The sequence below is a fragment of the Sodiomyces alcalophilus genome (genome assembly GCF_042370955.1).
Source record: "Sodiomyces alcalophilus JCM 7366 unplaced genomic scaffold ACRALscaffold_7, whole genome shotgun sequence".
Taxonomy (NCBI): Eukaryota; Fungi; Ascomycota; class Sordariomycetes; order Glomerellales; family Plectosphaerellaceae; genus Sodiomyces; species Sodiomyces alcalophilus.
In genome coordinates this window covers 2,532,007-2,797,715 of record NW_027263538.1, presented here as the reverse complement: position 1 = coordinate 2,797,715, position 265,709 = coordinate 2,532,007, and the positions used below count along the sequence as shown (strand labels likewise).

General features: G+C 50.3%; 72 protein-coding genes and 3 non-coding genes across 75 annotated transcripts; 40 read left to right on the top strand and 35 right to left on the bottom strand.

Moving 5' to 3' along the window:
* Positions 1-57,127: 57,127 nt before the first annotated feature.
* ACRALDRAFT_t237 lies at positions 57,128-57,201 on the bottom strand. Its single transcript has one exon. It is a non-coding gene; the product is annotated as a tRNA-OTHER (tRNA).
* Positions 57,202-59,221: 2,020 nt separating this feature from the next.
* Positions 59,222-62,036, top strand: ACRALDRAFT_1064981 (uncharacterized protein). The gene has a single exon (XM_071017077.1). It carries the CDS (start codon positions 59,300-59,302, stop codon positions 61,748-61,750), a length of 2,451 nt encoding a protein of 816 aa, XP_070872835.1. The 5' UTR covers positions 59,222-59,299; the 3' UTR covers positions 61,751-62,036.
* Positions 62,037-65,249: 3,213 nt separating this feature from the next.
* On the top strand, positions 65,250-68,167 carry ACRALDRAFT_2044130 (uncharacterized protein; the record flags this gene model as incomplete). The annotated part of the gene is made up of 3 exons (XM_071021404.1): positions 65,250-65,349; positions 65,421-67,186; positions 67,247-68,167. The coding sequence occupies 3 exons, from the start codon at positions 65,250-65,252 to the stop codon at positions 68,165-68,167; spliced, it is 2,787 nt and encodes a 928-aa protein (XP_070872834.1).
* Positions 68,168-68,601: 434 nt separating this feature from the next.
* On the bottom strand, positions 68,602-69,370 carry ACRALDRAFT_1071799 (mitochondrial 54S ribosomal protein bL19m; the record flags this gene model as incomplete). Its single annotated transcript, XM_071017897.1, has 2 exons — positions 68,602-69,131; positions 69,217-69,370. The coding sequence occupies 2 exons, from the start codon at positions 69,368-69,370 to the stop codon at positions 68,602-68,604; spliced, it is 684 nt and encodes a 227-aa protein (XP_070872833.1).
* A 6,010-nt stretch (positions 69,371-75,380) lies between these two features.
* On the top strand, positions 75,381-76,709 carry ACRALDRAFT_1071800 (uncharacterized protein; the record flags this gene model as incomplete). Its single annotated transcript, XM_071017898.1, has 2 exons — positions 75,381-75,495; positions 75,613-76,709. The coding sequence occupies 2 exons, from the start codon at positions 75,381-75,383 to the stop codon at positions 76,707-76,709; spliced, it is 1,212 nt and encodes a 403-aa protein (XP_070872832.1).
* A 238-nt stretch (positions 76,710-76,947) lies between these two features.
* Positions 76,948-78,171, bottom strand: ACRALDRAFT_2029555 (uncharacterized protein; the record flags this gene model as incomplete). Its single annotated transcript, XM_071020597.1, has 2 exons — positions 76,948-77,945; positions 78,054-78,171. The coding sequence occupies 2 exons, from the start codon at positions 78,169-78,171 to the stop codon at positions 76,948-76,950; spliced, it is 1,116 nt and encodes a 371-aa protein (XP_070872831.1).
* Positions 78,172-78,756: 585 nt separating this feature from the next.
* Positions 78,757-82,384, bottom strand: ACRALDRAFT_1064984 (uncharacterized protein). The gene has a single exon (XM_071017078.1). The coding sequence runs from the start codon at positions 81,756-81,758 to the stop codon at positions 78,963-78,965; it is 2,796 nt and encodes a 931-aa protein (XP_070872830.1). The 5' UTR covers positions 81,759-82,384; the 3' UTR covers positions 78,757-78,962.
* Positions 82,385-82,602: 218 nt separating this feature from the next.
* ACRALDRAFT_1064986 (uncharacterized protein) lies at positions 82,603-84,151 on the bottom strand. Its single transcript, XM_071017079.1, has 2 exons — positions 83,809-84,151; positions 82,603-83,725 (listed from the first exon to the last, which is right to left on the bottom strand). The coding sequence occupies exons 1-2, from the start codon at positions 83,942-83,944 to the stop codon at positions 82,995-82,997; spliced, it is 867 nt and encodes a 288-aa protein (XP_070872829.1). The 5' UTR covers positions 83,945-84,151; the 3' UTR covers positions 82,603-82,994.
* Positions 84,152-84,467: 316 nt separating this feature from the next.
* ACRALDRAFT_1043961 (uncharacterized protein) lies at positions 84,468-86,014 on the top strand. Its single transcript, XM_071015331.1, has 3 exons — positions 84,468-84,740; positions 84,849-85,266; positions 85,346-86,014. The coding sequence occupies exons 1-3, from the start codon at positions 84,672-84,674 to the stop codon at positions 85,429-85,431; spliced, it is 573 nt and encodes a 190-aa protein (XP_070872828.1). The 5' UTR covers positions 84,468-84,671; the 3' UTR covers positions 85,432-86,014.
* Positions 86,015-86,467: 453 nt separating this feature from the next.
* On the top strand, positions 86,468-88,068 carry ACRALDRAFT_2110521 (uncharacterized protein; the record flags this gene model as incomplete). Its single annotated transcript, XM_071023485.1, has 2 exons — positions 86,468-86,738; positions 86,807-88,068. The coding sequence occupies 2 exons, from the start codon at positions 86,468-86,470 to the stop codon at positions 88,066-88,068; spliced, it is 1,533 nt and encodes a 510-aa protein (XP_070872827.1).
* A 536-nt stretch (positions 88,069-88,604) lies between these two features.
* ACRALDRAFT_2111231 (glycosyltransferase family 90 protein) lies at positions 88,605-90,571 on the bottom strand (the record flags this gene model as incomplete). The annotated part of the gene is made up of 2 exons (XM_071023511.1): positions 88,605-88,671; positions 88,779-90,571. The coding sequence occupies 2 exons, from the start codon at positions 90,569-90,571 to the stop codon at positions 88,605-88,607; spliced, it is 1,860 nt and encodes a 619-aa protein (XP_070872826.1).
* Positions 90,572-91,218: 647 nt separating this feature from the next.
* ACRALDRAFT_1064989 (40S ribosomal protein uS8) lies at positions 91,219-92,610 on the bottom strand. The gene is made up of 3 exons (XM_071017080.1): positions 92,045-92,610; positions 91,698-91,767; positions 91,219-91,638 (listed from the first exon to the last, which is right to left on the bottom strand). Exons 1-3 carry the CDS (start codon positions 92,175-92,177, stop codon positions 91,449-91,451), a joined length of 393 nt encoding a protein of 130 aa, XP_070872825.1. The 5' UTR covers positions 92,178-92,610; the 3' UTR covers positions 91,219-91,448.
* Positions 92,611-92,917: 307 nt separating this feature from the next.
* ACRALDRAFT_2029548 (40S ribosomal protein eS12) lies at positions 92,918-93,732 on the top strand (the record flags this gene model as incomplete). Its single annotated transcript, XM_071020596.1, has 3 exons — positions 92,918-92,920; positions 93,166-93,484; positions 93,608-93,732. The coding sequence occupies 3 exons, from the start codon at positions 92,918-92,920 to the stop codon at positions 93,730-93,732; spliced, it is 447 nt and encodes a 148-aa protein (XP_070872824.1).
* A 433-nt stretch (positions 93,733-94,165) lies between these two features.
* ACRALDRAFT_2075824 (uncharacterized protein) lies at positions 94,166-94,628 on the bottom strand (the record flags this gene model as incomplete). Its single annotated transcript, XM_071022273.1, has 2 exons — positions 94,166-94,408; positions 94,488-94,628. Coding segments are annotated over 2 exons (384 nt in total), but the record flags the coding sequence as incomplete, so codon positions are not given.
* A 22-nt stretch (positions 94,629-94,650) lies between these two features.
* Positions 94,651-95,794, bottom strand: ACRALDRAFT_2022120 (uncharacterized protein; the record flags this gene model as incomplete). The annotated part of the gene is made up of 9 exons (XM_071020084.1): positions 94,651-94,705; positions 94,745-94,859; positions 94,913-94,956; positions 95,013-95,063; positions 95,134-95,200; positions 95,234-95,364; positions 95,399-95,583; positions 95,618-95,653; positions 95,717-95,794. 9 exons carry the CDS (start codon positions 95,792-95,794, stop codon positions 94,651-94,653), a joined length of 762 nt encoding a protein of 253 aa, XP_070872822.1.
* Positions 95,795-96,611: 817 nt separating this feature from the next.
* Positions 96,612-97,121, top strand: ACRALDRAFT_1057901 (uncharacterized protein; the record flags this gene model as incomplete). Its single annotated transcript, XM_071015927.1, has 3 exons — positions 96,612-96,674; positions 96,738-96,865; positions 96,974-97,121. The coding sequence occupies 3 exons, from the start codon at positions 96,612-96,614 to the stop codon at positions 97,119-97,121; spliced, it is 339 nt and encodes a 112-aa protein (XP_070872821.1).
* A 276-nt stretch (positions 97,122-97,397) lies between these two features.
* On the bottom strand, positions 97,398-98,657 carry ACRALDRAFT_1082754 (uncharacterized protein; the record flags this gene model as incomplete). The annotated part of the gene is made up of 2 exons (XM_071019349.1): positions 98,211-98,657; positions 97,398-98,128 (listed from the first exon to the last, which is right to left on the bottom strand). Exons 1-2 carry the CDS (start codon positions 98,584-98,586, stop codon positions 97,398-97,400), a joined length of 1,107 nt encoding a protein of 368 aa, XP_070872820.1. The 5' UTR covers positions 98,587-98,657.
* Positions 98,658-98,956: 299 nt separating this feature from the next.
* ACRALDRAFT_1082755 (uncharacterized protein) lies at positions 98,957-100,911 on the top strand. The gene is made up of 2 exons (XM_071019350.1): positions 98,957-100,021; positions 100,077-100,911. Exons 1-2 carry the CDS (start codon positions 99,387-99,389, stop codon positions 100,603-100,605), a joined length of 1,164 nt encoding a protein of 387 aa, XP_070872819.1. The 5' UTR covers positions 98,957-99,386; the 3' UTR covers positions 100,606-100,911.
* A 5,545-nt stretch (positions 100,912-106,456) lies between these two features.
* On the top strand, positions 106,457-110,610 carry ACRALDRAFT_1064993 (uncharacterized protein). Its single transcript, XM_071017081.1, has 3 exons — positions 106,457-107,195; positions 107,301-108,173; positions 108,306-110,610. The coding sequence occupies exons 1-3, from the start codon at positions 106,918-106,920 to the stop codon at positions 110,206-110,208; spliced, it is 3,054 nt and encodes a 1,017-aa protein (XP_070872818.1). The 5' UTR covers positions 106,457-106,917; the 3' UTR covers positions 110,209-110,610.
* A 371-nt stretch (positions 110,611-110,981) lies between these two features.
* Positions 110,982-112,731, top strand: ACRALDRAFT_2078754 (uncharacterized protein; the record flags this gene model as incomplete). Its single annotated transcript, XM_071022340.1, has 5 exons — positions 110,982-111,113; positions 111,230-111,943; positions 112,056-112,308; positions 112,432-112,573; positions 112,641-112,731. Coding segments are annotated over 5 exons (1,332 nt in total), but the record flags the coding sequence as incomplete, so codon positions are not given.
* A 791-nt stretch (positions 112,732-113,522) lies between these two features.
* ACRALDRAFT_2111545 (uncharacterized protein) lies at positions 113,523-114,708 on the bottom strand (the record flags this gene model as incomplete). The annotated part of the gene is made up of 3 exons (XM_071023525.1): positions 113,523-113,713; positions 113,800-114,499; positions 114,571-114,708. The coding sequence occupies 3 exons, from the start codon at positions 114,706-114,708 to the stop codon at positions 113,523-113,525; spliced, it is 1,029 nt and encodes a 342-aa protein (XP_070872816.1).
* A 926-nt stretch (positions 114,709-115,634) lies between these two features.
* On the top strand, positions 115,635-116,815 carry ACRALDRAFT_1043971 (uncharacterized protein). The gene is made up of 2 exons (XM_071015332.1): positions 115,635-115,680; positions 115,745-116,815. Exons 1-2 carry the CDS (start codon positions 115,675-115,677, stop codon positions 116,687-116,689), a joined length of 951 nt encoding a protein of 316 aa, XP_070872815.1. The 5' UTR covers positions 115,635-115,674; the 3' UTR covers positions 116,690-116,815.
* On the bottom strand, positions 116,809-117,778 carry ACRALDRAFT_212194 (uncharacterized protein; the record flags this gene model as incomplete). The annotated part of the gene is made up of 8 exons (XM_071023837.1): positions 116,809-116,829; positions 116,955-117,002; positions 117,076-117,121; positions 117,159-117,228; positions 117,282-117,289; positions 117,402-117,414; positions 117,460-117,703; positions 117,746-117,778. The coding sequence occupies 8 exons, from the start codon at positions 117,776-117,778 to the stop codon at positions 116,809-116,811; spliced, it is 483 nt and encodes a 160-aa protein (XP_070872814.1).
* A 34-nt stretch (positions 117,779-117,812) lies between these two features.
* Positions 117,813-118,577, bottom strand: ACRALDRAFT_212195 (uncharacterized protein; the record flags this gene model as incomplete). The annotated part of the gene is made up of 6 exons (XM_071023838.1): positions 117,813-118,043; positions 118,116-118,162; positions 118,225-118,252; positions 118,345-118,408; positions 118,466-118,525; positions 118,561-118,577. 6 exons carry the CDS (start codon positions 118,575-118,577, stop codon positions 117,813-117,815), a joined length of 447 nt encoding a protein of 148 aa, XP_070872813.1.
* On the top strand, positions 118,571-119,078 carry ACRALDRAFT_2060884 (uncharacterized protein). Its single transcript, XM_071021944.1, has one exon. It carries the CDS (start codon positions 118,609-118,611, stop codon positions 118,768-118,770), a length of 162 nt encoding a protein of 53 aa, XP_070872812.1. The 5' UTR covers positions 118,571-118,608; the 3' UTR covers positions 118,771-119,078.
* A 228-nt stretch (positions 119,079-119,306) lies between these two features.
* ACRALDRAFT_1064998 (uncharacterized protein) lies at positions 119,307-121,413 on the top strand. The gene is made up of 4 exons (XM_071017082.1): positions 119,307-120,001; positions 120,081-120,200; positions 120,272-120,637; positions 120,718-121,413. Exons 1-4 carry the CDS (start codon positions 119,940-119,942, stop codon positions 121,052-121,054), a joined length of 885 nt encoding a protein of 294 aa, XP_070872811.1. The 5' UTR covers positions 119,307-119,939; the 3' UTR covers positions 121,055-121,413.
* Positions 121,414-121,616: 203 nt separating this feature from the next.
* ACRALDRAFT_2054935 (uncharacterized protein) lies at positions 121,617-122,153 on the top strand (the record flags this gene model as incomplete). The annotated part of the gene is made up of 1 exon (XM_071021724.1): positions 121,617-122,153. The coding sequence occupies one exon, from the start codon at positions 121,617-121,619 to the stop codon at positions 122,007-122,009; it is 393 nt and encodes a 130-aa protein (XP_070872810.1). The 3' UTR covers positions 122,010-122,153.
* Positions 122,154-124,119: 1,966 nt separating this feature from the next.
* Positions 124,120-126,079, top strand: ACRALDRAFT_1082760 (uncharacterized protein). Its single transcript, XM_071019351.1, has one exon. It carries the CDS (start codon positions 124,316-124,318, stop codon positions 125,657-125,659), a length of 1,344 nt encoding a protein of 447 aa, XP_070872809.1. The 5' UTR covers positions 124,120-124,315; the 3' UTR covers positions 125,660-126,079.
* Positions 126,080-126,491: 412 nt separating this feature from the next.
* ACRALDRAFT_2029537 (glycoside hydrolase family 16 protein) lies at positions 126,492-128,199 on the top strand (the record flags this gene model as incomplete). The annotated part of the gene is made up of 6 exons (XM_071020595.1): positions 126,492-126,586; positions 126,765-126,871; positions 126,945-127,038; positions 127,111-127,189; positions 127,274-127,659; positions 127,731-128,199. 6 exons carry the CDS (start codon positions 126,492-126,494, stop codon positions 128,197-128,199), a joined length of 1,230 nt encoding a protein of 409 aa, XP_070872808.1.
* Positions 128,200-128,512: 313 nt separating this feature from the next.
* Positions 128,513-129,499, bottom strand: ACRALDRAFT_2110804 (uncharacterized protein; the record flags this gene model as incomplete). The annotated part of the gene is made up of 1 exon (XM_071023495.1): positions 128,513-129,499. One exon carries the CDS (start codon positions 129,497-129,499, stop codon positions 128,513-128,515), a length of 987 nt encoding a protein of 328 aa, XP_070872807.1.
* An 844-nt stretch (positions 129,500-130,343) lies between these two features.
* ACRALDRAFT_2110446 (uncharacterized protein) lies at positions 130,344-132,858 on the top strand (the record flags this gene model as incomplete). Its single annotated transcript, XM_071023475.1, has 5 exons — positions 130,344-130,446; positions 130,527-131,416; positions 131,479-131,587; positions 131,660-132,665; positions 132,786-132,858. The coding sequence occupies 5 exons, from the start codon at positions 130,344-130,346 to the stop codon at positions 132,856-132,858; spliced, it is 2,181 nt and encodes a 726-aa protein (XP_070872806.1).
* A 2,065-nt stretch (positions 132,859-134,923) lies between these two features.
* Positions 134,924-137,929, top strand: ACRALDRAFT_2029534 (uncharacterized protein; the record flags this gene model as incomplete). Its single annotated transcript, XM_071020594.1, has 5 exons — positions 134,924-135,155; positions 135,254-136,668; positions 136,779-136,869; positions 136,977-137,654; positions 137,745-137,929. The coding sequence occupies 5 exons, from the start codon at positions 134,924-134,926 to the stop codon at positions 137,927-137,929; spliced, it is 2,601 nt and encodes an 866-aa protein (XP_070872805.1).
* A 618-nt stretch (positions 137,930-138,547) lies between these two features.
* On the top strand, positions 138,548-141,309 carry ACRALDRAFT_1043979 (uncharacterized protein). Its single transcript, XM_071015333.1, has 5 exons — positions 138,548-138,988; positions 139,070-139,103; positions 139,175-139,212; positions 139,293-139,568; positions 139,670-141,309. The coding sequence occupies exons 1-5, from the start codon at positions 138,923-138,925 to the stop codon at positions 140,750-140,752; spliced, it is 1,497 nt and encodes a 498-aa protein (XP_070872804.1). The 5' UTR covers positions 138,548-138,922; the 3' UTR covers positions 140,753-141,309.
* A 739-nt stretch (positions 141,310-142,048) lies between these two features.
* ACRALDRAFT_1071823 (uncharacterized protein) lies at positions 142,049-143,146 on the top strand (the record flags this gene model as incomplete). Its single annotated transcript, XM_071017899.1, has 3 exons — positions 142,049-142,137; positions 142,207-142,976; positions 143,073-143,146. The coding sequence occupies 3 exons, from the start codon at positions 142,049-142,051 to the stop codon at positions 143,144-143,146; spliced, it is 933 nt and encodes a 310-aa protein (XP_070872803.1).
* A 634-nt stretch (positions 143,147-143,780) lies between these two features.
* Positions 143,781-144,727, bottom strand: ACRALDRAFT_1071824 (uncharacterized protein; the record flags this gene model as incomplete). The annotated part of the gene is made up of 3 exons (XM_071017900.1): positions 143,781-143,986; positions 144,079-144,174; positions 144,271-144,727. 3 exons carry the CDS (start codon positions 144,725-144,727, stop codon positions 143,781-143,783), a joined length of 759 nt encoding a protein of 252 aa, XP_070872802.1.
* A 394-nt stretch (positions 144,728-145,121) lies between these two features.
* On the bottom strand, positions 145,122-145,218 carry ACRALDRAFT_t236. Its single transcript has one exon. It is a non-coding gene; the product is annotated as a tRNA-Leu (tRNA).
* A 179-nt stretch (positions 145,219-145,397) lies between these two features.
* On the bottom strand, positions 145,398-147,598 carry ACRALDRAFT_1043982 (uncharacterized protein). Its single transcript, XM_071015334.1, has 7 exons — positions 147,342-147,598; positions 147,204-147,258; positions 147,033-147,116; positions 146,577-146,936; positions 145,872-146,470; positions 145,737-145,800; positions 145,398-145,663 (listed from the first exon to the last, which is right to left on the bottom strand). The coding sequence occupies exons 1-7, from the start codon at positions 147,389-147,391 to the stop codon at positions 145,505-145,507; spliced, it is 1,371 nt and encodes a 456-aa protein (XP_070872801.1). The 5' UTR covers positions 147,392-147,598; the 3' UTR covers positions 145,398-145,504.
* An 871-nt stretch (positions 147,599-148,469) lies between these two features.
* On the bottom strand, positions 148,470-149,578 carry ACRALDRAFT_1065018 (uncharacterized protein). The gene is made up of 2 exons (XM_071017083.1): positions 149,266-149,578; positions 148,470-149,140 (listed from the first exon to the last, which is right to left on the bottom strand). The coding sequence occupies exons 1-2, from the start codon at positions 149,342-149,344 to the stop codon at positions 148,722-148,724; spliced, it is 498 nt and encodes a 165-aa protein (XP_070872800.1). The 5' UTR covers positions 149,345-149,578; the 3' UTR covers positions 148,470-148,721.
* Positions 149,579-151,260: 1,682 nt separating this feature from the next.
* ACRALDRAFT_1051747 (uncharacterized protein) lies at positions 151,261-154,206 on the top strand. Its single transcript, XM_071015698.1, has 3 exons — positions 151,261-151,979; positions 152,080-153,667; positions 153,814-154,206. Exons 1-3 carry the CDS (start codon positions 151,553-151,555, stop codon positions 153,914-153,916), a joined length of 2,118 nt encoding a protein of 705 aa, XP_070872799.1. The 5' UTR covers positions 151,261-151,552; the 3' UTR covers positions 153,917-154,206.
* A 2,564-nt stretch (positions 154,207-156,770) lies between these two features.
* On the top strand, positions 156,771-158,716 carry ACRALDRAFT_1065021 (uncharacterized protein). Its single transcript, XM_071017084.1, has one exon. The coding sequence runs from the start codon at positions 156,803-156,805 to the stop codon at positions 158,339-158,341; it is 1,539 nt and encodes a 512-aa protein (XP_070872798.1). The 5' UTR covers positions 156,771-156,802; the 3' UTR covers positions 158,342-158,716.
* A 110-nt stretch (positions 158,717-158,826) lies between these two features.
* Positions 158,827-159,402, top strand: ACRALDRAFT_212205 (uncharacterized protein; the record flags this gene model as incomplete). The annotated part of the gene is made up of 5 exons (XM_071023839.1): positions 158,827-158,835; positions 158,940-159,072; positions 159,131-159,170; positions 159,226-159,295; positions 159,340-159,402. 5 exons carry the CDS (start codon positions 158,827-158,829, stop codon positions 159,400-159,402), a joined length of 315 nt encoding a protein of 104 aa, XP_070872797.1.
* Positions 158,861-162,934, bottom strand: ACRALDRAFT_1082769 (uncharacterized protein). Its single transcript, XM_071019352.1, has 5 exons — positions 162,051-162,934; positions 161,721-161,966; positions 160,224-161,425; positions 159,978-160,149; positions 158,861-159,897 (listed from the first exon to the last, which is right to left on the bottom strand). Exons 1-5 carry the CDS (start codon positions 162,168-162,170, stop codon positions 159,433-159,435), a joined length of 2,205 nt encoding a protein of 734 aa, XP_070872796.1. The 5' UTR covers positions 162,171-162,934; the 3' UTR covers positions 158,861-159,432.
* Positions 162,935-162,986: 52 nt separating this feature from the next.
* Positions 162,987-163,999, top strand: ACRALDRAFT_2049242 (uncharacterized protein; the record flags this gene model as incomplete). The annotated part of the gene is made up of 4 exons (XM_071021565.1): positions 162,987-163,056; positions 163,127-163,165; positions 163,303-163,345; positions 163,389-163,999. The coding sequence occupies 4 exons, from the start codon at positions 162,987-162,989 to the stop codon at positions 163,696-163,698; spliced, it is 462 nt and encodes a 153-aa protein (XP_070872795.1). The 3' UTR covers positions 163,699-163,999.
* On the bottom strand, positions 163,299-164,762 carry ACRALDRAFT_212207 (uncharacterized protein; the record flags this gene model as incomplete). Its single annotated transcript, XM_071023840.1, has 11 exons — positions 163,299-163,336; positions 163,370-163,396; positions 163,438-163,488; positions 163,518-163,574; positions 163,668-163,717; positions 163,770-163,885; positions 163,930-164,050; positions 164,148-164,281; positions 164,363-164,422; positions 164,522-164,609; positions 164,728-164,762. 11 exons carry the CDS (start codon positions 164,760-164,762, stop codon positions 163,299-163,301), a joined length of 777 nt encoding a protein of 258 aa, XP_070872794.1.
* On the bottom strand, positions 163,309-163,394 carry ACRALDRAFT_t235. The gene has a single exon. It is a non-coding gene; the product is annotated as a tRNA-Lys (tRNA).
* A 1,021-nt stretch (positions 164,763-165,783) lies between the features above and the next one.
* ACRALDRAFT_1043988 (uncharacterized protein) lies at positions 165,784-168,043 on the top strand. Its single transcript, XM_071015335.1, has 5 exons — positions 165,784-166,015; positions 166,112-166,176; positions 166,245-166,438; positions 166,539-167,282; positions 167,420-168,043. The coding sequence occupies exons 1-5, from the start codon at positions 165,899-165,901 to the stop codon at positions 167,716-167,718; spliced, it is 1,419 nt and encodes a 472-aa protein (XP_070872793.1). The 5' UTR covers positions 165,784-165,898; the 3' UTR covers positions 167,719-168,043.
* Positions 168,044-168,809: 766 nt separating this feature from the next.
* On the top strand, positions 168,810-170,700 carry ACRALDRAFT_1065024 (uncharacterized protein). The gene is made up of 3 exons (XM_071017085.1): positions 168,810-169,509; positions 169,595-170,267; positions 170,361-170,700. Exons 1-3 carry the CDS (start codon positions 169,281-169,283, stop codon positions 170,413-170,415), a joined length of 957 nt encoding a protein of 318 aa, XP_070872792.1. The 5' UTR covers positions 168,810-169,280; the 3' UTR covers positions 170,416-170,700.
* A 2,418-nt stretch (positions 170,701-173,118) lies between these two features.
* Positions 173,119-174,718, bottom strand: ACRALDRAFT_1065025 (uncharacterized protein). The gene is made up of 2 exons (XM_071017086.1): positions 174,154-174,718; positions 173,119-174,101 (listed from the first exon to the last, which is right to left on the bottom strand). Exons 1-2 carry the CDS (start codon positions 174,260-174,262, stop codon positions 173,260-173,262), a joined length of 951 nt encoding a protein of 316 aa, XP_070872791.1. The 5' UTR covers positions 174,263-174,718; the 3' UTR covers positions 173,119-173,259.
* A 4,445-nt stretch (positions 174,719-179,163) lies between these two features.
* On the top strand, positions 179,164-183,431 carry ACRALDRAFT_1065026 (uncharacterized protein). Its single transcript, XM_071017087.1, has 9 exons — positions 179,164-179,938; positions 180,037-180,188; positions 180,270-181,609; positions 181,670-181,827; positions 181,895-181,996; positions 182,058-182,142; positions 182,208-182,301; positions 182,376-182,469; positions 182,543-183,431. Exons 1-9 carry the CDS (start codon positions 179,731-179,733, stop codon positions 183,085-183,087), a joined length of 2,778 nt encoding a protein of 925 aa, XP_070872790.1. The 5' UTR covers positions 179,164-179,730; the 3' UTR covers positions 183,088-183,431.
* A 19-nt stretch (positions 183,432-183,450) lies between these two features.
* On the top strand, positions 183,451-185,908 carry ACRALDRAFT_1071834 (uncharacterized protein; the record flags this gene model as incomplete). Its single annotated transcript, XM_071017901.1, is given in 5 exon segments — positions 183,451-183,470; positions 183,481-183,485; positions 183,849-184,446; positions 184,537-184,715; positions 184,860-185,908. 5 exon segments carry the CDS (start codon positions 183,451-183,453, stop codon positions 185,906-185,908), a joined length of 1,851 nt encoding a protein of 616 aa, XP_070872789.1.
* Positions 185,909-186,015: 107 nt separating this feature from the next.
* On the bottom strand, positions 186,016-188,905 carry ACRALDRAFT_1077329 (uncharacterized protein). Its single transcript, XM_071018623.1, has 4 exons — positions 188,566-188,905; positions 188,086-188,484; positions 187,590-187,808; positions 186,016-187,529 (listed from the first exon to the last, which is right to left on the bottom strand). The coding sequence occupies exons 2-4, from the start codon at positions 188,375-188,377 to the stop codon at positions 186,265-186,267; spliced, it is 1,776 nt and encodes a 591-aa protein (XP_070872788.1). The 5' UTR covers positions 188,378-188,484; positions 188,566-188,905; the 3' UTR covers positions 186,016-186,264.
* Positions 188,906-189,411: 506 nt separating this feature from the next.
* ACRALDRAFT_1071836 (uncharacterized protein) lies at positions 189,412-190,259 on the bottom strand (the record flags this gene model as incomplete). Its single annotated transcript, XM_071017902.1, has 2 exons — positions 189,412-189,962; positions 190,028-190,259. 2 exons carry the CDS (start codon positions 190,257-190,259, stop codon positions 189,412-189,414), a joined length of 783 nt encoding a protein of 260 aa, XP_070872787.1.
* Positions 190,260-190,318: 59 nt separating this feature from the next.
* On the bottom strand, positions 190,319-191,496 carry ACRALDRAFT_212212 (uncharacterized protein; the record flags this gene model as incomplete). Its single annotated transcript, XM_071023841.1, has 10 exons — positions 190,319-190,411; positions 190,449-190,462; positions 190,526-190,568; positions 190,596-190,648; positions 190,679-190,804; positions 190,854-190,911; positions 190,950-191,027; positions 191,074-191,214; positions 191,253-191,372; positions 191,419-191,496. The coding sequence occupies 10 exons, from the start codon at positions 191,494-191,496 to the stop codon at positions 190,319-190,321; spliced, it is 804 nt and encodes a 267-aa protein (XP_070872786.1).
* Positions 191,497-191,534: 38 nt separating this feature from the next.
* Positions 191,535-194,338, bottom strand: ACRALDRAFT_2029519 (uncharacterized protein; the record flags this gene model as incomplete). Its single annotated transcript, XM_071020593.1, has 6 exons — positions 191,535-192,215; positions 192,271-192,591; positions 192,654-192,953; positions 193,017-193,652; positions 193,734-193,930; positions 194,041-194,338. 6 exons carry the CDS (start codon positions 194,336-194,338, stop codon positions 191,535-191,537), a joined length of 2,433 nt encoding a protein of 810 aa, XP_070872785.1.
* A 4,936-nt stretch (positions 194,339-199,274) lies between these two features.
* On the bottom strand, positions 199,275-200,315 carry ACRALDRAFT_1094557 (uncharacterized protein; the record flags this gene model as incomplete). The annotated part of the gene is made up of 2 exons (XM_071019728.1): positions 200,297-200,315; positions 199,275-200,256 (listed from the first exon to the last, which is right to left on the bottom strand). A coding segment is annotated over exon 2 (927 nt), but the record flags the coding sequence as incomplete, so codon positions are not given.
* Positions 200,316-201,479: 1,164 nt separating this feature from the next.
* On the top strand, positions 201,480-203,513 carry ACRALDRAFT_1077331 (uncharacterized protein). Its single transcript, XM_071018624.1, has 2 exons — positions 201,480-201,865; positions 201,921-203,513. The coding sequence occupies exons 1-2, from the start codon at positions 201,707-201,709 to the stop codon at positions 203,247-203,249; spliced, it is 1,488 nt and encodes a 495-aa protein (XP_070872783.1). The 5' UTR covers positions 201,480-201,706; the 3' UTR covers positions 203,250-203,513.
* Positions 203,514-203,570: 57 nt separating this feature from the next.
* On the bottom strand, positions 203,571-206,070 carry ACRALDRAFT_2126631 (uncharacterized protein). The gene is made up of 2 exons (XM_071023918.1): positions 203,913-206,070; positions 203,571-203,831 (listed from the first exon to the last, which is right to left on the bottom strand). Exons 1-2 carry the CDS (start codon positions 205,714-205,716, stop codon positions 203,755-203,757), a joined length of 1,881 nt encoding a protein of 626 aa, XP_070872782.1. The 5' UTR covers positions 205,717-206,070; the 3' UTR covers positions 203,571-203,754.
* On the top strand, positions 205,513-206,070 carry ACRALDRAFT_2037053 (uncharacterized protein; the record flags this gene model as incomplete). The annotated part of the gene is made up of 1 exon (XM_071020822.1): positions 205,513-206,070. A coding segment is annotated over one exon (228 nt), but the record flags the coding sequence as incomplete, so codon positions are not given.
* A 29-nt stretch (positions 206,071-206,099) lies between these two features.
* On the bottom strand, positions 206,100-207,165 carry ACRALDRAFT_1065033 (uncharacterized protein). The gene is made up of 2 exons (XM_071017088.1): positions 206,993-207,165; positions 206,100-206,928 (listed from the first exon to the last, which is right to left on the bottom strand). The coding sequence occupies exon 2, from the start codon at positions 206,830-206,832 to the stop codon at positions 206,626-206,628; it is 207 nt and encodes a 68-aa protein (XP_070872780.1). The 5' UTR covers positions 206,833-206,928; positions 206,993-207,165; the 3' UTR covers positions 206,100-206,625.
* Positions 206,915-207,718, top strand: ACRALDRAFT_212218 (uncharacterized protein; the record flags this gene model as incomplete). Its single annotated transcript, XM_071023842.1, has 4 exons — positions 206,915-206,935; positions 206,965-207,172; positions 207,253-207,337; positions 207,370-207,718. 4 exons carry the CDS (start codon positions 206,915-206,917, stop codon positions 207,716-207,718), a joined length of 663 nt encoding a protein of 220 aa, XP_070872779.1.
* ACRALDRAFT_1065035 (uncharacterized protein) lies at positions 207,346-211,667 on the bottom strand. Its single transcript, XM_071017089.1, has 4 exons — positions 211,392-211,667; positions 208,889-211,318; positions 208,715-208,823; positions 207,346-208,664 (listed from the first exon to the last, which is right to left on the bottom strand). The coding sequence occupies exons 1-4, from the start codon at positions 211,471-211,473 to the stop codon at positions 208,079-208,081; spliced, it is 3,207 nt and encodes a 1,068-aa protein (XP_070872778.1). The 5' UTR covers positions 211,474-211,667; the 3' UTR covers positions 207,346-208,078.
* A 698-nt stretch (positions 211,668-212,365) lies between these two features.
* ACRALDRAFT_1010593 (uncharacterized protein) lies at positions 212,366-214,988 on the bottom strand (the record flags this gene model as incomplete). The annotated part of the gene is made up of 4 exons (XM_071014714.1): positions 212,366-212,505; positions 212,570-213,695; positions 213,755-214,835; positions 214,906-214,988. Coding segments are annotated over 4 exons (2,430 nt in total), but the record flags the coding sequence as incomplete, so codon positions are not given.
* A 420-nt stretch (positions 214,989-215,408) lies between these two features.
* On the top strand, positions 215,409-216,131 carry ACRALDRAFT_1094561 (uncharacterized protein; the record flags this gene model as incomplete). The annotated part of the gene is made up of 4 exons (XM_071019729.1): positions 215,409-215,419; positions 215,466-215,508; positions 215,541-215,557; positions 215,645-216,131. 4 exons carry the CDS (start codon positions 215,409-215,411, stop codon positions 215,742-215,744), a joined length of 171 nt encoding a protein of 56 aa, XP_070872776.1. The 3' UTR covers positions 215,745-216,131.
* Positions 216,132-216,632: 501 nt separating this feature from the next.
* On the top strand, positions 216,633-218,940 carry ACRALDRAFT_1065037 (uncharacterized protein). The gene is made up of 3 exons (XM_071017090.1): positions 216,633-217,045; positions 217,118-218,197; positions 218,260-218,940. Exons 1-3 carry the CDS (start codon positions 216,844-216,846, stop codon positions 218,334-218,336), a joined length of 1,359 nt encoding a protein of 452 aa, XP_070872775.1. The 5' UTR covers positions 216,633-216,843; the 3' UTR covers positions 218,337-218,940.
* An 854-nt stretch (positions 218,941-219,794) lies between these two features.
* ACRALDRAFT_1071843 (uncharacterized protein) lies at positions 219,795-221,255 on the top strand (the record flags this gene model as incomplete). The annotated part of the gene is made up of 2 exons (XM_071017903.1): positions 219,795-220,829; positions 220,893-221,255. The coding sequence occupies 2 exons, from the start codon at positions 219,795-219,797 to the stop codon at positions 221,253-221,255; spliced, it is 1,398 nt and encodes a 465-aa protein (XP_070872774.1).
* Positions 221,256-221,526: 271 nt separating this feature from the next.
* On the bottom strand, positions 221,527-223,519 carry ACRALDRAFT_2111180 (uncharacterized protein; the record flags this gene model as incomplete). The annotated part of the gene is made up of 4 exons (XM_071023509.1): positions 221,527-221,873; positions 221,993-222,723; positions 222,787-223,069; positions 223,123-223,519. 4 exons carry the CDS (start codon positions 223,517-223,519, stop codon positions 221,527-221,529), a joined length of 1,758 nt encoding a protein of 585 aa, XP_070872773.1.
* A 1,772-nt stretch (positions 223,520-225,291) lies between these two features.
* Positions 225,292-231,266, top strand: ACRALDRAFT_2029510 (uncharacterized protein; the record flags this gene model as incomplete). The annotated part of the gene is made up of 2 exons (XM_071020592.1): positions 225,292-225,771; positions 225,837-231,266. 2 exons carry the CDS (start codon positions 225,292-225,294, stop codon positions 231,264-231,266), a joined length of 5,910 nt encoding a protein of 1,969 aa, XP_070872772.1.
* Positions 231,267-231,924: 658 nt separating this feature from the next.
* On the bottom strand, positions 231,925-233,816 carry ACRALDRAFT_2029509 (uncharacterized protein; the record flags this gene model as incomplete). Its single annotated transcript, XM_071020591.1, has 2 exons — positions 231,925-233,597; positions 233,720-233,816. The coding sequence occupies 2 exons, from the start codon at positions 233,814-233,816 to the stop codon at positions 231,925-231,927; spliced, it is 1,770 nt and encodes a 589-aa protein (XP_070872771.1).
* Positions 233,817-235,634: 1,818 nt separating this feature from the next.
* On the top strand, positions 235,635-236,178 carry ACRALDRAFT_1065040 (uncharacterized protein; the record flags this gene model as incomplete). The annotated part of the gene is made up of 1 exon (XM_071017091.1): positions 235,635-236,178. A coding segment is annotated over exon 1 (182 nt), but the record flags the coding sequence as incomplete, so codon positions are not given.
* Positions 236,179-236,466: 288 nt separating this feature from the next.
* Positions 236,467-237,957, bottom strand: ACRALDRAFT_1071848 (uncharacterized protein; the record flags this gene model as incomplete). The annotated part of the gene is made up of 3 exons (XM_071017904.1): positions 236,467-236,706; positions 236,838-236,944; positions 237,015-237,957. The coding sequence occupies 3 exons, from the start codon at positions 237,955-237,957 to the stop codon at positions 236,467-236,469; spliced, it is 1,290 nt and encodes a 429-aa protein (XP_070872769.1).
* Positions 237,958-239,637: 1,680 nt separating this feature from the next.
* Positions 239,638-240,991, top strand: ACRALDRAFT_2044084 (uncharacterized protein; the record flags this gene model as incomplete). Its single annotated transcript, XM_071021403.1, has 2 exons — positions 239,638-240,054; positions 240,131-240,991. 2 exons carry the CDS (start codon positions 239,638-239,640, stop codon positions 240,989-240,991), a joined length of 1,278 nt encoding a protein of 425 aa, XP_070872768.1.
* Positions 240,992-241,508: 517 nt separating this feature from the next.
* ACRALDRAFT_1094568 (uncharacterized protein) lies at positions 241,509-245,981 on the bottom strand (the record flags this gene model as incomplete). Its single annotated transcript, XM_071019730.1, has 3 exons — positions 241,509-245,659; positions 245,726-245,744; positions 245,820-245,981. 3 exons carry the CDS (start codon positions 245,979-245,981, stop codon positions 241,509-241,511), a joined length of 4,332 nt encoding a protein of 1,443 aa, XP_070872767.1.
* A 727-nt stretch (positions 245,982-246,708) lies between these two features.
* Positions 246,709-248,523, top strand: ACRALDRAFT_1051771 (uncharacterized protein). The gene is made up of 5 exons (XM_071015699.1): positions 246,709-246,909; positions 247,006-247,018; positions 247,146-247,535; positions 247,631-247,711; positions 247,839-248,523. The coding sequence occupies exons 1-5, from the start codon at positions 246,889-246,891 to the stop codon at positions 247,970-247,972; spliced, it is 639 nt and encodes a 212-aa protein (XP_070872766.1). The 5' UTR covers positions 246,709-246,888; the 3' UTR covers positions 247,973-248,523.
* A 1,367-nt stretch (positions 248,524-249,890) lies between these two features.
* ACRALDRAFT_1077341 (uncharacterized protein) lies at positions 249,891-251,179 on the top strand. Its single transcript, XM_071018625.1, has 2 exons — positions 249,891-250,438; positions 250,511-251,179. The coding sequence occupies exons 1-2, from the start codon at positions 249,977-249,979 to the stop codon at positions 250,949-250,951; spliced, it is 903 nt and encodes a 300-aa protein (XP_070872765.1). The 5' UTR covers positions 249,891-249,976; the 3' UTR covers positions 250,952-251,179.
* Positions 251,180-251,712: 533 nt separating this feature from the next.
* On the top strand, positions 251,713-255,174 carry ACRALDRAFT_1077342 (uncharacterized protein). Its single transcript, XM_071018626.1, has 6 exons — positions 251,713-251,920; positions 252,278-254,003; positions 254,070-254,133; positions 254,232-254,324; positions 254,389-254,563; positions 254,633-255,174. The coding sequence occupies exons 2-6, from the start codon at positions 252,409-252,411 to the stop codon at positions 254,956-254,958; spliced, it is 2,253 nt and encodes a 750-aa protein (XP_070872764.1). The 5' UTR covers positions 251,713-251,920; positions 252,278-252,408; the 3' UTR covers positions 254,959-255,174.
* The last annotated feature ends 10,535 nt before the right edge of the window (positions 255,175-265,709 follow it).

Below are 265,709 nucleotides of genomic sequence, written 5' to 3'. Positions count from 1 at the left end.
TCTCTGCGTGGTTCCGTGTATCGCGTATAGGATTGCGGGCGGCTTAGGATTTAGCTAATATCGTGGCAGATTATTATTATTATTATTACCACTACCACTGTCTCCACCACTACTATATAAGTGTTATATCCTCTTCGCGTAGACCTTAGGCCAACTTATAGTATTAGAGCAGACCACTATTATATAATAGCGCCTTTAGCTTTAGCTAATAAGCATAAAAAGTCCGGCGCGGCCAGTAAATCCTCTAAGAAGTCCGGTAAGGCCGGCACTAAGTCTACTAAGGTGGCCCCTAAGGTTATCGATAAGGGGATAACTAAGACTACTAGGAAGAAGGTATAGCGGGCCGCGAAAAAGGCTTAGGCTAAGGCTAAGGCCGCGGCTATAGCGGCTACTCTTAAGTAGTAGTAGTAGTAGTAGTAGTAGTAGTAGTAGTAGTAGTAGTAGTCTAACTCTTTATCGGACTCGTTATCGGATTCGTCCTCGGATTTATCGTCTTTTTCCTCCTTAAAGGATAAAGCTATCAAGTAGCCGGGTATAGCGGCTACTCTAGCTAAATAAGCTATATCGGTTAGGACTATTAAGAAGCCGGCTACTACGGCTACTCCGGTCACTAAGTCGACTAACCCTCTCCCTTTAGGGTGTGATAATTCGCCGTAGGGTGCTCTCGAGCCCCTTAGTAACCTAGAGGGCGTCCTTAACTATACTGGTTAGGATATCGTTATAAGCGGTAGTGCCGATAAAGCCACCCTCTTTAATAATAAGGAAGCTAACTCCGATAAGTTATTATCGTCGGAGTTTGCTCTATCTATAACTAGGTCTAGCGACAGACCCTCGGACTTTAGCGACGGCGACGGCGTCGAAATACCGTATATCCCGTTATTTTAGTTAGGTCGGGCCTAGAGCTTCGTGCTCCTTATAGGCGGTGCGCCTATATACTAGGTTCCCTAGTATTACGTGGCGATAGCGTTACCGGTCCTATTACTATACGGCCCTGCCGCGGTAGTAAGGTATCTAATAAATACTATTACTACTATAATAGTTATAGCCGCGACTACGAGTTAGTATATTTACATAGCTATAGTCCCCTTTACTTTAACCGCTCCTAAGGTTACTAACTAGATATATAGCTTTTATTATAGGCGGAGCGGGTACCTAAGAAGCTATAGAAGATATTAGTAGCGGCCGCACGGGGCGGTAATAGTCTAGACGACTAGGCGTTTATAAGTTAGCCTAATATCCTTATAAAGAGCACCGCTAATATATATAAGCGCCGGGCCTATCGGGTCTAAACTAAGTTATATCGGGCCCTTAAGGCTATAAAAAAATACGTCCAGGATAATAAGCGGTTTAACTCCGTGGCGCGTTATCGCTAAGAGGAGGAGGAGGAGGCCGAGCGTAAGAGGCGTGATACTCCTGTTTATATAACGCGCTACCTTACCACTATTACCTGCTGCCTAGGTTAGTTAGTTAAATAAAATTCGAAGTTAGCCGGTCTTTATAAAAAGACCGGCCCTAAAAAATAAATAAGGGTTACTTATAGTGGTTATTAGGATCGGGCTAAGGGGAGTTTAGGGGGTGGGCGTTAGCGTTTTTTTTTTAATATTTTTTCTTTTTTTATTTTATTTTATTGTTTCTTTTCTAGACCTAAATAAGAAAAGTCCCCGCGGGGCGCCGACGATACTATTAACTAGTCCCACCCTTTCGATTATAATACTCCTCGATAAGCGTATCGGGGAGATATCTTTATGGTTCCTATATATTATATTTATACTTATACCCGGCCTACTTAATAAGGTATTAGCGCTTATTCCTGTTATAGCGATAAGCCAGGACTTCCTCTACCTTATATTTATCCGACTCTTATAGTTCGACCTTAATATCCGCGGGTATAGGCGACCTACCGTCCCGAGACTTTTATGGTTTAAGGAGCGAGATTAGGAAAACGTTATAAATCTTTATCGACTCCGGGAGCTATATCTTATAGGCAAGCCTATACTAGCCTATTACGGAGGTAATCTTATGGGGGCTAAGAAACTTATCTAATAGTTTCTTATTAGGGCGATATTACTTAATATTCTTTAAGGATAGTAGTATATAGTCGCTAATCTTCAAACGCTAGGCCGCCCGGCCAGCGTTATAGTACTATTTATAGCTGGTTTAGGCTTTCCCAATAAGGACCTTTATAGCCCTATAATTCGATATAAGGTGCTTTACCCTTTACTCGGCTATAGCAGTATAAACCTCGCCCGACTTACGTATCTATATATCGTATAGTCCGCGTAGGTTAAAACCTATTAGCGTAATAGAAGGAGTTTACTGGATAGCTAAATACTATACGGTATTATAAGTAAACTAGGCTAGGGGTAGCTAGTTAACCTAGTCGTCCTATTATAGGGCACCGAATACCCGTAGGAAGTGCTCTAAGTTCTGGTTCTATTATTCTATTTAGCTATCCGTTTAGGGGTAGAACGCGGTTAATAACCGCTACTCGACGCTTAAGAGGCTATATAGGGTGGTCTAGAACTTACTAGTAAATAGGGACCCTCGGTCTAAAACGATGCTATTAGGTAGGCCGTAGATACTAAAAACGTGCACTTATAGGATACTAATAAGGCCTTTAGCTATTAAAGAGCTATTATAGGGGATATAGATCGCGTACTTAGCAAATCGATATACCACGACTAGGATAGAATCCCTTTTTTTCCCCTATAAGATTATAGGGGGGAGGCCTATTATAAAGTCTATCGAGATCTCTTAGAATAGCTATTCGGGTATAGGTAAAGGTACTAAGTACCTAAAAGGCTTATACTGGCATAGCTTAGTCCTCCAGCAGATACTATACGTAGGTATAAACTTCTTAACGTCTTATAAGAGGTATTCCTAGTAGTAGGACTCGGAAATCCTCTTAATAGTCCGACCTAACCTATAATAGCCCGTAGTAGGCGCGTTATAAAATACCTAAAGAACCTTATCGTATAAACCTAACTGGTTCGGTATAAAGAGATAGTCCCTAAAGTAGACCGCACCTTAACTATTATAGGACTATAGGTCCGTTAAGTTATCCTTTAATACTAAGGAGATATAAAAGGGATCGTCCTTCTAGGTAAAGATAATCTCGTTCTTTAGGCTAGATAGGCCCAAGGGCTTAAGTATACCTCGGGCTTTTATAAGGCTAATAACGAACTTCTTAGTAAATCCCTTAATAGGCTTCTACCGGTCCGCTTCGAGATCCGACTAATCTATAATAAGCTACGGCTTCTATAAAAGCCTATCTACGGGGTTCTAAACGCCCGGATAGTAATAAATCTTATAATTAAAGCTTAATAGCTCCTCTAGCTAATAGGCGTATTAAGGTTTAATTCGGGGCTTATTTAGTAAATACCGGTAATTTAAGTAGTTAGTTAGCACCTTTATTAGGGCCTAACTATACGCTAAATAATAGCGTTATTACCGGAACGCTTTAATAATCGCTATTAGCTTAGTATCTAGTATTAAATAGTTTAGTTCGGGTCCCCTTAGCTTCCTAGATAGGAACGCCACGGGTTATTAGGTACGGTCCTTATACTAGCTAATTATAGCGCTTAGTATAAAGTTAGACGCGTCGGGTTTTATATAAATAGGTAAGGCTAGGTTAAAATACTATAGCACGGGTACCGACTAGAATAGTAATCGTAACTTCTTAAAAACGGCCCTCTCCACGTCCCCTAACTAAAATATACCTAGTTTACTCCCTAACCTTAATAGGTCTATAAAAGGTGTAGCGACCTTAGAGTAGCCTTTAATAAAATATCGGTAGAAACTAGTAAAACCCAGGAAGACCTAAATCTTCTTAATAAAAGTGGGTTCCTCCTAATCCTTAATAGCCTTAACCCTCTAAGGGTCTATAAAGATATTATTAGGGCTATATATAAAGCCTAAGAACTTGACCTTTTATGTCTCGAACACGCACTTCTAAGGGTTTACGAATAGGGACTATTCCCTTAGGCGTATAAGGATCTCCTTAACGTGTACACGATAGGTACTAAGATTCTTATTATAGATTAGGATATCGTTTAGGTATACGACGTAGATAGTATCGATAAGACCCTTTAAGGCCTTGTTAATATAACGCTAAAAGCTAGCGGGGGTATTATATAGGCTAAAGGGTATTACTAAGTACTTAAAGTATCTATACTTAGTTTTAAAAGCCGTCTTTTATTTATCACTTTCTTAAATTCTTAAGCGATAATAGGCGTCCTTAAGATCTAACTTAGTATAAACCGTGGAGGATATAAAGCGGTTAAGGATTTCGTGTATTAGGGGGAGCGGGGTACGGTCTTTACGGGTAACCTTATTAAGACCTTAATAGTCTATATATAAATATAGCTATCCACCTTTCTTTAGTATAAATAGGATCGGGGTACCTGCGGAGCTTATTAATAGGCGAATCCACCCTTTAGCGGTGGCCTCCTTAATATAGTCTTATAGGACGGCTAGTTTTTACTCGGCTAGGGGGTAGATAGGGCCGAATAAGGGTAACTTACCTTCCTTTATCTTAATTATATAATCCTAACGCTAATAGGCGGGTAAATAGCCGGCCTTTATAATATCGAAAACGTCCAGAAACTCTTAATAGTGCGTAGGGATAACGTTCCCTAACTTATCCTTATCTAGTAACTCTTAATATAGCCCGGGATTAAGATATTCTAGGATCCCTTTCTTTAGTCGGGTCGGGTTAGGGGGTATTAGGGGTATAGGTTATAACGGGTCCGATTAGACGATAAGGATTAAAGGACTATTAGGTAACGTATCCTTTTCTTCCTTAGTAGCGTTTTACTTTATACTAACCACTTAGCCGATATAAGGGGCACCGGACTTTATAAGGCGGATAATAAGCTATATATGCTCCTTTACCTTCTTTAACTCTCTCCGGCCTAGGACGCCTCGAAGGTCCTTTTACTAAAGTCGATATATCTATTCGCCGGACCGGAAAGAGGTAACGGGGTTATACTCTACTAACCAGAGTATACTAAGGATAACTTAGGACCTATTAGGGTTTATATCTAGCACCTTAAACTCGATCGGATATATCAGGGTTCGGTCCTAACTATCTATAACTTTAATATATATCTTATAGGACCCGATAGACTATACGTCGACCCTAGGGATAACCTATCTAAGTCGTTTCGGTGGTCCTTAGGGACTATAGTCAGGAGGCAGGGCCTTTTAATCGATTAGGTTAACCTCGGCACCTCTATTAAGCTTAATACTCCGGCGGCCTTATCCGCCGCTTAACAGTAACTCTAACTTCGCCTTAATCGCGCCTTTATTAGTAAAGAATAGCTAAGACGGCGGCCCTTCCTAGGCCTAAGCCTATTTAATAACAGGGTGTCTTATATTAACCGGTAGGTTATTTAGGTTCTAATTAGCGGAGTATCCTAATAACTAACCTAACTTAAAGGGTTCCTTCGGGTATTTATTCCGGTAATACCCCTTTTTATTATAGCTAAAGCACGTAACGCCGCTATAATAGCGCCTTTTAGGAGGCCCGGGGGATTTTATCTTATTTACTTTAATTAATTCCACGAAACCTTAAGGAGGTATAAAGGGTTAAATAGTTATAGTACGGGCCCTATTAGGGGCCTTATTACGCCTACGCTTCTCGCCGCGGGGCTACCTTAGGTAATTATTCCGGGGCGTCTCTTCTTTATTCTTATATAAAAGAGTAATCTCTGCTTATTAGGCTACGATACTTAACGCCTTACTATTTATAGGGATACCGGCAGCTATAATATAGTTACGTAACGGCTTATTAAGCTTTATTAGGATTAACTATATACGCTATTTATTAGGAAAGGGTAAGGATACTTTATTAAATAATAAGTCTAGCCTATTAATAAACTTAGCGTAGGTTTAATTAGGTTTTTATATAGTCTAGTCTAAGAATAGCTTCTTAGTTATAAATATCTTATAGGTTTTATTATTAACTAACTACTCGGTTAGGAAGGTCTTAAGGTCCTCCTAGGTAGCACCTTTAGTCTTCTTATAGACACGCCTATAGTAGGCACGCTATTAGGATTTTATAATCTTTAGTAGTAGGGTAAAGGTAAGATAGATCTTCTCTGCCTTAGACGGCTTAACCTTATTAAGTATAAAGCGCTCCTTAATTTCTTTAATAAACGTCTAAAACTAGTTATAGGACTGCCTATCCTATTCGGGGAGCTTCTACGGGACCTTATACTAGCTTTTACGGGAGTCCCCTTAGGGGGTATATTCGGAGGTATCGGGGTCCTTCCCTTATTAAAGGGTAAGGAGATGCTTCTCCTTTTTTTCGCGCGCTCGGCGGTCCTTATAGTGCTTAATTAGGAAGTCGAGTTCCGCCGATAATAGAGTGCCGGGGGGGCGGCTCTTAAGGTCTTTAATATCGAATTAGGGTCCTATATGGATAACTTAGGGGGTCCCCTAGTCGAGTAGTGGTCCTATTATAGGATCACGAGCGTCCGGGTTAGCCTATCCGCGAATCTCGAATTCGGGGTTATTATCTTTATCCTCTAACTCGGGTATAAGGGATTACTCGTGATCGGCGCCTAATAGCCCGGCTTTAGCTCCTTTAATAGCGGGGGAAGTATCCCGGGTACTAATAGGGGCGGTACGCTTAGGGGGTATCTTAGGTACTAATTAGGGGTAGTGGTAGGATTTAAAAAAATAACTAGTTTTTCGAACTCTTAATAGTCGTTATACCCGTAAACGGTTAGAATAAATAAAATATTATAGGTTTATATAAGGAGTAAAAAGAGTCGTTAAGACTATAATAAGAATAGGTTATAAAGCTAACCTTAGGGGGGAAATAATTATAAGATTATTCGTTAAGCCCTTTTTACTCAGGACTTAATAGGAAACACCCTACTTAAGGACTAGTAACTATCCTCCCTAGGATCGGTATATAATAACCTAAGGCTCTAAGATAATAGGTCTTAGGCTAGCTTAATAGTCCTAAAATATAACTCGGTCCTAAATATCACCTAGGGTTAACCTTAGGGCCGGTTCCGGGTTCCTAACGCATTCCTCACCGCCTCTAAGTCCTATCCGATTCCCTCGAATAGAATATCCCTAACAGTGCCCTAAACGGACACATAGCTAAAGCGGTACCGGTTACCCGTAGTCTACTAAGTAAAGCGCCTCCCCTTTATTAGAACTAAGTAAGTAAGCGATAAGTATAAGAGTCTACGAGTATTAGTTATCCGATAGGCCTATATCTAAAACAACCTATATAACACTAAAAAGCATTATCGTAGAACCCGCTTAATAATAACCGACGCTCCTTACCCCGTTCTCCTAGACTCTCCCCTAATACTAAGGAATCTAAAAGGCGTATATCCCCTCGCCGTAATAGCGAACGCCTATCCAGATATAGCCGAAAAGGTTCTTTTACCCGAATATAGGCTACTCCTCTTTATAGCCGAGTAAGCAGGGAACCTCCCTAGCACTAACGGAGCTAGTTATACCTCGACCTCTAGGGGAAAAGTCTCTAAAGCTATCCTGCCTCCGTAGCTAACCTATCCCGCGAAATAGGTTACCTATTACGACTTTTTCGTGAAAGTATTCTATAATTAGCTAAAAAAGGAGCCCGAATATATCGACCTTTATAAATCTATAGTTATACCCTGTAGTAGCGTAGCTAAGGGAAAGGAGCCAGCCCCCTTTAGCTCCGGCTACGATTCTCCGCTAGTATAACTAAAGATTAAGGTTAAGGGATCGGAATCGCTTTTATTCCGCCCCGCTATAAGTATAAACGAATAGCCGGTTAGAAGTTTCCCCGAAGATATAGCGGAAAGCCCTTCTTTAAAGTACGCTAAACCTTCTAAAGGAATACCCGACGACTATATACTATTCTCCGACTAGGAAAGTTAATAAGCCGATACTATAAGCCACCGCGATAATCGTATAAGCCCCACGCCCTCTGATATTATATACTACCCTTATAATAAGATAGAGGATATCGGAGCCGGAAACGATAGGAATCCAGAACGCTAATAGCAAGCAGTCCCTCCGGGTAATAGTCCCCCTAGATATAGCCCTCCCGGCATAGGTCCTTCCTTAGGGAATACACCGGGCGTTAGCTACCCGGAACTATACCTATATATACGATAATCGGATTTACTCGCTATCCTCGGCCAGTATAATAATCGGACGCACTAATATAAGGCTAATAACCTAGGCTACTTTAAGCTTCCCTGATACTTCGCTACCGATTAGGATCTTAAGACCGAAGGAAGTAAACTAATCTATATAGACGTCTTCCGCTTTACTAATATAATAGACTTATATACTGGCCTAAGTGCCTGGTACCGCGAGTCCCTTCCCCGCGGACTAGCCCGCTATCTATTAGGCAAGGCCTTTATATAGTTTATAAGCCTTAATAAGGGACGATATTTATACCTTACTATAATAGTAACTATTACGGAGTAGAAGACCGCCTTATAGGAAAGGTTCCGACTACCTTAAGAGGAAGCCGAGTATACGCTAAGACGCGAGCGATATACCCTAGACGATATGGTTACCCGCTATAATATCCGTGTCTTCGTAGATAAGGTAATCCGAATAGTAAAGGGGGCTAATAAACCTAGAGGTAAGTATTTAGCTCTTATATAAGACCGCTTAGACGCTAACCTAGTAAATACTATTCCTTATCCCGGACTAGAAACTATAGCGACTAACTTTATAAATAGACTAGCTAGTATAATACTAGGATAATACCGGAATTATACTAATAGAGCCTAGAAGATATTTATTACCCGATAAACCCTGCTATAGATTAAACGGATATTAATATTAAACTAATCCTCCTAGGTATATTCGCCTTTTCCCTGGTACCCGGATTACCGCGTTAGCCCGGCTCTACGCTGCTCGCTATAGCCTAAATAATATTCCCTAGCGCCGGACCGTTATTTACTATTACCGGAACGTTGCTTATTAGGACTAGGATAATTCTGCCGGAATAACCACGCCCTACTAGCCCTAAAAACGCTAAACCCCTACGTGAATAAACACGGCTCACGGCTCTTAGCTAATAACGCGTCCGATTAACTAGCGCGCGGTAACCGGAACTTTTATTAGAAATAATCCCGGGACCCTATAAACACTGCTATTAATAATAAGGTCTCCGATAAAGGATATAAGAATAATAAGGAACTAAAGGACCTATACTATTTTGAGGAGGAGTCTAATAGTTCTAAGGACCTTATAAACAATAAAGCTAAGACCGATAAAGGTAGTAATTAACTATACTAGGTCGCGGATAAACCCGGATTTATACCTAAATACCGTGATCTTTATTAGCTATAACGATAATATACTAGTATAGATAACTAATAAGATCTAATAATAAGGCCCTCCGCTATAAGAAGTGTTGATATTATACTTATAATAAGTAATAATAATATAAATATACTAGGTATCGTAAATACGATATCTTAGTTATTACTTAAGTAAATAACGTGGCGTGATAACCGTCGCGTAGGCTGTTAACGTAATAGTCGCCACCTAATCCTTCAGGGTCTTTTGCCAGCCCCGGATCCAGGAAGAAATCCTAGAAGTCAGTTCTTTACATATATAACTACGCGTTTGCGTAATAAGCAGTAATCCTACGAATCTACGAATTTAATAGCTATTTGCTTAATATTGCTCTCTTCCGCGCGTACAGCCCATTACTCGTAGCCTAATTTATTAAAAGGTTATAAGCCCGGGTTAGTAAAGAAGGAAATCTACTCTTTTTTACCCTATTATTCTACTTAAAATACTAAAAAGACTTCCTGCCTTTTTAGGCTATCCCTTTATCCTCCCCCGGTTATAGATCCTTATCTCCAACCGTAAAAAATTCCTTTGTCTCCCGAAGACAGCTAATCGAATCGAACCGTTCGTTCCGATACCACGGTTCAAAGCTCTTTATTCTTCCTAATACGGTTACTAAGAGCTATGCCAAGCTCTTTATTGCTGTTCCGGAAGAACTATATAATCGGAATAAGACTCTTTATTATAATCGGATATACTATTCCTTTGTTTTACGAAGGGCTTTTTAAAAAAGAAGAAAAATAACGAATACGAGGATTAAACGTAGCTGCTTTTATAGTTATTATAGCTCCACGAATAATAGCTATATTAATTAAGCCACTTAACCTACCGCGCTGCCTATAATAACAGGATATCGTAATATAGTATATAAGCTTTTAGTAAAAAGTCCGCCCATGGAAATCCTATTATCCGCTTTATATAAGTATCGCTTTTCTTCGCGCCGTAAGATCTATAAATAGCTTTACTATTTAGACCCACTTTTAGACTCACTTTTTAAAGCTAGGCTAATCAGAATCAGACCTTTAGCTTAGTATTCTTTATTTCTATCCTTTATCGATAACGTAATAAAGAAAAAGGAATAAAGGAAAATAAATAAAAATACTAAAAATAAATCGTTAAATAACTTAGTTAATTTTAACCTAAATAAATATTAAAAAATATCGTTCTGCTGCTTAAAAATGGCTTAATAAGAGACCGGCAAAGGAATTTCGGTCCGGAAGCTCCAGGGCAGTATAGACTATTAAAACTAGACTATAGGAATACACGCTTACTTCGCCCGTAAAGGAAAATATATTGAAGACGTTATAAAGCCCCTTCTAGTAAGTCCTTCTATAAAACAGAAGGAGGAGTCTTTAAAGGCAGCTAGAGATATACTCTCTGCTCTTTTAGACGGTCCCTTAACCTAGCTTTAAGGAATAAATAAAGCTTTAAAAGTATAGGAAAAACTAAAGGATTTATATAAAGCAAAGTGATTCCAGGCCGATTATATCGTCCTAACTTCTTTTTTTAACCTCTCGCCTTCGGAATTCCCTAATCTTAAAGCGTATTTATATAAAATATAAGAGAGACTGCTTACCTTGAATCAAAGAGGTATATCCTTTTCTAATAAGGTGATCTTTGCCTGGATTCTTAATAGTCTCGATAAGAGGTACGAATCTATAGTAGGGCAAATAACTTAAGCTCTCCGTCACGATATTACTAGTTATATACTAAATAAATTAAGGGACTCTCTAGGGCGACCTTATATTTCTATAAAGACACCTTACACATAACATTTTTATAGGGCTATAACAAAGCCGCCAAGCTCCCTAAGTATCCTATATAATTTATATATATAGCTTAAGTAGATTCCTGTACTTAATGTTAATATCTCTATTTTTTAGAGATATTTTTTAGGTTATTCCCGCTATACCCGCCCGTAGGCCGGAGGGGTATATATATATATATACACGTATAAAGTAGTTACGACTTTATATCTAGGTACCTAGTACTATTATTCCTATACCCTTCCTTCCTTATACTAGATACCTTAAGGGCCCTTTTTAGGCGGCTTTTACCTTAAACTATCACCGACTTTAGGGAATATCGAGTAGTGGTGTAAGATTAGTATAACGTGTAGTTAAGGGTGTATATTAAAATAAGTATAGTACTTAAGCAGCTTAGCGGCTTTATTATAGCCCTATAAAAATATCACGTATAAGGTCTCTCTATAGAAATATAAGGTCTCCCTAGAGAGTCCCTAAATTAATAACGGAATTAATAGATACTTTACGAAAGGTCGATTAGCTATCGAATACCCTTCTTATATAAGGTTCGAAATTATAGAAGAATAATAGTAAAAAACCCTAGAAAAAGACTAAGGGTTTAGTCTATAAGAACTATAAGAAGCCTGGCTATACGCCGACTAACTGCTACTTTCTCTATCCTAAAAAAGCACCTAAGAACTAGGTAATAAAGGTTAATTCAGGATTAAGGAAAAATACCCAGAATAGGGTAAATAAATCCTAGTCCTTTTATAAGGATAAGGAAAAGAAAGGAGGTAGAAATACGCGTCTCTCTCGAAAAGAGAAACGTATAATAAACCTTATACTAAAGGCAAAGGAATAGCACGCCTTAGATACGTCTTTAGAGGAGGAGAATAACGAGTCTGCTACGGTTAATATAAGTATAGATTAATAGAATTAACCATAGGATTAACCGTAAAATCAGTTATAGGAAAAAGAAAAGGAAAAAGAATAGGAAGACGATAATAAAAACGAAGAGGCCGGCGTTATTTTTAAAAATATCCTCCCTCCTCCGTTTCCTCTTCTAGACCGTCCTAATCCTTTTACATAGGATTTAATAGATATAGATTAGATTAGTTAGTGGAAAAGATTTATAAAATATAAGCAGAAAATAGTATTAAATTAGATCTAAATTTCTATATAGATAGCGGGGCTATGGCGTATATTATTATAAATAAAAGACTCTTTTCTACTTATAATTCCAAAGAGAGAACTGTTCGTTAGGGTTAGGTAAAGGAAATAAAGATATAAGGTAAAGGAGACTACGTTATAAAATTCAGGGATACTAGAAAGCTTTTGCTTTTAAAAGAGTGCCTTTATATACCGGAAATAGGCACGAATATTATTAGTCTCTCTCGTCTTAATAGTAAAGCTCGCGGTCTTACTAGAAACAAAAAGCTCTTATTATTTAATAATAAAGAGCCCCTCTTTCTTTATATAACGGCTCTACTTTATAACGGGCTATACTAGGCTATAGCACGGGCACTGTTGTACGGGGGGGCTAAGTCTCTAAAAATAAATATAATAAATACAAAGAAATAGCTATAAAAGGGTTCTATACCAAAGAAACAGCCAGGAGACTTAACTAGAATAAAGAGGTTTCAGAGGTTTAAAGAATAGGCTTTAAAGAAATTAAATAAATAAAGAAAGAGGTTAGTTAAACCTTAATAAAGAAATAATATAATAAAGAAACCTTAACCTCTTTAACGTTAAGAAAAGCTTTATAAATAAAGAGACCATAATAACCGTCGAAGGACTACCTTTATAACTAAAAACATAACGCTATAGCATAACAGGATAGGTTATATTAACCCTGTTACCTTAAAAAGTCTTTATACTAATACTCTTTAAAAAGATTATAATATAACTAATAAAGAGTTAATTAAAATACAGAGCTATAATGCCTATAAAAAGAGTAAGTCTATTACACTTACGAATAAAGATTTAGTTAATAAATACAAAGACTTTTCCTATTTAGAAAAGGTTTATATAGATCTTTACGGACCGATCGAACCTCTTTCTTATAATAAAAAGCGTTAGATTTTATTTATATCAGACCGTTCTACCCGGTTCCTATAGGCATAACTGCTCTTAGATAAGTCTAAAACGACGGTAGTTATAGCTATAAAAGAGTGGAAAGCTTAGGTAGAAAATAATAATAATAATAATAAATATCACTTTTTTATTAAAGAAGTAGATACTAACAGTAAAAAAGAATTTAATAACGCCTCTTTTTAACGCCTCTTTATAGGTATAAAGCATAATATAAAGCCACCGTACACTTATAAAGCTTAAGGCTCTGTTAAACGAGTTATAAGAACAATAATAGAAAAGGTTCGAGCTCTTCTTTTCCACTCAGGGCTGCCTCGATACCTTTAGGGTAAAGCTGTTCTTTTAGCTGTTTATATATATAACAGATCACCTAATTTAGCTCTTAAATATAAGAGTCCCTATAAGCCTTTATAATATCAGAAACCTAATATTAATAATATACGGCTTTAGGGTTCTATTATTTACTATAAAAACAACGACCCGAATATAAAGAAACTAGATATAAGGGCACTTCGAGGTGCTTTAATAGGTTTCAATAACTATAACTATAAGGTTTATAACCCAGTAACTAGAAAGACTAGTTGGTTTCGAGACGTTTATATCTTAGAAAATCAGTTTCTTTACTCTTCTTCAGATAATTATAATAATAACTATACGCCTAAAAATAATAATAACCTCCCTCCTTATATTAATACTCAGGCATATAACCAGGTTTCCAACCGCGGGCCTGTTAATATCTGCTATTAATAACTACTTTATAGTTATAGGCAGTAGAATCCGCAGCAAAACGATATATATCTTTATACTAATTTACCTATCTTAATACCTGATTATTAATATAGGTAGTTAGTAATATAAAGATATAAGATATAAGCAGAGACAAAAAGTCTATTACGCAATAAAGAATCTACTACGTAATATATTATATAATAAAGAGTCTATTACGTAATAAGGAACTAGTCTATTATATAATAAGCAGAGCTTATTACTGCTCTAAGACTAGTCTCTTTATATACTGTTTATCTATATATATCGGCTTCCTCTCCTTCTTCTTTTACTCCTTTTCTTACTCTTCTTTATATACTATTACTATATTCTACTATTAGTACTATAGAATATTACTCTATTCGATTTACTTAGCCTTTTATTACTTAAGCCCCTTTTACTATCTCCTTCTTTAATCTACGGCTTCTAGTTAAGCTTATGGATTTTATCCAAACTCTTACAGGTTATAAGCCCGGCAAGCTTAAATACACACAGGCGCTAGGTTTTATAAACCCCTTTATTTACTACTTAAAGCTTAAAATCCATCTTAAAAGTAACGAAGAAGAGGTTCCCTTCCTACTAATTCTTAAACGTTACGCTCTTAATATAAGAGCTTCGCTAATCGAGCTTCTTAGGAGTATTCAGTATTTTCTAAATCAAAACGGACTCCTTTAACTAATAGTCATAGACTCCCCTCGTTTTCTTTATAGGGATAGCCTCTTCTTTCTCCCTCACGACGATTATTTAGTATTCTATCTTGAGAAAAGGTAATAAGAGTTTATCTATAAAAAGGAGACCTATTTCTTAACTCCTTATTATATCCTAAACGAAAATCTTTAACCTTTTATCGACTACTAAGAACTATACCTTAAAGTAATAGAAATTAAGGATAATATTAAACAGAATAAGAGAAATTAATAACTTCGCTATCCTTCTATACCACCCACTTATTATTTTCCACGGCGAAGAAATAGCTTAATCGACGAGTCTAAAGATATTATCGATCTTACTAATAATAATCAGGATTAACTTTTATCTTAAAGTAACTCCGGTCCGGGTATTTACTCTCCTAGATTATCCCTTTAGGAATTACTTAATCCACGGCTCTTTTCTATCGGTCGCGTTCCTAATTTATTAATCCACGGCTCTTTTCTATCGGTCGCGTTCCTAATTTATTAATCCACGGCTCTTTTCTATCGGTCGCGTTTCTAATTTATTAAACTACGATCCGTTCCTTCGGTTTTATTACCTCTTCCGACCGATAAAGGTTACACGGGTCCGTTCTATCGGTTCCACGATCCGTTCCTTCGGTTTTATTACCTCGTCCGACCGACAGAGGTTACACGGGTCCGTTCTATCAGTTCTACGATCCATTCTACAAGTTCCACGATCCGATCTATTAGTTCAATTATCTCTTCCGACTAATAAAGGCTATTAAAATTATTAACCCACGAATCGATCCGATTACTTATTATAAAGAAAAAATCAGAAAAAACATAAAAACACAAAAATAAGTATTAATAAGAGCGGGAATTAAACGTGTAAAACAGCTATATCTTTACCACTACGTCACTATTCCGTTACGTATATAGTGACTTATAATTAACTAGTATATATACTTAGTTATAGTTAAGTAGAAATCTTATATATCAGATATTATCTATAACAATCAACGGTTTTAAATACTGTTTTTAGTTTCTAATTCCTCTATTATTCGTGTTATAAAAGCCAGACCTTATTCTCTATTTTTAATTATTTAAAAATAGGAAATAACAAAGATATTAAAGAGATTTCTATCTCTAAACTTCGCGGTCGAGAAGGATATAAAACATAGACTCTTAATATTAAAGCTTAGTTTTTTCGAGAAGGAAAGCTTTTAGAAGAGGTTATAGCCCTACTTCCGGCTAACCCTTGTAATAAATAAAAAGAGGAGTCTTTAAAAGCTATAGGAGATATACTATCTACGTTATTAGCTAGACCTTTAACCTATATTTATAACCTTAACTCCCTATATAAAATATAAAGAGGCTTAAAGAATTATATAAAGCTAAAGGCTTCTAGGCTAATTACGAGGTCTTATATTCACTATTTAACCTTATAGTATCTGACTTCTCTAAGTTAGAAAACTTTCTGTATAAGGTATAAGAAAGATAGTAGAACTATAGACCCGTAATATAGAACTATTAGATAAGGTTATTTTTGCCTAGATCTTAAATAGCCTTAATAATAGATATAATTCTATAACTAGCTAAATAACTTAAGCCTTACGTTATAATATTTAAGAATATTCTCTTAATAGACTTATAGGCGAGTTAATCGACGCCTCCCGTAAAGTGGAACGCTCTAATACTACTTTGCTCTTAAATAAAGAATATAAAAAGTCCTCGAAACCTTAGAAAAAGACTAAGGGAAAACACTATGACTACTATAATAAAGCTAGTTATAATACCGCCGATTACTTTACATTACACCCTAAAAAAAAACGTAGTTAGTTTAACTCTAGGGGGGGGCAAAAAAACAAAAGGTCTTTAAAGAATAAAAGGATAAAAATACAGGATCTAAATCCGTTAATTTATCTAAAAGAGATCGGCAGACTTTAAATCTTCTATCTAAAGGAGACTAGTTATCTAAAAAAGAGTAAAAGGTTATAAACCTTATATCTTAAAACCTAGACAAAGAAAATAATTTAAATGACTCTAAAGTCGCTAATATTATATAATAACGTTAATAAAGCCCTACTATTAATACTAGAGAACCTAGTATTAATAATAATATTATTCTTAAGGATATATATCCTCTACCTATCTATACGGAAAAAATAGATATAATAGAAGATAAAGAAGAGGTATTAAACCATTAATCTTCTTTATATTAACTATAATTCACTGATTTAAATATAGATCGAATAGTGGAAAAGATTCACGAAGTTCAGTTATCTTCGTGCCCTTTAGATCTCGAACAGAACTTCTATATCGATAATGGAGCTATATCTTACGTTATATCTAATAAGGGATTATTTATTTCTATTAAATCTACGTCCAGAATAGCTAAATAGGGATAAGCAAACAGTATTTTAATTACTTAGATTAGAGATACCCTAGTTAAATTTAAGGATACTAATAAACAGCTTCTCTTAAAAGACTGTTTATATATTCCTGAACTAGGTACTAATATTATTAGTCTTCCTGTTTTAGACACCGAAAACATTCAAGGTCTTATAGGTAATAAAAGACTAGTAACTTTTGATAATAAGTCCTTATTAAAATATACTACTGCTTTATTATATAAAGGTCTTTACTAGACCACTGTACGAGCTGTACGCGTTGAAAAGTCTAAGCTATTTATATGTGATGATAAGCTTTAAAAACAAAGAAAAAGGAATCTAAAAAGAAGATCCCTTTATTTAAAAGATACTTTATCTTTATGGCATGACCGACTAGGCTATATAAATCCTAAGGCCTTAAGCAGTTTATCACAAAATACTTTACTTCTAAAAGATATATCTATATCTGAAGAAGAGCTATAAAAGATTAATAGCTGCTATGCCTATAAAAGCGTAAAACCTATTACTTTAGCTAATAGGTATTCGGTTAATAAAAATAGGGTATATACCTATTTAGAGCGTGTTTATATGGGCCTATATGGCCCTATTACACCTGTAACCTATAACCGAAAACGCTGGATCTTATTAATTTAAGACCGATTAACTAGATATATTTAGGTTATTTTACTACCCGATAAATCTAAGGAACTTGTTACTAAGGCCGTTGCCGAATGGAAGTTATAAGTTAAAAATATATCTAAAACCATTATTAAAGAAGTGGATACCGATAGGGGAAGCGAATTCGCTAATAATTCGTTTAAACGTCTTTTTATAGGCGCTATATATTATATTAAACCCCCTTATACACACGAACCTTAAGGCTCTATTAACAGAGTAATAGAAATTATAATTATTAAAATTAGGGCTCGATTATATTATTTAGAGCTACCTTTTTATCTTTGGAGAGAAGCAGTAATAACTGCAGGTTATATATATAACCGAACCCCTAATTCAGCCATAGGCTTTAAAACGTTATATAGGCTAAAGAATAATAAAAAGCCCGATATTTTAAATATTAGGGTATAGGGGTCTATAACGTATTGTCGGAATACGGACCCTAACCTTAAAAAATAAGGCCCACGAAATCAACGTGGTGCTTTAATAGGCTTTAATAAGTATAACTAAAAAATATACAATCCAGATTTAAAAAGATTGATCTGGGTTCGAGATATATATATTATTAAAATCGGTTTTTAAAGTCTTTAATATAGCGCGAGGAGTCTGATTTAGTTATACTAATAGATTATTTTGATAAATTAGGCTACCAGTAGTAGGCTGTACGCGCGGAAGAGAGGAAAATCAAGCAAATAGCTGTTGAATTCGTAGATCCGTAGGATTACTGATTGTTACGCAAACGCGTAGTTATGTGTAAAGAACTGACTTCTGGGATTTCTTCCTGCGTCCGGGGCTGGCAAAAGACCCTGAAAGATTGGGTGGCGACTGTTACGTCAACAGCCTACGCGATGGTTATCACGCCACGTTATTTGCTTAAGTAATAACCAAGATATCGTATTTACGATACCTAGTATATTTATATAATATATATCATAAGTCAAGTATATATATACATATAATACGTATAGTATTATAGTATAGGTTAAGCTGGTTATAGGGTAGACGTCTAGTTATATAGCTATAACCATATACTGTTTATTTTGACTTAGATATTATACTTATTATTATTATGATTATTACTTATTATAAGTATAATATCAACACCCCCCCGTAAGCTGACTCTTATATAATAAGTGCAGCTTAGTCACGTTATAGTTATAATTATATCATATTATAGTGCAGTAATCCTAGTCTATCTAAGACTAGAATACATAGAGGAAAAATTTAAAAAAACCTCTTCTTTTTAATTCAAGGGAAAATTCAAAAACCCTTGTTATTGTTATAGTATATTATCCAAAGGAAAGTTCAGAAAAACCTTTGATATCTAGGAAAACTGGAAGGTAAAAAACCTAGCTATTCCCCTTATAAAGAACTAAGAATACTAAGTATTAAAACCTAGTATTTCAATTCTTTAATGTTATTATAAGGCGGCAAATCATACTCAGGCAACGTATCGTCCCTATAACCTAGGTTTATATAACTGCAAAGAGTATTATAAGTCTCTTTTGCTAAACCTTTAGTCATTATATCAGCTATATTAAATTTCGTATTTATATATACGATTTTTATTTTATTATTTTATAGCTATTGCCTACAGTAGTGATACTGCCTGTCGATATGCTTTACCCGTTTATGAAATTCAGGGTTTTCGGCGAGCTTCTTTACACCCTCACTATCTATCAAGATAGTAGGAATTTCGAGAGTTTTATTATTATTATTATTATTATTATTATTATTATTATTAGTATTGTTATTATTATTATTATTATTATTATTATTATTATTATTATTATTATTATTATTATTATTATTACCTCTTGTATTAGAATCTAGACCTAGATTCTATAGTATTTCTTTATATAGATTATAAAGATAGATTCCTTCTTTAGAAGCTTCTATAAGAGCCATATATTCGGCCTCTGTTATTAATAAAGCAACGACTTTTTGTTTAGTTAAGGTCTAACTAACGGGGTTATTTACTCCTACGCGGTAAATATATCCTGAAGTCGAGGTTCTATCCTCGATTATATCTAAAAAGCTAGCATCAGAATAACCGTAAATACCAAGGTCTTCTTTATTACAGTTATATAAAAGACCGATATTAGGATATATATTTATATAAGCCTAGATTCGATTTAACGCAGTAAAGTGGTCTTATAAGGGATAACTTATATAGCGAGAATACTGGTTAACTATATAAGTTATATCTGGTCTTAAATATAAGGCTAGATATAATAAAGCCCCGATTTCCTATTAGTATTTATTTATATTATTAGTTAATGCTTATTCAGAATTTAGTACTAGGACCTTCTTATATATACAAGGGGTATCAACCCTTTTCAGACTTTGTTTATTATACCTTTGAAGTATCTTATTAGTATAAGGCAACTAACTTATAGAAAGAGTCTTGTTATCTTTATTTATATTTATTATATAGCCTAGAAAGGTATTTATTTCACCTAAGTCTTTAAGTGTAATATCTTTAGACATCTCCTTAAAGAAATAGTCTAAAGTATCTTTAGAAGGGCTCAGAGCCACTATATCGTTAACATAGCATAAAAGAATAGCTCGTTCTTCTATTCTTTTAATTTTATTATATTTATAAAAGGTAAAAAGTCCGTTATTATATTCAGAGACTCGGCAACCTAGCTTAGATAATATATTAACCAGGTAATTATACCAGAGTCTAGGACTTTGTTTCAACCCGTATAAAGCTTTATTAAGCTTATAGAGAGTTATTTTATTATTTTCTAAACCGTCTTCTTTCTCGAAGCCTATAGGTTATATAGCGTATATCAGGGTATCTATATCAGTATAAACGAACGCGTTTTTGACATCGAACTGCCTGAATTTCTAGCCGCGTGATACGCCTAGTATTAAAGCTACTTTATAGCCTTTTGGCCGGCAGGTAGTTAAAAAGGTTTCTAGATAATTAAGACCTAGAACCTGATTAAACCCCTGAATAACCCACCGAGCCTTATATTAAATAGCTTCGCCAGAGCTATTATATTTGATTCTAAAGACCCAACGACCTCCTAGTACGTGGTAGTCTTCTTTTATTTTATTATAATTATTAGGTATATTTCTTATACTTATTAAGTCCCAGGTCTTTCTCTTTTCGAGTTCTGGTATTTCTGCTACCATCGCGTCTATCCATTTATCTTTATCTAGGCAGTTCATAGCCTGTTTATAGGTAGCTGGTTCGTTGATTGAATTTATAGTTAAAAGAAATAGGGAATTCTCTTGAAACTATAGGTTTCTAAGTATTATATCTTTTATATAATATAGTAAGTGCGCACTATTATTATAGAATATTAAATCCTTATAGTCCGGTTTTAATGGTTCTAAAGGTATTTAGACTTCTAGCCTGGTACTTTAGCTACTATTATTATTATTAGCCGGGCTATAGTTAATATTATTATTATTATTATTATTATTATGATTATTATTAATAGCTGGAACTTCACAGCCCGCTGCCCGGAGACTCTTTTATCTAATATTATTCTCTTCTTTAGGTTAAATAGACTTAACAGAACGTTTCGAAACGCGCGAAGGAATATTTTATAAAAATTAACCGGTATTTTCACTAAAAGTGATTCCTTTATTATACTTAACGGGTTGATAAGGCCCGCGGTTAGAAACCTGATTATTATATGCCTGAGTATTAATATAAGGAGGGAGGTTATTATTATATTCGTTTTCAGGCGTATAGTTATTATTATAGTTATATAAAGAAGAGTAAAGAAACTGATTTTCTAAGACATAAACGTCTCGAAACTAACCAGTCTTTTTAGTTACTAGGTTATAAACCTTATAGTTATGGTCATTAAAACCTATTAAAGCACCTTAAAGTGCTCTTATATCTAGCTTCTTTATATTCGGGTCGTTGTTTTTATAATAAATAATAGAACCCTAAACCCGTATATTATTAATATTAGGTTTCTGACCTTATAAAAGCTCAAAGGGACTCTTATATTCAACAGCTGAATTAGGTGATCTGTTATATATATAAACAGCTAAGAGCATAGCTTCACCCTAAAGGTATCGAGGCAGCCCTAAGTAAAAGAAAAAGAGCTCGAACCTTTTCTATTATAGTTCTTATAACTCGTTTAACAGAGCCTTAAGCTTTATAAGTGTATAGTGGCTTTATATTATGTTTTACACCTATAAAGAGGCGTTAAAAAGAGGCGTTATTAAATTCTTTTCCACCGTCAGTATCTACTTCTTTAATAAAGAAGTGATATTTATTAATATTATTATTATTTTCTACCTAAGCTTTCCACTCTTTTATAGCTATAACTACCATCGTTTCAGACTTATCTAAGAGCAGTTATGCCTATAGGAACCGGGTAGAACGGTCTAATATAAACAAAATCCAACGCTTCTTATTATAAGAAAGAGGTTCGATCGGTCCGTAAAGATCTATATAAACCTTTTCTAAATAGGAGAAGTCTTTGTATTTATTAACTGAATCTTTATTCGTAAGTGTAATAGACTTACTCTTCTTATAGGCGTTATAGCTCTGTATTTCAGTTAACCCTTCGTTACTTATATTATAATCTTTTTAAAGAGTATTACTATAAAGGCTTTTTAAGGCAACAGGGTTAATATAACCTATCCTGTTATACTATAGCGTTATGTTTTCAGTTATAAAGATAGTCCTTCGACGGTTATTGCGGTCTCTTTATTTATAAAGCTCTTTTTAAGGTTAAAGAGGTTAAGGTTTCTTTATTATATTACTTCTTTATTAAGGTTTAACCAACCCCTTTCTTTATTTATTTAATTTCTTTAAAGCCTATTCTTTAAACCTCTGAAGCCTCTTTATTCTAGTTGAGTCTCCTGGCTGTTTCTTTCGTATTTTCCTTGTATTTATTATATTTATTTTTAGAGACTTAGCCCCCCCGTATAACAGTGCCCGTGCTACAGCCTAGTATAGCCTGTTATAAAGCAGAGCCGTTATATAAAGAAAGAGGGGCTCTTTATTATTAAATAATAAGAGCTTTTTGTTTCTAGTAAGACCGCGAGCTTCACTATTAAGATAAGAGAGACTAATAATATTTATGCCTATTTCCGGTATATAAAGGCACTCTTTTAAAAGCAGAAGCTTTCTAGTATCCCTGAATTTTATAATATAATCTCCTTTACCTTATATCTTTATTTCCTTTACCTAACCCTAATAAATAGTTCTCTTTTTAGAATTATAAGTAGAAAAGAGTCTTTTATTTATAATAATATACGCCGTAGCCCCGCTATCTACACAGAAATTCAGATCTAATTTAATACTATTTTCTGCTTATATTTTATAAGTCTTTTCTACTAACTAATCTATATTAAGGTTAGTATTATTTATATCTTTATTCTTAGAAGAGATAATAAATACCTGATCTATATCCATAAAATCCTGTGTAAAAGGATTAGGACGGTCTAGAAGAGGAAACGGTGGAGGGAGAATGTCTTTAAAAATAACGCCGGCCTCTTCGTTTTTATTATCGTCTTCCTATTCTTTTTCCTTTTCTTTTTCCTACGGCTAATCCTGCTGCTGATTCTGTTAATCTATAATTATATTAACCGTAGCAGACTCGTCGTTCTCCTCCTCTAAAGACGTATCTAAGGCGTGCTATTCCTTTGCCTTTATTACGAGGTTTATTATACGTTTCTCTCTTCGAGAGAGACGCGTATTTCTACCTCCTTTCTTTTCCTTATCCTTTTAAGAGGACTAGGATTTATTTGCCCTATTCTAGGTATTATTCCTTAATCCTGAATTATCCTTTATTACCTAGTTCTTAGGTGCTTTTTTAGGATAGAGAAAGTAGCAGTTAGTCGGCATATAGCCAGGCTTCTTATAGTTCTTATAGAATAAACCCTTAGTCTTCTTTTAGGGTTTCTTTATATTTTTCTATAATTTTAAACCTTATATAAGGAGGGTATTCGATAGCTAATCGACCTTTCTTAAAGCATCTATTAATTCCGCTATTAATTTATCTAGTATATAACTAGTAATATCGTGACGGAGAGCTTAAGTTATTTACCCTATCATAGATTCGTACCTCTTATTAAGACTATTAAGAATCCAGGTAAAGATCACCTTATCAGAAAAGAATATACCTCTTTAATTTAAGGTAAGCAGTCTCTTTTATATTTTATATAAATACGCTTCGAGATTAGGGAATTCCGAAGGCGAGAGGTTAAAAAAAGAAGTCAGGACGATATAGTGAGCCTGGAATCCCTTTACTTTATATAAATCCTTTAGTTTTTCCTATACTTTTAAAGCTTCGTTTATTCCTTAAACCTGGGTTAAGGGACCGTTTAAAAGAGCAGAGAGTATATCTCTAGCTGCCTTTAGAGACTCCTCCTTCTGTTTTATAGAAGGATTTACTAGAAGGGGCTTTATAACGTCTTTAATATATTTTCCTTTACGAGCAAAGTAAGCGTATATTCCTATAGTCTAGTTTTAATAGTCTATACTGCCCTGGAGCTTCCGGACTAAAATTCCTTTGCTAGTCTCTTATTAGGCTATTTTTAAATAACAGAATAATATTTTTTATTAATTATTTAGGTTAGAATTAACTAAGTTATTTAACGATTTGTTTTTATTATTTTCTTTATTACTTTTTCTTTATTACGTTATCGATAAAGGATAGAAATAAAGAATACTAAGCCAAAGGTCTGATTCTGATTAGCCTAGCTTCGAAAAGTGGATCTAAAAGTGGGTCTAAACGGTAAAGCTATTTATAGATCTCGCGGCGCGAAGAAAAGCGATGCTTGTATAAAGCGAATAACAGGATTTCCATAGGCGGACTTTTTACTAAAAGCTTATTTACCACGTTACGATATCCTGTTATTATAGGCAGCGCGGTAGGTTAAGTGGCTTAATTATTATAGCTATTATTCGTGGAGCAGTTATAAAAGGCTTTATATTTAATCCACGTATTCGTTATTCTTCTTTTTTAAAAAGTCCCTTTATAAATAAAGGAATAGTATATCCGATCGTGATAAAGAGTCTTATTCCGATCGTGTGGTTCTTCCGGAACAGGAATAAAGAGCTGGCCTCTTAGCACGACTCTTAGCGACCGTATTAGGAAGAATAAAGAGCTTTAAACCGTGGTATCGGAATAAACGGTTTGATTCGATTAGCTATCTTCGAGAGACAAAGGGATTTCGTATAGTCGGAGACAAGGATCTGCGACCGGGGGAGGATAAAGGGATAGCCTAAAAAGGCAGGTGGCCTAAAAAGGCAGGGAGTCTTTTTGGTATTTCGAGTAGAATAATAGGGTAGAAAAGAGTAGATTTCCTTCTTTACTAACCCGGGCTTATAACCTTTTAATAAATTAGGCTACGAGTAGTAGGCTATATACGCGGAAGAGAGGAAAATCAAGCAAATAGCTGTTGAATTCGTAGATTCGTAGGATTACTGCCTGTTACGCAAACGCGTAGTTATATGTAAAGAACTGACTTCTGGGATTTCTTCCTGGATCCGGGGCTAGCAAAAGACCCTGAAAGATTGGGTGGCGACTGTTACGTTAATAGCCTACGCGACGGTTATTACGCCACGTTATTTGCTTAAGTAATAACTAAGATATCGTATTTACGATACCTAGTATATTTATATAATATATATTATAAGTTAAGTATATATATACGTATAATACGTATAGTATTATAGTATAGGTTAAGCTGGTTATAAGGTAAACGTCTAGTTATATAGCTATAACTATATACTATTTATTTTAACTTAGATATTATTATTATTATTATTATTCTCTTACTCCGCTATCCTAACTAGTCTAGGAGCCCGGCTTAGGCTATACGGTCCTTCTTAGATGGTTATAGGGGGGAAAAACCCGTTCGGGTAGAAAAACCCCTATACTCTCCTCGTTAGGATCGGTGCCGCGACGGGGCCTCGACGGCCCTGGTGGTGGCTTAATACGTATCTGGATTACACCTCTAGTCTAGTAGCTAACGGGAAGGTAGCAGGCTAGGGGTTTCGAGTTAGCCTAGGACGCGGCACCCTATATAGGGGGCCGAAAAAGGTCCGCGGCGGCTCCGCGCTTTAGGAATCCTCCCTATATCGGGGTGGCCGGTTTATTTACACCTTCCTTTTAGGCGGGGGATTTAGCAGGGGCTCCTGCCTTTATTATATATATCTGCCGAATTCGGTAGCCTCCTATAGTTATAGTTAGGTTAATAGAAAATTTTAAGGGCCTCCGCCCTTTTTTTTGTTTTCCCTCCTTTAACCCTCCTATCGCGATATCGTAGGTTTCCTATTAAGCCGCCTACCCCCCTACTCTTACCTTTATTCCTGGCTCCGTGCCGTAATTACTAATAAAGTATTTAATAGGTTACGGATAGGCCGGGTCGTTATTTTCCGTTTTTTTACGGTGGCGTTAATTTATAAATAGTAGCGTGGTAACGCGGGTAGGGAGTTAGCGGCTTTAGGGCGGGCTAATAGGATAGGCTATAGTTAGTTAAAGTAATAGTTAAAATAATTAATAGCCCGGAGTCTTTAATATAAGTTTAAGGGGGTGCCGCGAGGGGGCGCGTTAAATCTAAGCTCGGTATTAATAGCTTCCTAGATACCGCCTAAAAAAAAAAATCTAAGAAAAAGGGTAATTCCCGTTATTACGACGCTAGAGCCGCGCGAGTGCTACTATGGGTTTTCCTAGAGGTGCCCTTAGGGTGCTAGAGTAATACCGCTAGGTGGCCGTCTCTAACTTTAAGTAGATGCCTTAGATACACTAAACGCCTCGGGGGCGAAAAACCCGAAGATATAGAAGTATATACTAACACTACTAAAAAGGGCGTAGCTTACTATTAATATACTAATAGTTAGCGGACTTATAAGGATATAAGTCGGTCTTATAGTAGCGTCTTAGTGGTACCGGGGCGGTAGTGGCGGGTTCTAATATCTAGAATAGGTTCTAGCTATAGCTTTAAAGCATTAGTAGCGTGTCCTCGAATATTATCGAGAGTATATAGCGGTTATCGGTAAGGGCGGTAACGGAGTGGTTATAAGTCGAGGCCCTAGGGGTGCCGAAGCTATACCGCGCTAACTTAGAATAGGCTTAGGGTCGGCTTACGGCGGCGGTAGTATCCTTTAAGCGCGCCGCTAGGCGTGCTCGCCCCGCCGGCTACCGCCGTGGTGGCGATACTATACTAGCTAGCCTAAAGCGCCGATTTAATCAGTTAAAAGGAATAATCGCTATTCTATTAAAGGTGGCTATATATATCCCTACGGTCCCTTTATAGTAAAGTAAAGCTAATATAGCGGGATAGGGTCGCGAATATAACGCTAATAACGATAATACTATTAGGAATAAGAGTAAAGAGGAGGGTACCGGAAATAGGGCTAAGTAAAGAGTAGAGGCCGCTAAGGCATATCCCTTTAGTGCCGCCAGGGCCCCGGTATATAGGGCCCCTAAGTAAATATAAAAGTCTAGGTTAAGTGCTATCTTTATTCCGTATCCTCCGTACCGGGCCGGTCCCGCTACGGGGTCTTTAATATATAGTTCGTTATAATTTCTAAAATAAAACGGAAGTCGTTTAAATAGCTAAGGCGTAGGAACTATTTCGTAATTACTTTTACCTTTTCGGGGTGGTTTAGGGCATTAAAAAGGTCTCCCCTAGTTAAGATTAGCCTCCCTACGGCACCGTAAAGGTCCCTTCGCGATTCTAAAGTGATACTACGGTATTATAGGATAATATATTTAGCTATCTCCGCCCCCCTATCGCTATAGGGGCACCGGGCTATAGTGAAGCCAGGGACCCTTATTTTAAAAAGGAAGGCTCTAAGGCCTAGTTTCTTAGAGCGGATCTAGGTAAGGACGGAGCTTTACGGCTTTAGGAGGCCTTTATACCTCTAAAGGTCTCTTTTATATAGGTTTCGATCTAATACCGCTACAGTATAGGTCGGGTTCCGCGTAGACCCTAAGTCTCGCCACCTTTTCTTTTACTCCTCTTAGAGGGCGGTATCCGGGTTAGAATTATTTACCTAGTCTTAGGCGGTAAAGGATTAAACGGGCTAGGCGAGTATTTACTAGGCAACGTGGCTATACCTTAATGCCGCTAGTACTCTTATAACGGCTTAGGCGCCGGCTAGGATAAATCCTTTAGTTCCGGTATTTTAGTAGTTAAGTGCTCTCTTAGCTATAAGGCGGGTAAGATATAGGTTAAGGGGGGGGATAAACGTCTTTTTTTCTAGGATCCGGATCGGCGTGGCCCTATAGGCTCCCGTAATAATCCTAAGGCACTTATTCTAGGCCGAGCTTAGAGCCGTAGTAAGGCCGCGGCGGGGTCTATCGGTGATTCTATAGAAGGTAGGGGTATAATAGGAGATAGCTAAGCGGATTACGGCGGTATAAAGGTATTAGGCGTCGGCGAAGCTATAGCCCTAGGCTACCGCGGCGAGCCGGGTTAGGGCGTAGTTCTATATCGCTAGTTTACTCTAGATCTCCTTCCTGTATTATAAGAAGTTTAGTTTCCGGTCTAGCTATACGCTAAGGAACCTGGCCTCCGCTAAGGGCGGTACCGGAACGGTGCCGATATAGAGGGGTAATAGGGACGGGGAGTAGGATTTTATAAAGGGTATAAAGACGTATTTTAAGGGCTTAAATTAGAGGCCGCTCGCCTAGGACTAAGCTTCGTATATCCGCTAGGCGGAGGCGAGTCGGTGCCGCGTTTAGGCCTCCGTGCGGCTAAAGGCGATAATATTTATATTATTAGTAAAGCCGATAATAGTGGTTCTCGCGGCGTATTTAAGTTCTTCGTATAGAGTGGAAATTTTTGATGAATTAGGCTACGAGTAGTAGGCTATACGCGCGGAAGAGAGGAATATCAAGCAAGTAGCTGTTGAATTCGTAGATCCGTAGGATTACTGCTTGTTACGCAAACGCGTAAAAACGTATATGTATAGAACTGACTTCTGGGATTTCTTCCTGGATCCGGGGCTGGCAAAAGACCCTGAAAGATTGGGTGGCAACTGTTACGTCAACAGCCTACGCGACGGTTATCACGCCACGTTATCAGCTTAAGTAATAACCGAGATATCGTATTTACGATACCTAGCATATTTATAAGATTATTACTTATTATAAGTATAATATTAACAGAAATATATAAGATAAAGAGGATTAAGGAGACCGGGGACCCTTATAATACGCTGGTATATAGGGGCCGCGGGGTTACTATCTAGCTATTAAAAAGGAGGTAGACTATCCGGTCTTAGAGGAAGCTATTAGTTAGCTAGACGGCCTAGTCTAGGAATCCCTTACGTTTAAGGGACTTAAGAAGTCTAGCGTAGGGGACGGTATTAAAGGCCCCGCGTATATCTAGCTAGGGTATCGCGGGGGTACCGCCTAGGGCCTAAGCGGCCCTAATAGCTTTTATCGCACGCTAGATAGCCGTTTTTATACTACGCCTAGGTCTATTCCTTATCTAGCTATTAGGGAGTAGCCGGTATTCCTCTGCTATAGCCGCGAAGCGGTCCGCTATAATACCTTTAAGTAACTTTCCGATTATATTAAGGAGGGAGATCGGTCGCTAGCCTCTAGCTATCTTATAGTCGCCCTATAAGCGGCCTTTTTTTCGGATAATTATAATAATAACGGTGCGGTAGTAGCGCGGGAAGTAACTTATAGCTAAGTAGGCTAAGAGGATCGTGGCTAGGATCTAATATAAGACCGGGCCGTAGGCTTTTAGGAGGCCTATAGGGAAGCTATCCGGGCCGGGGGCGGCCTATAGCTTAGTCTAGCGGAGGCGGCCCTGGATATCCGCTACGGTGATAGTCCGGTCTATATCTTACCTAGAGGGGTACGCCTAGCCTAGGGGCCTAGGGTCCGAGTCTCCGGGGGGGGGGAAAGCTTAGCGTATAGGATATCTGCTTTCTTATTATAGGATATTATAGGATCGCCCTAGTCGCGGCGTAACGGGGGTATAGTAAGGGGCCTAGGCGGTTAGTATCCCTTAGTTCGGGCCTATCTTTAGAGCCTTTAAAGGAGCCCGTTATTCGCTTAGATTACGTAAAGGAGGTAGCGTTAGTGCTACCTTTTCGTTACCGCTATAGCTTTATCGCGGTAAAGCTCGGCTTACCTATACTCCTCCTACCTATTCTATAATTTCCTCGCTATATATCGCCTATATATTTTATAGGCCTTTTAGGTTAAGGACGTTAGTTTATTAGTCTACTACGGGTAAGGTAGGCGGCTAGGGGGGCCGGGTTAGTATCGCGGGGCTATCTAATCGGTAACGGTGGTAAGGTTATATATTAACTAGTTATAGGCCTTATCGATATTAGAGGGCGTTATTAGGGGGCCTGGTTATAAGAGGATCCTAGGGGCTGCCTAGTAGGTAAAGGAGGGTACGAATTCCTTCTATACCTAGTAAGGGCGGTTAGGGGGCTATGGCGGGGCCGTGTTAGTAGAGCGGTCTATACTAAGGTGAATAGTCGTGGTTTAGAAGAGGTGGTCCGATCCGATAACCTCGCTATCTATACTATTATAGCTATAGCGGAGCCCCTAGGACGCCTAGATAAGGTTAATAGTGCTTAGTCGCCGGCCTAGCCTATACTAGGTAGTTATCCCGGGGGGGGTAACTAGGTTAAGGTTTTAGTGGGCGGTTAGCTTAAAAAGGGTGCTAAACTTAGGATAGAATCTAGGGTAGCTAGCCTAAAAGGGATAGTAGAGGTTAAAGTCTTTAAGGAGGATATAATAGCCCCGGGGCGGGGCCCCCGCGAGATCTATAGTTAGGGGGGTATACTATAGGGTAAAGGCGGATTAGTAGTTCTTAGAGTAGATTAACTAGATCGTGATAGCTTAGTTACCTACGCCGAAAGTAACCGTATAAGAGTCCCGATAAGCTCGTTATATCTATATACTAAGGGGGTATTATTTATAGATATAAAGTAGGGCTCTGCCGCCTCCCTAGATTAGGAAGTATAAAGCCCTACTTAGGGCTTTAGGTCCCTTTGTAAAGGGGTTAAGCCCTGGCTCTTAGATAGCTATTATATTATACTTAGTACGGGCCTATAGCGGAAGCTCCGCTTAGGCCTATTTAGCCCCTATATTCTATATTAGGACACGGAGTTTTATTATTTAAAGGGGGGGGGTTCGAGGTTAACCCGGCTAGTATAGCCTTTTAGGTATTTTATATCGGGGTCGGGTTAGTCCTACGGGGGATAAGGAAGGGCTCTAGGGGTCTAGAGGCCGGGGGGTATTCGCGGGGTCTCTTTAGCAGGCGGCCGGGGCCGCGGCGGATAGGGGCGGCCTATAATAGGGTAAGGCAGGGGGAGGGTAAGGGATAGCGGGGGCGGGATCACTAATACACCGCCTTAGCCCACCTTAAGATATTAAATTCTTTTACCCGGTATTTATATACTTCCCGGGCTCTCGCGGCTTCTTAATTTCTAACTTAATAGGCGTTATTAAAGGCTTTATGGTTCCTATTATAAGCGGCGTACCTCCGGGTAGCTTTCGGGGCCGACGCTAGGCAGTTCTTAAAGCTATCCTAATAAGTAGACTCGGGTTTAGCGTAATAGCGGCACCGCTTCTCTGCCTTTAGGCACTAGGCGGCCCTATACCCGAATTATAGGTAGGTATAGCACCGTAAAAGGTTTATATCCGGGTTATAAGGCTTATATAGGAAGCTATTACCTTTAAAAAAGAGACTATTCTATATAAGGCTTTCCGCGCCTTCCGGTATAATAGTCTTAATAAGTAGTATCGCTACCTTATTAGTACCGTGTCGGGGGAGCCGGGTCCTTATTTAGTATATTTTCGTGTCGGGATTAAAGGTATATAGGGATTATAGGAGCTTATTTTCGGTTAAAGGGCCTAGGATTAAGTAAAGGATAGTTTTTACTAGGACTAGGTAGGTTCGGGTAGCTAGCTTAGCTCCGGCGCTAAAGGCCTATTTAACTTAGAGGTTAACGAAGGTAGACTATTACTACGCCCCTCTAGTAAAGGTTAGGTATATATCGCTACTAGGTAACCTTTAAGCCGCCGCGGCGTTATCGTGTCTAGCGGCCGTGTTTATAGCTTAGATAATCTCTTTAAGTATACGGGCTAGGAGTGCCTAGTCTAGCTAGTCTCTATATTTAATAATTAGTTCTTTATAGTATTAGGCTAGAATCACTTTAGGGGGGGCTAGGTCCTATAGGGGCGCTATAATAGGTAGCAATACGGCTATTATAGCCTAGGTTAGCTTCGTTCCTCTTCGGAGTTCTTCCTTAATTATACTCTAAACGGTAGCGTAGAGGTATATAATCAGGGCCGTTATAGTGCTCTAGCTATTAAGGCAGCGTAGCTTAATAAGCTCCTTTACTAGCTCTATAACCTAATTAATCGTGTTCCTATTAGCTAGTAGACTTCGGATTAACGTCTTAACTTATTAGATTTTTATTCTAGGGGCCCACGGAGCCCCCGTATCGGTCTTAGTTCGGTTATTTACGGTATTACCCTGGTTTAGGCGATAGGAGTCGAGTAGTGGTTATTATCGGTGGGGGCGGTTTATAGAATTTTTAGGTAGTAAGCCGGTCGCTACTACCCCTTTTATCGTATCTGCCCCCGCGTCCGCACTACGGCTTCTACTTAGTGCTATCATGGCGTAGAGGAGGGAGTTAGGTTCCTTCTCCGGTTAGTTTCGTTGTTTTTACTTAAGTTGCGCGTCGGGTGGCTCGAATCCCACCCGTTGTTCCTCCACGTAATTAAAGACGATAATATAACTTAGATATTATACTTATTATTATTATGATTATTACTTATTATAAGTATAATATTAACAGATTAGACTAAAACTTCCCCTTAAAGCGATTCTATAGAAAACGCCTTTATCCAAAAAGAAAACGATTTACGGGCTACTTCCTATAGTAGTAATAGGGCTCTAACCAGGACTATAAATCCTAAATAAGACCCACTATAAATAGGACTATTAACCTCTTATAAAGGTGGTGATAAGGCTATTTAATATTCCAGAAACCCTTTAGATAATCTAGAAGTGGTGCTTCCACCTTTTACTAAAAGGGGAAGCTATAAGGATTTAATCTCTAAGTCCTTAGATTAATCTATAGATTAAAAAGGTAAGGCCTTACTATATCTATTAGAAGATACCCTATTAGAAAGTTTTCAGCAGCTTACTATAGAGTCTATACTCTTAACTATAAACACTATACTTAAACCAGCTATATATAAATAAGCCTTAAAAAGCCCTGAAAAATATTATTAGATAGAGGCTATGGAAGCTAAGATTTAAGAATTAAATAAAAGAAATGCCTGGAATATTATTAACGTTAATACACTTCCAGAAAAGGAAAAACGTAGCCTACACGTCTTAGGGGGGCGGTGGGTCTATAAAGTTAAATACGATAATACGGGAAAACCTATAAGATATAGGGCCCGTTAGGTTATATAAGGTTTTAATCAGGTACTCGGTATAGATTACCTCGAAACCTTTAGTACTACCTATAGACCAGAAGGCTATAGGCTGGCCCTTATCCTTAGAGTGCGTCTTGGTTAGAAATTTAAAGAACTAGATGTTATAAATGCGTTCGTATACGCTAATATAGATATTAAAAATACCTATACTATACAGCCTATTAGTTTTAAAAACCAAAATAAGGCTAATAGTCGAATATACAGGCTTAATAAGGCACTATATAAGTTAAAACAAAGCCCTTGTTTATAGTATTAATACCTTACTAAAATCCTAAATAATTTAGGAGTAAAGGTATCACCTATAAATAATGGAATCTTTACGTATTATAAAGATAACGAAAAAGCCTTATTTTTATATCACGTTAATAATATAATTATAATAAGCCCTGATAAAAAGACTATAAATTAGTTCTATACGGGGTTATCTTAGGATATAGCCCTTAAAGATCTAGAAACCTTAAGTACGTTTTTAGGCCATTAAATTACTATTAATTCCGAAAGGAAAGTAATTTATATAAGCTAAACGGCCTATACCGCTAGAATATTATAGCGGTATAAAAAGCAAAACCTTAAACCGGCTAATACTCCTATTATTATAAAAATAACTTTGTTTCCTAACCAGGAAACTGCTTATTAAACCGATATAAATCAATAGTAACAGGAAATAGGAGCACTACTATATTTATCCCTGCATACTAGACCCGATCTAGCCTTTATAGTTAATAGGTATGCAAGATATATAAGCAATCCTTTAAAAGACCATTTTATGGCTTTAAATAGGATCTAGGCTTATTTAAATACCTATCCTGATATTAGTCTTATTTACGACTATAATAAAGACCTTAATATCTTCGGTTACTCTGATTTAAGCTGGTCTGATGTACCAGAAGACAGAACTTTAACGGGAGGTTATACCTGCTATATAGCGTTAAATAATCCTATAAGCTGGAATTCACAAAAACAAAAGACTATAGCCTTATTATCTATAGAAGCCGAATACATAGCTTTAACTAAATCCTGTAAGGAAGTCGTATATATCTATAACCTATATTAAGACCTTATTATAGGTCTTAGGTTAGATATATCGTTATAAACTCCTACCGTTTTACTTAATAACGAATGAGTAAAGAAAATAACCTAAAATCTCGAATTTCATAAAAGAGTAAAACATATTAACAGGCAATATCATTACTGCCGCCAAGTATACTCAGACGGAAAAATTAAACCCGTATATATTAATACGGATTATAATATAGCCGATATATTAAGTAAGGGTTTAGCAGCTCTAAAGCATAAAATTCTTAGTGGCTATATAAATTTAGGCACTACAGAAGAACTTCCAATAGAGTATAAGAAGCCTGATTTTACCTTATTAACTGAATTTAAATATTAATAGTTAATCGATTAATAAAATAGAGTAATTATAGGTTTTTTATTCCTAAAAAAGAAATTTTCTCATAAAATTAATGGGTTTTTTACCTATACAGGTTTTCCTACTATAAATAAACTTAGGACATTTTTTTCCCCTAGTATCAGGGTTTTTTATCTAAGTAAATATTTCCTTTAATAAGCATAAATTGCTTTTAAACTTCATATAACCAATAAGAAGAAACTAAGAAAAAGGAAAATAACATATATACCTCCTATAGCAGCTATCAAGCTGATCTAAGCTAGATAGTCTAGCCTACGAGGAGGTATTGATATCTGCTATCAATAACTACTTTATAGTTATAGGCAGTGGAATCAGGAGCAAAAAGATATATATCTTTATACTAATTTACCTATCTTAATATCTGATTATTAATATAGGTAGTTAGTAATACAAAGATACAAGATACAAGCAGAGACAAAAAGTCTATTACGTAATAAAGAATCTACTACGTAATATATTATACAATAAAGAGTCTACTGCGTAATATATTATATAATAAAGAGTCTATTACGTAATAAGGAACTAGTCTATTACATAATAAGCAAAGCTTCTTACTGCTCTAAGACTAGTCTCTCTATATACTGTTTGTCTATATATATCGGCTTCCTCTCCTTCTTCTTTCACTCCTTTTTTACTCTTCTTTATGTATTATTACTATATTCTACTATCAGTACTATAGAATATTACTCTATTCGATTCACTCAGCCTTCTATTACTCAAGCCCCTTTTACCATCTCCTTCTTTAATCTACGGCTTCCAGTTAAGCTTCTGGATTTTATCCAAACTCTTACAGGGCCTTATCAACCCGTTAAGTATAATAAAGGAATCACTTTTAGTAACAATACCGGTTAATTTTTATAAAATATTCCTTCGCGCGTTTCGAAACGTTCTGTTAAGTCTATTCAACCCGAAGAAGAGAATAATAATAATAGACGAAAGAGTCTACGTCTCCGGGCAGCGGGCTATAAAGCTCCAGCTATTAATAATAATAATAAGAATAATACTAATAATAATATTAACTATAGCCCGGCTAATAATAATAGTAGCCAAAGTACCAGGCTAGAAGTCCAAATACCTTCAGAACCATTAAAACCGGACTATAAGGATTTAATATCCTATAATGATAGTGCGTACTTGCTATATTATAAAAGATATAATACTTGGAAACCTATAGTTTTAAGAAAATTCTCTATTTCTTTTAAGTATAAATTCGATTAACGAACCAGCTACCTATACACAGGCTATAAACTGCCCAGATAAAGATAAATAGATAGACGCGATGGTAGCAGAAACATCAGAACTCGAAAAGAGAAAGACCTGGGACTTAATAAGTATAAAGAATACGCCTAATAATTATGATAAAATAAAAGAAGACTACCACGTACTAGGAGGTCGTTGGGTCTTCAGAATCAAATACAATAGCTCTAGCGAGGCTATTTAGTATAAGGCTCGGTGGGTTATTCAGGGGTTTAATCAGGTTCTAGGTCTTAATTACCCAGAAAGCTTTTTAACTACCTGCCGGCCAGAAAGCTATAAACTAGCTTTAATACTAGGCGTATCACACGGCTAGAAATTCAGGCAGTTTGACGTTAAAAACGCGTTCGTTAATGCCGATATAGATACCCTAATATACGCTATATAACCTATAGGCTTCGAGAAAGAAGATAACTTAGAAAATAATAAAAATAAAAATAAAAATAATATAATACTCTATAAGCTTAATAAAGCTTTGTACGGGTTGAAACAAACTCCTAGACTCTGGTATAATTACCTGGTTAAGATATTATCTAAGCTAGGTTGCCGGGTCTCTGAATATGATAACGGACTTTTTACCTTTTATAAATATAATAAAATTAAAAGAATAGAAGAACGAGCTATTCTTTTATGCCACGTTAACGATATAGTGGCTCTGAACCCTTCTAAGAACATTTTAGACTACTTTTTTAAGGAGATATCTAAAGATATTTCACTTAAAGACTTAGGTGAAATAAATACCTTTCTAGGCCATATAATAAATATAAATAAAGATAATAAGACTCTTTCTATAAGCCAGTTGCCTTATAGTAGTAAGATACTTAAAAGGTATAATAAACGAAGTCTAAAAAGGGTTAATACCCCTTGTATATATAAGAAGGTCCTAGTACTAAATTTTAAATACAAAAAAAAAACAAGCTTAGGATAGGATTCGAGCCACCCGACGCGTAACTTAAGTAAAAACGACGAAACTAACTGGAGAAGGAACCTAACTCCCTTCTTTACGAGTACCGGTATCCCGGAGAACCCTGTCTGGTATCTGGCATAGGCCTTACCCGTTTTGGATAGGTTGCTAAGGTATATTTTCGGACACGAAATTAGACTCTGGGCGTAAGGTCCCGGTATATCGTAGAGTCGCGAAACAGGGACGGAAGGGGTTATTCCGTACCGAGATTAGATACGGTCAAGAGCAGAGTTTTTCCCGAACTTCTAGCAGATCAGATCCTTCTTCTACAGAGTCAATTAAATCAACAGAGTCAATCAAATCAATAGAGTCAATCAAATTAACAGAGTCAATTAAATCAATATATCTCCTGCTAATTTTATATACGCTATTAATATAATAGGTACTTACTACCCGGCGCCTGCTACGTCCCTGGAGGTATATACTAGGTAGCCGACCACTGTATTTAGCTAGGAGGATACCTAAGAGATACTTAAAAATATTTACACTATGTTATGACTCTACGTTGTATATACGATGTACCAGGACCTTACGCCCAGAGTCTAATTTCGTGTCCGAAAATTTACCTTGGCAACCTATCCTAAAAGGGTAAGGCCTATGCCAGATACCAGACAGGGTTCTCCGGGATACCGGTACTCCTTCTTTACGCCGTGATAGCACCGAGTAAAAGCCGTAGTATAGACACGGGGGTAGATACGATAAAAGGGGTAGTAGCGACCGGCCTATTACCTAAAAATTCTATAAACTGCCCTTACCGATAGCGACTATTACTTAACTCCTACCGCCTAAACCAGTGTAATACCGTAAGTAACTGAACTAAGGCCGATACGGGGGCTCCGCGGGCCCCTAGAATAAATATCTAATAAGTTAAGACGTTAATCCGAAGTCTATTAGCTAATAGGAACACGATTAATTAGGTTATAGAGCTAATAGACGATCTTATTAAGCTACGCTGCCTTAATGGCCAGAGTACCGTAACGGCCCCGATTATATACCTTTACGCTACTATTCGGAGTATAATTAGGGAAGAACTCCGAAAAGGAATAAAGCTAACCTAGGCCGTAATAGCCGTATCGCCGCCTACCACGGCACCCTTATAGGACCTAGCCCCCCCTAAAATAATTCTAGCCTAATACTATAAAGAACTAATTATTAAATATAAAGACTAGCTAGACTAGGCACTCTTAGCCTATATACCTAAAGAGATTATCTAAGCTATAAACACGGCCGCTAGCCGCGATAACGCTATAGCGGCTTAAAGGTTACCTAGCGGTAATATATACCTAACCTATACTAAAAGGGCGTAATAATAGTCTACCTTTACTAACTACTAGGTTAAATAGGCCTTTAGCGCCGGAGCTAAGATAGCTACCTAAACCTACCTAGTCCTAGTAAAAACTATCCCCTACTTAATCCTAGGCCTACTAACCAAAAATAAGCTCTTATAATCCCTATATACCTTTAATCCCGATATAAAAATACACTAAGTAAGGACCTGGCTTCCCCGATATAGTACTAGTAAGGTAGTAATACTGCTTATTAAGACTATTATACTAAAAGGCGCGGAAAGCCTTATATAGAAGTGTCTCCTTTTTAAAGGTAATAGCTTCCTATATAAGCCTTATAACCCGGATATAAACCTTTTATAATACTATACCTACCTATAATTTAGGTATAGGGCCGCTTAGTGCCTAGAGGCAGAGAAGCGGTTCCGCTATTACGCTAAACCCGAGTCTACTTACTAGGATGGTTTTAAGAACTGCTTAGCGTCGGCCCCAAAAGCTACCTAGAGGTACGCTATTTATAATAGGAACTATAAAGCCTTTAATAACGCCTATTAAGTTAGAAAATAAGAAGCCGTAAAAGCCCGGGAAGTATATAAATACCGGGTAAAAGAATTCGATACCTTAAGGTAGACTAAGGCGGCGTATTAGCGATCCCGCCTCCGCTATCCCTTACCCTCCCCCTCCTTTACCCTATTATAGGCCGCCCCTATCCGCCACGGCCCCGGCCGCCCGCTAAAAAGACCCCGCGAATACCCCCCGGCCTTTAGACCCCTAAAGCCTTTCCTTATCCCCTATAGGACCGACCTAACTCTAACACGAGTTACCTAGGAGGCCGTACTAGCTAGATCGACCTTAAACCTCCCCCCCTCTAAATAATAAAACTCCGTGTCCTAATATAGAATATAGGGGCTAAATAGGCCTAAGCAGAGCTTCCGCTATAGGCCTATACCGAGTATAATATAATAGCTATCTAAAAGCTAGGGCTTAACCCCTTCACGAAAGGACCTAAAGCCCTAAATAAGGCTCTATACCTTCTAATCTAAGGAGATAATAAAGCCCTGCTTTATATCTATAAACGATACCCCCTTAGTATATAGATATAGCGAGCCTACTAGGACTCTTATACGGTTACTTTTAGTATAGGCGACTAAGCTATTACGATCTAGTTAATCTACTCTAAGAATTACTAATCCGCCTTTACCCCGTGGTATACCCCTCTAACTATAGATCTTATAGGGGCCCCGCCCCGGGGCCGTTATATCCTCCTCGAAGACTTTAACCTCTCCTATCCCCTTTAGGCTAGTAACCCTAGATTCTATCCTAAATCTAATACCCTTTTTAAGCTAATTACCCGCTAGAATCTTAACTTAGTTACCCCCCCCGGGATAACCACCTAGTATAGGCTAGGCCGGCGGCTAAGCATTATCGACCTTATCTAGGCGTCCTAGGGGCTCCGCTATAGCTATAATAGTATAGATAGTAAGGTTATCGGATCGGACTACCTCTTCTAAACCGCGACTATTTACCTTAGTATAGACTGCTTTACCGATACCGCCCCGCTATAGCCCCCCGACCGCCCTTACTAGGTCTAAAAGGAATTCGTACCCTCCCTTACCTACTAGGTAGCCCCCGGGATCCTTATATAACTAGGCTCCCTAATAACACCCTTTAATATTAATAAGGCCCTTAACTAGCTAATATATAACCTTATTATTATTACCGATTAAATAGCCCCGCGACGCTAACCCCGCCCCCCCGGCCGCCTACCTTACTTATAGTGGACTAATAAACTAATATCCCTAACCTAAGAGGCGCGTAAAATATATAGGCGATATATAGTAAGGAAATCACGGAATATATACGAAGAGTATAGGTAAGCTAAGCTCCGCCGCGATAAAGCTATAGTAGTAGCGAAAAGGCAGTATTAGCGCCACCTCCTCTACTCGACTTAAGCGAATAACGGGCTCCTTTAGAGGCTCTAAAGATAGGCCTAAACTAAGGGATACTAACCGCCCGGGCCCCCTACTATACCTCCACTACGCCGCGACTAGGGCGACCCTATAATATCCTATAATAAGAAGGCAGATATCCTATACGCTAAGTTCCCCCCCCCCCCCCCGGACTTAGACCCTAGGCCCCTAGGTTAGGAGTACCCCTCTAGGTAGGATATAAACCGAACCGTTACTATAGCGGATATCTAGGGCCGCCTCCGCCGGACTAAATTATAGGCTATTCCCGGCCCGGACGGCTTTCCTACGGGCCTCCTAAAGGCCTATAGCCCGGTCTTATATTAGATCCTAGCCACGATCCTCTTAGCCTGCTTAGCCCTAAGTTACTTCCCGCGCTACTACTATACCGCTACCGTTATAATTATCCGAAAAGAAGGCCGCCTATAGGGCGATTATAAGATAGCTAGAGGCTAGAGACCGATCTCCCTCCTTAACACGATTAGAAAGTTACTTAAAGGTATTATAGCGGACCGCTTCGTGGCTATAGCGGAGGAACACCGGCTACTCCCTAATAGCTAGATAGGGAATAGACCTAGGCGTAGTATAGAGACGGCCGTCTAGTATGGAATAAAGGCCGTTAGGGCCGCCTAGGCCCTAAGTAGCACCCCCGTGATACTTTAGCTAGATATACGCGGGGCCTTTAACACTGTCCCCTATACTAGATATTATAACGAAAGGAAAGTCCGTAGACTTTAGTTAAGGAAAAGATATTATAGAAAAGGCTCGATAGCTTAGTATCGCAGAGTAATTGCAGTATATTCGTTAACTAAGGGTTAACTTTAAACCAAGACTTTAACTTAAGGGATTAAACTAATCCCTTAATATACGTATAGAGATAGGTTCGGATCGGTGGTCCGTGCGCGGCTATCGGTCCGACTATATACCGATAGGTCTGCGATTATCTTATTATACTGCCCCCCCTCCTAATAAGTCTAGTCCCGCAGACTTATATTATCGTGATGCCTTTAATTACGCGTTTATCGCGATTAATTATCTTTATCTGGTTTTATATAAGCCCTCGTTAAAAACCCGTAGGGAAAAAGAGTAGCCGCTCCTTTTATTTATCCCTTTAGCGTTCTATCGCTAACTATATACCTCGTGATTTATCTAAATATTACTATAAAAACTCCGCGATACTTATTATTATTGCCTATAGTTATCTAACCTTTCGTGGATATTATGCCTAGCCTTAGGTAACCGTTTAGCGACGAGTATATAGCCTTATTATGTAATTTTCCTCGTAGTATTTGATTTTCCTCCTATAATTATCTTTCCCTTATTATAATCGCCAACTACACGGCGATAATTTACTATTTCCTATTTATTATTATTTTTCGCTATTTATTCGCTATTCTATCGTTATATCCGACGTTTCCTTATAGGTGGTTATCGCTATAAGCAAGAGGCCGTTTAATAAGGATCAGGGATAGTTTAGCGTTATCGCCGATAAGGCGCTATACTAGCGTTATATAGCCTGCCTAGGCAGCTATATCGAGGTCGAGTGCCTTAATAAATCTAATAGCCGTATAGGTGCTAGTCGTTATATTACTTACGCTTATAACTAATAGTAATATACCGCCGTATATTCGATAACCTTTTAGCGATACTTATTTTCGTGCTAAAAAAAAATATTAGATCCCGGAGTTTTTAATAGGCGTAGCTTAGCTACTCTAGAACTATAATAAGCGTATACTTAATAAGAACGACGATTTAACGCCTATTTAGCGTTAGTATACCTATATACGTATCTCGAATACCTATAAATGGTTCTGGGCGGTTATCCTGCGCGGCGACCGCGAGCTTCCTATTAAAGCTATAAGTTTTTATTTCCGCTAAACGTTCGGCGACCCTATACTAATAGTTAGTAGAATTAGCATCTTCTCCTAGATAAGATTACGTCTTTTTATTCGGTTATAACGTTAGAGTTTATATACCGCCTCGGCCACGTTACTAATAATAACGCCGCGGTCCTTCTAGACTAAATTCGCCCGCCCCGCGAGGATAATATACGGGATATTATGTCTTTTCGGCGCTGCCTCGCCGACTTACGCGCTATATATCGCCGCCCTTACCCCGATAAGGATAACTAAGAAGGTATCGAGGCTTTCCCCGCGTTACCTAGTCTTACCGCCCTATTAGCGGCTATTAATAAGCCACGCTATCCCCTCCTTAGACGTTATTTCGCCGGTCGTATAGCAACCTCTTATTATAGTCACGCTCCCTATACCTCTATTAGCTAATAATAGCAGCTCCCTACCGCTAAACCTACGCCGGAGCCTCCCCGTAGCCCTTATCGATATACGCCTATCGCCACCTCCGCTACTAATAATAACGATAAGGGCGAAGCGGTCCCCGGCCCTTTCCGTCCTAACCGTCGCCGCTATTTATCTAGCGCCACTTCGGGCGCGGAGACTGACTTTTATGGTTTTAACGATTAATTTCTTTTTTTTCTCTCTCCGAGCCTTCGCCGGTATTAATCGCCTATAATAGCGTTAAACTTTATACTAATAGTTCGGGATTTAGGACTAGTCGGGTATTAACCCCGTTTATTAAGTTACTATTAGAAAAGGTTATTATAGCCTATAATTAAGTTTATATTTTATATCTAACGACCCTTTAGCGCCTTATATTATCTCGTAGTCATCCCACTTTTTATATATATATTTTTTATACTTCTAGTACCTTTTCCGGATCCCTAGAGCGTTTTCTAGGTAGTTCTCTGGTTCCTAGGTATTATACTCTACCGGCTAGCCTACCTACTTTATAAAATAGAACGTTTTTCCTTATTCTTCTTTATAACTAACGATATCTTCTACCTCCTATTTATCTTACTCCTCCTTTAGAAGCGGGAGATCCTTCGCCGAGGGCTCTACGGCTACTTAGTCTTTCCACGGTTTTAATAAGGATACCGGGAATATATCGTGTATCCTCGCGTACTATAAAGGAAGGCGAACCCTATACGCCTACTCGCCGATCCTCTTAGTCACCTATACCTGAATATATCGCGGTACTAGCTTCGACCCTTACCGGAATCGGAAGTTCCTTATAGATAGTCTAATAACGTCGCCTACCTTATATTACTACGGCTAGTAGCGTTTATTATAGTGCCGAGCCTAGTACTCCGTGGTATACGCCTAGTATTCGCGGACCTTTCGCTAAACTTCCGCTAGCTTCTTAATATATTCTTATACGCCTTATACCCGGGTATTATCCCTAGGGCGGATATATTCTACTATACGTGGATAGTACCCGTATAACGCTTTATATAGCGAAATACTAAGTAAGGAATACTCGTTATTATTATAGGCGAATCCCGCTTCTAATAACTAAATAAGCCACTATATTATCGTATCGCCGGTAATTATTTATAGGTACTTAATCAGGAACTAATATATTCGTTCCGTCTAACTATCCGTTTATAGGTAGTATATAGTGAATAGTCGCTAAGCGTTTACCTGTTTACGGTAAAACTCTATCTAAAACTAACTAGTAAATAGCTTATCCCGGTCTATTACTATACCCTTTAGGCTACCAAATCGGTACTCTATTTTCCTATATAGTAGCGCCGCTAGCTAGGGTATTATTAGGTCCTTCCGCGTAGGAATAAATAGGGTATACTTCGTATACTAGTCGATAACCACTAAAATAGCGTTATACGTTTACCCGTCGGCCCCTTTTATAGGCGGTAGACCCGTAATAAAATCTATACTAATCTCTTAGAATAGATATATAGGTAGCGGTAGCGTTTATAGCTATCTATACGGTTTATATTATAGCACCTATACCCCTTAACACGCCGAATATACGGCGACGTAATTACGAATATCCGCCGCTAAGTCCACCTAGTAGAACTTCTTAGAAATCAGCTTAAGCGTTTTATTCGCTCCTATATACCCCGCCCTAGGGTTATCGTGGTGCTATTATAGGACCTCCGCCCTTAGGGAGCCCTATACAGGTAGTACTAACCGTCCCTTAAATAGTAGTATATCCTTTTCTCTAAGAGAGTACCCCGCTCTTTTTCCGGTCCCTCGGCGAATATTCTTAATTAAGGATATATAATCCGGGTTAGTGGTTTATAGCCCTCTAGCCAGATCTTTTAGTTCCTCGCTAATAGTGCGCTAACCTACCGTTTTATTCCTAGCTAGCTCTCGGGCTATAAAACGTAGGATATACTAATCCGGTATAATAGTAACCCTAGCCTAGTTAGCCTTAGGCGTCGGCGATATCTTATCAGCGACCCTTCGCTAGGTAGTCGCCCTATACCCCACGTCTTATATTCGGGAGCGGGTAATAATAGCGACGATAATATACCGGGTATCATCGGTAGGACATAGGGGTTATAGCCTTTTTCTATCCTCGTCTCTTAAGCTAGGTAGGGCCCCCTCCTATAAAGTCTATACCCGCTTACGTTTACTAGGCCTATATTCGGGTAGCGTTACCTAAGCAGCTTAAACGTATACGATCTTTACCGCGTTACTTATTAAGGTAAGGTGGATACTCGTGATCCGTTAATAAACGCTTATTAGGAGATCGCTAACTAGTTATAACCTTTATAATAGGGTAGGAAGTATATTATCGTATAGCGTCTCGTTTATTATATAATCCGGCCGCCTTAATAGGCTATCTACCGGGTTTATCTTACCTAGGTAATATTAAACCTTAAAGTCGAATAATAATAATCGGTATACCTATCTAGTAAGCCTTCCGCGAAGGTACCGCGCCGGCGCGTTTAGTATGCCTTTAAGCGCCTAATAGTCCGTTAATATAGTAAACGCCTACCCCGTGCCTTCGAGATAGTAACGCTAATACTTAAGGCTTTCTATTATAGCTAATAGCTCCTGCTATCCTATACCCTATTATTACTCTATCTCGGAAAGCTTCTACGAGAAGTAGGCGACCAGTCGCTATCTAGTCTTATACTTCTAACTCAGGATCCCGGAAATAGCCTTATTTAAGGTATCTATCTCGACCCTTATATCCAGCACTAGATTCTAGTACCGTAGAATAATCGCCGACCCGAAAGCGACTTTTAGCCGCTTAAACGCCCGCTTAGCGTTATCCGGGAACTTAAAAGGTCCCTTTTTCTTACCCGCTTAACTACCCTTTAGTAGCGTAGTTAATAGCGTTATAACCCGGGAGTACCCCTTAATAAACCTTTTATAAAAGTTAGTAAAACCGAGGAAGATTTAGATATCCCGGAACGACTTAGGCGCCGGCTACTCGGCGACCGCTTATATACGTTCCGGGTCTATAGCGATACCTTCGCGGGTTACTACGAACCCTAAAAAGTCTACCCAGTTATAGTAAAATTCGTACTTTAATAGCTTTGCGTATAGCTAGGCCCTATAAAGCCGATCTAAGACCTTCTTTAAGTCCTTTATATACTATTCCCTTAACGTGGAATATATAAGGATATCGTCTAGGTAAGCGATATAATATATATCTAGTAGACCGGCGAGTGCTCGGTGAATATACGCCTAGAAGGTAGCTGGAGTATTTATTAGCCTAAATAGCATAACTATATACTTATAGTAGCCGTATCGCGTTTTAAACGCCGCCTTTTAGCGGTCCTCCTTCTTAATCCGGATCCTATAATAAGTATTTCGGATATCCACCTTAGAAAAGTACTTTACCCCGGCGAGCCTATCTAATAGCTCGCCGACTAAGGGCAGAGGGTACCTATTCTTAATCGTTATAGCGTTTAACCCTTAATAATCGATATAAAGTTATAAGCTACCGTCCTTCTTAGGCACGAATAGTATTAGTAAGCCTATAAAGCTTATTAACCGTTAAATATAACTGCTCGCTATCCCTTTAGCGATATACTTCTTTAGCTCTTTTAGCTAGGCTTAAGATAAGGGATATAACGGCCTAAACGGCGGTTCCTTCCTATCTTATAAGTCGATCGTGTATTCGGCGTCCTTTAGTAAGGGCGGCTCCTTCGCGGCCTGCTCTAAAAACATATCCTGGTAGTTAGCGATTTCCGGCGATAGTTCGACGACTAGTCCGTATACCACCTCGTTATCTATAGACGGAATAGACGGAATAGTTATATCCGGCGTCCCCGGTGCGACCATAGTAGCGGCAGCGATATATATAATATATATCTTTACCCGCTTTTTAATAACCTCGCGAGCCTAGAGCTCGGGGTCTACGATTAAAATCGGCCCATAAACGAATATTCGGCGAGCCGTATTAATTATAATACCTTCCTAACCTATACTATTATTCGAGAGTAGTAATTATCCGGTACCCTTAGGTTAATCCGTATATAGGAAGACCCTTTTTAGTAGGCGTGGCCGTCCTTCTATATCTAATAGATAAAAAGCTAAGCTATACGCTCCGCGAACCCTTATCGGGCTATTATCAAAGCCTTTAATTTCTAGAGTCTTAACCTCTAGAAGCGGTTTTAACCCTAGGCGTTCCACTAACACCGGGCTAATAATATCTACCTACGTATAGGTATCTAAGTCCACGCTAAACTTAATCTCCTTCCCGTAACGGATTACTATCGCTATAAATCTTACTACCTCGCTAACTACAATCGCTGGCCGGTCGTCGGGTATAGGTTCGGCCTCCCCGTCTACGCCGACTCGTTTCCTAATAAATAGAGTTCTTTAACCCGAATATTATTATTAAGGTCGTTATATATAGCGTGCACGTTACTAACGCGGGCGCGACTCTTCGCCGCCCCGTTATTAGCCGTGGTCCGCCGTTCCTTATTACTATAGCAGTCCTTAGAACGGTAACCCTTTTTGCTATAGTTATAGCACTTGCCCATAAAGGCACGCGTGCTAGGCTACGCTTATAAAGGCTCTAGGCCTAAGCCTACTACCTTTTAACCCGTCGGGGGCGCCCCCTTTAAATCCGTATTACCTGGCTTAGCGGGTATACACCGACTAATCGCCGGGGTACTTACCCGGCTTAAGCGACCGTCTAAACACTAGAAGTTTAATAGGGTCCTTTTATAACCGGTATCCGATCGCTTACTATTCGCCTTCTTAGTAGGGCTTATATTCTAGAATAGCTACGCCTTTTAAGCTAGCGTTACTGCCTTATCTAATTCGGCTTTCCGCTCTTATATCTTATCCTTAATACGTAGGGGTAGCTAACTAAAATAGTCGTAGGCACGCTCTTCGCTTCCACTCGCCTCCTAGCCTAATAGCCTGTATAGGTTATCCTACTATTCGAATAGCTTTATTAGCGTTATATCGCCGGTTATTTATAGCTTATAAAGTTATTTATAGTAATAGTACCGTTATATATCCCGGGATAGATACTCTCGCCGAATAAACGCCGTAAAATCGTTTTAGTTCGGGTTAGTAATCTTCCTAGTATAGTGCCTCTAGGATGTCTAGAAGGTATATTCGAGCTTTGTTAAAGCCTATTCGATTTATTATAGTATTAGGGCACTAGGTCTAAACTGGTTTCTAGCCTTAATCGCTACTAACTAATCGTTAATTTCCGTAACCATAGATAACTTTTTAATTAGCTTATAATTATATACCGATGGTTTTTTATAATCGCGCCGGGGTACCGGTCGTTTAGTAAGCTTCTTTATAATTACTCAATTAATCTCGCTTTATTACTAGAGATATTACGAAAATATTATAATTAACGCCTTTTACGTTAATATTAAGGGGCCGGCGACGGATCGCTAATCGACCTATAAACTATTATCTTTAGGACCGAGCGTAACCGGCGTATCCATGGACCCCTTATTTTTATCCGGTCCCTGCTCGGGTACCGTCGTTATTAATTTCGGTATAACGGGCGCCTACTCGGCGTCCTTATTAGCTCCCCCCGGGGGGACGCTTATTCCTCGAGTCCTTCTTAGTAGTATCTTCGGCCTAATTACCTTAAAGGTATGGAAGTTAAAGAATTATAACAAAAGGAAAGTCTATAGACGTTAGTTAAGGAAAAGATATTATAGAAAAGGCTCGATAGCTTAGTATCGTAGAGTAATCGTAGTATATTCGTTAACTAAGCGTTAACTTTAAACCAAGACTTTAACTTAAGGGATTAAACTAATCCCTTAACGTACGCATAGAGATAGGTTCGGATCGGTGGTCCGTGCGCGGCTATCGGTCCGACTATATACCGATAAGTCTGCGATTATCTCGTTATAGATATCACGGGTTAACCCCTCGAATACGTAGTTCCGGTATAAGGCCGGAACCGCTAATCAGCGCGTAGACCCGATGCTTAGACCTCGCGCTACCCTTACCGCGGATTCGTATAAACCTAGTAAATCCTGCACTTCTCTATAAACCTTTTCCTTTCCTTTCTTTAATTCTAGCTAATATAATTATTCGGCCTTACTTAATACGATTAACCTATAACTAGCCGCTTATATAGCTAGAATTTAGCGAACCCTACGCGCTATGTTAGTATAGAGTTAGATATAAACGCGCCGTTAGGCGGCGGCGGTCCTATAAACCCCGCTAAGCTAGCTAAGTGGACGGATAAAAGGATTACCAAGGCTATTAATACGATGCTCGGTCCCTTATAGGAATAGATAGCTTAATAATAAGAGCTACTCTAATAACTCACGAATAGTCTCGTGAATATCTAGACCCCGTAATAACCTACCCCTAACCTTACGCCCCCCTTAGAGGGAGCCCCTATAAATACGCCCGCCGAGTCAGTAATAGGTCCTCCGACCCTAGCGACCTTTACTCCCCCCTAGATTATAGTCCTATAGGAGCTAAGCGAACTATACCCTTTATATACTAAGCCCCTGCTATACCCCGCGAAGTTTAGCGGAAAATAAACAGAATACGCTACCTAATCGTAATAGATACACGATAAGCTCCTACTAGATAAACACTTATTTAATAACCGAGCCGAAATATAGTACTATATTAACTTATACTTAGAAGGGAGTGCCTAGTAAGTGGTATTAGCCTTCTACGCCGCTAGGGGGCCAGGAGGTACCCGCGACCCAGAGTCGTTCCTTACCTACCTAGACCGTATATATAAGGACTAAAACGAATAGCCTCGCGCGGCCTTCACGCTATATTCCCTTTAATAACGCGAGGAATAAACCTTTTTATAGTTCCTACCGAAATTTAAAAAACATATCGCCTAAGTAGGGGGTAGCGAGTAGGCAGACTCGGCGAAGATCACCTTCCTAGAGGGAGCCCTAAGCCAGAAGCTATATAGCGCCTTAGTTACCGCGAAGTTACCCTATAACTATATAAGCTAGGTTATCAAGGTCTAGAGTATCGCCTAAAGGCTAGAAGGACTACGCCTAACTAGCCGGAATACTTATATACCGAACCGAACCCGGAACTAAGAGACCGATATTAGAGGAGATATTATAATAGGCGGGATTAATTAGGTCCGGCCCGATACGATTATAAACCGACCTCGCGATAACCAGGAGTGCTAGGGTTATAGGAAAAAGGGATATATTCGTATAAAGTATAAGTCCCGGGATAAGGGTAAGGCTAAGGGCGCCCGCGTAGCGAAGGTATAGGCTAGGGATAGTGATATCGCCGCGAGTTTAGATAGTTCGGATAATAAAGAGTTAGGAAAAGAATAGCTTTAACGCGAAAACGGGTATTAAAGCCGATAGCCACTTTATAGCGGGAGTAAGAGGCGTTTAAACACCTAGCTAGCGGCGACTTAGCTCTAATATTAATATAAGTAAATAAAAGATATATATATACTCTTATAGATACGGGTTATAACTGCTACGCTACTATAAATAAACGCTTTACTTAAAGACTTTAGTCACCGTTAGTCGATAAAAAGAGATAACTACTAAAAGGATTCTCGGATATATCTAAGCCGGCTATTAGCGCCGGGATCGCCGCGTTTAAGCTTAAGATTAGCGGCTATATATAACGAGTCTTTGCCTATATAGTAAAAGGACTAGATTAGGATATATTCCTAGGAAAGCCGTGGCTAGAATATAATAACGTTATATATTACGCGAAGAATCGTAGGTTATACTATAGAGTCGCCGATATTAACCTATAACTAGTAGGCGAGGAAGAACTAGCCGATATATAAGCTATCCGCGAGGTAAGGTTAGTCTCGGGATCGGTGTTTACGGCTATAATACGATAAATAAGAAGGGGATTAAAGGGAAAAGAAAGAGACGAGTTTAACGCCTTAATCCGGGCTATTAGTATACGGGATATCGATAAGGCCCTTTATAAGAAGGAACTAGTAGACCCATAGGATTATATCCCTACGAATATACTATAAGAGTTTAGCGACCTTTTTACGCTTAATAAGGCTAACGATTTACCCCCTTACCGACTAAGCGTCGACCACGAAATCACCCTAAAGCAAGGTCCTAATAGGCTTAAGCCGACCCTGCTATAGGGGCCCCTTTACGGTATATTAAGAGAAGAGTTACTAGTGCTCCGGAAGACGCTTAACGACCTGATAGATAAGGGATTTATACAAGCTAGTAGCTTAGCGGCTACCGCGCCGGTCTTATTCGTGAAGAAGCTAGGGGGCGGACTACGCTTTTACTATAATTATAAAGCCTTAAACGCGATTATTTAGCGGGATCGCTACCCCCTCCCTTTAATTACTAAGACCCTATATAACCTGGCTAGCGCTAAGTGGTTTATAAAGCTTAATATAGTCGCCGCCTTTTATATAATCCGTATAGCTCCCGGGTATAAGAGTAAAACGGCCTTTAGAATACGCTTTAGTCTTTTTAAGTAGCTAGTATACCCCTTTAGACTAAGCGGCGTACCCGCCACCTTTTAACGCTATATTAACTAGACCTTATAGGAGTTCCTTAACGACTTTATTATAGCCTATATCGATAATATCCTGATTTACTTAAGTGGATCTTATAAGGACTATAAGGCGAAGGTCCGGCTAATATTATATAGGCTTATAGATACCGGCCTAAACCTAGACCTGGCTAAGTACGAGTTTAGCGTGATAATAGTAAAATATCTAGGCTTTATTATTATAGTGGATAAGGGAGTGTTTTATAACCCCGAGAAGTTAAAGGCTATCCGCGACTAGGAGGCCCCTACCTTAGTAAAGGGAGTACGAAGTTTCCTAGGATTCACGAACTATTACCGGATATTTATCTATAATTTCGCGGGTATCACGGCACCCCTCTTGGCACTAATAAAAAAAGATCGGTTTTTTAGGTGGGGGGCTAAAAAAGACGCCGCCTTTAAGGAGCTAAAACGACTCTTTTAGATAAAGCCCATTCTATAGCTATAGAACCTAGACTATAAGACTATATTAAAGACTAACTATTCGGGCTACGCGTTAGGCGGTATCCTATCCTAGGTGGACGAGCTAGGACGTCGCTATATAGTCGCGTATTACTCGTATAAGCTTACCCTAGCAGAATATAACTACCCTATTCACGATAAGGAGATACTAGTAATTATAAGCTATATACTCGCCTAGAAGGCAGAACTAATTAGCTACGAGTAATTTATAATATTATTAGACTATAAGGCCCTTAAGTACTTTATAACTAAATAGTCCCTTACCGAAAAGCAAAGCCGCTAAGCTAGCGAATTAGCCTAGTTTAACTTTATACTAGAGTACCGGCGAGGTACAAAGAACTTCGCGGCGGATACGCTTTTTTATCGCGAATAGGATACCCCGAAGGATAGCTTAGACGATTAGGAATAAGGACGAGTAATTTAATTAATACCTAACTCCGTGATCCTAAAAATAATTTCTAAGCTAATAATACAGAAAACATTTATTAAGCGCGTGTTCAAAGTAAATAAAGACTTTTAATAACTTTAGGATAAGACTATAATAACCGACCCCTAGTATTAAGGGGTCCTCGCCGCGATTACTATAAGAGCTCGTAGCTTTAATCTATCCCTTAGGCTATAGCTATAGATCGCAGAATATTCTCTTAACCCTATAGGATACGTGACCTTCCGGGATCGTCTCTAGGTTCTAAGCTCCGGAGAAGACTCGCCGCTAAGGGGATACTTAGTATAGGCGATCCACGACTCTACTATCAGCGGCTACCCGGGTAAGGAGAATATAATCGCTATAATAGCCTAATAGTTTTTCTAGCCCGGTATAAATAAGGATATACGGAAGTTTATACATAACTATAATCCGTGTAATAGGAGTAACTAATAGCGGAACGCGAAGCGCGGACTATTAAAACCACTGCCCGTACCCGAGTAAATCCGTAGCTACCTCGCGATAAACTTTATAACGGACCTGCTACCTACCGGCAAGGGTAAGGCGCGGTTCCTATAGGTGATTATAGACCGGCTAATAAAGTTAGTGATATTAGAAGCGATAAAAATAATAAAAGCGGAGGCCTATACCGAACGCTTCCTAAACTACTATTTTAGGTTCTACGGTATACCCCTCTTAATCGTTAGCGACTAAGGTTCGAACTAGACTAGGAGGTTCTAGCGATACTTTTATAAGCTTATAAGGATTAAATAGCGATTTAGTATGGCTTATTACCCTTAAACCGACGGAGGACCTAAAAGACTAAACTAAGATATCTAGGCCTATCTCCGCGCCTTTATATACTATTCCTAGGATAATTAGGGTTACTTATTACCCGCTATATAGTTATCGCTTAATAGCAGGAAGAGCTTAACGACCCAGCTAAGCCCTTTTTTCCTACAATATAGGTTCTATATCGACCCTATCTAGATCCACGACCCTACGCCTATATACCCGAAGGAAACCGCCGCTTATAACCTACTAAGTCGCTTATAAAGAGCCGTGGAGTTTATATAGGCAGCTATAGCCTCGAAGTAATTATAGGATAAGGAGTCCGCGAATAAACAGCGATTCCTGGCTAAACGCTTTAAGGTAGGAGACCTTACCTGGCTTTTTATAGCTAACTACTCTACGCCTAGACCTTTAAAGAAGCTAAGCTAGCTATATTAAAAGTATAGAGTAATAAAAGTAATTAACTCTTATATTATCGAGTTAGATATACCCTTAGGGATATATCCCCGCTTTTATATTAATATCCTAAAATAAGCTAACCGCGACCCCCTCCCTAGATAAGTCGTAACCGATCTATAGCCTATACCGATCCGGGATACCCTCCACGGTAATAAAGAGTAGGAGGTAGAAAGTATCTTATACGCACGGAATAAGCAGCGAGGTTATAGTATACGACGCGAAGTGTTAGTATACTAGGCAGGATACGCAGAACCTACTTAGGAACCGTTAAACGCTATAAAGGATACCACGGCGTTAGACGTTTTCGAAGTAAAATACGGCCTAGCCGATACGAATAACGGGCCTTTATAAGATTATACTACTAAGTATACGCGGAGATAAGGGGACCTAGATATAAGGAGAGGACGACCTTTAGTTATAAATTAATTAAAGGGGGGGAATTTACCGGCCCCCTTACCGGTTCCTAAAGAGGTAAATAGTGCCTTTATAAAGGACTTTAGTTAGCGGTATTATTACCCGAGCCGCTCTTATTACTATTATTACTATTACCGGTAGCAGGGTTACTACCTCCCTAGAGGGCAGCGAGAATACCCTCTAGGAGACGTGTTATCGCGGCGCCCTGGTCCCGAACCTCCTAGCGGAGGGCCTCCACCTTATAGCGGAGACCCTCGTTATTATTAACGGGGGCGGAGGCGGTGTTAGTAGTAATAGTAGCGGCGGTAACGGGGGGTTCCTTAGATAATAAGGTATAGTAGTCGCCGCGAGCTAGTTCGAAGGCCTCGCGGAGCTAGATCGGAGTTAGTAGCGACCTTAAAGAAGGTTCGGGAATACTTATATTATCGTTATCTAGATTATCGCGTATAGCGCGACCCGCGGTAGCTATAGGATAGACGAACTTAGCGGCGCCGGGGGGGAGCTAGGAATATTAGTCTTAACTACTTAGCTTAGGGATTATAAGGAACTTACCGGGCAGTAAGCGTGGGATCCTATAGCGTACTTATAATACTTAGGCTTTTTATAGGCGGCGCCGGGCCCGGACTAGTTATACTACGTCTAGTTGAACTTTATTTTAATACCTATAATACGATTAGCGTAGGGGCGGTAGAAATTATTATAATAACGGCCGGGGGGATAGGTTAGGCCGCGCGGTCGCTTACTAGGCGTGCTAGCCTGCCGGAGAGTTAGTAAGATCCTTATAGCGAAGTACTAGGCCTTATTATAAATCTTCTTTTTAGCCGGACGCTTACTAGTATCCGTTATAGTGGTAAGGGCCTCCTTAGCTACGCTTTTAACCGATTAATAACGTTCCTCCTTATTAGGGGCGGGGGGGGGGGGATATAATATCGCCGGCGACCGGCTACTTTTTAACGGTGCCCTTATAGGCGTGACGGGCGCTACGGCAGGGGGCGGATATCTAGACGTACTCTATTAGCTATAATCTAACCAGACTAATATAAGGATTTATCGGGAGACTTATAATAGTTAATTAAATAATTAAAAGGACGTTATTTATTAAATTAATAAAAAGACTACGAATATAAAAAGATTACGCCGCGAGTTAGCGGAGAACGACTCGGCCCTAAGCACGGAATAAGCGATAAAGCTTACTATTAAAATAACGTTATAGGCTTATAGAGGAAGAATTAACTATAAACAAAAAACCGGGCGAAAACTATACTTATACTATAATATCGAACTATAGAATATAATAAAAGCCTATAGAGCTATTTATTATAATAGTTTACGAATAAAGAAGAAGGAGTAACCGGGCGTTTTTAATATAAAGGGTAAGCGCTTAGCGTGGCGTGGAATGCTAGCGATTTAAGAGCGAAGTCGCCGCGAACGCCGCGTGACTCGAAAATATTAGATATAAGGGAGGATACACGCCTCCCTCGCGACGCGTTCAGAAATAACTAGCTCGGCGCCTAGTTATTATAGCCCCGGAGGGGGGGGGGGGTAATATCACGGGTTAATCCCTTAAAAGTGTAGTTCCGGTATAAGGCCGGAACCGCTAATTAGCGCGTAGACCCGACGCTTAGACCTCGCGCTACCCTTACCGCGGATTCATATAAACGTAGCAAATCCTGCACTTCTTTATAGACCTTTTCCTTTCCTTTCCTTAATTCTAGCTAATATAATTATTCGGCCTCACTTAGTATAATCAACCTGTGACCAGCCGCTCACACTAGACTTCTTAAGTCCCTTAAGCATAAGGGATTCCTAGACTAGGCCGTCTAGTTAACTAATAGCTTCTTCTAGAACCGGATAGTCTACCTCCTTTTCGATAACTAGACGGTAACCCCGTGGCCCCTTTATACCGGCGTATTATAAGGGTCTCTGGTCTTCTTAATCCTTTTTATTTTATATATTTCCACTCTATATAAAGAACTTAAATACGCCGCGAGAACTATTATTATCGGCTTTACTAATAACACGAATATTATCGCTTTTAGCCGTATAAAGGCCTAAACGCGGCACCGACTCGCCTTTACTTAGCGGATATATAAGGCTTAGTCCTAGGCGAGTAGCCTTTAATTCGAGCCCTCGAAATACGTCTTTATACCCTTTATAAAATCCTATTCCCTATCCCTATTACCCCTCCACCTCGGCACTATTCCGGTACCGCCCTTAGCGGAGGCTAGGTTCCTTAGAGTATAGCTAGACCGGAAACTAAACTTCTTATAGTATAGGAAAGAGATTTAGAGTAAATTAGCGATATAGAACTACGCCCTAACCCGGCTCGCCACGGTAGCCTAGGGCTATAGCTTCGCCGACGCCTAACGCCTTTATACCGCCGTAATCCGCCTAGCTATCTCTTACTACGCCCCTACCTTCTATAGAATCACTAATAGACCCCGCCGTGGCCTTACTATGGCTTTAAGCTCGGCCTAGAATAAGTCCCTTAGGATTATTACGGGAGCCTATAAGGCTATACCGATCTAAATCCTAGAAAAAGGGATGTTTATCCCCCCTTTAACCTATATCTTACCCGCCTTATAGCTAAAAGAGCTTTTAACTACTAAAATACCGGAACTAAGGGACTTATTCTGGCTAGCGCCTAAGCCGCTATAAGAGTATTAGCGGCACTAAGGCGCCGCTATATTACCTGGTAAGCACTTACCTAGCCCGCTTAATCCTCTGCCGCTTAAAACTAAGTAAATAATTCTAACCCGAACGCCGCCCTCTAAGAGGAGTAGAAGAAGAGGTAGCGAGATATAGGGTCTACGCGGAACCCGACCTATACCGTAGCGGTACCGGATCGAAACCTATATAAAAGAGACCTTTAGAGATATAAAGGCCTCTTAAAGCCGTAAAGCTCCGTCCTTACCTAGATCCGCTCTAAGAAACTAGGCCTTAGAGCCTTCCTTTTTAAAGCGAGGGTTCCCGGCTTCGCTACTACCCGGTGCCCCTATAGCAACGGGGGGGCGGAGATAGCTAAATATTTATTTATTTATCTATTATCTCTTACTCCGCTATCCTTATCCTACCTTAAGTAGCTAGGAGTTAGAATTCTAACTATACGGTCCTTCTTAGATACCTATAAGGGGGAAAACCGTAGTATAAGACTTAGGGAACTAGTATAAGACTTAGATAAAAACCCCTATACCCTCCTCCTCTAGGATTACTGCCTTATACGGGTACCGCGGGGGCCCTGGTACTAACTTAATATATATCCGAAACTCGTGGCTTCTATTCTAGGAAGCCGGTAGCGTTTTGCCTATAGCGGCTTTAACGCCGACTATATACTTAATTAACGGCACGCGCGTGATTATCTTAGTTAGTTTTATACGCCTTCTATATGCCCTAGGGCTAACCCTGCGGGCCTATTACGGGCGACTTATATATATGCTTCCTAGGGTTTAAAGCTCCTAAGCTTCCTTTACTCTTTAGATAGCTATAGGTAGAGCTAACACAGGCTACGTGCCTACGCAGAACGCTTACGTAATAGCGTAAGAGGCTGCTTCCGTATTATAGAAGAGACGCCGCGTATTTTACTCACGCGCTTAGGGACAGCGCGATACCGTCTTCTTATTTTTCTATAGTAGGGCGACTAACTCCCCCGTAGCACCTGTTAACGACTAGCGAAGCCGGGCGGAAGGTGGGTCTAACGGGCCCCCTATTTAACCCTTATCGTATATGCTAAGGCAGATAAGGGCCCCCTAGAATAGGATCCGAGTAGCGTAAAAAAGGAAAAGGGGTTCCTCTTTTATATACGCCTCTAGCCGGATTCGAACCGACCCGGTCCTCTAACCGTATACCAGGTATACCACCACTATACTATAAAGGCGATAGCTAAATATATTATCCTATAATACTATAACACTATTATAGAATCGCGAAGGGACCTCCACGGCGCTATAGGGAGGCCGATCTTAACTAGGGGAGACCTTTTTAACGCCCTAAACCACCCTAAAAAGGTAAAAGTAATTACGAAATAGTTCCTGCGTCTTAGCTGTCTAAACGACTTCCGTCTTACTCTAGAAATTATAAGGAACTATATATTAGAGACCCTATAGCGGGACTAGCCTAGTATAGAGTATACGGAATAGAGATAGCACCTAACCTAGACTTTCGTATTTACTCGGGGGCCCTATATACCGGGGCCCCGGCGGCACTAAAGGGATATACTATAGCGGCCTCTACTCTTTATTTAGCTCTAATTCCGGCGCCCTCCTCTTTACTCTTACTCTTAATAGTATTATCGCTATTAGCGTTATACTCGCGACCCTATCCCGCTATATTAGCTTTACTTTACCGTAAAGGGACTATAGGGATATATACGGCCACCTCTAATAGGATAGCGATTATTCCCTTTAACCGATTTAATCGGCGTTCTAGGCTAGCTAGTATGGTATCGCTATTATAGCGGCGGCCGGCGGGGCGAGTATACCTAGCGGCGCGCTTAAAGGATACTACCGCCGTTATAAGCCGACCCCGAGCCTATTCTAAGTTAGCGCGGTATAGCTTCGGCACCCCTAGGGCCTCGGCTTATAACCACTCCGTTACCGCCTTTACTAATAGCCGCTATATACTCTTAATAACATTTAAGGACACGCTGCTAATACTTTAAAGCTATAGCTAGAACCTACTCTAGACATTAGAACCCGCTATTACCGCCCCGGTACTACTAAGACACCACTATAAGACCGATTTATATCCTTATAAGTCCGCCGACTATTAATATACTAATAGTATACTGCTCCCTTTCTAGTAGTGTTAGTATATGTTTCTATATCTTCGGGCTTTTCGCCCCTAAGGCGCTTAGTGTATCTAAGGTATCTACTTAAAGTTAGAGACGGTTACCTAGCGGTATTACTCCGGCACCCTAAGGGCACCTTTAGGAAAACCCATGGTAATACTCGCGCGGCTCTAGCCTTATAATATACAGAGCAGGAACCTCGCCCTCTCCTTTAGACAATACATCCTATTTATATATTATTTACTATACCCTAAGGTTACCTAACTCAAATCCTCTTATAGGTCCTATAGTACTAGCTGGCTAGAGATATATACGGTTAGTGTATATTATCTAGTTATATAGCTATAACTATATACTATTTATTTAACTTAGATATTATACTTAATATTATTATAATTATTACTTATTATAAGTATAATATTAATAATATTAATAGTAGTTTTCGGTATAGGTGGCCTTATCTATAGCCGTTAGCTTAGAGATATTAATAGGGTACCTGTTTATATTAGCGATAAAGGTATAGGAGGTAAATTCGGGACGGGTAGCTTATTATAGGTAAGGGATTAGATCGTTAGGGCGTAGGAAGTCCTAGACTCCGTTACTATACGCCCTGACTTTATAGAGGCGTCGCCATAGCTCCTTATCTTCGTGGCTTATATAGATAGTCGTATTAAAGGTTATCGCTATAGCTATAGGTAGCTTAGCGTAAATAGCTTTAATTGGTTATTAAGCAAATAAGACTCTTAATTGTTATAAACAGCGTATAACTTAATTACGTAAATAGGGCACCAATCTATTAATTTAAACTTTTTTTTGCTTATAAATCTCTGATTATAGTGCTAAAATCCTGCCCTTATTCCTGCGGCTGATCCAATCCCACTTTCGGGCCCGGAACAACCCGTTCCGGACCTGCTTTGGACCAGCCTGTGCGACAGTTATTTGTATTCGAACTCAAGGTGTTTTTAACGCGGTTATGTCAGTACATCTAAAAAGTGGGGCTTACTCGTCACTTGTCCTGAGTCACGGTATATACGTAATCAAAGTGCTTGTTAGCGGCTGCAGCCTTGCCCATATCAAGTGTTACACTTCCTACGCAACCTAATAAATGGCTTTCTTTCGCCTCTTCATGAGCACCCGATTTCCAACATACACATAGTTCCCTGTTCTGCACGACGTGTCACTCACGATGCCAGCCAAACGGAAAGCCTCAGGCACAGTGACGGGCGGTGCGAAGGCAGGCAAAGGCTCGAGGGTTTCGACTCCGGCTGGAGTCGCCACGCCGAGGAGTATTGGTAGTGACAATGAAGACTCGGTAGCGGACGCCGCCAGCGAAGTCGAGGATGAGACTATTGAAAAGAACATTAACAAATTCACGGTCGACACGTATGAGCGTGCTGCACCGCTGGCGAAGACGCCGACGTCCTACATCTTCGGCAAGCGAGATTACTCCTATCTGCAGCTCAAGCCGGATTACCAAAATCGTCCCCTGTGGATCGACGCTGGTAAGGCGAGGATCTTTCTCGAGAGCTTCAGTCCGCTCGCCGAGCAGGCGCAGGACTTCCTCATCACGATTGCCGAGCCTGTGTCACGCCCATCGTTTGTCCACGAATATGCTCTCTCGCCACACAGTCTATATGCAGCCGTTTCAGTTGGATTGTCGCCTGCTGATATTATCAATACCCTCGAGCGCTTCCTCAAGACGCCACTTCCGAAACAAATCCGCGGTTTCATTGAAAGCTGTACAGCGAGCTTTGGCAAAGTCAAGTTGGTCCTGAAAAACACCAAATATTTCGTCGAGAGCGCGGACCCCGTTGTGTTGCAAAAGCTCCTGAAAGATCCCATTATCGGCCCTCTCCGCACACAAGGGACCACCGAGATGACCACGACGGCGGCGCCCAAACAGGCACCACTTGTTATTCCCGGGACAACAAATGCAGCTGGTGTGCGACAGGCTGCGCAGCAGAACGACTCGGCGAAGGACGGCGAAAACATTGCTGAGGACCAGGTGTACGCCAGCTTGAACGACGACGACGACGAAGAGGCAGAAGTGACACACTCGTTCGAAATACCGGATTCCGCTGTCGAGGTTGTGCAGAAGAGGTGCCTTGACCTCCAGTACCCCGTGCTTGAGGAGTACGATTTCCGAAAGGACGAGTTCAACGCCAACCTAGAAATAGACCTACGGCCAGGAACACAAATTCGCCCGTATCAGGAGAAGAGTCTCAGCAAGATGTTTGGAAACGGGCGAGCGAAGAGTGGCATCATCGTCTTGCCGTGTGGTGCTGGAAAGACTTTAGTCGGAATTACGGCAGCCTGCACCATCAAGAAGGGCGTGATAGTCCTCTGTACAAGCTCCATGTCGGTTGTACAGTGGCGTAACGAGTTTTTGAAGTGGTCGAACATCAAGCCGGAGGATATTGAAGCCTTCACTTCCGAATCCAAGGGTCGGGTTTTTTCGGGCGCGACCGGGGTCATTGTGACCACATACTCGATGGTGACACAAACCAGGGAGAGGTCACATGATGCCAAAAAGATGATGGACTTCCTCCAGCAGAGGGAATGGGGCCTCATGCTGTTGGACGAGGTCCACGTTGTACCCGCCAATATCTTCAGAAAGGTCACGTCGTCCATCAAAACGCACTCGAAGCTCGGTCTCACGGCCACGCTTCTGAGAGAAGACGACAAGATTTCCGATCTCAACTTCCTCATTGGACCCAAATTGTATGAGGCGAACTGGATGGAACTCTCACAGCAAGGACACATCGCCAGAGTACAGTGCGCGGAGGTGTGGTGCCCGATGCCTACCGAATTCTACGACGAATATCTCAAAGCTCCAGCGCGGAAACGAGCGCTGCTGTATATTATGAATCCGTCCAAGTTCCAGGCCTGCCAATACCTTATCAACTATCACGAATCAAGGGGGGACAAGATCATTGTGTTTTCTGACAACGTATATGCCCTCAAATCATACGCCTTGAAGTTGGGAAAGGTGTTCATCTATGGTGAAACGGGGCAAGCAGAGCGGTTGAAGGTCTTGGAGAATTTCCAACACAACCCGCAGGTCAATACCCTCTTTTTGTCCAAGATTGGCGATACGTCCCTTGACCTGCCCGAAGCGACTTGCCTCATTCAGATCTCCTCGCATTACGGGTCGCGTCGGCAGGAAGCCCAGCGGTTGGGACGGATTTTACGGGCCAAGAGAAGGAATGATGAGGGCTTCAATGCCTTTTTCTATTCACTGGTGTCTAAGGACACGTCGGAGATGTATTACTCATCGAAGCGACAGGCATTCCTCGTGGACCAGGGCTATGCATTTAAGGTGATCACGTCTCTCAATAACATTGAGAAGACTGAAAACCTGGCATTTGCCACAGCGGCCGAGAGAAGGGAGCTGCTGCAGAAGGTGTTGGTTGAAAACGAAAGCGTCAATGACGAGGAAGTAGTAGACGATCTCTTCCATTCTGGTACGATGGGCCGGCGGCCAAAGAAGAAGGCCAGGAGAACGGCGGGTACACTTGGCGACCTGTCTGGCGGGCAGGACATGGCGTATATCGAGCAAAACAAGAAGACGAAGCTGAAAAAGGGGAGTAGCAATGCCTTCTTCCGGAAAATGCATCGACAGGCAGCCAAGAAGTAAGAGACATTACATTGCCTTGGTATTTGGGTTGGCGTTCTTGGCTTTGGTTATACCTATGTTCCCGTTCCTTGCAATGGAAGGGCGGGCGGCGTTCTAGGTCTTGGGAATCGTCTGGGCAAGAGCTCAGTCCAGGTTTGCTTTGGAAGAGAAGGGGAGGGGGGAAATCCCATAGAGACAGTGACCGATAGAAGCGGCACCAGATTGAGCATGTAAGTTAGGATCCACTAGATGAACTGGCAACATTAAACAAACTGTGCTACTGGGCCCGACTCCTTTTGTGCTCAGCAACGCCTAAAGCGTGTCGTTCTCAGACCGGCGAGCGGTGGTTCCATGGCTCGGCGCCTCGAATGGCGTGGAACTATTACAACAAAGTCACGCATTGGTAAACACCGAGACGTGGAGCGCGGAGTGACCGCATTACGGTATTCAAAAGTAGTTTCAGTGCTGCGTCGTCGAGGCTCTCAGAAATTGTCTCCGTTCAGGCCGACGCCGAGCTCGAAGTTTGGCCTTTCCCCTAAAAGACTCCCTGGTGAGATGTTCACATCTTAGCCTCTCCCGTTTGAATGGGCAGGGGCCGGGTAGCATCACCCTTGTCAGTTGCCGGCTAAGCTTTTTGGATCTGCAGCCAAGAGAGTGGCCCCGCAGGTACTTCATTTCTCCCAATTTAGCGCTGAGGTACAGAGGCATTACCTAGTGTACCTTAGTGGGAAAATAAGGAAAAGAGTTATCCTTGGAACCACTGCTTATCCTTAGAAAAGCCCTGCTATCCTTGTTATAGGAGCAATCCTTTGGAACAGAACAGTCCTTGGTTATTAACTAATAGGAAGTACGCAAATTCCACTTTACTGTGATTTTATTGGTCCATATAAATTCAGTACTTCTGTAATGTACCTATCCGGGTAGGTCCTTCTAAATGAAGCTATCGTCAGGGGGCAGGGGCAGCAGCGTATAACGTACGTACTTCGTAGATCCTTTTCTATCTTCTTTTTTTCCTATAGATCCATCTATAGTTAGGTCTTCTTCCTTTTTAATAGGTTCGAGTTATTCCGACTGTACCACTTGGTTATTCCGACTGTAGTTCAGACATAGACCCTTCGTAATCTTCCTACCAATCTTCCTTATTAATCTACATCGTTAATCTATATCGTCAATCTACGTCGTTAATCTACTAATACGTCGTCAATCTACGTCGTCAATCTACGTCGTCAATCTACGTCGTCAATCTACTAATACGTCGTCAATCTACGTCGTCAATCTACGTCGTCAATCTACGTCGTCAATCTACGTCGTCAATCTACGTCGTCAATCTACGTCGTTAATCTACAGATACAGGCAGCGCGTTCCGTTACGTCGTTATATAAAGTAAGAATAAGATAGCCGCGGTCGCGTGGGGGTGGGTATGGGTGTGGACGTGGAAGACGAAGAGGAAGACGAAGACGAAGGCGAAGAGGAAGACAAAGGAGTTACTGCTACTGCTGCTACTAGCTCGATCGTACGAACAAGTTATCCGTTAATTAAGTCCGAGCGATCAAATTAATAAAAAGACGTCGAAGTGGTTTGCGACCGTGGTTACGAAGGGTCTACATATACTTCGTATGTCTGAACTACAGTCGGAATAACCAAGTGGTACAGTCGGAATAACTCGAACCTTTTAATAACTATAGCAGACCTCTTCCATAGCAGCAGGACCTCTTCCACGATAATAGAGGTAAGCAGAGTCCTATCCAGAGTCCTATCCAGAGTCCTATCCAGAGTCCTATCCAGAGTCCTATCCAGAGTCCTATCCAGAGTCCTATCCAGAGTCCCGTCCAGAGGCCTATCCAGAGTCCTATTAAGCTAACCTCTTCCATAGCAGCAGGACCTCTTCCACGATAGCAGAGGTAAGCAGAGTCCTATCCACAGAGTCCTATTAAGCAGTCCCATTAAGCTAACCTCTTCCATAGCAGCAGGACCTTTTCCATAGCAGCAGGACCTCTTCCACGATAACAGGTAAGCAGAGTCCTATCCACAGAGTCCTATTAAGCTAAACTCTTCCATAGCAGCAGGACCTCTTCCACGATAACAGGTAAGTAGAGTCCTATCCAGAGCCCCATTAAGCTAACCTCTTCCATAGCAGCAGGACCTCTTCCACGATAATAGAGGTAGGCAGAGTCCTATCCAGAGTCCCATCCAGAGTCCGATCAAGCTAACCTCTTCCATAGCAGCAGGACCTCTTCCATAGCAGCAGGACCTCTTCCATAGCAGCAGGACCTCTTCCACAGCAGCAGGACCTCTTCCACAGCAGCAGGACCTCTTCCACAGCAGCAGTATTCATAGGTGTATTTCAGGACTAGGACTTCTTAGCTCAGGGAAGGAGGCAGGCCCTCGAAACGAAATAGACTTATCGTGGTGGTTTACATAGGAGCCTTAGTATAGGCCAGGCATAGATACTAAGTATAATTATATCGTATTCATATATATCCATATGAAATTTGCACCAGTAATATGTCTTGACCATGCTTGCTTCTTATTGGCTATGCACCTCCCAGGTTAAAGTTAGGATAGTGTCATTTCTAAGGATAGCTTGAAATCCAAGGATAGTGATGTATCTTGTCGAAAGAAACCGAGCAGTGATAGGCTAGAATCCAAGGATAACTAATACCCACCGACTCCCGGTAAGGTATGTACAGCTCACTACCTAGGTACAGTGATGAGACAAAACTGTCGAGCCGATGTATCTACTTACAGCACCACGTTATAGGTGTGCGTAGGTAGGTACATCGGCTAGTTACTGTACCTACCTAACCTACCAAATCATGACGTAGCCGCTTAACGCCGATCAGGCGATGTTCAACAATACGATAAAGCCAACTTCAATGTACCAGTCATACATATACAGGTAGTAATCTATAAGAAGGATAGTGGAAAGTATATGTATTAGAAAGAGGGGAAAATATTTTGAATATAGTGTACTTAATAAGTTCTGTTTTTATATCCGTAAGACACTTGAAAACACAAAGTACATATATCTATAGCTTATAGTCCGTTGTACTTCGTAAGTATTGAGTCTTTTAACTTCGTATACTCATATAATACGTACCTTCTCTTCATCGTCGTGGAATTCAAGCACCCCACCACGAAGTTAGCTGTTCGCCTCGCTACTAAGCAGAGGCCAACTTCCTACGACGCTGTGCTTCTGATAACCTGTCATCATCATCATCATAGGCACACGAAGGCCTTCTAGCCCGACAGACAGGGTCTGCCACCCAAAGAATTTGCCGCTTTTAGCGAAGCGGATAGTTACCCTCTTCTGTTTCGCAGCACGTGGACATAAAGTATTTGCGACGTCCGCTGAACGCGCGGATGGATATATCGATATACGAATAGGATGGTGCCATAAGGGTTGGGAACCCAGAGATGAGATTTTGATCAATCCAGGAGAAAGTTGTTCTTCGGCAAACTCGTCCCTCAGGGGACTCCTCCTCCAACTTCTACATCAAGTCAGACATACCCGGCAGACATGTTTCGCAAGACTTATGCCTGGCTACTTGGCCAGTTGCATGCGGCCAAACCTTCACTCCTCTCCAGGAAGCCGCATTTCAACTTCATTTCGGCGCACTGTGAGTGACTCTTCCCACCCCTTGGCCGTGCATGTCATGACCGGCCATGCACCCACTAACCAGCTCCGAAGACTTCTGGATCGTCGGGATGACCATGTTCGCCTCGATCCTCATCTATGCGACCGCCGACGGCCAGCTCCAATACATAGATGCCTTATTTTTCGCCAGTGGCGCAAACACCCAAGCTGGCCTGAACCCCCTCGACGTCAACAAGCTCAACACTTTTCAGCAGGTCTGCATCTACCTTTTCATGATGACCTCGAATCCCATCACTGTACACTCTTTTGTCGTCTTCCTCCGCTTGTACTGGTTCGAGAAATCCCTCCGAAGGATGGTGAGGAATGCCCGTGCCAGGAGAGCAACCATTCCCAGGTCTCGGACCAGGTCCTTCATCTCAATCCGTGGTAACCAAAGCTCAGCCGAGAGGGGCGTGGCTGGATGGAACATCAGGGTCATGCCGAACTCAGGTACACGGATTACCAATGACGACGTGGTCTCCAAGCCAAATATGGACGATTCGCAAGGTAGCGAAAATGAAACATGTACAGCCACTGCCGTGAACCCGCCGACAGGCCCGACCGAGGGACCTCACTCGACCGAACCTCCGTCAGCACACCACCCAATGCAAATTACCTTCTCCGAGACGGTTACAAGAAGTGACGGCCTAAATCCAGTTCTCGCTAGACTCCCATTTCCTCAATCAAGCCACGACAAGGGAGCCGCGATTAAGCCGCGACGCGCCAGCCAGGAGGTGCTCCGAATCCCCAACCCGAGAGACGCCGAGTTGGGAATAAAGCCAACACCTGTAGAAGATGGGCATGCCTCAGAACTCGAGGACGAGGTGGGCGAGAATCACTCTCGTTTGGGGTCTCGAGAAAGGCCGAAGAACGGGGCCAGCAGTAATACACCCGGCCGGGGCACAGCTGCGCGGCAACGACAGCAGACCATCACGATTGCTGAGCCTCCACAGCCTCCCAGCAGTCAGACAAGGCGACGGGATCACGCCGGGTCTCATCCCGACCCGCGGAATGGGATCATGGGCAAGCTGTCGAATAAGGCTTCCATCTTGGGGAACATCCTGGAACCCCTCAAAATCCGCAAGCCCCGAGCTTTCCGGGGCGGCAGCAGGAAGTATCACGTCACTGGAGACAACGAGTCGGGCGATGAAAATGTCCCCGGGTTACACCATAGGGCCAGACGCCGCACATTCGACGCCATCAAGGAATTGGTATCCAAGGGCCAAGTCGACGATGCTCCGTATCTCAGCTGGGCCCCTACACTTGGACGAAACTCCCAGTTTCTAGAACTATCCGAGGACCAGCGCGAAGAACTGGGTGGCATCGAATACCGGTCCCTCAGGATCCTGGCTTTGATCCTTGTCCTCTACTTCTGGGGCTTCTGGCTCATCAGCCTGCTATGCCTCGTCCCATGGATTCAAAGCAGTGCCAACGAAGAGTATGCCCAAGTTGTCGATGCTGCTGGGGTGTCTAGGACTTGGTGGGGCCTGTTTACTGCCAACTCGGCCTATCTGGACGTCGGGTTCGCTCTGACGCCGGACAGCATGATGTCTTTCAACCGATCTCAATACGTACTCATGATGATGACCTTCCTTATCATCATTGGGAACACCGGATTTCCGGTCATGCTCCGGGCCATTATCTGGGTCATGGCACGTCTAGTGCCGCGTGATACGGGGCTGTGGGAGGAGCTTCGGTTCCTGCTTGACCACCCTCGTCGTTGCTTCACGCTTTTGTTTCCAACTGGGCCTACTTGGTGGCTCTTCTGGATTGTGGTCTCTCTTAACGCTATAGACGTTATTTTCTTTGTTATTCTCGACGTAAGTCTCATATGGTCTTCCACACGCCGGCCCGGCGGCGCTGACTCGTTCTTCTCGCAGTTCAATGAGCCCCCCGTCAGCGAGCTTCCCGTTCACCTCCGTATGGTGAATGGCATCTTTCAAGCCGTCTGCACGAGAACGGCTGGGTTTTCTTCTATGAATATTTCGTCCCTACATCCGGCCGTGCAAGTCTCTTATATGATCATGATGTATATTTCCGTTTTCCCGATCGCCATGTCCATACGTCGGACCAACGTCTACGAGGAACAGTCGCTCGGTATCTATGCCTCTGGCGAAGATGACGGCACCAATAACGAGTCTAGCGGGATGTCCTTTATCGGATCACACTTGCGTCGCCAGCTGTCATTCGATTTGTGGTACGTGTGCCTGGGGCTTTTCGTGCTGACAATCGCGGAAGGCTCGAAGATCAAGAAGAACGAGTTCAACGTCTATAGCTTGCTCTTCGAGATCATCAGCGCGTACGGTACCGTAGGACTGAGCTTGGGATACCCCGGCGTCGACACGTCGCTGTCTTCACAGTTTAGCACTGTCGGGAAGCTGGTTATCATTGCCATGCAGATTCGAGGACGCCATCGTGGGCTTCCGTACGGCCTCGATCGGGCCGTGCTACTGCCTAGCGAAGACCACTTCAAGGCAGAAGGCCAAGAGATGCAGCCGGTCCTCAGCCGCCAGGTGTCCAGGGCAACAGGTCGCACTGCCGCAACGGGAGCCGGGGCAGACCAGGCACGTGGGCGGAGCCTACATAGAGGCCTTATCTCTTCGATACTCCACCCAGGACCGCCCCTGTCCCGGGAATCGCGAACTCGATCCCGCAAGATGTCGCCGGACAATGAATGGAACATGGCAGACGGAGCGGGCTTGCGACGTCGTCACACCGAGCCAGTCGAAAATACCGACTTGAGCCCTGATGAAGAGTGTCAGGCGAGTGCACGGCGCACAGTGACAACACCGGCGCATTAGAATGCACTTGCCTACGGCCATTTGTACCTTCTTTTTTCCCCTCGCTGGAATATGCATGTGTGTTGTGTAAGAATCTATGATATCGCAAGTCGAAGTTTTGGATTCACTGTCGTGTTTCAGCTTATTTCATCTATTGCTATTATGCTATTATGCTTCCCCCTCTTCTCCTGCCCTCTTCCCTTATTCATATTGTTATAAAGTTGATTTTGTTGGTCCTAGCCAAGTTTATGTATGGTACGAAAAGGAGAGAGCGCCATTTAGGGGGTGGCCCTGGTTCCGTGTAGGACGATATAGAAAACTCGGTCCATATTCCATGAATACTTCAGTGTACATCCTCAATTTTAATACAAGTACATGTAAACATTTACATCAGGTATTGTACAAAGCCACATGTGTCTTTTTCTCCTCCCATGGCCATGTCTTTAGGGCTGCTCTCAAAACCTCGTCCCGACACTCCTGCCCTTGAATCCCCTGCCCTTATTCCTCATACTATGTCGCTCCTTCTTCCAGGCAGAGACGAGGTGGGTCACGCTGCCCATATCATGCTTGGGCTGGCGCATGAAGGTCAGGCGGGCCCTCCTAGCGCGCTTGGGCCGGCGCCAGACGATGTCGATTCCGACAACGGAAGGGGCATAGATCTTGTACCACATCTCGACGCCGATACGCATGAGCTGGCCACGGAGGAGCACGGCCGTGTCAACACCGCGGCGGCGGATAGAGAGGCAGACGCCAGCGAAGGGCTCGCCCGTACGAGTTGTCACGAGAAGGACATCGCCGACCTTGGCGGCGTCGGGCTGGTTGCGGTCGAACAGGCGGGTGCGGGCGCCGGTCGGGTCGAGGGTCGCCAGTTGCTTTGCCGTTAGGGCTGGAAACGGGTCTGGATGAGTGTGGCGGACTGTGGGCAGCGGAGGAGGAAGGGCGAAGTGACGGTGGTAGGAGATGCCAGGGGGTTTGGATGTATGGCCTGCTGTTGGGTCATTTATTGTTTAGTAAGACCGCCTTGAGGACAGAGGACAAAACAGATCAAGACAAAAAAGGGCTTTTCTTACTTGAGACTGGCGGCGGTGGTGACGATGAGGCTGAGGATTGGGACGGACCGTTGGTGGAGGTTGCAATGGACCTATGCCAAGTTCTCTGCTGTCGCGCCTGGCGGAGTGACCTTTTCAAGCAGCCAACAGGCCGCCGGAGACACGAGGAATTCATCTCTTTAATAACCAGCAAAAGATACCGATCAATCGTCTTGCTGATCTTCCGGATGTCGGGTTGCCTCGAGAGCAATCGCGACAGGATGGACTGCATCAAAAAAGTTGGCCGTCCATTCTGGGGTATGATAGGCTCGGGTCAAGGTTTCACCGGGACCTTGATTATTAGTGTACCTTGCCGTTTCATACCTGGGTAGGTAGCCTGTACAGTGGGTCTTAGCAAGTAACGAGTAAATAATACCACTAACGCGTACCTACGCGTCTTATTATTTTCAACACCATCAACCCATTAACTTCAAAAATTCGTTAAAAATCAACCATACCTCTAATTACGCCGCGCGTTAAGTATTCGCCTTATAAACGGACCCTGATTGCCTAGGCCTATCGCGATAGGCTTAGTTAAAAGGCGATCGCGATTAAATTCGATGTATCCCCCGGGTTAGTATAGGGTATCACGAACCGCTATTAGTAATAGACTTTAGCCGGTTAAATAAACGCTCCGGCCGCCCCCCCGCGATAAAGGTTTATAAAAAAAGATTTTATTTATTTATTATCTCTTACTCCGCTATCCTTATCCTACCTTAAGTAGCTAGGAGTTAGAATTCTAACTATATAGTCCTTCTTAGATACCTATAGGGGGGAAAACCGTAGTATAAGACTTAGGGAACTAGTATAAGACTTAAATAAAAACCCCTATACCCTCCTCCTCTAGGATTACTGCCTTATACGGGTACTATAAGGGTCCCGTTACTAACTTAATATATATACGAAACTCGTGGCTTCTATTCTAGGAAGCCGGTAGCGTTTTGCCCGTAACGGCTTTAAAGCCGACTACGTGCTTAATTAACAGCGCGCGCGTGATTATCTCGGTTTGGTTTATACGCCTTCTATATGCCCTAGGGCTAACTCTACGGGCCCACTACGGGCGACTTATATATACGCTTCCTAGGGTTTAAAGCTCCTAAGCTTCCCTGCTCTTCTTATAGCTATAGGCCGGGCTAACACGGGCTATATGCCTACGCAGAACGCTTATATAGTAGCGTAAGAGGCTGCTTCCGTATCGTGGAAAAGACGCCGCGTATTTTACCCACGCGCTCAGGGATAGCGCGATACCGTCTTCTTGTTTTCTCCACGGTAAGGCGACTAACTCCCCCGTAGCACCTATTAACGATTAGCGAAGCCGGGCGGAAGGTGGGTCTAATAGGCCCCCTGTTTAACCCTTATCGTATATACCGAGGCAGATAAGGGCTCCCTAGAACAGGATCTAAGTAGCGTAAAAAAGGAAAAGGGGTTCCTCTTTTACGTACGCCTCTAGCCGGATTCGAACTAACCCGGTTATCTAACCGTGTGCTAGGTATATATAAAAAAAGATATATCCTACGGTTAATTACTATCGACCCTTTCGTTCTACCTAGTCAGTTAATTACTAGGTGCGCGCTATCTTATTCTAGGTCCACTTTATTAAAATACCTTAAAGAGGAAGGTATTCTATACCTTCGCGCGCTACGCCGGCTAAAACTAGCTAAATCGCACGCGCGCAGACGTCTAGAGTAGTCAATCAAATACGCCGTAAAGCCCCTATCATGGTGGAAACAGGTTATCTTTTTAGATAAAACCATAGTCGCGCGCGGCGAAGGAGAGAGGCAGAAATAGGTTTTCTGCCGCCGTATAAGTTAAGTTTATCGTTATATTATACCTTTACTAATAGTTTTATAGGGAAAGAGACTTTTAAAGGATATAGTCTAGCCTCGGGGCAAGCCAACACGCTATTTATAGATATTCTAGGGTGCTTTTTAGTCCCCCTTCCAGGGGACCCAAATTCGGCGCGCGGCGGCGTTACCGGAGCCATTATTCGCGATACCCTCGAAGAGCACCTGCCTACGATATACTAGCCGGATAGCGTATTCGTTTAAGATAACGCCTCTACTCACACAGCGCGCGTTATTTAAGATTAGCTACGCCCCTAGGCTAAAAAGAACGGTATTATACTGCTAGACTAGCCGCCGTATTTACCTGATCTTAATCCTATCGAAAATCTATAGAAATTACTAAAGGAGAGGATCTATTTAAAGTATCCGGAGCTCTCGGATATAAAGACTAATAACGTATTATATAATCTGCTTTGCCGGGCCGTGATCAAAGTATAGGACGATTTTAAAGATAAGCTTCTAGAGGACTTAATACTATTAATACCGCGGAGGCTCGCTGCTTATATCGAGGCTAGGGGATAGTATATAAAGTATTAAAAAGATATAACTAGATATTTCCACTTTACTGCTTCTACTCTATCTATTCTAAATTTCTTATACGCTTTTAAGTACTTTTCGTAAAGTTATATATATTCGAACTTATAGTGTTTTTAACCCGGGTTATATCAGTATATCTAAAAAGTGGGGCTTACTCGTTACTTATCCTAGAGTACCACTATTTATAGCCGCCCTGTCTAGTATTTATAGCCCTCTCTATCCTATTTCGGAAGGTTACGCGAGCCCGCGCAGTAGTCTGTATACGCTATTATCTTAGCTGTATATATCGCGTACCGGTATATACCTATATCGCGACAAAATTTTTATAGTGTTAAGTTTTAAATAAGTCTAAGTGAGACTCGGTATTCTTAAAATCAGTTAAATTAGCTAGTAAAATAATATGTTTCTGAATCGACTATCTTATTTAAAACTACCCTAAACTTAATCGCTGTTTACCGTGAAATAACTATTTAACTAAGGCCACTAATCGCGCTATGTTACCTATCGCTATAGCTACGGCGTAACCTAAAACTTACTCCTGGCCGCCTATTAATTCGAAGGCGGCACGTTTATATATGCTTAGAATACCTGCTGTTAAGTAGACTAATATACCTGCTAAGACTCTGGCCACTATATTTAGCTAGGCGGCTGCCCTTAAGGTATATAGCGATACCTACTAGTAAATACTAAAACCATCTCGGCCCTAAGCTTAGTAAATAACGCGCGGGTAGTCTCTATAGCAGCTGCTATAGCTGCCTATACCGGATTAATCCTCCTACGCCGCGGCCTTAGTTAATCCCTCTTATGCTACGATAGTAAGCGGCCACTTCGAGCCCTAGGGCCTTAAGTCCTAGGCGGCGCTTAACTCTCTTAAGTGCCGGCAGCGCGCGATCGCTACGGCCGTCGCGGCTCGCCAGGAGTGTTAGGCAGCTCCCTTAATTAATTCCGAGTCGATCGGACAGGAAAAGGATTAAGGATTCGGGTCCTTTTACGTATCTATCGTATTTTAGGCTAAAATAGGTAGTAAACGGTTAGAAATAAGATAATATAAGAGGAGCGGGCAAATATACTAGGCTCTGATTAACCTACTAGTGCGGATTAACTTAAGCACGTTCTAGTATGCCTACTACCTCTAGGCAGCGTAATATCGTATAGCGGTATAGTAATCCATACTACGCCTAAAAGGTCCTTGTATAGTTAGGAAAAGACTAACGAGTCCTAAAGGCTTCCTTTATAATTAGATACTATTACTAGATAAGCTTTAGCGCCTTAAATATAACCTCGAAGATAAGGCTAGAGATAACGGGTCGATTTATATATATTAGTGCGTGCTTTATACCCGCCTCTACTAGGCTAATCCTTAGTCGCTTACTCTTTTTGGTTATTATCTATTAGACTTACGAAAAGAGCTTATCAAGGTTAATTAGACGATTTCGAAGATACGTCTTAAGCTCTGCGTGGGCGGACTCTATACGGCTTATTGCTTTAATACCGTAGTTATAAAAATACTTTACTGCGTAGTTATAGAACTAATCGTGATACGGGAGGTAGGTCTATTTAAGATAATCCACAAGAGCTATAGTAAGGTTAGTAATAATAATAGTAGTAGAGGGTAATAGTAATATACCGAACTATTTATAGCCAAACTACCGCTTTAATAAGCCCTAGTGCTTATTAAATAATTCCTCTATTAGTATATAAACACAGGACCTTTATAAAGCGAGGAACCCGTTAACTATCGGCTAATTAGACGGCGCTAATATAGAAACACGCGAATCTCGTAGTACCCTAGCATAATTACTATCTTTAATTTCGCTAGTAATTAAGGCGGCGATTTCCGGATTACCGGCGAGTTATAAGGCGACGATATTATTACTCTTATCCTTTTCGCGAGCACTAGTATTATATTTATCGTTAAAAGGATTATATATAGCTATTATTCGGTTAGTAAAAAATTTTTATATACTAAACCCGATTAGGTAGGATAAGCGATAAGATAGCTAATATTATTATAAGAAAATTTTTTAAGGACCTACTACCCTACCCTATATATATATATACATATATAATTAATCTATTTATATATAGTAATCTAAAACACTAAAAAAGAGATCGTGGACTTAATTTACTGGGCGGGAAAAGGCTGCTTCCCTTAAGAGGGCCGTCCTATTTCTTTTTGGCATAAAGATTAACGTTCTTTATAATATGCTATATACAGATCTGCTAGTTAATAGTAGGGAAAATAACACTTAACGTATTTTTAAGAGCTTTATCGAAATCAGTGATAATAGAACTTAGAAACTAGATAGCCTTAATTACGAAGATCGCCTTTATCCTTTTATAAACCTATCTAAAAGCCTTTTAATTTTCCCTAGATACTAGGGTAAAGCAGTAATTATAAGAGCTATAGTCTGCGGCTATGCCTATAACCTCGAAAAAAGGTATATTAAAACGATTTACCTAAGTAAAGGTTAGTTAATCGTAAATAATCCTAGAGTTTATAGCCGGTATTTACTAATAGAATAGGTGTAATCTATAAGTAATAACTCCGGATTCTTTTTCTACTACTCGATATAGTCTTAATAGGTCTAAAAGATTATATCGATATAATTCGTATCGCGGTTAAAGTGCTAATAAACATGGTATTCGCCTAACGCCCCTATCTATAGTTTCTTAAGGAAATACTGCGTCGATAATAAAGGTCCGTACTTCTCCCGCCGTAGCTGCCCTTAATAGTTACGGATATCCTATGCGTTAATTAAAAGGCCGTAAGGGAGATCCTCCTTAAATTTTTACTATATTTGCCTAGTAATTTACGGGGCAGAGAGCTTACTTATACCCGATAGTTACTCGATTATTATCTTAACCCGGGCTACTCTAGCAGCCCGTTATAAATCCAGCCTCGCTATTACTAACATAGCTACTATATCCGACACGAGGGGAGGGTGGTTATAAAAATCCTTATCCGCGATAACGAATTCCTATGCCTCCCTAATTAGTACTATAATGGTAGCCTAAGGGTATCCGATTTTAGTTATTTTAGTAGCTCTTTTAGTGGCTTTAGATAGCCTCTATGCGCCGCCGCGGTTATAGACGAGTCGGATATAGAAGAGCTTACCGGTGGCACGCTTCCTGTTACCCGACTTTACGATACTAAAGCCGTGCTAACGATAATACGCCTTTACGGCTATAAGGAGCTTATCGTGGATAGTAATAGCCGGGATAATAGGCCTAGGGCAGGAAAAGGATATCGTGTATTCCGAGATACTTAAAGATAGATAAAAATAATCGAAGAATAGCAGTGATTTTATAGTATAGAGTATTCGAGATAAGTTATAGTGAATAGCGGTAGTCTTAACACTATGAAAATTTTGTCGCGATACAGGTACGTACCGGTACGCGATATATGCAGCCAAGATGATAGCGTATGCAGACTACTACGCGGGCTCGCGTAACCTTCCGAAATAGGATAGAGAGGGCTGTAAATACCAGACAGGGCGGCTGCAAATAGTGGTACTCCTTATCCTGAGTCACTGTACTTATTCATGATGGACGGGTAAAAGGTACGTACCTATTTACGGCGTACAGTGTACGTACCTGCTAGGTAATTCCCGAATAGGTACTATACTTTTCTGGCCGTGGTGAATTTTAGAGCGGCCAAACACAGCCGTTTTCTTCATTATCATTGTCCTTGACCAGAAGCTCCTCAGACGTCGTTGCCCTCAACCACGCCTTGCCGGGAGCATCTGAGGTGTATAGGACAAGATGGAGCGCACTCTCTTGAGGAGGTCCCTGATGCTCAGAGTGCCCGTCCGGCACTCAATGCCTGTCGCGATCCAACGACGAAGCGTGTCCCAGACATCCACAGAGCAACAGCAAAGTGAGTTCTAGTCACATTCGGCGCCTTTGTGTTTCTTTTCTTTTTTTTTTTTGATGGGCTCCCTTGAGAGCGTATCCAGGGGAATTCAATTCATCTCTGACAACTGTCATTCTATAGATCCCCATGTCATTTTCGACACAGATGTCAGCCCGGATCTCGCCCCAGTACTCACCGAGGTCCAGAACAAGATCGTCCTCCCATCCTACCTTCCCCGGCACCAGCGGCAGCGCATCTTCAATCCCAAATTCCGCGGTTCGCTCAAGAGTAATCCGGTGATCATCGAAATCGATGGGCTGACCCACCGCTTCGACCACATCCCTCTCGAGGCCAGGCCCTCCACACGCGCGTGCGTCTACAGCGCGCTGCAAAAGATGGAAACGGCCCGGGACTGGTCCAACTTTATCCGCCTATTCGCCGGGTTGAGGCGGGCTCATATTCACTTGTCCATCCCGAATTGGATCAAGATCATACGCCAGGTCGGCTCGAAGCGTCAAATTTACTCCATCATTGATGCTGCGAGGCAGATCCGCCGCACGGGTCTGGCACTCGACGTGCCGGCCAAGGTGCACGAGGTGCTTCTCTTCACCCAGGTCAAGGCGCTCGAGGCCGGATGGGCCAAGGAGGAACTCGAGCAGGCGCTGAGATGGTCTGTCATGGTGCTGGATATGGTGGCCGATCCTCGTCATGAGATGGCGGAGAGCCGACGCCCGGCCTGGTTCAACTGGCCGCTGGCTCGGGATCCGCTAGCCCTGGCCGCGCCGCTGCACCTCGCGGCGGCACTGGCGGTGGGCCACCATGGTGGGCAGGACATCGACGGCCAGGTCGCTGCCTGGGCCAAGCAGGTTGTGGTCGCGTGGCCAGAGGGCAGGGGAGTGATGGACCTGTATCCCGAGGCCGCCTACGAAGACAGCAAAAACGGAGGTGTGGGCTCGCTCAAGAGTGGAGGAGACTACGTTTCCAAGGTTTCAATGGCTTTGCACGGCCTACAGCTGGCAACGCAAGTGGTGGAACCTGCGTTGGCGGAGAAGCTGCGAGGTATCATCAAAGCCGTTGAGCCCGAGCTGGCTGGGCGACTTGGACAAATGGGAGAGCTCCACGAGGATGGCTTGCCGGCACAAGTGTACAACAATCAGTTCAACGGCCAGGGCGCCCTGAAGTTCGAGGTCACTGCGGCCTCCGCGAAGGATGGAGAAGAGGCTGCAAGCGGTGCATGAGGAAACAAAAGAGGGGCCCTCCGTCTTACTGGACCAAAGGGAAAGGCCCATGACGCTTGCGCGCATGAAAGATAGCAGGCCGAGGGTGAGTAGGCACCCCAAACAGCGGCTACCAGCCTCATCCTGCAGCTTCATTCCACGCTGGAATATGAAGGAAATTGTACAAGTAGAAGCTAGATATATGTACCTATACAGAAAACAATAACCCAAAAACTAATCATAAAACGTCCCGACGCGGCTAGGGCAGGACGATATACTTCTCCAAGTGCTTGGGTATCGCTCCGAGGAGATTCTTCGAGTCGAGCCATTTCTTGGAGAACAACCTGTCGGCGTAGCGATAGGCACCATCACACAATATGGTCACGACGGTGTGTCCACGGCCGAGCTTCTCGGCGACCTCCTTAGCAGCCACAACGTTCAAGCTAGAGCTGGCGCCTAGATACAGGCCCTCCTCGTCCAGGCAGCGGTAGACCATCTCGATGCTCTTCTCGTCGGAGATTTGGAGGGAGTCGTCGATGAGGCCAATGTCGGGCTTGAGGTTCTCGGTGACACGGCCCTGGCCAATGCCCTCGGTGATGCTGGAGCCGGTGCGCTCGCCCAGCTTACCGCCCGACTGGAGGTAGCTGTACAGGACGCTCCCGGGCGGGTCGGCGAGGAAGCTCTTGACGCGACCGCCGCTGACGTCCTTGAGGTAGCGGGTGACGCCGGCCAGGGTGCCGGCAGTGCCGGTGGCGCAGGTGAAGGCGTCGACGCGGCCGCCGGTCTGGTGCCAAATCTCCGGGCCGGTGGTCTCGATGTGGGCGCGGCGGTTGGCGACGTTGTCGAACTGGTTGGTCCAGACGGCGTTGTCGAGCGACTCGGCGTGGCGGCGGGCCTGGTGGTTGTAGTTGTCCGGGTTCTCAAAGGCGACGGCGGGGACGGGGTACACCTCGGCGCCGAGGAGACGGAGCAGGTCGATCTTGCCCTGGGACTGGGTGTTGGGCATGTAGATGACGAGCTTGTAGCCGCGCGACCTGCAGACGTGGGCGAGGCCGATACCGGTGTTGCCGGCGGTGCCCTCGACGACGGTGCCGCCGGGCCGTAGGAGGCCGCGCTCCTCGGCGTCCTTGACGACATATAGGGCGGCACGGTCCTTGACGCTACCTCCGGGGTTCATGAACTCGGCTTTCCCCAAGATTTCGCAGCCCGTCTGTTCGGATAGACGGTTGAGGCGGATGAGCGGCGTGTTTCCGATAGCTAGACACGAGGGAGTGAGTACAGTTGCCAAGACCCGGGGGACGGGGCGAAAAGGGAGAGAGAGAGAGAGAGAGTCATGGATGTTAGACGGCGAGAAGGAGGACATACCGCCAGTCATTCCCTTAACGACGCCTTGGGCCTTGGCCAGATTCACGAGGTATGGGCTCGGGGCTGCGGGAGGAGTCGCTGCCGTCGCAAGACGACGAACGCTGTGACGGAACGACATGGTCGTAAAATGGCCAGGCGTACAGCGATGTAGAATGACGATTGGGAGGAGTTTGCTACGGGAGTCTCGGAAAGTTAGTCAAGTGTGCGAGGAGGGCTCAATGGTCGTTCTGAATTGGCTTTGACACTCACTTTCGAGAAGCTTTCGTGTCAAGTCCGAGATGGAATCCCGAGTTTCGGAGACATGGGACAAGTTCCCTACCTTCCCGCTATTGTGGGGCTCTACCCGTGCCGCCAAGCTTACATAATGCGTAGCCGTAGGTACGTACCGTACACCACATGTTGATGAGTGCCAGTTGACCTTTGCGGCAGAACAGATGCGGATATCTTGGGTGGTATTTTAGATGGATATTTGATGCTTCAATGGCACAGATCAAAGTTGAAATGAGCGGCGGTATGCGGTAATACTGTTGTTGATTGATTTGGGTTGGTGTAAGCTCAGGGCCAAGGCGCCGGCCCAACAGCCTACAGGTACCTGTGAGAAACCACCCACAGGTCTAGATGCCACTAGCTGGCCTAGCTGACACACCCACTGAAGCCTCTCTATGTTCAGCATCTTGCCACTGCACTGCATCTTAAGCTAATAACACAACACCACACGCATTGGGTTCTCTTTATTCGCTACATCATGGCAATAGGCGGCCATGGCTGCTATGCCAACTACTTTGTCTTAGATAGGTAATATGTATATCATTGATGTTCGTCTCTCGTTCATCCAAATGTTCATGTTGCACTCATAACCTCATAAACTTCATCAAGGAGCCTGACAGCCAGATCGTCTACCGGCCGGCACTATGCTTTATCGTGCTGAATATGTGTGCCCGTTGCCCCATCCAGTAGCTGGACATAAGGACTAGGAAAGAGTCCCGAAGCTCCCATATACACACCGAAGAACCAGTCTCCGTTCACATCCTCGACCTCCCTCACTTCTGCCCCCTTAGGAAACAGTAACTCGTCATCGGCTTTGGGATACCATGACCACGTCGCTATAGCCGACATGCCAGTACCTCCAACTGGCGGGAACGTCTCTACCGGCAATGTGGCCGCTGCTGGATCGTCGCTTGCCCCAGCGCTGTCTGTCCCGGCGTCGGCGTCGGCATTGGCATTGGCATTCGCCGCATTGGGCCTCGAAGCAGCCACGTCCAAGGTCACGAGTCGTTCTCGTTTCCTGTCGCCTTCGAACCAGGACCACTTCTGTAACCCTTCGATATCCGCGGGACCAACTCGTAGTCTGCGCCCGCCGACGAGATCAGCCACTACATGGCGGAACTGTCCTCCGGGTCCGTCCCGAAACTCCACCACGACCATGCGATGCCCTCGTTGGGGGCACCTGCGCCATCCGGCCGTCCCATTCTCCTCGCTGATCTGACCTCGCGCGACGAGGGCGGTGTAACACTCTTTACAGACGTCATAGTCGCCAGGGTTGGTGTCCGGTTCGATCGAACTCGTGCAGCTGAAGCAGTGAAAGCGCATGTCCCGCGGCCGAATCGGGTCCTGGCAGACGTCACAGCGCGTCGTGAAGGTGAGCGGCCTGAATGGGCCGGCGTTCCAGACACTGGGTCCCGTCAGGAGGCTGGCGGCCTGCGGCGGCTGCCGTGACCGTGGGCTAGCGGGAGGTGTGTGTGATGCGGGTGGCTGGTACGTAAGCGGGAGCAAGGGGTGAGTGCACGAATTGCCCTGGTTGACGCAGTCGTTGCAGAAGCCCCAGTCGCCCTGGTTGCACAGGTCGCACCGCCAGTAGCACTCGTTGGCCCAGGCCCCGCAGCGCGCGCAAAAGTAACCGCTCTCAAGCCGCTTGACGGGGTCGTCGGTCGTCAGCGTCCGCCGGCCATCGGCGCCGCCGGGCGTGATCTTGGGCGGTAAGTAGCGGTTGGCCGTGAGCACGTGCGGTCGGGGGAGATCATCGCGACCATTCTGGCGAGCCCTGTCCCACTTGGCATAAGCGCCATGGCCGAAGCCGAACCAGTGCAGACACCCCTTGCCGGTCCGGTAGCAGTCTAAGCACAGGTTCCAGTTCCCGCTGGCGCAGATGAGGCAGTTGTAATGAACTTGGTACTCAATGTGCGATTTTGAACAGCGCGAGCAGGTAATCGATGGTTCGGGGTAGAGCTGGGTGCGACTCCGTTGCTGATTGAACGGCGCTGATTGACCGGACGATGATCCCGAGACCGATGTGGTCGGGTTAACAACGGCCAGGTCAGCCGGCCGATTGCCACGGTTCAGAGGGCCCGGCGTCGATGCGAAGTTGGCCGAGACCAGGCTCGTGAGATCCGGGAGCCGGCTGGCAAAGGATTGATCGCGTGATGTGGACGAAGAAGACCCGGCGACGGTCGTCGGCACCGTTCTGGAACAGCTTCGCCCATCACTGGACGCTGCCCGAGGAGGAGTAAGGCCATCTTGACTCTGCGTCCGAGGGTTCAGGTCGGTCCGTGGCCGAGTAGCCAGACTCGGGCCAGACTGCGTACCGGGGGCGGGTACGGCTGAGGGACGGCAGCTACTCGAGCTCCTCCCTCGTTGTCGGCCGCTCCGCGTGTCTGGAAGAGCGGCACTGAGTGTAGGTGGTGGTCGGGTGCGTCCTTCCACGACACTAGTGGCACTTGCCGACCGGGTGTGTGGACGGCGCCTGTCGTGTTGCCGTCCATTATCCGATGACGAGGCGGCAGATGTCGATGCTGGTGCTGCCGGCGGCGATGACGAGGATGATGACGATGGCAATGATGACGACGTGTCGACTACTGCTTCTGCTGATGTAGTCGTGCTTGCGGCTACGGGGCGTAACGACTCCTGGGCGGGTTCTGTAACGAGACGTGATGTAGTGATGTTGTTTGGACTCGCATTGCCGTTATCATTCCTCCTGTTTGACTCGATGACCCGTGGTCGTTCTCGTTCTCGTTCTCGTTCTCGCTCTCGCTCTCGCTCCCGCTGCCTCCTGCGATAGGCCTCGGTGATCTTGCGACTCAGGTCGTCATTTCTGCCGAGGTCGATATTGTCCAGATCCAGTCCATCCAGTAATCCTTCTTCCTGGATCTGCCTTGCGAACTCCTCAATTTCCCGCTCGATATCTCGCTCGTTGAGGTCATCCGAACTGATGAGGGAGCGCAAGGACGACTGGTGCTCGATCTGCCGGTGACGCGCATCCGACGCATTATCCCGCCGTCTCCTGGAGTCGCTCCGTCTCCGCCGGCGATGATGGTCCCCTGTCTGTGGCTCTGGATGCAGCTGATCGCCGTGGTAACGGGCGTCCTCGCCATGGCGTCGAGCTACGCCGTCGTGGCGCTGGCTACGGGCACTCTCCCCACTCGGGTCACGGCTTCTTCTTACACGTCCCTCGCTCGACCTACTGTCCCGGCGCCTTCGGCGTCTTGGCCCCGCCGATGTGAGCGGGGCGTCGCCGTGCACTTCTCTCAGACTCATCTCGCGCACCTCGTCGATCAGCATCCGGTCTTCCTCTTCGAGGCGTCTGGCGTCTGGTGTTACATTGGAGCTCCGATGTCGGGGCAACACTTGGTCGCCACGCTTGTATTTGGCCGCGAGTTCTTCCTTTTCAGCTGCTGGTCGATCCTTCCCGGGGTTCGCAGAGATAAACATCTCCAACAGCGTCGTAACAGTGGCATTGTGCCTCGTGTCCCGAACGGGGGCGCGGCATGAGGGACATGTGAATGTAGGAGTACCGGTGTCCTGTAGGGCTTGGTTTTCTTGGAAAGCGAACCAGTCTTTCAGGCAGGCACCGCAGTAGGTGTGCAGGCAGTCGAGCAATGTCAGGGGTTGATAGAGGAGCTCCGTGCAAATCTGTATTACTCTCCAACGTTAGCCTGTTTCTGTTGCCAAGAGTACGGGGACACCTGGTAGTGCCAGTAGATGATCTGCCAGGCCAGATGTTGCAGACGTACAGAGCAGGTTAACTCCTTTTCGAGGTCCATGGTCGGTCTCGAAGGATCCGTATCATGGTACAGGATCGCCCACTGTTCGCGAACCAAGGGTATCGAATGTATATCCCAAATGATAGGTAGGTAGATAAGTGAAGAATATATATGTAAGGAAACAAAGACTTTCAGAAAAGGCTCTAGAAATGATACGGGAGGGAACCGCAGGAGAGTAAACAAATGCGCAACATCTCATGATCATCCATCAGATGGTCCAATAGCCAAGCGCCTGTGCGTTACCCTGCCTTCTCCCAGCGCCCACAAGCCGGCTAGTGCCGTTGTGGCGGGCGGCTGAAAACCGTTATAAAAGAGTCGAGAGAGAGACAGGGTCTTGGGAGAGGGATAACGAGTAGTAAGGTTGGAAATGGGAGGCTCGGCACAGAACCTATTCGAAGGTGGGGAAACGCATGAATAGGTATCTACTAGGAAGGTTGGTAGGTGGTGAGTAAGGGCAAAATGATCAGTACGATAGTGTATTCGTAAAGGGGTTCCTTGAAGGAGGAAGTGACGGGACGGGCGCTTGAGCATTGCGTACGAAGTACTTCGTGGTACCGAAACAATACAGAATACAACCCACCTTGTAAGCTCTCGTTACACCCACTATACCCAAGGTAGACAAGAACGGTCGTGGGGTAACAGTACCTAGTGTACTTGCAACGGTACAGGCGGCCTCTTCGTCAAACCCTCTCCAAGAGCATGAGAATTCCATGAACAACTCGTTTTTAATTCGACATATAAATGGTGTCAATTTTATGGGATATGGTCCCAGACCGGAATCCCTCCAGCCAAATTCCACTGATACAGTGGTTTTCCTCTTCTACACATGGTCTTCTTAATATATTATCTGCAACTCCGAAGTGTTCAACATATCCATTAATAGACAGTGGGCGCCCGGCTCTCTTCACGAATGGGTCCACTCCGCCTTCTTCTTCTCGGCGAATGCCTTCATGCCCACCTTCTGATCGTTGCTCCCGAACAGGCCGTGGAACACTCGCCTTTCGAACTCGACGCCGTCTCGGAGAGGTAGGTCCTGGCTCTTGTTGACAACCTCCTTGCACGCGTTGATGGCCACCCTCGAATACCCCGCAATCGTCTCGGCCGTCTTCAACGTCTCCTCCATCAGTGCCTCGTACGTCGGGAACGCCCGCGCCGCGACACCCCATTGAGCCGCCTCGGTGCCCGTGAAGGACTTGCCCGTCAGGATGAGCTCCATGGCCTTGGACTTGCCGATCGCCCTGGTCAGCCTCTGGCTGCCACCGGCACCCGGAATCGTGCCCAGCTTAATCTCCGGCTGGCCAAAGTTGGCGCCCTCGGTGCAGTAGATGAGATCGCACATCATGGCCAGCTCGCAACCCCCGCCCAGAGCGTGCCCAGATACCGCCGCGATGATGGGCTTCTTGACCTCTGTGGTCAGCAGGGACCACGATTCGATGAAGGACTTGGTGTAGGCTTCCGAAAAGGTCAGGGGAGCCATCTCCTTGATGTCCGCTCCCGCCGCGAAGGCCCTCTGCGACCCCGTCAGCACGATCACAGACGTGTCATCCGACTGGTTGAACGCCCTGAGGGCCGTGTTGAGCTCGTTGATAAGCGGCGTGCACAGGGCATTGAGCGCCTTGGGTCGGTTAAGAGTCACTACACAAGAGCAAGGTTAGCACATTTCATGTTAGTACGGGTTACCACCCACGCTGCGTGGTCTCATCTAGTGTATATCTCACCTTGACCAACGCCAGGCTTTGGCTGCGACACCTGGATGTACTCGTAAGAGTTGCTCGAGTAAGACCTTGTGATTCTGGGTAGAGTCGAGGCCTGCAGGCGCGAGGCAACGGGTCTCATGTATCGTAAGGAGTTCATGGTGATCGCTCTGCTAAAGGAATCTGAATGAGGTTCGAGTGTCGGCGTGAGCTGGAAGATAACAGGATAGCTATCGTCACAAATGTGAAAAGAATACGAGTAAAAGGACAAAACACAATGGATAACAATCAATTCGAGTCGGGACTTCAATCAATGGTTCGATGGTCTCGTATCTACGTTTGTAGAAAAGTAAGATCAAGCGGAGCTATGGCCATGGAGATGTATGGAAAGCATCGGCTCAATACCGAGGATACTCGGGATAATGACATCCATGCTCTAGGACATGCGCTGGTACGAGTTTGGGGCCTGTACAACGTACCCTTGACGTAATGATGTGTAATCTCTGTATCTTCGTACCTCAGTCTTACTATTATATAATCAATCAGACACTCAGCCACCCTGGAGTGGCTTGGCTAGCTTTGTCTCAACCGTTGGTAACAAATACGAAGCATGGTTAAACTCCGGCTCCAAGTATATCGATGTTCTCCCTACGTGGCTAAATAATCTACTCAATTGGTAAGGAGTCGTCAGTAGGCTCGATATCACGGCAGCCTAGCAACATTTTTTCAAGGGATTACTGTCATCCACGCGACGCAACCTCGTCGCCGACTCGTACACGCTGTTGTCTCGATTAACCCTTTTTTTCGACGAGATTCTACCGACGTGTCCGCCGTCACGAACCTAATCTCTCAACGCGCTCGTACCTAGCTGTGCGACTACGACGATAATGGAGTCCCTGGAGCCGGAACCTTCACCTTTCGCGGCCGTGAGCGCGCAGGGGTCAAGAATTCAAAGAGTAGGCAAATCTGACATCTCCCCCGCCCCTCTCCCGGTCTATCAATTCTGCATTCTACCGTCGCTTTGGATGTCGCGACGGGGCCAGCTAACATAGTCTCCCCCCTAGTACTACCAAGCCCTCCTCGACCAGTCGACACCATATGTTCTTTATCGATGGCTCAGCACCGGCGCGCTTATCATCGTCTTCTTCTTGCGCATCTTCCTTGCGCAAGGCTGGTATATCGTGGCGTATGCCCTGGGCATCTACCTTCTAAACTTGTTCCTCGCCTTCCTGCAGCCGAAGTTCGACCCTTCGAATGACGCACTCGACAACGAGATGGAGGACGGCTCCGTGGGCACCCTTCCGACCAGGCAGGACGAAGAGTTTAGGCCCTTCATTCGCCGTCTGCCCGAGTTCAAGTTCTGGTACTGGGCCACGCGCGCTATTCTCATCTCCTTCACATGTACCTGGTTCGAGATTTTCAACGTGCCGGTTTTCTGGCCCATTCTCGTCATGTACTGGTTCATGCTCTTCGTACTTACCAGTATGTTTTCCCCCAACCCCGTTTTTGTTTTATTTTCGACAATCGCAAGCAGACAGAATCCGTTAACATGGTATTCTAGTGCGCAAGCAAATTCAGCACATGATCAAGTACCGCTACGTTCCCTTTACTTTCGGCAAGAAGAACTACACGAAGAACAGCTCTTGAAACCATTCACATACGATTTCACTGTTGCAGGGCACGGCCTACTTGCTGGGGGCCAATCTTAGGGCGACAACGGTTACGATTACCTATGTATAAACATTCAATGCACGGGAATAGACGATCGGGATGCAGGAGGTCGAATTTCTCGTTAATAGATCTTCCTTTCTGGGACGATTGCGAGACACTTAGGGGAACCCTTTGTTTTGGGTCGAGTGGCTCGACTCCGTCGTCTCGATAAATATTCATCTCGCAGCCATGACGCTGAATGAGTGAAGGCCGCCATCATTCAGCATCCCGGAGGCGGGAGTCTTTCTGTTGCCATGTATGCTGTACCTTATTCATTGGAATGACTGGGACAAAAAAAAATGGCGGAAGAAGCGACCAAGGGCATGCATGGTCTCTCAATAATGAATACACTGTGGGGTAGCAGCGTCTTCAATGGCATAAACGTCTACAACTATTTGTATCCGTAATACGAGCCACATGCTTAAAATGATACATAGGTAACTTCCTTGCGAGACTTCTAGATGAATGGGAAGCGAGCGAGCGTCTCGTGTATCGGGACTCTTTGGAGGTGCAGATGCCTTCGATACATTTTATACATTTGATTACTAAGTACATGTAGGTACCTACCTATTTCGGGAGCTACGAAGTACCTACGACGTACTTCGTAAGATGATGTACCGGTACACTTACGGAAACTACACGGACACATTCCGCATTGTATCCGTACATTGTTCCCGTTGTTGGCCTTGGGGGACTACCTAAATTAGGCCATGCCCGCCCATTGGTCAGCCTCGTGTACCAGCTCTTGTCGCCTTTCTCTCCTGCAGCTTCCTCAATTGCAATTCGATTGCCCAACCTTATCACGCAGCTCTATTTCTGTCTCAGCAGCGCTCACCATTGTCCTCAACTTCGACGCCATTCCGCTAGCTGGCGGTTAGACCATACAACTTATCTGACGCGCTCTTTGGTAACACCACGCCGAATTCAGAGGTATCAATATTGTTAGGGTCTCCGACGCTCTTGCATCGCGACCATGTCTTCGTCCGCGCCTCGCAGCGGCGAGCGCGTGATCCATCAGGATTTCATCGCGCGAATTCGATACGCCAACACACTCCCTCCACCACCCAACCCTCCCAAGCTATTAGACATTCCCAACACTGGGCTTGCCAGTGGCCAATACATTAACCCGGGCTTTGCCTCGCGCCTTGCGAGGGAACAGCCTCTGAACATCGAGGCGGATGCCGAGCTTGGCATGCCCCTCGACCTGGTGGGAATGCCAGGAATCTTTGACGGCGATGAGAGCTGTGAGTCGCCGGAACCCAGTCCTCTCTACCCTGCAGTGGGACAAAGGCATGCTGACTTGGTGAACTAGCCATCCAACCCTCCTCACCGCCACCGCCTCTCCACCCCAACGACAGGCCTCTCCTCCGCCCTCTCTCGACGCTAGGCAGGCCGAAGGGCACGGATACGACTGTCTCTTTCCTGCGCCGCACCGAGTATATCTCGTCCGTAGCAAGCAAGCGCGGCTCCCCTGCTGTCCCGACGGCCTTCCTTCAGCCGAAGCTCAAGCGCCCCGAGAAGCGACCGCCTCCCGAGCCGGACGTCGGCTCTCCAGCGGCCATCCGACGCAAGATTGAAAAGTCGTTTGAGAAGGCCCAACGCCACATGAAAGACCCCCGCACTCTGCAACATCCGGCCAAGAAGAAGAACATTCGCATCGTCGATTCCCGCCCTTTGCTGCCCGATTTGGATGCTCTCCCGGATTCCGGTGCCTATGTCACTGTCAAATTGCAGACCAACCCCGTCCCTTCCTCGTCGACGTATGACCGCCGTCTGCTCAGCGCCATCCTTCAGCCCATCGACAAGACGGCCGAGGAGGAAGCAGACTACCAGGCCGCTGTCGAGGCGCATGCCCGCGCACCGGATAGATTCCCGAAACCTTCCAATCTCCTCGACTATAATTTCTTCGTTCCCAGCACCCAGGAAGTTGGCGAGCGCTTCCGCGTGGCGTTTGACCTCGATAATCCCGACCGCGACGTCCCCGAGCTGGCTACCCACACTTCTTCCGTTTTGGGGCCGTGTTTCCAGTTTGTCCGTCTGCGAAGCTATGAAACTGCCAAGGAATCGGAATTCGACGCGGCGGACAAGTTCAGCGAGGAGCTGATTGTTACCTTCAACGACGACGAGAACAGCCCTGATGGAGATGACGGCACTGTGATGCGACAAAAAGCGGCGTACTTTTATCCCGTCATCCAGCGCACCACCGTTCGGCCCCAGCGCTCCAAGAACATTACCCGCAATCTCAGCCAGATGGATGAAGAGAAGACGGTCAGCCAGATTAATGTCGCTGTGAGGGAACCTGATGCCGATTTGCGCGAGCTGTTGGCCAAATATAAAGCCAATCCGCTGTTGAGTCACGCCGAGGCCACGGAGGATGCCGAGGCTGATGCTGGCGCCGACAAAGAGATTGAAGAGTACGACGAGACATCTCACCAGATGGCTGCTCCGGACGGTCCTCTGAAGGATGATGCTTCCGAGGATGAGCACGCCCAGGAAGCAGAACGTGCAAGTCGGACGCCGTCGGAGAAGGGTGTTGAGCTCGATGCGGATGGGGAGGACGATGCTTATGTTTGACCGCTTCCCTATCAACACGTCCTTCCGAAGCAGGGCCAGGTGTCTACGATGTAGGCAGAGGTATGTCGGGGGGTTGGATATAGATTCGTATTCACTGGACTCGCCGGCAGCAGCAGGTTGGCGTCAATGGTTCTAGGTAATTTACAACGTTGCATGTAGTTTATTCCGGTACTGCGGAGAAGGATCGATACATCATCAACTAAACGTACTTCTACAGCAATTGAGCGTATGAGCTCGTACTCTTCTCGCAGCAATGATCCAGATTTGAGTCAGGTTCCTATCCCGTTTTCAGGAGTCAAGACAAAATATATAATGATACAGACCAATACACCAGATACACCTTGTATGCAGACCAAACAGATGTCTCGAATGACACTTCCATCTCCTAAATTCGAACGCCATGCTAACCCCAGATGGATGCATCTTTCCAAACGACCCTGTAAATAAGGCAACTCGCACATAAATCACTGGAATGCTTCAACTTGGGATGAAGCGGGAGGCGAGCAATAACACGCCCAACTGAAAAAGCAAGACTCTCAAGACATCGGGGTATCGAAGGAAAATCCAATTGCCTCTCTGTTATCGTCGATGACACGTCCATACCTAAATAAGCGGTCAGTCAGTCCGACTAGTCAGGCCTGTGGGCGGGACGAAGAGAGAAAGAAGCAGAGCAAATACGGATAGGACAGGGGAAAAAAAGGTCTACTCACTCCAACAAAAGCCTGAAGAGCCAAACCTCCATATCCTCCTTTCTCAACACCTTGCCAGCCCATGCCCGGCCGGCCTGGGCAATCTTCTCGGCCTCGCGATTCCCCGGTCCGTCGTCGCTGAAGAACCGTACCGCCTCGAGCCAGTCATCCCCACGCAGGCTGAGCGGGACATAGTGTACCCATGGCCAGAGCCAGTCGGAGTGCCACTCGCGGAAGATGGCGTACTTGAAAGTCAGGCTGCGGGAGCGCAGGAAGGCGTAGAAGCGGCCCGAGAAGGCGTTACCGTCCATGTCGAGCAGGTGCTTGAAGTTCCAGGCGTCCTGCTGGTCGGCGTGTTCCTCGAGGTTGAAGAATTCGATCTGGGCGTCGCAGTCGCCCTGGTCACACTGGCCGATATAGCTGAAGTGGATATCGATGGAATCTCGGTAGCGTCCACGGGGCACCTCCTGAACGGTCCAGTTGGGATGGGTCTGGTCGCCCCCGTTGACGTAAATCTTAGCCGGTCCGTTCGAGTTGATCTTGCGCACGAAATTCTGACGGTGGTGCCTCCGCCATCCGCCCCTCCCGCTGTACCCGCCAGTGGTGGAACCACGCCAGTACAGGCGGTCCTCTTTTTCCTCCCAGGGCTTGTCGCGGGCTTCGTCGTACTCGACCTTTTCCGCCCAGTACCACGGAGAAGGGTACGCCAGGTCCTGGTAGGACGAGATTTTCGACTGCGAGAATATAGGGAACAAGTCATGGGCTATGTTGTAGGCGTTGGGGCTATCGAAGAAGCCGTACGTGTCGGCAAGACTCGGCGACAGGCAGATATCGGACATGGCGGTAACGTTGTAGACAAACCCAAGCTCGCTGACTCCATATTTCGAGACGTCGTCATGGCGTTCGTCGTCGTCGAGGGTACGGGCGGGGCTGTCGGCCGGGCAGGACATGCGCGAGTGACTCCAGACAGGCTGGCGAGGGAAAACATTGAATCGGGTACGCTTGATGTGTTCGATGCTGCGGCCAGCGCTCAGACCCTTTGGATTTTCCGTGAAGCCGTTCTTTAGGCGACCGGCGGCGGCGTTGAGCTTGGGCATGCTGTGGTTCTTGGCCGTGTCGATCAGGCGCGACAAGTCGTCGTGCGGCACCACGACGCGAGGCTCGTCGTGTACATTGAAGGCCAGGTCCATGCTAGGTAGGTATTGAATGAATTTGTTTATCATGCCGCTTGTGGCTTCTTGCTGCCACTCGAGCGCGCCATCGACGTGCGTTATCTCGTGGTCGCGGATCAACAAGGCCATGAGGAAGTTTGGGTGGCCGAGAGCCTCCTGGGCCCTCGCGCGGATGGTCTGGGGCTTCAATCCCCAAAAGGGAGTGATCATGTCGTGGATCATGTCGAATTCATCAATCAGCTGGACCTTGTTGGCACTGGCGAACTCGTACCACTTGTCGAAATGCGGCGGAGGGGGGATACCGTGACGGCGTTGGTATTCGGCAACGGCCTCGTGGAGCGTTTGGGACTGCCGGGCCTTGACTTCCTCGAAGGTCCGCTCGGCGTCTGCGATGAGACTCAAAATCGGATGCGAGCCAGGCCCAGGGCCAGCCTTTGGCCGCTTATCGAGAGGTTCCTTCCGCTGCTGGGCCACCTCATCTTCGCTGGAAAAGTAGGCCTCGTGTTCGTGCTTGTCGCCTCCCCCAACATACGCCTCTTCAGTTTGCAGGGGTCGTAGCGACGGCGGAATCCGGAAGACGGTGTACGCGCAGGTAGTCAAGAAGACGATCAAGCCGATGAGGGTCAGATGGCGACGGCGCATGACGCGCGAGGAGTGCGTTCCCTTCCACCAGGCGCGTCGTCGCCCTCCGTCAAACATAAGGAAATGTGGAGTATGATGTCGCACAAAAAACAGTGTGGATTAAGTCTCACGCATAAATCCTATGCCCGCCGCACTTGGAACAATGTGTGCCACGTAAAATTGACAGGGAGACGCGGGTATGTGCCGTTGCCATGCATATCAAGGAGATGTTGACCTTTTATCACTGTCGGGTAACATTACGATGGACCTAATTACGAAGTACGCGGCAACAACTCTTCAAGGGGGGTAAACTCTGCAGGTACCGCCATGTGAAACTGGATTGGCCCCTGGCGGCTGGGACCCAATTCGCCGAGACGAATACGGACAAGAAGCTCGACGGGGCTTACGCATAATCAGCCTACGAATAAATCGTGAATTTCATCTCAAGGTGCTCATTGGTACTTATTATGCGCCTGTAAGATTACCAAACTCGGCCGACATCATTCTCATTACTCAGTAGAGAATGAGCATACAACGTACATATACAATGTAGTGTATTATACTGGACATTGAGAAGGATAGCGACTGGTAAATTAAGAGCACACTCACTCGGCACGGCCCCTCTCGTCATGTACGAGAGGCTCACCAGGTCCGAAGTCAATACAAGTGGCACACGACCAACGTCACTCATACACAGAGAATGTGGATTATGGTCGGGTCATCCTGGGAAGGTTTCATTGCAGCAGGTTTAATACGCAGCTAGCGTAAGACGCTTCAAGTGGTATAATATCGGCCATGATTTGACAGATCCCCAAACGCCGCAGAATTGCCCCGAGATTCATCATGTACGTTTTTCATCCCCGTCTTCCCCCCTTTTCTCCCCCCAAACTCGTGCCATCTAGTAGAAGAAACCGATGATCTTGCCAGCGACGTGCTTCCGGCGAGCCTCCTCGTGGTCCATGATGCCGGCAGACGTGGTCAGAATAACGTAGCCGAACTGACGGGCGGGCAGCAGCTTGACGACCCACTTCTCCAGGTCGGCAAGGCGGACGTTGAAGCGGGGAGAGATGACACCGCACTTGTTCAGGCTATTGCGCTTGATTAGAACATGCAATGCAGATTCAGAGGCATAAGTGGGTGAACATACCGTCCGTTCAGCTGAACGACAATCTTGCCAGACCGATGGTCATCAACCTCCTCGAACTCGCCAATGTAGCCTAGACAGGTAATGTCAGTAAGTTGATGTGGCGAAAGATTAAACCTAGAACTTCATGGGGTGGAATAGGGACAGGTGTAAGATCTTCGCCAATGTCTCAATATATCGGCATCTTATAGGGGCAGGGTCGTGGGAATGAGACCGGAGCCCTAGTTATCGTGCCGAACGGGTTGGGGTAGGCGCAGTCATTTCGTCGCTTTTGACAGGATGACAAAATAGAGGCGGAAGACCGGGACAGGATTCGTGTGACAACAGGGTAGAGGCAAACTGTGACATACCGTGCTTCTGCATAACCTGCAGGAACCGGACAATGACCTTGGAGCTGGGTCGGATGAGGACCTGACGCTTGCCGGCCTTCTCGGCGTTGTTCATGCTGTTGAGAGCATCGTGGAGAACCGAAGTGCGGACCATCTTGGTTGTTGTTGGAGGGTGGAGATTCTCAAATCGTTTGGTGGCTCGAGATGAGGTATCTACCACAGGGATTGGGAGTTAGCCTTCCGAGGCTCGGAGCAGGGAGAGTGCCCTCCAAGACGCAAATTGAAGAGGGTTCTGCCGCTCATTGCTGAGGAAGGGGAGCGTATCGAAGGTCATCGTCGCGGGCTGGTCCTCCGTTTCCTCATGGCATCGCGGCGACGGCACCACCGACTCGGTCCGATTGCTCCCCTCTGCCGTCGAGAAAGGCATACGCCGTTCTGCTTCAATTACGTCGTCATATTGGACATATAATTGTACATACCTCAATGAATGAAGTTTCGGTTGGACTGGGGTGGTGTAAAGACGGCGACGAGTTGAGGAAGAAGAGGGAGAGCTTGGGAGATTCAGCAGAAATAACGCGGACTTTTTCCCCACAGGAACTGACCACCAAAAAAAAAAAAAAGTACCAGCAATTTTTGGACCTTGTGGGTGGCCCGTGCTGTCTCCTCATCCAAGTGCCCTAAATGCACGCTGGCCAATGGAAATTAGCCAATGTCCGATAGAGGCACACACAAAGTATCTCGCGAAGTTATCTGGCTGGGCCCGATCGCGCGACCACTACAACAAAGTTACGACCACACCGCATTGCCAAAAAAAAACTCCCCAACTTTTCCCCTCCCAACGATAAACTCTTCGAGGATCGCACCGACAACTACTTGCTATACAACTCAGTCAAGATGGTGAGTTTCTCTTAGAAATCCCAGCCAATTCGAGGGACGCGCTTTGGCGCTTGCCCGCCTCGTGACAGAGGGGTATCCGAAGCCCTTCCCACCGACACCCATAGGCGATTGACTGCACCCCGGCCGGCAAGGGAGGGGTTCGGCGGGTTGGCTAGCATGCACATAGCAAGGCCAGGAGCGAAAACTGGTTCACGATTGAAAGGAACGTCATGGGCTAACCAAGAGATGACGTGCCGCTCGAATAGTCGGACGTAGAAGAGAACAACGCCCCCGAGGTTGCCGATGAGGTCGAGGTCTCTGCCGAGGCCGGCTCCACGGGCCAGATGTCTGTCCTGGACGCCCTCAAGGGTGTCCTGAAGCTCTCCCTCATGCACGACGGCCTGGCCCGTGGCCTGCGTGAGGCTTCCAAGGCTCTCGACCGCCGCCAGGCGCACATGTGCGTCCTGAACGAGAACTGCGAGGAGGAGGCCTACAAGAAGCTCGTCATCGCTCTCTGCTCGGAGCACAAGATCCCTCTGATCAAGGTCCCCGACGGAAAGCAGCTCGGCGAGTGGGCTGGTCTCTGTAAGTTCCTGCCCGTGGCCCCATTGGCCTTTTTTGTTCTTCCGTTTTTCATGTCCTATGCCCCCCCGGTCCTCGTCCGGGCAGGGTTCCTCTCTACATTGACACGGCTAACGGACAATTTAGGCGTTCTTGACCGTGAGGGCAACGCGCGGAAGGTCGTCAACTGCTCCTGCGTCGTCGTCAAGGACTGGGGCGAGGAGTCCCAGGAGCGGTCCATCATCCTCAACTACTTCCAGACCGAGCAGTAAACCGAACACAACTGGTACTAGCTACGGCTACGACGGGACGGGACGGGCATCTACAGGCCGGAAAAGTATAGAGGTTTCAAAAGGATTTGGTATCCGCCGTCACATGATGTGAGGGTTGTACTCTAGCTTCTTCAGCTGGCATCGGGCAAGGACCGCCGCCTGGGTGTTGGTCATCTTGCGTGGAAGCAGACCAGGAGCAGAGCAAATAAAAAAAATGACGAACTGGATATTTCCAATGGGCAAGTGTTTGTGTTGTGTTGTTCTTTACCGAGGAACGCAAGCCATGATCTTCACTCAGTTCTACGCGACGAGAGACTCGTGCTCGCACTTTCATCTGGCGACAAGCATGCCTCTCTCTCATTTCCTTCCCTCGACCTTGGCCGGTGTTATCGCTTTTGTTGACGTGTGGTTGTGGGTTCTTCGGATGCGTACGTACCATGATAATGTGATAACCGAACCCCGTCTTCGCCTCGCCGTACTTCGGACTGGAAGTGGAACTTGCTTCGAGTTGAAAAGCGACCTCCTCGAACTTGGGATCGAGGCTGCCCTTGCTCTTCCACCCCAAGGAACCGCCCTGGCGAGCCTTGTCCTCTGAGAATTCCCGCGCAACGTCATCAAACTTGGCGCCATCTCGCAGCTTGGCTAGCGCCTCTTCCTTCTTTGAGTGTTTCTCGCACTAATTATGTGCGGGTAGCCGCAACGGCATCAGTACCAACCCTGTCCTGATGGACACGATGGAACGGCATGACACTCACGAGAATATGCCGAACATTGATGGACTGTGCTCCCTTGGCCTTGCCGGCCTCCTTTCCAGTCGCTTCCGCCTTGCCTCCCTTCTTTCCACCTTTACTGCCGGCATTTTTATCCCCCGCCCCTTTTTTGTCGGATTTTGCCATGATCAGTGAAGCCTAGGCGAGTCTACCAAGGTTGTTCTTGAAGGAATTGAATCTGCAAAAAGCTCACGAAACTGCGTCTTGTGTGTGAAGTCGCCAATCAGGCCTGTAGTGGAAACTTCCTCGGAAGCAAATTTGTGCTTTCGTTGGAATGGGAAATCGTTGTCTTGGGTTGTCTTCGGTATCGTACGAAGTACGAAGTGCTGTAATAGGGTAGGTACATCAAGTTGATGACTACGAAGTACAGTTTTTAATACCCCACTGATAATGGTCTAAGCCTCGCCAACGTGCAACGTTGACTGAATGCGGGGTCGTTTCATTGCTCACTCCACTATCCACAGCTCCAGCAGCCTTGTATAAAGCATCATAACGAAGTGCCCTACTTACCGTGTTGCGACGCCTCGACTTTCGGATATGGAGAGGACGTATCTGGTCGTGCTGTCTCCGAGTCACCGGCATGGCAGCAATTCCCCTATCTGAATCGAAAATCCTGACTCGGAGCTTCCACAAACATCTCAATATGGATGGCATTGGGGGGTCATCGGTCTGCTTCATCAGTCTCTCTGGTCGGCCGACTATGCCAACGTCTCGTGAATGTGACGGTCAACAGAACCGTCTCCCTTCCGCCCACGGCCACCCGGCTGCTTGAGGACAGGGCCGCCAGTTGGCGGGAGTAGCGCGCCGTTTTACAGCGTCCTGGGACTTAATTGTCGCTTGGGAAACGTCGACCGAGCAGATGCTGGGCAGGCGAGCATTGTTCTGCTATATCTAACTTGGAGTCATCAGTGACCTCCACGTCGTGTGTACCGGCTGTGGCCCAATATGACCCTGTTTCCATGTGGACGCGATTCTGGCCATCCTGACCACGCAATAACAAGTACAACGTAGACGGAGACGCAACTTCAGTGCTCTTTGCGGTGCGACACTCGCGGGAGAGCGTGACGACTAAAGGATCCCACTGTTCTGCGAAGAGAGATTCAAGCGAAGATAACTTCCGCGAAAGTCCCCAAGCAATCCTTTAGCGAATCCTTCCGTGTGGTGAGTGCTTGGGTCCTGACTGAGGTAGCTGGTCTTTAAAAGAGTCCTGGTACCGTCTGATCAAGGGATAGGATATCGGAAACGGGATATAGACGATGTTTGGAAGTTGCACGAGGGATGCTGGCACCCATTAGCCAGCTTTTTATTATTGATTGAAGGCCATCTGCCAGGACTGGATCATGGCCATCACGCACTCTGATGTCCTCGAGCGCGTCGCAGGCGAATAGGTTGGCGGTTAGCCATGTGGAGTGAGTGGCGTCAGTTGTTCAGCGCACACTCGATGAAGCCGTATTAAGTAGTCGCAGCACTTGCTGCCTGATTCATTAGGGTGCCCAATGCAGAAATAGTCTTCGACTTCCCTAGTCATGTGAGAAGCTCAGTACGTACGATTGGTCTCGTTTGATCGAGCCGGCCCATGGGGTAGAGGTCCTTTCGGGCGGGTCATTTTACCGGTTGACATTCCGCCAGGCTGTATCATAACGCTGCGGAGACGACGGAACCGACATAATCTCCTCGCTGCCATTGCGCTCGTCCATGCGCCAACGAGGGCCGGACCCAGACTGATTTATCAGCTATACGAATACATTTCGAATTGCAAGCCCAAGTTGTGCAACTAGCTGGTCAGGTAAAGCTTTTCCGTTGGCGGGTTTTTCCGTAGCTAGCCAACCCCGCCTACCTGTAGCTACATATTCGTAGTTCCCCTATTGAGTTGCCTATTATATAGGTCGAAGGTTAGCAGAAAGATATCTTGATTCTGGTCGCCTCATTCCCTCCTATACTGCTCTATCTATAGCATTGATCACTGGGGAGACGTGGCTCTTATTAGATCTCTATTTGGTTGACATTCGGCACAAAATACATCCCGCACGGTAGCCTTATCCTCTTCACCCGATCCATTCGAAACGACCAAAGCCCCAAAACGTGTTGTTCAGTGTTCAAGTAGAAAAGATGGCGGAACATGGAATTGACCTCGTGGCCATCGTAACACCAAAGCCCGGAAAAGTCGAGAGGGTGAGTAGCTTTATCCACCTCCCCTCAATCATTCGTACAGTCAGAGCTGACTTCAGTGGCCAGTTCATTGAGCTATTCTACAAATGTGCTGAATATGCCGAAAAGAATGAGCCGGGCACTCTGGCGTACCGCTTCCATCGCGGGGACAAGGCCAAGAATGACGGCCTAGAAGAGTTGGTGGTGCGAGAGACGTAAGTAGCAACCCCCTTCCCCCTTGGCGGGCTGCGTCTCTGGCATGCGCTCGTCTCCCTGAAGGGCCCGTGGTCCTGGCTCTGGCTGACCGTGGAGCCTGAGAATAGTTACGAGAACCAGGCAGCCCTAGACAAACATATGGAGGCGCCCCCGGTCAAGGCTATCATGAAGGAGCTCGAGGCGGGTACCCTGGTTCAGAATATAAAGATCGTTCACATTACCCCTGGAGGGGGCGTTCAGCGGGCCAAGATCTGAGACCACTGGACAGACAGGCGTTGACCAGGTCACTGCCAGTATATATGAACCTTCTTGTCTATATACAACAGCCTAGCGAGTGGGAATCATCTGCCTCAGGAGGTTTCTGCATGCGCAATGTGTAGATATCAGCATGTATGTATACAAATTAGTAGCGTAAATGAAGTGATATAACGTAAAAAGCCTTCTGTTCTACATGTCCGAATCGCATATGATGCTGCGAGAAGCAGCACGCAGTGTCAGACCCAATACATATGGGTGCCGCTCCCAATGATTTCAATACGTCTCATTTGTCGGCGGAACCGTGGACGACCATGCGCTGGCCAGACGGTGCCATTCCTGGGAATCGGCAAGGTGTCTTTGTGCCGCCTCCTGATGCCCATCCTCCACCGCCTTCTCGTAATCCGTCAATTCAATATTCCCAAGCTCCCTCATTGCCTGATGGACTCCCGAAGAGGCTGCCTTTTGCAAAAGCCACCGAGCGACTGGCTCAGCCTTGTAGAGCATGCCAAGATGGTAGAATCCGAGTCCGGTGTTGTCCCGCGCCAGTTCTGCATATTCCGATTCCGCCAGTTCCTGCTTTCCCTGCTTCTCCAGAATCATACCCATCTGAGAGAGGCAGAGTGGTTTCAAGTGGAAGGACCCATCGGCTCCCGCGAGCGCCTTGGCCCTTTGCAAGAACTGTAGCGCCCGTGCATGGTCGCCCTGCTTCGCGTAGAGCATGCCCTGCAAAGTTTGAGCATTGGGGTCGCAATCTTCGGCCACAATGTCACGGAAACGCCTGTGAAGTTGAGAAAACTCTCTATCGAGGCCAGTAGCGCCGGGCCTGGTTTGGATGATCCTTCGGACTAGGTCGAGAACGGCGGGCCGGTAGCCAAGTTCACCGGCCGTTTCCATGAGGCGGGAGGCATAGTTCCAGTCTTCGGTTCGGCCATCGGATGGTGCTCTGGGCGTTCGGAACATGTGAAGCGCAATATCATGCAGCTCTGATAGTGTAACGCCATGGGCTAGACCAGGTTTCAGCACTCAAAATACCAAGGATGGGTAGATCCAGGAATGCTGCTGTTGGTTTGGCGGGAAAGTTCTCACACTTAACGAAATCGCGCTTCCAATCGATCGATGTTCGATTCTTTACGTTTTGAAGCTCTGCTTCCCGGTAGGCATAGTAGATGCGATGGGCACGAGTCGCATCAAGCGCCTTGGGGTTTTCATCTGATACGATCCCCTTAAAACCTTCCAGAGGACGAGGTACCCAATTGCGGCACCGGTCACGTTCGAGTTCCATAAAATGTTGACTGCTTGGCGGGGGTGCTCGGGACGCGCTTATCGGCTTCTTGAAATATTTGACTCTTGTGCCAGCATATCTAACGGGGAGATAGGGCGATGTTTTTGATGAGGAGGCTGGAAAGATAAATGAGGCGGGCTTCTTCAAGGGTCCTCGTGGGGGAAAAGGACGGCGTAACATGATCTGATCTCGCCAGTCATCGGGAAGTAGACCTGTTTGTTGGTGAGGCTCGTGCCATCTGCAATTCGCAACTGGGAACGGGATGAGTGTCTGGCAAGGATGCTGACAGCACAAATGATGTGCCGCGACTCGAAACAGCTCGCGGGTTCATTCACACTTTTGCAGACAAGCTCAGATAAGGCCTCGGAGTACCCTGGTACCTAGATACATACCAGGTACCAGTTGCCGGGGGTTCCACTTGAGATGAAGTTGAACCTCTTATCTTATCATGTTTGGATTTAGCCAATCAACATCACCCAATCCATCATGTAGAGACCCACTTCTCAAGCTCAGTGGAAGAAATTTGTTTCCACTCATCTCTTCTTGAACAGAACAATGAGAGCTGATGGTATTATTCATTGCCCCGAGATCCAGAGGCCTGAATTTGTGTCTCTACCTATAGGCCTCTCATATACGACTGCTTCTCGGTTGCGAACGTGACAATCTCTTATAACCGCCCATAACGAGCCCCCAGAGTCCTCGCCAAAGTCGCCCGATCAACGCTCGTAACCACCGAGCAACCATTTCAGAGGCCGAGGCCTCTCATTGGGAACTGGCTTCTTACTGCTGGAAGGCACGAGATAGGGTCTCAGACCTCCAAACCGCAAGAGGCGCAGGGCCAACGGGGCCACCTCTGCGCCTCAGCCAAGACCAATAGGCTCGAGAATAGTGCCAGCGTCGATTCTCTGAGCGAAGCCGAGTTGTCTGTTCACAAAGGGACAGGAAATCCAAGTCCGCCGAAGAACGAAGACAAAGAAAACATGGTCAGCACGCGCCAGATGCGCAAGCGGATGTCTGGGGAGGATGGAGGTGCCGCAGGATCCTCAACTAACACCTCGCCTGCGACTGTTGCCGCATCCAAACGTCAACGCAAGTTGCCCGTTCGCGGCAAAGACTCTGAAGGCCCAAACTCTTCCGCGGACTCGCCTATTGTGATAGAAATAAGAGCCAAGTCGAATCAAGACGACGATTCTGACGAACCCAAGAACAACGAAACGCATACCCCGACGCGCGCAGAGAAGCGTCATCTCGATCTAGAACCCAAGGAGGCGACCAGTGACGGAGAGCTTGAGCAAGCAGACATTTCCGAGAAAAAGCCTTCCGATGCCGGCAACGAAGTCGAGCTTGAGGAAGGTGTTTCCAGCGATAGTTCCTCCAAGGCAAAACGGCTAGTCGCCTCACAGTCCATCTCCGACCCGTCAGGCGATGACAGCCACGGCTTGAATAGTCCCTCTGAGGCCAAAGCGACGAAGTCTTCAGGCCCGGTTCGGGCTCAGAGCCCAGAGGACGGGGACTCGGACTCGGACTCGGACGACGCGCCTGAAGTCGTGTCGACTAGCAAAGCTGCCGCACAGGTCCTTCAGTCCGCGAAAGCCGCCAATCGAGCCATCACCGAGTACGTAGATACCTGATGCCAGACTGACAAGAGGGATCCTAACATTGTAGTGTAGACAAGCAAGAGCGCAGAAGCGGAAGAGGCAAGAACGCAGTGCCTTCCTCCAAGAACAGGCGAAGACCCGCAAAGCGCAACAACCACAGACTCCGGGTATCAAGCCCGGCATCGGAGACGATGAAAACGACATCACCCCACGAACCCAGCTTACTCTCGAGTCCGACGCCGCGGCCTCCCGCAGGCAGCGCCTCGATACGCAGGCACCGCTCCCATCTGTGCTCCCCGCAGAGTATCTCGATTCGGACTCGGACGACTCGGATGCGGGGATGGATCTCGAGTCGACCACCAAACAACGACCCCGCAAGGCCAGGAAAGTCTCGACTGCGCAGCGTAGCCTGATTCGGGAGGCAAAGAGTGCCCTCCCCCGGGACAAGCTGGTCGGGAGCACGCTCTACCGCGTCGCGCCTAAGAAGCAAGACGAGCGATTGGCGCCCAAGGGGAGCAAGCACAGCGCCAACGCCAAGAGGGCCTTGATGAGTCGGGGTCGATCCGCTGTGTCGACAAAGAAGGGGTTCTTTGTCAAGTGATCTGAAACTCGAGAGGGGAAGGGCTGGCGAACGTCCTTGGCTTGACGTTACTTGCAATCATGCGGCAGGAAATCAATTTCATCTTTTTTTGTTTCTATTTTATTGCGACAAACTGTGCGAAGGATCATGGACGTTTATGAACCCTTTCTAGATCTATCTCTCGGCAAGCCATGTGTTGGGGAGACGGGACCGAATACTGTAGCTCAGGTATCTGTCATGATCTGATCTCATATGCCTACCACTCTTCGTATAGGAGGAGCCATATACTACTTTTGAGATTTGGAACAGGAGCCGTACTTTAAGCCGCATCATGTTCACTTTGCTCCGCCACTACGATAGACGCGGCGCTGGGAACTTGACATTCGATAGGACAAGAGAGAGCGGAAGGCATAGTATTGAGTTCTGCGAACCAGTTGCCCCTATACCTACTCGATGTCTACTCTATCAGTTGATGTCTTGGCCAGTAATGAGGCACAAAGTATTCCCAGATCCTGAGGGAATCCGTTCTGACTGACACCTTGGAGCGGACAGTGGATAATATAAGGGAGAGTGTCTGAATTAGTCAAGCATAGCGTCACTGGCATAACTGGCTAGTCTCGCCGCAACGATCGTTCCGCCCGAACTCTCGGGATCAAGCCAGCAGCCTAAGCGAGCAAATCATGGTAAAGGGCGATGATCAGCTGCGCGCTAAAGAAGCCTGCAAAATCCGAAGGCCATACAATGTACGAAGTATTCGTACAACGTAGATTCTGGAAGGCAGGGGTGATAACTGCGGGCAAAAGCCTCTCCCCAGTCAGAAACTGACAAACTGGGGTGAGACAAAGACGCGGTGTGGTGGTGATCCCCGAGTAGGGAAAGGTGCAATCCCGAGGTGGTTTACAAAGTATCCGTATTACTTGGTGATACGGAATACGGCATACTTCCGCTGTCCCGATTCCATCTGTCTGGGATACATCGTGAAGGATGGGGTGACAACGATTGCCCTACTGGAAGATTGTGCCATATTTACGCGAAATCCGGGGGACTTGCTTGGAACTATCGGCATGCAATATGGGATCGGCAATTTGTATGCAGAATCGTTTTAGAAGAAACCTGCCACCACCATCACGAGTCACGACCAGGGCTCATCATTGCTCATTGCGGATCCACGGTCACCTCGCCTTGCGCCTACCTGCCTACATAATGCATATGTACATACAAGATAATGAAGCTGCAGCAAGGACACGTACGAAGTACGTAGGACAAGCCATGAATCCATTCGCGTAACTCAGACCAGGGCCGCCCCCAAGGAGGGATCGACGGAGGGGGAACAATCGACACGCGGGAATTGGGACTTGCTCCGTGGGGGTCTGTCTACCACAGGGGTACCCGTGGATGCTCTAAAGAGTATTACTTGCAGAGTACATCTGCAATACTTCATTTCAACTAGGTAAATCAAGAAAACAAAAAGAACAAAATCACCTTGGCCAACAGCTTTTGTTCATGAACTTTGATATCGGTCAAACGGTTGGCATTGTATACAACGTACGTACATACGTTGTACGGATGCCCCTTGACCGTTTATCCTAGGTACGGATGGTATAAAGTAGGTAATTACTCAGCAGGTGCCGTGCCGTAGTGTACAATGTACATTAATAAGCAACGAAAGATTCGAAGACATAGGCGAGAGAGCGGTCGGAGAGCAATGCCCAATCAGTAAAGCCCAGTGACAAACCGCACACGTGCCCTTGGTTGAGACTCGGAACAGCCTCGTCCCATCAGCGCCGAGCCTTGACCCATGGCCCAACCCCCTCTCCGCTGCCCATACCTATTTTGGTGCGGACATTTCCGATGCCATGCCATAATAAGGCTCGGCCCCCCTGCTTGGGGTTGGGTTGTCCGGCCGGCATTGGCAGGGAAGGGCCCTGCAGCAGTGCTAACAAGATTGGGGAGTTGGAAAAGAAAAGAATGAAGCCCAGCCTCTTGTTACTGTGCAAGGGGTGTTGGTTCACTGGAATAACTACAACGTACAACAACGTTGTGATATTGGAAGGGCGATTAGGGCCTCGAGCTCAGCGATTTAACGTACGACCGACCAGATCTCTTCAGCGCGGGAAGACTCGGTATTATGCGAAAACATACGCAGCGGTCGTCATTCGGACGATAGGGCCCTGGCTGGGGGTCCGGCACTCAGTCCACGCCCACGGACTTCCAAGGCGGCTCTTCGATGCCGTGATATGTTTACCTGTACGCTAAGTAGAGCATGACACAACTCGGAACCCGTTTCCTATTGGCAGTCCCTTTTTCCGAGTTTCGTCGGATGATCATCTATCCCGACACAAACTACTATCTGGCTACACAACGTCGGACAATGACTTGTATACAGGCGTCTGGGTCTAAATGCTAGTCCGAGGCCACCAACGTCGCCGGCTGCGCCGGGTACGTGGGGTGGTCGGTTGCAGCTTTGTTTACATGTAGGCTTCCCAAGAGTGAAGAGCGTGGTGTTGCTACGGGCCCGGGCGATTGGGTCGAGTTGGGAGGTCTGGTTCTTGCGGCCCCTCCATCTTATTGATTACCCTTTTGGGTCGTGATCTTCGGCTTATTCAGACGACCAACGTCCCCTTACCAGACCCATACATAAGACGAACTCGATCTTATTACGAGTTTTCTCGCCTTCGCCCTCTAGTTGTAAGTCAGTACATGGCCATGGGCCGGGCTCACCTGGCCTACTGAATTCGTTCCTCTCTCTTTCAAATATATTTCGATTGGATTCTTGACGCCATGTCATTCGAATATCATCAAACCAAGGGAGGGGAATCGGCGAGCGAACTGGTGCCATCTGATGACGGCTCCGCTGCGGAAATCGGGCGACCGTCTTCACGGCTCCATGCCTGGGCATCGAAGGTCATCTACTGGACGGCGGGCGTACTGCTGTTTCTCTGGTTCGCCGTGACGTTTTGGGCTGCATGCTTGACGCTATGGCAGGCAGGAAACGATCAGCTTCTTATTGCAGAAGACCACTCGCTAAACGTTCCTACATGTGCGGTCCCAGTGTGACTTTCCACTCCTTTTCCATGTCTTGCCGTGACGAGGCTGTGGCGCTAACTTGGATGGGCCACTTGGTGGTGGCCTGTGGTTTTCCCCATCAGTTGACTACGAAATCCGGGAATTCAGACTGACAAAAGAGTACACACCAAACTGGGACAACATCACTACAAGCGCAGAGGCAGACGCGGAGATGGACCGGTTGCGAGCAGCGTGGGACAAGCTAATGCCGGGTGAGAATCCAGCAGTCCCGGTATCGGTTGCTCATCGTCGACTGACGGGGATTATGCGGCAGTTGGGCGAGGGGTGATCCATTCTACGAAAAACTTGGACATGCTCCCGCCTAGCAGGGGACATGCCGATGGCGGTAAGGGCATCCATTCGGTGGCCGTCTACCATGAACTGCACTGTCTTGTCAGTATTGATCGCCATTCATGGAATCCTATGCGCAACCATCCTGACATATCCATAGTTCATGATCATGATGACTTTTCATCAGACAATAATGGGCTATATACCAGACCTAGAACACATGCGGCATTGCTTCGAGTACTTGCGGCTGGCGCTTATGTGCTATGGGGACACGACTCTGGAGGGCATCAACGACGTTAGGCTCAAATTTCCGGACGATAGTGACGCTATAATGGTCGGCTCGAGACACGTCTGTAAGAACTATAATCAGGTCTATGATTGGACGCAGAACCACAGGGCGGACGACGTTGAAGGCATCATGCCGATGATGACGAAGGAAGGCGGGGACCATAGTCGTTGCCGAGAGCAAGTAGACTTGAAGAGTCGGTCTGAGCTACCTAATAACATAACATCCTGTTTTAACGGAAAAGAAAAAGTACGAGAACGGAGCGATTGCCTGCCTAGGTAGATCAGGTCCCTTTTGCTTCAACGAGCCTGTGCTCGCAAGTGCCATGTCAGACTGTGGATGGGGTAAGTGGGCAAGTGAGACACGGGGGTCCCATGGGGAAGGGAGGCAACCCGTATGTACATACTGAGTACAACGTATTAGGTACCCACTATCTGACCTTATTCTCAAAGTTCGCAGTATCCTCTCGCACCCCACCCCACCAGCGATCTCTCGCATAAAAAGTACTGCGTGGGTATCAGAGCGCAATCTCCTCACAATATCACGATGTGCATGCATCCCGCTGTGCTGTGCTTGGAACAATGTGTGTACATGTGTACGAAGTGCACACAGTACATGTAGATACATCCCCCCACGACCGTGTCCTTTTCTCACAAGCCCCCGTGGGGACGTCGGTGCTAAAACTACTATTGACGCTAAAATGGACACTAACAGGCGGCACGTGTCACGCCGGCCAAGGCAGCTGCGGGTGACCGTTTCGTCCGGTGTTGTGTCAGCACTCAGTATACAACGTACGGAGGAGGAGGACGAAGGGACCGACCCTAGTTGCGACCGAACCCCCACACTCACCATCCTTAGTGGCGAATAAGGCTTTTTGCCTCGAACAACTTGCACTACATTTGGTCTTGACTGTCTGCCTGAATTGCGAAATATAGTAGATACACGGTCCAACCCCAGATATCACATCTCCCAGATCTACGGTTCGAAACCCTGCCATTCGGACAGACCATCGGGTCCCTGTACATACAATACACACGCATGGGAGCCATCCCACGCGACCACCTACCTACATCTCTGTATATTTAGAACGTTAATCTTCTTTTCCCTTCTTATATCGCCGGGCTGAGGTGTAACTCGAGCTTGATTCTTTTGATCGTTTTGCTAGTGGCCGTGTCTTTTTGACTGTCTTTACACTACATTGTACCTGATCAACTACTTAACTACTTTATACCCTCTGCCCGGGATTCTCTGTTCTCTAAGCGCATCTTGTTACGCCAGCTCTCCGGCGAAGCTCGACGGCCGCGGCCTTCCAGGCAAACCGACGAAACCCAGGAGGGGTCGCAAAACGTGAGACAACACCGGTACAAAGTACATACGTTGTACATGATGCATTCTGTACACCAGTGTCGATCAGCACAGTCCCATTCGTTTGCAGAAACATCTCGACAGTGATTCTAGCTGTCCGTCTGTATATCGCACATCTTGTTTTACTGCCATGTCCATGTCGCCTTGCAACTTTGTTCTGTTGAGTTTCCTACGCTGTTTCTCAACTCTCTCTGAATTCCCTCAGAAACGGCACAGTGTGTGTATTCACACAGTACCTTCTGGCGGTAAGGGTGGATACGAACCAGTATGTACAACGTACATACAGTACACATGCGGCCAGGCCAGCATACAATGGCCCTATTATGAGATTAGATTACCAACAGGCAACCTAGGTACATCAGGAGTCCCCTTCCCCGCTCGCTTCCCCTCGCGGCTAGACCCTAATTTTACTCGCTTCAGTCTCCACGGGTGGTCGCGAGAGACGACCAGCAAGACATCTCGCCCCATCCACCCCAAACCCAGCCCACCAGTCCCTTCCTCTTCCTTGTCGGTACGTTGGTACTTGGTAGTTCTTCATCGGCCTTCAAGTCAAGTCCGAGCGTTCGGTCCCACATCTCCCTGCCGCTTCCCCCAGTCCGCAGACTACAAAGCTCTAACCTGCATCCACAATTTCAAACCCACCCCTCTCCCCCCAAATGCAACCACTCAGCAGCGTCTAGCTTATTTTCCCGCAACAGGCGGCATGGCTTAATTCCAACGAATCCACAGCCGTTAGTGCTCCTCGCCAACGCATCTCAACGGCCAAGTGCGGATAATTAGTTCGAAGTCCCCTTTCCGCCTCTTTTCCACTACAACGGACGGCGATCCCTTCACCCACTCCCGCCCACTCAGTCGTCTGTCCCTCGCCTGTCCATTCTCCCATCCATTTCCCTTCACCCAAACAAAAGAGGGAACAAGACGACTGTTAAATCTACACGATCCGGCGCCTCAACTGTACAGCTTGCTAATGGGGAAAACATACCCCTGCTAGCCATGTTATAGACACTTGTTCAATTGGCATGGCCTTTGGCGGAGCTGAACGCGACCCAGACGCGAGACTTTTGCGGCCATCACCCGACAAACCACGCGATAGCCAGGCATAGACTGTAAGCGCTTGTCGCAGGGCATTTTATTTTGGAATCAGCCATTCAATTCTCCATCTCGACGACGCCTACCTGGGCTCGCGCGCTTCGGACGACTTGCGGCAACCCCGTCCTGTCCTACCTCCTCATTTAGTCGCGAAAATCATGACAACAATACTCGCGCCGCACTCTTCTGCCAAGTTGAGGACTTCCATACCTGCTTCCCCAACAAGCTCGTCCAACATGGCGCCCGGCCACGAAGCGAGAGGTAGTCCGCCACGCGCCTTCCAACAGGAAGTTAAAGGGGAAGAAGGAGAGAGGGGCAGGCGGCGGGAACGATCGGAAGATAAGGACGCGGACGGTCACGGCGGCAATGCTGCCAACGGCGAAGATACCAAGGGGGCCTCATCACACGCCGATGGACCCTCGCGCAAAAGAAGAAGAAGCAGAAAAGGGTTGGACAAGAAATTCGAATGTCCTCACGACGGCTGCGGCAAAAGCTATTCCCGCGCCGAGCACCTGTAAGTTTGTCGAAAAGATAAAGAAAAAAAGAAAGACCTCGTAAGCGAGGGACAAGTGGGCCGTTGTCGAGGGACAGGCGCAATCTGACACGAGCATCTAATTAGCTACCGTCATCAACTCAACCACACCCCCAAGCAAATCTATGCGTGCGACTTTCCCGACTGCAATCGCACCTTTGTTCGTCTTGATCTGTGCAACCGACACAGGGATCGCCATACCGCGAAAGGGTCGATCCTCGGTCGCAAAGATTCCACTGTCAGCCATGCATCGCCTACTATCGACCGCGCCCCTCTCGCGGCGCCGGGATCTGCATCGCCTGAGGTGAGCCGGCCCGGTACCGGCTACCACAACGTTCGGCCGGCACCCATGCAGTATCAACAGAAGGACGCCGGCGGTAGCCCCTACACACAGCACACCCATACACCTCCATCCTACGCAACAATGACGGGCCATTCGAACGGCATGGATGGGTTCATGCAACATGAGAGTGCCTACGAAAATATTCAAAATCATCCAAGCTCCCAATCCGCCGCACCTGGACCGTCCCGTCCCACGATCCAGACAAGCGGGCCGTACATGTCTCCGGTCTCGAACCAACACAACTATCAGAATCAGCACCACAATACTCCTCCCCAGTCGACGACATTTGTGAGCCAGCAGAATTTCCCGCCTTTCAACCTCCCTCCTTCGGAATTCTCTGGCACTACGGGCAACCTCAACCGTGATAGCGGGCAGCAGTACGGCCCCACAACGCCAGTCGATTATACCGACCAGACGCCGCATCAGTCCGGCGAGATGATGCTACTGGATCAGATGTCAATGCCGGGCACTATCCCCGTCTTTGGAAGCGATGGTGTTCTGAGCAAATCTCCTCATATCGCCATCCCTGAAGACTTTGTGGCATACCTATTCAACACGCAGCAGGGGGATGCGTCGCCGATTCCCGGCCAGATGCTACCTCCAGGGTACGCAAGCAAGTAAGTTTATTTGCCCTGTCCCTAGGATGGATGGATGACTTCCTAGCTCGGACGGGAGTTTTTTTTTTTCTTTTTTTTTTCTTTTCCCCCTTTCTGCTTTTCTTCAGACAATGACTGACTGACGGCGTAAAGTTATAGCGACTACTCCAACCAGTACAGTGTCCCTTACCTTGGCACGGATAACAGTGCCATGGGATATTTTCCAAGCGGCCCTCACCAGGTTATGGCGGTCAACAATCTGCTCGACCAGAATCTTCCGGAAGCGACCATCTCGGAAGAGAAGAGCCAAGAAATCTACGACCTCATCAACCATAGGTTCAACGAGACGGACCAGGCACCAGCGCTGCGACAACGAGAAAACATATTGGAAGGAGATCGTTCCGACAGCAATCACATGCTGAGCAAGAGGATGATGCAAGCGTATATTGGGTCGTACTGGGTGCACTTCAGCGACCAGCTGCCGATTCTCCATAAGCCGACCTTCTCTCCCGACCGGACACCGAATCTGCTCCTGCTCGCCATGATGACGATTGGGGCCGCGTGCTTGGATAAGACACATGGGCAGCAGATCACCAAGGCCGGTGCGCAGCTTTCCCACTTTTTGGCTTGGCATCTCAGGTGGGAGATTTTCATGGACGTAAACTTCCGGCCTCCGGCGAAGCTCTGGGTATTCCAGACACTATTGCTTCTCGAGCTGTACGAGAAGATGTATTCGACCAGAGAGCTGCACGAACGGGCGCATATCCACCACGCCACGACGATTACCCTGATGCGCCGCGGCCGGTCGCTCATTGGCAAGTCGACATTGGAAACGCCTCCCAACCCGCGCGACGACAAGACGAACGGATCGCGCCAATCCTCTACGTCGACGAGCGCGCACAGCCCGGACGAGTGGTGGAGCAACTGGATTACCAACGAGGCCACGCGGCGGTGCGCTTTCGCGGCGTTCGTCATCGACTCGATTCACGCCACCATGTTTGGTCACTCGACTGTGATGGTGACACACGAGATGCGGCTCCCGTTGCCATGCGACGAATCACTATGGAAAGCCACGAGCGGGCAAGAAGTGGCAAGGCTCGAGTCCAACATGCATTCCAATGGCATCAAGCCCGTCTCTTTCCTCGAAGGCCTGAAGCGGACGCTGAGCCACCAGGAAGTGCAGACCAACTCGTTTGGTCGCACCATCCTCATGGCGGGACTCCTCAGCGTTAGCTGGCACATGAACCAGAGGGATCTCCAGGTCAACGTGCTGGGAGGCGGCGTGTCCCAGGCGCTTGGCGGGCGCGACAAGTGGCGCGGCACGCTCACGCGCGCGTTCGATGCGTGGAAGAAGGACTTTGACAAGTCGCTGCAGCGGAGCGAGGGCTCGGCCGATCCATACCGGTTCGATTCGGCGAGGAAGAACGAGGCGAACATTGTGTTTGAGAGCCGGACGGTGCTCCACCACCTTGCGCATATGGCAATGCACGTTGACATTGTCGATTGTCAAATTTTCGCTCGGGCGAAGCGGCTGCTGGGACGCGCCATCGGTCCACAGGACCTCAGCAGCGCGCATAGGCGGATGCGTGACTCGTGGGCACCGTCGGCCAAGGCGCGGGATGCGACGTGGTACGCGCTCCGGTTCCTCTGTTCGGTGCTCCTACCGGACGACGGAGGAGAGTCGCCGGGCTCGAACGGATACAGCAATGAGCTCCCATACACGGCACGGGACGATGTGCTACTCAACCGGCCGTGGGTGCTCTACTTTGCGGCGCTCGTTGTTTGGTGCTACGGGTTCGCTCTTGAGGGGCCGTGTCCCGGTGCGCCGGTCCCGACGACCCAGCACGACAAGCTGCGCCTCATGCGCGAGTACCTGGTGGAGTATGGCAGCGCAGAGACCCCGGAGCACCTTAAGAACAAGAAGGGGATCAACGCGAATACGGCGTTGCTCATGGTACTGAAGGACGGGTTTGAGACGAGTCGCTGGGAGCTTCTCCACGAGGGAGCAACCCTCATCAGCAACTGCATCCATCTCAACGCCGGGGCCGCGTTGTAGAAGCACCTAGGAAATGCGCAGCAACCCCAGGTCAATTATGGTCTTGGGACAATAGTCTGGTGGCCAGACAGGGAAAGGAGTTGTGGGCAGACTTGGCGGGCGGGCTCTCGAACTTTCAAGCATGATGACAAGCGGACGGATATTCAAAGCATGGAAGATGACCACGTGAGATCATGGGGAGGGAGAGAGATAGAGAGAAGGGGGGGGAGGAGAGGAGGAGAGGAGGATGGAGAGGAAAAGGGAGAGACAAGAAGCGGCTGTATATGGGAGCGAGGAGGAGGAACTGGGAACACAAGCCCATGATGACATTTTGGCGGTCTGTTGTGTTTCTGGCATCGTTTGTAACCATATCTCCGTATATACCCTATCGCATCTGACGAATAACACGATTTGTGAAGGAGAGAAGGTGACCGGTTCTGATTGAATGTCCTGAGAGTCGGTCTGGGGGAATATACGAATAGGTGCCAGTCACTATACCAAGTACGCAGCTCCGTCTTCAAGGTCATTAGTAATCCTCCAGAGGCATCGAAGTACTTCGTACTTGACCTTTGGATTTACCGGAACCTTTGCGGAGCTGGGTACTTTAAGATTCAATGGATTAGTAATCTGTCGGGTTTCATTCCCCACCGCCCTCGGACCCACTACAACGACATCGAAGACGGACGTCGGTCAAGTCACTCTCAGTCTCCTTCTCACCAGGCTTACCGCCTCTCCCAACCCGTCCATCAACATCCAACATGTCTTCAACAACGTGTCTTACCCTGCTACCAGCGGAAATTCTCCATAATATTCTCCAATGGGTAGACCCGCGAGATCTCGGCCGGTTGCCCCGCGCCAGTCGCTTCATGCGTGACTATGTCCGCAACAACCGCAAGCTATGGAAAGATGTCTATTTGAATCATCTAGTATGTCAAGAGGCCCTCTCTTTCTTTTCGCCCTTCCTTTCACTGGATCTTTTTTTTCTCATTCTATCCCGAGTCGGAAAAACTCCCATTGTTCCCACTAATAGAGCCCTCTCCAGGATGTACCCCGTGAACAAGACATAGACTGGGAGAAGGAGCTTCAAGGCCTGGTCCGTCTTCAGATCATCTGCGCCGATGCCGACCCTAAAGACTTGAGCAATGACGGGGAGGACCTCCTCTTTGTCTACGGCGTCGTCACGCGTCTCCTACGTAATGCATCCCCCGCCGGAGGACCCGCGGCTCCTCGCATGCCCACGTACTCGTCCTCCCGCAACGCGAGCCTGCTAGCCCGCATCTTCCGCGACGACAACGCCCGCACCGCCTTCTTCACCCGGTCGTTCGTCTTTAGACGCTCACGAGGTGACGCCGATTTCGGCTTCGCCGAGGCCAATGTCGCCGTGGAGCAGGCGAGCGCCCACATGCACTGCCTCTGGGGCCGCCCCATCCTCAACTCGGGCCGCACGCGCAGGACTCGGATGCATCCGTTTGCGGTGTCCAAGGTGTACGATTTGCGCGAGTACACCACGCGTACCCGCTGGGGCCCTTTTATGGACGATGGCTCCGACCGGGTCGACTGGGAGAAGATGGAGGCGATTATGCTGGTGCTCGGGAGCAACATTCACCGGGTCCAGGCCAATTCGCCTGCTTTTATCGGCATGTGGGATTCCCCTTTTGCGGGTTCTTGGGCCGGTAGTTGGATGCCGACGCCTGAGCGGAAACTGAGTGATTTGGATTTACGGGATCCTTACGGCATTTCGGGGACATGGATGAGGGTGAGTTTTAGTTTCTCTGTTCTTTTGCCCTTTTCTTGTTTGTCCCTCTACCTGTTTGTCCTTCTACCTGACAACATGGTTACTTATACTCACCTACTCCTGTGTGCGCCAGGTTGTCTGCTTCGTCGACTACAACAACTTCTTCGCCTTTAATTTCCTCGCCTCTCAGCGTATCCCTGAGAATTACCCTTGCCCTGCTCTGGACATCAGCGAGGCCACCCGTCTCATCCTCATGAAACTCGACGTCACAGCCATAGAACCCCCAGGAGAAGAAGATGGCCAAGATCTGCCTGTGGTTCATTTTCGGGGTATCTCACGGTCTCTTCATACCTCTTGGGACGACAATGCCGGTTCGGACTTGCGAGGTGGGTCATGTTTCCCCTGAATCCCGTCAGAGGGGCGTTTTCTTTTTCTTTTTTCTTTCTCGCATCGGCAAGAGATGTGCCTCTTGTCTGTTCACCTATTGACTCTTAACACGATGCACAAAGGAACATGTCGATTGACTCGGGCGGGCGATGTTCGGTGGACCACCTTCTCCATGTTTAACGGCGAGGAACGCTGGCGGAGCGAGAGCGTGCAGGTTGGCGGGGTTAATTCAGCCCGCGGCGTCCTCGGCAACTGGTTTGACATGTGCGTGCGCGATCCTCCCTCCAAACGGTTACATTTCCATCTTATTCTCACACGTACGCGTCCACAGAAACTACGATGAACACGGCCCCGCAGGCCCCACAGCATTCTGGAAGCTGAACGACCCGCGGTTGTCCAAGGAGAACGCAAACGACGAGGAGTTGCTAATCCAAGATTTCATGCATGTCATTGAGAGTTTTGACTCGGATTTGGGTAGTGACGAGGAGCACGACGGGGACTACGTCGTCGGCGAGTGGGGCGAGGACGACGAAGACGACGAGATTGATGAGGACGAGGAGAGGGAGGCCGTGGAGCACGAGCTGGAGGCTTTGAACACGCCAGGTATAGACATGACTGTGATTTTCAACGTCGGACATGGAGACGGGCAGGGAGACGGGCAGGGAGATGGGCAGGGAGATGGGCAGGGAGATGGGGACGACCAACCCCAAGAGCCGGGAAATGAGCAACCCCAGGGGCCAGGAAATGAGCAGTCCCAAGGCCCGGAAAATGAGCAAACCCAGAGTTAAGCATGCGGCCGACCCAGGAATTGGCGACTCTATTCAGCAGCGTAATGGGTGCGAGGGAAAGATTGGCAAAGTTCTCCTAATTTGGGTCTTTTTTTGGGGGGTGTCCGGGAATGGCGACTTGGTCCATATGTACAACACATTATCACGGTTGGGATGATCCGGATTATGGAATGTCGCACTAATCGAAGAATTCCTAGATTGACTATTACCAGACCTTATTGTTGTTGCACGACTCGAGCACTCGATTCAGGGGCTTGATCGATAAAGGACGTGGGCGACAAAAGTACAAGACACGCAACTGGTTTTGGGTCCAACAGAAGCAATCATCTGGGACTCCCATTGAAACCCCAAAGCTCGACATAACAAGAATCTGCATTCAACTAAGTAAGTAAGTCCAGCCAATTGTCCTCTTTTCGCACCTGTCCTTAAGCCTTTGCAATGTGGGCGAGTAGTTCGAGGACCGTCCGGCTGTAAGCCCACTCATTGTCGTACCAGGCGACGAGCTTGACGAAATTGTCATTGAGTGAAATACCCGCGCCGGCATCGAAGACGCAGGGCATATCGTGTCCGTTGATATCGGTCGACACGACGGCGTCCTCTGTGTACGCGATGGTTCCTACGGGAACGTGTTAGCAGGGGCTACGCTACGTATTCCATTTGTCGTGGGGAGAAAGGTGTTTTCTCTCAATGACAGAAACCTACCCTTCATAGGCCCCTCCGAGGCAGCCTTCATGACCTTCTTGATGTCGTCGTACGAGGCAGGCTTCTCCAGGCAGCAAGTGAGGTCGACGACCGACACGTTGGCCGTGGGCACGCGCATGGCCATGCCGGTCAGCTTGCCGTCGAGGGCGGGAATGACTTTACCGACGGCCTTGGCGGCACCGGTGGTGCTGGGGATGATGTTCTGTGCGGCGCCCCGTCCGCCGCGCCAGTCCTTGGCCGAAGGGCCGTCGACGGTCTTTTGCGTGGCGGTGTAGGAGTGGACGGTGGTCATGAGGCCCTGGGTGATGCCAAAGTTGTCGTGGATGACCTTGGCCAGCGGGGCGAGGCAGTTGGTGGTGCAGGAGGCGTTGGAAACAATCTCGGCGCCGTCGTACGTCTTCTCGTTGACGCCCATGACGTACATGGGCGCGTCCGGCGAAGGGGCCGTGATGAGGACCTTTTCCGGGCCGCCGCTGTCCTTCTTCTGCACGTGGGCTTTGGCCTTGTCGACGCTCTTGAAGACGCCGGTCGACTCAATAATGTACTTTGCGCCCGACTTGTCCCAGGGAATCGAAGACGGCGACGACTCGGTGTAAAAGTCGACTTTCTTCCCGTTCACTTCCAGGCTGGAGGCGTCTTTTCCTGACTTGATTTCGCCCTTGAACCGGCCGTGGGTGGAATCATATTTCAGGAGATAAGCCTGGCAAGGGATATCAGTACTCTCTGTCTTTTTTTTCTCTCATTTTTAACTGATGAGGACTGGAAACCTACGGCATAGTGGGACTCGATAAAGGGATCGTTTACAGCGACAACTTCGATTTCCGGGTGATCGACTGCCACACGGAAGACGAGGCGTCCAATTCGGCCAAAGCCGTTAATGCCAACCTTCAAGGGGCCCTTGTTGCTCATAGTGAGAGTTTGGTAAACTGGCCGCAACTGTGGAGGGAAGAATCAAATGTTTTCCGGTGCGTTTGGTAATTTTACAATGCCTTATAGACTTCACTGCAGCATCGAGGAAATTCCGGCGGTATTGAAGCCCGAGGCTGGTTATATATGCCAGTAAATCGCCTTGGGTAACCCACCAAAGTCGATAACATCAGGCCATGTTCTCGCTTCTCACCACATGCAGTGTTGATAAAGTATGTGGTCATCGAAGGCTCCGAGTCTCGTCTACGTATAATGGCTATTGTGGTGGTGGGAGAGTGACGTCGCCTCGCGTCAACTGAGTGAAGCCGGGCCCCTTTTTTCCCACCTACTTCGTATGTCCGTCATCATCCAGCCCCTTTTTGTCTCCTGGTGGTCGCATTGCATTCGCATTGGCTCAGGGGTACATGTGAGTTGTATTCGTAGTACTTTGTACACTCACTAACTTCGTATGTAGAACGGCTGGCGGTCGCGCAAGAGAAGGGAACACGCAGATTGTACGCGACCTTCGACCGTCCATGACGATGGGATACCTCGAATCTGCCTCGAAACCTGGTGCACAAGCGACTCCTTACATTGGTTGGGCGACATGGTGTCTGTAGTGCGCCGAGAGACGAACAATACAGTTTGGCGTCAGTTTGCCCTCGATACTCATACACTCAATTCATTCCGATGAGATTGGCTGTTGCTTCATTCGGGGGTTGCGAAAATGGAAGATGTTGAGTTTATGGATCAATGCCGAGCTTCGAAAAATTAAATAAAAGGGAAAACGGTTCGACACTCCATCATCATGACGTTTGAAGTGAGAATCAAGGCGGGCCAAGAGTCCGAAGGCCCGATCAATAACCAGTCGACTTGTCCAATCCTATTTCGATTGCAATACAATTGGAAAGACTCACTAGGCATTCGAAGACGTCTCCATCCATATCAGTCGCAACGTGAGATCAGAGCATGGCGGTGAGTTCGGCAGGAACAGCACGGATGAATCCACCAAACCCCCCTGGCTAATGCAGACCACCAGACACAGCAGCCCGTAAAAGTCGCCATCGTAGGCGCGGGATACGTGGGCGCGACGACCGCCTACGCGCTCCTCCTGAACCGCATGGCCGCCGAGATCGTCCTCATTGATGTAGACGAAGACCGAGCCCGAGGCGAAGCCATGGACTTGACCCACGCGGCCGCCTTTTCGCACGAAACACGCGTCTGGAACGGGCAGTACGAAGACTGCGCCGGCGCGACCGTCATCATCCTCACCGCCGGCGCGAACCAAAAGCCGGGCCAGACGCGCACCCAGCTCGCCGAGACCAATTTCAACATCTTCAAGCAGATTGTGCCGCAAGTCGCCCGCCACGCATCGAGCGAAGCCGTCCTCGTCGTCTCCGCCAACCCGGTCGACGTGCTGACCCACGCCGCCGTCCAGTTGTCCGGGTTCCCACCCCACAGGGTCATGGGCTCCGGCACCTCGCTCGACTCGGCCCGGTTCGCGTCCGAGCTGGGGCGGCATCTCCAGATCGACGCCGCGAGCGTCCACGCCGTCATCATCGGCGAGCACGGCGACGCCGAGATCCCCGTCTGGTCCCTCGCCACCGTGTCCGGCATGCATGTGCGCGACTACTGCCGCCAGGCCGGGCTGGACTTTGGCGACGAGGCCATGGCGCGCTGCTTCGAGGAGACGAAGCAGGCGGCAGGGCGCATAATAGAGCTCAAGGGCGCAACGGGGTACGGCATCGCTTCAGGATTGCTGCGCATTGTCCAAGCCATCGTGCGGAACGAGAATACCCTGCTGCCGGTCTCATGTGTCGGGTCTTACGCCGGCGTCGACGACGTCGCCCTAAGCGTTCCTCGGAAGGTGAACCGCGATGGATGCCGCGACGCCGTGCCTCTGCTTCTGAACGAAGAAGAACAGAAAGGTCTCACCGAGTCTGCGCAGAAACTCAGAGACATCATCAAGTCCCTCCCGTCATGAGTGAGGGGTGTCCCGGGGGCAGTTCGAAGCTGAAGCCATGGGATAGAGGGGCTATTCTGGGGATCGTGTTACACAAACAACGTACAATCTACGTACGATAATGGCGTTCGATCTGTTATTTAATTGACTCTTGAGAAAAGCTGTGCCAATCGTGGCCGTGATAATATTGTTATTTTTTTGAAGGGAAAATCGGGCTCTATAACTGTAGGCGTAAAACGCCTATCTCGTGGCCTGCCCCAAGCGGGTCACGTGACCCGCCTAACACTCTGTAGAACTGTCTGATCTGTGTGCCAAAATCCTGCCCTTGATCCTGCTGCAGGACATGGACCACCCCTAATTCGGGACCGGAATAACCCATTCCGTGCCTGTTACGGGCCAGCCTGCACGTGCGATAAATCGTCCTGGGAGTACGAATACAACGTACAACGTACACTAGTGTAGTGCACGAGACAATTCCGGATTATTCAACCCCTGCATCGAAAGAATCTCACTAGTCTCGGTCGCTTCCGGTTGGCGGGACAGTGTTGCTATTGTTCCGACTAAAGTGGGGCGTGGCACAAGTACACGAACGATTATATCCGCTCGGGCGTACTGAGTAATCTTTACCAGCGACAACAAGTGCGGTTCTGTCTTAGGTGATACTACGGGGCGGTGCAGAGTCCGACTTTATCATCCATGCGTGTTTTAGTCGCCATTCTCGTAAAGTATGAACCTGTTGATAAGGGCTTAGGTGGGATGAGACAATACGCCTCAAGTCCGGTAACTCGGACGATCCATGCCGCAAAGGCGGTTGGAGCGGCGGGTGGGAGGGGTGGGCTGCGCCGAGGAGCGAGAGACGGTGGCTTCTTGCCTGCGGGCAGCGAGGGCGGCCGAGGCTGGGCTCTGGAGCTGGGGCTGGAGGCCTAGCTCGATATCGGAGGCTTGGGGCTGCTGGGTGAACTGCCGGGTTAACCACGCGGTGAAACAGTTCCATAGCGGCGCGTCGAGTCCCCAGAACCAACCCTGAATATCTTGCTATTCAAGACCATACCGACGACGAGAAGAACCAGGCAAGACACCGTTGGCCGTAAAGGCGTCATCCAGTCCCATCGGAAGGGGCGGTACAGGGGCCCGGGGTAGGTCTTCATGTTATCGTCCTGGTTTTCGTTGTCTTTGTGGCTTTGTCGTCGTCGTAGTCGTTGTTGTCGTTGTCGTTGTTGTCGTCGTCATTGCTGTCGTCGTCGTCGTCATCGTCGTCGTGAGGACTCGGGAGTACCGTCCAAGGCAAGTCGCCCCCAGCCGCCAATGGATGAATTACACGACAAGTATTGTCACCAAGGTGAAGCGAAGCCATGATGGCTGCGCTATAGTCTCTCTAAAAGTCCAGGAAAACCCTTCCCTTGGGTCCCATTCTACCCTGCGGTGAAAAGGACGTTTCGATTGAGACTTCTCTCAAAACTCCAATGGAATGGCGGCCTTTGGAAGGGCTGCCGCCTAGCGGGACAAGGTTTCCTCTAGGTCTGATTACGCATACGAAGCTACGTATACGAGCTTACTTGTGTATACCAAGTTACGGAGTTCGCCCTGTTATGCTATGTTTTGTTGATTCCCCTTTCCTCCTTAATAACAATCCAAGACCTTTATGACTGACGCCTTCCCATGCTACGTGAACACACTGCCACAGGAAGGCCCAGTCGTCCTGCTCCTTCAGCTATCCAGACCAGCGAGGAAACATACCCACTACACCACAATTTTATGATCAACCGACGGTATTCGGGAAACCACGCTCACGATTACGCAGGATGGAGGGGCAGGTAGACCAGGGTCAGGGTCGAGTTGATCCCGTTGCCGGCCAGACTTATTGTTGTTGCCGAACCTCGCATTACTACGACCAGATGGTAGGCGCCATAATCGCTATCGTTATTTTTACTATCGGTGGTATGATATATCCTGGAGATCCCAAAGAAGACAAAGAAAAAGAATCGCACCTCGCCCCCATCGACGCACCGGCGGAATCCCTTGTACCAGAACTCGACGACAGCATCAAGGTGAAGAGCGAGGGGTCACCATGCCGCCGAAAACGAGTGTCTTCGACACCTTAATTAGCTTCACACTATAAGCTGAGAGCGTTGGCGGGGGCACACCTACCCTGGCGGTGAGCAGGTGTTTGGGCGGTAGCTACGCAAGGAGTAGATACCGAGCGAGGAAATATCGCAACTAGGGTTCACGGCAGACTGTTGACACATCTGTCACGCCGCTCGCAGAGCGGTTAATGCTCGTGAGAATATTCCGACTGCAGTTCAAGTTGGGTGGTCTCGGTGTTAAAGCTGTAGGCGGGCCGAAAGGAGATTGGGCGGCCACCGAGCCGGCGATCTGATAAGAGTGAGGTGGATTACTTCGTACAGTCGGCATACAGGTACATATGTCAGTTATTATGTAATCTCGAAAAGTGGAGTGTACACCGACCACCATTCATATTCGTACTTCCATCACAGCTCTCTCCAGGACAATGTGACCTCAACAACCTGATATACACGTATTTGGTCACGCCCCAAACAAGGAGAAGAAGATTACAATGTCAGACTTCTGTCAATAGTTACTTTGTAAGGGCTGCGGTGCTGTCGGATTATTACGCCGGCCGTCGACGAATACGTACGTCCGGGCTCAAAGCAGCCCTTCGGTGCCGTCATCGACAAGTCACCGATGCCATGCCGTGAAATTCCCGCCATCTACGGAGTTATTATCCGTATTGCGAAGCATGGCACATGAAGGCCGCAATAAACTCAACTGACACTTACTCCGTACATACGCATTATTTACGCATTTTATTCCCACCAGATACGAAGAAAAAGGGGCAAATGCTCCAGGGACCAAGAAGTGATATCATAGGTCGGTCATTTTGTCACCCCATCCTGCGTCTCAACCGGGTGATGATGCAGATGATGCCGATGATGTCGCCATGGCTTTGTCTTCACATGTTCTATTTGACCATGATGGATCATCGACGTTCACTACATCCAGGCAACGCAGCAAGGTAATACGTAGGCGGGGGAGGGGACAATCCGAAATATAAGGAGACTTGTTCAGAAAGGCCAACGCCGACGACATTCCTGCCATTACTTCCCTTCCCACTTCTCAAGCCCAGCCAAGCCTGATTGTGATGCTCACCCGCCTTTCAGCGCGCTGTCTAACACTCCAGTCAACCCCCATTCGATTATTAGCCAATACATCACGCCCCCTGTTCTCAGCCCCTTTCCACGCAACAGCCAGAATGTCTGCGGAAAGTGGTCAGTTCAAGCCCGTCCGGGAGAAGCAGGCGCAGGACCTGCCTGGGTAAGGAGTCCCTCCAGTTATCGTGGCTACGGGCCTTGGGAGCCTGGGCTAATTTATTACCAATGATTTGCATGATTAGATCGGAGCAAGCCATGAAGCCAACGAGCGAATCCACCAGACTCGAGGGAAAAGGTCAGCTCTATGAATATCGAGCGGCCGGCAAACTGGAAGGTTCCAACGCTTTGATTACCGGCGGAGAGTAAGTCGAAATGATACGCCCCAGCAATCCGGGTCACGGTGTTTACTCATACGCCCTCCTTTCCCGTTTAGTTCTGGAATTGGCCGGTCCGTCGCCATCTTGTTTGCCCGAGAGGGCGCAGACGTGAGTATCGTCTACCTCCCGGAGGAACAGCAAGACGCCGAAGAGACCAAAAAGATGGTGGAGAAGGAGGGGCGGAAGTGCCTACTCATCGCCGGCGATCTCATGGACAACGAGACATGCCGCAAGGCCGTCCAGAAGCATGTCGAGAACTTTGGCAAGATTCACGTTCTCGTCAACAATGCCTCCAAGCAGGTGATGTGCAAGGACTTCAAAGAGATTGACCTCGACGCTGTCGAGAGTACCTTCCGCAGCAACATTCTTCAAATGTTCGCCATGACCAAATACGCGCTCAATCATATGGAACGAGGCGGCTCGTGAGTACCTACCTACAGGCTGTACACTGTCTGGAAGGGCTGCTTTGCTAATCGGGCTTTCACGTCACTTTTTCCTGCAGCATCATCAATTCGTCTTCCACTGTGGCCTTCCGGGGCACCGCTTCCATGGTGGACTATGCAGCCACCAAGGGCGCCATCACTTCCTTCACCCGGTCGCTCGCCAAGCAGCTGGTATCCAAGGGGATCCGGGTCAACGCCGTCGCTCCCGGCCCCGTTCACACCCCGCTCCAGCCTGCGTCCCGGCCCGCCGAGCAAATGGAAGGATTTGGCGAGCAGTCACAACTCGGCCGTGTCGGTCAACCGAGCGAAATTGCACCCAGCTACGTTTTCCTTGCGAGCAAGGACGCGGAGTTATACTACGGACAGGTTCTTCATGCCTATCCGCTGGGAGACTAAACGCGATGCAGGGGGAGGAGAGGGATAAGCCAGAATGTAATTACCCTTGGCTGTGTAATGTAATGGATGGACCAGGTGTTCGAAGCTTCGAAATACGGATAATGGCCTGACATTCTGAGTGTATCTCCATGGCCTGAAAATGGATGTCAACTGGTAATCAAATGCGCAAGCACGGTACTTACTACTACAAACTCATCGCGATTGGTGCCCTACCGGTGACCTAATTCTGATGTCGTCGGCGTAACACCGAACAATCATGCCCGTCTTATCGTGATTGTCATGTCTAGAGCTACAGGCTGGTTGGTTATGACATACGTTGTATATAGACACAAGGTTCACAATGTCTTACAGATCTGGGCTGCAGACTTTATATATTGTACGACAATTTGCCCCCGAGTGTAATCTATATCAACCACAAGTATCTACAGAAGCGAACGAGGCACCCCGTCCCGCGCTGCTCTTTGAAAGAACACTCTACACGGAACTGTTTGAACATCATCTCGAATCGACAAACTTCTTTCTCGAGACTCTATCAACCAGATCTTTGACCAACAACACTACCATGAGCCACGGAGATACGAACCGTACTGTCCGTACCGATGTGGACGTCTCTAATAAATCGACATACGGTGGCTCCACAACCGGCGATTCGAGCAGACGCAGCGGCATAGGACGCAGGACGTTCAGCTGCCCAGAGCCGGTCGCCTACACCGAGCACGTCGACTACCCGACTGCAACGGGCGTGGTTCATCATGAAGCGAAGCACAGCCACACCGGAACATACCAAGGCAAGGATGTCGAGAGGCGCAGCGATGGAAGTGAGCATATCCACAGAGTTTACGAGAACCCCAGCACGGGCACGAGGATCGAGCGGGATATCGAGAGGAGAGACGATGGTGGCATTACGCACGTGCACAAGGTGTACCGGAACGCAACGACGGGCGACGGATTGTGAAGTGGTAGAAGCGGGTTGTCGTGATGGGTTTGGAGAGCAGGCGGCGAGGAAAGGCCATGTCACGATTTGCCAAGTTGCGTCACTGGTGAGATGGATATGTTAACGGGGAAGTTGTCCATGGCAGCGCTGCCCAGTGCCCCCTCGGAAACTCTGTTGGTATGCGTCTTGGTTAACAGCTTCAACTACGTTAGCTGCGAAGCAAGCACTGGGGGATCAGGGCAGAACCTGGGACTGGAATGCATGTCAATCCCCCGTCAAGCCTGTCACTTCGTCAGCACCCGCCTCACGACAAGATGAGCCTGACTGGCATCTGCAGTTAGCTCAGTTATTCCACCACTCCACTTCCACGCCAATGACAGGACATTGGCCATATTGACCATGGAGAGTAACCCGGTTGATACGAGGATCATCTTCTAAGCAGTGACCGGCATGAGGTTTTGATTGTGGGGAAACAAAGCTTCGGTTGAAAGGTTCGAGTCTGCCCGGAGGTACAAAAGGCGGAGGCTCTATTCAGTCATTTCTGCATGTATGTTGGGGAGCGCGGCGGAGGAAACTCGAGAACTGACGAGTACAAATTGTCAATAAAGGAGAATTCATACCGGACGGTCGACTGGCTCAGAGAATCGTCGAGTGTCTTACCCAAGCTACCCCTGGTCTCCTGTTGGCGATCATAGGACCTCGTGACGTCCTTGTGTCGTTGAAGTTGTTTCGAAGAACAAACTCGGTCGCGCAGTATTGTCCTCATCTAGTCAGTTTGTTGAAAAAGGCTTGCTTTCCTCGGGACAGTAACCAGCCGAGCTTTGGTCCATGCCGTCATGCTTACCCCAACGCTTCGCAGGGTACGGTACGTTGAGACACCTCGTTGATTTCCACACCGACGTCGCGTCGTCGCCTGGCAGACTGCCCCAACCCGTAAAGAGCGCCATGTGTTGCGGTAACCGAACGACTTAAGGGCGTCGAGTATTGACGGCAACGCGGCGCCCGGCCTCCCAACAGTGATAGAGGCACGGGACACAATCGCTCGCTTGACTCGGCGCCAATTTCCATCTTCCTTTCCCCCGCTTTTAGAACATCACCGGACCTGTTGAAAATAACAATGGGTCCATGACGAGTACAATCGCAACGCATTTCTCTGTTGAGGGTACAGACAGCACGGAAAATACCCATGTGCTGTCGATTGGTGACGTGATGGACACCACGATCGACCTCGTCGGTGGACATCGACCCGGCTACTCGGTGCGTTTTGCGTTCTCTCCTTTTTCAAACGGTCGCAAAACAGCCGAACGAACGACATGTTTTGGAAAGAACGTGTCAGTGGTCGATCCCGCGTCGAACGTGGTGATTGGAGAGCCCCTTATTGCATGGGACGACTGGCCCACGGGAGAATCCCACCGGCGTACTTTAGTACACACCGTCATATGGTCATCGGACCTCGAGAGAGTTTCAGCCTAAGACGAGTTAAACGGTCGAGTTTAACTGACAATCTCCCTGACGGGTTGGCGTCCGACTGTGATGAAGCGGACAAGTGTGTGTGTTGCAGTGGTAGTGGTATGCGAGTGGTAACGAGCAGACAGACGCACGCGGACTGCCTTGACTTTTCCATCGAGAGCTAGAAGATTCGTGATACCATTATACCATCATACCACCAGTAGGGTGAGTGACTCGTCAAAACGGCGGGAGTTTCGAGGAGTGCATCGCGTTGACCACCGCGTGTCCCGATGAGCTGCGCGTCAAGACAGAACAAGGGCATCGGACCCAGTATTTCATTTGGGCATCGAAAGCTTCTTCGTTCGGGGTTCGCCCGGGTTCCAACCACTTGGATTTTAGTAGAGAAACAGAGTTCGACCATTGTGTGTCCGAACTGCGAACCGTCGGCTTCCCCGGATTTCCAAGGGTCGCTCGAAGATGGTAGTTGACTGTGGGGGAATCGGCTCCACATATTTTATGGGCCTTCCCTTGAATTGTGGGTCTTCCTTTGAAAAGATTAGTAATCGGTGTGGCCGCCACGGACCTCGGTAAGAATCGGAAAAACGGCGATTGACTCGTGAACGGCGTTTGCATGGCCACAAACATCCAAGACGACGCGACGACAACGACTACAACATTCGCACAATTATACTACCTCTTCACTCGAAACCACTCGAAAGACCTCATTCAGTCTCATGATACCATCATAGTATCGTTGATCTCGTTGTCTTGTCCGCCAGCCTGCCAATGACCCTCGCCCGGCAGGCGCAGCATTCCACGTCCCCTCCGCTGCGAAAACCACCACAATCGGATACCCCCGAAAGGCGTGACAGGTCAAGATGGAGTTCGTAACCGCCCTACGGGGCTCCTTCGACGACCAGAAGCCGTCCCTCTTTGAGATCCTCTCCGAACAACAGCTCAAGGCCCTCCTACCTCCGACCATCCGCTACCTTCTTACCATCGTAACCCAGCGCTACCCGCGCTACCTCCTCCGGGTCCTCAACTCGTTCGACGAGCTCTACGCCCTCCTCATGCTCCTCGTCGAGCGCCACTACCTCCGCACCCGCGGCGGCTCCTTCACCGAGAACTTTTACGGCCTCAAACGCGAAAAGGCACTCCATGCCGAGATCCCGCGGTCTTCCACCCACGCCCCCGCCATTGTCCGCGACGCACTGCGCCTGCGCTCGCGCGACGTGTGGAAGAACCTGGCCGTCATGGTCGCTCTCCCGTACCTCAAGCGCAAGCTGGACGAGGGCTACGAGGTCAATGCCCCCCGGGCGCTCCTCGGCGCCGCCTACACACGCATGCCCGACAACCCGACCATCAAGCAGCGTTTGCTCCACTACTACCGATGGTTCCTTACCAAGATATACCCCAGCGTTAACGCCGGCTACTACTTCGCCCTGCTGGCTTTCAATCTGGGCTACCTCTTCGACAATACCAAGTTTCATGATCCTTTCATGTGGCTTATCGGGACGCGGGTGCGCCGCATGACGGCCGAGGATTACCGTGCCATTGAATCCCTCACGGCCAAGTCGTCCGGTCGTAAGGGACCCGCTGCAGCCTCGGGCTTCCTTCGCTCCCTCCTCTCCCCGAGAGAATTGGGCCCGCGCATGCTCTCTAGTCTTTCCATGCTGCTACCGCTGAGCATCTTTGCCCTCAAGTTCCTCGAGTGGTGGCATGCTTCCGACTTTGCCAAGCAGCTGTCCCGGAAGGCGGGCGACGCCATCGATCTACCGCCGCCCATCGTCACGGGCTTGGGCCGCAAGAAGGGGGCGCCCTCTGGCACCTCTTCGGGAGAGAAGACGGACGAACAGAACACGGCAGGCGCTGGTGCCGAGAAAGAAGAGAAAGAAGATCAAGGGGAAGAAGGTTCCTTGACCGAAGCCGAAACTGCACCCATCGCCGCTTCATCCCTGCTCCCAATCTTCACCGTCCCTGCCCCGGAGGACACGAAACTGTGTCCGATCTGCACGGACGACATTGTCACCCCCACGGCGTGCCAGACCGGCGTCGTCTACTGCTACTCGTGCATCCACCGGTGGCTGGAGGGGACACATACGAAACAGGAAGAGTTTATGATGGATAAAGAGGGAAAGTGGGAGAGCGGGTTCGGCCGATGCGCCGTCACTGGCAGGCGCGTCTTGGGAGGCACCGAGGGTCTACGCCGCATCATGGTGTAAAAGGAGCTCCAAAGCAAGGCATTCGATGCATCATGGACGACGTGGTTCAAAAATCGGTTTTGGCATGCCGCAGAAAGGTCTAGAGAGCGTTCCGTCGAATCGGTGTACTGCGAGGGATGGAAGGCGAGCATTTCAATTGAGTGTGGCCATGGCACGTGGATTTGGCGTTGATGGTGTTGGCGGTGTTGGTGGTATTGGTGTTAGACTCTGGGTATGTCTCACTTCTTGATGTTGTCTCACTTTTAACTATACCCGCCCCTTTTTCCCCCCTTGAACCAGAAGCACGCACGCGAAAGCTAATAGAGCACTCGGCCGAGCCCGCTCATGGGAACGCGGTTTCTATATATGCGCCATATGTGGCGCTTTATTCCAGCTGCAATTCCACTTTTCAACTACTAAATTTATCAATTCATCGGGTTCTCCATATTTGGTCCGTTCTGCGACTCACACTAAAATTTCCGTGATGATTAGTTTCCCCAGTTAAAAAAAGGGACCTCACGAGATGGTTGGGGGACCATGGTTATGACGCGAAATGTCGAGAAATAAACGGCGAAGCCGATGGAGGTTGCGACTTGTTCGGCGCGGACTCCTTGTGGGGAGGCACGCGACACCCCTGACTCGCGGTGGGGACTCTCACCACCAAGGCCCTCGGCGCTATGAGCATCGTGAGAATTCGGTGGCAAACAAATCTATATAAGTGTTAACACGACTCCTTATTGCCCCCCTATCTACTGCCATCCATCTCATCATTAGCTTCAAGACTTATCCATCTCATGTGTATCTGCTACCCGAATACCTGGGTAATGCCGTCGCAATCCGACCCATCTATATCATGGCGTATAGTCTCTCCCACTCATATATTGGCGATAACTTCGCCTCACAGTTCAACTGGTACAATGGCGTCGACCCCTCCCGGGGCTTTGTACAGTAAGTCTTCATCACTGTCCCCCACGATGAGAACCAGAACAGCCATACTGACTCGACATGTGTCTGAAAGATACCAGAGTGAACCGGATGCAGTGGCCAAAGGCCTGTATTCCGTAGACCCCGCGACACAAGCTGTCACAATAAGAGTAGACAGCACCAACACGTATCCACTCGATAGTGGCCGGCCCAGCGTGCGGCTGGAGAGCAAGAAGGCTTACAACGGCGGCCTCTTCATCGCCGACTTTGAACACATGCCACCGTCAGAATGCGGTCTGTGGCCAGCGTGTAAGTTGCACCCCATCTATACCCAAAACACTCACTCCGCCCCTCTGATTACTGACACGAAACTCCTATGCAGATTGGTTATATGGCCCTGAATGGCCGAGCAATGGTGAAGTCGATATCATTGAAGGAGTCAATACGGCGACGAGGAACCTCCTTACGGCACATACGTGAGTAGTTATCCCTTTGAACACATCCAAATGCCACAAAAGTCCTATTCTAACTAACCCTCCGCCTCTCAGGTCTGACGGCTGCTATCTCCCTAAGGACGCGAAACAAATAACTACAGGAGATCCCATTTCCTTCAATTGCGCCAGTGGGGTACGTTTTTCCTTTTCCCTCTCCTTTTCCACACCCCCTGTGAACCCCTTATTTCCATATACTGACAACACTCCTTCGCAACAGAGGTCCAACGCTACAGGCTGTAGCTACTTTGCCACATACGGCGACCAATCAACCTATGGCAGCAACTTCAACGATGTAGGAGGCGGCGTCTATGCCATGGACTGGACGCCCGAAGACATTCGAATCTGGCATTGGCCAAGATACGCCGTCCCCCGAGACATCATCGAAAAGAAACCCGACCCCCAGTCGTGGGGTCGACCGACAGCACTGTTCGGGACATCTTCATGCACGCCGAACCAGCACTTCCGCAACATGAACCTCATCCTCCAGACAAATCTCTGCGGCGACTATGCCGGTAATGTCTGGAGCTCTGACGGCGCTTGCTCCAAGCTTGCGCCGACTTGTGCCGAATATGTGGCGAACAACCCATCTGCCTTTAAGAATGCGTAGGTGTCCTTCTCCCCCCGGCCTATCAACATGCTCATATCGTCCGATGCTAACGGTACTTGGTCTTTAGGTACTGGAAAGTGAACTACATAGACGTCTACGAAAAAGGTCACTCCAAAAAGGCAGAACCGACAACCACAACAACCCTTTACACCACGTCAACCGTGACCGAGACGGTGACCCAAACTGCTCCGTCGTCGTCGCACAACCCATCCACTCGCTCATTGCCACTCATCGTCCCCGGCCCGTCGAGCCCAGACCAAGAAGCCATCGTGCCCGACCAGGCACCCATCGAACCCGAGCCCTGTCCCGACGGACATGACGTCTGGACGACCATGATCCGACCTCCCGCGCAAACCCCTTCTCCCGCTGCCGCCTACGAGGACGATCTCTCATGGGAATCGCCCTCGCCCACGCCCTCATCTCCAGACTCAGAGGAAACGGATTTCGTCATAGAGAATTCTGCACCCCCACCAAAGCGGGCCGTCATCACCATTCTGTTTCCCCTAGTCCTGACTATCATCCGGTTATTGCTATAGGGATATAACGGTTCTAGAACACGACTGGGCAACCAGGAATCGCATGCTTCTTTTTGTATACCGATATACCCTTTTCTGATTCGAAAGCATGCGTGGAGTCTAGCGCGGCGTATATTTCATTGCATATTCATATAGCTGGCATTGCATCATATCTATAGTCATTTATCTTTAGAATGAAGAAACGAGTACTCTTCAAACACATACTCTTATACTCGCCCAAAAGATAACTTGTGAGTGACAACCGTCCAGATAAAGAACGTGCACTCTTGGGAGAATCTTGCGGTGACCGCAGTTGGAGATCGAGCATTAGATTTCACAAGTCAACGACCTGGACGGGGTTCCCAATTTTTCCGGTGTTGCCCTTCATCAAGGCCGCGTTGACCAACTGGGTGGCCCCCCTGTTGCCGCCGGGGCCCAGCATCAACCACTTGAAGAGGACGGCATGGACACCATAGAGAACGACTCGCAAGGCATCGAGCCAGGCGCCTGACGGCACGAGGTCCCAAAAGATCGTACGAGCGGGGCGGGCCATGAGGGACTCGTAAGCTTTCTGGCAGGCGTCGAAATGCATGGCCCGCCGGCCGGCACCCCAGTGAACGTGACCGAAGACATGGAGCCGGGGACGGACGCGCCAGACTTCCTCCCGGAGAGCCGGGCAGCCGAGGGACCTGAGATCGAGGTGTGCGAGAGGCGGCGTGTGAGTAACGAGGACGTCTGTATCGGTGGGCACGGAGTTGGGCCACGGCGTGGGGCCCGAGTCGAGGTCGTATTGGAATGCGAAATCGGGGCCGCCGCAGCGAGGGATATCCGGCGCACCGTAGACCTTGAGGGTACGTCCGCCAGTAAATGAGAGGGTCACGGAGTCATGCTGGAGGTAGTGGACTCCTTTAAAGTCTAGGGTGCGCTTGAAGGTGCGGTCCGCGAGAGTCCTGGACGATGGGTCAAAGTACGAATCGTGGTTACCAGCGATGACGACCTTGTGACGGTGGGGCTGGGCAGCGAGCCAGTCGATTTGGGCCTGAATGTCTGCCGCGGTACCGGCATTGGTGAGGTCGCCGGCGTGAATGAGGAGATCGCCCAGTGGGATTTCCACCGAGGTCTGGTCGTGCGTGTCCGATATACAGACGACGCGTATGGGATGCTGAGTAGGCGCGGGAAAGGGGCGGCCGCGAAGTAGGAGTAGCAACGAGTAAAAAGTGGAAATGAGGGCCTGGAGGGGAGAAGCGAGGATATCGTCGAGGAGGGTCGGCGGATTGAACTTGCTCCGCCGACGAAGACGGAGGAGCTGAAGTAAGGCCATGGCCTGATGTGTATTGTACCTATGTTCAACCGTTATACGACGATGCCAGTTACAAGGCCTGAGATGCTAGGTATCAGGGAACCGGTTCAGCCGGTAGTTTGGAGCGGTGGGGAAGCGAAGGGTGCGAACTGATGGGTGGTCGAATATGGAGGTGGATGGACGAGAGACATGTGTTTCTATAAGGTACGACGTCGAGATGTTGATCAAAGTAGTACTCGGTACTTTGTAATTATGTGGTACTCGAATTGGAAACGGAAAGATAGAATGCACGGACCACTCACTTGACTTGCTAGACGAACAATATGATTGGATGAATAACCCGCTTTATGTATCTGAGTGGGTCATGCAAGGGTTACTTCGTAGGTAGGGTAGGTATTTCAGCTTGAGCTTGTTCATTGGGAATGACGTTACCGTAGTATACTTGTGTGTCTGATGTTAAACTTGCCCGCTAAAAAAAGCAAGAACGCAGCTGAATTGTTTCCCATTGCTTCTGTTCCGTTCCCGTTACCTACTTTAGGCCTCAATACTCGCTGTAATTAGTACCTCGCTTGTACCTTACGCGGGTTCGTCGAACACGTTCTCCACTTATTTGAGCAGTCTCATCTCCCCACGTCCCGTCGTCATCGTTCCGTCGTTCTTCAATGCTTCAATCGTGAAGTGAATCCATTCCTTCTTCCAATCCTCGAATTTCCGCTCCCCTCGCGCCATCTCGAGGAAGCATTTGACGACCGATACCAACAGTAGTAGAACAACTCGACCAGATCAATCCCGCCATATACAGTACGCCATCTGCAGCCGCCGTTGCGGGCATCCTCCAACACCTTGTTCGGCGCCACCCGCAGCCATGGCAAGCTTCCAGAACCTATACAGTAAAAGGAAGCTCGAGCCGGGATTTGATTCCAACTTTGCTGTTGACTATGTGATTCCCTACCAGATCCCCGAAGAAGGTCGGTCGAACCTTGACTACTCATCTCCCCAGGCCCCTCGCCCGTAGAGGTCGGTTCACTTACCCTCGTCTGTAAAACAGGAAAAGCCGAGGCCGAAGCCGGCTTCGTCCAGCTCATCGAGGCTCTCTTCAAGGTAGGCCTTACTACCGAGGTCCGCAATGGAAAAGACCGCTCCCTCCTCGTCTTCGTCAAGGTCGCTTCCGAGAAGGTTCTCAGCGACCAGGTCTACCGATCTCGTCTCAGTGACTGGCTCAACGGCGCGCGCACCGCTGGTCCGGACAAGGACATCTCCAACTCGTTTCGCGATGAGCCCGTATCGGAGGCCGAGCGGCTGCGGGTCGTCTACCTCCTCATCACAAAGTCCAAGGACGAAGGCGGTGCCGGTATCACCCCGGGTTCCGGTATCTGGAAAAACGTCGACTCCATCTTCCCCCTTCACAACCACGCCTTCAACCGAAACTGGATCCAGAAGATGAGCACCAAGTATCTTATCGACGACGCCGACCTGAATGAGATCCGGGACAGTTTCGGAGAAAACGTCGCCTTCTACTTTGCCTTCATGCAGTCCTACTTCAAGTTTCTCGTCTTTCCCGCCGCCGCGGGCTTCGCCACCTATTCACTGCTCGGGCAATTCTCCTGGCTGTACGCTTTCTTCATCTCGTTGTGGTCTGTCGTGTTCTTCGAGTTCTGGAAGAGAAAAGAGGTCGATTTGGCCATACAGTGGGGCGTCCGCGGCGTGTCCAACATCCAGCATCCGAGACCACAGTTCGAGTTTGAACACGAAGCCGAGGACCCGGTCACGGGAGAGATCGTAAAGGTCTACTCACCCTTCAAGCGGCTCGGCACTCAGCTGCTCCAGATTCCCTTCGCCCTGGCTTGCATCTTGGTGCTGGGGACGCTCATAGCAACGTGCAATTCGCTGGAGATCTTCATTACCGAAGTATACGATGGGCCGTTTAAGCAGTATCTGGTAAGAACACCTTTTTCCTCGGTCCGTCTGCTTTTTGCCAGTTGATGCTCATCGAAATGTAGACATTCTTGCCTACCGTCATCTTGGTGGTCATGACCCCTACCTTCTCCACCGTGTTGCAAGCCTTTGCAGAGCGCCTGACGCAAATGGAGAACTATGAGACGGTCGACGGTGAGTCTCGTGCTGTCTTGCTCTCGTCACTCACGACGTTTCTGTCCGTCCATTACTGACAAGTTGGAACAGCTCACCACGCTGCATTGGCCCAGAAGCAGTTTGTGCTCAACTTCATCGTCTCCTACATGGCCTTGTTCTTCACTGCCTTCATTTATATCCCCTTTGGAAACTTGCTGGTCCCGTACCTGGACTTCTGGAGAGCCGCGGCGCAAAAGTTGACGCCCAGGGATAAGGCGTTTGCGACGCAAGAGTTTGTCATTAACCCGGCGCGCATCAGCAACCAGATGTTCTACTTCACCGTCACTGCGCAAGTTGTCAACCTCCTGACCGAAACGGTGCTGCCATACGTCAAGCGCAAGGTTCTCAACGAGGCAAAGGAAGTGCAGTCCAAGATTACCAACAGCGGCCAGGAAAAGAAAACCGGTGACCCCCCGGAGGAGGAAGCGTTTTTGAACCGTGTGCGGAGTGAGGTGGAGCTCGAGACGTACGACGTGACGAGCGACTACCGGGAGATGGTCATCCAGTTTGGGTACTTGTCGCTCTTCTCCGTGGCCTGGCCGCTCACGGCGTGCTGTTTCCTGGTCAACAACTGGGTGGAACTTCGGTCGGACGCGGTCAAGATTGCCATCACCAGCCGGCGGCCCATCCCATGGCGGGCCGACTCGATCGGTCCGTGGCTGAACGCCCTCGGGTTCCTTTCCTGGCTCGGGACGCTGACGAGCGCCGCCATTGTGTCGCTCTGCAGCAGCAAGGATCCCCAGGATGCCGCCGGTTCGCTGACGGACCACAAGGGATGGGCGGTGCTGCTCAGCGTTTTCCTGGCGGAGCATTTCTACCTGGCCGTGCAGATGGCCGTCCGGGTCGTCATGAGCAAGATGGACAGCCCCGGTGTCCAAAAGGAGAGAAAGGAGCGGTTCTTGATGAAGAAGAAGTTTCTCCAGGAGAACCTCAACCAGGAAGTGGACGAGAAGGCTGCGGCTCCAGGCATCGCCAAGACGGACGAGATTACGAGAGCAGTGCTGGAAGAGGAGGCTCGGCAGGCATCTATTCGGGGGCAGGGGCTTGCGGATGAAATGTGAGTGGTTCCGGAGGTCTGCGCCGCGTTCCTCGTTCCAAACCTTGCCACGGCTGCCCTGTGCCGTTGAATGACTACGCAGCTAATCGTGTCACTAACCCGCTATCTTCTTATCCCTAGGTTCTGGCAACGCCAACGTGGACTCGATGACACCGTCCAGATTGGACGCAACTTGATCGCCCAGGTGGGATAATTTGACGAGCAGGATCATCAGGACGGCGACGAAGTATTCATGATATCAGAGTTTTCACGGAGACATGAATTTGCAGAGAGAAGTGGATGGCTTTTCTGTGAGGGGGCCGCCATGGGAAGTGAAAAAGAGCCTGCCACGGCCTGCTTACTAAGGGCAGCCGCATCGTATCAGTCACGAGAAATGATGATAGTGACCAAGTCAAACAGTCAAACATTTCACATCCCTCTCGCTTCCTTGCCCTGCGCCGCTACTCGAGCAAGGTCACAAGACTATGTATAGACGTCATGCTGGAGGTGCTGCCAGTGAAGAACAGGTAAACGTCCTCCCCTCTCTACATAACCACGTGTACAAAAGACGAAAACGGAAGTTGCTAGACGTATGTCGGGAGAAGTGCATCTGTTCGGCGAGCCGGGGAGTTATACCTAGGTACTTGGGAGTATTATGGCGAAGCAGCGAGCTGGCCCACGTGGGACGTTTTACAGGGTGAGGGTATTCCGACGGGCCAATCGCGCCAATCGTCGGCTCAGCTGTGAAGCAGCTATGGCAGGTGTCGGTAAGTACAGTGACGACACAAAGCTGTCGAGCAAATGTACTTACAACTCCATGCTAATACACAGGCGTAGGCGGTACATTTGCTCGACATTTGTGTCGACTTACTGTACCTAGAATTTAATCGGAATAACCTCGCCCGATTTCTCTTGGCCTGGGTGCTGTGCCACCATCTGTGCTCCCTCAACAGTCGGCCCCTCTGGTCCAAAGACCGTTATGGCGTTTTCCAGTGAGGCCAACGCGGCTGAAATCAACCAATGAAGCGCTGTCTCGATGGCATCCGATTCAATCATGACCATCCGTGGAAGGCCCCGGGTTTTTTTTTTGGCAACCCGTTGCTTCACCGTTGCCTAAACAGCGATGAATGGGTCAGGTGTTACATGCATCTCTCCAAGACTGACACTTTGAAGCTTGACGACTGAAACGGATGGATCTATTGTCGACCGAGGCCGCGAAGCGAAGCGCGTCACGTTACACCAGGCAATCTGTCCCTGTCCCGACTGTTTTCTTTGCATCTCGCAATGTCGCTCCCGATTCACCCGTCATCACTCTGCTGCAACTTCAACGGCTACGTACTTTAAGAGTCAAGACTAAATTCATAGGGCACAAGAAATACCATGTATTCACTGGAGACGCCCCTGAAGTAGTACGATAGCTCCTAGCCGCCGGCAACACTGCGACATACCTACGGTGTAGGCACCCAGGCACGGCGGAATACAGGCTGCAGCTGTATTGGTTTACTAAGTACAGGCTCACCCCTCTCTTGCTATTGTTACTAGGTACATACCTTCTCACCAACTTCCACACGTATTGTGCCGTACTTGCGTTACCTCACTAGCAGCTACCAAAGATACGTATACCTTGCTTTACCTACCTACACCGGGGACTCTGCACCTTATCTGTGACCTACAGCTCTCCTCCTTGGCACTCCATTCGGAATACACGAGGGTTCCCTCCTCCTGCATCCCAGAGGATCCAGCCCCCCTTTGTGTTGCTGGTTCAGCTGCTCCTGGTTAACTAGTGCTCACGTTGCTACACACATACTTGGGCCATTCTTTATGTTCTTCTTCCTCTTGTTCCCTTGGCTGCGCCTATTTGCTGCGGCATGCAGTCAGTATTGGGTATCGGGGCACTGGATGGGAGCCCTGTCATATTCTCACCCGAGTCCTTGGTCTTTGTCTTGCCACACTCGTCCAGTTATCATTGTCAACTGCCCATCGTTACCGTTCTATTCATTCCGTCATAGCACACCTAGACTACTCCCATCCTAATTCAACCACGTCAAACAAACAAAAAATACCCGTCATTCGTCCTTCCCCCTCACCCTTGTTTCTGATATCACAGCTTTCAGTCATATCTCGCTCTAGGTACCTTGGTCTTCGGCCCCTTCGCCGAGGACACTATCCCGCACCTGTCCAAGGCTGAAGGGAGATCCGTGCCTCTCGTATCACATCGAGGTTGAGTCGACGAGAACTGCTGGGCATTCCCCTCGCCGCCTCCTGCCTCCACGACCTGCATGTCTGGGATGGAGGTCATCAACGAGCTGGTCCTTACTCCCTTCCAGGAGATCGTGCAGCAGGCAAGCATCGCTCGCGACAATGCGAATGCCGATGAAAACAAGGACATGCTCTCCGAGAGCCAGAAACTCATTCGGGGCGCCGAGCGCATTCTTAAAATCGTTGAGCCCATGTGCACTAGGCTGTGGGAAGACTATGGTCACAACTTCATTGACGCTCTCAAGGAGAACGGTAACTCACTTTCTTTTCGTCTTCTTTTCAATGCGACTGACCGTCGAGAACCCACCGGCCCTTGGCGGCATCCGTCTGACTTGCAAAACTCGTTCTAGATGACATCGCTTCGTACAGGTCACGGCTCCATGACCTGCTGTGGGACTTTGAGGACTTTGTCGAGACCGACGAGTTTGACCAGGCCAAGTATGTCGAGCTCCAGGGGCTTTGCAAAAAGGCCGGCCTCGACATTGCTGAGATTCTTAAGAGGATGAAGCTACGGCCCGTCGTCAGGGACCATCGACCACTGCCCAACGAAGACCGCCGGCGTGCCATCTGGGACGAACCCAAGACCCCGGCCTCTGCCAGCACAGTCCGCCCACTACTTATCACCCCGTCGCCACCTCCGGATGTTTATAAGGGTCTTAATATTCACACAGTGCGACAGGACCGATACTCATCTCAGTTCGAGCATGTGCCTGCACTCGAAGCCGATTCGTGTCCCGACGAAACAACGACGGAACCCCCCTCCACCTCTCCCGAGATACCACCTTCCCCTATCCCTCCACCACCTCCTCCGCCAGCCGCCGACCCTTGGGATCTGAAGTCTGCACCTGCTACCGTCGATCCGGATGGAGACGTGGCCGAGGGGAGCCCGGGGCGACGTTCGCCCGTACCCCCCTCGCCTAGCGATTCATCCCACGACATTATACCCCAACATAGCCCCAGAAACGAAAGAAGGGCGACATTTCCAGTGCCGCCTCGCCGCCTAGACGTTGGAGTAGACTACCTTTGTGATGAAGAGCTTCATCGTCAGACCGTGGTGTCTCCTGAACCGGGCACCAGCCCCCCAGATGGCCCTAGAAAGGTAATGTCTCTCGAACGGGGTCCTCGTGCCTGGCGTCCCAGGTCGTCTACTCTTGAAGTCCCTCCTCAGATAGACCCGAGCAGTCACAGGATGGTCTCGTCGCCGCTGCCCGTGTCCGCCACGATACTGCCGAGTCAAGCAAACCGCGCCTATTCCATTGCCGAGTCCGATCACTCCAACTCGACCAGGCAACGATCGAGAGCATCCATTCAGAGCTCCGTGTTTGACGAGACGCGTAACGAAAGGGAAGGCTCGGCCAGTCCCGCCTTGATGGAACACCGTGGGTCGGCACACTCGTTCCCCGAGAACCCCGACTCCATCACCGGCGGTGGCGGCAGCGGCGACGGCAACCACAGAGCCAGTGGGAGCCGCGACGGTCACTCGAGTCCGTTGAACCGGACGTCCACGATTCCCCCCAACTTCCCGCCCGGAGTTGAGGACGGTATTGAGGCAGTTCGGGTGCATAATGACAGAGACGGCTTGATTCCTGTCGACGAAGGTTCATCAGCCCCTGCCACAATCATGGCGACCAGGACCATCCGGCGGCCGGATTTTCGAGACTGCAGCATTGGGTCGAAAAGCTCCTTTTACTTGTACAAGGGTTTCTGTGAAGGAGCCAGGAGCATCCTGCGAGGCGAGGCCGGTGTCAAGAAATCCAAGAAGCCGGTGAGTTGTTTCCCCCCGTAGAGATAGAGATACCTTGGCCTTGGCCACATTTCACGTTACCCCCTTCGTCCAAGTTACCTGAACCAAGCTTAATTGACAACCCCGCACAGGGTTTGGGAGGTAGCCTGGCTGTAGCTCGATGCCTGTTTTGCTTGTACGATTTGGACTTTGGCAAGGTCGAGATGGACCTCAAGGGCGACGGTAGGTTGTACTCGGGAGTCGCCGATGTCCCCCCCTTTCTTCTCTCTTTGCGTCGCTCTACACCCCCGACCGAGCAACTCGGTGGAATCGAGCTGATGATCCCCCAGACCAAGGGGGCCACACACTCCAGGGCGTCTCCTACCGAATGCGCTTTCTCCAGAAAAGTCATATCAGCACCAAGCGCAACGACGAGTTCCTCTACGGCTGTGTCTTCTGCGTGCACTCGGGGCGCACCCTCGAGGACTGCGATGCGACAGTCTTCTTCTCGGCCAAGCAGCTCTTCAAACACCTCGCGCGGCACCCGCGGCCTCTTCCCGAGGTACCAGGCATCACCGTCGTGGAGGAGGCCACCGTTCCGCCCGAGCTCACCAACAACTTCGATCTCCATTTCAAGCGGCCTCCCCTGCCTTCTCCGCTGGAGGACATGCGCGACGAGATAGCGCAGCTTCCGACAGCGACGGTGACCAAGACGATCAAGAAGATGTACGGCATGCGGCTGCTCGGCGACCAGACGCCGGTGCACGAGCTGGCGGAGGGGGCCCGCATTTCGGGCGTCGAGTTCAAGGCCAAGTACCGCGGGGAGTGGGTCACGGCGTGGCACGACGGGGAACAGGCCAGCGTGCCCTTTGACCTCGTCCGTCTGGATCCGCCCTCTAGGTCGGAGGTGCCCCTGAGCGCCATGGGCCACACCATGGCGACGGCGCGGTGGAAATTTGCGCCCAAGTCCAAGGATGAAGGGGACTGGCTCAAGTTTGAGAAGGGGGAGTTGATTACCAACATTAGCTGTACGTCCTTGACCTTTGCCTGCGTTTTATTCCCCCTACCCAGTTCTCTCCACGATGAATGCCAAAGATGGACAGCTGACATGGTGTCAGGGCTCCACATCGACCATTGGTGCTGGTCTGGGATGAACAGCAAGGGGAAATGGGGCATCTTCCCGCAGGCGTTCATCGAACCCAACACGCTGAAGGAGCTGAGCCAATCGAACCGGCCGGGAAGTATTTCCGACGAGCGACGGCGGGCTAGACTAATGTCGATTCTCAAGGGGTCCGGGAGGTGATGTTTGTCAAGTCCGGTAATGAGTGGGCATGTTTGTTCTGTTTTCCTTTTCATTTGTTCTCGTTTCTTTCCGTTTTACCCCTGTCCTTTCTATTTTCGTTCCCCGTTGATGATATCCCAGCTTTATAATGCGTGTAATGTGAACAACACTTGGTATAGAAGGTTGGAGGCAAGTGAGGGTCTTATAAGCCGGTTGCACTGTATTCCCTTCTATACCCCTTGTACGAGTTGCTTTTGTCCTGGTTTTTCTTCGTTTCTTCGTCATTGTTTATCTGTAGATACCTTTTGAACTTAAAGAATGGAGCATTACGGCATGACTTACTGGTAAGATTACTCTTTGGGGGGAAGATTATATCGACGACGACTGTTCGATGCACTTAGTCACCGAACCAGACCGAGAGGCCAAACAGACGGTAAATACTCGGTGACCAGAAGCGAGTTCGGCTCCGGGATTAGCCGAACTTCTCCGGCGAGACGAGCTACCCCGCGATACGTTATTGTGTGGTCGCATGTGGGTCAGCGGGGCACCCGGTGGGGAAGCAACGGACTAATGAGCAGCGAGACGATTGTCAATTGCCAGTGTTTCTAGCTTGCCCTCGGCATCCCTTCTCTACTGAGTACACTACGTAGTCCATTGGTATCTCCAGCAGTATCGGGGCACCGGGACTTTCTAACGAGCAGATCCCATTCTACTATGTCCCTTAGCTTCTCCGAGCTTGAGGTCATTTGCTGAACAATAGCATTCCCGAATCCACCGGACCCATTTTCCCCTTTTCTTCCCCTTGTTTGTTCCACTCATTTAAGCGTCGTCCCTTGGACCGGTTTTGCTTCGATTTACGTCTCTACTCCCTCCTTCTCTGGTTTTCTAGCTTGGGTGCACTGATTCTGGCTTTCGATACTGCATCTTTTCGGGGCAGGAACGACGGATAGATACCATCGAGAAATCAGTGGCGGCACAGAACGACAGCAGGCGAACCATACGACAGACGCGACAATGGCCCTCAAGGGAGAAGAGGTGGCCAAGCACAACAATGCCAAGTCGTGCTGGGTCGTTATCCATGTGAGTGGCCAGCGCTGGCCAGCGCTGCCTTTGACTCTTATCTGCTCCGGGCTTGGATTGACCGCAACCTATGCTATGTAGGGCAAAGCCTATGACGTGACGGAGTTCCTACCGGGTATGCGACCCCTCTCATGAAGTCCTCTCTCTTCCCTATTAGGATCCAATTTCTTACCCGTCCCACGTCAGAACACCCCGGCGGCCAGAAGATCATCCTCAAATATGCGGTACGGGCCTCTTTCGCCACTACTCCTCCTAGATTTGGGATAAACAGTTGAGACTCATTCTGAATGGACAAACAATACAGGGCAAGGACGCCACGGAGGAATTCGAACCTATCCACCCACCCGACACACTCGACAAGTACCTCGACAAGTCAAAACACTTGGGACCCGTGGACATGGCTTCGGTTGTGGTGGAGACCAAAGAGGAGGACCCGGACGAGGCTGAACGACAGGAGCGCATTGCGCAGAAACCGCTGCTGTCCCAGTGCTACAACTTGATGGACTTTGAGGCGGTGGCGCGGCGGGTGATGAAGAAGACAGCCTGGGGTTACTACTCGAGCGCGGCCGACGATGAGATTGTACGCCATTTACATTTTTTTTCCCTTTGCCTTTTCTGTCTCGTCGTGGACACGGATATTCCAGGATGAATGGCTGACATGTCATTTTGACACACGGACAGACGATGCGAGAGAACCATTCGGCATTCCACCGGATCTGGTTCCGGCCCAAGATCCTGGTGGACGTGGAGAAGGTGGATTTCAGTACGACCATGTTAGGGGCAAAAGTAGACATACCGTTTTACGTCACGGCGACGGCGCTGGGCAAGCTGGGTCACCCAGAGGGTGAGGTCGTCCTGACACGGGCGTCGGCGAAGCATAATGTGATCCAGATGATCCCGACGCTGGCGTCATGCTCGTTCGACGAAATGATGGACGCGGCGACGGCGGACCAGGTGCAGTGGCTCCAGCTGTACGTCAACAAGGACCGGAAGATTACCGAGAAGATTGTGCGGCACGCCGAGGCGCGGGGGTGCAAGGGCCTGTTCATCACGGTGGATGCGCCACAACTGGGACGGCGGGAGAAGGACATGCGCAGCAAATTCACGGACCCGGGATCCAACGTACAGTCGGGCCAGGCGACGGACACGAGCCAGGGGGCGGCGCGGGCCATCTCGTCGTTTATCGACCCGTCGCTGTCGTGGAAGGACATTCCGTGGTTCCAGTCGATTACCAAGATGCCCATCATCCTCAAGGGGGTGCAGCGGGTGGAGGACGTGCTCAAGGCGATCGAGGCCGGGGTGCAGGGCGTGGTGCTGTCGAACCACGGCGGGCGGCAGCTGGACTTTGCGCGCAGCGGGGTGGAGGTCCTGGCGGAGACAATGGCGGTGCTGCGGGAACAGGGGTTGGAGGACAAGCTGGAGGTGTACATTGACGGTGGGGTGCGGCGGGCGACGGACATCATCAAGGCGCTGTGCCTCGGGGCGCGCGGGGTGGGGATCGGGCGGCCGTTCCTGTACGCGATGAGCGGGTACGGGTTCGAGGGCGTGGACCGGGCGATGCAGCTGCTCAAGGACGAGATGGAGATGAACATGCGGCTCATCGGGTGCACGCGGGTGTCGGAGCTCAACGCTTCGCTCCTGGACACGCGGAGTCTCTTCCACCACGGCAACGGCACGCCGAACGACAGCCTTTCAGGGGCGGTGTATGACCCGCTGGCAACGCCGACGCAGAGGCCCAAGCCGCCCAAGTCGTCCAAGCTCTGAGGAGGGGTTGTGTGCAGAGGTATTGGATTTCTTTATGGTAGACCAGGTCTTTTTCAATCATGATTCCAAGATCAAGTGGCCTCTGCAGATGCCAAGCTGGTGGGGGTCAGACAGGGCCATGCAGGCAGAGTACCGGTATCCCGCATGGGCCCTGTCCGGTATCCCGCAAGCGCCTATCCCTTTTAGGAAGGTTCACCGAGCCCGATTAAGTCACCCCGAAGTCCGGTACATACACATTATAGGATAGATCATAGCGTATAAGTAACTTTTAGTACCTAGTCACTGATATTAGCTGATAAGGTACATACAAGATACATTGCTGTTATTTTATGATGTACCGTAGGAGTAAAGTATCTATAAAGTATCTTCTTACTAAATTTGGCCGGGACAGTACCTTAAAGATACATGGTCTATTCTCCACAAATATAGCGGGGCACTCAAGGTATCTCACAGGTACCCTACCACGTAATTTAGCTGAAAAGGTACTTTAAAGGTACATATAAATCAATTAGCGCATGCGGGATACCGGACAGGGCCTATGCGGGATACCGGTGCTCATGCAGGCAACCCCATTTTGACGTCTCGATGCATCTTTTGACGCAATTGATGCATGCGGGGGCGGGGCCGGGGTTGGTCTTCAATGCATGGTGGTAATGTATCATGTCGTCAATGCAATGGTTTCATGTTGCGAGCTTGTGACGGAATCCGGTGGTTGACAAGTGGGTGATCTGGCGAAACGTGAGGTGAGCGAGGGCCGAGATGGTGAAGGGATCTGAAGAGTGTTGATTTAGTCGGTGATAACGTTGTGATGTTCGAGAAGCGGCGACCAGCGGTATTCGGTATTGGAAATACTACTAAGTACATACGATACCTTGATAGGTGTGGCGCCCTCGACGAGCCATAAGGTAGAGTAGTCTCGAGGCGAGTGACCAAGTCCCTTTCTAAGCCACAGAAACAACGTAATATGCCTGGATACTTTGTTACTTTACATTCGCCAGCGGTGCGGACCTCCACGTTCCAGAGGTCAGGTGCGGGTGTACTAAGTAAGAGGACACGAATAAGGTGGTCGCGACCGACCATCGCCTCTTTCCTTGGCGGCCAGTTTATCCCCGCCCTCCCTCTTTTGCCGCCATCGGTCTTGAGTCGTCGTTTGCCTCTCAGTCGTCGTTTGCCTCTCCTCTTTTCTTTTCCTTCCCCTGGCTCTTATTATCCCCGTTCAAGATCATCCTTCTATTCTAGAAACGTTAGTTTATTATACTTACGACCTTACGACCCCTCCCATCGAATACGTCCCACATGTCAGACTTCGAACCGCCTCCAGGGCCACCCCCGCCTGAACTCCCACCTGGATGGACCGCGCGCTGGAACGACCAGTACAAGGCTTGGTAAGGGGAATATCCTGCTCTGTCCCGATTACTGCGAATCGACTTGACTGACATTGTGACGTCACGCAGGTTTTACGTCAACCTTCACACCAAGAAATCGCAATGGGAAAAGCCCACCGAGCCGGCGCAACCCCCTCCACCCGCCGAGGAGGGACCGCCCAGCGGCCCGCCTCCGGAGTATGCCGCTCGACCCGGTGACGATCCCGCCGCCGCCCCGGCCGACGTCAAGCAGAACCCCTATCCTAATGCCGCAGCCGCCGCCGCCGCCTCCTCCCCCAGCCCGATCCCGAGCCAGGGCCAAGCCAGCGGTAGCACCTCAGCCCCGCCACCACAAGATGGCCACCGCGCCGGACACTTCCCCGACCAGCTCCCGCCCCGTCCGCAGGGTTCCAAGTCGGGCAGTTTCGTGGGTAAACTGCTGGGCAAGGTCAAGGGCAGCGGTGCGCAGTCGCCTTCATATTCCGCTCCACCCGGCGCCGCCGCTGCCGCCGCGCGCAATTATGGCTCCCCGATGCCCGGGCCAGGTTACGGTCCCCCGCCGCCCGGTCAGTACGGAGGTCATATGCCCCCTCCCCAGCCCGGCTACGGCGGTTATGGCTACGGGGGCCCGCCCCAACAGGGGTACGGCTACCACCAGGGGCCCGGCTACGGCGGGCCGCCCATGCACCAACCTGGCCCGTACGCTGGATACCAGCAGCCGGTCGGTAGGAGGCGCGGCGGCGGTGGCATGGGTGCTGCGGGCGGCATGATGCTCGGTGCGGGTGCCGGTATGCTCGGTGGCGCCATGTTGGCTAGCGGATATCATGCTGCCCAGGATAATGCGTACGAGGAAGGTTACGGTAAGTTGACCACCTCCCTCTTTGCCCCATCCCATCTTTGGTCTACCTCGATATCAATCTCACGATGGAATGGCTGACTGATTGTGTTCTCTGTAGAGGATGGTATGGAGCAGGGTGGCGGTGATGACTTTGGCGGCGATGACTTTGGCGGTGGCGACTTTGATATGTAGACGCCTCTGACCTGGACATGGCGGCATGCACGGCGTCTATATACACATCTTCCAAGGCATCTCTTTTCGGCATATATGTTCATCTTTTGTACTTAACGACTTTGGCGCCACGCTCTTGCTTTCCGCTATACCTTCAGTACTCGCCATGGGCGACGGATTTCGTTTTTTGCCGATCTACTTTTTGGAGGCACCGCTGTCATCGTGGTTCGATAGCGCTTGACGGTCTGACCGTTTCGAAGCAAATTGGGATTTCTATATCGTGGTTGCAACGCCCGAGGGTGGGTGTTGAGGCCGAGTCCATATCTCAGTTAATAGTAACGTAGAATGGAAGCTCACGCACGCACTATCATGTCCCTCCTTCGACTTGTAACATGCCCAGCGTTAGCACCTTTGCAACATTGCGTGGACCTTATCATACTCATCATGCGGGGAAGCTGTTGGAAAATCACAGGTCACCATTCGCCTTTTTAGCTTCTGTAATGCGCGACGTGAAATCCAACACCTCGTCGCGTTTTATTTCCATCCCATAAGCATTTTGCCAATTTGCTCCTGGCAAGCAAAAGAATTCTCCTTTCCAAACACCTCTTCCGCATAGAAAGATTCGAATAGACACCGTGTCGCTCTGGGCCTAGCATCATCTCCTCCGTCCCTCGTTCTTACGACCGCTGTTCCCGCTTGTTCCGCTGCCGGACGCAGCGCCGGTCCCAGAACCAGCCAGGAACGACGCAACGTCGAATCCGCCCATGGGATTGGCGCCTGCACCGCCCCCACCACCAAGAATGTTGTTCATCGGGTTGGCGCGCTGGCGCTCCTCAAACTCGGCGCGCAATTCGGGATCCACTGCGACGCTTGCTTAGCATATCATCCACGATGAATGATATATAAAAGAAACGAAACAAAGCAGAGGGAGGCGGTAGTGGTCAATGACATACTGTTATTAAGTAGGTAAGGCATGCCGAAGAAGAGGGCCATGGTACCTAGACCCATGAGAATCATAGGGTTCTTGAGAATGATGTTGATGAGGGAGACTATTATCACCAGCGTTAGCAGCTGGAACCGACGACAGGACAGTGGAACACAAATAGTTCGAGACACACGAGGGGGGGGGGGGGGGGGAGACATACACTTGCTCCGCTCCACAAAATACCCCTTCGCCCCGGCAACGCGCACCTCGAACCCCTTCCCCGTCTCAAAGTCGACAAGGCGGAGCGCCTCGCCGCGATTATCCCAGACATTGCCGCGGAAAGTCTCCCAGGCCGCCAGGGAGCCGTCGGCGGCCACGTCGAGGCGCAGGGGGACGAAGCTGTGGGTCTTGGAGTGGACGTGGACGAGGTAGGACCCCGGGACGGAGACGTTGCGAAAGACAAAGGTGTTGGACGGCGAGAGGAGGGCGGTGTGGGCTTCGCCTGTGCTGATGAGCGTCGCGTGCGTTGTCGGTGGGAGCGCGGACGGGTTGCCCAGAGACGGAGGGGATGGGGGGACGGAGAGGGTGAGTGATGTTGTTGTTGCTGCTGTTGATTTCTCGAGGGCTGCGGCCCCTAGGGTGAGGAGCGGCAGGAGGAGAAGGGATTTGAGATTCATCTTGGCCCAGGGGGTTGGTGAGTGTGTCGTTGGAGCTGGGCTGGGAGGGTCGTGGTGCTGAATGATCGGACGCTGGGATTATGAATGATGATGCAGCGGCAGACGGAACGGTGACATTGGATGTGGCCAATCGGCCAATCAGATTACTGAGTGGGCTTACCACCCAAGTACCTCAGTACCTAGGTATTTCTACGACAGACGCCTCTACATTAGACGCGTCCTCAAAAAATACGTGGTTAATTTGTGAGTTCCTCTTTATTTTCGCATATTCGTAGTGTAAAGAAGATAGGAATACAGTAGGTATCCTGACCTGCGCAAAAAAATAACAAACTGGTTAGAGTGAATCTGTCCAACCACGAACCAAAAAGGACTGAGAACACCAAAAAAGAAATGCTGACAGGAGTGGGATTTGAACCCACGAGGGTTGCCCCACCAGGAAACGTGCTAAGGTGACCTTAACCTGGCGCCATAACCAACTCGGCCATCCTGCCATTGCTGATCAACTACGGCTTCATTTCCTACTCATGTTCCTCTCCGATTTCATTCCGAGACGAAAATGCGAAAGTATCGTTCACCTTCACCCAGTACCCGACCAACACAGAACGCTCCGTCATAAACTGCGCTTTGGACTACTCAAGAACAAACGCGGAAGACGCGGAACTAAAGAAAACGCAAGGCAAAGCGGTTTTGATTCTGAAGGGGTATTTCATTTCTCTATTTCATAGTGTACGCATTGGCGTCTACAGGATTTCCTTGTCTTTTCCTCCCGAGTCACTTTCATGGCGCGAGCGGCGCATCCTCGCCCTTCCCTGCCGGCACGCTCAGCTTCTTATCGGCGCCGCTGGTGGTAACCGACGCAGCAGCCTTGAAGGACTGGTCAAAGTCGGCAATGATGTCGTCAATGTGCTCGGTTCCGACCGAAATCCGAATGAGATCCTGTTGTGCACAACTGTCAGCCTCCCCTCATTTCGGTACAAGAAGTGGGGGGTAGGGAAATTCTTATGCTTACCTCACTGACACCCGACGCCTTCTTCTCGTCATCGGTGAGCTGCTCGTGAGTAGTGGTCCAGGGGCTAGGTTGCGGTGGTCAGCTAATGCAAAAATCCTTTTTTACAGATTCCTTCCGTCCTGCGCGCCGACTTACTGAATGGCCAGGGTCTTGGAGTCGCCAACGTTGGCCAGGTTGGAGATGAGCTTGAAGCCGTCGACGACCTGGCTGCCGGCGCCATGGCCGCCCTTGACGCCGAAGCTGAGGACACCGCCGAAGCCGCGCTTGAGATACCTCTTGGCGGTCTCGTGGTACGGGTGGCTCTCGAGGCCGGGGTACGACACCCAGCTGACATGCTCGTTGTTCTCGAGGTACTTGGCGAGGGCGAGGGCGTTCTGGGCGTGGCGTTCAGCTCGCAGCGAGAGGGTCTCGATACCGAGCAGCAGCTGCTGAGCCGCGAAGGGGTTGAGGGCGGCGCCGAGATCACGCAGAATCTCGACACGGGCGCGGAGGATGAAGGTGAGGGGTCCGAAGGTCTCCCAGAACTTGAGGCCGTGGTAGCCCTCGGCGGGCTCTACCATCTGGGGGAATCGCTTGGCGTTCTCGCCCCAGTTGAACTTGCCGCTGTCGACGATGACACCGCCAATGGTGGTACCGTGGCCGCCAATCCACTTGGTGGCTGAGTGGACGACGATGTCGGCACCGTGCTCGATCGGCCTGAGGAAGTAGCCGCCAGCGCCAAAGGTGTTGTCAACCTGGAGTCAACCCAGTGTCAGTGCGAGGAGAAAAGGAGAGCACGATGCTGGGAGAGACTTGGAGGCGAAGGGGGGGAAAAAAAGGGAGAGTGAGAGAGAGACTCACGATCAGGGGCACGCCCTTGGCATGGGCCATCTTGGAAATGGCCTGAAGGTCGGGAATGTTGTACTTGGGGTTACCAATGCTCTCAACAAAGATGGCCTTGGTCCTGTCGTCGATCTGGGCTTCAATGTCCTCGACCCGGTCGCCGTCGACGAACTTGGTCTCAATGCCGAGGCGGGGAAGGAACACCTTGAACTGGTTGTAGGTACCACCGTACAGGAGAGAGGTGGAGACGATGTTGTCGCCGGCATGGGCAAGGGCGTTGATGGCGATGAACTGCGCAGCCTGGCCGGACGAGGCGGCCAGGGCAGCGACACCGCCTTCAAGGGCAGCAATGCGCTTCTCGAAGACATCTACCGTAGGCTATGGTGAAAGAAAAGGGGTCCCGTTTAGCTTCCACGACAAGCAAGGACACAATGAGCGGTCGGGCGGGGTGTTGAGGGGGAAACAGAAACACACGTTCATAATACGGCTGTAGATGTTGCCGAACTCCTTGAGACCGAAGAGTCTCGCGCCGTGAGCCGAGTCATTGAAAGTGTAGCTCTAGAAAGGACGACGATTCCATGGTCAGTTCGCGGGGTTCACTCGCATAAGCTTAGCCGAAAGCAGCGGGAAGACTGTTTCACGAACCGTTGTGGCATAGATGGGCACAGCACGAGAGTTGGTGGTCGGGTCGGGAACTTGACTGTTGAGAAAGTCTGTCAGTCGTCGGTCGTTTCAAATCCAAGCAGAGCTGCTGAATCCTCCAAGGACGAGGGGTCGACGTACCCCGCGTGCAACTGCAACGTCTCGAAGTTCTTGCTGAGTTCGTCGGCCATGGTGATGTGCTGTTTTGACGGAAACCGGGGGGAAAGATGGTCGTTCGGGTGCGAGAGGATGGGACGGAAATATTCTCAGGAACGGTCAACAGACTGTAAGAAGGGTTCCGTCTACGTTGATTGTAAGAGAAGTCCAGGTATGATGGAGAGGAAGAAAAGGAAACGAGCGGGTGCAAAGTAGTCGGCGGGGGAAAGAATCGAAGCCATCCGCGAAGCGGTTAGCCTCTCAACTTTTCCCCGCCGGATCGGCCGCCCCCTCTGATCTCTGATTGCTCCTCGGAGAATGCCCACGCCTTGAGCATTTTTTTGGTCCAGGGGTTTGAAAAGCGGCTTGCAACCCTTGCACGTTGTACGAGTGTCGTAATCCAATGGCTACATTAGCTCATGTGGCGCCGTTCATCCCATGAGGGTGCTGTTGGGTCGATGTGCTGGCAGAATCCATCACCACTGCGGTGACCGGTGTGTGAACCTTTGGCGACCATGTCCGATATAGGAAGCTAGAGTGGGGGTCCTGAATCACGTCATTCACGCTGTCCTCGACTGCTTGCGCATCCCATCCCGGGAACTAACCAATGAGGTACTAGCTTTATTAGGTAATCAATTTTAACGGTTCAGGGGCATGCTGATTCAGAAAAGCTGTGCCAATCGTAGCTGTGATATTATTATAATACTACGAAGTATTCGCATGTCAGAGGGAAAATCTATCTCTCTGTCTCAGGTATGCCTATATAGCGGCCTGCCTTGGGGGTCACGTGACCCACCTAACATGCTACCGGCACTCGTAAAAACTCAGTTAAATACAACTTGGAAATAAACCACGTTAGCACTGGTCGCAGTAGTTTAATCTAGACGTTTACCATTCACACCGCGCCGTGGATTATATCCTTTGATACTGGGACTAAAATCCCCCCATGAACAGGAACCATCGTACATTGGCTGAATTCATGAAATATGGGGTAAAATGGGGCGCCAAGTCGTTAGCTCAAAGTCGAATTAACTGAGTTTTAACGGTATCCGTATCAGTACGTTGTACACGTGTACATAGCTCGGTCCAAGCGCTTGTTCAGGTGGCCGGATGCGGAAGTCAAGTCTGCGTGTGTCTTCTTGTGTAAAATCAACGCCGACCATCTTTCCTTGAGCCTATAAACTCCACCCGAGTAAGGGGTGGTTTGACCAGCCAAACCACAGCCAGCCTCTTACCAAAGAAAAGAAAATACAAAAAGGTATCACTAATGGAACCTCTCTAAATTGACAACCACGCCATCCCAAGACCCGAACCCTCTGTCCGTATGAAAGCTACGCTCGACGCCCAGCACCAGCACCGACAAGACTAGGCCGATGACGCCGACTCTGCCTCCCGCATGGGCGGGCGAACCTGGATAGGAGACGGCGACTTCCTCTGGAGTCCGCTCTTGAACACATATTTGACCATCAGGCCGAACGTGACGGTCCACAGCACGAACTCCACGGACGCGGCGACCACGGCGATGCGCGCGGCGATGCATTCGGCCCCGCTGCAAAAGACGACGCGGCCGAGGAAGACGGCGAGAGCGACGAACCCGGAAAAGTAGAAGACCATGTTGAGAAACTCGAACGTGAGAGCGGCGTATGGATGCGATGCTCGCGGGGCCAACCGCGGCGTGAGCTCGAGATAGGCGAGGGAGACCAGCGTCCAGGTGGGTGCGAAGATGAGGAAGGTGAATTCCGATGGCGCCGCGAACCGCGTTACTCTGAAGTACCATTCAACCACTATGTCCGCCGTGTGAGGCAATTGTTGTCAGCGTGATGATAACCCGATGGTACTGGGAAAACTGCTAGTTGTCCCAATGTGAAGCGATGTCGAAGAGAAGGCGGAGAGGCTGGCGACCACTTACCGTACGCCGATGTGCCCAGCACTGCCAGGGCCAGTAGGCCCTGCACGATGCGCAATGAGAGGATGAGATCAATGCCCATTTTTGTCTCCTCGATTTCCTTACTCACAAAGTAGGGACAGGCAGGTGTAAGTAGAGGTCGGGTATTTAGAGAGATTGTTGGTCTAGAGTCCAGTGGAAGATGGAGTTAGTCGACGAAGAGGGCGGGATTTGACACTGTCAAGAAACTGTTTGGTGGACAAGACGAGAGGATTAAACGGCCAACTTCCTCGACATTACTAAATGAATCAACTGAAGACGCGACGAAAGAGAAGCACCAAAGGATAGCAACGGCAGATTGGAAGCATGAGACGAGTTTAAAGAGCAAGTCGAACCTCACACCCCGGAGCCCAACGGCGGTGTGTATGGCGCGAGTTCATGGTTTCTGACGTGCCTGCGCATTCTCAAACCGGCCCAACATCCATATCTTGGTCCGAGATGTCTGAACCACAACGGACTTGACCTGCGGTCGAGATTGCAGTCCATTGGGACCATTCAGACGAAAGATTACACATCTTACACCTACCGAAACAGGGGGTCCTGTCTGTGGGTTATTGTGGTTACAACGCCAACTTGAAACATGACATCGCCAAGGGAAGACCAATGCAGAGTCGTAGGTATTGATTATTAATACTTCGCTCATCGCAAGGAGAACTCCCAAGGTACGTAAAATAGGCAGCCGAAAGCATCTTACATCTGACCTTATAAATACTGGTCCGGTTCTCTCTTTTCCTTTTATGTTCTGCCATCCCATGATGACAACGGCAACGACGCATGCTTCATCGAGTCTTTAAGCGATGTCGTCCTGGAGTTTAGCTTGGCAGAAATAGTGCGTCGCGAGAGCTACTTTCTGATTAGTAGCGTGGAGTTTGGGGACACGTTACACGATACTTGTAAGCTCAGGTCAGGGGAACACTACCCCGTAGATTAATAACCAACAAACAACACTTCAGATGAAGAAAAGTTTGGACGATCTGACCGAGGTTATCTGATAATATCGTGTTCAATCCAACCGCTGGACGGGATGAAAGAAGAAAGAAAGCGAGGACTAGCAAACAACGCAACAGCATACCAAACAGCCCAATCGATCTTCAAATTCGAGAACGAGTACTTCGTAGTCGAGTAAAATCTTCGTTTTAGTCCGGTTCCGATACAATGACCATAATATCCGTCATATATCCACATGCCCACCAAATGCGGGAGGGTCCCGGACATTCGTCGGTGGTCGTCGGGTTATCTGCAGTCCGCTAAGGGCCAAGCGGGCGGAACTAGTGGTGTCTGGCATGTGAAAGCTCGGCTTCACCTATTTATGTACAACCTTACTAGTCCGAAGTACCTGCCCAAGTAGGCCGTTAAGGAGAGAAGATGGTTCAAATGAATCCGCTAAAACGGACATCATGAAATCATCAGACTTACATGAGGACAGCTAATATCTAGAGCTCCGTTTCCTAGAGATTTGTTACTAGAAATGCGTTTCCTTCTCTGACTTTGGCTTGCGGCTACTCTTTGTCAAAGAGGTTGAGTTGTCGTGATACTGTATCGGTACCTCTTGAGAATGACGTTGTTCTTAGGTACAAGTTACCTGTCACCACCCAAAAGGTCGCTGATCTCCAGCGTCCACCCCTGCTATCGCACATGCGCAAACTGCCCCCAAGCCCCCCGTGGCTTAGCGGCCTATGGGGGCTAAGGGACGGCTTCAGCGGGCGGGCACAAGAAAGAACCAGCGCACCTTAGGTACCTTAGTGGACGGGGCATTTCCCTGACTCGGATCTCGGTACTCTGTGCCGCCCCAGTAATCTCCCATACGTTGTAATCCTCAGGCCTTCCCCAGCCCGTAGAGCGTCACTAATAAGCTAGCTACATGGTACCGCCCCTAAGGTCTGCCTCGGCCTTGGCAAACCCCATTCACTTGTGCTCCTCTTCCTCTCGTCAAGTACATACACCTTGTTTTTTTTTCTTCGCCTGATGCTTATCCTATACACCTCGCACACCTCGCCTTCTTCTCCTCTTGCATCCGTTCCTCCTTTTTTTCCTCCCTACCCAACTTTCGCCTGTCGTGTGCCCGTCCTAGTCGAACCGCCTTGTCACGTCGTTACAACACTCAGAACTAGAGCAGCGCCCTGTTCCCTCCTTTAAACAGTCCCCGTAACCGTCCTTTCCGAACGACGACGCTGGGCCCATCTAGTTCACAGCCGGCCACGAAATCGCGCCCTTACCGATCCCCGTCCTCGACTTGACATCTTTCGACAAGATGACCCCATCCGTAGACACGCGTGCCGTCATCAGGCAGATGGCCACGCCACCGCCGCCGGGCTCACCCTACGGCGTCCCTGTCCAGGGTTCCGAGACGGAGGGCCGGACCGCGGTGTATCGTCACTGGCGCGTCCGTGACGGTGAACTGATGACCACCCTCGATCCAGCCATCCGCACCATGTTCGACCTGTTCGAGGAGTCCGTCAGGAAGTATTCCAAATGGCCGTGTCTCGGCCATCGCGCCTGGGACCCGGCTACCCGCACCTGGGAGGACAAGTACACGTGGATTACCTACGGCGAGGTTGCGGAACGCCGCAAGAACCTCGGCGCTGGTATCGTCGAGATCCACGAGCAGATGGGTCTTGGCCGCGACAGGTACGGTGTTGGCCTGTGGTCGCAGAATCGACCAGAGTGGCACATCACAGGTATGTTCTTCCCACCCCTACCCTCTCGTGGCCGCTTTCGCGAATGCATCAAGCGGCCTGCCTGGCGCGGAACACGTAACTGACTGGATACGACGAATAGAGCTCGCCGCCGTGTCCCAATCCCTCTTCACCGTGTCCCTGTACGAGACCCTTGGACCCGAGACGACCGAATACATCATCAACCATGCCGAACTTCCCTCCATTGTCACGTCGCTACCTCATATCCCGACGTTGCTCAAGCTCGCCCCGCGGATACCGTGCCTCAAGATCATCATCTGCCTCGATCCCCTCGATGCCGGCGAGCCTGCCGGGCATTCCAAGCTCTCCGTTCTGAATGACCTTGCCGCCCAACATGGCATCAAGATTTACTCCATCCACGATGTCGAGGCCATCGGTGCCAAGTCCGGCCGCATCATGCGCCCACCCCGCCCCGAGGACATCCAGACTATTAACTATACGTCTGGAACCACTGGCGTTCCCAAGGGCGTCGTGCTGACCCATCTGAACGCGCTGTCGGCCGTGTCGGCCGCTCGTGCGCTGGAGTCGGTCACGGAGCGCGGGGTCCACATCTCGTACCTGCCGCTCGCCCACATCTACGGCAGGATGGTGGAAAGCGTCGCGTTTGCCGAGGGGGCCCGTCTTGGGTTCTTCCGGGGCGACATCCTCGGCCTCGTGGATGACCTGAAGCTGTTGAGGCCCACGGCTTTCGTCTCCGTCCCCCGTCTGTACAACCGCTTCAACTCGGCCATCCGTTCCGCGACGATCAACGCGGATGGCGTCAAGGGCGCGCTGTCTCGGCACATCATCGACGCGAAGAAGGCGTCGATGAAGCTTCCACCCGGGAAGGCCAAGAACACGCACCTCCTTTACGACAGGATCTGGACGCCCAAGGTTCGCGCCGCTGTGGGCTTGGATCGTGCTCGCAGCATGACGAGCGGCAGCGCCCAACTGGACCCCGACGTGCAGCAGTTCCTGCGCGCGGCCTTTGCCAACGACTTCCAACAGGGATACGGACTCACCGAGTCGTACGCCCTTGCCACCTGCCAGTCCAAGGGCGATTTCACGACCGGGAACATCGGAGGACCCACTCTTTGCAGCGAGATCTGCCTCGAGTCGGTTCCCGATTTCGATTACCTGGTGACGGACAAGCCGAATCCGCGCGGCGAGCTGCTGATTCGGGGCCCCAACATTTTCCAGGGGTACTACAAGAACGAGGAGGAGACGAGGAAGGCCATCGACGCGGACGGGTGGTTCCACACGGGCGACATTGCCGAGGTGGATAGCCTCGGGCGCTTCAAGATTATCGACCGCAAGAAGAACGTCCTCAAGCTGTCCCAGGGCGAGTACATCTCCCCCGAGCGCATCGAGAACGTCTACCTGGGCAACGTGAATCTCATCAACACGGCCTATGTCCATGGCGACCCGAGCGAGTCGTGCCTGGTCGGCATCTTTGGCGTCGACCCGGAGAACTTTGCGCCCTTTGCGAGCAGCGTTCTGAAGCAGGACGTCGACAAGACCGACGTGACTGCGCTCAAGGCTGCGGCGAGGGATCCCAAGGTGAAGAAGGCCTTCCTTGAGAGGCTGGACAAGATTGGCCGGAGCCACAAGTTTAACAGCTACGAGAGGGTACGGAACGCGTACTTGGATGTCGAGCCGCTGACGGTCGATAACGACCTATTGACTCCTACGTAAGTATCTATTTGCTTTTTTCTTTTTTTTTTTCCTTTGTCCCCTTTTTTTTTTAATTTCTTGCATTTTTTTCCTACTTTCCTCGTTTGCTTTGCCTAGATTTCAAGGCTCATATGTGGCGCATTACTAATATGGTGAAATGCAGGCTGAAGTTAAAGAGACCACAAATCGCCAAGGCCTTCCGCGAGCACATTGATGAAATGTACGCTCAAGTCAATGCCGAGGCCCCTGAGAAGGCTAAGCTGTAATTGATTAGAACGGAGGCCTTGAAAGGGGGTAGGTATAACGTTAGGGGTTACATGTACGCGATGGCTGTCCGGTCTTGAGCATTAGCCCGATCCGGGGAGTGGTCGATTTGAAGTTTCACATGCATCGTTGTTAGTCCCACGGTACCTGAGCCACTGCATAAGGTACTTGTGTTAGAACAACCAGCATCTGTTCGATGTTCTACTTTGAAGCCTTGTGTAGTAGAAAAGATGCTTTCTGGAAATTCGGGAAATATATAATATATGTATAAATATTTACCTATCTTGCTTGGGATCCAATGTCGAATGTGATATCGAGGGAATTCCGGATGTTTAAACCGAATTAAACTGTAAGATATCGAACTACTGTACGTTCCGATCTGTAAAAGCCTTTATAAGCTACATCGAAGAATATGTCTGGATCGCGTAAGACGAAAGTCGTAGGACGACAGCGAAAGGATGCGCTTATAAATGCCTACTAAGACTCGTTTCCTGCCACTGATATTCGATAATAAAGCACATTTGAGCTTGCCTCTGCCGAGATCCCTCTCTCCGAGTCTATAAATATGACTTGCGATGTAATATAAGATGGTTCTAGAGTGCGATATAAATACTAGTCTACTATTAATGTTATATATATATTAAGATAGCTTTAAGAGTATTTATAGTTCTATATATATACCTTATATTACTTAGTAGGTAAAGTAGGGCTAGTATATATAGAGACGTTAAGAGAAATTTTCTAAATATAAGCTAGAAACCTAAAAATTCTACTTATATTATACTTAACTGCTATTAAGAGTATCTTTTACCTAATACCCTCGTTAATATGCTATAAAGAGAGAGATTCATAATATACTTGTATTAAAACAGAATATGCAGAAAACCGAGACTAGTGATCCACTCCGCTTTTATGAGATTACCGTCTTCTCTAAATGTAATCTAAAACAGAAAATGATACCCGCTACGATAGTATCTAGCTACCTGCCCCGCGTCGATGGCAGGGAGATGTACGAAAGTCACGCGAACAACGTCGACGCCTCCTCGACGCCCATGGCGGCAGCTGTTTCGGTTCCCTTTAGCTCTTTACCCTCGCGGGGGGATGCTATAAGCTTCGATCACTCGCCTTCGCAATTGAACGCCCCGGTCAGCTTTCGCCCAGCCTCCAATGGCGCGTATCACGACGCAGAGCCGCCTACCAAGAAGCAACGCGTTATACCACCCGAAGTCGATGCCCAGAGCCCCTGGCTGTCCATTTCGCAATGCGTAGAGGCGTACATCTCGCCGGTCGTCGATCGGAACCTAGGCCTCTTGTCTAACAGCGGCTTGCGGCATGAGGACCTACAGGACATATCGGCCAAGGTAAATAAAAAGGGCCCTGCGGCAGCGCGTCGAGATTGCCCCCCCGGAGTAGTTAACACTGGAAACTCACAGGTCATCGATCGGTTTACCAACGACGCTTTCTTCAAGGCCGAGTATGTCCTGAGCCGCGGTCATTTAAGCCTTCCATACCAGCGCGTCCTCGCAGACCAGATCGCGGCCGAGGTAAACAGCCTGAGCAAGCAGGGCGTATCATCGAACTCTCCGAGCGAGGCAAGTAAAAACCCCAGCCCTTAATGTCGGGAGGGGGGAACCCGCTAACATATAGAACAGGAGCACCAGCGCAGTATCACACCAGCGGCGCCGGGCCCTGAGCTGCCTACATCGATTCCGCCAACAACACCCCCGACCCTCACCCCGACTAGAGATCGTCCTCTGCCTTCCATCGAAACCCCCAACGCGACAAATGTCGCCGTTGCAGTTACTACCCCAAAGTCCACGAGACTGACAGCCCCAGCCTCGGAATCGGGAAATCATGCTTCGCCGCTTAAATATCGATGGCAAGCGCGAGCTCGTGCCTGGAAATTTCCAGATGCACAAAAGTCCAGGCTATCCTCCACTAGCTCGCAGCAGCCTGCAGGGGAAAATAAGAAGCCCGCTTACCTCTCTTTGAAGAGCCTGCCCTATCTGAACGCCGACGAGAGGAGGCGTATCCTGCGCGGCTCCGCCGAACTCTTTCTTCTCCGGCCACCGCAAAGCCTAGATCGGGGCGCCTCTACGTACCATGTCGACTTTACACGCGAGGAATCGGAAATCGTTCGGCGGAAAGCATGGGAATATATGCATAAGGAAGGCGCGGCGACGCCAGGATCGCCTGCTCAGCTCGAGTCTCTTTGGAACGGTTGGCGAGGCATGGCACCTGCCCTCGCCAAGCAGATCTGTCTCCGGGATGGACTCGAGCGGCGGGACGAAGACGCCATCCTGAACTTCATCAAAGACGAGGCGCAAGGTCAGACCAACGGGGTTGCGACGTCCCTTTCCCTCGAACTCGACGAGCTCGACAAGCAGAGTGAAGTGGTCCGGAAGAGTCGCTTGCCGTCCTTGCTACTCACGCGCGAGGTGGAGGGCAAACGCGGCTTTGGGAGGATGCGCCAGTTGGTCAACTTAACCAACGAGTTTAGGAAACTTCGAGAGGACGACCTGGAGCTTTCTGCCGAGTGGACCGGATGCGCGGGCGACATCGCGACCATCACGTGGGTATCCAACGACGGGTACCTCTGCGGCACCACGGCACACTCCGACGCGCATAACCAGCAGTACAACAAGCCCGGAAACCTGCTCCTCGGGTCGCCGTCCTTGGGCTCGCTGCGAGGATATCCGCAGCACCGCATCGTCCGGCCGCTCGTCGAAAAGGGCGAGAATGCATCCGAGGCCATGAGGGAGAGCCAGGACCCCTGGCTCTACTGCTCTGTCGTCTCTTCTGATTACGACGCCGTGCACGACCGGGCTTTTACTTCTAGTTTTGATAAGACGGTCAAGGTGTGGAGAGTCGACCAGAGCGGTGCCGATATGGAAATGCTCGGCACCTGGCCCCACGAGGGCAACGTCAACTTTGTGGTGGCGTCGAAGAACGGGTCGGGACTCGTGGCGACGGCGGCTGACGTCCCTTCCGAGGCGGTCCGGGTGTATTATGTGACGGATGACGATGTGTCTTCGAGCCCCTACAGGACGTTTTCCGGCAGCCGGACTTGGAACGAGGATGACAAGGATACGAAAGAGCCGCAGAAGTGGGCGTACTACCCAGCAACGATGCAGTGGGGGATAGCCCCAGAGGTTCAGCACCTGCTCTTGGTCGGGTACTCGCCGCGCAGCTTCAGCGTTCACGACGATGACATACCGGAAGGGAAGAGGCACTCGGGGGAAATCTGCTTGTGGGACTGCATTACCGGCGAGCGACGCAAAGTCTTGACGGCAACCACGCAGAACGTCTTTGAGGTGGCATGGCATCCCACCCAACCCAGCTTCATCGTTGCTACTTCCCCGTCCGGCCTCCATGTCGACGAGCACGTGCGCACGCAAATCCGCATCTTCCGGCCGACCGATTCGCCGGACGAGATTGGGGCCTACACCGAGGTGCAGTGTCTGGACTGCACCGCATCCGACATTAACGAGCTTACCATCATGCCATGCAGCATGTCGCATTGCTACGTCACGGCGGCGGCCACCGACGGCAACGTTTACGTCTGGGACACGGCGCGCGGCGATGAACCCGTCAAAGTCCTCTGCCACGACGCCCCCGTGGAAGAGTCATCCGGGGATTTTTACGAGCGGGAACGGGATGACACGGGTGTCAAGTTCACCGCGTGGGGCACGTCGCAGGACCGGTTCTACACGGGAGGCTCCGACGGCATGGTCAAGGTGTGGAACGTGCGGAACCTCGGGAATCCGCTGGTTCGCGACCTGCTCGAAGCCCCCGGTCCCATCTCCTTCGGCGCCTTCTCGCCCGACCGCTCCAAGCTGGCCATTGGCGACGCCACGGGTCGCGTCTTCCTGCTCTCCGTGGACGAGGCCGACCAGCAGCCGGCAGACTGTGTCGAAGTGGTCTCCTCCCGGATGGGCCATCTGGCGCTCGATTCCAAGCGACGGCGGCGACGTCCCATGGGCTTCCGACCGCACGCAACCCCGCCGGCCCCGGAAGGCATGGAGCCGACGTCGGGCGTCCGGGAGGCGCGCAAGTACCTCGAGGCGGGCCAGCTGCGCATCCACAAGAACCCTTGCATCGGCGCGGTCCAGGGAGAGAGATACGCCACCCTCGGCATGTACCACGCGGAGCTCCATAAGGACGGGGACCCTCTGCAGCCTCTGGTGGGAAGCGTGGACCAGGAGCAGAGGGAAAACGCCACCATGTACAGCCAGAGGCTGCGCACGCTGCGGGTACCGCCGCCGCCCTCGACGGATGCGCTAGAGCGGCACCGCTGGAACGCGGCGCTGGACCTCGACCTACGCGCCCTGCCAGCGCTGACGCAGCAGGAGCTCGAGCAAAGCGGCGTCGGACTCGATGACTTTGCAGACGACGCAGCGTGGGACTTTGAATATGAGGAGGAGTGAAGGCGATAAGACCCCTTTCCCTCCCCCTTTTCTAAGATCATTATAATGTACTTACTAGCCGTGTCTTGCTACTTTATTCTTGTATTTTATCTGCCCTTTGACTGTAAGGAGGTAAAGAAAATGGGCTCAAGAAAATGCATTGAACATGGAAATCATTGGGCTGTCCTCGGTTGAGAAGCAGAGGCGTTGCGACTGAGAAGGCGGCGAGCTGTATACGGATGATTGCTGAGAATCCTGGGGCATGGGGGATTCTGGAGGTGTCTGATCCATCGCAATATTATCACGATGCTTTGAGGTGTTAATGGAATGTTTATTTCGTATATATCATAGACCCTACGTCCGAAATCTGCTGGTCGGTGGGAATGAATTAAGCCTATTCTTATTATTATGATATTTGTATATACTCCGTCTTGCTCCTTTTTTCGTCCTATTTTCTCTTCTTTTTCTTTTTCTTTTTCTTTTTCTTTTTCTTTTTCACAAACTGTATGTACTTCGTATGTACGTATAGTTAGTTATAGGCAGATTGCATTTATTATTATCTTCAAATACAGAAGAAAAAAAGATATGAAAATAATAGAACCTTCTGCCACTGATACAGTCGACAGGCAATACCATCACCACCTCGGACCTCAGCATCGACTTTTACTGCATTTTATACTCAAGCTTGAATTGTTTACCAAGGTATCCAGTCTTTACAGGCCCTCTCCAAGACCATGATAGTAGCCTTCGACGTGAGCGATGCGGACTAATACAGAAATTTCCAATAGCACGAACAAAAAAACCTCCCAGATTCAGCCTACGGCCCCCCCAATGGCGTTTTTGATATCTTGTTAGAACGGGACGGCAGGCAGCCTAGCCTCCTAGCCAACTTTTTCTCTTACCAGACTCCGGAACGCCGATGACTTTGGGCCCCCCCAGCGGCAGGCGAACCCCCCTCCCATAGTCTTCCCCATGGTGACAGTTTACAAAATGGTGTATCCAGCCGTCGAATGTGATAGAAGACGAGAGTCAACTCGATAGCTGCCCCCATCATATCACCGGTGTATCCTCTCACCGCCTAGCGTATGGACTTTGCTAAGTCAGTGGCATTTTCAAGGCCGGCTAGCCGCACCACCCTGACCATCAGGTGGAGGGAACGAGAAACCGGGCGGGAAGCTTGGCATGCCGTTCGCCATGGTGCTGATGCCGTAAGGGAACTTTTGAGGAAGTGGTTGTGCGTTGGCGCCCGAAAGCTGGGACTGGACGTCATCCCCGCGGTCTTTTCCGCCACGCCGCCACCGGTCCTCCGAGCTACGGGTCGACTTGGGACCTTGGGAACCTCCCTTGTCCGTCTGCATGCGACGGCTGATGGCCTTGGACGAGACACCAGCGCCAATCTCAATGTCGGGTTCCTCCACAACCAGGCCACCCTCCAGAGGCCTTCCACCACTCCCACCATACTCGGCCGTTAACATCCATTTCCTGTCCGCCTCGGTAAGTGAGGAAATCGGAATGACGCTGATACCCGTTGAATAATCGCTGCAATCGCGAGGGCCAAAGCCGACACCCCATCGTGTCTGTACAAAGATTTAAGTTAGTTTGAGAGAAGGTATAATAGATAGAATGATGTGCGAATGAAGCTTCAAGTTGAACATACCCGAAGCTGATGACCATTGACGGAATGTTGGCGTTCCATTGCCCGCTTGGCGGCTTCTGCGTCCTTTCGTGTTACCATCTTGACGAAAGCATGCCGCTTGTCTCGGTTGACAATGCACGTCTGCACTTCGCCATGCTGGTCGAAGATGCTGCGCAATTCCTGCTCCGTACAACTACAAGATATTCTGTGGTCAGCAAGCGCGATCATACTACCTTTGACGGGAGACTACAGCCACAGCTAACTTACGTGACACCACCAACAAACAAGGTACGGCTATAGACACGGATATGGTCCTGGGGAAGGGTCCGGTCGTATTCAACCCATTTCTCAGTTTGGGGATTATGCTGGCGAGACCCCGTGGGACTGGGGCTCCGGCCACGTCGACTGGCCGGGCTTCGCTGACGGAATTCCGAAGATCCGCGACCGTTTCGTCCAGAACCGTGGTCGTCAAAACGACGATCGGGCCCATCTCGCCCGCCTCGGTACGGGTCACGTGAATCCCACCGACCGCCAGGAGATCGAGACCGAGATCGCCCATAGCTTCTGTCGGGAGACCGCCTTCCTTGCCCATAGCCTGAATAATCACGCGAAGTACCAGTGACCGGGGCAGGGGCGTTGCTCCAGCTCTGAGCTGCACCGTAGGGCGCTTGGGCCGGAGGCACGGGCTGGGTGCTGGCAGGTTGTATCATACCGGCCGCCTGCAGAGTCTGAACCAATGCGGGAATCTTGTCTAGCGGCACACCCTGATCGGCCAGTGCCTTGATCAACACTACTTGTTGTTGAACTTCGGGGTTGAGACCGGGGACGGACCCGACGGCAGACGGTGGCGTAGGGGCTGGGGCTGTGTAACCGCCTGCACTGCCATTGGCCACGGTAGGTGCGCCGCCCACATGGGGAACTTGTGCCGGAGTAGCACCTGGCGGAAATGGGAAGGGCATGCCGGGCACATTCAACGCCGGTGCGGGCTGTTGCTGTACGGGGTAGGATGGAACGGGGGAATTGGTGGAGGGCGCCGCTGGCTGATGCTGAGAGATGCTTTGCAACAGACGGGACAAATCGGTAGCGGCTGGCGGCTGAGCTGGCGCCGGGGCCGGGACGGGGGCTGCAGGGGGAGCCGGGGGAGCCGGGGGAGCTGCCGCGGGTTGGCCGTTACCTGAGCCAGTTGCTACGTTTTGACGAGCAATGTTGGCCAGCGCCTCCATGATGGCGTTGCTGTTTGAAGCCGGAGCCGGGACGGGTGGTGTGCCCGAGGTCGCAGGTGTGGCGGACATGCTCGTCGGGCCAACTCCGCCATAGCCGAGAGAAGACATGAGGCCAGGGGGAGGGCTTCCGTCAGGGGTGGTCGACTTCACAGTGGAAGCACTCAGCTTGGCTCTGAACGAGTCGATCAACGGCTGGGGGAAGGTCTGGCCCTTCTCCCAGATATCAAAGAGCTTGGAAATCTTTTCCTACGGGCGAAGAAAAAAAAAACGGGTAAGTGGGTGATCTTCACTCGAGGTGCCAAACATACAGGAAGGCTGACGAAAATGACGACGGGGGCAGAGACCGTGGTTACACAACCTTGCCGCGTCCCCATTGCAAATCAACAGTATGGGCCCCAGCCTAGGTCTCAAAAGCATGCGACCATGGCAATCCCTCCAAGTTGTACGTTGTACGGGCCAGGCAGCTTAAAGCTCGACCATAAAGAGGGGAGAGAGGGCCTCATTACTGAAACATGCATGTTCTAGTTGAAGTAGTGCGTACCTTTTGCGAATCCGGGGCGGACTGGATTATATCATTCATCAAGACGGGTATGAGCTCAGTTACTCGGTGGACGCCAGCGGCGAACGTTCCGTCCCTGGCGGAACCATCTACAGCCTGGCCCTGAGCCTTTGCGTGCTCCAGCCATTTGCGGGTCACCGAGTCTACGACGTATAGCACTCCCAGTTTATGGTCGCCGTCGGTTTTCTTGAAGTGGGTATAAATCTTTTGTATAAGGACTGACTCGGACTGGAGTAGCGACGCAAGTTAGTCGACGCGTCGCTGATAACGGCGGGAAGAAGTCAAGACGGGGCGGAGAAGAGCGATATGTACCTGTACATTGGCAACACAGAGTGCAGTGAGAGAGGCGATTCTTGAACCGGAGACTCCGGGAGGCTTGAGGGCAGACATGGCGTGGAGGCCTGCCTCCAGCTCAGCGACAGCAGCCGCCATGATGTAGGCGCGAGTTTATGGTACGCGACGTGGAAAGGCGTGTTCTGCGGCCGTCGAGAGATTGGGGCCGATATGAGAATGGCAACAGACACTTATCCCAGTACAAGATTGAGTCCAGGAAAAGGATTGTTTGCGGCGGCTGGCAGAGGGCAAAACTCGAAACGCTTTGGGCCTCCGAGCAAGCCTAGATGGTTGGTGAAGTTATAGGGCGCAACACTAACAGCCGAGATTTTTTATCAAGTCGGTGATGGTTACTGAAGCTGGACGGAGATGATGTAGAGGCGATGTAAAGAACCAGTAGTTCCTTGTCTAGCAACTCGAACCGGAGATAAATTATGTGCCTCCGCGCTCAGATTTTTGGTGTGACGTGCGGTTTTTTACTGTCGGAGAAGAGCACGACCACAAACCATGGGAGGATGTTTTTGCTAGGGAAAGAAGCGTTCCCTAACAAATGTACGAGGAGCCCCGAGACTCGAAACGGTTGAGGCAAATCGCTTTATACAGTTGTTTGCGTACGCGATTTTGACTTGACTTGATTGACCGACTCTACTGCACGGGAGCCAATAACCCCAGCCAAGCACCTTGTGGTGAGTAGCTAAATGGGCAGTCGAGAATCACGGCAATGGAATACAAAAAGCACGGACTACTCGCAGTGGAGGTTTCCGAGGTATGTCGTCGATCAGAGATTCTTGTCTGTCAGGAGTACAAGTTGTCGTTGATTGTTGCATCCATGAAAAATGAGAGAGAGTATGATCGGGGTAGAGAGGGAGGGTTGAAGGAGGAGAAGCGGGAAAAAAAAAACCTTTATTGGGGATGATGGAGTTTTATTGTCGTAGCAAAACCACGGTCCCACCCACCCAAATGGTAGGGCATCCATTTTACTGCTGTCAGTAGGTCCGTGCTTTTCCATAAAATTTCGAGCCACCTTACTAATAAAGTTGACATTCACCTAAAAGTCAAGTACGACCAGAGAGGAAAGACATCAAAAAAGAAGCGTACCCAAAAAAAAAAAAAAAGAAAAAAAAAAGAAAAAAAAAAAGAAAAAAAAAGAAAAAAAAGAAAAAAAAAAGAAAAAATTGTTTCGTTGGGAAAAGAAGCAAAAAGATAAGTGAGGGACCTTGAGTCGCGTCAGGAATTGAGCCCGACGTGGGGATCGAACCCACAACCTTGAGATTGTGATCTCTTAGTAAGAGTCTCACGCTCTACCGATTGAGCTAGCCGGGCCTCTTGTGGATGGGCGGTTACAGCCAAAATTCCCCTATTCTACCTTCCAGTCCCCGACATGCTAACCTCGAGTCGTCGGGCCTTTGCAGCTTCCCTTGTACGAATAACACCGGGCATAAGGACTTGCCATGTTGAAACGCCAATGACCTCCCTCCTCCCTGGTCCACGACACATAATCCCCTTTCTCGGAGCATCACAGCCTTATTTTCGCGAAGAAGAGAAACGAATGAGGAGTAAGGTCCAGATCCCCGACCCTTTACTACATCCTCGCACCCAGAGGGCGCGTCGGATGGTGTGGAGTTAAGTCATCGCCCGCGCTATCTCTTTGTAAAACGCCCGCGCAGACGACGTCAGTTTCTCTCGCGAGGGGTGGACGAAGAAAGATTCGCAGGATCTCGGGATGGTATCGTCGCTAGCAATTCGTAGGAATCGGGATCAAGGGCGAGGGGGTCGTTTTCGGAGACCTTGGGGCGCCGGTTGATCTTGACCTGCTGAAGACAGGCTGGCTGGTTCCAGGGGGGAGGAGTGAGTGGACCTGCTGGCGCCTCCGTGTCCGGGCCGAGATATTATCCGCGGGGGCAGCTTCAAGCTTCCACTTCTCTAGCTGCTCCACAGTCCAGTCCCCGTGCTCGCGGAGCCTTTGAAAGTAAAACCATCTTCACTTGGCACTCGGAGACGTGGAACCAAAACCGCGCCTAGGCGCGGAGGCTCTCCCAGCTCTGCGTCCACCGCCTCGATAATAGCGTTGGGAACCCACCCACATCCACGCGATCATCCGGAATGAAGCTGGAATCGCCTCCGGCCATAGCAACTCCACCCGCATCGGTGCGCCGGAACGTACCGGAGGCGACATGAAGAGCCCTGGGTGTCCGCCCGTTTGAGAAGAACTCGTCGGCGATGCATGTGTGGATATATTCATGGGGGGGCCAGGCAGCGTGATTATCATGCAATTAGTCGAAGACGAATACAAGGCCGTTGAAGGGAACACCGGAGATGCGATAAACGCCGACTCGAGGCTGTTGATTCTCCTCGTCAAAGCGGCCATGTTACTAAAGTTAAACGAAGAATCCAAAGCCATTTCCTACTTAGGTAGAAGGCTCGAGAAAGATATAACAGGAGATATACACATCTAGAGGGTCGCCGGGTGGTATGTCATACGGCGCCGCAAGGGAATATGGACTAGATCCGGCGGGAGTTGTGACTACGTCCATGGCTCTATGGCAGTGGTCATGGCCGTGGTCGTGATCGCCCTCGTGGTCATAGTTGCGGTCAAGGTCGAGGCCGAGGATAAACGCACCTAAATTTAGTAGTGTAGGAAGTAACCCGATCTCACTTGGATTTTGGCGGGGAATAGATGGTGCTATTCATAGGTTATAGGAAGGGTATGGTATTGTGAATGGGCTGTGACAGTCGTAATATATATTCCCTTATTTTAAGGCACAGCTATAAACCAACTATTCCCTATGTTACAAACAGCGTTTGACCCTACAAAACCTAGTACGATCAAAATCGTCCAAATAGGCGTAGATTCGTTGATTCAATCGACTCTGTAGAATCTCTGATTTGGTTCCAAAAGTCCTGCCTTACATCTTGTAAGATGGGCTCGGATGATGGCTACGGCTCGGTTGTGACGCTATCAACATTAGGTAGCTCGTCGAACATGAGGAGGAGGGCCATTAGCGTCCCGTCCGAGCTCCGGATCTCCCGGGACGGAGGTTTTGTTGCACGGCATTGACACCAGAGCAGTGTCCGCGGAATAACGGAACAATCTGAGAATTTCGAAAACGCTCGAGACTTTCTCAATTGACTATTCCTATGAAGATGCAACGTACAACGTACTCACATGAGCTTAGACAGTTAGTTACGGGACAGCCTCTGGTCTCACACATTACCAATGTGGCTTTGCGATTCAGAGCTCAATGACGTGCCCCAAAGGTGTGTTTACGAAGTGATTACGTGGTCAGAGTCCCTCAAGGCTGTACGACCTAGCTAATCAACTCCTAGATGCAGACCTAAACCACGGTCCGTACACCCGCGGATTAGAGTCGTGTTGGATTGGGCCACAATGGCCTGTCGCCGAGCCGCCCGTGCTCCCCAACAGACAACTCTGAGAGGGAACGGCATCGTAATCGGTCGAATGGACCGATTGAAAAACACTAAACGCATCCACCAATAACAGCATTGGGCGTTCCATTGGTGGGTGTGCCATGATGCTGGCCGAGTGTCTGACTGACGTTATGAGAATTAATTAGCTATCTGCTATAGTAATTACTGGTCCCTCGCATCCCTGTAATCCCTCCCCAAGCGGCAACCTAAGGTACGAAGTACCTTAGCTTCCGCAGCCATACCCTTCCGTGGTTCCGCCGACTTTTTTTTTCTTCTTTTGGTTCCAATTGAGCATTTTTTTTTCCCTGCGAATTAAATCTCCTTCCCCATCTCCAACCTCGACCTCCATCTTCCACTCGTCATTGAATCCCCTTGGTTTTGTGTATACATCATCGACAATGGCTCCCGTCTCGCGCATTGGCTCCTCCGCCCTGCGGGCGTCGCTTCGCGCTCCCGCTTTCAACACCCGGGTCACATCCTACAATGCTGCCCGCTGCTACTCGGCAAAGACTCAGGTAAGTCTGCTCTTCGACGTGGCGGAGATGCTCCAACGACGAAGCATCAAATCCATGGCTCCGGGGCAAATGGGCTAACGCATTTCTCGTCTTTAGACTCTGAAGGAGCGTTTCGCCGCGCTCCTGCCCGAGAAGATCGAGGAGATCAAGACCCTCCGCAAGTCAGTAGTCAACGCTCTCCTCGTCGATCTCGAGTTCACGACAATTCGGTACTAACAAGGTCATCTAGGGAGCATGGGTCCAAGGTCGTCGACAAGGTCACCCTTGACCAGGTCTATGGTGGTGCCCGTGGTATCAAGTGCCTCGTCTGGGAGGGATCCGTCCTTGACTCCGAGGAGGGCATCCGCTTCCGCGGCAAGACCATCCCCGAGTGCCAGGAGGTTCTCCCCAAGGCGCCTGGCGGCAAGGAGCCTCTTCCCGAGGGTCAGTCATCTCTCCCTCTCGTCGTCTTTTTTTCTTCTTCGATGGCGGTCAGCTTCGCTGATGGAGAGGCCACATGGTCGCTAACATGCAAGATTGGCAGGTCTTTTCTGGCTTCTCCTGACCGGCGAGGTCCCCTCCGAGCAGCAGGTCCGCGACCTCTCGGCCGAGTGGGCTGCTCGTTCCGACCTTCCCAAGTTTGTCGAGGAGCTCATCGATCACTGCCCGACCGACCTCCACCCCATGGCCCAGTTCTCCCTCGCCGTCACCGCGCTAGAGCACTCGTCCTCGTTTGCCAAGGCCTATGCTAAGGGTATCAACAAGAAGGAGTACTGGAGCCACACCTTTGAGGACTCCATGGACCTCATTGCCAAGCTCCCCAACATTGCCGCCCGCATCTACCAGAATGTCTTCAAGGGCGGCAAGGTCGCCCCTGTCCAGAAGGACAAGGACTACTCGTTCAACTTTGCCAACCAGCTCGGCTTCGGTGACAACCCCGACTTTGTCGAACTGCTCCGCCTTTACCTGACCATCCACACCGACCACGAGGGTGGTAACGTCAGCGCTCACACCACCCACTTGGTCGGCAGCGCCCTCAGCTCGCCTTACCTCTCGCTCGCCGCCGGCCTCAACGGTCTGGCCGGCCCCCTGCACGGCCTGGCTAACCAGGAGGTCCTGAACTGGCTCACCGAGATGAAGAAGACCATCGGTGACGACCTCAGCGACAAGGCCATCACTGACTACCTGTGGTCCACCCTGAACGCCGGCCGTGTCGTCCCTGGCTACGGCCACGCCGTCCTGCGCAAGACTGACCCTCGTTACACTGCCCAGCGCATCTTCGCTCAGGGTATGTAAACCCCTCCCCTCCCCTTGTGGGCCATTAGACTGTCCCTTCCTACGGCCGCCAAAAGCCGGTCTGGCTCGTGAAGCCCCAATTTTCACGCATGTGATTGGAGAAGGAAGACTAACACGCGTGTCCTACAGAGAAAATGCCTGAGGACCCCATGTTCAAGCTTGTCAGCCAGGTGTACAAGATCGCCCCCCAGGTCCTGACTGAGCACGGCAAGACCAAGAACCCGTATCCCAACGTCGACGCCCACTCGGGCGTCCTCCTGCAGCACTACGGCCTGACCGAGGCCAACTACTACACCGTCCTCTTCGGTGTATCTCGCGCCATTGGTGTGCTGCCCCAGCTGATCATTGATCGCGCTGTTGGTGCCCCCATTGAGCGCCCCAAGAGCTTCTCCACCGCCAAGTGGATCGAGATTGCCAACAAGCTGTAAGGCGGCAGGCAATTGAGACAAGGGGCGGTGTCGAGAACGGGGTGAAGGCCGTATTGGTGGAGTCCGGCACGGGAGATTTGAAAAGTACAAAAACGGGATGAGCAATTTTTCTGCGCAGCCGGGTGAATAGACGGAGTCGGGGAACTGACGATACCCATCGACTGCGCAATTTGTACAATAGTTACATGTCACGTTTACTCATGAACACCTGGGATCCAATGCCTAGGGTTGGGATAATAATGTCCCTGGGTTCCAAAAATAGCTTTTTCTTTTCTTAATTATCTATCGTTGCTGGACTTGAGATTGAACTCGACTCAAAAGTGCCATCATAGTTCAATTGTGCTTAATTGTGCTTAATAATCAACCCCGACTGAGCGACGGGTCCATATTTTGTAGTAATTGCGTTGAGGCGCCGGGTCTCCTTGTTGGGGATTGGATGAGAAAGTTGAGAAATTGTACCGAGTGCCTCATTGGATGTACCAGGTACCTCTGTTTTATCGGGACGTTAATTATTTTATTTTATTTTTTTGATGGGGAGGCAGGGGAAAGGAATGAATATCACGGGGTTTAAATTTGGCCCGTCCTTCACCTGAACTCACCCGATGGTACTTGACCACAATGTACTGCAAACCTCAACAGACACGAAGGAATGGGCTGTAATTCGCTTGTTAGACAGATCATGACTAACACATGTTCCAAGGCGAGCCTAGACTTCCATTCCTTGTCTTATGATAATATGAAAAGAAAAGAGGACAAACACACACAAGTTACGCCTCGTCTTCTAATGAGCGGCGCCTACTATGACCTCGACCTAGGAAGTGTAAAAAGAGCATGTTGTATTCGTATGTGTTTCTGCAGCCTGTGCAGGTACCTGCAACCGAGGTAACGATGATTGTCGCCAAGGGCCCGAAGGTTTCTCGCCAAGACAACGCCAGGGGCCATTGACAAGTGAAATAATTTGGGGCCAGGCAGGGCGAGAGTAATCTTCGTCCAAGGTACCGTATTGTCCAAGGTACATCGTACCTCGGTCGGGCAAGGGGGGTGGCTTAGGTCACGCAAAGGTCCGGCGTATTATTGTCCACGTGCTGGAGAGCAAGTCCATCCTCACGCGCGTCCGCACTCCTACGGAACCATCTCCTCCCATCATTTCTCATCTTCCACCAACTTCCCTCCGTACCCCTTTGACCTTCCATCACATATCTGCCACGCTCCCCCTCCCGTTTCGAATCGCGAGGCGTCGTCTTTTTGTACTAGCGTCCGTAATCACGCATACAAACCTACCTCCCTTTCCCGATCAGAATTCATCTACTCCTCCTGCATCCGACCCTCGGACCTTGGCCGAAAGAGCTCGACACCGACTTCCTCGGATACGGAATACATCAATAGTAGCCCAGCCTTCCCCAACCTCATCCCGTTTCGCTCTCTCTACATCTCGATCCTCCCCCATCTCCTCACAACCACCGCGTTTCTACGCCTCCACCATTCCCAAACAAAACTTTTATTTGCGAAGAAGCACCCTCTTCCCTTGGTCAGGGCCCCTTTCTTGAAAACCCAGCAAAGCCATGGTCGCCGTCGCACACGTTTCCGCTTCTGCCCCCCTCGGGGAGGCCACTCTGGAGAAGAAGCCCATCAAGTTCTCCAATCTCCTGCTAGGCGCAGGCCTCAATCTCTTTGAGGTCACCACCCTCGGTCAGCCCCTCGAGGTCGTCAAGACCACTATGGCGGCCAACCGTGGCGACGGCTTCACCACGGCTCTGGGTCGCATCTGGGCGCGCGGCGGTATCCTAGGCTGTAAGTCATACCGTGGATCGATTGTCTCCCGTCATTGGTTAGACGGGAAGAAAAAGCCCAGGTAACTGACATGTGCCCCCTATAGATTACCAGGGTCTCATTCCCTGGGCTTGGATTGAAGCCTCCACCAAGGGCGCCGTCCTCCTCTTCGTCGCCTCCGAGGCCGAATTCTACGCTCGCCGCGCGGGCGCCTCCGAGTTTGGCGGCGGAATCATCGGCGGCATCACTGGTGGCGTCGCTCAGGCTTACGCCACCATGGGCTTCTGCACCTGCATGAAGACGGTTGAGATTACCAAACACAAGATGGTCGCCTCGGGTCAGAAGCCCACTGGAACCTTCCAGACGTTCATGGACATCTATCGTCGCGAGGGCATCCGAGGCATCAACCGCGGTGTGAACGCTGTGGCTATCCGCCAGATGACCAACTGGGGTTCCCGTTTCGGCCTCTCCCGCCTCGCCGAGCAGGGCATCCGCCGTATGACTGGCAAGGAGGGCGGCGAGAAGCTCGGTGCCGGCGAGAAGATCCTGGCCAGCGCCATCGGCGGTGGTCTCAGCGCCTGGAACCAGCCCATCGAGGTCATCCGCGTCGAGATGCAGAGCAAGAAGGAGGACCCTAACCGCCCCAAGAAGATGACGGTTGGCAACACGTTCCGCTACATTTACGAAACCAACGGCATCCGCGGTCTCTACCGCGGCGTTGCCCCTCGCATTGGACTCGGCGTTTGGCAGACGGTTTGCATGGTTGCTATGGGTGATATGTGAGTTTGCCTGGCTCTTTTTCTTCCGCTCTTCCAAACTGCCCTTTGCTTTTACGACTGGGACACCAGCTAACCGCTTTCGCCACCTAATAGGGCCAAGACGTATGTTGAGAAACTTACCGGCGATAAGGTTACGGCTAAGCATTAAGAGATGGCGTTTATAAGGCGTGCTTGGAAGCCACTTGGGTTCTTAGAGATTATGTTTCATAGACAGATTTTTATTGTTCTTTTCGTATTGAGGGTTCTGGTCTCGCAAACAAGCCACTCTTGAGTTGCTTCACGGCAATTCTTTCATGGGCGCTTGTCATAAAGCAGGAATTGGGGCTGAGACGTAATACACTTTTGAAGGACGGGGATTCATTCCTCTTCTCGTCGCTATATTTTCACCCTATGATTTACTTTTCAAGTTTCTGGGACCCTCCATTCTATTCGCTCGCAGAGCCTATAAATGGCTAGATGGATGAGTAGGCGAGCGCCTGGTACACGCATTATCCGATTACATGTAGACATGTAGTCGTATTCCTTTGGCGCTTCTGAGTTCTTTCAGAGGGAGTCGGACGGGATGAGACTGTTTTCCGGTAGGGTGTTCAATCTGAACCTGGGTATCGAGCTATCTTGGTATCTAAGAGTACGGAACGCCGTATGCCTAGACCGTAGAGCACCTGGCATGATAATTTCCAGTGCCTTTGGAGATGGCGCTGGCATAGGTGTGCTGATGCCAAATAGCCCGGGAAGATGTCACTTTCGAATCCCTTTCCCATGACAATCAGAAGAACTGGCGGAGCTGGAGCTGCGGCGGTGCTCCGTTTCCAGACTTACTGTGTAGTTGAATGATGGCCTTGCTCGTGGAGGTCAACATCGATACGCAGGACGAAAACTGCCTGGAGCAACGTCCCCCATCTACAGGTCAACCAACCACCTGGGCAGCTATAGAGGTGGTACCGCGCTGACTTGTCCAATATGTTCATTAGGTCATTCTTGATGAGGGAAGTGATTTTCTCGATGCATCTGCCTATGATGCGCTCTCGACATTGGCCAGTCGCCTCTGTCCATACTGGCAAGAGTAGTCTCCTCGACATGACGGTTGAGCCGAGAAAGACGGACATAGGATCCAGGCCAAACACGACTGCCATTATTAGGGAGTCAAATTAACAGGCTGGGGCACAGAAAAGAGCAGGTATACCGTCTATCAAGGCAGGAACGACATACGTCGAGCCTTGGGAATGGAATTTCGATGCCCATATCAGTCATTATATCTTTCACTCCCCTAGGACTCATGGGATAGAAGCCTCCGCGTCGGGCATTCAACGCCTTAGAACGCCGCTGTCTGTGATCAGGTCGCATCCTTCTATGTCAACCCCGAGAACCTGCCAGCGTCCTCGGAGCCGTAAGCCCATCGAATTCCGAGCACATTGCACATGGTCCCAGACAAAATGTCCCAATAAGCACAATGACGTGGGTCGTGTGATACACATCCGAAGACATCTGTCTATGTCTTCAACTCCCGCAGTGTACAAGACCATCCGCGGTGGGTAAAGAACATACAGAATGGGGTCCAACATCTCAGATGTGATGGAACTACCTTTCATCATCGAGCTGAAGTTTGAACGAAGGATGACAGCGAGCGAGCTGCCTGGTATCACGCTGCCCTTGGCCTCCTCGCCATGGAGTAGACACAGAGGCAACTTGATATACCCCAACCCAGGAGCTTGCACAATTGACATCAAATAGGACTGCCTCGGCCAGGAGCAGCTTGCTGGGCAGATCTTTCATCTGTAGTAGAACCATATGGGGCATGACCTGATGGGGAGCCTGACCCGGGGTGAAATATATGGGGCATACTGAAAGGATCCACGCAGTTGAGCAAACGCCCGGAAGGCACGAAGGAACGCAGGCAGGCACGCGCGTAGAGGAGGAGCCGTGGATGCCTTGACCTACCTCCAGTCTTCCCCTGCCTTGCACTTGCCAGCCACCTGCCTTTATAAAGGCCTGACGCACACTTTCTGGCATCCGAGTCGGTCGCGAATTCGCTGCCTTATGGTGCAGTATGCATAGCCGCCGACTTGGATCGCAGACCGACTGGTTTGTGTACGTCGAGCTTACAATCCACAACGAGGTTGATCGACGTTTTCTTTTTTTCTTTTTTTCTTCTACCTCCCCTTACCTCCCATCTCTTTCTTGACAACATATTGTACGAGTGTATCGCTCGGCTTCTAGGCTCTTCTCTTTAATATCTTGTTCCCTCGTTCCGGGTGCGAAGGTTTTCTTGTTTGCTGCAAGATGTATAGTCGTGCTCGTTGAGTTCCGAATTGTTCACCCATCCCTCACGTGCACTTGGCGAGATAAGAGGAGAGGTCAGGACAGGAGCCCGCCCCAGTTCCTTGCTCACGTGATGCAATAGAATGGGCAGGGACGAGGGACGGACGTCATCTTCGAAGCGAGGGATTCGCACAAGCCGATAACATTTGGCTGTGAAAACAGGTCAGCACCTAATGATACCAGGCCTGCACCTGTTGGGACCTACAGATCATACTCTTTGATTCGTTTGCCATATGTTAACCGTCGAGGAGGTTGACAGCTGGGCCCAGCGTTCAAGAGGAACGAAGTCAAAGGAGAAACTGCGACGTCAACGACAGCCAAGTCAAAATAAATGGCTGAGACAAATTGGGATCACAGCCAAGAGGAGAATCTGGGGAAGGAATAGTCTTGGCAGCGCGATGTTGCAGACAGCCAAGCCTCGGTGCGACTTGGTACGCGTTTTTGACATCTTGGCGGACTTGGGAGATGGGTTCGCTCCCGGGGCAAGTTGACGACATGCCTCAACTGTCTCTTTTGACATTACATTTTTTTTCTCCTCCTTTCCTCGCCCTTTAAGTATTTTCTTTCTAGCTCTTCCATAGAAAGTCTGCATGGATTGGCCGGCTTGAGGACAGGCGGTACGAATCCTCTTCCTCTTCCTCCCCCACCGCTAACTATAGATATCAACACAAATTCAACGGCCGGGAAGGGACCTCCATACACTAGCTGCGAATGATTGCAGCTCTGTAGTGCCAAGAATTAAATCACCTTCTCCCGGGCGTGGGTCTCTTAGGAAGAGATCCTCGAACTCGAGTCGTAGAAGACCACTAGTCACTCTATACGAGCTCGGAATAAACCGTCTTGGGTCGTTAAGGCTAAGCCCCGGAGCTCGTGTTATCGCGATGGTTTGGACACAAACCGGACTCAGAACCGGTTGAGCCTGGGCCGCCATTGCTCGGGTAGTCATTCCTGGGCGAGTGCTTTTCTCCGCCTTCCACTTCTCGATGTCGATATCTGGCGACTGCAAACTCATTTTTATAAGCAGTATAATCTTAACGTCGAAATTTGATGCCGTAAACCACCACCTTGCTTTATTCCTCAGAGACGGCCATGTCTGTGTATAGCCTGCTTCAATGACCAAGGTCGGAAAATCATCCTCCTCTGGGCGTAGGGAAATAGGTTTTCGGCTCGCATCCCCCTCTCCTTGCGCCTTCCGGTTGCCAGCGTGATCAAGCTGACGATAATCCGTCTTACCGGTACAAATAAGCTCGTCCTCTAGCTGTATCTTGAGCAGGAGACGCTCAATATGGGCGTTAAGCTGGGCATGGAGACGCTCATGTTTCAGGGTTGGAATAGATATTAGTAGAAGCTGGGATTCCGAGGTATAGAGAGATAATCGAAACTTCCGTCCTAATTTCTCCCGGGCTGAGTAGATTTGATTGAAGTCCTTGTCGGATACACCTCGGAATGTGACAGTATCGCCTTCAACGTTGGAAAGTTTCTCTAGGAGATCTTTAATACCAGCATAAGGAAACTCTGCGTATAGGCTATTAGCGAGAATAATTTTAACCCGACAAACATTCCGTACCAGGGGGTGGCAGTAACGAGGCCGCGGCAGCCGTTGTCTTTGCCACTGGCAGCGCTGTCGACTTCGACGTAGTTCCAAGTGATGTGTTTCTGCTGGCAGAAGAGTCCATGTTGAATCAAGATGCATAGAAGCGAGGATTGATTGAACTGAGTCACTTCGGTCATTATTGTCGTATGAAGGTGTAAGGATTGTGAATGTGGATGGATTGTGCAAGGTATCCCAGCAACTCATCCGGCAGTGGAAGTACGAATACTTCGTCCTTAGGCAACCAGCAGGGGCCGGGTCCAACAGACCAATCGCCTTGCTAAGCATATCAGACATAATGCAACTACGAATACAACGTACGAAGTACAACGTAAACATTTGAGAATGTTGCTGCCTCAACGTCAGTGTGACCTTAGATATAGTGTACTGAGCGATTTATGCCGAGATTTGACCAACGCTTCCACTTAATCAGGTGGGAAGAAAGGGTGCAAGTGCAACGCTGGCCTAGATCGATCGGTCGCTTAGGTGGAAATTCGAGCCTGTGGAAGACAGGCGGTGTGGTAGGATTCAATTTTATCCCAGAAGCTATCACGAACTCGTTACAGGTGTGATCACTGCGAAGCAGGTTTTGGAACAAGCAATCAGCTGTCCCAAAAATATTATGCACTTGATCAGATGCACCTGGTTTGCGGCGTGGCCGAGCGTTCGGCAATGACGGCACCGAAAAATCCCCGTAGGCAAGGTGGGTACCTTGGATACTGTGCGTAATAAACAGAATCACTGTGCGATGAACGCCCTACTGAACCACGATTTGTTCCTTGACTATCGCGTGTACACCTCTCCAGGGATTAAATACGTTAGTTTGTATATAATGTGATATAACTGGTTAGGGATCGGCACTAGCCCCGCAGGTACAGGTACATCTAAATCTAAGGGAAACACTAGTATTATAAGGTATATATACTTATTTAAATTTTCAATTCCTTGCCTTAACACCATTAATAGTCTGTATCACCGCTATCCCTCTTAATAACCTAACGCAGGCGGTATAGCATAGAAAGAGCTAAAGACTCTAAGAAATTCGGATTAATCGCCTCCTAAGTAGCCTCGATAGCTATCTTTAGTTCCTCTCTTCCTATCCATTAAAGCTATGGATACTATAACTCTATCCAGCTCTTTATATACGCCCAGACGTTTTTAATAGGCGCTAGATCAGGCGAATAGGGCGGGAAATCTATTAGTATAATATCATAATCATAGAACCAGGTCTTAACCTTTCTGGATCTATGGGCGGGGGCGTTATCGTGTTAAAATATCTTATATAAAAGACGCTCTTCCATAAAGCGAAGAACCTATAGGCAAATAAACTCAACGAATCCATCCCTATTAACGCCTCCATAATTCCGAGGCCAGATAAAAGAAGGGCCTTTTATACGCCCTATAAAGCAGCCCCAGAATATCTATCCCTCTAGATTTCTTCGTAGCAGTGGGTAATCTTCAGGGCGTTCTATATCGTTAATAGTAACCCACTACTTTTAGAGAGGGTCGTTAATAGCCTAGGTTTCGTCGGCTATAACGATAGGATAATTAACCTAGTCGTCAGGGTTTAGAAGAAGCTCTAGTATATCCGCTATAAAGGATAGACGCTTACGCCTATACTCTTCTATTCTAGGAATTCATCGAGGGCGGATACGACGTTTATATCGTAGATCTTTTATAGTAGACTATATAGCTATATCGCTACACGAGGAGAGACCAGGCATAAGAAAGCGTAGATCTCCCTAAGCGTTAATACGATGGTTTGGATCTTCTTAAACCTAGTCGTGAATCCGTTATCGTATAGGCGTACGAATCTTCTTCCTTCATAACCTAAACCTCTATAGCGTCACCTGTTCGCAGGCTCCTTAGACTTAGCGTGCCGTGATAACCTGCTTCGTAGTTATAGAGGCAGTAGCTGCTATATCGTGATAAGACTATCCTGCGATACGATATAGGCCACGAAGCTCTAGCCGTATATCTTTAGATAGTTCCTTTACTCGTGGATTCCGGAGCGGTAGTAAGGTATTATAACGAGTAGCCTGGATAGAAGCTATATTTATACGGCTCTATCGTTCCGTAGAAGGCGAGGCAGGAGGGATAAAAATCCTTTTATTAGGTTAAATACTAGTAGCGTTATTATCTAATATAGGCAGGCGACGGAGCCACGAGGTCTTAGGCGTAGTTAGGCGTTATATCTTAATTTCCTTGTTATCCTAAGGCAGGCGTACGGGAGGCTGTTCGTTAATAGAGGTCATCGTAAAGAGCTTATTCTGATAAATCTATTAATATCTTTAAAATACGGATCGTTAAAAAATTAATAAAGTTGTGACTGGTTAAAGTTAGAGGGTTTTTGGTGGTCTGTACGAAATATGGGCAGGAAGTGGTGATGGCTTTAGATGTCATTTACCTGATTAACGTTAGTCTTATACCGTTATACTGCTTTGTACCTCTCTATACAAATTTGTATGGAAAGATACCGATCGGCGCTGTAAACCAATGATCGCTTAGGTTATGGGACCAAGTCACAAACTAACGTATTTAATCCCTGGAGAGGTGTACGAATAGAATACACTTGGAAAAGTGGAATTGGGATTGTAATTCTGGAAGAGTCGGCATTTCGAGTATTAATGTGTGGAACTCGTTCAGGAACATCCCAACACGGTTCCTGGATGACGCAATCTTGAGACGCTGACGGGTGTAAACAAAAAAAAAAAAAACAGAAGACGAACCGGCACGGATGCAAAGCGGATCTGAAAATGCGAATGAGCGGATAAGTAATCTTGCGAGTTATCCCCGGATGCTTGGCGACCAGTGTACTGTGGTTCTCTTCTCGTAATCGAGCTGTGCATGCCTTCAGTGACCATCACAAGTCGGGAGAGGTCCATTTTATCTTGGATACAGAGGAGATCGTGTTGTAAAGTAGGCGGCTGTTGTTGGATAGCAGACGACTGCGTAGAATTGGATTTACTAAGACCATGGAAGGCGACGATGTAAGGTACGGTGACCTGCATGGAAATGCAACAACGAGTACGGATTCATTTGAAGACGAAATTCCTCAGCGGGCTTTGGAATGAAGTCGAGGGCGTCGGAAACAGCTTCCCAAAAGAGTCTTATGGACTGGACTGACACCAGCAAAGCTTCAGGGGTGACCCCGGACTTTAATAACAGTCGCTTAATCGGCAGCCAAGCCAGCCAAGAGTAGAGAATGGGGACAGAAAGCTTGTCACAAGACGGTTGCGATCGATTTGACCGTGACCTCTTGGCCTGTCTTGGCTCCAGCATGGCTTGCCTGCAGTGGTGTGTGTGTGTGTGTCACATTTGTCGAGTCAACGCCATGATGATGCTAATGATGATGATGCAAATGAAAAAGATAGAAGAGCGAAGCATCGACAATAAGCCGCAGGAGGAAATAGCCGCGGGAAGAGGTGCGAATGGGGGTCGCTGAACTTTTGAAAGCATCGGGGTCATGCACCAGGAGAGAAGACTGGTCTAGCCGGCTGACCGCCAGATCAAGTCGAAAATTTTCCTTGTCGCGGGATTGATCTGCCTCATTTCCCCTCTCACGATGTTGTTCTGAACATGACATGAACCTCGCAACGCGACTGTTTTACAGCAAAGGTGAAGGTACGGGACGTGTATGGAGTACAAGGCGTAAAATCGCGCAGTGGTCCCGGCTGTGTCCGAAAACCCATACTCAATTCAGGCACAAGAAACGGGACCACAGAGCCGTACGAGGCGAGAACCGGACAGAAACTCAAGCTGTCCAAATCCATGTACTGAGTAGTACCCACTGCCCCACTGCAGACAAGCTTTTCCGAGGCCCATGGGGATACAGTATACACACACAGTACCGCGCAGTATTCAATCACCGTGTGCCTGCGTGGTTTATCTGGTGCGTGATGAATTGGGGTGGATACGTGGATCGTCCGGCAGTGACCCACACACCCTAGGACTGACAGGACTGACTGACTTCAGGTTGGGTTTACATGCACGGTGTTATTGTGTTTCTGGGGAAGCGAAGCAATCCTGGTGCTTTGTGGTTCGCAAGAAATGCCGACTTGTACAACGTATGCGCCGCACTGTGAGGGCAATACTTTGTACGTTGTACAGCGGGAACAACGTGGACGTGGTAATACATTGTATGCGTCTGGTTTGAGCGGGCAAGATCTGAATAATAATCCCTTGCCATAAGCTCAAGCTTGCTTGCACCCTCGGACGTTTTTGGAGCTTCCTCGGGAACGGAACTTGCTCGCTTTTGCCTCTTTTCAGGTTCGTCTTTTTGGTCTTTTTGTCCCCATGCGACGAATTGAGTCCTTCACATTTTGACCCCCATTGCCACCCACGATGGGTCCCCGCATGTTTGAACATGGGACCGCCAGACGATACATGCCGGATGTGGTCAAAGTACGGATACATTCCATTGCACAGGCCCCACTGCCATGTCCTCTATCTGCTATATCGAGGGAACATCTAGCTAGCAACGGTCTAAGTGTCTAGTACGAGGGACCTCCCGTGAAACTGGCCGTCCGTAACGCGAACCATTTGTACACCCTACACGCTACATCCTTCGTCATCGGTAGTGTCCGCCTTTTTTGAGCTCCGCGGAATCAAATTTCCATCCATGTACGTACTCATCAGAGCACCGAGTCCATGACCTGAACCCGGATAGGGAGTGAGTGCATAACATTCAGGGATCAAAACATGAAAGAAAAAAAAGTGTCGACTTTGGTGACTTACTCGCACACCCCCGGGCTAGATGGATGGGGGAAGAAGGGCGTCTGCCATTGTTGATCTCCCAGCAGAGGTACAGTACATCTTGTAGCATACGGATATATCGTGGCCATTGTCACTCACGGTACTGCGAGAATATTCCGTTCGCCGTTCTAGGGCCAGCCTTTTTCCACCGACTGGCCATACTTAGTCGACCGAGGCGGCGGAAGCGACGGCAGTACGTACATACACACATGAAAAGTTGCCCGTGTCGTGGTTCCCATGGCCCCGCTCCCATAGAACTCTGTTTTCGTTTTTAAAGAAGGAGGCTGCCACCTCTTTTTCCATCCCGCTTTCTATTTCTTCTTTTTCTCCTTACCCACGACGACTTCCTTGGAGTCTCCTTTTCGTTCTACCCCTTTCGTGTGGTGCTCTACCCTCTCCCTCTTCCCACTTCCTTCTCCTCAACTACCTCTTCTCTCTTCCTCCCCATATCGACAAATACACCACTTGTCTTCCGGCTTTTTAGTCGCAACACAGTCGTGAGGCCTTTTCAGTAAAGCCTCTCAAACCTTAACCTAATCCGAGTGGATTGGCCACTTTGAGTGGGAGCCTTATATAAGGGCCGTCGCCCTGCATTCCCCACAAGGTCGATAAACCAAGAAGAGAACGTCTGGCCTGTTAGTCGAACAAGCTTGCTGGCCTTTTTGGCAACTTGGACGTCAGTCTTTCTAGACACAAACTCTTACACCTGTCAACGACCCAACGACTTCGATTCTAGATCGATATCGATAAACCTACCCATCGTCTGTTCACATAGTCAAGTCGGCTTTCAACTTTACCATGGCGGAAAAGAATTTTTCTGCTGCCACTCCGGCGGCAGGAGATGCGCCCTTGGAATCTTACAGAGAGAAAGAGTCGCCAACTTCATCGGACCATGAGCCCGTTCCCAAGAAGCCCGTGCAACAAGGCGACGAGAATGACGAGGATATGGACGCCCTCATCGAGGACCTCGAGAGCGAAGATGGTCATGTCGTCGACGAAGAAGAAGGTACGCTCCCAAAATACATCTGAACCTTTCAAAAAGTCATTGCTGGGGACGTGGATCCTTTGCAATTGGAAAACATTGGGCTAATTATTTTTCTTCAGACACAACTCCTGGCGCGGCACGAACCATCCCTGAGGACCAGCTCAATACCGATACCCGAATTGGTCTTTCTGAGCAAGAGGTCACTGTCCGTCGTCGCAAGTATGGTCTAAACCAGATGAAGGAGGAGAAAGAGAATCTTATCCTCAAGTTCGTAAGTAGAGCCCCATCATGACGCTTGATGCCCGTGTTTCGCGTGTGTTCCTGTCGAGTCTAACTGGACATGCTCTGCTAGTTGATGTACTTTGTTGGCCCTATTCAGTTCGTCATGGAGGCCGCCGCCGTCCTAGCTGCCGGTCTCGAGGACTGGGTCGACTTTGGTGTCATCCTGGCCCTGCTCCTCCTGAACGCAGTCGTCGGCTTCGTCCAGGAGTTCCAGGCAGGAAGCATCGTCGACGAGTTGAAGAAGACACTCGCTCTCAAGGCAGTGGTCATTCGGGACGGTCGCGTTCAGGAAATCGAGGCCCCCCAGGTCGTCCCCGGCGATATCCTCCAGATCGAGGAGGGCACCATTGTACCTGCCGACGGCCGCATCGTGACCGAGGATGCCTTTGTGCAAGTCGATCAATCGGCCATTACCGGTGAATCCCTGGCGGTTGACCGTCACAAGGGAGACACTCTCTATGCGTCGTCGGCTGTCAAGCGTGGCGAAGCCTTCATTATCGTCACTGCTACCGGTGACTCGACATTCGTCGGCCGTGCCGCTGCTCTCGTTAGCGCTGCCAACAGCGGTACTGGTCACTTCACCGAGGTCTTGAACGGTATCGGAACCACTCTCCTGGTTTTGGTCGTCATGACCCTCCTGGTCGTTTGGGTTGCCAGCTTCTACCGCTCCAACGACATTGTGACCATTCTGCGCTTCACCCTGGCCATTCTCATTGTTGGTGTTCCCGTCGGTCTCCCCGCCGTCGTAACCACCACCATGGCCGTCGGTGCTGCTTATCTGGCCAAGAAGAAGGCCATTGTGCAGAAGCTCTCCGCCATTGAGTCGCTGGCCGGTGTTGAAATCCTCTGCTCCGACAAGACGGGAACTCTGACCAAGAACAAGCTGTCGCTCGCCGAGCCGTACACGGTCGACGGAGTTGACCCTGAAGATCTGATGCTCACTGCCTGTCTGGCTGCCACCCGCAAGAAGAAGGGTATGGACGCCATCGACAAGGCCTTCCTCAAGTCTCTCAAGCACTATCCGCGTGCCAAGAGTGTCCTGAGCAAGTACAAGGTTATCTCGTTCCATCCCTTTGACCCCGTCTCGAAGAAGGTCACGGCCGTCGTCGAGTCCCCGACTGGCGAGCGCATTACCTGCGTCAAGGGAGCCCCTCTGTTCGTTCTCAAGACGGTCGAGGAGGATCATCCGTTGGATGAGGCTGTCGACATCGACTATAAGAACAAGGTTGCTGAATTCGCCACCCGTGGTTTCCGGTCCCTCGGTGTTGCACGCAAGCGTGGCGAGGGTAACTGGGAGATTCTTGGTATCATGCCTTGCTCCGATCCCCCGCGACACGATACCGCCCGTACTGTCAACGAGGCCAAGAATCTCGGTCTCTCTGTCAAGATGCTCACTGGTGATGCTGTCGGGTAAGTATCAGCGTGATACCGAAAGACAAGAAAAAAAAAAAAAACTGACAGGTTCTTTAGTATTGCTCGCGAGACGTCTCGTCAGCTAGGTCTCGGCACCAACATCTTCAATGCGGACCGTCTTGGTCTTGGCGGCGGAGGTGACATGCCCGGCTCTGAGGTCTATGACTTTGTTGAGGCCGCCGATGGATTCGCCGAAGTTTTCCCCCAGCATAAGTGTGAGTTGAAAATCATCCGTCCCACCTTGACTGTGGGCTCCAAAATGACTGACTTGGTACGATGCAGACAACGTCGTCGAGATTCTGCAGCAGCGTGGCTACCTTGTTGCCATGACTGGTGACGGTGTCAACGATGCTCCCAGTCTGAAGAAGGCGGACACGGGTATTGGTAAGAAACCCCCCTCTCCCCCCGGCTATTTCGAAGTGATTTGTGCTAACAAATGGTGAAGCTGTCGAGGGTGCCTCCGATGCCGCGCGCTCGGCCGCCGATATCGTCTTCCTGGCCCCCGGTCTTGGAGCAATCATTGATGCTCTGTCAGTACCACCCACCCCCATCTAGTCATGTAACAAAAGTCCAATGTCGCTAACTAGAAGTATAGGAAAACATCGCGTCAAATCTTCCACCGCATGTACTCCTACGTCATCTACCGTATCGCTCTTTCCATCCATCTTGAGATCTACCTGGGTCTTTGGGTAAGTTTTGACCAAGTTCAGGCGCGCTTGGTGAACAGGGTGACATGGAGGGTTGCTGACTTGGATCCTGTTAGATTGCGATTCTGAACCGGTCGCTCAACATTGAGCTGGTCGTCTTCATTGCCATTTTCGCTGATATCGCTACCCTGGCTATCGCCTACGACAATGGTAAGTTTCTTCAGTCAGGAGTCAGGTAGAGTCGTTGGGAAAATGACGGATTTGCTAACGTAACCCCTTGCAGCTCCGTACAGCCGCACCCCTGTCAAGTGGAACCTTCCCAGACTTTGGGGCATCGCCATCATTCTTGGCATTGTGCTCGCGATCGGTACCTGGATTACGGTCACGACGATGTACGCGCACGGCCCCAACGGTGGTATTGTTCAGAACTTTGGCAACATGGACGAGGTTGTGTTCCTCCAGATCAGCCTGACGGAGAATTGGCTCATCTTCGTTACTCGCGCCAACGGACCGTTCTGGTCGTCGATCCCGTCGTGGCAGCTGGCGGGAGCCATCCTGATTGTCGACATCATCGCCACGTGCTTCTGTATTTGGGGCTGGTTCCTGGGCGGCGACCAGACCAGCATCGTGGCTGTGGTCCGTGTCTGGATCTTCTCGTTTGGCGTCTTCTGCGTGTGCGCGGGTGTTTACTACCTCCTCCAGGACAGCAAGGGCTTCGACAATCTGATGCACGGCAAGTCGCCCAAGGGATCGCCGAAGCAGCGGTCGCTGGAAGACTTTGTCGTGTCTCTGCAGCGCGTGTCGACGCAGCACGAGAAGTCGCAGTAAATCAAGCCGTGTGTGCGATGAAGAGCGGCAGCGGGGGGCAAATGAAGCAAGGAAAGACTGTCACCTCTCGCCCACCGGGTGTTGATTTACTCTTTCATGTTCCGGCCCAGATCGCGGGCCCCCCTTTTTTTTTCGTCTTTGGTCTAGATCATGCGGTGTCTACTTTACATGGATAATTGCACCTGACTGGATTGAGGAGATGAGACGCGGTGATGGAAGTCGATTGGGAGTTTTAAGAGTATAGGAGTGTTCCATACCCTGTTAGATTCAGTTTAATACTAGTATGTTAGACAAAGGGGAAAAAGACAAAAATTAATAAAAAACCCATTCAATATAATTTAATGCGTGAGGAAAATCGTCGAAATGGCGTTCCAAGAGCTAAGGTCCGTCCGAACCATCTCACGTGACTTGGAAGCGTACTAAGCACTTCGTAGGTACTAAATTACTTCCATGGACAGCCCAGAAGGACAAACCCACGATGCAGAACTCATCGCGAACGAAGAGGGAAAAATGAAAAAAGAAGAAGAAACAAAATTTCATTTGTACTAGGCCAAGTATGGTTATCGAAATCGAGTTCAGAATCCGACGTCAAAATCCATCAGTCCATCATCCATCGCCGAGTTAGGACATTGAAGTTCTCCTCTCAACCGAACGACACGACATGATGAATGTGCAAATCCCAGGGTATTATTACGGTATCAAGCTACCATTCTTGCAATCTCCCCATCTCCTTCACCAGCTGGCCGACTAACACGGGCTAGACGAGGAGAAGAAAAAGTACTTCAAGATCGAAAAGGCCCAGACGGCGCCCACGCAGGCCGCATGGTCCGCGGACAACGTCAAACGGCGGAGATTGGAAAACCAGTCGGCACGGGCGGACCGGAAGCGCGCCGAGCTGACCAGGCGGCACATCAGGCGGTCTCGTGTCCTGGGGGAGCCCCGGCTCGGGGGGATTCTGGGCCGGCAGCTCGGCGTGGCTACGCCGTCGTCATGGCCGTTCTCCTACTCCTCTGCCGCCCCGTCGTTGCGCGACGACGTGCCTGGTGCTGTGTGGGCTGCTGGTCTCGTGGACAAGGGGCATGTGCCTTTTGCGCCTAGTTTCGCGGCTGAGCGGTTTCCCAATGTGCCGTGTTTCTGGGTGGGAGGGCAGGATGAGAAGACTGGGTTAGGGGTTGCGTATGCTTGTGAGCTTTTCAGTCTTGCGTTGCGAAGGGGTTTCGTCCCTTTCTTCTTTCTTCTTATTCCTTCCCAAGTATGTAGAGTCGGAACTGATGCTGATGATATGGTGTCCCTGTTCTTCCCAGCCCCGGCTGAGCAGATGCTGTCGAGCATATACATTCCTACAGATGAAAATGGGAGGTATGTGAGACGGAAAGCTGTTAGAATGCATCTTCTCGCTTCACCGCATGCTCATTCCAAGGTCCCAATACTGACCTACATGCTATCCAGTATATCCTACATTACTGATGGCTTTGGCCGTCGCGAAAGAAGGCTTCAGCACTACCCCGAACCTTCTCCCTACCACCAGCTCTCTTCCATCACCTATCACGGGCCTTCAAACCGCATGATCTTCACGTCCGACCAACCTCAGACCAGACCAGGCCTCTGGTTATTCTCCCCGCGTCAAAGTACGCCGCAGGATGGCCGCCCACTTTGGCTGCTGGGCGAACATGAAGGTAGCCGCCACAACCTCCCCAATCATCATTGCTCCCTCGGATGCGACGGTCAGAAGCTGACCTCAGACCATCTTGCCCCTGGGTGAAAACAAAAAGCTTTCAATCAGATAACCACTCTACAGCCTGCTCGGAGATTTCACCGTCCTTGTTCCGTGCACCACGCCGTTCCCGCCCCGGACTCGGCCTCCGATCTCGTCTGCACCCTCGGCACCGACTTTGGCATCCTCCACCTCGACGCCCGCGATAACCTCGGTTGGCTAACCGGCGACCCGATATCCCTTTCCCATGAAAAAAAGGGGAGCCGCCCCGTTCCCAAAGATGTCCTCGCTCAGTGTTTCCATGCCACAAACCCGTCCCTCCTCCTCGCCGGCACCCGAGCTTCCTCCGTCCACCTCATCGACCGCCGTGCGCCTCCGGGGTCTTGGTCGTCCTTCCGCCACAGCAGCTCCGTCACGCATCTGCGCTGCCTTGAAGGGAGTGCTGGGTCAAGAGGGAGCCACCCGCACCATGTCCTCGTCGCGGGGTTACAGTCCAGCCTATGCATCTACGACTTGAGGTATCTCTCGCCCCCTCCCACCCAAACCCAACCCTCCCAGCCGCAACCACCACCCCACTTGCCAAGAGGAAGCAATACCGCCCACCCTTCTACCCATCGGCGCCGTCGCAGGCCGAAATCCGGTTCCACGTTCCTCCGGTATGATTCGGACCCCGGGACCTCGGCTGCTCAGAACAACAGAAACAACAGAAACAGCATCGCAAGGAACGATACCCCCGCGCAAACCAATCCCACCGGCGCGAGGACGAATGTAACAGACGCAGACAGAGACACCGGCGCAGCGGCCCGGCCCGTTCTCACGTTCCCGGCCTACCGCAACGCAGCTCACGTCCACATTGGCTTCGATCTCGACCCCGCCACGGGTGTCGTGGCTGCCGCCCACGACGACGGCCGCGTGGCGCTCTACTCTCTCGCGTCCGGCCAGCGGCTGCGATCACCCGTAGTCGACGCCGTGTGTGCCCCAGCGCCCGTCAGGAGCCTCATGTTCCAGGCCATGCCGAGGGACCGGCATGCGAGTCTGTGGGTCGGCATCGGGACGTCGCTGCGCAAGTTCTCCGTAGGGTCTCAGGGGGTGGATGATGAGTGCTAGGGTGTTGTGGCCGTTCGACGGAAAACTGATTCGTCTTGTTTTTCTGTTCCGTGCGTCTACAAGCGTGTCTCATGAGTGCCGCACATTATTTTCATTGTCGTGATATCCTTGTACAAGCGTTCATACGAAGGCGTTTTCTTGGGAAGAAGGGCGGGAATGGGGTTGTTAGCCAACAGCCTGGTATACCCATCACACACCATGCGTGATAACAGGAGATTTGTTATAATAATTGTCTGGCTTATCTACACACCCTCTGAACCGAACGCCTATCTTTTGTATGCCGAAATAAAAAACCCGAATCGCCACGCTGTGAAATGGAAACCCCAGGGTACAAGAAGCCGAATCCGGGTACCAATCTACCGGTCCGTTTGCGAGCTGCTGCTCTTAAAGTTGTACATTCCGTTCAAGCCGGGCAGCGCCGAGGCAAACGAGTCCCCCAGTGTCCAGTTCTCGAGGCGGCGCAGGTGGCGCTCGAAAACGGGATTGATCATGACATCGTCCGAGCCTGGCACCATGAGGAGCGTGTCCACCTCCTCGTAGGGCCAGTTGAGGGATAGAGTGGTGGTGAAGGGGATGAAGAACTCGTCAAAGGGGTAATCTCGTATGTTGTAGTTGCGGGCCAGGTGTTTGCGCATGAGCGGGAAGGGGAGGTGGTCGACCCAGGCCGGGTGCGGGTAGATGAACTGCTCGGGTACGGGGGCCGCCCAGGACGGGAGACGCTCGAGGTTCTCCCGCGTCGGTGCGATCTGCCAGCGCATGATGAGGAACATGATGTACAAGACGGCCACTTTCTCGGGCAGCCGGGAGAGGTCGGGGAAAGTGGACAGGATGTCGGTGAAGACTTTTGACAGGGGATGGGAGTATTGGCTATTGGCGGGGTTGAGGAGTGATGATACGGAAGGATAGCGCGGGCCGATGAGCTCACGGGTCGGCAGGCCGTCGGCGGCCCGTTGGCGACGCTCATTGAGGAAGTCTAGGAGCAGGCTATCGAGAGGGCAGGTCGGTGCACAGTTTCTCAACTCGGTGGTGGAATAGGCAGTGGATGGCGCCGTTGATGCCGGTGCCGGTGCTGGTGTTGGGGTCGTTGTTGTTGGTGTTGTTGTTGGCGCCGGTGCCAGCACCGGTGTGCCTCGCGAGACAGCGGCGGAGGTGCTTTCAGATCCGTGGTCAGGTCGGGTCTGGTGGAAGGATGCATTGGCATAGGCTATAGCGGGATGTTGCGCGGCGTAGGCGCTGGCCCAGTCGTGTTTCATGGGAATATGATGGTATTGGGGCGAATCCTGGGCGCCATGAATGCCGCTCTGGACCCTTGGGAAGCGCCGGGAGGAGTCTAGGATGAATTCGAGACCCAATTTCTCAGGGCCCAAGTCGAGGTTGTGGCGTAGGTCGTGGCGTTGTTGGTTCAGCATCTTTTCCTGGGCAAGCTGGTCGTTAGAGACGGCCGGCCAGGGTTGGTGTTCGGCAGGACCGGGTGACGCAGCGCTCCCCGGGGTAGACGCCGTGTGAGTCGAGACGGGGGCGGCAGAATGAGGGGGGTGGTGATGATGCTGATGATGAGGGCCGGAGACGAATCTCGAGGTGGGAAATGCGTGGACCGGGTCATGTGCCGCGGCGGTGGGAGCTACGGACGTCAGGGAAGAACTGTACGCACGTCACGGCCCGGGAGAGGAATGGCGCTTACCTTGGCCATGGGGCGATGAGATGAGGGGCTGGAGCACAGAGACGATGCTGGCCAACTGCCTCTTTATCTCGGCATTCTCGGCCTCGACGGCTTCCTTTGCCCGGAGGGCGACCTGGAGTTCCTGGTACGGCTGTTGGGAGGTAAGCTCCCTGATGCGTCGCTCGAGCTGCTCGATTTGATTCTTGGTCCGTTCGCGGATAGCCCTCTGAGCCTCTCGGTCTGATTATGCGTGGACGACATGTCAGTATTGATTTAAAGTGATACTGACACCGTCACACTGCAGTCTCGTTCGTGCACTTATGAATGTGCAGGGGAAAACAAGGGGTAGCTACGCAGCTCAGGGTGAAGGGGGAACCGAACGATCATTTGTAATAATACACGGATACGGGGAAGAGAGAGAAGGGATGGTATAGGTTAGGGATGCGCCGAGAGGTAGCAGTAGGGTTCTACAAAAAGATAGGCTGTAGGAGAAAACAAAAGACACAATCCAACATACCGTTCGCCCTCTTCTTCGCCAGCTGAGCAGGTGTCAGGCTAGCAACCCCCCTGGACCCCGGACCGGTGCGGCGTTTTTTGCTGGCATTGGTCGTTGCAGCGGACGCGGTGGTGTTGGCCGGGGAGCCAGCGCCGGAGGCAGCGGGACTCCCCTCGGAACCAGCAGCGGCGGGACTGCGGTCTTCGGACGGGGCGCCCCGCTTGCGCCCGGTGCTCTCGGCTGCACTCGGGGTCAGGGAGGACGCGGTGGCAGAAGGGACGGGGCTGGAATGGCCGTTCGGATCAGAGGCCATGCAGGGCAGAACAGGGTCTGTCGAAGGTACATAGGAGTGATATGCTTTATCGTCTCAACCCTGCTCTTGTGGCATTCGCTTTGTTTATCCTCTTACCCAAATGGGAGCTATTCCGAGTATTCGCATGTCAGCCGGGCAAGGCACCAGGAAAAGTAAGTGGCCAGGCAAGGCAAGGTGGGCTATCCAACCTCCCGAAGCCCGTTCCGGCAGGCTATTCCCACTCCCGACCAGGAACCGGTAGTAAGGTGGGTAATGAAGCTCCAGAGGAGGTCCTCCAGAGCGGCTCGGCGGCCGGACACCGAACCAGAGCCAGGCCAGACCGGGCCCGGTGAAAAGAACGTTGCAGTTCTAACGGGGAATGGGAAGGATGACTGACGTCAAATCACGTCGAGTCGTCGTCCACTCGGTTCATTGGACAGCCAAAGGTGGATGCTGCCAAGGGACGGACGTGCAGGCAAGACAATGCAGTGCGTTTTCTTTTGGGACGACGGAGGGGGCGACAACGCATGTGCGATGGACCAGGGAAGCGGATGGGCCTGAAGTCGGAGATGACAGAAGGGTGGAGGAACGAATGAGGTGCGAGTAGATGAATCAGGAGCAGACCTGCGTTAGCCGTCAAGTAGCCGAGTCCCGAGTCATGCAATCCCGGCAATATCCGGTCAGTCACGTGATCAATATACGTCCCAGATGAGTTTTTCCCAGTACGAAGTACCTAGGTATATGAATATCAAGAAAAGAACAGAAGATAGACATAATAGCCAACTCTTGAGAGTAATTGGAGTATGACAAGATGTCCTGTCACATCCTATACTGTTATAATGATGCGAACGACCGTGGTATCATCCAAAACAAACAATGTACAGACCAGACACCAGCACGCCAGATGCTCATAAACGAACCCATCGTGGCAAGGAAGTAGATGGGAGGCAGAGGAGAGGGAGAGAGGGAGAGGACAAGGGAGAGGACAAGGGAGAGGACAAGGGAGAGGACAAGGGAGAGGACAAGGGAGAGGAGAGGACAAGGAGAGAGACCACTCATGACGCCTTCATCGCCTCCACAAACAGCTCCCGCATCCCCTTGAGCAGCACCACCAGCTCCCTCGTCTCGTTGACCCGGTCCAGCACGCGCTCCACCTTGTCCCTCTCCAGCTTGGGCCGGCAATGCCGCACGTCGTAGTCGCGCGTGGCCGTGCTCAGCTCGAACCACGCCTCGCGGTCCCAGTCCTTCTCGTCGATGCACGTGTACACAAACTTGAGCCGGTCGTCGTGCCCCGCCCCCTCGATCCGCAGCCCGAGGTTCTGCTGCCAAAACTCCAGCTCCGGCACGTTGAACCGCGACTGCGCCTCCATCCGCGCCGCGTACTCCCTCTGCGCCGCCAGTCGCGCCTCAATCTCCCGCTGCGTGTCCGCGATTTGCGACCGCAGCGCCTCCCGCGCCGCCAGGTGCTTGTCCCGCTCCTCCTCCAGCTGCGCGATGGCCGCCTCCATTTCCCGCTTCTCTGCCGTCTCCCGCTCGACTGTTTGTTGATGTGTGCTCGTTTTGAGTCCCAGGATCTCAATGTCTTTTTTCTTCATTCGTTGGTCCTCTGTTGCGGTGGGCGCAGGACCATGTCAGTCTTCAGAACGTATCAATGTGCGGGAGAAAACTGACCCTGCAGCTCTGTCATGGTCATCCTAAACTGGTTCCTCTCCTCCAGGACGCGTTTCCTCCCTTGCTCGATAAAGGCGTCAAATTTGATGCTGAACTGCGCCATGCGATCCCGCAGTTCGTCGAAGCCAAAGTTGATGCTGGTTAATGTGTCTGCCACCGACGTTGCTGGCCGCGGGGCCATGGAACGCCGGGAGAGGCTGGACGACCGAGACGGTTCAAAAGTCGACGCCATGATTTATGGTAAGTCTCTTACTTCGAGGCGAGGGTATGCGAGCGAAAAAGTCGTTTTGTCTAGTCGAGCCGGTACCGAGTGAGCGTGATCGCGCGTATCGCAACTGTCAAGATTGAATTCAGGTCGTAAGTTTGGCTTTGGTGGGGGTGTTGCTGGGTCAACAATCCAGTACCTGATGACTAATCATACGACCTGACGACAACCTCACTTCGCCGCACGCATCATCGGGCAGACAGCATATTCGACTTTGCGTAGTAATAATCGACATTCCCCTTCAAAGTCTCCATAGAAGCTGTTTACCTCTGTATACTGCAGCACACTGACTCATCTATTCACATCGGTCCTATCTATTGTCGCGACATCCAAACATGTCGACAGGCGCTTGCCATCTCGTTGCCCCTATCCACACCCGGGTAGACGCCAGCAGATGCGTGAAAGGAGGCTCAGGGTGACGACGGCCACCTGGTAGTCAAGTCCCTTGCCATAACCTTCCCAACTACCATGACAACCGGAATGGCCCAAGTAAACCAGCAACGGCATCGCTTCTACCGTCCCTTTCATAGACCTCCTGGGCTTGCACGCTAAAGGACACACTTCGACTGAGATACTCGAGGAACTCATCACTAGGGCACAGAGAAGTTTGAGATTTGGACTTTTGACACCTCCACTCCAATTGGGTATAGATGCCACCATCGCAACGAACCAGGTATTCCAAACAAAAAAAGAAGAGAAACCATAAAAACTAAAGACACCCGCGCCCATGATTTCCTCCATCGCATCGACCAGAAGAATAAAAGAATAAAAAAGAATAGACAATCGAGTCCCTGTTCAGCAGACTACCCCTTCCTCGCCACTCGAAATCCTGCTTGCCATGTAAACTCGCGAGATGGAACATGTTTTTTCGAAAGCAATCCTCATGGGACGGGAATGTCACGCCATCAAAAACGGCGGTGAGCTCGATTATAGTCCCTGATCGAGCGGGATATCATACACGGCGGCCGTCTTGGCCACCTCATTATCATCCGACCATAACCAAAGAGACGTTAGCGAATATGGTGCCGCCAGCCCCAACGCCCAATCTCTCTCCATTCTGGCCGTCAGAAGGGGCATCGGCTGTGTATGCCAAGCCAAGCCCCGGGTAGGGAGGCGAGAGACAGACGACGCCGACGTGCAACATAACGGTAACGTGAAAACGCATGACGAACAGGGTCAACACCTCTGCATTAGAAACCGGCATTCGTTCCTCCGAACCAAATTTCGAGGTAAGATCCGTCCTTAGGATGCCGGCGGGTTGGTCTTGACTCTCTTCGGCATCCTCGGAGTCGGTGGCTTGCCCTTGTTCTGGACGCCGTTGACTTGGCCGCCGCCCGGTCCCGATCCCGGCGTCGGCGCCGACGAAGCATCCTCCTCCGCCTTGACCGTAGACGGCCGTCTCCTCTTGTTCGATGCCGGAGACGTATTGGCACTGGGCCCGCTCGAATTGGTGCCTTGCTGGCTCTGCTGCACTTGCATCCCGGGTGCTTGCATGTGGCCCATAGCAGGGCTTCCCATGACGTGAGGCGACCCGGGGAGCTGCATGTTCTGCTGCGCAGGACTCGCCCCCATGTGCGGAACGCCGGGCACGGGGAACTGGCCGAAGCTGGGTGTCCTAGGACCTTGGTGCATCGCCTGCGCCTGCGCCTGCATGGCCTGGGCTTGCATGGCCTGCGCGTTCATGGCTTGTGCATTCATGGCTTGCGCGTTCATGGCTTGCGCGTTCATGGCCTGAGCATTCATGGCCTGGGCTTGCATGGCCTGCGCGTTCATGGCCTGTGCGTTCATGGCTTGTGCGTTCATGGCCTGGTGTTGACTGTTGATCTGGTTGACGTATTGCTCGAGGGCGGCGTACGGTCCCAGGCCGGGATGGCTATGGTAAAACCCAAAGAGGGGGTTCATCTGGCCCATTACCTCTACGATCTTTTTTTTTTGTTAGTCAGTCTGTCCCTAGGCGGCAAAAGGCAACGATGCATACCTCGAGAAACTGGAACACCGCCTCCGTGATACCCATGCTCTTCTTGACGGCGGATTCTGGCAGGTCCACCAACGCGTCCGGCGGCGCGTTCTGCGGCGACTTCATCGGCCGCGCTTTGCCCTTTTTACTCATTTCCGGTGAGCCTTTGGGGTCCTGTGAGTTGACCCTGTGCCACTCCTTGACCCAGTTGTGCGCGGGTTTCGCTGCTTCGATGACCGCTCTCCGGGAGATGTACTCTTCATGGCCGCTGGTGATGAATTCGAAAAGCTCAATTTTCTGATCGTTATCGAAATGCGCGCGAACCGTACCAGTGGCGACGAGCTGAATGTGCGTTAGCTCAAGTCACGCGCGTTTTGCGACGCTCCATCATTCCTTCCACTTACATGGGAGCCGCCCTCAAACCAGTATATCCAACTGGACCTCGTGTTTTCAATCCACTGTCCATTGGGCGGGAGAGTGCGGTCGGTAGTACCCTTCTCCATAATCAACTGCATGTTCTTGACCCCGCTGTCAAAGTGGGTATGAAAGTATCGCGCCAGGGCCGGGTAGGTAATCTCGTATTGCTTATCCGTCTGGTCTTCGACGTCGGTGATATGGACGGAATGCCTGAAGACACCCCTCGGGGAGAAGAATTGAGCCACAAAGGTGTTCCAGTAGGACAAGTCGTCTTTGCCTTTCGAGCCCTGCATCACGTGCGCGTTAGTGGGATGAGCCTGACCGGTAGGCGCAATGGATATATATCATACCGGAAAGTCGCTCAGACACTCGCTGAATTGCATGAGCTTTAACAAACAGTTTCCCTTCATCGTTTCCCGTCGCTGCTGGGCCAGGGCCATGCTGGTGGCAAAAGCCGCCTGCTGGGCTTGGCTCATCGCGTGTGGATGCTGCTGGTGGTGCTGTTGAGGGTGTTGCTGGGGCCCCTGGGGCTGCTGCGCTTGAGGCGGCTGGCCTTGCGGAGGCTGCGGCTGTTGTTGATGAGGTTGTTGGCCCTGTTGCTGGGGCCCTTGCGGCTGATTCTGTGGCTGAGGAGGCTGAGGTTGCTGGTTGGGCTGAGGACCGGGGGTTTGGGACGGGGTAGGATGGCCAGCGGATTGCGGGTTGGCAGGTGACGGCTGCGGTTGCGGCGTCTGTTGAGGCTGCGGTCCTCCCTGTTGCTGGGGCTGCTGGGGCTGGCCTTGAGGTTGCTGGGCCTGTTGCTGGGCCTGCATGGCTAGTTGGGCTTGCTGTAGATTCTGCAATTGCTGTGGGCTCATCTGCACCGGTTGCCCTGGCTGGCCGCCCTGCTGTTGTATTTGGTGGTTCTGCTGGGCGGCCTGTTGTTGTTGCTGCTGCTGCTGTTGCTGAAGAGCGAGCTGATGAGCCAGCATCTGGTTGTGGTGATGCTTTACGTTTGGGTTAGATATGTTGGTCGGTGTCTGTGGGGGGAAGAGGAAAGGCGGGCGATCATAAATGGGTGAACATACCGGCTGCATTCTGGCTTGTCGCATGGCTGCGAGTTGAGCCTGGTTCATGGGCACGCCCATTGGCATGCCATTAACACCAACTTGCATGTTAGCACCGAAAGCAGCTTGTTGCGCTAGGAACTGTTGTCGGGATTGCTGTTGCTGTTGTTGGAACAACCTCTGCTGTTGTAGTTGGGCCATTGTGGGGTTACCAGCGACTGTGCCGGGGAAAAGTCAGCACCGTGCTGCCATGATGACGTGGTGGAGAGGGAAGGGATTGATAACTGAGGAAGCATGGAACGAGGCAAGGACGGAGATGAACACGTACAGTTAGCGAATTGCCCCCCCTGGAACATTGGGTTTTGTGCAGGGTTCAGATGCTGAAGGGCATGAGCATTGGGTCCAGCGGCGCCCTGTGGAATGCCGCCCATCAAGGCAGCAGGATGCACTTGGCCCCCAGGACCCGCGACGGCCATGTGCATTTGCTGTGGCATACCAGCTCCGGCGGGCGCACCTGGTTGATTTGGGTTATGAGGCATACCGGGGCCCATAGCATGCCCGGGGACACCTGTTTGTGGGTGCATACCGGCCGGATGGCCTGCGAATGAAGGTCCCATACTCGTCATCATGTCTTCCCTGTGTCGACCATCCACGACGTGGATATCGACCTTGAGCGCTCCACACTATGGCATACGCTTGCCGTAGAGAAACTACCGCTCGTTCTGCTCGGCGTGTCTTCTGAAACTGAGAACGTGTGCACGCCTGATTGCAGTATTTGACGCGGCGCGGTGATGGACTCGAGTGGTACACGTGTTGCTACTGGGGTGAGCCGCGGAGAGCGTCGCAAGGATGTCGTGGAGAAGAGAGAAAACGGAGGTATCGTTCGGTCGTAAGTTCGGATATCTAAAGCGTGATGAAAGCTATGGGCGAATAGGGGTGTTTGCGTTTGGATGGTAAGAGAGGAGCCTGGATATTGGAATCAAGAGATTCGGCCAGAATCGCCCAATGACGTGTCGTATCGTTAGGAGAATGTCTCGACTAATCCGCGTTGTTGTTGTTGGATAAAGGTGAGCGAGTAGTAGTATGTTGAGCGAGGGACCGTGTCGTCGTAAAGAAGAGAAAAAAAGACCGACAAGGCGATCGCAAGAAGGTTGGGAAAACTGGGAAAAGGCGCGATGTGGCGTCGAGTACGATGTACAAAGGGAGGCAACCACGCAGGAAAGTAGCGAGAACCCAAAAAAAGACCCAGGACAATTGTATCGATGGATAATCGCGACGTGTCGTGCTAGGCAATACGGTGCAGTGTCAACGGACCCTCTGGCACGTTTGTTCGCGTTGTTGTTCGAGAGGCGAGGTCCGTCAGGCTGGGATGGTTGAGGCGTCGCCGTGTCTTTTCTGCCGCTTGGGAGGACTTTTACCAAATGGGGCCAAGGGAAGCTGGCAGAGCAGAGAAAATGGAAGGGGAAAAAAAAAGAAGAGATGAAGATGATGAAGAAAGAGCCCAGAGACCAGAAGGTTTCCCAGTGGGACAAGCTTCAGGTGCTCCGTGTGCGCTCAATTTCCCGTCAACGGTGCAGGGCCTGGAACTTAAGAAGAGGGCCCTCCTGGAAGGTCCAGACGACGCCGAAAGCGATCAGCGAGGGTAGAGAGAGACGGCGATTAGGTCCCCAGGAGCGACTCGGACGACCCGAGGGGCGGAAGGAAGTTGGTCGGGAAGGTGGCCGGATTCCGGAATCTTTGGTGTCGCAGGAAGAGCAGACGGTGAGGCGCTCCCTCTTTGCGGCCAGATCCTGGGCTAGCTGGATGGAGAGCCGATCGGGACAAGGAGAGGGAATGGGCAGAGAGACCAGCAGTGGGCGAACGATTGTGGGAGGATGGTTCTCCGGATAAGACTGGGGCCAAGGTTTCCAAAATGTGGAGCGACTATGGCTTAGAGTGGTCGAATTATGCAATTACGGCAAAGGTTGTTTTAGAGCGTCCAAGATGGAACGCTGAGTGGTGGGAGGCTGATAAGAGATCCTTGCTATATGCTTATCGGCTCGAACAGCTGATAAATACGGCCCCCTCTACACGGGATTCAGGCCAATGACAGGTCGATTCTGCTCCGTCCCACTTCAAATCTTCCAACCAGAAAATGTTAAGGATGAGCCTAGACATGCTTTCTGTATTAAGAAGAAGGATGTGTATATCGATACCAAGTCCAATGAATGGTCATATTAATTCAGGAAACCTCGAACATGCTCGTTACCATTTAAGTGACTGAATGTCAGTAGGCAAATCTGTCATGGACCACGGTCGAAGGCATAGGAACCGGAACGCGTTCAGCACCCACTCAGGTGCACGGGCGAGTTTCATTAAGGACCCATAGAAATTAGTAGAACTGTCGAATCATAGGCCACTGCACCTATACACCGTGTGATCATACATACAAAATTTTATATACACTGTCCTCTGGCCGACTATTTCTTCACCTGTGAAGAGCCGTAGCAAGCAAACTTCTTACCTTCCTCAATATTCCTTTTCCAACCTCCAGGAGCTCTGATTCACAGTTATTCTGCAACCTCACTATGGAAGTTGATCTATTTCCTTGACGGTTATCTACGCTGCCAGCAGATTTCTTCGTCTGCAAGATTCTGCAGTTGGCATTATCAATCTTATATTTGGATTGTTTCTGTCCGACAGCTTTCCAATGCAAGTGCTTTGGAAGGACTCGTGGACTGCACGCTGTCTTCCAGCTTTATAGGTATGACAGCTCTTCACCCGACGCACTGCGTCTTGCACCCAACACAGTTTTCCCCTCCCCATCATTTGTATGATGACACCTCGAAACAATTGTCTTCTTTTCCCGGCAGAATCGACCATGACGACAACAATCGGGCTCCTCCAAAGGGAGCCTGTTACTTGCCAGTATATCGTGTCTGACACTTATTCCTTTCGCACATCACGTTCGGATTTGCGTTTCGAAAACCTTGCTGACAAGATGCGCCTGGTTAGATTGTGATACGTCTTCGTCCGTGTCGAGTTTTTGATATTGCCTTGGGGCATTGCTTCCATGTGCTTGCTACACAACCTGTCTCGAAACTAACCAAAACCTCCAGTCTTTTTTGACTGCGCAAATTCTCATCAGGTCAGTTCTATATCTCTTTTCGTTTCTTATCTTCGCGACCCTTGCATGATGAAAAATTTCGAACATTCGCAGTTTCCACTCGAGCCCCTAACGAGCCAAAACCTGGGGTAAATGAGGGACACAATCCTTCCTTTGGATGTCTGATTTAGCAAACCTGTGCTTGTTTTCCATTACTTCGAATTCATATTTGTTCGAGTAGAGCTAACCAGGCATATCTTTATAGGAACCCTCGCTGGTATTTTGTGAAAGGCGAAGGCTTACCTTGACCTGTTTTTATTCTATTCATTCCATAGATTATGCTTCTCTCCATCAATATAACTTTGGTTCTCAACCATGATTTCCTGTCCTCATATCTTGGCCTTGCCAGTAGCTTGTGTCGTGAAATAACGCATCACCGTCGAAGCGACGTCACACTTTAAGCCTGCCTTGTATCCCTCATCGCGTCTATTTAGGGCATGACGCGTTGAGTTGTATTAGGTATATCACTCCTCGAATCCTTGACCAGAAAAGCAAGCCTTGTGCCCAGCAACCACTGCTGTATTCACCTCGTAAACTCCATGTTCCTATTCACATTCTCCCAACCTTGCGCCCTGGACACCCATTGCGCCGGCCCTTTGTCAACGGTGTACTAAAAAACATGGAAAACAAATGTCGTAAACTCGTCAAATGCCCAGCCATAATCCCCCTTGTTCCTGTGCTCCATTTCGTTTCTTCCTCGGCTAGGCAACCGACCGGCCTACGAGACCCTCAGTGCTTCCGAAACGGACTCTTGAGCCACGTCCCTCTTGACCCTCCCGCCGACGATTCCCCTCCTGTTCCGTCCCGTGCGGCCGCGGCCGAGCCAGTTGAGCTTGAGAAGCCGGCACAGCTCCTCCATCTTCTTGTTCGCCTCGTCGCTCCGGTCGTCACCCGCAACGCCGACGCCGGCCAGGATGCTCATGCATTGCAGCATCCGCCCCACCATCTCCGTGACCTGCTTCGAGTCCTCGACGTTCTGCTCCCGCACGCTGCCCAGGAACGACTGCTGGTGCTGGTGTCCCATGGACGACGGCGTGAAGGGGCGAAGCTGGCCGTCGCTCCCGCCGCTGGCGAAGCTGACATTGCTGATGGCGCGGCTGCGGCTCGCGGCGCTGTGGGAGCCGGCGACGCTTCCGCCGTCGCCGAAGAGCGTCGTCGAGGAGGACCCGTAGCTCGCCACGGACGGGTCGAGGCTCATGGCCGTCCCGGGACGCATCATGCCGCTGAGATCAGAGGCGTGGGTGGCGGGACTGGTGGAGAAGGCGGCGGCGTAGTCGGGCGGTGGGGAGGACAGGGCCATCTGCGCAAACGTAGAGGGGAGGAATTCGAGCGATAGGCGAGAGAAAATGGTCTTGAGGGTCTCGTAGCGGGGAAGGATGACAATGTCGCGAAAAGCGGCGAGGACCAGCCGACGAACGTCGAGGACCGAGGACGCCGGACTGACGTCGGAGGCATCGCCCGCAATGACGCCGCCCCAGAAATCGCGGGCTTGCTCGGGGGTCATGAGGGAGCCGCAGCCGGAGAACTCGAGGTCGAGCGGCAGGAAGACGGCCTGGAGATAGGGGAGGATGGAGGTGTAGGTGACGAGCCACATCTCGACCAGGGCGCGGATGAACTTGTCTTCCTGGGTCCGCCGCAGAGACTGGTCGAGGGACGTAAAGCCCGTGGTCAAAAGTTCGCGAAAGTCGTCCACTATGATGGTAGGTGACCGCCGCTGGATACAGTATTGTATGTGGAGGGTGACGAGCCGGTTGAAGTCTTCCACCGGCTGGCGCAGGTCCTCGCCTTCGAAGATGACGAGCATCTTTGCTTTCAGGTATGGCCAGGCATCGTCGAGAGCCATGCTGTTGAGCCCGTACTTGCTGGAATCGATGGGGTCTAGGAGATGAGCGGACGAGTGGTTCCCCAAGTTGGTCAGACTTCCCGGGCCCGACCACTCGGTCGAGAAGGGCGACTCGCCATCTAGCCGGCTCTCCGACCTCTCCTGCTTCTTGTCTTTCCGGACCTTGGTGAAGGAGCCGCTCGATGGCACGGGGCTAGAGGGGACGTTGAAGCTGTATAGGCTCGTGGGGGCGCTCGGATCGGTGGGCTTGGAATTGCTCGCTGCTGACGACAGGGGCAGATGGTAATCGTCCTTGAGCTTGTGTTTCTGGCGAGACAAAAAGTTATGTTTCTTCTCCTTCTCCTTCTCTCTCTCTCTGCCCTCTCTTTCGCCGGCGGAATCGATGGGTCGAATGGTGGCAGAAGACGAGTTGTTCATGGTGTAGAGGGAGTGGCTGCTCGGGTCGACGAGGCTGGTGGTACTGAAGTTGCCCCGCTGCAGTGAGGCGAGAGCCGATCCGATCTTGCCCGGACTGGGCATGGGCTTTTCCTTGGGATCGATTTTGGTGACGATTTTACTCGGCCGCGAGAACAGCTTGACCTTGGATTTTTCCTTTTCGGGCTTGGCTGGCCGGGCCGCCTCGGGGACGGCGGCGAGCGTGTGGGTGGGTGAAGGGATCGGTGAATGGTGAGGATGAGGGTGCGGCTGAGACTGCGACTGCGACTGCGATGGGGCTTGCGACTGCGACTGCGGCTGCGGTAGACTGGGTGATGTCTGTCCCGACCTGGGGTACGCGGCGTTCGCAGCTGTGGCGGCCGCAGCCGAATAGCTCCCCAGCAGACCATTGTGGTATCCCTGGTTCCCAAAGCCGGTCTCTCGCGGGGCACTCGCTTCCGTCAAGCTGAGCATGGGTGGGCTCAACGGACCTCTACCCGAGCTGCCCCTTCTGCTGCCGTCGTTTCCAATGCCGTTGCCATCTACGGGGGGAGGCACGGTTTGTGAACGCTGCCTGGCGTTGTTGGCGTTGTTTTGGTGTTGGAAGGCGGCCTGGGCGGCAATCTGACTAGCCGTGAGCGCCGGGCTCTGTGGGCGGGTGGGCGTTGGGGTCTGGTTCATGCCAACCTGTGATAGGTTCGATGTGCTTGTCGAAGGGAGGGTGGGCTCGAAGCGGCCTTGGGTATGACTGTGTTTCCTCGAGTGATGGCGGCCCTTGGTTAGGGGACTCGACGTGCGACCGGCGGCGGGGGTCGGCTCCCCGTTGCCTTGCAGCCGTTGCGCGGTCGGACGGGAGAAGTTCTGGAGGTTCGTCGGGTTCGAGTTGGGCTGGGCAGTGAGCTGCGTACGTTGCCTAGCGACATGAAAGGAGGCATTGTCCTCGCCCGTCTCGGAATCGACACGGGGTGGAGGGCGCGGGCGCTGTGGCGCCATGGCGGATGACGAGTTGGAAGCTGATCTCGGCAAGGGACTGAAGCTGCCAGGTGCGCGGGGCGGGGGTCGTGAGGGTTGTGTTGGGTGCATTGTCATGGGTTCGTTAGGGATCTGTCACATCTTCTTCCTCGAGGGAGAGCTCTGCTCGTCTGTGTTTCAGGTCACGGGCGGGGCGCGCAGGCAATTGACTGCCGGGCGGCAAACGCATACACAACGATGCTGAGGTTAGATATCGTGGCGGCAGTTGGCGTATGCGTCCAAAGTGAGACGGAATGTTGGAGGTGTTACATAGGTAGGAAGGTCGCAATAAAGAGGGAAAGCACGTGAGAAGACGGTCGTTCTTTCTAGCTACCTAGATATACAACGTAACTATGTACACTTGAAGTGCAGGACTACAATGTCTGTACACTCTAAACGGAATATAGGCTAATCCCTTCTAATCAACACTCGACGTTTTTAACTAGGAATTAGTAATGAATTATAGACGAGGTTATTCCGACTAGGGCAATGGGTTATTCCGACTCCGCTCTAGCTGCTAACACCAGACGTGCTAGGACCCACATACCGGCCTCGCGCCCGCCAGTCAATCTGACCAAGACGATGAATCCAACCATTAACATATTTATATAAAATAGCGTTCGTATATATTGATTAACTACTGTCAAGCCGTGTCTCTACTGGATTGATCGGCTGGATTAACTATCAGGCGCGCGGCTGGTATGTGGTAGGATGTGTCTATATCAGGACCTGTACATACGAAGTACTTCATATACATGCACTTCTATAAAGGGCGGGGCCATGCCAACTAGCGTGGTCGTTTGTTTCGACTCTATGCGCTGGTGAGTGGCATCGCATCCATCAACCATCACCAACTCAACTACGGATGCACACCAGCCATGCCATCTCTTAGTTATGATTACCACTCTGAAAATACTTTCTATTCTTTACAACGGAAGAGCAGGCCCCAGTTGACGGGACTAGGGTCTAACAACCTCACCCGCTCCCAAGTCGAAAATTGAAATGGGGCTGACCCCGACCCGACCTTATGTTCGGCGCTTGCCTTGGCACATGCAGCTCGTTTCTCTAACAGGCAGTACGTGCTCTTTACACTACGAATATGTAGGGTTGCATGTTTTGCAAACCAACGGACAGTCCATTCAGTGGTAGCCTGGTGGACAGGCAGCGTGTCTTCCAATCAAATCAAACCTGTACTTGGCCTGCAGCGTCAGCCTAAAAAACGCGGTAACACGCGCGCTTAAGTGCAGGCGTGTGATATGGTTGAAGAACGCCGCCGAAGGCCAATCGTTCCGAACCGCCAGCACATTCTCCTTCCTGTGATACCCAACGCCTCTCTTTCAAGCCACCGAAGGCCATCGTTCCGAACCGCCAGCACATCTTCCTTCCTGTGATACCCAACGCCTCTCTTTTAAGCCACCGAAGGCCACTGCCAACACCGACCAACGTCTCACGCAGAATTCGAACCGACAGACCTACTTTCCGGCCGGCCTACATTGGAGGCCGTTCCAACCGGCGTCACGCCCTTCGCCGTCGACCTCGACGTCCATAAAATACCCTTGGTCCCCCGTCGTTTTCTACACCATGAACGAAGCAATCACCAAGCCCCCTCATCTGAACCAGGTGAAGAGGAAACTGGACAGCACGCTCGATATCGATCCGCTCCCTGCCAAAAAAGCGCGACTGGATCATCAGTCCGACGCTCATCAACTCGAAGAGCATTGTGTGGAGCAGCCAGAGAAGGTACAGCAATAATGTCTAGCCGTTATGTCCGCTGCTAATGGAGAAGCTTGTCCAGATACCATTACAGCAGCCGGCGCCCAGGCGTCCATGCCCGTCGTTCCTCAAAGATTACGTCGACACTGTCCATCCGGATCCTGGCTCCCACTCTGTCTACACCCGCATTTCTGAGTGGCTCGAGACTATTGGAAAGCAACGGGAGAAACGTTGTAGATCAGATAACCATCTTCAACGGTCGGACGACCGTCCCATCTCAAGACAACTCACGAGATCAGCACCTGCCGAGATGGTTCGTGCACGAGATGCCGACGGGTTTGCGATACCGCCGACGCCAGCTTCGTCGGGATCCCGTTCGTATCAAGCAAGAGACACTGCATCCGCCACGCAGTCGCGCGTCACTGGCTCTGGCCGATCGTCAGCGAAGACTCTAGTTGAGGACCCGTTCTACCGGAGTCGGAATTTAGCTCTGAACGGCATTCGCTTGGACAACAGCAGCAATGCATTCCCTAGCGACATTGCCGACCTTGTTCGTGAAGTTGGCAAGGATCGCGACTCCCCGGGTCCGACGCTGGATCAAGTACGGCACGACGCGAGTTTACATGCACTAGAGATGGAGGGCGAAGAACCGAACGTGGAGGATTATTTCCGCTCCACCATTTTTCCCAATCCCGGGGTGACAGAGAGCCTGAGACGGAGCGATAAACAGCCAATATTCAAGCACGCCGTTCCTAGTGCTGTATCAATCGTCCAAGTCAGCAGACCAATACCCGATGTAACATACGGGTACAGAGACGCGGCATTCCCTGGGCAACTACCCCAGATCGTCTCTATGGGTGATGCACTGTCGGCCAACAGCCAGGGCCTATTATGCCCATTTTTCGTCATCGAATTCAAGGGAGATGGTCCCGGCGGAACTGGCAGTCTCTGGGTGGCCACCAATCAGTGCCTTGGTGGCTCTGCAACCTGCATCAATATTGCCGAACGGCTTAACCGCCAGCTCAGGGAGTGCAAGAGCGATGAAGTTCGCCCCATCAACAGCGCCGTGTTTAGTATCGCCATGAACGGCAGCGAAGCCCGACTTTTTATTTCTTGGAAGCATGACGATCTTGATATTTATATGCGAAAAATCAGGGGCTTCTTGCTTCAGGATCCTGAACACTATATCCAGTTCCGCAAGTACGTGCGGAATATTATCGACTGGGGAAAGGACAGGCGGCTAAGTGAAATCCGGGCCTCCTTGGATACGCTTCTGGAAGAGAACAGGAAGAGGGCTTCCGCGATAGCAAAGTCCCGCCCGCCACCTTCGGATGCGAGTAGCAGCAGTAAGAGGCGCAGCTCGTCTTCCTCGGGCAGAAAGGGCAGCGGATCCAATAGCGAACGAGATTAAAGCGGTGGGAGCGGAGTCGTGGTTACTATGGTCGTTATAGTCGTTGGTCGTTATGGTCGTTGGTCGTTATGGTCGTTGGTCGTTATGGTCGTTGGTCGTTATGGTCGTTGGTCGTTATGGTCGTTATGGTCGTGGCTATCGCGATAATATAATCTTGAGCCTTATACCCCCAAGTGCTTACCCGACAATGTCTGACGACCGTATTACCTAGGTACTATGCTTCGATGCCTTGATAAGATCTGATACCTTTAACATAGAGCTGACCTTATTACCTCCTACCTCGATATTGAGACATTAGTTGTATCACCGGTGCTTCCAATGCCACCTATTACTCATGTTTGGGGGGTCATGGACGTGGACCAGATGGTAGTTGTCTATGGGTTTATGAGCCAGCCGGCTGCTTGCCCTTCCGCATCTTAATGGTCCTGTAATACAACATTAACGATATTGAGAAACGATATTGAGAATCATCCTTCACCCAGATCCATCGTCGATGGTCTTATGATCAAGTACCCCGTCCCAGAGCCAGTCCTCTCATGGCCCAAAAATCTGGCAACCCGAGTCCTGTAGCCGGATCCCAGCCTGGTAAAGAGAAAAGCCGTCAGCCAACAGATCTTCACAGCTATCCTCTGAAAGACAAGACTGCATTCGGAGTAGACTCACCTGGGGTTGCGTTCCACGATGCCCACGGAATTATCCCAGCGCCCGGCACCCGTGTCCCTCTCTGCAAATCGATCCCCTGGCACCCCGAGGCCCGGCCCCCCGTGACGTCCTGCAAGGCTTCAAATCCCCTCGTGTATAGCCAAGGGTTGATGAACCCCATGGTGGGCAGTCCCCGCCTGAGCCGCGCATCGTTCAGCAGCCCAACGATGCCCGCCACCACCGGGCACGAGGCCGACGTCCCGCCCGTCAAACCCGGCGCGAGCTTATCAATGTAGGCGTACCGCGGGGACGAGCTGTGGGCCGACAGGTCCGGGTACGCCCTCCCCGCGAACTGCACGAAGCCGTTCCCATCGTAGTACGCCCGCGTCGCCGGGTCCAGCTCCTCGTCGAGGTACTTCTCCACCGCGTTGGCCTGGTACCACGGCCGGAGAAAATAGTGGCTGAACCCGCCCGAGCTGGCCTCCCACGCCACCTCCGGGTCCCAGCCTTCCGTCCCGCCCACGGCGGTGATGTAAGGGCACGAAGTCGGGAACTGCGGCGAGAACTCCAACCGGTCGGACCCGTCGTTGGCCCGGCACGGCGCTCCTACGCCCGAATCCCCGCTCGCCGTCAGCACCGTCACGCCGCGCAGGCCCATGATCCCGATCAGGTTGCAAACCCGGCGCGCGTACGCCTCGGGGACTGTCTGCTCGTCTTCGGCGTACGAGTTGGAGATGACCTGCGGGAGGTCCCTGGCGGGCAGTCGGACCAGGTACTCGAAGAACTCGAGGTAGGGCTCGTTGGTGTTGTCCTTCTCGTGGCGCAGGCGCAGGTTCGGCACGAAGGGGGGCCGTCCGCCGGTGATCCACTGCGTTATCGGAAGCCTTGCCTTGATCACGGCCGCGAGCCACTGCACGTCCAGATTCGCCTCGGACGTCTTGTTCGGTGGGGTGCCCTGGTGGGTTTCCCCGCCGTTGATCAGCACCGTGTCGAAGCTTGCGGGTTTCGACGACGGTGGCCGAAGCCGGTCTAGGCCCGTGAGGGAAAGGAACTTTGTCAGGTCCGACTGTTGCGCTGCCTGTTCCAGAAAACTGGTGAAGCTGACGCGGCTTCCCGAATTCGGATCGGGCATGTAGTTCTTGTAGTTGTAGGCCGCTTCTAGGCACGGCGGCGTAATGACCAGGTCGCAATTGGACGTCCCCCTGTCCCACTTGAGGTGAAAATAAGCCTTGTCGGCAACAGGGTCCCGCTGCCGCTTGTCGAGGCGGGTGGGGGTTTCGCGAGGTCCGTCCAGTCTCGCCCGACCAAAGTATGTCGTCGGGCTGATTAGGTCGACATGATCAGCCAGTCTGTCCGGTATGGTGTATTCCAAAGTCCTCAACTTCCGCGTTCCATCTACGTCGAACCATGAAAAGTTGGCCCCAAGCAGCTGGTCCGCCGTCTCGACTGTTGCTGCTAGGTTGATTGCCGCCGCCTGTGGGGTGAGATGTATGTCTTGGAAGCCCGACGCGGCGACCCAATCTATGACTTCAGCAAACGAGTCGTCTCTGGGTTTGAAGAACTCGTTCACTTCAGACTCTGACATGTATTGGCCGTACTCTGGGCTGGATGGATCCGAGACAGCCCGCAGGCGCGTTTCGAGTTGATCGATGTTCTGCTGTTTCAGGCTGAACTGCAAACTGATGATATCGTCTGGCATCGCCTTGCCCATGAGCTTGACTGCGTCGGGAAGAACGGCGGCGCGAATGACAACCGCTGCATCGGTGACGGCGAAGAAAAGTGCAGCGGCCAAGGCCGAGCCGGCCCATTGTGCTTCACGGTACATCTTTTGTCGGGAAGAGAATGGTGGTCCTTGTGGTCTTTTGACTTTTGTTCAAGGCAGTTCGCGAGGAGTGGAATAACTGATTGCAACAACTTTCTGGGACTTCAGGTGCCGCATTCAAACTGGTTCTGGCCCACGTACGGCGTACGGGGTGGGGGACGGATGGTTTTGAGGACCAGGGACCAGGAGTCTGGCGTCCCTACTTGGATACGAGGCGCACATACCTCATTGTCGCAATGGTTCTAGGTGGTTAGTTCCCTGGGAATCATTCTAAGTAATTTGTGGCTGAAGCCACCGTCATATGTCATCCTGCCTCCGTCAGATGTATGTTGAGAACCTCGATGTCCTCGTGATAGAGAATCGTATTCCTTATTTTCCGGTAATATGCCCTAAGGTATCATGACTATTAATATTGTTTAGAAGGACAGACCAAGAACGTCCCTCCAAGGTGTGGCATTGGCATCATCGGGCTTGCGCCGTACGAGATGGTCGCGTTGCGAAGTGTATGGCCCAGGCCTAACGGGCGAGGCTGACGCACTACACATGGGTGGAGAGCATCTGACTGTTGATGCCTCGGGAAAGAAAGCCGGACGGAATCAGGGTCAGGGCCATAGACGACGGTCATAGCACCGATCTATGCAGGTGGGCCTGCAACTTTAGCGAATGCTTGTGGTTGCAGTTCGATCCCCAAGGGCTCCTCTTTTCATCTACGTTCGAAAAACCTCGCTCAGAGAACCCTTGACGGTAGAGTAAGGTGAGACGGGAGGCTTGACCGAGAGATATATAGGATGATGCCTAGTGGAGAAGGAAGGTCAGTGGCAGTCAGATGGGCAATAGTACACAGTCAACTCGTTGTATCCAATAGAATTCATATCGAAACATCTTCATGATCGTCATCGGTCGCCTTGTGGCCTACAAAGTAAGCACTTGGCGATGAGGCAGTGTAGACGGAGCCTTGGGAGTCGGGCTGTTAAGCTTCAAGGTCGTTTTTATATCCTTTGGCAATATGGACTTCTCCTGCCACCAGGGGCTAACAATAGGTGGGAGGAGAAGCACAGATCGACAGGGTGCTGGTTCCACATCTTGCAGTTGATATTCGTATTTCATTGTCGCGGCCATCGTGTTTGCGCTCGTGTTGAGCACGACTCATATGGACCGATGAGATAGTAACGATGATGGGTCCGGGGAAATTGATACCAATATGAGGCGAGGAATCTTTCCAGTATTATTAATTTCATCTTTTCATCCAAGCTGGCCTGGTTCATCGGAGCCATCATACTCTTACGCCTCGCCTCCATAGCAGAGGGATGCGTTGTAGCCACGCAGACCGCCAGAGTACGAGCGGCCGAACTAGCCAATCTGGCCAGCCCGCGGCAGCACTCTGCTCTGGTCGTTCTGGGAATGGAAATCAATGCGGTCAGAAAGGACCAAGAGAGATGGAAGACAGATGCGTTTCACTGTTATTGGAAGGAGTAGTCTTGGGCGTCGTTCCCACCTCGGGTAGGAAGGCAGGACTACGTCACATGACCCGGTTCTTAGTAATCACTTACAAAGTACCCCAAGACTACAAGTTTCTCCGTACCCATATCCGACAGTCACCCCTCACTACGAACAGATATTCATGGTCTTCAGATCGCCAACACAATAAACCACCAGCTCCTCATTAAACCCATTCTCCCCATTCGACGCCATGGTGTCAGCAGGTCAAGTTACCAACAAACCCGGAGAGCACATCATGCTTCTCTCGGCATCCTACAAAACCCCTCACGACTCGTTCCGCCTCCACAGCCAAATACCAGCCCCGCCCACCTCCAGCGTCGACGACAAGACGACATACCTGGCCGCTCTGCGGCGCGCCACCGCCCAAATCCAGGACGACGTCAACCGCGAGCTCACCCAGCGGATGGAGGAAGACAAGGCGCGGGCTGTCTCGGCACAAACGGGCGTGGACGACGCAAAGGAAGAAGAGAACTACGGCGAGGAAGTGGTCGAGGATGAAAATTAAAAGACGCACTATACATGGGACAAACAAGATACACGAGGAAAGATCAAGTACGGAGGAAAAGAATCCGACTGGTCTAACGAAAGGGCCATATCATTGCCGACATACGACTGCCACCGAGTAAAAAAAAAGGGACTGGGTATTGCTATAACAAAGTGCATCTTCCACCACCAAAAACCCAGGCCATGATGCCCTATGCAAATGCAGATTTCCCCATAAAGAGACAAAGAAAGAGAACGCCCTTTCGAATATGCAGTCAACAAAGGGGAACCTGCGTGCCTGCTTCTCCCCACCATACTACACGAACTTTCAACTTTCCCGTCACAACGCCACCCACCCGCCACCACCTCAACGTCCGAACCGTCACGTCTGCACGCGGGCCCAGTTACCCGCCTTGGCAGCCTCCGACCTGTGCGCCGAAGACGCCCTGCGCAGACATCCGTAATGGACCACCGCATTATCCGGCAGCACCGCCACCACGCTGCCGCCGAGCCGCTTGTGGCACACTCCGCACAACCTCTCCTCCGTGATGACCACGCGCCTGTTCCGCCCCCCCTGGCCGCCCGGGATGCCGTCGCCCACGAGCAGCAGCGCCTGGCTGGCGATGTACTCGGTCGCCCGCAAGCCGGCCAGGATCCGCGACTCGTTGACGAGGCTGTTGGCGGACCGGAGGCGACTGCGGAGGAACGATTCGAGATGGTCTACCGGGAGACTGTCTGGGATCAGGGATAGCGTGGACGCGGCGGGGAGGCGCGAGCCGTGTTTCGATAAGAGGTCGAGGGCCGGTTCCAGGGCCCTCTCGTGAGGCGGCGGGGGGGCTAGGTAGAGCGACAGGAGGGTGTGGTAGATGGACGGTACCCCTTCATCCGCTTCGTCCAACGGCGTCGGCCGCACGCCGTCTGGAGAGGATGGTCTAGAGCCGTCGTTTCGGTGAATTTTGTTGCAGTATCTGGGAATTGTTAGGATGACACGTTTCATATCAAGAATAGAGAAACGTACTCTTCTGCTTTCGCGTAATCCTTCATGCTGAAGACGTATATCTCCAGAGCCTGCTTATGCGATCCCATGTTACACAGGACCACTGCCCGTGCCTCGTAGAAGCCAGCATCTTGTTCGACAGTGTCAGCTAAGCCTGCTACCACCCGCAGTATTGAAGGGCTGGGATCAACATACCGTCCCTGGGAAGGAGTTGGAAAGCCTTCCCCAGGCTATACTCCCGGCTCCGTCTCAAAAAGGACAGGAAACGTCCCATCGTATCTTCCCATTCTTGGTCACGCTCGTCTCGCTTGAGCTCTTTGATGTACAGCTCCAACAAAAGGTTGTGAAACTCGGGGGTCGCGTCGTTAAGCTCCCCGATGACATGCTCCAGATATCGGATCTGCAACACTGCGCCAATCCCCCCTAGAAATGCCACCACGCGGTCCCGGGGGAGCGTCTCGGCATTCTCCGAGTCGGCCAAGAAGACCTCCATGCCCAGATCCGGGGCCGCCTCGAGCACCCACTTGGAATGCTGCAGGATAAGGTCAATCTCCGACGGCGGCAGGCTCTGCAGGTACGCCACGGTGCGCTGGGGCCCGTGCAATGCCGGAGCCGCGTCGTCCGGCTTCTCGGCGGCGCCGAACCTCTTGAGGAGGTCGAGGGCCTGGGAGTGGAGCTTCTTGCCGTAGAAGAAATCGACCAGCTCGGTGAACCGGCTGTGCTCGAGGAGCTTCTCGTTGACGACATCCGGGTCGCAGAAGTTGGGAATGCGGAAGAGCGAGCCTGCCAGTTGGGGCAGTTGGAACATGTACGCGCGGAACAGGGAGGTGTCGACCAGCCGGAACGTTTCCCGGAGCTCCTCCTCGAGCTGCTGGTCCGACTCGTCGTGGTTGGTCGACATCAAGGTTTTCAAGGCCTCTTCGGTCGAGCCGTTGGAGTCGGTCCGCTTCAGCTTGCCCGTGACGGGATCGAGGACCCGTTGAAATCGAGTCCGCGTGCCCACCAGGTAGCCCGTCAGCGCATGCACCGCATCGGAAAGATCCTTCCCTTCGAGTGGTTGCTGGCCACCATCGGTGTGTTGATCCTTGATACTGGCCGTCTCTTCCGTGTCGGCTTCGTGCTTTTTGGACGAGATGGACGCCGTGTCTGAATGGGTCCACCTGCCACCCATGAACAGTTTCGCGAAGCCACCCGTACCTCGCACTGTTGATGCCGGTGATGGCGGCCGAAGTTCTGCGCTGGTATCTGCGTGGGCCGACTCGCCATTTGCTTTCGCCGTGTTTCCGTCCTCCTCGCTCCGTTCCTCGTCGATGGAGACACACTGCTGGGGAGGCTCCCAGCCCGACAGTTCCCCGGCAATGGAAGGGGGGTAGAGCTTCAGGACGCGCTCCGGGGGGGCATGGACCCCATCGTCATTGAAGAGGTACATCGAGTCTCTAAACTTCTTCTGCTTGAAAAGCACCTCCGCCTTGGACATTTTGACCTCCCTCAAGCTCTCCGTCTTGTTTTTGAGCAGCGCGGCTTCGAGCATGTTCAATACGCTGATAGCTTCGTCCAGTTTTCCGGTCGCCACGAGCTCCTCGACCTGCGAGTCGTAGTCGGTGGCGCCCATCTTCCAGACGCATCTCTCGCTCGAGATGTGGAACCCCTTCCCCGCATGGGCCAGGCTGACGTTGGGCGGCGGGAAATGCAGCTGGGCGGCACCGGGAAGGGCGATGGTCTGCATCAATGAGAGGGTGTCTGGATTCCTGACCTCCAAGGAGCCTTTCGCGGGTGGTTGCAGGGCAAGTATGTAAGGGTACGAGTACCCGATGGCATCCGGAGCGGCCACCCATGGGATTTGCCTCTTTTCGATGGGCTTTCCCTCTTCCGTAATGAAGAGCGTGTTGATGTCCTTGGCCAGCAGCATCTCGCCATCGGCCAGTTTCGCCGCCAGCGGCTTGGGCATGTATCCACCGAACCCCATGTACCCGATGCCGGCACTGGTCGCGGCCCCGAACCGGCTCGCTTGTGCCCCGGACGCGCTAGTTTCGGGACAGACGATGTCATGGATTTCGTGCGTCAGGACGTCGACCATGACATAGCCGGCATTCATGCCACACACGACCTTGGTCGCACTCGCCCACGTCACTGTCCGTACCGACTCGGCCAGGGTAATCTCGGCCACATCTTCGCTGAGCTCGCTCTCGTGCCAGCTCCATAACAATAAGCGCCGGCGAACTGCGACGGCGAGACGGCTGATGATTTCGGGAATGCCGGTCGCAGGGTCTTTGACAATGTTAGAGGTGACGGCGAAGCATGAAGCGTTTTTCGTCCTGGACAGCGTCTCTATGGGTTCGTACGTCTGGCGGTCGTGTAGGGCGACATGGCTGTTGGACAAGGAAACCAGTACATTCGCCTCCTTGATGATGGCCAGCTGTTCGATAGCCCTGGGCGAGAACTTCTCCACTTCGCGCAGCAGGTCGGTGGGCTTCTTCGCCGGTTGGGGCGGCGGTTGTTCAGCAGCGGGATCGTTCGGTAGGTTTGTCGCAGATGGGCCGTTGGCTCTGGCAGGAGGAGGATCGAGCTCGTTCAGACGATAGACGCGGAGTGCCCCTGAGTTGAGGCCGACCAAGATGCGATCGCCTAAGACGCTCGGGCGGAGAAAAGCGGGAGGTTAGCTCGAAAGGCATACAATGACAAGCAGAGACGCGTATACCATAAGCCAGGATTGTCTCAATCTTAGACTTGTCGCGCTGCTTCAGCTCGATGATGGGGTGAGCTGTGAATGCGGACAGCATGGCGCCTGGCAGCACCGCGGGCAACACCGCACGAGCTTAGATTCGTGATGTGCTCATGCAAAGGTCGAAAGTCGTAGAATGTATGCGATTGAGAGGAATGAGTAAGTATTTCGTCAACGTCATGACCATGGAAAGGTCAGGTCGGAAGTTGCAGGCAAGGTGCCTCGGGCGGTTCGAGTAGCTATCTCGTCGTTGGTATGAGGTAAGGTGAATACCCAAGGTACGGAGTTACCTCAGGTGAGTGCTAAACAAGTGGAGACGAGAGAACGACGACGTCAGTGGAGTTGTCGGATGTCGGAGCGTACAACTTCCGGTGCCATGCGGTGGTACGAAGTACGAAGTACCTACGTGTGCTTACTGCCCGTACAAAGTAACTTGATGCCAATGACCGCAACCAGCAACTAACAGCCAAGCAATCTACGACCTTGGAAACAAAAACTACTAGGTACCTGGTATAGAAGGGCGCGCAATACATACCTGTACGTGACAGGTACTGAAGCACTCTAAGGCTAGGTACCTACGCATACCTACCTTACCTACCTAGGTAGTGTACGGTATGTCCCAAAACATATTATAACTGCTACGCCATAGCACGGGATCGTGACACTAAACACTCTATTAAGCACTATCTCTATCTAGAGTAGGTAGGTACTTGTACCGTGAGCTCGTCCACGTCGGCTAGGGGTAAAAGCACAGCATATTCAATGAACAACTCGAAGCAAACAATTGCCAAATTCCCAAGTCCCCAGATTCCACCATTACCCCGTTGAATGCAAGTCTCAATATAGTCTTATGAACACATACTCCTGACATGCTTGGCTTCACTTTGTTCGCGTCAGCTTGCTGGCAAAGTCCTCGCTATGACACGCCATGCGCTTCTCCTTCACGGATCTAGCCCGGCTGCCATCATGATTCCATATCCAATCGTCACCGAGACAATAAGCGTGATGATGCTGCTGGGTACGCCAGTGCTGATGAAATCCTTGACGCGCAGGTATCGTCGACCTGTCGGATCTTCCTTCATGATTGCGGCTGTATCAAAGTGTCAGCAGACATATGGGGGAACGCGGCTTAGTAGGCAAAAGGGAGAACGTACTCATGTTGGGGAAACCACTCGTTGGCAGACCCATGGCCGCACTGCACATAAGAACGCCGGCCATGACCAGCACGTTCGGATACGGCTCGGCCATGTTCTTGCCCACATCAAACACCAGCGGCAAGATAATCAAGGCGGCCACCGTATGGCTGATGAACGTGGCGAGGATGAGGATGAGCGTCGAAAAGACCACGAGCACGCCATACAAGCTCATGCCCTCCACGCGGGTCGACACGATGCGCGTGACGGCGTGTAGCAGCCCGGACGAGTTGACGGCCTTGCCGAGCGACAGGCCGCCGGCCGCCAAGATGATGATGGTCCAGGGGAAGTTGTTAAAGTCCTCCTTGGTCAGGATGCCGACGCCGAAAAAGATGACGATGGGGATGATGGCAATGACGCCCATGTCGCCAAACACCGACTGCAGCTGGTGGCTCGCGCACCACAGGCCGATGGTGATGATGGTGATGACGGTGACGAACCACTGCACGGCCGTGAACCGTTCCTTGACGGACCGAATCGGCGCAATGGTGGTACCCCGGCCGGGCCGGAAGGCGACGAGGAGGATCAGCCAGATGAGCAGGAGGGAGATGACGCCGACGGGGATGACGATGAAGAACCACTGGATCCACGACGGCGGCGGCGTCATGATGCCCATGGCCACGACGTTTTGCGGCGACGCAATCGGGGAGAGCATGCCCCCAATGTTGGCGGCCAGCGCGATGCCGATGATGACGGCCTTGGCCATGTTGGAGTTGGGGGGCAGGGTCCGGAGCATGGGCTCGATGATGGAGAAGCACAGCACCGGAGCCGCCACGTTGGAGATGAGCATGCTCGCAAAGGCCGCTACGAACATGTTGGCCACGAGCACGGTCCTCGGTGTCGTGCCTGCCTTGCTCAGGACCATGGTCGCCAGCCGCTTATCGACGCTGCACTTGGACAGGGCCGCGGCGAGGGTGAAGCCGCCCATGAGAAGCATGATGACGGGGGTCCACATGGACGCGAAAACGTAGGTGGCCGCCTCTTTGGCGCCGAGTCTTCTCACCTCGGACTCGCCATCGGCTCGGATGACCCGGAGAACCACGCAGAGGAACGGGATGATCAGCGAGGTAACGAATAACGGAATCGCCTGTAAATGGTTAGCTAAATCCTAGGGAGATTCCAGACGCCGGGATTTAAGTTGCGTACCTCGGTGGCCCAGAGCATGCTCACAAAGACCAAGAGTGCCAGGCAGTTTTGCTGTTCGGGACTATCCATGATAGGAACGGAGAGGAGGATGAAAAAGACGGCAATAGAAAGCCCCAAGGTCATTACGGCCGAGTTGGCCAGCCATCGAGGCAGCACGAGTCGGCCGAAAGGAGTGGTGATTTGCTTGGTCTTGGCGAGGACTTCGTCGTCGCCTTGGAGAATTCGGTTCCCAACGATGGGGTCGCCGCCGAGCAGGGTGCGGCCCAGGGTCGCGGCTTCGGAGCGGCGTTCCATGCGAATCATGTCTCTCCAGACGGTATTGCGCTCCCAAACGACGTGCTCGCGTAGGTGAGACCGGAGATCCTGCCTCGCCACTTCCTCGTCTCCGTCGGTCATAAGCTTGGCGTAGGCCGTGACCACCTTGGCGATGTTCTCGTCCAGGTTGCGCATCGTCTCTTCCCTGAAGGGGTACGCCGGCTCGACGTGGACGGCCATGTACTTGGGCCGGAGGTCCTTGTCCATGATCTTGTCAAACTTTTTCAGGACCTTCCGGAAGCCCGTCTTGTTCAGCTGCACGTACGACCTGAGCTCGCAGAGCTGGACGTAGATGTTGGTGATGCGCTTCTTGAGCATAATGGTGGACGAGTGGAAGTAGGACTGTTCGGCGTAGTCGTCGATGGCGACGCTGGGCCGACGCAGCGATCTCCTGTCGGACGAACCGGCTATGCTGTCCACGGACTGCTGCAGCAGGTTGGCAATGGTCCCGCGGCGGGAGGTGCTCGTCCGCCTCCTGGCCAAGGCCGTATTTTCTTCCTCGTCGTACTCGTCATCGCTGTCGTCCGTGTGAAACCTGTCGGCAGGGTGTCCATCCTGGCCATGGACAAACTCGCCGGCGTCTCTCAGAACCTCGGCCATCTCGTCGAGAAGTTCCTTTTCTTTACTGGCATAGAAGGTGCGGATCTTCTCTAGCTCGATGCCGAGGGCATGGGTGAAGATGTCCTCGGGCTCTTCATCGTGCATAAGCGGCCGGGACTCGGCATCGCCTGCAGGCTGGATGACGGTGTTCTCGAGCTGGTATATTCTGAGGGGCACTTAGTCCATGAATCACAGGGCATTTGTATTGACAGGCCGAGGGGATGGCTATGACTTACAGCTTTTTCAGGTTACTATAGGCGATATAGTGGTTGCTCCAGTCGGGGACGGCATTGAATTGGATGCTGTGTGAGAACTTCATTTCGTCTTGTCCTTGCTCTTGGAGCCACCACCGTTTCTCTGACCGTTTCTCCGCTCGACGAGCCTGTTTGGCCTCGTGATCTCTTTGCGCCTGAATGTGGCGGTAGTCCTCAAGTTCGTGAGCCTCGCCGTCGCTCCCTCCTCTGTCGTGGTCGCCGATTGAGGGATGGGCGTCTTCAAGTCGAACGAGCGAACGGGCACGACCTGGTTGGTTGATAGAGGAGGGACTAGGAGAGCTCCTGTGGTAAGTTATGTTGGGCGATGATAGCGGAGATAGTAATCACCGAAGGATGTCAATTGCAGTTGCGTCAAGGGAACCGTAGCATGGGTGTTTGGCGGTGATAAGATCAAGAAATTGAGTTGCAGGTCCCAGTGCGTCGGACATTTTTAGTGTAACCCATCGCCTTTGCCTTTGGCTGGAATGAGCCCCACGTGGGGGGTAAGCCTGTGGTGATTGGTTGGTTGTCTGGTTTGTCAGGTTACAGGGTGAGATGGCTGGGTCGGTCGTACCAGCCACACATGTGATCGATCAGCCACGATGTGACCGCCACAGGGAATGCCACCGGACACGTAAGCATTATGGGAAAAAAAAAGGGAAAAAAAGAAAAAAAGAAAAAGAAAGAAGGAGGAAAAGTGACCTGAGAAACGGAATTACAGGTCCCCGCCCAATGCTGTCAGTATTCCCAACATTGACACATCTCAACTCCAAGACTGGGCTGCGCATCTTTCTTTACAAATAAGCAGCAATCTTTGCTGAAATCCGACCTTTGAAGCGAACTCGACCTAGGTGATCGATTTTGTTCCTTGGAACGCAGAGCCCAAACTTATACTAATTATCATACTCTGAACAGAATGACCTCGAGATCAATAAACAAGGCAAACGCCGGCGGTATCCATCCTACCTATTTATGCGTCTCGGCTCAATGACCTTCACACGTGTGATCAGATAACTCGTCAAGCTGCAGACACAAAGCAAACGTGTGCCGGTTTCGTGGTACTCCGAGCGAACCCGACCGATATCGGCTTGGTCAGGGTCCTCGGATCAGATAATTGGGCCGAGGGAGATTGCGGATCAGATAAATCGTCTTGGCGTTTGCCCGGACAGGGTTCTGCATCTCCACGGCCACACAACTCGGCATGACAGAAAAAAAACGAAGAAATTCGCGCACTTCTCCATTCTCATGCTCTAGGTGCACTACTCTAGTGATTCGTTCTTTCGATTCATCCCTGCAAGATGACACATGCACTGCCTATGCACTCAACTGTCTTGTTACATGAAGGAGGCGGACGTGATCAACAGTCGAGAGAAACGAGGCAAGTCGAGCCGAGAAACGCAACGTGATGAGCTGCAGATGGTCCCAGAGAAGGGCCAGGGAAGAAAGGATCTGATAACTCGGACAGCCTGTCCCTATTCGCCTGTACTGTCAGGGATCATGACCCATATGCGTCTCCATCGGCCCCCCTCCCCTTTCGCACCCCTCATTGTTCCCCCTGCCTTTGTCTGGCCCAAGGATAACAGCTCGGCAATGGTGCCTGACCTTCCGATGCTGTCTCGGGATGGGGTACCCAGGAATAGGACGGCCTCGATAGACCCGATGACTCCCCTCACCCTGGTTTTTCTCGACCAACACCCCGTGTTTGCGTAGTCCTTCCCTTCTTCAGTGCAAACATACTCATATTCGTTCCCCCAGCTTGACTTGATCTCTCTCAGACAAGATTATTACTTTGTTAAACCCCTGCAACGGAAGAGAAGGACAAGAGAAGTAAAGAGTACTCACCTTTGCTGATCTGGTTTCCGCCAGCACCCCTGCACTGCACCCTTTCTCTGCCACTCCGTCTCCTCATTGCGGGCCAAGATGGGTTCTCTACCAGACGCCGTTGCTCCTTTCAAATTCCTCATCGTAGGATGCTCATATTCCGGCCTGTCGAGCGCTCTCAACCTCCTTGACCTTTGCAATGGCCAGTCTCCACGCATGTCACACGAGCCCTACAAACACCACCCTCAGTTCAAACGCATTCCTATTGAGATTACCATTGTCGACGAACGAGATGGCTTCCGTAAGTTTTGTCAAGTTCACTACAAGTCCAAACGCAGACAACAAAAAGACCTGCTAACAACTGCTCCCACAGTCCACCTGATCGGCTGCCCCATGGCCTTCGTCTCCTCCGACTACGCCTCCAAAACCTGGGTCCGGTTCCAGGACATCCCAGCCCTCCAACGACCCAATGTCCGCTTCGTCCAAGGCAGCGTCGACAAGGTCGACACGGCCGCAAAGGCCGCCACCGTCCTCGCCCACGCCACCAAGGAACCCCTCGAGCTCTCCTACGACTTTATGATCGTCGGGTCCGGCCTCCGACGCGTCTTCCCCGTGGTCCCGCAATCCCTCCTGCGGAAACAGTTCCTCCTCGAAGCCGAGGAGCACATCCACGCCGTCACAAACGCCCCGGACGGAGTCATCGTCGTGGGAGGCGGCGCCGTGGGCATCGAGATGGCTGCCGAGCTCAAAGTCATCCGCCCCGACATCAACGTCACCCTCGTCCACTCGCGCGACCAGCTGCTCTCCTCCGAGGGCCTGCCGGACGAATGCAAGACGCGTGCTCTCGAGCTCCTCCGCGAGACGGGCGTCGAGGTCCTCCTGGGCCACCGGGTTGCCGAGACGGTCAAGCTCCCGTCTCCCTCTCCCTCCACCTCCACTCCTTGCTCCTCCACTCCTTCCACCCGCGCCCGGTACGAGGTGCGCTTCACAAACGGCCACAAGGTCCTCACCAGCGAGGTCATCATGGCCATCTCCCGGCCGAAACCCTCGACCGGGTTCCTCCCCGCCGCCGCCTTGGACGAGGAAGGCTACGCGCGCATCCGGCCGAACCTGTTCCTCGAGCCCGCCGACGGCCTGCACAACGTCGACCGCCACATCGTCGCCGGCGACGCCGCCCGGTGGTCCGGCATCAAGCGGTGCGGCGGAGCCATGCACATGGGCCATTTCGCCGCGTACAACTGCCACCAGCGCATGCTCGAGATCCTCACGGCCGGCGGCCAAGGCGAGGTCCCGGGAGAGGGCAGGCATGAGGCCAAGTTCCAGGAACTCAGCTTCTTCCCGAACGTCATTGGTCTGGCGGTGGGGAAGAAGGCGGTCGCGTGTGGGCCCGATGGCACCATCAGCGGGGAGGATGTGATGCAGGCGTATTTCCGGGACGATTTGGGATTTCAGAGTAAGTCTTTTCTTTTCAAGTCGACGGCCCCCACGAGCAACATATACTGACGTGTCACGCAGTTTGCTGGAATTACATGCAATTAGGCAAGACTGCCGCAGAAGAAGATATGCCACCGACCATTGAGGCATCCGCATAACGTATAATATTTCGGTTTTTTTTTTCTTATAAAGTCTATTCGGGGCGCAGGTTCTGAAGCCAACGGAGCGCCGTGGGAGGTGCAGGAGTTTGGCGGGCAGATTGTCCTCAGATACTGGCGAAAACCCGCGCGCCAGTAGCGGCGTGATTGGAAGAATCCATGGCACCTTGATGCTAGAAAACGCGCCCTGGGAGACGGCAAGTGCAGGTAGCGCTGCCGAGGCGACCAGGAGATGGTAAAGAATGCGACAGGCCACACCAGGGCGGCGGTACGCTTTTCTACTCGGGCAGTAAAATATAGGTCCATGCCACTGGGGCGGGAGGACCTATGTACGACATTCAATTTTATAGATTCTTGTTAGGCAACTAGCTACAGACAGCTAGTATGACGGATGATACTGTCAATGACTATTAACTACTAATATACGGGTAGCTATCGTGACTTTCTTTGGTCAAGTAAAGGAAAGGAGTAAGGAGCGGGAGAAGAAAAGCCGAAGCAATAGCCTGGTCACGCCAATATCACCCTGCATATGACATACACATTCTCATACATCACAGATAATGTCATGCTGCTTCGCACAAGTACACTGCGGTCTTCCCATCATGGATCCAGGTGGAACTCCCAATGCCTTCAAGGCAAGGCGAATGGTCATGCTGTTACCTGGGGTACTGCCCACCTGGGTGGAGAGAACAGATAGCCATGTAACGTACTTGGCCATCCTACATGCTGATCATCTTTGACCGACTAGAACGTTACGGTGAGTGTACGCCGTCGACACGCTGTGAAACCCACTGCCTTGGAAATTGGAATCCGCCTCCCAGAAAGTCGGTGTCTAAAAGAGTGGGTCCAGTCTAAAGTTATCTGATCCGAAGAAAGCGACACAGTGTTATCTTTCCCATCTCCTCCGAAGACGGACTGAAAACACGGTGGAGCGACTGAGTCACGTTATCTGATCCGCCCTAGCGCCGTTGTACCCGAAGTACCCCTGTGGTACCGCGACTTTCTTGCCCTGTCCCCACCATACCCCTGCCCCTGAAGCTCCTCTGTCCTGATCCTCCTCTTCGACATTCATCCTCGAGCCAGGGTCGGCAATGGAGGGTAACGATACAGCTCTTCCGTGGTACCGTTGCCGTCTTTCTCCTCGCCGTTCAATGGCATGTCTAGCCGAGGAAGCAAAAACCATCCACAAGTATCCTATGGTCCTTGGAACTGCGCCCGCATGTCCCGACAGGGTCCTCCCTACACGACCGACCGACGTGGGTGGATCTAGGGCATTGAGTAGCTCGAGTGTGCCGAGTGAACAGCTCTCACCTTCTCTCCGTCGTCGTCGTCGTCGTCGTCTTTGAATCTTTCTACCGTTCGCTGTGCCACCTCCCTCCCCCCTTACCCAGTTCCTTCTGGGCTGCCCTGAACCTCCCTCCTAAGCATCGTCACTGCCCATCCGTATCATTATCCGTCATGGCTGGTCCTCCACCTCTTTCGAGCTTGTCTCCCAACGAGACGCTCCTCAAGCTTCCTCACCCCTACTTGACCGAGTACAGCATCCGCAGAGCCTTCAGCCATGATGAATACATTGGCAGATCCCAAGACGGGGGCTTGCATTTCTACCAGCTGATCCCCCGTGAAACCCAGTCTCCGAGTTCCTCCCAGCCCCTGCCAGAACCCTTACACAATGCCGATTTCTACTTCACCGAGCCTACCTTTCTCAAGTCGAGCGAGCTGCCGCCAGACTCCAACAACAGTGCCTGGGCTCGCGCAAGACGGTCCCCCAGCTGCATCTCTTCCTGGGATGGGCCCCATCCGCCGACCCTCGCCCAGGCATGGCTTCTCGCCTACGTCCTCTTCAATGCCCAGCCGACAGAAGAGCTCGTGCGGTGGGAGCTGCGCGGCAAGGAAGCACCCCTTCTGGGGCAGCAGCTGAAGGACGTCTTGCTGGCGATCGACCACCCCGTGCAGGCGGGCCAGGAGACACCCGAAACCACCCCGACCAAGACCACCGTCGTCCTCCTCCGCAGCGCCTTCTGGCAGGGCGCCGGCTCCCCATTTGGTCCCCGCGCCGTCTGGCTCCCCTCCGAATCGCCCTCTTCCCTACCACCGTCGCGCCCTCTCTCGTCATACCCCTTGACGCCGCTGCAGCACACCATGACCATCACTCCCGCCAGCGACCCGTCGAACCCGGCTCTGCACCAGCAGGCATGGCACCCGATCCGCCCGGCGAAGCCTGCCCCTGGCGCGGTGGTGTATAGCCGCTGGATTCCGCACCTCAACGAGACGTTCTCCATGGTGTGTCTCAATTACCGCAACGAGGAGCACCTCCGTCTCTTCCACGAGTGGCAGAACGACCCGCGCGTCTCGCAGGGCTGGAACGAGACGGGCACCTTGGAGCAACATCGCGATTATCTTCGTCGGATCCATGACGATCCGCACCAATTCGCCTTGCTTGCCGCCTGGGACGGCACCTTTTTCGCCTACTTTGAAGTGTACTGGGCCAAGGTTCGTTCTATCCTGTGCTTTATCCATCTAGGGATGTCCATGACTGACACTGGGTGCGAATAGGAGGATAAACTCGGAGGATACTACGACGCCCAGGACTGGGATCGCGGCCGGCATTCCCTGGTCGGCGACGTGCGGTTTCGCGGGCCCCATCGCGTGAGCGCCTGGTGGTCGTCCCTCATGCACTATCTCTTCCTCGACGACCCGCGGACCAGCTTTGTTGTGGGCGAGCCCAAGAAGACCAACGACACGGTGCTCATGTACGATTTCATGCATGGTTTTGGGCTCGACAAGTTTGTCGATCTTCCGCATAAGCGTAGTGCTTTCGTCCGCTGCTCGAGGGAGCGCTTCTTCCAGCTTTGTCCCTTGGGCGACAACGAAAAGGTGGTCGGTGGCATGCGGATTGGCTTGGTTCCGAAGTTGTAGGACTCTTCGGCTTCACTTTTAAGTCGTTATATGTGATCTGTATATTGGAGTTTGGCTTTCGGGTTCGTGTCTATCCCAATGGTGATTAACATGTCGAATAAAACAAGGAATTGGATACTACTTGATCGAATCTATTCAAGAAAACGAGATTTACACTGAGTTTGAAAACATCATACTGTTCCCTTCGCCGTATTATCTAGCATCTAGCCCAATTCCCGCATGTCCTCATACATACACCCAAGATATCCAACTCTTAAGATGACCATCTTCCTTACAATTTAGCAGAAACCCCCTTCCTCTTCCGCAAAATCTCATCGCCCAGCTTGGCCATTTCGAACTTCCTCACCTTCCCGCTCCCGGTCAGCGGTACATGCGCCGGGACGCCATCTTCGCCGAGCCGGAAGATGTGAGCGGGCGATTTGTGCTTCCCTAGCTGCCTGCGGACCCAGTCGCGGATCTCGTCGTCGGCAGGGGGTTGGCTGTTCTCGGCCCTTTCGATGAATGCGCCGACTACTTCGCCGTAGTGGTCGTCCTTGAGGCCGACGACGATGGCGCGCGATATGGCGGGGTGAGCCATGAGGCGTTCCTCAATCTCTAGGGGGTATATGTTTTCGCCTCCTTTATTTGGTCCGGCTGTCAGTTACTGGAATGAAAGGAAATAAATAAATAAAATGAGACGAAGAAAGACAATGACAATAAAGAATTGAAAAATAAATATATGGTGGTTTTGAACGCACCTCGGATGATAATATCCTTAAAGCGCCCCGTGATGGTGCAGTAGCCGTTTTCGTCAAACACAGCTTCGTCTCCCGTGTGCAGCCACAGGACGCCCGACGAGTCGCGGACCATGGTCTCGTTGGTCTTCTCCGAGTTGTTCCAGTACCCCGGGGAAAGCTGGTACCCGGCGATGCAGAGCTCCCCGGGAGTACCCAGGGGCACGACATTGCCGCTGCGGTCAATAATCTTGGCGCGGGCATGGGGCATAAGGGTGCCGACGGTGGTGAGGCGACGGGACAGCGCATCGTCGGTAAAAGCGTTAAAGCAGGTCGGGGACGCCTCGGTGAGGCCATAACTGCTGGTGAACTCGCGCATGCCGAGGCGGTCGACCATGAGGCGCATCAAGTAGCGGGGCACTGGTGCGCCGGCGACGATGCCGGTTCGTATGCGCGGGAACTCGGGCTCGGCGAGGCCTTTCTCAGCGGCATCGGCGTCGGCTGCTTGGAAGAGAGAGTCGAACATGGCAGGGACGCCGTGGAGGGCGGTGCAGCGTTCCTCTCTAAGGGCGCGAAAGGTGGCGCGCGGGTCAAAGACCTCGGCCGGGTAGACGATTTTGGCGCCGTGGGTGAGGACGGCGAGGAGGCCGAGAACGAGGCCGAAGCAGTGGAAGAGCGGGGGCGGGCAGCAGAGCACGTCGGAGGGGCCGAGGCGCATGCGGTCGCCTATGAAGCGGGCGTTGTTGACGAGGTTGCTAGACGGGCGCACTGTGAGCTTTTCGTGAGGAAGGCCAGTTGTTCGGTGGAGTGTACTTTACTGGTGAGTGAGCATGGCGGCTTTGGGGAGACCGGTCGTGCCGCTGGTGAACTGGAGGTTGCAGACCTGGTGCGGTACGACTTTTCTCATGACTTGCTCGAGATTGGTGGTGTCTTGACGAATGCTCGACTTGATCAAGTCGTCGTACGTCTGATACGACCCTGATTCGCCGCGGATGATGATCACCCTAGGTTTCCTGCTCTCCTCTTCGTTCTGAAGCTCGGAGAGGAGACGGCGGTTGTCGAGCCGTCCGATTTGTTGTGTGGTGAAGAAGACTTTGCAATCTACGTTGCGAGTTAGTTTCAGCGTAGAGTATCACTGCTGATTTAGGACGTACCAGAAAACTTGAGGGCATATATGGCCTCGGTGGACGTGTATGTATTGTTCAGAATGACGAGGATGGCACCGATTCTAGTGACGGCAAAGAATATGGCAGCGTACTGCTCGCAGTTGCCAGCCATGATGCCAACCCTGTCACCTACACCGATCCCCATGTCGAGGAGGGCCTGAGCCAGCAGAAGGCTCTGATGGTTGAGGTCGTTGTAGGTCCATCGTGCCCCGGTCCAGGGGATGACGAGACACTCTCTCGTGCCATGCTGGTATGTCTGGAGTTCTAGAAGTTCGCCGAGACTCAGATCGACGAGGGGAGGTTCGACGGGACCATGCAGTATCGAGAGCTTCTGTTTTGGAGCAAAGCGCTCGCTGGGCAGAACAACGGAGGGTTCTGTTGTCATGGCTCTGGGGTATGAGGTGTTATACACTGTAGTCTCGACACGTCCACCGTCGAGAGGTAGAGTTGACTGCAGAGGTAGTTGCTTTTACAAACTAATCGTCTTTCGCAGGGGAATCTAGAAGCGACATCAATTGACGCATGTCATTCAATACGTTGTACGTTGTAGGTATCTACAGAGTACGGTAGACCGACTACCGAACTGCCAATTCTATTGATGCATACTCTCTCCTATTGGAATTTCACCTGCCGAGGGAGGACTAGGCGTGCCGGGTCTCGAAAAGGAAGATGGACCGGCGGAGGGGCCATGCTTTGCACGCTGTGCTAGCTGTGCTGAAGATGCTGCGACCAGAGACTAATACAATCATACCGGCTGAAGGCCCACCAAGTACAGAGGTTGCCTGTTCATGCAACAGAACCAGCTTGAGTGGGCCGCTAGACTGTGAGGGATTTTTCTTGTCCTCTTTACTTTCTACAGTCGGGTTGGATGTCTGGCTCGGGGTTGGTCGGTAGGTACAGTAGGTGGCATCGTGGTGAGATGAAACGGGACCATGTCGGCATGGGTGATGAAGTGAAGTTTTGGAGAAGGGAGTGGTAAGAGTCGAGTGGTAAGAGGCAGTCGTCAGGACCCACTGATCTAATCTGATGATCAGATAAGATGCAAGAAAAACTTTTCACCCTTGGTTTGTGGGGAATCAGGGCTAAAACCCCACGCCGACATCGGACCAGGGTGAGTACCGACGGACCACGCCAGGATAAGACTAGCTCGGTGGAGATGGGAATTCACTCAGCAGCCAATCTTGACCTCCAACCAACCTTCCCAACCTTCGCGTCATGGTGAGACGGAACCATCACCAAAACATACTCCGTACGTACAGTATCATCAACCCTTCCAACCTCCCCACATCCACTAACGCAGTACGACTTTATAGGAACCGATCGCTCCGAGAAGATATCGTCGCATTGCATCTCCTGGTCAGCCCCCGCCTCGTCTATACCTGCCGTTTTAGCGACATGCATCCGTACGTTGTATGCAACCACAAGGCCCATGGCCTGGCCGGAACGCAACAGCGAACGGAATCAAGACCACGACCCGTCATTATCCACTGCATCACCTGCATCACTTCGAGGGCTTCATTTGAATCGACCCCTCATCTCCCCACCATCCTCCAGCCCACGCCCTGCACCACTGCGTAATGACATCCCCTTATCGCCCATCAGCCGACACAACTCCTCCATTCTTCCCACGAAATACTCGTCTGGGCTCGTTCACATGTAGGGTTCCACCCACGACGCCGGGCAAATGCACCCCGACCCACTTGAGCTGGTTTGTGGATGATCAAATAGCCGTTATCAGATCCTGTCGTCACACCCACTCCCACACCCGACTTCATCCACGTCTGTTTGTCCAGGGACCCTGTCCCACTGCTCTCTCCCATGTACCGATTTGTACTCTATACGTTGCACATCCAGGTGCGATCATCGGCTTGGTCCCGTTCCAAGATTCCGTGACTCGGCTCGCTCAGTCGAAACCGGCATTGCTACCGTACTCCAATTGCACATCGTTTGTGCGGGAAAAAGGATGGAAACAGCTCAGCTCGAGAAAATAGAGCCTCGGGAACCGACCATCAGGTCTCCGATGGAGGGGCTCGGCAGCAAGCACATGTTTTGCATCCCTCTCCACCAATTCCCCTTACAACTGTAGACATCGACTGCCTCTGATCTTCAGTTTTCCCTCCCATCGTGTCTGGCATCCATCCACCCACGCCTGTCGATATGCACTTGAGGAATGTCGAGGGAGGGGGAGGTGCCCTTGAGACACCTTTCACCGGCCATCCTGTATCTCCCCTCATGCCCAATGGCACCAATCACCCGTCTCTCACTCGAACAGTTCCGCTAAAGTCGACGCCGGGCTCGAATGACCCGAGTCCTTCACCGTTCGACCTTCTCCTCGCTTGGCTCCTCGTACTCTACCGTGATAACGATGATGGCATCAGCCGGGTGAACTGGGGTTGTAGGAGGGATGGCAGCTCGTCCTCACCAGCAGCTCTCGAAAGCTCCCTGGACCTAGGGAATCTCCCCTTCCAGAAGACAGATACGCTATCGGGTGCGTTGAGGGCTGTCACGGAATTATATTCTTCTTCCGAAAAAGTACCAGGCCTCGTGGCCGGGAACGAATTCTACTTTGACAATGGCGTCAGCCCGGTCAACGCACCCTCACAACCCGAGAAAGCAACGGGGATTTTGCCTAATAACGTGAGATTTACCATACCGCGAACACCGCCTCGAAGTCAAGGAAGACCGCTGCTAACCTCCTCCAGTGGACGTATCAGATCGAGGTGTCGGTCATCGAACAGCGACTGAACATCAGAGCCCAATGGAGCCCAGATTCCTTGTCACATCAACTCGCCACTGCCCGCCTCGATTTGTTCGTTGCCATCCTTGGCCAGATCATCGACCATCCCGACCAGAACGTGTGGACTGCCATTGGTCCTACACACGCAGACCTTGAGCAGCTGTGGTCGTGGAATGCAGTGGTCCCTCCGACCATAGACCGTTGTATGCATCAATTCGTCACAGAACAGGCCGCTCGTCGTCCGGAGTCCCATGCCGTCGAGTCGTGGGACGGAAACTTCACATACCGGGAAGTCGAGGCACTGTCCACCCACCTCGCCCTCCACCTGGTAGCCCGTGGAGCACAGGTGGGCGGCATCATCCCTCTTTGCTTTGAGAAATCCCGATGGACCGTGGTGGCAGTCCTCGCCGTCATGAAAGCCGGCTCTGCCTTTGCGCTCACCGATCCCGGTCAGCCGGAGGCTCGTCTACGAACAATCGTCGAACAAACCGCTCCCAAAATCCTCCTCACATCACACCAACAGGCCGACTTGGGCCGCCGGCTAGCCGGGGACAACATAGAGGTCATCGTGGTCGAGAACCAGCTCCTGGACGACATTGCGTCAACCCACCCAGGAGTCAGCCTACCGCATATCCCCACCTCTTCGCCTCTTTATATCCAGTTCACGTCAGGGAGCACAGGCAAACCGAAAGGCGTGATATGCTCCCACGCAAACTACACGAGCGGGGCTGTGCCCCGAGCCGAGGCCGTAGGCTACCAGCCTCATTCGCGCGTCTTCGATTTTGCCTCGTACGCCTTCGACGTCAGCATAGACTGCATGCTGTGCACCCTGGCCAACGGTGGCTGTCTCTGCATCCCATCAGACGAGGACCGCATGAACGACTTGAGCGGCGCCATCCGCGACACCAAATGCAACATGGCTCACATGACACCCTCCGTCGCCCGCGTCCTGGATCCGGACATCATCCCTTCCCTGGAAGTCCTCGGCCTCGGAGGCGAAGCAGTATCGGCTGGAGACGCCTCGGCCTGGAGCCAGACCACCAGCGTCATCATCGCCTATGGTCCATCCGAATGCACCGTGGGCTGCACCGTCAACAACAACGTCAGGGAATCCACAAACATCGGCAAGGGCGTCGGCGGTCTGATGTGGATCGTCGACCCCGATGATCACAACCTGCTCATGCCTGTAGGTGCCGTCGGAGAGCTCTTGGTCGAAGGGCCCGTCGTGGGCTTGGGCTACCTTGACGACCCGGACAAGACAGAAGAGGTCTTTATCCAAGATCCCACCTGGCTTCTCGCCGGGGGTCCTTCTGTACCCCAGGGGCGACAGGGGCGACTCTACAAGACGGGAGATCTCGTCCGTTACGATCCCGACGGCACAGGAGCCATCGTCTTCGTCGGCCGGAAAGACCAACAGGTCAAGCTTCGAGGCCAGCGAGTCGAGCTGGCCGAGGTCGAATACCACCTTGGACGTAAACTGCCAGCCAATGTCAAGGTGGTCGCCGAAGTCATCAAGCCTGGAGGCGGCGAACCGACGCTGGTCGCCTTTATTGCGGAACATACGACGCCAACAAGCACGACGGAGAGCGAGGACGGTCCCGTAACCTTGTCTCCAGAGCTGGGCCGGGCCCTTGGCGAGATGGACATCGCTCTCGGCGCCGAAATCCCAAGGTACATGATCCCGTCCTCGTACATCCCCCTGCGGAAAATGCCGTCACTGGTCTCGGGGAAGGTCGACCGCAAGAGACTGCGAGAAATCGGTGCCGCCATGTCGAGAGAAGAAGTCGCCCGGCTCAGGGTGGCCAGTTCGCAGCGGGACAAGCCCGAGACCGAGATGGAACGGGCCTTGCACCGAGTCTGGGTCAAGGTCCTGGGAGATACCGACGAGATCGGTTTGCAGGATAGCTTCTTCGCACTCGGCGGCAATTCTCTCAGGGCCATGCGCCTGGTGAGCACCGCAAGACAAGAAGGGATCACCTTGACCGTGGCCGCCATCTTCAGATCCCCGACACTCAAAGAAATGGCAGCGGTGGCAACTCCGGCACCCCAAGAGCCACAAGAGCCGCCAGCCCCTTTTTCCCTCCTGGAAGAAGGATGGAGTCCGGAACAAGCCTGCGCAGATGTAGCCAAGCTTTGCGAAGTCGAAGAAGCGGTCGTCGAAGACGTCTACCCCTGTACGCCACTGCAGGAAGCCCTGATGGCTCTGTCAGCCAAAGTCAAGGAGGCGTACGTCGCGCAACGAGTCGTCGATCTGGACGATGCAGCTGCTGCCGAAAAGCTGCGGTCTGCCTTTGACATAGCCGCCGCCGACTCGGCAATCTTGCGCACTAGGATAGTCCAGGTGCGCGACCATGGCCTGGTCCAAGTGGTCATCAGAGAGGATATTCCGTGGCACCTGGGGAACGACCTGCAGGATTACCTCGTCAGGGACCGCGACACGCCCATGGAGCTGGGCAAACCTCTGGTCCGCTATGCTCTCATCACCGAAGACAACTCCGAGAAGGTCTACTTCGTCCTGACCATGCACCACGCCCTGTACGACGGCTGGTCGATGCCCCTCGTCGTCGACAGGGTGAACCGGGCCTATGACGGCCAGCGGGTTACCAGGCCCGCCGAGTTTAGGGAATTTATTCGCTACCTCAACTCTACCAGCCGTGAGTCGGCGGAACAGTTTTGGAGGGAGAAGCTGCAAGGAGCGAACGGACCGCAGTTCCCGCCTCTGCCGTGGGAGGAATACCAGACGCAGGCTGATTCGCTTCTCGAGCTACACGTTCCATTGTCGGGTCGCCCTGCATCGAACACCACGGTGGCGACACTCATCCGCGGCGCGTGGGCCTATGTTGCGTCCAAGTATAGCGCATGCGCCGACGTGGTCTTCGGCGAGACTCTCACCGGCCGGAATGCTCCCATCAGCGGTAGCGAGGAGATTGAGGGCCCCATGATCACCACCGTTCCCCTGCGTGTGCACGTCAGTGGGGATATGTCGGTGGCCGAGTACCTGCAAGAGATTCAGGACCAGACCGTGAAGCAGATACCATATGAGCACACGGGCCTACAGCACATCCGTCGACTCAGCCCCGATGCCTACGAGGCTTGTGAGCTGAGGACAGGCCTCGTCCTGCATCCAAGCTCCGAGGAAGAAGTAAACCCTGATCAACGCAACCAATACCCTGCCAATCGACTGGTGCCTGCCGGAGATGCCGAAGCCGCCCAGGAAGCGCTCAAGTTCAACACGTACGCTTTGATGCTCGTTTGCGCCCTGGATGCGAACAACGGGTTCTCCATCATGGCGAGCTTCGACTCCAAGACGGTCGAACCGACTGTGATGGAGAGGGCGCTGAATCACTTGGCACGTGTGTCCCAACAACTGTGTCAAATGACGGAGGCGCCCCTGAGCGACGTGCAGTATCTGACAGCAGACGAAGAGGATGAGCTGGCGCGACTCGGCACGGCGAATCCGCAGAGCGTCGAGAAGGAGTATCCTTCCATCACAGCCGTGTGGATCGTCGACCTGTTGGATGGCCAACGTCTAGTCCCCCTGGGAGCCGTCGGTGAGCTGGTGATTGCCAGTACCGCCGAGAAGCCGCTGCATACCATCGACTCTGCGCCTTGGTACAAACCGAACGACGGTCGGGAGGGTGAGAACGGCATGCATACCAAACTTTACAAGACCAACCGTCTTGCGAAACTTGACGCCAGCGGAACGGTCCATATCATCCGGGACAATATCAGGGACAGGACAGCACAGGGCGCCGCGGCCGCGACGATGGCCGCCCAATCCCGGCAGAAGCGCATATCCGCAACGTCGGCCAAGCAACGTCGACTACGAACGCTCTGGAGCCGGGTCCTCGGACTATCCGAAGAAGACATCGGTTTGAACGACAGCTTCTTCCGACTCGGCGGAGACTCTATTTCGGCCATGAAGCTGGTGTCCGAGGCACGTTTCGACGGCCTGCGGTTGACGGTGGCGCAAGTCTTCCAGCACCGGACGCTGTATGACATGACGGGCGCATTGGCCGAGTTGAAACCAGCATCGACGCACTCGGCCCAGGGGACGGCGCAGACGACACTCCCCTTCGAGCTCGTGGAGGGCGCGTCTTCTGCCATGTTTATCGACAACGTCATCCGCCCCGCCCTCGTTAACCCGACATGGAACATCGTCAACGTCCTCCCCGTCCGTCCGCTCCAGGCGGTGGCCATCAAGGGCACAGCCGAGCTCCCCCGGTTCTCGGCCCGCTACGAAGCCATGTACTTTGACGGCGCCGTCGACCGCACCCAGCTCTTCCGGGCGTGCCAGGAACTCGTCACGCGCAACGAGATCTTGCGCACGGTGTTCATCGCCCACCAAGACAGCTACCTCGGCGTCGTCTTGGAAGACGCAAAGGTCCCCGTCGACGTATACGAAATTGACGGCGACGTGGAGACGTTCGTCCGACAGCTCTGCCACGTAGACATCCGCACCCGCATGCCGCTGGGATCCTGCTTCGTCAAGTGGCTCTTCGTGCAAAGCAGCGACGGATCGTCCGCGCTGGTCTTCCGCATCTCCCACGCGCAATACGACGAGATTTGCCTCCCCCACATGCTCCACCAGCTCTCGGCCTTGTACGAAGGGCGGCCGGTGCCCGAGGCGGTGCCGTTCTCCTCGTTCGTCGCGCACGTGGTCAAGACCAACATCCCCGCGAGCATCGACTACTGGCGCGACCTCCTCCGCGGGTCGTCCCTCTCGGTCTTGAAGCCCGACACTCCCGTGGAGAACCGCGACCACTTTGCCATCCACCGGACGCTCGACATGGCGGCGCGTTCCAGGGACATCACCGTCGCCACGCTCCCGACGGCGGCCTGGGCGCTCTGCCTGGCGCGGCGCCTCAACATCCGCGACGTCACCTTTGGCGAGGTGGTCAGCGGCCGCAACATCGACCTCCCCCACGACAGCAGCCACGGCAACGCCGACGTGGTGGCGGGGCCGTGCTGGCAGTACGTCCCCGTGCGGGTCAAGTTCGAGGCGGGATGGACCGTCTCGGATCTGCTCGCGCACGTGCAGCACCAGCACATTGCCAGCTCGGCGCACGAGGGCATGGGTATCCCGGAGATTGTGGCGTCGTGCACCGACTGGCCGGCGACGGTCGACTGGTTCGACTCGGTGGTGCACCAGGACGTGGACCACGTCGAGGACCTGGGGTTCGCCGGGGTCAATGGCCGCACCGAGACCATCTACCCGCACTTTGAGCCGTTGCGGGAGTGGAAGATCCAGGCGTTCCCGGCGGGAGATAGCCTGACCATTGAGATTATCACGTTTGCGTCCTGGGAGGCGCACGCCAGGGAGCTGCTCGACGAGGTGGAGGAGGCTATGCGGTTGCTGGTGGACCAGCCTGATGCCTTGCTTTTCAGCGAGTAAAAGGGGAACGGACGGCGGTGATGATGTTTTTGTTTGGGGGGTTTCCCGTTTTTAGTGTTTCTCGCGAGATGATCAACTTGACTTGCCGATTTCAATGTCCGAAGAGACCGCGTCCTGTCGTTCGTTCACTCAGGAGTCATAAGAAAGAAGCAATGAAAATGTGACGGCGAGACAACACATCGGGTGGATGCTACTCGCACAAGTGGAAATGGTGCGCAAGAGGCGAACAGACCCAAGAGCCAAAACCAATGCAACATGGGATCCGTGGTGATCATCAATGTTTGCGCAATGTTCAATTTGATCGTCGTGTACTTGTGCGAGCACAGAGCGAAGGAGGAGAGAACGACTAAATAATACGAAGAACAATGCAAAATAACATCGGTGTCATTGCAATGAAAGCCCGTGGGCTCGAAGCCCAGTGTCATGTTGGGCCACGGCTCCAATGCCGCCTTGGTTCCACGAACGGTAAACAAGTTCATATCACGCTATGCTCGCCGTCAATCCATGTCTTCCTGTGTACGAAGATTCCCTGGGAGGGAATAAAACGCCCCTGGACATTCGCTGGGTTATGAAAGTGCGGACGAGAGCTAATGCAAAACCAGTCAACGCTGGCCGGCTACAACTTGGTTCAACTGCACCCCACCGCTGACTATCGAATTCACGCCGGCGCCGGCCGGTTCTCTGGGGCCGGCGTAGCAACGGCGGTGGACGACGGCGGCGGAGAGGGCTGTCCGAATCCCAGCACGCGCTGCAAACTTCGGCGGATCCCCCTGGCGGGGCTGCTGGCCTCCTCGGTCTCCACGGTGGTCTTCTCTCCCCGGCCCAGGAAGCCGAAGCTCATCCGGCGGGACCCCGTCTGCTTCTCGCCCGACGCGACGGATGGCCTCTTCTTCTTCTTACGGACGGCGACGACGCTCGTGGGGTCAACGGCCGATGGCCTAGGCGGCCATTCTCCGTCCCGCTTCCAGCCGGCGACGCAGGAGCGGATCATGTCGGCGAGGTTGACTGGACATGAAGGGGTGAGGTTGTGGACGATGACCTTCTCGTACAGGGAAATGTAGATGGCTGGGGTGATGGAGGCGCGCATCGGGTTGTTGGGAGGGAGGATGGGCGGCGGGATGGGTAGGAGGGTCTCGACGGGCAAGTTGGCGGTAGTGGCGGAGGCTGTAGTGGACTGGGTCGAGTCCTTTGTATGGTGGCTGGTGAGCTCGTTATCCTTGGAGGCGTCCGAGGCGGCGGTGGACGTGTCATTGCTACGCCTCTGCTGCGGCGGGAGAGAGACAACGGGGTGGGTGGGCGAGGTGGGTATCGACGGACGGCGGAAAAGCCGGCGGGGAGAGAGAGACGAAAGAGGGCTCGAGGGCGAAGGCGAGGGTGAGGGTGACGACTTGGGACGCACGCGGACGGTTTTCGCCTCGGTCCAAGCATTTCGGCGGGCCTCGAAGCACGCCAGGCCTTCATTCCAGGTCATCTCCTCGCGCAGGGCTCTCCTCCGCTGGGCACGTTTCTCGGTGACAGATGCCTTGACGGAGGATCCGACAGCGTCGGGAGTGTCAAAGCGGAAGGGCGAGAGGGAAGATCGAGATGGCATATTGTCATCAGAGAGATCCGACGTCCATTCGAGCCGAGGTCGGAAGTGTACTGGGTCTTCCGAAACGGTGCTGTACACAGATTCGGCGTCGCTGTCGGGGTGGGGATGATCCTCGAGCTCGTCGTCTGTTGGGTGAGCCGAGTGAACCGACTCTGGGTCAACAGCAGGCGCGGCAGGAGGGGGATCAGAAGGTGCTTCGGGCTGGTCGACGACCGGTTCCAAAGTGGGAGGTGGTGGATGATGCGGCGGGGACGGGGGAGGCGGCGGGGGCGACGGCGACGGCCAGATAAACTCCCAGTCGTTGCGAACCTTCCTAGCCAGGTGCGTCTTTATAGCTTCCTTCTGCTTCGCCTTATCCTTGCTCCACAGGTCGGGGTCATAATCGGCTTTGGGAATGGCGAGGGGAGCAGGCATGGAGGCGGAAAGGCGGCGAAACTTGGATAACGTGGATCGTGGAGATTTGTACGTGTCGGAGAAGCGCATCTTGGAAGTAGATGTCGAGGGCGTTCCGCTTGAGGTGGGAGGGGTTGAACTCGGCAAAAGGGAGGGGTTGAGCTGGGATGGCGGTGACTGGAGGTTGGAGAGACCGGCGGCAGCAACACCAGCAGCAGTGGTCGTGGCAACAGGGGACGATGCGGGCTGTGGAGGAGCTAGAGCTTGTGTGGGCTGGGGCTCGGAATGCGGGGTGGGGGGGACGACTGAATTCGTACTAGATGGCGGCTCGTGCGCGGCCGAGGTGGCTACAGGGTAGGCAGTGTGTCAGTCGAGAATGCAAGATCACGATGGGAAAGAGATTGCTGGTAGTGTAGTGGAAGTAGGTTTCGTCAAGCGATGATGGGAGTCGAATGGAGCTAGATCTTACCATGACAGATTTCCCCTGGTGATCCATGAGATGACTCGATAGCTTCGTGGCCAGGCTGAGGAGCCTCATCCAGGCGGCTCGGCGTGGCGGCTGCCATTGTACAATGAGAATTCATCTCTCGAGACGGCCTCACGATCGAAGACGGTTACGGTTGTTGGGATGGAGGTGAAAGGTCGGTCAAGTCAAGTCATGCCAGTATCTGGAAGAGTCGATGAGCGTTACGATCAATCTCATGCCCATGTCGTTACAGCCATGTAATACGTTTGTCTGGTTTCTACTCGGCGGGTATCCTTCTTGTGCGTGGTCTCCTATGTACGAGGGGAGCGGGGCGAGGTTCTATAGCGGTGATATCGATGTCGGTGATGCTATTGATGGGCAATAAGGCGTGGGCAATGGGTGACGTCGAGGACTGCTAAGATGACAATGCTCAATAGGATGATTCGGTCCAGGAAGTTCGAGACTGCGCATAAGACCCTGGGAAACAAAGGAGAGGAAGAGATGAGACAAAGCCAAAAGCGAGGCTGCAAGTTGAAGTGGAGTGGAGAACTGTTATGCTGGAAGCCAGGGAAGGTACGAATGGGGTGGTGAGGAAGGGAAGGGAAGGTACAGATCGTCCCGAGGCGTATTTTTGACAAGTCGTAGCTGTGCTGCGTGTGTTGGTTGGTTGGTGTAAATGTGGCGTGGGCCAAGAAGTGGGGTGATTATACTGTTGTACACTGTTGTACCTCGGGGTATCCAGATGTGTACACATCCATACTAATAGATTGACCGGTACTTCCCTGTACTTTTTACTGTATTTACCATGCCATGCAGTGTCTGGGGCGGGAGGGAACATGGAGTGGTCGTGTGACGCTGTGTAACTCGCACCGAAGAGAGAGAGTGTGTGTTGGTTTCCATAATTCTATGGGGTCATAAAGGCATCCCGGGCGGCCAGGCCCTACCATCAAAGGTCTAGACTCACTAACTTTCCAGTGTGCGGGTGAGGAAGAGGGCCCAGATCAACACCACATCGCTGTCGCGCGGGCGGTTGTACTAAGTACATGTAGATGGTTAGCGTCGGAGGCGGAACAACTATCTCCCGATTAACAACAGATGGGTAGCATCAACTGTTCGGTTCAGCTGCTTCAACTGCTTCGTGCGACAATCACCACCCACCCCTAGGAATCCAATGTCTTATGATTTCACCCATTCATAACACCTGCTTGCTGCTTCGACTGTAATGTACCACCAAAAATCGCTTACGGCTTACAGCAGGTGGCACGAGACTTGAATAACTTCTACCCCCGTCTCTCGTACGCATTGTATAGTGTGTGCGACAAGTCCCCCTGGGCACCCAGGACAAGTTCGTCGATAACCACCCTAGGCACATCGGGATACGCCGCGTAAAGCTCGCCCTTCTTGATGTCCTTTTCGAACGAGTCGCGCGGATGAAAGTCGCGCAGCGTTTCCCGCAGCTCCTGTCTTTCCTCGTCTGACATGGCCATGTAATCCGTATTCTCCCAGTCCGAGATGAAGTCCATGGGCTCTCCATGCCCGCCATTCCCGCCATGCCCCGCCGTGCCAGCGACCCCTGCCGTGGCCGTCCCCTAGACATCTGACCCCGCGTCTGGCCCCTTTTCGGGTTTCTGAATCTCGCTCGCCACACAACCCCCTGGATTTCCAGGAAGCGGATCGGGGGGCGGGTTCTGGATATGTTGCTCGACCCCCGAGGGGACTTGGCCCGACTTGGCCTCAATGGCGCGATGGAGGCTCTCGAGGGCCGACAACAAAGACGTGATCAAATCATGGCTGGGCTGCTGCCCCCCCTGAGTCTGCTGAGGTTTTTGAGACTGCTGTGTCTCCTGAGGCTGCTGGGCTTGCTGCGCCTGCTGCGCCTTCTGGATGTGTTGCTCGACCCCCGAGGGGACTTGGGCCGACTTGGCCTCAATGGTGCGATGGAGGCTCTCGAGGGCCGACGACAAAGACGTGATCAAATCATGGCTGGGCTGCGGGCCCCCCTGAGTCTGCTGAGGTTGCTGGGACTGCTGCGTCTCCTGAGGCTGCTGGGCTTGCTGGCCCACACCCGACTTGGCAGGCTTCTGTTTCTTCGGCTGACGACTACGTTTCTGTTTCGGAGCTCGGGGCATCTCTGTCCAGCTGTCTTGAAGATGTGTTATAATGCGGATGGGCATCTGATCCGTACCCTGGAAGGTACTGGCGAGGACCAAGGGAGAGTCTGATGGCTGGTGCTGGTAATACTTTGAAGTGTCTAGTTGTGTGAATCTCGGCTCGGTCTCTTTGCACGCGGGAACTGATCGAAGAATCGAGGAAGCGAACTGGTAACTAGAAGTGCTTTGATCTATGGCTGGGTGATGGGGAGTTGGGCGATGTTGACGTTAAATATACACCATCTATCGAGATGAGGCGAGGCGGAAGGTTAAAATCCATCACGTCCTCGATTTCGCGTCTCGAGGATCACTTTAAACCAAAGAAGAAAACACCGTCGGTAACCTTCAATCCAAGTCGGAAAGAACGAGCATTTCGGCGTTTTATACCTCAACTCAGAAGTACGCTTTCCCCATCACGCCACTCACCGTATAAGACTCCCATGTGAAGGAAGTAAAGGGTGGGTCGCCACCTTTCCTAGTGTATTAGATACTGACGATAGTGGCCTTGAAACGCCTGGCCACAATACAATTCTTGATGTGGACAGATACAGACATGATGAAGGGATGATGGGAAGGTTAAGCCCTCCCCCTTTATTCCCTTTATTCGACCTCTTGGACCATCTTCCCAGGCGGGAGTCCTCCAACGAAAACCTTGCCGGCCGGTCCCTCGAGAATCTCCTCCGAAACACCCACGCGGACCCCGTCCTTGTTGCTGACCCAGCGCACCATGATGGCATCTGGCCGTGACGCCTCCTCGCCCGGCGTCTCGTCGCCCCCGGCCTGCGCCTTGCTTTTTGTCTTGGGCGCCTGCTTCTTAAGCAGCTTGTTGATGGTTTCCATCTGTTATCGTGTCAGTGGCTTTTTTCCTTCTTTTTCTTTTCCTTTTGTTTTTCCCTTGTCCCTTTTTTTTTTTTTTTTTTTTTTTTTTTGGTACAAGATACCAAAAAAAAAGGAAGTGGGATGCTCCGTACCTTGACTTCTTCATTCCGCTTGTCGCTGAGGTTCCGGCGCCGACGGGCCATTTCGGCGCGTCTCATGGAAAGCTCTTCAGCGGTAAAGTGCTTCTTCACTTGGACCTCTGTAGAACAGACGTATTAGAACCGAGTCCACTCCAAACAGTAGCTGGGCGTGCAATGGGGGAACAATACCATCCGACAGTTTCATGTACTCCTGTGGGACATCCTCGAACCGTGCGCGCTGTCGCCTCGTCATCTTGGAGAGGTCCGGCGTCTGGTCTCGGCTGCCCGTGTCCTCGTCGCTGTCGAGCTCGTCCACTTCATTACGGCCCACGTCCGCCCTCCCCGTCGCATCGGCGAGTTCCATGTCGTCTTCTTCTCCCTCTGCATCTTCCTCCTCCCCTTCGGCGTCCTCCTCGTCCTCGGCGTCGCCGGCGGTCGCCTTGCCGGCGGAAGCACCCCCTACGTTGATGCTCCTTTCCAAGACGTTTTCCGGATCGCTTACTTCGATCTCGCTCAGTTCCTCGTCGCCGTCTTCCTCGTCCTCATCGTCCTCCTCGACGACTCTAGCGGCAGCCGGACGACGGATGGTCGGCTTGGCGGCGTTGGGGTTGTGTAGCTTGATGGTAGTGTGGCGAGACGGCGTGGGCTCCATGTCCACGTCGCCATCCGCGTCCTCCTCTCCTTCGGCGTCGTCATTGTCGTCCTCTTCCTCGTCGCCGTCAGCGTCGATATCCATGTCGTCCTCTTCGCCCTCGGCGTCCTCTTCCTCCAAGTCCATCTCTTCATCCTCCTCGTCGGGTTCGCTCATATCTGACTCCTCGGAGTCGTCGACGACATAGTTTTTCTGAGCGCCTCGGTTCCGCCGGGCCGCGACGATTTCACCGGCATTCGTGCTGCGACCAGTGCCCGATGTAGCTTCACGGAGCTTATCTGAAGGAACCTTCACCGTCAGGCTCAAATGGCGGGTGTTTCCTGGTGTCGAAGGCGGATCGCGCGTGACGGAGGTGACGGACGGCCGCCCCTCCGACCGGCGAGGGCGCGTTGACATGCCGCGATGTCGATCCCTGTCGGCCCAGTCAGAGATGGCCTCATGAGCCTTCACGGCTGCTGACCGGCGGGGACGCGGGGGCATGGTAGGCAATTGCTGCTACCGGGGAGGAAGGGTGGGACAGTGGAAAGGCAGGGGACAGGGCAGAACTCGACAAAGATGGCGAGCCTGAAACGCAATCTGGGGTATATAGACAAGGATGTATGGATGAAGACCAGCTGAGAAGAAAACAAATAATGCGACAGTGAAGGGTAGGGCCAGCTGATTGAAATCGAGTGTGATATATGAAGTGACGCAGCCACAACAGCCCAGAGTACAAAGCAAGAACGACACTCAAGCACTCGAGATACTTCGTACTTAGGTACTGCAGCTTAAGTAACGTCCCTCCCGGGGTAGCTAGACCGAAGGTGAAGAGGTTCAAGCTTGGACAACGGCACGTGTCATAAGAGCGAATGCTGCAATCTCTCTGAATTGGGGAGGGACAGAATTAAGCCAAGAAAGCGCCTCTTCCAATCCACAACCCGACACCCCTGGACGGAGAAAAAAGAGGACCTGATAAGCTGCTGAACGAACAGCGGGCTTAATCAATTGTCTCTCGTCTTTACCGAACCATCAATTGAATGGCCGGCCCCAGTCCCCTCGTCTTTGCCGTCGCTTGAACTGACGAAGAACCAAAAGCTGGGTGGCGATAGGTGGCAATACAGTAGCTTGAACGCTGGGGATTTTTTCGCAAAGTGACGATGGTGTAGTGTACTGAGAAAGGGGACCAACTTTGGCCATAGGGCGTCGCGTCCCAAGACAAGCCAACAGCAAGTGGCGTAGAAATGAATCGCCGTCTAATAATGAGAGTACATACCTGAATGGAGTATTTCAAGCAGACCGCCCGAAAACTGACGGATGGATATCACCTGTATCAGAGGTGATAGCTAAGCGCGCAGGTGGCTGGAAGGCCAAGGTGCAACGTCCCGTCTAGGCAGGCGCAAAGCCTGTCCTGTCCGTCTCTTCAAAGAGATTGATCGTTGGTCGGACCGAAATCCGTATTCGTACTTCCAACGAACTCTTTTTTTTTTTTTTCACTGCTCGCGTCTCGTCTCCCCTTTACTCTCTTGCTTCCACAACACGATACCGCGCCTCAAGACTTTCTGGTTGAGCCTAATAAGTTCTTGAATGCTGCGATGGAATTAGTCCAGATGACGCCAGCCGGGGAAGTGGGTAATTATAGTGAGTGAAGTGCCACTCAACATCCATGCGTTGCTCGAGATGTCGCTCTCACCGTAAATTCAAAAGGATGTCCGTCTTCCTCTTCCCTGTCACTCTCGGTAACTAGCAAACAAACGCAGTCTCGGTTGATATTACCGTCAAGATCGAGTTCTTCAATTGATGGAAAGACGACTTGTGACACAATATCCGTAGAGGTGGTCAGTGGTTTAGACGGTAATAATACGAATCCTCCTTCAATCACCAATTCTCAACTAGGGAGAGGGATGAGATAGCCTCATACAGTAGCAGCAGGTCATGATGACTAAGATGAACTAAATGACTAAACATGACGGCACCGTTTCCCTAGTCGGTACACTTCCGTTTTAAACGGTACCTTCCGTTTTCACTCCGTATTACCCACTGTTTCAGCCGAGGCATGTGCCTATCTATCCTCCGAAGCTTTAGCCGTCAGTCGACCTGACCTGGACAAATCCGCTGGATTGACCATTGATTCAGGGAGCACACCAAACAGCTTCCTATCGTATAGCCAACGTCCCAGGCAGAATGGGCGAGAACGACGAGAAACAGACGGGTCCTGCCATCCCAGCATGGCAGCGCGTTAACGACCAAGAGACGCCCGAGCAGACGCCCCAAGAGACGCCTGAGAAGACGCCTGAGAAGACGCCCGAGGAGACGCCCGAGCAGATGCCCGAGCAGACACCCGAGCAGACGTCTGAGCGGACGCCCGAGGAGACACCTGAAGAAACGCCTGAGCAAACGCCCGAGGAGACGCCTGAAGAGACGCCATCACCGGCCGAGGACACCACAACCATGGACGTTGCGCGCCGCTTTCTGCAAGACGACCATATCAAGAACACAAATCGGGAGCACAAAGCCGACTTCTTAAGGACAAAAGGTCTTCCTGATGAGGACATTGAGAAGCTCCTAGACGAAGTAGAAGCGAGCCATCAGGACCAACCCGTACGCTGGCTGCCCTTCCCTTTCCGCCACTCGTTTCTCTCCTATGCCGAGACTTCATAATTAACCCAGCATATAGGACCCCCCAGAGCCCACCCCGAAAACCATACCGGACCCTCCTCCAGAACAACGAGACGACTCCCCGTCCACCCCGTCCACCCCATCCACCCCCCAGAGCGACGAACCTCCCGTCATCACTTACCCCGAGTTTCTCGCCAAGCCCCCTCGCAACCCGCCCCTCGTCACCGCCACCGGTGTTCTCAACACCCTCTACGCCTTCGCCGGCCTCTCCACCCTCCTCTACGGCACCTCCAAATTCCTTGTCGGCCCCATGGTCGAAAACCTGACCGAAGCCCGTACCGATTTCCACGAAACCACATCCCGCAAGCTCGACTCTCTGGTCACTCTCCTCGAGCGCACCGTCTCCGAGATCCCACCCACCGTTTCCGCCGGCGGCAGCGGCAACAGCGCAAAGGGAGCAGCCCGCCACGATGCAGACAGCGACGAAGCCGACGACCCGACGGAACTCTTCCACCGCGACATTGGCGTCCAGACCTCCCTTCCGCCGAGCCCCCGGCTCGCCGAAAACATCTACCCCAGCGCCACCGGCGGCGACTCCTCCTCCAAGCCCCCGGCCGCCCAGCACGCCCGCAAGATCGAAGACCTGGTCGCCTCCCTCCGCGGCGTCAAGGACGCCTACGTCTCGCAGACCGAGGACCTCGCCGACGTCAAGACCGCATTGAGTGCGCTGAAGGACGACATGGCCCAGATCACCTACGCCGGTGGCCAGGCCGACTTTGTCGGCTCCTACTCGCTGTACAACTCCTACGGAAGCCGCAGGCCTGAACCGGAAGATGAAATCAAGAAAGCCAGGGATAACATACGCCGCGTGAAGGGGGTCATGCTTAGTACCAGGAGCTTTCCCCTTTCGACGAGATAGGAAGACGCGGTGACTGTTGAAGGGAGAGATGTCGTCCATATGTGAATGAGGATATTGGGCCCAAATTGTACTCATATCTATCTTGATACCCGCGTTACATTCCAGGCTTGCTAGAAAGGCGGTGCTCTGTCTGCAGCTTCATGACGAGAGCCACCAGAGGGAGTCCTGTCTGGCTGATGGTTGATGGCGTCTTGCGTTAATCGATGTCATAGTCAGTTGCCCGTCTGGGATAGCGTTGCAGGCGTTGCAGTTAATTGCTTCTTAATTATACAGTTTTCAGGCGAGAGTAAAGTAACCAGTAATCCATGCTGAGGGTATTCCCAGAACAACCCAGGTTGACTTACGCTCCGCCCATGATAATCAAACTCCAAGCGGCTTCTCGAGTCTCCGAGTGCCAGTCGTGCAATCCGACAGTTTATTCCTGCCTAATTCTCCTCCAGGAACCGTGCGTGTCCATGAATCTGTCTCTCAAACACCCGTCTTGGGCTTTTGAAGAGCACCTAATCATTTCACCTAATCATTTTGGCGTCCCTGACGATGCGCTTGACGCTTTAGCACCCGCCGAACCAGGATCCTTACCGCCCGTTCCTATTCCCAGCGCTTTGAAAATGCCCTCCCACGTCTCGAACCGGATATGCTCAAAGTGGCGACCTTCTGCCTTCTGGCGCATGTACCACTTGAGCGTCGTGGGAAAGTTGAAGTGTATTCTTTTCGATTTCTTGTCTCTGGTCCGCTCGCCCACACATCTCAAGAATAGACCGTTCCTGCATTCACTACTGTTGGCCGCGGTGGCGCCAATGCTTCTCGGCGGGTAGAAGATGATCGTCGTCTCCTTTCCAGTGCCAGCACCTGCGTCTTGCGAGTCGCCAGGCCAGGGCAAATCCAGATCCATTCGGCCAGGGTCAGTGGCTGCTCCGGGGCCTTTCAATTCGACCACCTTAAACCCCCGCTCGCCCATGCGAGTCTCGGGTGCCGGAAGCCATGTTCTTGTGTCGCGCATGAGCGCGTCCAGCATATCGAGGGTTACATCGACGGTAGAAGGATTGCCAGCCGCGGGAGACTGGTAGCCGCCTAACCAGACCCGTTCAAGAGGCTTGCCCGGGTTCTTCGCCGGCCCCTTGCTCTCCACCAAATCAATCAAGGCCTGCTGCGCGGGGATCAGCTTTGATTTATAAACCGTACTACCCTCCGGGAACCGTCGAGGGGCATCGGCATCCCAGATGATAAGCTCCGTCGCGGTGCGCTTTGGGAGGTGCGGGTTCCGAAGTCTGTAGACCGCAATCCAGGGGTGACGCAAAGGAAACTCATTCTTCCGGAACATTTTCGGGTCCCATGCGCTTTCGATGGTATAAAACAATCCGACATAGGTGTTGAATCGACTGGTGAAAGACCATCCAAAGTTGAACCAACCTCGATACGATTCGAAATCCATTTTCAAGTCTCCAAAGTGGTCGGCCATCTCCACAGGAGTCTGAAAATAAGAGACTGCATATGCGTAGAGTTTTATGAACGGATTCTGGTGTTTATATGCCTGGTCCACATCGCTGAGGAAGCCGTTGAAGCTGCTAGCATCTCCATTCCGGAGTCTTGTGCTCGAAAAACCGGCACCGGCACGAGGCGGGGAAGAATCAGCCGTCATTTCTCCCTGCTGGAATGCAAGATCAGGGTTGCCTATCGTGCCGGGGGCGTATCGCGGAATAGGGAGACGGTATGCGGCTCGTTCGCAGTCGTCGTCATGAGAGCCCAAAACGTAAAACTTGCGAAACTGGTCAAGATTGGTCTGAGACCACCAGCCAAACCAGTTAACCATGCTTTGTTCGTCGTTCGCATCGATATTCTTGTCGACAAGGACAAACGGCTCTCGCCCCGCCATGTTGTTTTGTACTTCCATCAACTTCCGCGACAGCGCTAGTAATTCGAAGCGAGCCGTGCACTCTGCCATGGTAAGTCCTAGTCGCCGCTCTTCAGCTATAGCTTCGGAGGTGCTCAGGCCCTTCTGTCGTGCCTTGAGCCTCTGGCGTTCCTCCAGCTTGTCTAACGCCACATCCTCCAGAAAAGTGGAAATGTTTTCGCTGACGGCGAGCTTGATATAGAATTTCGCTTCGTCAAACTTGGCGTGATACCTGGAGACCAGTTGCCGCGCTCTGCAGGGCTGGGCAATGAGAAAGCTGGGAGTGAGCAAGATCACATTCCCATGGGGAAACAGTCTGGAGAATCTGAACTGTCCAGGATAGGCCGAATGTGCATTCAATGACAGGCAGGAGGGAAGCTCCTGCAACCCCTCTCCAAAGCGCCAGAAAGAAAAAGCCGAATTGTCCTTGTCGAAAAGAAGCCCGGAAATGTCTGGAAACAATCGGACCATGGACGTCGCGGCTTCGTGAATGATGATGCATCCACCCTCTGCCGCACTTATATCAATAAACGCACGCCAGTCACCGGGATTCGAGGAAGAAAAGATTCGGCAGGTCGGCTTTGCGTCTCTCAACCAAGCACACAGGAGATTGTACGCCGAGCGTCTCGAAGGGGGAAACGCCAGGAAGAAGCTGGGGGTACGGCGCTTCGATCTCAGCGCTGGTGGAAGGAGCTGATCGTAATGTAAACCGAAGAATAGACTCAATGCCTGCACGCGCGTCTTGTCCGACTGCATTGCAGCATCGTAATTGATCGTGGGTGGAATCGCCAGCCCTCGGGCTGCCTCGCGGGAACCTGACTGGAGCACCATATGCTTCAAGGTCACGCCCGCAGGGCTGACCGGTTCAGCTTCAGGGACACTATGCTTCCAATCTTCGCACCTAGTCGGATAAACAACGACATAGAAATCGGCATGAAAACTGACCAGGCCGAAAGATCCCAGCCTCAGCTGGTCAGCAACAAGGTCCAAAGCACTTGCATGTGCTTGTGACGTGACACTGCCGCACGCAAGGGTCCTCGCCCTGAGGTCTGGGACTGCGTTGCATTGGAATCCAAAGTCCTTGGCAGTACAGACGTGCGAGAAGACTAATGGCGCGGTTGCAAATGAGGGCACCAACTGCTCTGATTCCAGAGGTATGCCGTCAAAAACGACATCGATCTCCCTTGACTCGGCTGGACCGAGCTGCACAGTTTTGTTGAGACTCCGAGTCGCGTCTCGAGGCCGACCGTCCTGGAAAGAGACGCGACGAAGCGTTTGAACGGCGGCGGGCTTGGCAATCCCCGTCTCCCTTTGCTGGCCAGGTCCAAGCTCCTGGTTCACGGCAAGAGGATCACACTCATCGGGAGAAGCAGGTGTAGAGTCCGGCGCATCGGCTGTCACTTCAGTAAAGCGTACCCTTGGCTTCTTGCGAGGCGGTTCCTCGTTGGAATTAGCTTCAGTGGGACTGAAGTCACGACGTTTTTTGAGCGCAGACTTGACGGGTTCGTCTAAGAGGCTTATGACGACCGGTTCGGGAGCGGCCTGAGAAGGCGATATCGTATCGGTGGCCGCTGCCGCGGGACGAGGCGAAGGAACCGTGCTGGCGCTGATGGGAAAAAGCCCTATTCCGACGGGATTTGGTGGTGCTCGGTCTGCTATGTCCCGACTCCTTATCTCGGCCCTCCGAATAATAGAGCGACTGGGAAACAATCTTGGAGCTTTTGTCGAATCTGACACGATGTTCTCGTACCGCTGGCGCATTGGCGGCGGCTTTCCGCTCACAAAGATATTGCCCGTGCTGGAGCGAGCCGGTCGTTTTCTAGCATCGCTGCTGGACTTCTTAGCTCTGAGGGGTGCATTGGCCAAGCCGCTCGTTTTGGGATGAGGCAATGATGGTGTTGATCCCCCAGCACGCTGAGTGCCCACGGCACGAGCCGACAGTCCCGCCGCTCCTCGATGGCTGGTCGTTGTGACGGTGAGTTGAGGTCTTCGTTCGGAGCCTTCCCTGTTTGCCCCGGTGGGCCGGTCTGGCAGATCCCGAGTCTGGTCGACGATGAGCCGACCCCCCCTGAGCCTTCGCACATTGCTCGGAAGTTCTTCGTTGGAGGTGGATGACTTCCTTGACTCGTCGACATCGCTATCAGACGTGGCGGTGGAAGCCGGTGGAGGCGAGGCGGTTGCTGTGTCAGGCTCATAGGGTTCGCCAACGCGTCGAGGCGGTGGGACGATCTCGTTAAAGTCGTCGTCGCCCGCAGCTTCACCGCCGTCATCGTAATCGGCAAGGGTCTCCCCAGGGTAGAGATTCAATTCCAGGCCTCGGCGCTTACGTGCCCAGTTGCGCCGTTGGTGTTGCTTGAACTTTTTCTGCCTGATGGCCTCGCAGTTGCGTTCCCATTGCTCTACGTCAAAAGGCGCGATCTCTCCTCTTTGTTGTCTGGCCTTGGTTTGGGCCCATTCGTTCAGACATTCAGGACTGAGATTTTCCTTGGGCTCCCAAGACCAATCTTCCTCACCGTAACCTGCCCATTGTATGAGGTAGAGCCGTTCATCCCCATCAAAGCCTTCGGCGAGTACCCCTTGGACACTGAAGTCCTCGTCAGAGTCGTGTTGGCTCGAAACTGGGGAATCAAGAAAGCTATCGCTATTCTCAGGCAGATCTCCTTCAGTGAACAGGCCTGCGCCGGGCGAGGCAGGACCGTCCTCTTCCACGGCCGGCGCCATCATATGCGCCGAGTTCAGGCACAGCAATGCACTTCCCCAAGCATGCGCAACTTGATCTCACAGAGAAGCTGTTGGTTATCTGCGTTCGGCTTCCTGGGTATCCTCGCTACTTGGCGCACCACAGATTCCCGACGCCAGGGACTGCACTGTTACTTAGGGAGCTGTAGGAGTGAGGTGATATTGGCTAGTAATCAGGCCTGATATACGGATGATCACCTTGAATGAATTGCAGAAGATAAGGGAAAGAACGAGGAAATGGATAGAGATACCGGCCAAACCTAGGGGCTTATACTGGCCGAGCGTTTGTAGGAAAGAAAATAACTGCGAAAAGAGCGATCTCCAGGTGTTTACATACCTAGAAGGGAAGAAGAGATACATACGAACCCCACTCGGTGGAAGACGGAACGTTCTTTCCCTCCAGGCCTAAGCTAAGACCTTGACGGTACTTGGGAGTTGCGGGGAGGTACTCGGTACGCTACCTAGGTACTTAGGCAATCTGGATTCGTTTCTGGTGCATAGGGTTTAGAACCCGATTGCAGTTCCTCTATATTCCTCTATATCCCTCTACTAATGGCACGGCGTCTTTTTCACCAGGAATCTGATCTAGATAACTTTGGCTTCTAGTAAGTGAAATTCCCGGTCTCGAAAACCAAAGATAAAGTGTAAGAAGTGCGATGGTACCTATAAATCCGTGTTTGATGTACATGTACCTACCTGTACTAAGCAGCCCAAGGACTAACATCTAAGCCTTTTTTGTCCCCGGTTTCTATTGGTCTAACCCTTGATAACCAGGTAATTTAGCACTGTGACCGCCAAAGAGATACTTCGGGGCACTTTGCCTAATGCATGATAGCCGCTACCTATATTATGGGATCTTGTGAAATACGTAGGCACCTGCAAAACGAGGAAGACATTCTTGGAACTGATCGAATATATAAGGAGGGCCTATTAGACGGAAACAAAAAAGAACATACGGATATAGGTGCTCGATATGTGTACCTGCACAGCCTAGGTATCTTTATAAGGTGGGCATTAGACCTGCTGTCTTACATAGGTAGCAGCACCTTGTTTTAGGTACTTTAACGTGTTACATACGAGGTACTGGACCTTTGGCTCTGGGACCTTAGGTCATGAACCTTAACTCCACCCTCGATCAGGCTTCCTCCCCTTTACCTCCCTTCAAACTGCGACGACACTTAACTCGACACCTCGTCCAATAACCATTTCCTTGCCTCCGATCCATCTCTACGTATATCATCGACTTTGCTATTGAGATTCGCCCAACATGGCCAACGACGAATATGATGTGCGTAAAATGCCCTCGTCCCCAATCCCGAGACCTCACTTTCCCCCACTACCTTCGTTTCTGCCCTCGTGCTGACTTGGGATTCACTTCTGGCAGTTTCTCTTCAAGGGTGCGTATGGGAACACATTTCCCCGGTTAAGGACGACAACCGATGATGCCATCATACCGTCCCCCCTCCATTTCGTTCTATCCACGATAACCTAGCCGAGCCGCACTGACCAGACATGCTCTCCCAGTGGTCCTGATCGGAGATTCGGGTGTCGGAAAGTCCAATCTTCTCAGCCGATTCACGCGAAACGAGTTCAATCTTGATTCCAAGTCTACAATCGGCGTCGAGTTCGCCACGAGGTCGATCCAGGTCGACTCGAAAACCATCAAGGCGCAAATCTGGGATACTGCTGGCCAGGAGCGTTACCGCGCCATCACCTCGGCATACTATCGCGGTGCTGTGGGCGCACTCCTCGTCTACGACATCAGCAAGCACCAGACGTACGAGAACGTGACGCGATGGCTCAAGGAGCTGCGGGATCATGCGGACGCCAACATCGTCATCATGCTGGTCGGCAACAAGAGCGATTTGCGCCACCTACGCGCTGTGCCTACCGAGGAGGCCAAGGCTTTTGCCAGTACGTTTCCCCTCTGCGAAACTGTCTTGATACCAATTTGATCGATATCTGCCGAGTGTGTTACTGACCGCTTTGCTCGTCCCCTTGTCGTGCAGGCGAAAACAACCTTTCTTTCATCGAAACATCTGCCCTCGATGCCAGCAACGTTGAGCTGGCGTTCCAAAATATCCTAACCGGTGTGTTACTACCATTTATCTTGCCTTTGCCGAGTTTTTGCTTCTCCCTTCCTCTTGGGCCCGCCTTCGTTCCCTTGGCCACATGGTCTGTTCTCGGCGCAACTGACGCGTGTTCTCCCACCTTTAGAGATCTACCGGATCGTATCAAGCAAGGCTCTCGACTCGGGCGACGGTGCGCAGGCCAACATTGGCCCTGGCGAGAGTCTCAGCCTCAGCAAGCCGGCAGATGATAGTGCGGAATCGGGAGGCAAGTGCTGCTAAGTGGTCGCCTGCCGGCTTCATTTTGGAACTTTTCGAGGTCATTGGGCTGGCATGGGTTCGATACGATATCATGGCGTCTCACACGTGTCCCGGAACATGCATGTCTCCTAGTAACGGAAAGGGCACGGGTCGGGTCTACTTCAAGGGTTCGAGGACGGACTAGGATTGCACGAGTCTCATGTGGATTTCTGAACGGACGGAGTACTGTCTCGAACTTTCCTTTGTCTTCCTTCTCGCCTTTGTTCCCCGAGCTATATGCATGCTACGAGGAGCTTTTTTTTTTTTTGTTCTTTTTTTTTTCTTGTTCATCCTTCGATAGTGCAGGCAAGTTTTACGTAGGTACTGGAAGGGGTCGCTTTTAATGATTCCTACGTGTTTCCTACGTTGCTCATTTGATCTTACATACGGTGAAGGGCTTGCTGGCCGACTCTGGTTGTCAGCTCTAGAATTGATGTCGGTTTTGTACAGGTACCTGCTGGTAACGAGTGTAAGGAGGCTTGGTGGAAACCGTGACGCCTGCGAGGGATTGAAAAGCTCTCAGAGACTACGTATTATCAGCCTAATTATCCCCATCAAACCTCCTCATGCGCTCATCGGAGTGCGTCTGCCGCAAAATCAACTGACGGGATAGAAGTACGAAGTATACGAAGTACCTGTATGATGGGTGGGTCAGGTTGGATGGATATCGGAAACCAATGTACCTTACTCAGTACTTGAGGTACCTTATTGACTAACAGCTGTGCTCGGACCCATGTTACATAATCATGTTTTGGCATCTCATCCGCAATTTCGTGACCACGCCTTCCCCGACGCCGTTTACTTCCCCGTTATCGCTTCTATTTCAGTCGTCCTTGTCCTTCAGCTACCATACCTGTGGTTTGTCGAGCAGAAATGGCTCGAAAGCGGGACCGGAGACTCCTCGCCCCGGAGGGCTTCTTTGAAACGACCATGACTGCATACTTGTTCGGCCCTCCTTGCCCTCTGTTCAGCCCCAACGCCGGGGTGGTTGAAATCTGAGCCCATTGAGCCAGTGCCTCGGACGGTGACTTTCCTCACCGCGAGGCAGTCCGGGAGCGTCATTCCTCGCGGAATTACCCCGTTGTTTTTTAGTTCTTCAACTGGCGAACGCGCCAGGCAGCTTAAAAGCGCAAACCAGGTCCATTGCTTCAGCATTGAGGACACGCAGCATATTCAAGAGACACATTCCCAACGCTGGGAGTCTCGAGAGACGAATAAGTCATTCAAACTATACATTCATAGCACGCGGTCTAGGTAGGGCTCTTCGTCTGCATTGACATGAACTCTTGTTCTGACACCTGTAACAGTTCTGAATATTGATTTCTTGGTCAAACTTCTAAGCAGAAAGAACCAACCCAGTCAGAACGACTGTAATCTTGCTGGAATATCTGCTGTCTCAGTCCCAGTCATTCCGGCTACAGCACCAAAGAACCAACCGGCCACTCAAAACCCACTCCGTCTCATAAAGGGAGACGACTTGTAGAATTCACTGCGCCTGAGCTGCACCACACTTGGTCTGGTTACCTATTTTCGCCAATCCCGAGACATCATTTTCGACACTTGCCGCAAAAAAAAAGCCGTCACTGTGTGTCCATTGTCGAAATGGCTGCGTTATATGCATCTCGTCTGGGGATATCTTCCTCCCAACCCCTCCCAGCGGCAGAGCCTGAGACGACCGGAACCCTCGATGGGCTTGAGGGCCTTCCGGTCGAGATATTACTCGACATATATCGGCACCTTGATATTGACAGTGTTTTCCTGCTGGCTCAGACCAACAGCCTGTTCCATGGTCTTTTGCGGCGAAACAAATCCCAGATTCTTCTTCCGATTTTTCAAAGAGAGTTCAGCCCCTTTGACGAGTTGTTGCAAGTCTACACCGCCTCGGAAGAAGATCTCAATTATCTAGGCCACACTTTTCAACCGCGTCGCATCATATACCGACGTTTCCCCGGAGACGTGGCGGGTATCGTCCTGTGCCGAGGGGGAATGGATCCCCAGGGGTCCCCGGTGGCGGCGCATTTCTCCGAGGTCCACGAGCGCGGTAAAGCTACCCTAACGACGCCATTATCCCGGCCTCGGACTGTTGCTCTTATGGAGCGAGATTTGGGTCCTTTGCTTCGATATTGCATGACGATGCGGAAATGGGAGGAACTTTACCCTCAACTACACTGGATTGCCGAGCCGGAGAACTGCCGTGTCCTGGAACCATCTGAAAAGGAGAAGCTGCGCAGGGCGCTTTGCCGCTGGTGGCTTCATGCCCGGTACTTTCACGGGGACCATCCTCGGCCCCGGCGTGGGGGCCCAGAGCCCTTTGTGCATGACATTCGGACAAGTCAGATGCGGGTGTATCCGACGAGCCAACTGGCCGAGCTGAAAGCCCTCGTCGTGTCTGTCAAGAACCTCATTCGTCACTACATATACCCCAATCTCGAACAGAACTTGTCTGAGGTAGGCATTTCCCCTGAGACCCCTCCGCTAGGCGTGAATTAATCCGTTTATTAACCCCTCATTTCTTTTTAGACGGACGACTCTACGCCGCTTGAACAGATGCTTGAGCGCTCCATCCGCGACCGCATCGTGGATACATACGCCAAGCTTGACCCAGGGGAGCTCATGTTCTATTTTGAAAACCTGTACAATTATCCTCGCAAGCGGCTCGTCATCGACGTCAACTTGCGCCATCCCACGTTCGTCCACGACCAGGAGTCTCTGCTCTCGGCCATTGAAGCTGCAGTCGAAGAACGACACTGGCTGAAGGACGTGGGCCAGCTGGACGATCTCGGTGTCATTGTGGGAACGGCGAATGCGGGCCATGAGCGGTTCAGCTGCGACGGGACCCCTGACGCCTCTATCCCTGTACCGGGTGTCTTTCGACGACCTCGAAATGACTGGTCGCCGCCGGGTGATGACGGCCGGGCCTTGACGGAACGCGTCCACACCATATCGGGTGGTCGCCTCTGAGGCCTCATCGTTGATGGATTGGGTTGTCGGTGCGAGACTAGTGTCCGCGTACAGGAGGCTGCTAGCGCAGGGTGAGGTCACCTTACGATACTCGTATTTTGGAGAATAGAAAAGGACCTTGGGCTCGATGGGTGTGGACACGTCCGTGGAGTCTGATATTACAGGAATTGGCTTCAGCAGGCGTAGTGCAAGAGGTATTCTGCGATTTAAGAGATTCCGCCTCCGTTTTATCAAAGTAAGGCGTAGCTCATAAGTGATAAAAAGCAGCTACATGGTTCATCCCGCTTGCTTCGTCATGCCGGCCTCCTCTGGCCACCAAATCCTGATAGATGCGGCGTCTTGTATGAAGATGTTGTTATAGTCCCGATGTACAGTCCTGAATGGCCTTTAGTCGACTCTTTGTGTGTAGTTCACGTCTGAATGTAGCTGAAATGATCTCAATCGTAAGGCTCCTTTCATGGACGCAACTTCTCTGGGAGTAAGATGTAGTGGAAATCTGGCTCGCATATGCCAACGCCGGGGTCGCAACCAAGACGAGCAAAAGACTTGCTGAAAAGAAAAGAAAATAAGTGAGCAGCGCCGAAACCTTCGAGGCAGATATCCGTCGTCGAAAAAGGGGCCAATCGACGATAGGGACGAAGATTACTAAGCACTGACACGGCGAGGCTAAGGAACTAAGGTAAGGTACGTACATACCTGAGAAGGTACAGCCACAGGCATGAACACAACATCTCCACAGCATCTTTGTCCCCCTTAAAGATTTACGAAACTCGGTCCTTTCTGCCGGCACTTACAAGTAGAGGACGCCGGGATTCGGTAGCCCCTTATTTCCAGAAGTATCTCGGAGCTTTGAGGAACGCATCTCTGTTCTCCCCGCTTCCTCGTGGTGGGCATTGGGCCGAATTCTACACACACATGCAAGGCTGAATACGGCTTGCAGTTTAATTCACCGTCAGCCTTGCTAGCTAGGTGAGTGATACAGTCGTGGTTGTTCATCGTTTTGTTCCCTTTATGCTCTCCGGCATCACTCAACTTGGCTTTTTTCCAATTTCGTGGATTCTTGAATACATGAGAGGTGTCGGCGAAGTTGCCGTCTGACCTGCGTCGTCTCGGCATTCTGGAGTCTGACGCTGCTTGAAATCTCAAGACAAACACCCGTCTCAAGACGTCCAGCCGGATATCTTGCAGCTCTCGCGCCTTCCTCACCCATTCATTACCTACTCCCTAGCCCTGCCAGGCGGTGACTGCTGTAGCTTGCAGTGGCTGAGCTTCCTCCTTCCAACAGCGTATTTCCGAGAGTTAGTTCTTTCTCTAACGCAGCAGCAGCATCGCCAATAGCTTCCCGCCTGCCGCTCTAGCTCATGAGATAGCCGGCTAGGCCCCTTCTGACGGGTCCCGGCTTTTTTCTTCTTTTCGCCGTGCAGCTGGATTATCCAACTTCCTTTCGTCGTCCTAGGATGGAGGACGCCGACAAGGACGTCGTCATGGACGGCACCGACTGGCATGGGCCAGGTGCTAACGGCGCCACCACCCATCCTCCCAGCGTTGACAATGGCCCCTCTGTCCATGATACGACGCCGTCAGTTGAGGACGAGGGGGAAGAGGACTACGAGGAAGAGTATGACGGGGAGTCTGAGGACCGTCGCACCGTCCATCAGTTGCGACGAAGAGGATTGCTACCTACTGGCTGTTGCTACGACGACCGCATGAAGCTGCACTACAACGCCGACTTCACGTCGCATCCCCACCACCCGGAGGACCCTCGGCGGATCGAGGAGATCATCAAGGCCTTCAAGAAGGCCGGGCTCCTTTACTCCGGTCCGGAATCCGAGGTCGCAAGGATCACACGAGACACGCCCACCAAGTACATGTGGAGGATTGCCGCTCGCGAAGCCAGCAAGGAGGAGATTCTCACCACGCATACCCCAGACCATTACACTTGGGTCAAGAGGCTATCGACCATGTCCTACACGGAGCTCCGGCAGACCAGCCGGATCATGGACCAAGGCCGGTCGTCTCTCTATGTCGGAAGCTTATCCTATCCGGCCGCTCTTCTGTCGTGCGGCGGCGCAATTGATACCTGCAAGCAGGTCGTGGAGGGCAACGTAAAGAACGCCTTTGCCGTGATTCGACCGCCGGGCCATCATGCCGAGTACGACCAACCGTTGGGTTTCTGTTTCTTCAATAATGTCCCCGTGGCCGTCAAGATTTGCCAGCGCGAATACCCCGACCTGTGTCGAAAGGTCTTGATTCTCGACTGGGATGTACACCACGGCAATGGAATTCAGAACATCTTCTACGAAGACCCCAACGTCCTCTACATCTCCCTCCACGTCTACCAGAACGGCAACTTCTACCCGGGCAAACCGGAAAACAGCCAGGTTCCGGACGGCGGCATGGAGCACTGTGGCACCGGCCCCGGGCTGGGCAAGAACGTCAACGTCGGCTGGCACGATCAGGGCATGGGCGACGGCGAGTACATGGCAGCGTTCCAGAAGATCGTCATGCCCATCGCGCAGGAATTCAACCCGGACCTGGTGGTCATCTCGGCCGGGTTTGATGCAGCCGACGGGGACGAGCTGGGCGGTTGCTTCGTGACGCCGGCATGCTACGCGCACATGACGCATATGCTCATGTCGCTGGCCGACGGCAAGGTGGCTGTCTGTCTGGAGGGAGGGTACAATCTCCGGGCCATCTCCAAGTCGGCGGTTGCCGTGGCGCGGACCTTGATGGGAGAGCCTCCCCCGAAGATGGACATCCCCAAGATCAACAAGGAGGCGGCGAGAGTCTTGGCGACGGCCCAGGCGTACCAGGCGCCGCACTGGGAGTGCATGAGGCCCGGTATCGTGAATGTGCCGGATCTCCAGGACGTCCGGGCCACGCGCCTGCAAGACCATATTCGACTTGGCCAGCGGCAGGAGTTTGCGACGCAGCACCAGATGATCCCACTGTATATTCAACGTGACGTCCTCTTCAAGGCATACGAGAACCAAGTGCTGGTGACGCCCAATTTGCAACTCGCTCGTCGTCTACTCATTATCATACATGATCCGTATGCAGATCTTCACCCTCCCAAACAATATTCAGAGGGTGCAGCCATGCTAATGACAAACGACAGGCCTCAACTCGTGGCACAGCCCGATGCAATCGACAATCATCTTGAGTCTCATAACGCATGGATTGTATGTTATTCATTTCCTGTGCAGACCGGACTATGTTACGGGACGAAGAAGAAGGGGGAAAAGAAGTAAGAAGACTAAATAACCAACTCTACGTTTAGGTCGACGGCGTTACGGAATATGTCAACTGGGCTATCAGCAAGGGGATGGGGATCATGGATGTGAACGTTCCCAGCGCCGTGCCGCATGAAGATGTAAGGAGATATTCACCTGGGCATACGTACTAGGGAGCTTGGGTTACTGACGTGAAGACACCAGGACACGGACCCATTCATCGCTCGCTCTCCCGAGAAGATTCTCCAGGCGCAGCTCCAGGAACTGGTCTGTTATCTCTGGGACAACTACATCCAGCTCTACGACAACGCCAGCGAGATTTTCCTCATGGGTGTCGGGAATGCTTATCTGGGTGTCAAGCTATTACTTATGAACAGAGGTAGGCGGGCGCTGGTTCCAAGGTGGGCATTTCCATGTTCTTGCTAACGTGAAAACGCACAACGTACAGACTGCAAAGATCGCATCTCGGGAGTGGTCAACTTTGTCACCGGAACGCTCCGGCCCATCAAGTCGGACGTCGACCAGGACCTCTCGGCGTGGTACAAGGACCATTCGCGCGTCTACATTTCGGGCGACCACGCGTGCTGGCAAAACGAGGACCTGACGCGCAAGGTCCAGAAGCGGCGGTTCGGCACGGTGAAGCGCAGTCCGGTGCAGGGGCTCGGCAAGATGCTGCAACACCATGCCGACGAGGCCAAGGTGTTCATCACGGAGATTATGGAGAGCAGGGAAGGGGACACCACGGAGGAAGACAAGCCCGAGTCGGCTGGGTAAGGGAGGGCTCGGCTTGCGAGAGGGGGTTCGGGACGGGGGTAGAGTTTTGGGCATGAATGCGAGGCGCGAGTCGCAGGGTTTTGGTACTTGGGACATTCTACCCGGACACGGGTTCTCTAGCTCTAGTTACTGGTTCTCCTTTCGATTCTTTTGCTGTTCAAGGGCTGGGTGTATTGTATTAATTAAAGATCTTCCCAACATGCTGGTGCTCACGATTCATCGGACTGGGCTGACATGGGAAATATCCATTGGTCTCCCGACGGACCGCTGGAGGATATATTCTGCTGACCCGTGATATTCACAATCTCTTAACGGATAGCGTGTTCTATAATGCGTTGAAGCCTAGTATGCTATAGATTTGACGTGCCTATCTGGACTGTAGATTGATGGTGTTGGGTCGCGTGTGAAGTGTTGGCGAGGTCGATGAGACATTGAGGTACGTACCGGTACATTGGTTTCGAATGTGCTAAGTACCTAACCGGGAGGAGGGGGGTCCTAGACAGTATAACCCCTAGGCTAACTATAGAATGACTGGCCTAGTCAGGTTACGCATTTCAATATATTAAGACTATTATGACCAGGATCTAGGGTGTCCAGGCTGCTTACTGTTTTAGGTCCCTACTATATCACTCTCTTACTTATATTACTATAGTTAGTATAGAGACGGCTAGATAGTGACTAGAGGATACTAGTATAAAGGACTGGTTAGTGGATCTACGCCTAGATAGTGCATTATAACCTGATAGTCTGTCTTACCTTAATATTAGAGTCGTGATAGCTTAGGATATCTACTATATTATAATAACAGGAAAAAAGAGATTATATATCGGGGGTATGCATCTAGGTATTCTAGTATATATATAGTCACTTTATATCTATATTATACCCCTCTATTTTACCTTAGAATTCTAATATTAGAATATTCCTTTAAAGTACTAAGTTATATACTAGCATAAATAAACTATTTCTATGCTTCCTTCCTTATAAAGTCCTGGTCCTAAAATACGGCCACGATTAATATACCCTTATACTACTGCTATAGAAGAGGTCTGCCGTGGAAGAGGTTAGCTTAATAGGACTCTGCTTACCTTTATTATTTTAGAAGAGGTCCTGCTGCTATAGAAGAGGTCCTGCTACTATAGAAGAGGTTATGCTGCTATAGAAGAGGTCTTACTGCTATAGAAGAGGTCCTGCTGCTATAGAAGAGGTTAGCTTAATAGGACCCTATAAATAAGACTCTATAGATAGGACTCTGCTTACCTCTATTATCGTAGAAAAGGTCTGCTATTATAGAAGAGGTTAGCTTAATAGGACTCTATAGATAGGACTTTATGGATAGGACTCTGCTTACCTTTATTATCGTGGAAAAGGTCTGCTGCTATAGAAGAGGTTAGCTTAATATTAAGTGGGTGATCGCGAAGAGTGAAGAGATAATTAAGACGAGAGTACTTAGTGGCCAGGACGTGATCGTATATAAGTTAAGTAGGGGGGTGCTAAAGAGTTAGATTAATCGCTAGCCTCCTTATTCTAAGGGCGGCTATCTATCTCTTTTATATACGCTATCCAGGTCCGGACTAGCTCGGGATCCTATTAGCCGTAATAACTACCGTCCCGTGACTCGTATAATAACCCGACTTATACCCTAAGTCGGCCCGCGATATAACCACCTATTAGTTAGGCTCCTAACCGGACGCTCCGACGTCTTCCGTGACTCGTCCGCTAGCCTAGACCTATATCGTGACTCGTGGCTACTTAGTACCGGGGGAACCGGTAGTCCGGCACCTAATAGGGCGCCCCCTCTCCGTGGCTTCTATCCCGGAAGCCTAATACTATCCCGTTATCCTCCTTTATTCTCCTCTATCCTCCGATTAACTAATAATCCCTCTATAATCCTAGCCTATTTATCGTGTCTCCTAATTACTTTTTCCGGAATATCGTTCTTTATAATAATCCGTTCTTTATAGTGGTCCTATTCTGGTTATAATATAGTCCTTCGCGGATCGCTTTATTATCCTAATTATATCCTAAGTCCTTTTAGCGAGGCTAGCCTATAACTGCCTTTATTATAATATCGGGGTAGTCGTTCCTTCCCTTTATAGGGTCACCTTTATTATTCCTTCCGTATAAGTGGGATAGAAGATTAGTCCTACCTAACCTTATAGATATCCTATTCTATTTTTCCTATAATCCTATTCTTATTATTTTCCTTTTTTCACCCTATTCTAATTAACTTTATTAGATTAGATTACTAGCTTTATAAGTAATCCCGCGTTACCCCGCGATAGAGTTAAGACTAATTAATAATAGCTTTATATAATTTATTCCTTTACCCGTCCTACTATATATCTTATTACTAACCCCGATTTTATTTTAGTCCTAGTCTTATTCTTTTATTATAGCTATCTTTATCTTATACTATTATAAGTTCCCCCCTTATCGTTTAACGCGTAGTTAGAATATAAGCTAACCGCTATCTTAGTATCGTCCGACTATTATAGCTCCTAAGAGTAATAAAAAGCGCGCCGCTACTAGTAGTAATAGTATAGCTAGGACTCCTAGTAAACATTAGAAGAAGTCCGCCGCCGCTAATACCCTGGCCGCTAACACTAACATACCGCCTACCGCTAGACTTATCGATATAGGCGAAGGCGAGGGCCTTTATGCTCTATGCTTATAGTACGCCGGCTACCTAGCCGACTTAGATCTAAAGGAGGGGGGCACTATCTTATATAAGTTATACCGATATAGCGCTAGTATATATCCTATTATTAGCCCGTATTTAACTCCTTACTTACTTACCTTCTTAGAGAAATCGGCGAAATATTATTACTATTAGGTTAATAATAATCGTTTATGCCTCGATATAGGCTTATACTCCCTTTATTATAGACCGCTTTATAGTCCGTTCCTTACTAATAGTTATTTAGTTACTAATAGCGGGTAAGGCCGCCGCTAAAGTCTTATAGGATATTCTAGACGCTATTAAAACGCGACCCGGCGGGTTTAATTAAGCCTGTTTTATAAGTATACCTTATTCTATATCTAACTATATACTAACGGCCCTAATAAAAAGCTATGCTCTAGGCTTAGTAAATTTTAAAGGTTAGTATCGGTAAGTATAAGGCTAAGACTACCCGTGGATCTAGTAAGGGTATATAGGCTAAGCGGCGCGATAATAAAGAGATTACTGCCGCTAAATAAGATACCCTTAAGCGGGTCGTAGCCTTATTAAAGGAGATATCGGCCTCCCTAAAGGCCTAGAAAGAGATCCCGGATCTCTTAAAAAAGTTCCTAGGGGTTTAGGGCGGTATTACCGCCACAGGGTCGGTTACCGGTCCTATTATAGATAGTAACGCCGGGGTAATACTCCTTAACCCAGACACCGGTAATAGTGTTTATAGCATACCTACCCCGGGACCGTTATCTGCCTAGAAAAAGGGTAAGGCTAAGAAGAAGGCCACCCCTATTTTAGTTAAGGATAATACCACGATTAACGACAACGATAAAGATAAGGGCGGAGATACCCCCTCGCCTACCACTCCTCCTTCTCCTCCTCCCCCTACCGCTAATATAATAGCGTAGGAACTCGATAATAACCTATAGCTAAGTCTCGCTAGCCTTACTACCGACTAATTTCCTTTTCTTTTTTTTTTTTTTTTTTTTTTTTTTTTTTTTTTTTAGAAAGGAATTTTATTCCTTTTCTTTTTTTTTTTTTTTTTTTTTTTTTTTTTAATAAAAAATCCTTTTAAGGCACTCCGTGTATCCTTAATCCACTATTATCTTATCCCGATCTAGTCCCCGCTATACTATAGTCGTCGCTAGAACGTATATAAAGTATTTATCGATTAGCCCTGCTAGTATATTCCTTATAAGTTCCTAGGTATTATCTTTATAGCCCTAGCCTGCCCACTTAATAAGATATTCGCGCTATTTACCTTAGTAGCGATAAGTAATAATAGCTTCTACTTCGTATTCGTCTTTTTATAGTTCTATCGCGACCTCCTACGGAGCCGGTAGCTAGCTATCGCGTAACTTTTATAGTTTAAGTAAGGAGATAGGGAAAATATTATAAATCTTTATACTAGTAGGCAGCTTAAGCCTATACGCTAGTCTATGGCTGCCTACTATTCCTATAATCTTATAGGGTCCGATATACTTATCGCTTAGTTTACGGGATAGCCGATATTACTTTAGGTTCTTTATAAAGAGCAGGATATAGTCTCCGACTCGAAACTATTATATTATCCGTCCGCGGTTATAGTAACGTTTATATATCGCTTAAGCTCTCTAAATTAATTTAGCCAGGGTCTTATAATCGGCTATAAGCTAAGTAGTATATCGGTCCGCCTTTACGGAGCGGATCTCTTTAGCTTAGGGTAACTTTACTTTATCGGGCCCCCTCGGGTTATAGCCTATTAGAGCCTTTACGGGGCTCCTCTTAGTAGCCGAATACTATACTATATTATATATAAACTTAGCGAGTCCTAACTTATTTACCTAGTCGTCCTGCTATAACGTGTAATAGGTATAAAGGTAGTGTTTTAGGTTCTAATTCTATTATTCCGTTTACCTATCCGTTTATAGGTGCTACGCGGTGGATAGGCGGCGATTAGTACCGAGGTGCTAATAAAGCGCTATCTAGAAGCGACTAGTAAAAAGGGCTCCTCTATCCGATACGATACCGTCTAGGAGGCCGAACCGGCGGAAGATATATATCTATAACGTGTCCGCTAGGCCGGGCGCTATTAGGCCACTGCTTATAGGGATATAGATTAAGTATTTAGTTAGGCGATAGACTATTACTAGGATAGCGTCCTTTTTACGACCAGCCCCTATTATAGGCGGTAGGCCGGTAATAAAATTAATTAAAATCTCCGAAAAGGGATATTTAGGAATAGGAAGACTTACTAAATTACCGTATAGCTTATACTGCCTAGGCTTAGTACGCTAGTATACTAAGCAGCTAGGGATAAACTCCCGAATATCCTTTAATAGGTAGTTCTAGAAGTAATAACCAGAGATCCGATAGACGGTCCTCTTAACCCCGTGGTGCCTAGTAGTTAGGCTATTATAAAAAACTTATAAAACCTTTTAGCGTAGACTATAGTGGTTAGGAATAAAAATCTTCCCTCGGAAATATAAAACTCCTTACTTATCTCGGGACTAGGGGCTAGGCCTCTATTAGTTATTAGTGGCTTTACGCTAATTTATATAAAACGGGTCTTCGGCCTATACCTCGATAATTTCTTTATATAACGTGGGCGAGTCGGGATTAGCGACCACTCCTAGGGTGATTAATCCTAGGATAAACTTTCTTAAAAACTCTTCCGCGGCCTTAGCTTAGTCGGAGGTAATTTCTAACTTATTAGGGGTATATTACGGCTTCCGCGAGAGGCTATCGGCGGGGTTTAATAACCCGGGCCGGTACTTAATTTCGAAATTATAGGCAGTAATTTCTTTAAGCCAGCGCGCGTGCTAGGCCTTTAACTTCGGCTTATCTATTAAATATCGATAATTCAGGTAATCGGTTAGGACTAACACAGGAGTCTAGCTATAAGTAATATAGTGCCTTTAGGTACGGAACGACTTAATAATCGCTATTAATTTAGAATTAGGCGTGCTATAGTTTAGTTCGGGTCTATATAGCTTCCGGGATATAAAAGCGATAAGGCGCTATATTCTATTTTCGAGCTAGCTAATAACTACGCCGATTATAAACGCTAACGTATCGGGCTTAATACGTATTAGTAACTTAGGGTTAAAGTGCCGGAGAATAGGTGCCTTTATAAATAACCTCTTTATCTCGGCGAACGCTACCTTTACCTCTAGACCAAAAGTAATAATCCCGGGGTTCCCCCCCTTAGTTAGGTCTATTAACGGCGCGGCTACCTTCGAGTAATTCTTAATAAATCTCTTATAGAATCCGGTAAACCCGGTAAAAACTTAAATCTTCTTAATAGTATTAGGCTCTTCCTAGTCGCGGATAGCTTTAATACGCAGGGGATCTATATAGACTTTATCGGGACTATATATAAACCTAAGGAACTCGACCTCGCGGATCTTAAATTTATACTTCTCGGGGTTAGTATAAAGGGACTATTCGCGTAGTTATTATAGGACCTGCTTTATATATACCCGGTGCTTATCTAGGTCCTAACTATAAATCAGGATATTATTAAGGTATACTATATAGATAGTATCCACGAGGCTAGATAGGGCCTAATTAATATAGCGTTAGAAACTTATAGGGGTATTAGTAAGCCCGAACAGTATTACTAGGTATTTAAAGTATCCGTATTTCGTGTAGAAAGCCGTTTTCTATTTATTACCTGCCCGGATACGGAGCCGGTAGTAGGTATCTTTTAGGTTAAGCTTAGTGTAGTAGTTAGCGGTAGATAGCCTATCTAAGATCTTATAAATTAAGGGAAGGGGGGTGCGGTCCTTAACCGTTACCTTATTAAGCCCGCGATAGTCGATATATAAGCGAAGCTTACCGCCTTTCTTTAGAATAAATAGAATAAGGGCTCCTGCCGGACTATTAAATAGCCTAATCCAGCCCTTAGTAAAAGCGTCCTTAATATATTACCGGAGTGCTTTAAGCTTTTATATCGCGAGGGGGTAAATTAGCCTGAATAGTAGTGTTTTCCCCTCTTTTATATTAATAGCGTGGTCCTAACGTTAGTAGGCGGGTAGCCGGCCCGCTTCCTCGGTATTAAATATATTAGTAAAGTCCTTATATTAGTTAGGTAAGGAGAAAAGGGTGGCGGAGGAATCTTTATCCGGGGGTTTTTTATCCGAGGGGTTATACTCCCCTTAATCCGGGTCTTATTATAGGCTTATCTAGCCTAAATAAAAGGAGGCCTCCTTTAATAGCTTTAGTATTAATATCTGCTACGTGTCGCCTCTCGCTTATCTTATCTGCCGCCGTGATATAACTAGCTCTAGGTCACCGCGTATAATAGGGTAAGTCTATATCTTTTAAACCTAGTCGATATTAGGATTAACTTAAGTTAACTAGGGTAAGCCTAGGATAATTTTAGGTCCGGACTAATCGAGGTCTATAATATAAAACTTATCTTATTAAATCTTTATATAGCCCTAATAGTCTTTTATCTTAATAATTCTCGATACTATTCTATAAGTATTTATCGTTATACCCTTAAATAGCTATCCTACCTTTAATCGGGGTCCTATAATAACCTAGTCTAGGCTAACCAGGGACCGATCCACTATATTACCGTCAGCGCCGCTATCTAAGCGCGCCGGGATAATAACCTAACCCCCGCTATTACGGAGACTAATATAGGCCTCTACGGGTTTTATAAGGGCCTTTCCCTCCTTAGGCGGGGAAGGTTCTTATCGTTCCTTAACTATAATATAGCCTAATACTAAACGCGTGCCGGCCACGGGCTATTTATTCGGATTCTATCTCAGGGCCTATCGCTTAACGCGAGGGTTATTATAAGTGCTCGCGTAGTGGCCCCGTTACTAGTAGTTAAAATAGGTGATATTCTTAATAGGTGGATAAATAGAGGGGGAGTAAGTATTAGATTCGCCGTGTCCCGATACTAGGTTAGGAGGGCCTTAGGGTTACGCTATAGCCTAGGACTAGCTAGTAGGGGGTCCCGCTTATCCTTAGCGGTTACTTTAGTCGTGATTATTACGCTAGTATCGCTAGCTATACTATAGTTAATACCTGCCCCCGAAACGACTCTTTAAGGGTTATATTAGGGCTTCGGCCTTTCGGTATAGGGGTATAAGCTCTTTATATACATATAGGACTCCCTATATAATAATATAGTCGCGGGTCGCTAGGTAGACTCTAGTTAGGACTATCTAAATACGCTAAAACTCAGGCAGTTCCTCCGGTAGCTCGGATTCTAGGGTCTCCTATTTACGGATAAATTATTAAAAGGTTTTATTAGGTTTCTAAAAGGACTCCTGCTTAGATATAATCTAAATAGTAACCTCTTATAGACGGGTATCTTAGTTATCGACCTATTAACTAAGCCAGGCTTTTAAAGCCGGCTATAAGACCCGCGCTGATTTACTATTATACTTATAGCGGACCTCGTTCTACTACCGTTCCTTAAGATAATAGGGTAAGTAGGAGATAACGAAGTAGTTCTTAGCAGCGTTAGTCGGGAAGCTATAAGGGTCGATTACGAAGCGCTCCTTTATCTCCTAGATAAAGGTCCGATACTTAGCCTAAGATATCCCGTCCTACTTTAGGAGAGGGTAGTTAACCTTAGCCTAATTAGTCTATATTCCGGGGCCTCTTATATACTAGTTAATAGGGACCGGGACCACCTCTCCGCTAGCGAAACGTTTAACGGCACCGCTAATTAGGTACTAGTTATTATTAAGTTAGTTTAAAGTCTAAGCTTCGAGCTTAAGTAATTATTCGAGTTTTCGCTTTTTCTTTAATTCTTCTATATAATATAGGCGTTCTTCTAGTTACTTATATATTAGCTAATCTCCCGGGACTTAATTATAAGGGGGCCGGGGTTTAGGGTTCCGGTTATAAGGGGGCCGAAAAGGGAGCGGCTTATAGAATATAGAGGCCGAAGAGACCGAGGGGGCTAGTATTAAGTATATAGTTATCGGGCGCTCTTCCCTAGGTAGTCCGTTATAGGCCTGGACGGGTTTAGAGTTCTATTAGATATCGGATACACTATACTTAGACGATAGGTCCGGCTCTTATTACTAGCCCGAAGGTACCTTAGTAATAGGTGCGGGTAGACTAGTATCCGGATAGACTTATTCGAGTTACTTAGTAATATTAAACACCTATTCGTTAATAGGGTTAGATATCTTATCTTAACTTCTTAACGGTCCTCGCGCCCTTAGAGGGTTAAAGCGATTAATATATTAAGTAGGTAATCGCGAAGAGTAAAGAGATAATTAAGATAAGAGTACTTAGTGGCCAGGACGTAATCGTATATAAGTTAAGTAGGGGGGTGCTAAAGAGTTAGATTAATCGCTAGCCTCCTTATTCTAAGGGCGGCTATCTATCTCTTTTATATACGCTATCCAGGTCCGGACCAGCTCGGGATCCTATTAGCCGTAATAACTGCCGTCCCGTGACTTGTATAATAACCCGACTCGTGCCCTGAGTCGGCCCGCGATATAACTACCTACTAGTCAGGCTCCTAACCGGACACTCCGACGTTTTCCGTGACTCGTCCGCTAGCCTAGACCTGTGTCGTGACTCGTGGCTACTCGGCACCGGGGGAACCGGTAGTCCGGCACCTGATACTTAATAGGACTCTATGGATAGGACTCTGTGGATAGGACTCTGCTTACCTCTATTATCGTAGAAGAGGTCTGCTGCTATGGAAGAGGTCCTGCTGCTATGGAAGAGGTTAGCTTAATAGGACTCTATGGATAGGACTCTATGGATAGGACTCTGCTTACCTTTATTATCGTGGAAGAGGTCTGCTGCTATAGAAGAGGTCCTGCTGCTATAGAAGAGGTTAGCTTAATAGGACTCTGGATAGGACTCTATGGATAGGACTCTGCTTACCTCTATTATCGTGGAAGAGGTCCTGCTGCTATAGAAGAGGTCTGCTATGGAAGAGGTTAGCTTAATAGGACTCTTGGATAGGACTCTGCTTACCTTTATTATTTTAGAAGAGGTCTGCTGCTATGGAAGAGGTCCTGCTATGGAAAAGGTCCTGCTATGGAAGAGGTTAGCTTGATTAGACTCTGGATAGACTCTGTGGATAGGACTCTGCTTACCTCTATTATCGTGGAAGAGGTCCTGCTACTATGGAAGAGGTCCTGCTGCTGTGGAAGAGGTCTATTGCTGTGGAAGAGGTCTACTGTAGTTATTATAGAAAAGGAAGAAGACCTAACTGTAGATGGATCTATAGAAAAAAAAGAAGATAGATAGAAAAGGATCTACGAAGTACGTACGCGTATACGGTATGCTGCTGCTCCTGCCTCCTAATAATAGCTTTGTTACCTATTATAGAAGGACCTACCGGGATAAAGTACTAGTACTTTATAACTATATACTTCTCCTGCTATTTTCGTAGAAGATATACCTTAATAATAAGTATATATACTTATTCACTATCAGCGGTAATATACTATTAGCCTTACTATTCTAACAGAAATAGTCAGTGTATTATATACTAGTTAGTCATTTCGTGGGCCTTAGATAACTAATAAGATATCCTATAGTATATAACAGGGTACCTGTTATAGATACTGTTTTTCGCTGGTTACTATGGACTTTACTGCTTAGAATCACTATGCTAATATACCTGACCATTTTAACATAATTTTAACCTATAATAGTAAACGCGCTGCTTATGATATCGACTTTCTAGCTACATAATAACCAGCTACCCCCTTATATCCATGATAGTCAGTATAAGAATTGACTGTCCAGGACCCCCTCCCTCCCGGTTAGGTATCCACCCGTACCTACGTGCCTAGGTACCTTGCCTTACGTGGGTTTATCTAATCGGCGTTATCTTATCAGACCGACGCAACGCTGCAAGGTACCTTGACAGGTACGAGAACCATCCATCCATCTTCAATAGGAAAACTTTCCCAACTTCGCGTTTCCTCCTTACTCGTCAAGAACGACGATCAAAGCGACAACCGAATACTCATAGAAGCATCGCCTTATCTCCCGTGTTTCGCTCATCGATCCATTCCGTCCAATACTCTCCGTTGTTCAGTTATTCGCGCACACCATTAGAGCTACATCGAAACATCATAGCACGAAAGATCTTCCA

What these genes read in the sequence shown, in the direction of transcription:
- ACRALDRAFT_1064981 (XM_071017077.1), top strand. Translation starts at nt 59,300, where the DNA reads ATGCCAGCCAAACGGAAAGCCTCAGGCACAGTGACGGGCGGTGCGAAG.
- ACRALDRAFT_1064984 (XM_071017078.1), bottom strand. Translation starts at nt 81,758, where the DNA reads ATGTTTATCTCTGCGAACCCCGGGAAGGATCGACCAGCAGCTGAAAAG.
- ACRALDRAFT_1064986 (XM_071017079.1), bottom strand. Translation starts at nt 83,944, where the DNA reads ATGAACTCCTTACGATACATGAGACCCGTTGCCTCGCGCCTGCAGGCC. An exon ending in AAAGCCTGGCGTTGGTCAAG is followed by an intron (nt 83,726 to 83,808) that starts GTGAGATATACA and finishes GCTCTTGTGTAG; the next exon opens with TGACTCTTAACCGACCCAAG.
- ACRALDRAFT_1043961 (XM_071015331.1), top strand. Translation starts at nt 84,672, where the DNA reads ATGGAGTCCCTGGAGCCGGAACCTTCACCTTTCGCGGCCGTGAGCGCG. An exon ending in AGGGGTCAAGAATTCAAAGA is followed by an intron (nt 84,741 to 84,848) that starts GTAGGCAAATCT and finishes TCTCCCCCCTAG; the next exon opens with TACTACCAAGCCCTCCTCGA. An exon ending in CATGCTCTTCGTACTTACCA is followed by an intron (nt 85,267 to 85,345) that starts GTATGTTTTCCC and finishes ATGGTATTCTAG; the next exon opens with TGCGCAAGCAAATTCAGCAC.
- ACRALDRAFT_1064989 (XM_071017080.1), bottom strand. Translation starts at nt 92,177, where the DNA reads ATGGTCCGCACTTCGGTTCTCCACGATGCTCTCAACAGCATGAACAAC. An exon ending in GCAGGTTATGCAGAAGCACG is followed by an intron (nt 91,768 to 92,044) that starts GTATGTCACAGT and finishes TTACCTGTCTAG; the next exon opens with GCTACATTGGCGAGTTCGAG. An exon ending in GTCGTTCAGCTGAACGGACG is followed by an intron (nt 91,639 to 91,697) that starts GTATGTTCACCC and finishes CAAGCGCAATAG; the next exon opens with CCTGAACAAGTGCGGTGTCA.
- ACRALDRAFT_1082755 (XM_071019350.1), top strand. Translation starts at nt 99,387, where the DNA reads ATGGTCAGCACGCGCCAGATGCGCAAGCGGATGTCTGGGGAGGATGGA. An exon ending in GCCAATCGAGCCATCACCGA is followed by an intron (nt 100,022 to 100,076) that starts GTACGTAGATAC and finishes ATTGTAGTGTAG; the next exon opens with ACAAGCAAGAGCGCAGAAGC.
- ACRALDRAFT_1064993 (XM_071017081.1), top strand. Translation starts at nt 106,918, where the DNA reads ATGGCGCCCGGCCACGAAGCGAGAGGTAGTCCGCCACGCGCCTTCCAA. An exon ending in TATTCCCGCGCCGAGCACCT is followed by an intron (nt 107,196 to 107,300) that starts GTAAGTTTGTCG and finishes GCATCTAATTAG; the next exon opens with CTACCGTCATCAACTCAACC. An exon ending in CCTCCAGGGTACGCAAGCAA is followed by an intron (nt 108,174 to 108,305) that starts GTAAGTTTATTT and finishes GACGGCGTAAAG; the next exon opens with TTATAGCGACTACTCCAACC.
- ACRALDRAFT_2060884 (XM_071021944.1), top strand. Translation starts at nt 118,609, where the DNA reads ATGATATATCCTGGAGATCCCAAAGAAGACAAAGAAAAAGAATCGCAC.
- ACRALDRAFT_1064998 (XM_071017082.1), top strand. Translation starts at nt 119,940, where the DNA reads ATGTCTGCGGAAAGTGGTCAGTTCAAGCCCGTCCGGGAGAAGCAGGCG. An exon ending in CAGGCGCAGGACCTGCCTGG is followed by an intron (nt 120,002 to 120,080) that starts GTAAGGAGTCCC and finishes TTGCATGATTAG; the next exon opens with ATCGGAGCAAGCCATGAAGC. An exon ending in CATATGGAACGAGGCGGCTC is followed by an intron (nt 120,638 to 120,717) that starts GTGAGTACCTAC and finishes TTTTTCCTGCAG; the next exon opens with CATCATCAATTCGTCTTCCA.
- ACRALDRAFT_1082760 (XM_071019351.1), top strand. Translation starts at nt 124,316, where the DNA reads ATGGAGTTCGTAACCGCCCTACGGGGCTCCTTCGACGACCAGAAGCCG.
- ACRALDRAFT_1043979 (XM_071015333.1), top strand. Translation starts at nt 138,923, where the DNA reads ATGGCCCTCAAGGGAGAAGAGGTGGCCAAGCACAACAATGCCAAGTCG. An exon ending in AGATCATCCTCAAATATGCG is followed by an intron (nt 139,213 to 139,292) that starts GTACGGGCCTCT and finishes CAAACAATACAG; the next exon opens with GGCAAGGACGCCACGGAGGA. An exon ending in GCGCGGCCGACGATGAGATT is followed by an intron (nt 139,569 to 139,669) that starts GTACGCCATTTA and finishes ACACACGGACAG; the next exon opens with ACGATGCGAGAGAACCATTC.
- ACRALDRAFT_1043982 (XM_071015334.1), bottom strand. Translation starts at nt 147,391, where the DNA reads ATGGCCGACGAACTCAGCAAGAACTTCGAGACGTTGCAGTTGCACGCG. An exon ending in TGCCCATCTATGCCACAACG is followed by an intron (nt 147,117 to 147,203) that starts GTTCGTGAAACA and finishes CGTCCTTTCTAG; the next exon opens with AGCTACACTTTCAATGACTC. An exon ending in TCCAAGACCCTGGCCATTCA is followed by an intron (nt 145,801 to 145,871) that starts GTAAGTCGGCGC and finishes ACCGCAACCTAG; the next exon opens with CCCCTGGACCACTACTCACG.
- ACRALDRAFT_1065018 (XM_071017083.1), bottom strand. Translation starts at nt 149,344, where the DNA reads ATGGGCATTGATCTCATCCTCTCATTGCGCATCGTGCAGGGCCTACTG. An exon ending in GCTGGGCACATCGGCGTACG is followed by an intron (nt 149,141 to 149,265) that starts GTAAGTGGTCGC and finishes CGGCGGACATAG; the next exon opens with TGGTTGAATGGTACTTCAGA.
- ACRALDRAFT_1051747 (XM_071015698.1), top strand. Translation starts at nt 151,553, where the DNA reads ATGACCCCATCCGTAGACACGCGTGCCGTCATCAGGCAGATGGCCACG. An exon ending in ACCAGAGTGGCACATCACAG is followed by an intron (nt 151,980 to 152,079) that starts GTATGTTCTTCC and finishes TACGACGAATAG; the next exon opens with AGCTCGCCGCCGTGTCCCAA. An exon ending in AACGACCTATTGACTCCTAC is followed by an intron (nt 153,668 to 153,813) that starts GTAAGTATCTAT and finishes GGTGAAATGCAG; the next exon opens with GCTGAAGTTAAAGAGACCAC.
- ACRALDRAFT_1065021 (XM_071017084.1), top strand. Translation starts at nt 156,803, where the DNA reads ATGGAAATGCTCGGCACCTGGCCCCACGAGGGCAACGTCAACTTTGTG.
- ACRALDRAFT_1082769 (XM_071019352.1), bottom strand. Translation starts at nt 162,170, where the DNA reads ATGGCGGCTGCTGTCGCTGAGCTGGAGGCAGGCCTCCACGCCATGTCT. An exon ending in CCGCCCCGGATTCGCAAAAG is followed by an intron (nt 161,426 to 161,720) that starts GTACGCACTACT and finishes CTTCGCCCGTAG; the next exon opens with GAAAAGATTTCCAAGCTCTT. An exon ending in TTGTTTGTTGGTGGTGTCAC is followed by an intron (nt 160,150 to 160,223) that starts GTAAGTTAGCTG and finishes AATATCTTGTAG; the next exon opens with TTGTACGGAGCAGGAATTGC.
- ACRALDRAFT_1043988 (XM_071015335.1), top strand. Translation starts at nt 165,899, where the DNA reads ATGGCTCCCGTCTCGCGCATTGGCTCCTCCGCCCTGCGGGCGTCGCTT. An exon ending in GAGATCAAGACCCTCCGCAA is followed by an intron (nt 166,177 to 166,244) that starts GTCAGTAGTCAA and finishes AAGGTCATCTAG; the next exon opens with GGAGCATGGGTCCAAGGTCG. An exon ending in CCAGCGCATCTTCGCTCAGG is followed by an intron (nt 167,283 to 167,419) that starts GTATGTAAACCC and finishes CGTGTCCTACAG; the next exon opens with AGAAAATGCCTGAGGACCCC.
- ACRALDRAFT_1065024 (XM_071017085.1), top strand. Translation starts at nt 169,281, where the DNA reads ATGGTCGCCGTCGCACACGTTTCCGCTTCTGCCCCCCTCGGGGAGGCC. An exon ending in GCGCGGCGGTATCCTAGGCT is followed by an intron (nt 169,510 to 169,594) that starts GTAAGTCATACC and finishes TGCCCCCTATAG; the next exon opens with ATTACCAGGGTCTCATTCCC. An exon ending in ATGGTTGCTATGGGTGATAT is followed by an intron (nt 170,268 to 170,360) that starts GTGAGTTTGCCT and finishes GCCACCTAATAG; the next exon opens with GGCCAAGACGTATGTTGAGA.
- ACRALDRAFT_1065025 (XM_071017086.1), bottom strand. Translation starts at nt 174,262, where the DNA reads ATGGACTCTTCTGCCAGCAGAAACACATCACTTGGAACTACGTCGAAG. An exon ending in CTCGTTACTGCCACCCCCTG is followed by an intron (nt 174,102 to 174,153) that starts GTACGGAATGTT and finishes GCCTATACGCAG; the next exon opens with AGTTTCCTTATGCTGGTATT.
- ACRALDRAFT_1065026 (XM_071017087.1), top strand. Translation starts at nt 179,731, where the DNA reads ATGGCGGAAAAGAATTTTTCTGCTGCCACTCCGGCGGCAGGAGATGCG. An exon ending in AGAATCTTATCCTCAAGTTC is followed by an intron (nt 180,189 to 180,269) that starts GTAAGTAGAGCC and finishes ATGCTCTGCTAG; the next exon opens with TTGATGTACTTTGTTGGCCC. An exon ending in GAAGGCGGACACGGGTATTG is followed by an intron (nt 181,997 to 182,057) that starts GTAAGAAACCCC and finishes CAAATGGTGAAG; the next exon opens with CTGTCGAGGGTGCCTCCGAT.
- ACRALDRAFT_1077329 (XM_071018623.1), bottom strand. Translation starts at nt 188,377, where the DNA reads ATGGCCTCTGATCCGAACGGCCATTCCAGCCCCGTCCCTTCTGCCACC. An exon ending in GGCGAAGAAGAGGGCGAACG is followed by an intron (nt 187,809 to 188,085) that starts GTATGTTGGATT and finishes ACGCATAATCAG; the next exon opens with ACCGAGAGGCTCAGAGGGCT. An exon ending in CTCATCGCCCCATGGCCAAG is followed by an intron (nt 187,530 to 187,589) that starts GTAAGCGCCATT and finishes TGACGTCCGTAG; the next exon opens with CTCCCACCGCCGCGGCACAT.
- ACRALDRAFT_1077331 (XM_071018624.1), top strand. Translation starts at nt 201,707, where the DNA reads ATGAACGAAGCAATCACCAAGCCCCCTCATCTGAACCAGGTGAAGAGG. An exon ending in GTGTGGAGCAGCCAGAGAAG is followed by an intron (nt 201,866 to 201,920) that starts GTACAGCAATAA and finishes AAGCTTGTCCAG; the next exon opens with ATACCATTACAGCAGCCGGC.
- ACRALDRAFT_2126631 (XM_071023918.1), bottom strand. Translation starts at nt 205,716, where the DNA reads ATGTACCGTGAAGCACAATGGGCCGGCTCGGCCTTGGCCGCTGCACTT. An exon ending in ATCGTGGAACGCAACCCCAG is followed by an intron (nt 203,832 to 203,912) that starts GTGAGTCTACTC and finishes TCTCTTTACCAG; the next exon opens with GCTGGGATCCGGCTACAGGA.
- ACRALDRAFT_1065033 (XM_071017088.1), bottom strand. Translation starts at nt 206,832, where the DNA reads ATGGCCGCGACAATGAAATACGAATATCAACTGCAAGATGTGGAACCA.
- ACRALDRAFT_1065035 (XM_071017089.1), bottom strand. Translation starts at nt 211,473, where the DNA reads ATGCTGTCCGCATTCACAGCTCACCCCATCATCGAGCTGAAGCAGCGC. An exon ending in CCAACTCCTTCCCAGGGACG is followed by an intron (nt 208,824 to 208,888) that starts GTATGTTGATCC and finishes CTGTCGAACAAG; the next exon opens with ATGCTGGCTTCTACGAGGCA. An exon ending in GATTACGCGAAAGCAGAAGA is followed by an intron (nt 208,665 to 208,714) that starts GTACGTTTCTCT and finishes AACAATTCCCAG; the next exon opens with ATACTGCAACAAAATTCACC.
- ACRALDRAFT_1065037 (XM_071017090.1), top strand. Translation starts at nt 216,844, where the DNA reads ATGGGTTCTCTACCAGACGCCGTTGCTCCTTTCAAATTCCTCATCGTA. An exon ending in CGACGAACGAGATGGCTTCC is followed by an intron (nt 217,046 to 217,117) that starts GTAAGTTTTGTC and finishes CTGCTCCCACAG; the next exon opens with TCCACCTGATCGGCTGCCCC. An exon ending in GGACGATTTGGGATTTCAGA is followed by an intron (nt 218,198 to 218,259) that starts GTAAGTCTTTTC and finishes CGTGTCACGCAG; the next exon opens with TTTGCTGGAATTACATGCAA.
- ACRALDRAFT_1051771 (XM_071015699.1), top strand. Translation starts at nt 246,889, where the DNA reads ATGGCCAACGACGAATATGAT. An exon ending in GGAGGCCAAGGCTTTTGCCA is followed by an intron (nt 247,536 to 247,630) that starts GTACGTTTCCCC and finishes CTTGTCGTGCAG; the next exon opens with GCGAAAACAACCTTTCTTTC. An exon ending in GTTCCAAAATATCCTAACCG is followed by an intron (nt 247,712 to 247,838) that starts GTGTGTTACTAC and finishes TCCCACCTTTAG; the next exon opens with AGATCTACCGGATCGTATCA.
- ACRALDRAFT_1077341 (XM_071018625.1), top strand. Translation starts at nt 249,977, where the DNA reads ATGGATCCCCAGGGGTCCCCGGTGGCGGCGCATTTCTCCGAGGTCCAC. An exon ending in TCGAACAGAACTTGTCTGAG is followed by an intron (nt 250,439 to 250,510) that starts GTAGGCATTTCC and finishes ATTTCTTTTTAG; the next exon opens with ACGGACGACTCTACGCCGCT.
- ACRALDRAFT_1077342 (XM_071018626.1), top strand. Translation starts at nt 252,409, where the DNA reads ATGGAGGACGCCGACAAGGACGTCGTCATGGACGGCACCGACTGGCAT. An exon ending in CTCATTATCATACATGATCC is followed by an intron (nt 254,004 to 254,069) that starts GTATGCAGATCT and finishes GACAAACGACAG; the next exon opens with GCCTCAACTCGTGGCACAGC. An exon ending in GCGCCGTGCCGCATGAAGAT is followed by an intron (nt 254,325 to 254,388) that starts GTAAGGAGATAT and finishes TGAAGACACCAG; the next exon opens with GACACGGACCCATTCATCGC.